Source organism: Canis lupus, chromosome 17 (genome assembly GCF_011100685.1).
Source record: "Canis lupus familiaris isolate Mischka breed German Shepherd chromosome 17, alternate assembly UU_Cfam_GSD_1.0, whole genome shotgun sequence".
Lineage (NCBI taxonomy): Eukaryota > Metazoa > Chordata > Mammalia > Carnivora > Canidae > Canis > Canis lupus.
Window position 1 is genome coordinate 31397813 of NC_049238.1, and position 288358 is coordinate 31686170.

Consider the following 288358-nt stretch of genomic DNA (forward strand, 5'->3'; position numbering starts at 1 on the left):
GGGATTTCCATGGAAATATTTTTCTGTCCTCCATCACTCACTTCACTTGTGAATTTTGTGGTGACTGGATTACATGTTGAAGAAGGCCAACATTATTAAATAAATAAGTCTAGGATTAAAAATATATAGCTTTACATTTTTAATATAAACCACTTTATCAAGCAGAATCTTAATATAATCTAATAGTGATAATAATAGCACTTAAGTAATATTGTCCTATGAATGTTACATATAATTTTGCAACCATTCTATGAAGTAAGTGCTATTTCTAACCAATTATGTGGATGAGAAAACCAAGGGAAAGTGAAGCTAGGATGAAATTAGAACCCAGAAAGTCAGGTTCCAGATCACAATTTGAATCACTATGCTATACTGCCTCTCAGTTAATTCAAAAGAATGCACAGTCCAGGTCTTAGTATTAATAAACTGTCAAGTGAAATGCTGACCACTTTTACAAATTTCTCCTGGTTCAAATGAGTACTTTTTTTTTTTTTTTTTACTTCACTAACATCTTTTTCATCATCCACAGAGTGTCTCAGTGGAGAAAGAAATCATCCACGCTCACTTGCCACCATAGAGATACACAACTGGGAAAAGTGTTTTACTTGGGTAAATGACTATTACTAAATGTTTTACAATGCTATATATATTTTTTATAGATTCTATTTTCTCTTATTAAAGGGAGAAAATGGAAGCAATATACACTTAATGCATGGAAAATTCATCACAGATTATGTTTTGAAAACTCTGTAGGTTATACCATTTTGTTACATAAATATTATTATCTTAAATGTATTTAGATACAAGCATGCATACATTTGTTCTTCAGGCTAGTTACAGGTGATAGGAAAGAAAATAGAAACTAGGAATTTGCTTTAGAAAGTTATTGGTGTAAATCTCTGTGGATTTATGAATTCAACCTGCTTGATAAGTCCCATGTTACCGGCATAAACTATGAATATGCCAAAAAGCTTAATTATGATATTTAAGTCTTTGTATTATTTTATTTCTCTCTAGGTAGATGATTTGATCTACTGATCTATGATTTTCTGTTTTTGCAAATGGCTTAATAATGATTGAGTTCTCAGACTAATACTTAGATCTCTCAGTTACATCAACCAAACTTCTGAATTCGATAAAATAAAGCACCAGAAAATAGTAAAAATATTATTTTATCTGGTAACCTCTCAATAGTAGCTGTTTTCTAAAGCCCTTATATGTTCATGGAAGATGAGTCTGAGCATGCAGAGAGGACTCAGACCAACGCAGAAATTCCTCAAAGGCATTTATGGTTCTAATTCCAGCTTACTAGGACTCTACTGGAGTGTGAAGAAGCAGTAATTCTTAATATCTTAACTGAGGTACAGACCAATTATATGTTTGATGACTATCTCTACACAAATAGAATCATCTCAAAATCGGCTTGTTTTAAATAAAATGCCTTCTTTCTTATTCTCTACACTTACCCAAAGTTCCCAACCCTCTCCATATTATACCTAAATGGCTTGGGAAGATGTATATGGTGGAGAACTTTGATAGTGCCGAGGATAATGGTGGCTGTCTAAATCTAATCTCTTCAATAAACAATAAAACCATATTAAATGCAATGCTTCCAACATTGCAGGAAGACAGAGGAATTTACAAATTAAAGTAGAAAAGTAAACTCCAAATTCTGGAAGAGATATCTCTGAAGGTCCCACTTTACAGAGAGCAAATACAGGATTGGGGTGGGATCTGTAAAAACTGTCAAGAAGACAGAAGAGGAAATGAAGGGTCTATGATAGACTTAAAATCATCCCCCCTCCATCCCTTGAGGAGAAAAAACAGCACACATGCAGAAATCCTAAGTGTGTCTGGTAGATCAAATGTCTGCCGCAGGGAAGGGACTTAAAGGCAAGGATGCTGAGGAGGCATCAGTCAGCGTGACACTGCTCTTGGGGAAGAGAAGGGCAGGAGGGAAGGGAGAGGCCTCCCCAAGCTCCATCAGAGGCTGGATAGAGAAGGGAAAAAGAAGCAAGAGGGATAGATTTGTGCCCCTGCAAGACAAAGGAGAACCCAAAACTGAAGGGCATGCAAATCTCTTCACCACTAATTTTTAAAATGTGCTACTCATGAAAAAAACTGCACTTTGGTACAGTGACAAAAAGAACTATCTTGAGCTAGGATAGCTGTCAATTATTACAAGACAAATCCTGCCAAGGAAATAAAATACAGAAGAGCAGTTTCCATACAAACCTATTACTGGAGGAAAATAGAAATGAGAATCAAACATTTTAGCTGAAGAAAATCATGCCAAAAAATAAAACTAACAATGAAGCAGAAGAAAACTATCACAACACTCCAAACTGATTTAAGTATCTTCTAACATTCATCTGGAGATATGAAAGGCTACTTTTCTTTTTTAAAGATTTTATTTATTTCAGAGAGGGAGAGAAAACACGGGGGAGAGGGGAGAGGGGAGAGGGAGAAGCAGGCTCCTTGCTGAGCAGGGAGCCCAATGCATGTGGGGCTTGATCCCAGGACCCTGGGATCATGACCTGAACTGAAGGCAGATGTTTAACTGAGCCACCCAGGTACCCCCATGAAAAGCCACTTTGTTTTGTTTTGTTTTTTACAGAACACAATCCATTTAATCTTGAACAACACTATATAACAAAACTACAGAAATGAGCACAAACCCCACAAACCAGTATGCTCCCTCATCAATTCTATAACTGCAATAAATTTAATACTGTAAACAAACACTGAGCAAATCAGAGCACTGTGGAAAGAGCTCAGGAGCTCAAACAAGTCATACTATAATTTTTATGCGCTAAGAGAGTAGTGAGGCAAATGGAATTCTTAGAACATTACTTAAAAATAGATTTTTAAAGACAAAGGTCCCAACTGATTCTTATACACACACACAAAAGTTCATCTGTCACAGACAGCAAATGTTGAATTTATACACTGGAGTTTCCTGGCAGCATCCTGCACATTTAGAATAATTAAAGTTGTCAAATCTAGGATGGATCATTCACATCTGTAGAGGACGGGACACAGCTGTCCTGGGCTACTGCGTATGTGCTCACTGCTGCTTCTCAAATGCAAAAACCAAGTAAATACTTGTGGCTTCCCACTCTGATTTACTTAAGGTTCCCAAAGGTAACCTTACTTGACTGTTCTTCATGTATTCTGCTGCATGTTCATAGTCATCCACCTTCTCAGAGGCAAGTTTGGAATTCTCCTTTGCTGGATATGGCTCCAGGGCCTGCATTAGTTTTAACAACATTTTATTTTCGTTGTTCTTAATCTTTTCCTCATAGAATTCCAGAAATGTCTTTTTGTAGACTAGTTTCATATTGTACTTCTTCGCCATTTCATTTAGCAATGGAAAATAGACCAAGAATTCAGGGACATCCACAACACCTTCCAAGTTGAAGTCATGTTTGCAGCCGAATAAAGGATATTCTCCTTTCTTCTGAAACTTCACAGTATATGTCTCATTCCCAAATGATTCTGTTTCTGAAGCTTCAAGGCGTCTTATCAGTTCAAAGCTATTGGGAGTGGTACCAATAAAATAGCCTCCAGGGCTCAGTCTCACAGGCATTTCTGAGCATCATGTCAGCCTGCTCATAGGATTCAAATGAATAATGACAGACAAACTGACGACTACAGATGTCAAAGCACGTTTCGGGGTCACGAAATTTGTTAATCAAAAGTTCCTTTGAACAATCAGCAGTTACAAATTCTGCATTGAAAATATATTCATTATCACAACAACGATTTTTCACGTCCTCATACCGCTGCTGACACTGTTTGACAGAAACATCAGCGATATCCGTACAAACTAGCTTGTTAATTCTTCCCTTTTTCCATTTGAGCAAATCTCCACCTTTACCACATCCCAGGTCCAAAACAGTGATATCGCGTTTTTTTTTCTGTCGTACCTTTTCTAAAAATTCCCCAATGAGGACACTTTTCATCCAATTATTAGTTTCTTAGGTAAAAAATACGACTTTGGCTACGCTTCTCCAAACCAACTTCCTGTAGTTCATTATAGTGGGCAGCCACTGCTGAACTGTGTCCTTCTTCTAAGTTTTTTTGCTTTTCAGGAATATCCTCAAGTTCTATTTTTCTCTTCTTCTGTGTGTCATCTCCAGTAGAAGGTTCATCTTTGGGAAAATCATCAGTTTCCATTCTTCTTTTCCTTGAAATGCCCTCATTATCACCAGAACCTTTTTCCTCTTGGACAATTTCAGCATCAAGTTTTCTTTTCTTGGTTGGAGTATCTTCCCCACAACTAGAACTTTCCTTTATAAGATCATCTTCAAATTCCTTTCTCTTTTTTGGTGTGTCTGCTTGTCCCCAGACAGGAGCCTTTTCAGAAAGTCCAGTCCCAGGAGTGGTTGTGTTTTCATTAATACTGAATGAAGACTTTGTTTCCAAATCTTTTGATGCTTTTGCCTCTTCGAGAGAGAGCTTTTCACACTCTTCTGCTTTTGCAGAATTTTCCATTTTTGATTACTTAAGTAGGTGGCAAAACTTCATGAATAAGTGGAACTGTTGGGTGTTTCTTCTGGCCTAGTGACACCACGCAGGCGGCCACAGCTCTGTTTGTGGAAGCACGAAAAGCCACTTTGAATTAGAAATTCAAATAAGACCAGAAATGAAAGAAAGAAAAGAAAGAAAGAAAGAAAGAAAGAAAGAAAGAAAGAAAGAAAGAAAGAAAAGAAAAGAAAAGAAAAGAAAAGAAAAGAAAAGAAAAGAAAAGAAAAGAAAGAAAAGTTATTTGAACTCAGGAAACAAGAAAAAGACAAAACCATCTCACAGATAATGGCTAAAAAACACAAGATGCCAATGGGATAATAGATTCTAATGAAAATTGGAAGAGGCATTTTAAAAAAGCAATGAAGAGAACAGCAATCAAGAGAATAAAAATGAGGGAAAAAAGTAACAGATTTTAGAGCGAAAGTGGTTGAAATAGAAGACAGGCAAAAAAGACCCAACATATGTAACTAGAATCTCTGAAGAAAAAAAAAACAGTGTAACAGAACCAATAGTTGAAACTATAAACTATGAAATTTTTCTGGCAACAAAATAAGATTGGAGTATACATATTGAAAAGGCCCATGAGGTAGTTGGCAAAACTGAATCACAACAATCAACTCAAAGGTGTATTGGAATAAAACTATCAAATCAAATACTTACATAGCCTGTAGGCATAAAGACTAAAGTGTAGGAGAATGAGAGTGACATCCAAATTGTCAAGAGAACACACAATGCAACATAAAAATATAGCAGCCTTTTGAAGACACTCAAGAAAGTGAAAGCCAGGATTTTCTACTCAACCAAACTGTCCTTCAAGTAGCAAAGTTATAGAAACTGTTCAAAATACGCAAGAACTCCAGGTATATTGCATTCGTAAACCTTCTCAAAGAATCTACAAGAGGACAACTTTTACCCAACCAAGAGCTGATTGGGAAAACTGCAGGAAGAGATTTACAGTAAGCATCTAATATATTTAATTGAAGACTAAAGCAAAAGTGGGGACAATGGTGGAAGAGTAACATATAAATGTTAGAAGTGCAGGACGCCTGGGTGGCTCAGTGGTTGAACCTCTGCCTTTGGCTCAGGGCATGATCCCAGAGTCCTGGGATCAAGTCCCACATTGGACTCTCTGCATGAAGCCTGCTTCTCCCTCTGCCTGTGTCTCTGCCTGTCTCTCTCTCTCTCTGTGTCTCTCATGAATAAACACAATCTTTAAAAAAATAAATGTTAAAAGTACTGACAGGTTAGAAAGTACTGCAATTAAAAATATGTGTAAGAGGGATGCTTGGCTGGCTCAGTGGTTAAACGCCTGCCTTCAGCTCAGGGCGTGATCCTGGAGTCCCAGGATCGAGCCCCACATGGGGCTCCCTGCATGGAGCCTGCTTCTCCCTCTGCCTATATTTCTGCCTTTCTCTGTGTGTGTGTGTCTCTCATGAATAAATACATAAAATCTTAAAAAAATAAAAATATGTGTAAGAAATGGAAAGGGAAAGAAGAAAGCAGAATAAACTCATTCATAACTGAACAGATGGGGGAGTAAACTATACCATTAAAAACAGACAAACCATAAAATAAAAGGTTAAATAAGAAAGCAGGGACTAAGAGCATTAAAAAAATACCCAAAGAAATCTGAGACATAAAAACCAACACAATACATAAAGAAACACAGATTAATATTGTACACATAAAAATTATAATATAAAACAATACGACAGAATAAAGACTAATATCAGTGATACCAATAATTATGAGTGAGCTTAACTCACTTATTAAATGAAAAAGATTTTCAATTTTACTCTCAAAGCAAGCTCCAACTATATGCTCTGTGCAAGAGACACATCCAAAGTGATTCAGAAAAGTTAAAATAAAAAGACAAGCAAAGGTATTCAGGGCAAATGGAAACATTAAGAAAGAAGATTTATGATCCTAGTATCTGACTGAGTAGAACTAAAACTACAAAAAGAATTAAATACAACAGAAGGGGGGTAGTTTTAATGCTAAAGCCACAATTCACAATGAAGATATAAGAGCCTCCAAATAATATAGCAATTACTGTTATAAAAGCAGAAACTTTAGGACATGCAAGAAGACATGCACTGAAATACATTAATAATGAAACTTAAATATACTACTGTCAGGAAAAGGCAAGGTAAATGCACAGAAGATACGTAACTATGTAGAAGACTTAAAAATGTAACCATAAAGGCAGCCTTTAGAAAGGCAGCATTGAATTTTACACTCTGATAATCTAAAATGTACCTTCTTCTCAAGCACACATGGAATATTTATAAAAAATGATCATATATTAGGTCACAAAGAAAACATTAGAAAGTTTCATAATTAGAAATCACAAAATCATTCTGATTACAAACTATCAAACTAGAAATTAGAATTAAAATATATATACATAAAATTAAAAAAAAGACTTTCCACCTAGAAACAAAAAAAGCCTTCAATTAAATACCTCTTGCGGAAATGCAAACTTAAATAATGGAATGTAAAAAAATAATAATGAAAATACTACATATCTAAAGCAATGATATATATTTAAAGTGGGGATTCTCACCTGGGTGTGATTTTAGCCCCCAGGGGTATTTTTCAATGTCTGGAGATATTTTTGGTTATTATGGGTATGTTAGAGGCCAAGGGTGCTGCTAAGTATTCCTCAATGCACAGGATAGAACCCCACGATAAAGAATTACCTATCCAAAATGTTTATAATGCCATGGTTGAGATAACCTGACATACAGAAATTAGGAGAAAAAAATCCAGAGATCAAAACAATATAGAAGAAAAATGAGTAAAAATAACAAGCTTAACAATTTAAAAAAAGAACTACAAAATAAGCCAAAGAAAGCACAAGAAACAATAAAACTGATGCAGAAATTAATAGAGAACACAAAAATAATAGATCTAATTAATAAACCCAAATATTAGTTCCTTAAAAAAATTAAAACAAACCTATAACTAGCTTAACCAAGAAAAAAGGGAGAAAGAATGAATATAAGAAATAAAAATAAGAAATGACAAGAATAACCACCAAAGAGAACAATGTTTTTAAGAATCATGAGGCTACTTTGCAGACATCTATAAAAATGAATCTGAAAATGTAGATGAAATGGATAATTTTCTAGAGAAATACAGTTTACAAAAATTTACTTATTTAGAGGTTGAGAACTTAGAGTAATTTTGTATAAGAAATAATTTGTGGTGTGTGTGTGTGTGTGTTTAATCCCACAAAAAGCACCAGGGGCCAACTATGGCTTTGACTACTGTGGGGGTAAAGAGGTTGGCAATCCTCTTTCTAAAACACAAGACTAGTCAAAATTGTCAAAAAAACAAAACTAAAGCCAACACATAACAATTTGGGGGCTCTGGAAATCAACCAAAGGCAAAACACAAATTGAGAAGTATTTATTCATGATACATTAGAACTCTACTTAAGGACAATGGGCGTCTGTGGCTTCTTACCCGGGTCTGCTTGCCATTCTTTATCTATCCCCATTCTCCAGCTCAGCAGGTGTAGCAGTTCTACCACTGTGAACAGGCCATAAACCAGAAGCCTTACTCTAAGAGAAAATGTGCTTGATATGGCTCAAACCTGTGACAGGCTGAAAACCTGTGACAATACTATCAGTAAAATCCTTAAAAATTCAGTAAGAAACAAATGGGGAAAACCCCCACAGCTTTGCAAGCCTAAGGGTATGGTTCCTGTAGGGGTGAGCTGCAGACTAGCCAAAAATTTATGGGAGGATCCTGGAAATATAAGAACCATAGAAGAGTTTGGTTGGCTTTACATATCTCTGGCTAACTGGGAAACTATGAGGAATGCACAGGAAAGATAAAGGAAGTTAAAGCTGAGGCAGATTTGAGGACTGACTGAATTATGAATATGCTCTTCAACCCACACACTGATCCACTGGGAAAGGGTGAAAGACTATGGCTAGAGTTGTTTAAATACCACTGCTGCCCAAACTATTGGTGACCACTAAACTATGCAGACAATGGTTAGTCCTAGAGAGCCAGGCCAAAAAAATTAAAAACTGAACACAGACAACAACAGTCACACCCTCAGAAGGAGATAGATTCTGGAATACAAGCAGGTTACAAAAACAAAAACAAAAGCAACCCACAAAATTTTCCTCAGGGGGGAAAACTGGAATCCAGTATAGATATAATATCTAAAGTGTCTAGTGTCTAGTTTTCAATTAAAAAAAATGAGACATGCTAAGAAAAAGCATGTCTTCCTGATACTCAGGAAAAAAAAGTTAATAAAAATGGATTCTGAATGAATCTAGCTATTTTATTTAGCTGACAAAGACTTTAAAGCAACAATTATAAATTTGTTCAAATAATTAAAGCAATATAAAGAATTAAAGAATTATATGACAATGATTTAATAAATAGGAAAGCTCAACAACAACAACAAAAAAATGACAAGTTTAAAAAAAAAAAAAAAAAGAACCAAACAAATTTTTGAGTCGAGAGGTACAACTGAAATGAAAAATTCCCTACATGGGCTCAAGAGCAGACTTGAGATGGCAGAAGAAAGACTCAATGAATCTGAAGATATATTAATGGAAAAAGACCAATATCCAAGAGAGAAAAAAAGACTAAACAGAGCCTCAGAGGCCTGTGGTACAAAATCAATAGTACCAACATAAATGTAATGACATTCCCAGAAAGACAAGCGAGAAAAAGGGGCAGAAGAAAATAATGAAAGAAATAATGGCAAAAAAGTTCCAAGTTTAATGGAAAATATTAATTTACAGATTCAAGAGCTAAATGAATCTCAAAGTAGGATAAACATTAGGAGATCCAGCTCTAGATATATTATAGCCAAACTGTTAAAAGCCAAACTGTTAAAAGCCAAAGATAAAGAGAATATCTTGAAAACAGTGAGAAAGATCCATTCACATACAAAGGAACAATAATCCTTTCTGACAATAATCCTTTAATGACAGTTCATCATTAATGAACTGATGCATCAGAAAAACAGCAAAAAATCAATAAAACAAAAAGTTGGTTCTTCAAAAAGATCAATGAAATTGATGAATTTTTAGACTAAGAAAATAGAGAAAAAAATCATTCAAATCACAATCACCTAGAGAAATTAAAAATGGCTAACAGAATATTATGAATAGTTTTATGCAGCCAAATCAGACAATGTGGTTGGCTTAAAAAGACGAAATATCAAAACTGACTCAAGAAAAAGATAGAAAATTTGACTTGCCCATAACAAATGAAGAAACTGGATAATAATGAAAAATAACCCACAAAGAAAAGAGTCAGATGGCTTCATAGTGAATTCTACCAAACATTCAAAAAAGAATTAATGCCAATATTTACAAACTAGTCCTAAAAATAGAAGAGGAGGAAACATTTCCTAACTAAATCCATAAGGCCAATATTCCCTTGATACACAGACTAAGAAATTACCAGAAAAACTACAGATTATTTTCATAAATACAGACACAAGAATCCTCAATGAAATAATTGGCAAACCAAATCCAGACACATATAAAAAAGATTATATACCATGAATATGTGGAATTTATTTCAAGAATGCAAGTTTGGTTAATATCTTTTTTTTTAAAGATTTATTTATTTATTTATTCAGAGAGAGAGAGAGAGAGAGAGAGAGAGAGAAAGGCAGAGACAGGCAGAGAGAGAAGCAGGCTCCATGTAGGGAGCCCGACGTGGGACTGGATCCCGGGTCTCCAGGATCACACCCCAGGCTGCAGGCAGGGCTTAACCGCTGCGCCACTCGGGTTGCCCAGTGTGGTTAATATCAATGTGTAACACCATAATAGTAACAGAATAAAAGACCCAACCACATGACCATTTCAATAGGCATAAAAAAAAAAGCATTGATAAAAGCCAACACTCACTCATGATAAAAATCTCAACAAATCATGAATAGAAGGGACCTTCCTCAAGGGCTTATGTGAAAAATGTAGTTAACGTGTGAAAAATGTAGTTAACATGTTTAAAGACAATGCTTTCTCCCTAAGACTGGGAAAATGATTTTGCTTTTACCACTTCTATTTAACATTGTATTGGAAGTTCTTGCCATTGCAATAAAACAAGAAAAATAAATTAAAGTTATATAGATTGGAAATGGAAAGTAAAGCTGTCATTACTTGGAAATGCCACGATACTGTATGTAAAAAAAGAAAACCCTAATGAATCTATAAAAAAGCAACTTGAACTAATGAACATATTTGCAATGTAGTAGGATACATGATCAATATAACATACTAAATTGTCTATGCACTAACGACAATTTGGAAATGAAAACAATTCCACTCATCATAACATTAAAAGAATAAAACATTTAGAAATGAATTTAACAAGTGAAGTGTAAGACCTGAACATTGAAAATTAAAGGAGAGATAAATAAAAGGAGAGAAATGTCATGGTCATTGGTTGGAAAACTCAATAAAATGTCAGTGCTCCATAAATTCACTGACAGATTAAATTCAATCCCTATAAAAATCCCAATAGACTTTTTTGGGGCTAGAAATTGACAAGATGAACCTAAGACTGATATGTAAATGCACAGTACCAGGAAGAGCCAAAGCAAACTGGAATAAAAACAAAAACAAACAAATAAAAACAAAAAAAAAAAAAAAAATAAAAACAAAAAATAAAGACTTACAATACTTGACTTCAAATTTTACCATAAAGTTATAGTCAATCAAAGGATATGGCATGGGAATAAAGATAGACATATATATTAGTGAAACATTCAAGAAATAACACTTTTTATTTATAGCCAATTGATTTTGACAAAGATGCCCTGGCAATTCAATGAAGATAGACTATTTTCAACAAATGATGCTAGGACAATTAGCATCCACAAGTAACAACAACAAAAGCCAAAAAAACCTTAGATACCTTACACAATATACAAAAATTAACTCAAAATGGATCACAGACCAAAATGTAAGAGCCACAACTACTACTGAGTTCTAGTTAAAAAAAAAAAAAAGGAGAAAAATCTTTTTGACCTTAAGTTAGGCAAAAATATCCAAGAGATGACACTAAAAGCTTGATACGTAAAAGAAAATTGATAAAATGAATTTATCAAAATTACAATCTTCTGCTCTTCAAAAAAAAAGAAAATGAAAAAACAAGCTGCAGACTCAAGAAAATGTGAGATAAAGGATTTGTATACACAATATATATATACAGTACTCTTACAATTCAACAGGCAGCCAGATAACCTACGTTAAAAATGGACAAAAGGTATTTTTCAAGTAAATTCTATCCCCAACATGGGGCTCAAACTCAGAACCCCAAGATCAAGAGTCACATGCTCTGCTGAGCCAGCCAGTCACCCTATAAATGGACAAAAGGTTTCAAGAGACATTTCACCAAAGAAGATACACAAATGTTTAATAAGCACATGAAAGAATGCTATTAGCCATTAGGAAACGTAAAATAAAACCACAATGATACTTCTACACACACACCAGAACGGGTAAAATCCAAAAGACTGACAATATCAAGGATTGATAAGGATGTATAGAAACTGAAACTCTCACACATTAATGGTGGGAATGTTAAATGGCACAGCCCCACTGGTAAATAGTTTGGTTATATCCTAAAAGTTAAACATAAAACATAAATAACAATTCTATTCTTTGGTATCTACTCAGGAAAAATAAAAATATATGCCTGTACAAAGACATGTATGCAGGTGTTTATAGTACCATTATTCATAAAAGCTTCAATTGAAAACAATCTAAATGTCCATTAACTGATGAATGAAAATCCATGCGATGAAATACTCATTCAGCATTAAAAGGAAAGTATTGATATATTCTATTATGTGATAAGCATAAAAAAAAAACCACAACTGAAAACATATGCTATGTGAAAGAAGCCAGACAACTCTCCTCCCACCCCCCACATATTGTATGATTCCATTTACATGGAATTTCTAGAAAAGGCAAATGTGCCACCGAGAAAGACCCAGGATTTCCTTAGTGGTACTGTTGCCTGAAATGCAAAGCCTGAATTGAATCATGAGAAAAAAGTAGAAATAATTTTGACATCCTACAAATATCTGGCCTGTGATTTTTTAAAAGTGCTAAGGTCATAAAAGACAATGGTCAAGGCACTGTTCCAGAAGGAAGGAGACTGAAAAGACATGAAAATAAAATGCGGTGTTGATCCTGAAATGAATCTTAGAATAACTATAAAGAGCAATGCTGGGATAATTGGTGAAACCTAAATATTGACTGTGGGTTAGGTATTAAATTTCCTGATTTTGGTAATCTGTACTGTGGTTATGTAAGAACATGTCTTCATTCTTAGGCAGTTTACACTGAACTACTTAAGCATAAAGGTACATGATGTCTGCAACTTACTCTCAAAAGGCACAGAAACATTGAAAGATACAAAAAATTAATTACTCTCAAAAGGTATATCAAAAAATTGAGGTACTCTCAAAAGTCAAACAGATGAAACTGGTTGAAAATATTTTTCACAGTCATTAGTGATGTTCAATTGAATTTATGTATCTCTTGGCTATGGGGCGGGCTTCCTGACTTCAAAATTTACCAAATATCTGACTGTTAAATTAATGAAATTCCGTGCACAAAGGCAAGAACAGATATGGAGTTGGACCCATTGGTAAATACAGAAACATATCTGAGTGGGTAAGATACTTGAGTGGATCATTAAATTCTTTGAAAGTTTCCTATTTTATTTCCTTAGTCTGAAGGAAATGATGCACATAGAAACAGAAAACCCTGGGAGGCAGATTATTTTCCATGACCGTATCACAAAGCAGGTCCTAAGGGCTCAAGCAAGCCTATGGAATACACTGGGGGAAGAAAATTAAGAAAGAGAGAGTAATGGGGTGAAAACATACTTATTAATTTCCTGATCTTAAATCTATAAGAAACTGGTGTAAACAGCGGTGTTAGGAACAAGGGAAGCAAAGGGAGACATTTTCAAGACCAGGCCAGCCCAGTTAAATTCTGCAGGCTTAAAGCCACAACGTGCTATGTTATTTATTACTGTTTCCAATGCAACCAAACCTGCACTATTCATGTTTAATAGAACTGATCAGGAAAAATGGGCTGCGAAAGGATTCTGCATCTGCCTTAGGAACATCATATTGTATCACGGAACTTCAAAAGTACACACACACCTGTTAACAAAGTTGTTTGTTTTTTTTTAAAGATTTTATTTATTCAGAGAGAGAGAGGGGTGGGGTGGGGCAGAGACACAGGCAGCGGAGAAGCAGGCTCCATGCAGGGAGCCCGATGCAGGACTCGATCCCGGGTCTCCAGGATCACGTCCCGGGCCGAAGGCACCCGGGCTGCCCAACAAACTCGTCCTGACGACGGTACAATCATATTAATTAAAAGCATCCCAGGAAACCAGAAGACCACGTAATTTATATAAGCCAGGAAACTGGTTTTGTTTAAACCACCACCACCACCACCACCACCGCATTTCCTATGTACGCGTACCTGGAAGCGTGGCCGAGTCCGCTTGACCTCCAGGCCTCTAAAGGGGTCTCGACCCCCCAAGGCAGCGCAGCCCGGCGGCCACCCGGGCCCGGCCTCCCGAAGCGCAGCTGCGCGCCCGCGGCCCCTCCCGCCCTCCCGCCCCGCTCCAGGCCCCAGGGAGCCGCGGCGCGGGGTGCGGCCTCAGGAACGCCCCTCGCCGGGAGCGTGCGCGCAGACCCCGCCTGGCTCTCCCCCAGGCCCCGGGCCCGCCCGCAACCGACTTCCGGCGCGGACCCCGGGCGCGCCCCACGCAGCCCCGCGCAGCCCCGGCCGCCCCAACCCTGGGCGTCGCTGCGCGCGGGCCGCCCCCGCACAGCCGCTGCGGAGCGCTGGGCCGCGGCGTCTCCCGGGCAACCGGACGCTCAGCGCGCGCCGGCCCGGCGGCTTCCGGAGCCTGCGGAGCCCCCGCGCCCGCCGCCGGGGGAGCCCGGCCGCCTGCCTCCCCTCGCGGCGTAGGGCTGGGGCCGTGGTGGGGGCGCGAGCGACCCCTGGGCGGAGCCACGGTCGCGGTGCAGACGCAGCCGAGCTTCTGCCCCGCGAGCCCGACGGCGCCTCTAGAAGGCGCTCAGGAAACTCTGAAACGACCGGGGCTGGCGGCGGGCTTGTAGGAGGCGCTCCTCTCCAAGCCCCCAGCGCACTTACAATGAAGCACGAGTGGATGTTGCAAACGGGCGGCCTCCCTGCCCGGGCGGGGACCTTCAGTCCGTCCAATCCTCCGTCGTGAGTACTTTTCAGGCTTGCCTTGTGCAAACGGCTTTTCGGCGGAGGCCTGGAGCTGCTGCGTGACGGGCAGCCCCGGGCTCCAGCGCGGCGCACGCTGCCGCCGACTTCAGCACCCGGCGCCGCGGTTCTCCCCGAGACGCACCGGCCGCGCGGTGGGGGAAACCGTCAAGCGAGGGTGTGACGACTGCTCTCCTGAAGTAAACGTATCCCGCCGGACAGGATCGTTTTTGCCAAAGCTTACTCTTCTTGTTCCCAAGTACGAACTTAAAAAAAAAATACTGTATGTTAAGGAGCACATACATACTTTGTTTAGCATCAATAAAGCGGTCCTCAATGTGCCGGATTTAGGGTGACCATACTTCCTTCCCCTTCTTCCTTCGGGTGACTGACTGTACCCCTTTCCTCATCTTCGATTTTCCATCTGCTTTCATCTGCTTAGAAAATACCAGATTTATCTCCTTTATCTCCTTCCTCCTTCAAGACCAAGCATGTTCCCAATAAACTCAAATCTACATGAACTCACATCTGTTCATTTCTGTACCACTTCTGCCCCCCTCCTGCTACAGAAAATCTTCTAAGGATTCAAGTAGATCACCTCAACACAAACCCAGCAGCCTGGTTTCATGGGCCGTGTGTCTGATCGCTGGGGTTCCCAAACTGTTGACTGCGGAGCTCCTGGCTCCCTTCCTCATTAGGAAGCTCTCCACAATCAGGCCCAACCTTGCTTTTTAGCTTCGTGCCCCGTTGCTATGCTCCGGGCACTCCAAACTGAGCTCAGCTGCGTTTACCACTCTTCCAGGAACGTGCATTCGAGGTCCTTGAACTTTGGTCTAGCCTACAGCTCGCTGACCTTTTGTCCTGCACCTGATAAACCCTTCATCAATTAACAACCTGGTTTATATATAACTTTCCACGTAAAGGCTTTCTTTTTCCCAAAGCATAATTAGGTGCAGCCCTTTGTACCTTTCTTTAATTTTTTTTCATTCAAGTGGGCTCCTTGAATACTGGAAATGCTGCTTTTTCTTTTTTTTTTTTTTCCAGTGCCAGTGAGGTGCCTGGATACACTGTGACATATAAGTTGGTTGAGTATTCACAAAGTAAAAAGTCTTTGCAATGAGTTTTGACTAGACTTAATAAGCTTTAACTGTAAAGTTATTTTATGCAAATCCTCTTATTCTAATACAAAAACACTTTGAATAAAGAAAATGCTTTTTGGTAAAGCAAAAAATGGAAGACAGGAAGAGAATTTCTCCTGTTGCAAGAGAAGGAAATCAGAATTTGAAATCTAACTCCTGGAGAAAAATGCTTAATGTGTTTTAGAGGGCAGTGGATACACTGCTTGTATTTTGTGTAATACATACTTCAGTAGTTAAGAGTATGTACACTTTGAACCAAAGTGGCCTGGGTTCAAATCCTGCCTCCACCACTTTTCAGCTATATTATCTTAGGAAGTTATTTAAGCTTTCTGTGCCTTAGTTTCATTTGTAAAATAGCATTAACAATAGCTACCCACTTGGGCTGTTCTGGGGCTTCAGTGGGACGATATATGTAAAGCATGTAGAATCACACCTGACAGAGATACATGCACTGAACTCTTACAATATTCCCTCAAATAATACTTTTAGTGCTTACCCATGATTTTGTATAGCACGCATTTTCATATTTCTTCTAGTAATGGTGAAAACTGCTGTCTGTCCTGTTTCCTGATCTCTCCTGTAATCAGTGGCACACTTGCCAGCTGAATGACTGCAACAGGCCCAGAAACAACTGATCTCATTCTTCTCAACACTAGTGTCTAAAAAACTAGCTAATAAAATAGGTAGCTTGAACTTCAATGAAGCTGAGATACATTGCTCCAACATTTCAGTGTGTCTCTTTTCCTTCTGAATACAGATCTTTAATCAAAAAATATTAGGTGAAGCCACAAAATTTACACTTTTAAGAGTCATCAAAGATTATTCTGAGGCATGTGATCCTTGGACCACCGTCAGAAAAATGATTTAAATTCAGGTCAGCCAATGTTTCCCACATGGGGACTACACATCAGAATAATCTGTACGACTTTATACAAATAACAGGTTACTTGGGCTTGGCCCCCAAAGTGTGATTCCAGGGGTCTATGTTGTTTAAAAGCCCATGAATAACACACAAACCAGCTGTATATTTTCTGGAAATAATTCTAAGTGTCTGACAGTTAAATATGATTGTTAAATTTTCTGAGATGCGACTCTATATATATATAACTTACAGGACTTGGAAACTAGAAAAAACAGTGGTCCAGAAAAAGGATCAACAACTTGGTCAATAAATGCCAAGAACAAAATCTTAATTTCTTGAAAGTCTATTCCATGAGTCTTTCTTTTTCAAAAAGTCAATGATAATGTTATTCTGGCAAAGATGTGTTTTTGAGTCATTATTCAGTCATTAATGCTAAGATCAGTGACAATGTATTTATTTGGGAAAAGTGACACATATATACAACTGCTATAATTATTAACACCTATATGATTTAGAAGTCATGTTTTAGATAAGAAAACTGTTCTAAGAGTCAAGTAAATTACCTAACATCACACAGAAGGGTGGTGACACTACCAAGAGTAGAAATGGTGCCTCATGATCCACCATCCAGTTCTTCCAATCTAATTGTCCCCTTCTTTAACTTCCAAAACTGCATTCCCAACACGCTCCCCTTCCTTTCTGTAACCCAGGAGTTGGCATACTTTTTCTATAAAAGGGTCAGACGGTAAATGTTTAAGGCTCTGTAAGCCATACAGCTTTCTTGCAACCATTCACCTCTGTCACTGTAGCACAAACACAGCCATAAACAACACATAAATGAGTATGTGGTGCGGTGTTCCAATGAAACTTTATTTACAAAAACAGGTGGTAAGCAGGATTGGGCTGAGGTATGTTTGCCGACACCTGCTCCGTAAGACTATGAATGTTCAATTGATTTTTCTGATCGGAAAGTTGAAAATTCTATAAAAGATGCCCCGTTATGAAACTGAGATGACACTTCAAATAAAAATATGATCTAAGGGACATGAAGTATTTAAGGGGGTATTTAAAGAGTCAACGCAGAATGATTAAAAACTGTTTTCTCCTTAATATATTTTAGTCTTACTCCATATAAGCCAGATGACAAGCTACTATACAACCGCATGTTAAAAAACATGTTTATTTTACACTATGTACAATCAGGAACATATTTAAAAGCATTATCAATTAAAATAAATGAAGACCATAAATCACAATTTAGTTTGTTCCTAGTGTATATATCCACATTAAAATATAAAGAACATATACCAAAAAAGAGCCAAAGTGTGCATTTTGCTAAAACTTGGTATATACATATTCCATTGGAAAAAAGCAATCAAAAAGGACCTTAAATCAAAACTAAGTTCCTGTGATGTGTAGTAACCATTATATTGTTCATATGAGGTAGTAACTAAATTATTTTGGCCATGTGTGAATACTCTAAGTCAAAAGAAATATGAAAATGATCATAAAATAAGGCCAACCAAAGCAAAAATTTCACTAGAAATTTGAACCACTCCACTCTATGGAATGTTATAGTTCTTCAATATGATTATATGAAATGTTTAGTGTGGACTCTTTAATAATGCTAATTTATCCTTTGTGCATACTTTGCATACTGTAATTCAGACAACAACTGCAGTGTTATATCACGGTACCGCTATTCTGTGATTCAAAATTTTTTCAAAGGTATGTTTTTAAGCACAGACAATCTTACAGGATTCTGCTTAAATATAAAAAGACCAGTTACTACAACAGGTGGTTAATTGGTTTGTTTCACATAGAAAACAATCCAAATACATTTAAAAAAAGATATTGTGGAGCCAAATGTGTATTGACAATGTCACAGCTTACTTTTGTGACTTAATACATCACATATCGATATTCTGTGCAAATATAAACACCAGTGTACTTGCATTAAAATTAAAAACAAGATTATAAAATGATTATAGCCTCCATTACAATTTTGAAAGTTACAAGATTTATATTTGTATTACTAAATTACATATAATAAAAATACAATAGTGTTAAATGTACTGTTTGCCAGCATCCCATTTTGTAATATAGCCACACCCAAGAATATACTAAGAATTCTTAAAATATTAACCCCAGTTGCATTTTTCATCAACATTTACATTTGTACAGATAAGACGCTTACTTGTACATCTCATAAAAGTACATTATCTACATAAATTCTTAGTGTATGTCTTCAGCAATATGAAGTTTCACAGAAAAATACTGCCCATATGTACAAAGATTACATAACAATGAATTAAGCACTTGTGTGGTTCAATATGCTAAATATATCCATACCACTTAAAACAAAAAGGCTCCCCATCTTGTCTCATGCCACAATAAATTACATGTAACTGAAGCCAGGTCACTGCAGCTTTTGTACAGCTTCAAGCATTCATCAATGTTGCGGCAGTAGTGTTTGTTCTTTCTAGAATTAACTGTCCAAAGCACAGACTTCCTCAGTAACTGTTTTCATGGCCTGCCAGGATGTATAAGTTGCTATTTGCCGTGGGGTTATCAGTTGGCCTACTTTCCAAAACCACGACCCTAAAATAATAATAATAATAATAATAATTAATAATAATCAGACAAAATGTTATTCTTGAAAACTAACGTTAGCAGAAACGTTTTCCATTGCTTCTTCATTTTATGCCTCTATAAATGCTGTTTATTTGATTTGTGGACAGAAAATGATTTGCAAATCCCTATGATTACAGAACCAGTTCCAACCCCAGGAAATAATTTTGCTGCCCACCATCTCCCACCTCTAAGCTGGTGTTCTAAGGGTCAGAGGTGGAGAAAACCTGTATTTGGAATAATTTGGGGAACTTAATTTTTACAAGGTATAAAATCATCTGTCGTTCAAGAATCAGAAAGTATACCAGAATAGAACCCAAAGATTCTATGTGGCACTAAAACCAAAAAGTTTTATTTGTTAGCATATGGTATTTCCTCTTTCTCACCCTGTAAATCATACTTTAGATAGCACATTTAATGCAAAATTAGTACTGACAGATAGATATATTCCTGCTACTTGGAAGATCAGGCACATTTTATAACTTTCTGACTTGTGAATTCTTCAGTGTGAAAAATACAATGTTGAATATATTACTGTAGAAATTTCAATTCCCTTGAAAAAGAAATCAGTTTCATGCTGGATTTATGAAATGCATTTAGTACTATGTATTTAACACAATCCATTCTCCATACCTGTCAGATCCAAGCAGTCTGAAAATTCTTGTGTTATCTGAAATTTCTTGTGTTACCTGTTCAATTAAAATATAAACTTAATTTCTGGAATTAAAGGCACAAAATTTTATATGGGCATTTAATTTATAGCTCTACTGAAAAGAAATATAATTCCTAAGATGAAAATAGAACCTTGCATGATTGTTAACTTAAATCAGTACATAAATACATCAGAGTTTGTTAGTCTATGTGCTTAATTTTCAATTAATCATAAAATAGGAGAGTAGGAAAACCATTTACTTATTAATTACAGACCCCGGAAAAATTTAAAAGCAAGCACCTAGACCATTTATCGATCAGAAACCTCTGTCAGTTATGTTAATACTAACAGCAAGGCCACTGTAGCAGCAAGCCACTCAGATCTGGTTCTTTTATTTCAAAGGCTGCACTGTGGTATGATGGGACAAATTCGAGATTGGAATTTGAAGCCCTGCTCTCCCACTTATGGGAGTGTCCAGTTACGACACTGGACAAGGTTATATAATTTCCTGAAAATGGTTTTGTCTTCTGTAAAATAAAAAGAGAAAAATCTCTACCCTGCAGTACTGTGCAGTGTTCTTAGAAGCAGTAGTAGGTATAAGCACTAGCTAAGGCAGTGCTTATACTTACTTAGCTTACTAGCTAAGGCAGTGCTCAATAGATGATTTTTCTTTCCTGTATCTCCCCCAGTCTCCTGAAATAGTATTTTCTGAAGGCATGTATCCTTTAAGAAGTCCTCAGTGTGGCAAATTACCAGTTGGGAAGTTAAAGATAAGTCTATGGGAGAAAGAAAAACCCACTATTTTTGCTTACTAAATGCAAAACATTCTAAATTATAATGGCATAACTTCTCCCCACAATGTCATAGGCTGAAAAAACCATTTGATTTCCAAACTAAATGCATTCTATTAGTACCTCTAAAATTGGTTATTCTGGAAACACTAAGGATTCTCACTCTCTTTTGGAACCCAGCACATCTGAAGGCTACAACCTGTTAACTTCAGTAATAGTGGCTCACCATGACTGATCTTCAGTGTGTTTGGGGGTTTGCCTAATAGAAGGACCTAACATTTTTGGAGGAGCAGTATTCAGTACAGGCTGTTGGCACAGTTTGAAACAGCCCCTCAGGGGATTTTTTTGGACAACCTTTTCTTTTTCTGAAACTGCTCTCTTGTATCCTGCCCATGGTGTCTTTCTTTCTCTGCCTAGTGTTTATTAGTTGCTGACTATTCTTATCTCCTGCTCAATTCCCCCAGGTGATTTTTCAAACTTCCTGAGAAGCCCTTTTGTGGGAAGAGCTACTAGAAACATATTAGCTATGAAGTTTCTTTTCTTTCATTTAAAATTTTTATTTTTAAGCAGTCTCTACAACCCAATGGGGCTCGAATTTATAACCCTGTGCCTTGGCTAAAAGCCGCATGCTCTACAGATGGAGCCCCTGTACAGATGGAGTCAATCAGATGCCCCTATGACTTTTCTGGAATACTTATTATAAGCCAGGCATTATGCTAAGCATATTACATGCTTCCTTTCATTTAATATTAATAACTCAAAGAAGTAAGTACTATTTTGTTATCTTCAATTCACAAATGAAAAAGTATAGGCAAAGAGAAGTTAAGTGACATGCAATGGCCACAGTTATGAAATAGCAGGATGGAGACTTGAATCCGGTACTTTCAACTCCAGAACTCATGCTCATGGTAACTCTGCTATAATGTCCACTTGGTTAGAAGACATACTTTGAGCTTAGAATGACAGTTTAGAACACAAATGAGCTACTTTCTTGCTTCAGGCACCCAAGGTTCTCTTTTCCCTCTAATGCTCAAGTGAAAGTTAAACTATTGAGAGGGGTTTGGGGTACTGAAACGTTGGAAACGTCCAAGGAAACTGAGAGTTTCTGGTGACTTAATTTGCCCATAATATTCTTAGGGGCAATACCACATCTTGCTCACATCTGTAATCCCAGTGCATTCTGGTGGAAATGCTGAGCAGAACTGAGTATGTCACAGGAACTGGGAATTAAATTGTTCCTGGAGCTAAATTAAGGCAGGAAGAAACAAGTGGGGCACCTGGGTGGCTCAGTCAGTTAAACATTGACTCTTGATTTCAGCTCAGGTCATGGTTTCAGGGTTGTGAGATTAAGCCCCATATTGGGTTCTGCACTCTGCTTGGCATTTTCTCTCCCTCTGCCCCTCCCCCCATGCTCATGTTCTCTCTCTAAAATAATAAATAATAAATAGAATCTAAACAAAAACCAGACATACAATTTGCATATCTCTACCAAAGCATCTATAGAAAAGGAGAGGAGGAGCCAAAGAATCTTATAAATGTCAAGTGAATACGGGTAAGAGAGACAACAGGTAAGGCAGTTGAAAAGGAATGTGCAATCCTTTACTTATAAGCCTGCTCTGGTCATTATTTCTGAAATACAAAGTAGAAAGTTGCCTCAAGACAGAGCCAGCATCTACACTCTTGTTCCAAGTGTGGTCTGGGAGAGTTGAAAGAAAATCACTTTTAGCAGTATCAGGAAATTCTTGTTCTGAATGTAGGAGTATCTGGTTGCACATAAAATATGCACTGGAGTTGTTTGAGTGAATGGAGAGAGGTGCTGCAGAGTATGTGCTATTAATTTAATTACCAGGCTGAATACAGTAAATATTAATAAAGTGAGCATACCAAGTATTCCTCTATTAATTAGGAATTTTTCAAAGTTAAAGGAAATTATTTGAAGTAGAATTTGATAGCTTCATGACTATTTAATGGACACAATTTTTAAAAGCTTACCTCATTAGATCTAAAACTTCTACCTTGCATTCCATGTTTCCAGAACGCTAGCACACTGTCTTGTAGGCAAACTAGCAGGCAAGAACAGCTCAGTTACTGTTAATAGTACAAAAGTTCAACCAATAAGCATCATTTTGTCCCTCTATCTTGTATAGCAATACTTCATTTAATAACTATCAGCTATTCCATATTTACATGGCATCTTTACTTTTGTTTTTGTTTTGTTTTTTTTTTGCATCTTTACTTTTGAAATGAAAAATACACATATGCCAGATAGAACTTATTCAACTTTTTGGCAGGAAAAAAGAAAATTCTTCAAAAATATTGTTTTGTTTCTAGAAATTTTTTTGAAAATATTTGAAAATGACAATATTTGAAAATAAGGTGTTTCAAACACCTAGAAAAATATGAGAATAGCACAGAAACATATGCATTTACTATTTAACTAGCAAATCCTAACATTTTGCCATATTTGCCTTTTGTTTTAAATAAAAACAAATATAGCTGGCATCCACATAAAACCTCCTGTAATCCCATTCCAGTCCTTCTTCCCTCCCTGACACACTATTTTAAAACTGGTGCTTGGGCAGCCCGGGTGGCTCAGTGGTTTAGCGCCACCTTCAGCCCAGGGCGTGGTCCTGGAGACCCGGGATCGAGTCCCAGGTCAGGGTCCCTGCATGGGGACATGCTTCTCCCTCTGCCTGTGTCTCTGCCTCTCTCTGTCTCTCATGAATAAATATAAAATCTTAAAAAAATGCATATTTAAATACATACTTTTGTGTGTATTCAGCAAGGAAACGTCCAATTTTGTTTCTTGTAGATAGCCAATTGTACCAGCATCATTTGCTGAACATCCACCATTTTCCACTGACATATTATGCTTATAAATTTCCATCTATATATAGGCCCATTTCTGAGCCTTCTCTTCTAGAGCCACTGTTCTATTTATTTATCCCTGTCTTGCTTGAGCCCACACTGTCTTAATCACTATAGCTTTATAAAAGTTTCAACACTGAGTAGGGCAAGTATTCTTTGAAATGTATTTTACTGTTCTTAGCCTTTGGTTCTTTCATATGAATTTTAAGATCAGCTTATCAAGTGGCATAAAACATCTTGTCAGGATTTTTATTATAAATGCACTAAATTTGTGGTTTCATTTATTAAGAACTGACACCTTTCTTATATTCTGTCATTCTATCCATGGACATGGTATAGTTCTTCATTTGTTCAAATCGACTTTTATGTTTTTAAACAATAATTTTAAACAATTTGGAATTTCCTAGATAATGACCTTAAACATATTCTGATTACATTTAATTCCACCTATTTTATTGCCATTGTCAATGAGATCTTTTTTCCTTTCAAAAATTTCACAATTACCGGCACACTGAAAAGTGATTCATTTCTGTTAGTCACATTCAGCAACTCTGAATTCTCCTAGTGGTTCCTGTTTAGAGAGCTGTACATTCTATATAGATAATACCATCAGCAAAAAAGGATCTTGTGTTTTTTTCTTTCTAATCCTCATAGTTTCCTTTCTTGTCTAGTAAGATGTTGAAATGTGATGATAGTAGGTATTCTTACCTTGTTCTTGACTTTAATGGGAGAGTTTAACCATTAAAACATGAATATTTTAAAATATACTTTGCTAGATGAAGAACATTTCCTTCTATTCCTAATTTGCTAAGAAGTTGGGTTCTTTTTTTCTTAAATCACGAATGACTTGGATTTTACTCAATGCTTTTTGTCTATTTACCAAAAAATTATGTGATTTTTTGCTTTTAAAATTTAGTAAACAAATTTTCTGATGCTTAACTATCCCTACTTTCCTGACATAAAGTCTATTATTTGATGATACAGAATTCTATTTGTTAGTACTTTAGATTTTTTTCAAAATCTATTTTTGTGAGACTGGATAATTTTGTTTTCTATGTTAATCTTGCTTGACCTTAGTATCAGTGTCAAACACTGATTTGTTCAGCATTCCTTCTCTATCAATAATCTGAAATAGTTTGTATAGATAGAGATCATCTCTTTTTTTAAGGGTGGATAAAAATCTCCTATAAAGCCATCAGGCCTTAGGTGCGGAGAGTCTTGGTTACCAGGCATCTCAAGCAAGGAGCCTGGCTCTGGTTCCTATCTCCTGTGGGATACTTTTCATCTTCTTTATTACCAGGAGCCCAGCACATCTGTTGGCTTCAGGCCTGCATACTGCTTTGAGTTTCTGTTCTTTATCTTACTCTTTGGCCCTGACCTTGTGTTTTTAAGCATGGATTCCATTTTAACATCTTGAAGAGATTTCCCTCATTATCATCGGCATTTGCTTGCTGGCAGAGAGGCATTCTAATTGGAGGACAGAGTAAAAATAGAGCCAGGAATAAGACAAATGAACTATTTGCTCTCGGCCCTACCCTCAATCAACATATATATGTGGAAATATCTTTCACTGATAACAAGACCAAAAAAATTGTCTAGTTAAATACTGAATTAGCTCTCCTTCATTTTTCCAGCATCATCTCATATATGATCATTTTTACCTACTTTTCTGGAATGTAATCATTTTAGAATACTGATTCTGTAAGAAATCTTTTTTCAGAAAACACTCTAGTCAAGCAAAATGTGAGGATGATAAGGAGATTCCATGATCTCATTATGGAGGTGCTTAAAATGCTCTGATAAGCAAATACAACAGCAAAAATATAACAGAGTACCCTAAGTCTGAAATTTTCAAGTATTTATAGGGAAACTACAGGAATTTGGAGAAATGGGAATTCACAACTGTGTTATGAAAAATAATATTTAATTATTTCTTTTGAAATGTCAAATCTCTAAGGAGGGTAACATTATTTATAGATTATATCAGTTATTAACTATTTCAGAGAATTATAAAAGACTGCTACTTCAAATAACTATCACATAAGTTATTTTAAGGAGCTCTTACTGAAATCATACAAGAAATCCAAAACTTTTACTTACCTATTGATTCAATCTGGAAATCAAAGGTGAGTTCAGATGATAGTTTTCTGCTAGATTTTAATCTTCCTTGGAGATTTACTATTTTGATACAACCTAAAGAAGGTAGGGAAAATTCACTCAGAAACCAAGATTAAGAAAAAAGTGTTAAAATAAGGTGTTCATAAAGAAAAACTTACAGTCCAAGCATACAAGAATGGTATCTCTCTCCAGTTGAGTTACGTGAGTAACATTTGTCTGTGGGCTATCTGTAACACAAACAAACTCAATAAACTTACACAAAAAAGTAATATTGAAAGCACAGAAGTATAAAAACAAGAATTCTGAACATCACTGAATTTGAAATGGATTTACATTTTTAGCTATACATATATAGTGGCTGAACCAGGCTGCTTGGGGGTCTAAACTCTGATCCAAGTGCTAAACAAAGTGAGTGCTCGGTGGAACGCTATCGTCATTACTACTGTCAATCTTCTTCATTTGTATGTGGAATCAGGAGTCTAATCTTCTATATTATGGTTATGAGTGATTCCTCCTTTTAAGCTCAGAAGGCCACGGACTATGCTTTTGTACTTTATTATATGGTTGTGCCTGGCACCACATGTAATATTTACTGAGTGAATCAAAGTCAAATATTTCAAGTACAAATGAAATTAAAAGAAATACTGAAGTATTTTGAGAAGTATAAATACCAAAATGCAAAGAGGCATTACTTTTATTATAATGATTTATCAAAGTTCTTACAAACTCAGAATATTTAAATAATGATTTGCCATAAAGTGAAAAGTAGGTTATCCTAAACTTTATATGAACGTCAAAACTGAAATTGCTGAGCTATAGGCCTTTGTTTCTGGCCTTATATTTCCTAAGAGTCTGATGACCTACAGTCCGCTGTTTCTATTTCCCATAGTATTTAGGTATCCAAGGACTGCAGTATTTCAGACCTGCAAATGTATTTTAGACCTGGTACTTCTGTAACTATCCAGGGCTGAAAGAACCTAGAGTAGGCCTCCTGCAAATCTGATCTTTGTAGCCCTTATACACATGGGTGAAAATTAACAATCTATTCAATCTAGATCTACACAATCTATTTCAGTTCAGGAAGCCAGTCCAGCATTACTAGAGAGAAAGCCAGGAAAATAAGGTTTTATCAACTGCTTGTATTAATTAGTTACCACGCACTGGAATCATCTAGAGATCTTTAAAAAATACTGATGCATAGCTTTACCTCTAGATGTTCTTATTTAATTGAGGGTGTGTGTGACTTGAGGTGTCAGGAGTTTTAAAAGCTTCCCAAGTAGATTCTAAACTGCAGCAGAGTTTAGGAAACCACTGGTTTAGAATCTCGTTTGATGTAAAAGTCTAACTATACTTTCTCTTACTCAATTTTTATCTCACCATCTCAAAACCAGAGATGAGTTATACTTATCATATTTAACCTCTAATAAAGAGATATCCTTACAGGAAGGGAATGAAATTAAAAATTCCTTAAAAGGAAGGTACCCATAGTATTAAATTCTTTTGTGCAGAGATTAGGCCCTTCATTCAATAGTTTGTAGAGAAGGATTTAAAATTAAAATGCTTGGGAGAAATAAGGCATTAACTGAAAATCACTAACAATAAAGTACCAGTCACCCAACAATGCCTGTCTGTAAAACAGAGGCGAAGAGATCAGGAAAGCAGGAGTGAGCCCACTATCTGAAAGGAAGAAGCAGTGTCTAAGGGAAAAGGCCGTATAGATTATTTAGGGGAGCCAGAGAAGCCACATTATGTTGCCAAGGGCCAACCACGTTTTCCTTCAACAATATGTCCTTAAAGGAAAACGGTTTCAAGTTTCCTGGGCTTCAGTAAGTCCTGTAATTGTCTCTAGGGTTCTTAATGTGTTTGTGATTTTTTTCTACTGCAGAAAACTTCAACTCTTAATTTCTTTCCTTTTGTGAACACTCAGGCTTCCAACAAACTCCTGACTCATCAGTATTTAGTAGTAAACTGGCTTAACATTTCCGTAAGAACCCAAAAACTCTGACAAAGAGGCTCTACAAGACTTTTAAAAATTGCCTTCTAGGGGCACCTGAGTAGTTCAGTCAGTTAAGCATGACTCTTAATTTTGGCTCAGGTCATGATCTCAGGGTCATGAGATTGAGCCCTATGTCAGGCTCCACACTGGGCATGGAGTTCTGTTAAGATTATCCCCCTCAATCTCCCTGTCCCTCTACCTCTCTGCCCTTCACATGCCTTGCTCTCTAAATAAATAAAAAGTGCCTTCTAAAATGGCCACTGTATTTTACAGCAAAACACCATACAATGTCATTTTAAAAGGGAGAAACAACAAAAGGAGCTCCATAATAAATACAGTGCTTTAAAAATAAGAAAAAAAAAAACTGTCCAGGTTACTTTTTTTAAAGTGTAAAAGTTCAGATTTACTTACCACATAACACAAGTTTTACTAATGCGTACTGATAACAAAATTGAAGGTTTCAAACTATAATCAAATTTCTGTAAAAAGCTCATTAATTGTAAATAATATTTCTAGCTATGAAGGAAAGATCTGCTATGCAACTAAACAACGCAGATCAAAATGTAAGGAAACAAGTTATATAAAAAATTATTTTCAAGTACCATCTAATATTTCAGAAGGAGCTATTTCATTATAATTTATATCCTAATTACAAATCATTAAAAATTTATTAAAGTTATAGTAGCTGTGTTTCAATTCTAGGAATAAAATGGAAAATAAACTACACTCAGTGCAGTTTTTCCTTTTATTTAAATCAACTTTTCTAGGCCTGAGATAGGTGTATTTGTGTAGTTTTCAAAGTGTGGTTCCTGTATTCACATCATCAGCACCACATAGGAACATACAAAAGTAAAATCCGCAGGTCCCACGTCAGATGTACTGAACGAAGAACTCTCGCAGTGGGGGCCAGCAAGCCTCCAGGTGATTCAGATGTATACTTGGGTTCAGGAATGCATTATGTTTTAAATGTGTCAAACAAATTAGCTGTTTTAAAGCAAGCCATATTCTTTTTCCAGAAGTTATTAAGTTATTCCAGATTAGATTTTAATATGTTATTCCAGATTAGTTTTTTATGCACTATATTTGCCTGAGAGCTACAGTAAGTTTATTATTTATAAAATCAAATAATGTATTGGCCTTAATAATCAACAAAAATCACAAACCTGATTCTGTAAACCATGAAGAGGTAGAATTTGGATTGACTGTTTCAAATCGAACCACTTGGTTGAAGTCTCTCCCTCTACTGACACCAACACAGACTAAAGGGTACTCCTGTTCAGGAACTACCAGCATTTCAAACATTCTAAGTGGACATGGTATAGGAAAATCTATGTGCTAAAGAGAGAAACAAAAATATATTAAACAAAGGAAAGCAAAAGCCAAATAGTTTCATGAGAACACCGTTAAGAATTTTTAGTTTTATGAAAATAAAGAAAATAACTCTCTACTAAAAGATTGCTTCTTGCCACAGAAACTTTGGATATGCAGAGAAATACAAATTATAAAGTATTTAAGGTTTAAGCACTGTACAAATTTTTTAAAGTTAAAAAAATCACATAATTTTAGGACATCATGGCTAGAAGGGAACTTATAAATCACCTGTCTAGCCCTCTCTTTTCAGAGGTGGAAACCGAGACCTAGGAATCTGGTGACTGGTCCAGGGTCCTCCAGCCCTTTCTGGCAGTATCTCCTGCCTCCCAATTTGATGCTGCTTCAGTTATACTCCCTGCCTTCTTATCCAACTGAGCAAACATGGGTAAGAGCACTGAAATGCTAGTTAGCAAGAAACCCTCTTCTTGTAACTGGACAGGAAAAAAAAAATCACAAATAAGAGATATTTATCCTCATATCTCAAGTGACTATTCATGAACTCACAGTTATGATGCAACCAATTTTATTTAACTTCAAAGTTATTTTTATGTTGCTACAGAATGCTATAGAAAGTCTAAATAAATTCATATTTACTAAATTTAGAAAAATCGATGGAGAACATTAACATAATCAGGAAATTAAACTACCAACTACTATACATATCCACCTGAATGACTAAAATGAAATGATTGACACAAAAAGTGTTACCCAGAGAGGAGCAGACGAACGCTCACAAGGTGATATGTGCATGACCTGTATAGTATGGCCACACTAGATACCTACATTATCTGTTCCTGCTGAAGATATGCATCCCTTTGAGCCTGGCAAGAATACTCTGGTTATACGTTCTAGAGAACATGAGTATGCATGTGCATAGGAGGCATATGCAAAAATGTTCACAGCAGTACTGTTCAAATAACAAAAAACTGGAAGTATCCCAAATGCTCATCTACAGTAGATAGATAAAATAATGGCATATTCACACAATGGGAAATTATAGAACAATGAAAATGAGCTATATCCAACAATGAAATATGTTGTTACACAAAAGTCAGACATGAATGAGTATATACTTTATGATTCCATGTACATACTGTTGAAAAATCAGGTAAAATTAATTCTAATGTTTTAGAGGTGCATGTTTATCCGGTAAAAATGGAAAGTACAGGCGCTGACTTGGTGGGAGGTGCCATGGGGAGTTCTGAGTAGCTAGTGATACTCTTCACAATAAAAGTTGCTTTTTCAAAAAATATCAATCTTATACATACTTTAATAAGTCCACTCAGTATCTTTGTATTTTTGTTGCTCTTATAAATGGGCTGTATTTTCATTTTATTCTGCAAAGGGTAAGCAGTAATGGTACTTACCAAAGCTACTGAATTTATATTTTAATTTGGCAACTCATAGATTCTAAAGAAAATAAAGTCTGGAGAAAAGAAACTGGTAAAATGGGGCTACCGTAACTACCATTCTTAGAGAGTTAGAAAATATGATGTGGTCCTGTGGCTAGAAGGTAAAGCCTGTGCATCTGTTGTCCTCATCCATATCCCTTCCTTCCCTGTGACTGCCAGAGCACCTACAAGTGTACAGAGACTTTTCATCAATGCTCTCCAAATCCCCTCTCTAGAAGCTTTCCCATTACCTGAGGAATAGGCTTTCCATAAAATTGGCCATATTTTTTAATAAGGTAAAACAATTTAAATAATTCTCTTTGAAAAAAATTCTCTTTGAAATGTGATAAGAACAGTAAAGCAGAAAACAATGCTTCTGTTTAATTTTGTCAGCAAATAAGAAAACCAAGAGATTCTGAATAATTCTATTTAGCTTCTAATAATGTGTGCTAAGTCATTAACAGAAGAGGATTCCCATCTAAGAGCTTTAAATCCAGTTGCTATTGGTAATGGTCTTTGAACCAGTGACTACATCTTATTCATTTTCTTCTCTAGTTAAAAAGCACTGTGCCTGGTTTGTAATAAGCACATAATATGTTTGCTGGAAAGGTCTTTAATTTCTAACTTTTACTTATGAAAATGTAGTCTAATGAAGCAAAATCTCTGTCAGAAATGTCATTAAGAGGAAGGGAGACTACAGAAAGGATAAAAATGTTTTTAAACACATAAGACTGTAGAATAGAAAAATCATAAACACTAATCACAATAATGTCAAACTTAGAAACAAAATATCCCCAGTATTTTGAAGTAGAGAGATGGGAAAGAGAGTTGGGTTAAGATTCAGGGTAAGGGCCTACAGAGAGCTCAGGGAGTATAAGGAAAATGGGAAGTGTGCAGTCTTAAGGGAGATGGTATTCCAAGTGTAGTATCTTAGAACACTGGCAACAGGCCTCATTAATTAGTCAGTGCCAGGCTCCCTGCAACCAACCACCTGGAAAAGAGAACATGTGGATGGGTAATTTTTAAGCTTCTCATGTCTTCAAAGTGTATATTCTTTCCTGCATGTTCTTCATATCTAAAATTCTTTTTTTTAAAGATTTTATTTATTTATTCATAGAGACAGAGAGAGAAAGAGAGAGGCAGAGGGAGAAGCAGGCTCCATGCAGGGAGCCCGATGTGGGACTTGATCCTGGGTCTCCAGGATCACACCCCAGGCGGCACGAAACCGCTGCACCACCAGGGCTGCCCCCTAAAATTCCTTTAATAGAGAAAAGGTCTTTCATTATATGTTAGGATAAGTGGTATAACATATCAGGTAATGTAAAAAATTCATTCATCCTAAGTTTTAATCAGACTCGATCTATGAAAACTGACAGAATGAAACTATTTTTTATTCTGCTATAGGTTAGGAATGAAAGGAATTGGGAGGACCTAATTAAAATAAAAAGGAAAAGATAGGAAGACCACAGGGAAGGGAAGGGCTGCAGAAAAATCAAACTGTGCACACTTTATACCCCCCATCTAGAGGAGGCATGCTTTTGTTAAATAGGCAAAAATAAAGAGGACCGGAGAACAAAACCGTTTTTGCCATAAATGGGCTGTATTCAGAAGTCTTGCTTTAGATAGTTCATATGGCTATTTATTTCTCCCCTTCAGTTTTTGGTTTAAACAATTTTTACTTCAGTGATTTGTGGCAAGAGCACCTCAATGGGTTCAAAATTCTTGAAACTATTTTTTCATTTCTTTAGCCCTACTTAATGTTGAGGTTAACAAATAGTGATAGGAAATTAAAAAGATTCTTTAGTCACTTACAGAAATTTAAATAACAGGAAGCCAATACTTTAAGTACCCTAAGGCTGGATTATAAAATTTAGGAAGAATCTTCTCCAATTATATTCTGACCCCAATTTCTAGGGAGATGTCAAATGCTCAGGAAGTAAGACTACTTAATTTATATAAAATAGCAAAGAAAACAGCTTTAAAAATTCATTTGGTATTTCCTTGATGTGAATGAGCCCTTTTGTTAGTTTTTCCTCCAATTTTAAGTTACAGTTGAATAATATTAAATATTTTAAAGAATATTCATTAATTAAAGATTCTAGAGAAACTTAGGTACAAAAAAACCATCCATGGGAAGGCCTGACCAAATTAACAGTTAGGCATATAATCCAAGTAAATTCCCTCTCACTATGGTTATTCCCTTGTCCTCTTAGGCCAAATGCCAACCTGTAGGTTGTTTCTCCACTGTGATGAAGCAGGTCAGCCAGAGAACATATTTAAACAACATTCCACTGCTTCTTAACACCTCCTGTTCTGGACATCAGACTGTGTGTGTGAGATGCTATTTCTTGCTCCTTCTGCCATTTCCCTTAAGTATTTCTCTAGTCTCTTTTAAAACTTATATCTGGCTAACTGATTTCCTTACAATTAGGAAATTTCCTTTCCTGCCACATAATCCAAAATCATGAAATTAACTTGGGAAGTAATGGGAAAAAAGAAAAAATGTGGTGTTTGGTTTTTTTTTTTTTTTGAAGAACAAGAAAATTGACTTAATTAAGCTTTTATACTAAGAATGACTTAGGTTGCTTTTCATGCTTACCTTAATTAACATAAATTTCTGCATTGGTTCAACCCATTCTAATAAAACAATGCTAGTCTGAAGTGCCCCACATAGGTACTTATGGCCTGTGTAAGGATTTCGCACTGTCAAGGCAAAAAAGTATATGTAAGTTCTCTTATAATGCAAAGTCCTGACAACAGTAGTTGCATGCTCTGAAAACAAACAAAAGCTGGCTGTCAGTTCATTTCTTAATCAGACTGCAGGGTGAAAACACCTTCCATGAGAGTAGGAAACTCCATCACTTGCAGGAGTTTTGTCTTATTACAAATAAGTTCTAGGGTCTGGGGTTAGGAAAAAAGATTTTAGGTCTCATGGTACCAGGACGATTAGGTGAGGCAGCAAGATCCTGAAGGAAGATCATACATGGGTTTGGGGAGAAGTTGCCAAATAGGCTAAATATAGCACATTTAGGGAAAGGTGGCTAAGGGTGCTTTTGGTAGTAATGTTCAGAGACAGTGATATTTTGGTTCTAGCAACATGAAGACATTAATCAAATCTTAAAATATAGGTTTACAAATAAAACAAAGCCTCAGAGTTTCTTAAGGGAAGGAAAGAAAATTATTTTTTGCTTTTGCTAGGGGCAAATAAAACAGCTGGTTGTGATGGGAATGGGGGAGGAATTTAGGATCATAGTGTGTGAAGGAGATTATAACCTTCACATCATAGGAATATGATTTCACATATTAAAGGCATGAAGATATATGCTCAATGAATAAATGCAGTTTCATAAGCTATTACTGAGCAGCATGTGAATGATAAGGAACAGGCCCCCCCCTGGAGAACGGGGTATGATAAAGTGCTATAATAAAAAGTCATCCTACTTTCTCCATTTACTCAGTCAATAAATTATTTGCAAAACGACCGTTATGTGCAAGGTACTATATTAGGTTTAGTTTACATGGAGACTGAATGGCCAAGACATTTGTTTTACTTAAGGGGGAAAAATAAACTACTACTGCCAGAATGCCCTGGAGAAGTACTATTTTATACTAGATTTAAAAATGAGCCTCACAGTGTTTTCTTATCTGCTCTGCAAAGCAGGAGAACTACACGTCATGGAACAGTTTACTTACCAACACAACATTTCTGACACCACTTGGTTTCAGGGATTTTTGCTGATACAGCAAATTTCCTAAATGTAAATGAAAATGAATATATAATACATGTAGGTGAAGTTAGTATATGATAATGGTGTCATTACAGATCAGTGGAGAAAGGATGAGTTGTTAAAAATTGGTGCTGACCTACTAGGTCATCTACTAAAAATAATACACTTGCTCTGTTTCTCATCCCTCCTCCAATTCCAAATAGATTAAGGATTTATTAATGTATGAAGAACAGGACTATAAAATATTTAGATTTAGAAGAATACGACCTTGAAATTTCTTTAAAGAATGCAAAAAGAACAAATTATACAGGGAATATTAATAAACCTTTGATACTTTTTCATGGATGGACCCCCCTACCACCACAAACTACAGGTGGCATTCAATTTATTGAATGAATTTGTTAAATAATATTAATAACTTTGGTTTACCAAAAGATACCACTAAGTAAAAAGCCATAAACTGAGGAAAGATATTTTTAGCACATACAGTAAATTTAAGCTATGTAAAATGCTGTCTCACCACTAAAACAATTTATAAAAATTTTTTTATAAGAATTTTTTAAAGACATTTTTTATTTCTCTCCTTAGGAAGAGTGGGATATAGATTTTTCTGGCAAAGGTCGTTTAGGGGTTCTGCAAACATCAGATTCAAACTTAATTTGTAAAAATCCATTTAAAATTATTTTTTTAAACTGCAATTAAAAAATATACATAAACTCAAAAGCCTTTTATCACGAAAGATAATATAACACTGTTAGTGCAAAGTTATGCAAACATCAAATTATATTTCTCCATTTTTGCACACATATTTAAACTTCTTTTACATGTGTAAATGTGTCACAGATTAGATATTGCTCTGCATGTCTTTTCTTCTTTTAAAAAAAAATAAGAGTTGTGCTTTGCTGGTAACAAAATTGTAAAGCATGCATGTGATGCTCAATACCATTTCAAACAAGCTTAGAATAATCTTGATGTTCTTGTTGCTGTACAACTGGCAGCTGAGTAGATCAAGCATATAATGCTGAGGTATTGTTAATGTTAGCTTTTAATATGTTGTACATGCTGTTTATATTTATAAAAATCTTTAATAACTACTGCTAACATTTACTGAGAACTTACTGTTTGCCATGAACTTCACATGTTCTGTATTAGTCCCTCTGATAATGCCATGAGATAGGTCATAGCATAGAAATCTGAGGGTTAGATTTAATAATTTCCTCAAGGTCATACACTTAGCAGTTCTAGGCAAGAAAGAATTCTAATCTAGTGCCTTAGTCTAACTGTAGTGCTCACAGTCATTCAACTTTGAAAAAAAATTTTACTTCTCTTTTATGATTGTGGATCAGTTTAACTAGAGTGCTCTGAGCTTGCAAGAGAAGCTGTTAAAATTTGTTACCACTTGTAAGTACTTTATCTGTGTGAATTAGCATTTTATTAGTATTATGGTACCCAAACAATGACACAGAAATTCATCAGATACTGAGGCACTGAATGACAACAATAATGATCTAGAATACACTGATTCCAAATTTGGGGTTAAAGACCTACTGTTGCCTTCAACTATGTTCTTATCAAGAAGAGTTTTACATTCCAATTCACACATTAATATTTATGAAAATACCCCTTTCATGTACAGTGAAATTTCATACAGCTTAAAACAAAAATTCCCCCCACCTGTAAATTAATTAAATTGCTCAAACAAAAGTGCTTTTCAGAGTTTAAAAAAATCTGAATCAAGGTCTTGAAAGATTTCCACTGCAACAAGTTTAATGTTCCTGGTCCACACTTGTAAACTTGCCCCCTGGCTCCCAAGGTTACTTAGGGGTTAAGTTACTGAAGCTGTCAAAACCCAGGAGGATTAACTGACTGCAAAGTACTGAGGGATTATACAGAGAATACCACATAATCAATACTACTAATTACAGCTTAGAGTTAACGATAATGAAACTATTCAAAACTGAGTTGTGAGCAGCACACTAAAATGTTATAAAAGTTTATAATTTTCTACAGTGATCTATACAGACTTACCTTACTTTCAGTAATGATTTTACAATAAGGCAATAAAATTTATTTACTGGCACCTAATTAACTAGAATCCTAAGTGAACCAACATTCTCAACTTATTTAATGTAAGATATTTTAGCATATATTACAGACACAGTTCAATTTATCATGCCTAACAATGATGACAAAAGATCTACTTATTAAGATGCCAGAAACCATGGTGGATATGATACATACATATTTTATCATTTTAAAAATAACTTTGCAAGACTGGTATACTGGTTCTATTTTCTAGATGAATACCCTGAGAGGTTGTGTAATTTATTCAAGGTCCCAAACCTAGTAAGTGAACAAGGCAGGATTTAAATTCACTCTACCTGGATTCCAAAACTTATGCTTTCTTAAAGAAGCTTTACAGTATGATACAATGAGTACCTAGATTTATGAGAACTACAGCACATTACAAGATGCTCAAAGGAAGTTTAATTTGTACTCATTTTACAGAAGAACTAGTACTAATACACATATAAAATTTTATCATGCAAACAAGGCTTTCAGATTTCCTGCCAGTAAATGAGAGAATAGTCGATTTTACAATAACTAACTTCTTGATAACAAAACTGAAGAAAGCTGGAAGGACACATTGGTGAGTGCTACCAACACCAAAGACTGACTGTAACAAAGTAACAATGTAGAGGTAAAGTACTCTTAGAGGTAACCTCTTCCTCTATGGAAACTCCTTAAATGAAGAGGTAATACGGTATTCAATGCTGTCTCATGTATATACTAGGAAACTTTCTGCACATCTGGTATATTTAGTAAAATTTGAAGAACTGAACACAGCTACAAAAAAGCTCAAATAAAGCTACGAATGTCTCTATTCTGACAAAATGATATTAATAAGTGAATACGTTAAAGTTTACATGCTTTACATTCCTTAGAGGGCTCTTGTACCTTACATTTATTTTTAAAGTTTGGTGGTCAGTTTCTGTGCCCAGAGGAATTGAGGATTATCAAGTTAGATGGATAAATGGACTGTGACCACAACAGCATCGAGTGGCAGCTGGGAGGAACAAAGGAGCATTATAAACTCTATGTGAAAAAAGAAACTCCCTGACTCCATTCTTGGGGCTAGTTATAGGGGCAACTCCAATTCCGACTGTAAATATTATAATGTAAATATAATAAATCAAGTTCATAGTTGCAACTCTGAATCATCATGAAAACGTGTCCAGTTAAACTCAATGTAATCTATTTTAAGAAGACAGAAAAGCATGCCGTATAATTTTTAAATGATTTTCATCAAAAAGGTTTATTTTTTAAAAAGATTTTATTTATTTATTCATGACAGACACAGAGAGAGGAAGAGACATAGGCAGAGGGAGAAGCAGGCTCCCTGCAGGGGAGCCAATGTGGGACTCAATCCCCGGACCCCGGGATCACGCCCTGAGCTGAAGGCAGACACTTAACCACTGAGCCACCCAGACGTCCCCAAAAAGGTTCATTTTTTTTTTAAGATTTTATTTTTTTATGAGAGACAGAGAGAGAGAGAGAGAGAGAGAGAGAGAGAGGCAGAGACATAGCCAGAGGGAGAAGGTGGCTCCATTCAGGGAGCCTGATGTGGGACTCGATCCTGGGACCCCAGGATCATGCCCTGGGCCGAAGGCAGGTGCCAAACTGCTGAGCCACCCAGGGATCCCCCCCAAAGGTTAATTTTTAAGAAGTATTTTGCACAAGGGGGCAAATTTTAGCTCTACTGTAAACTCAGCAATTGAGAACAACAGCTTTTCAAAGTACTTGAAAGCTAAGGTTGTACATTAGTTGTTCTATAATGATGCAGTAAAGGAAGAATGGCTATAGTATAATGTTTCCATAAAATATAATTTATATCAGACTCAGAAGACCTTTTGGTCAACAAATGAGGTACAACACAATAATAACCAAAGGAAGAAAGAAATAATGAAAACTCCCTGAAAGTAGAAAAGCAAAATCCCTCAATTCCTAAGTAACTATCTTCTAAAGCAAAAAGCTTGATTTAATAAATCATTTTGATTTTCTAAGGTTAAAAACTCTACTTTGAGAAAAATTCACTTTACTCAAAACAAGTATGTCGAAAACACGATGTGTGATGAAAATTTACTAGCAAATTATAGAAAAAAACTAGTTTTAACCTTGTAAAACATACTAAATACTCATCAGTTTCAAAGTTCCAGAGGGGCCTCTCAGTTCTGTGAAAATATATTACCTCTCACATTTTTTCTTCACATGTGATTTCTACTAACCCAAACTGAGTGCTTTTTTCAATTTCTGTAGTATAACTATTATTTAGAATTAATTAATGTATTATCTTTAAGGATGAAACATAATTATTTTTTATTTATTTATTTTTTTAGGAGGAAACATAATTAAATGTACAATTACCTCGGCAGTATTCGGTCAGGGAGTTTGTGTGCTGGAATAGCAACAGGTAACTTTTGCATTTGTCTGGCATAATCAAAAAGCCCTGGTAAATTATGGGAATAGAGCTGAGAAGCTTTACCTGTTAAGAAAAATAAACATGATATAAAAGCTAATAACATAAATAGGAATAATAAGATATGTAAAAAGTAAAAGACTTACCAGATATTGATAGTAAGCAATTGTTCATTACATATAACCATGTACACCTTCGGGGGAATAACTAATAAAAAAAAAGAAAAGGCAAAGTTTACAAAAGATAACAGATAAAAGAGTAATGTAAATATGTACATATTAACCATGTAAGCTATCTTATCAACAGGTCAGTTCTTAAAAAAGAAAATTATTTTTAATAGAAATTCATTTTAGAAGACATTTAAAACAAGATGATATACATTTACTTACACTTATATGGGAGAAAAAGAAGTAAACTAGCAATGTAATTTTATTATCTAAGTCTCAACATGATGTGATTAGTTTGAGTCCCAAACTATAAGAGGAGAAGAGACAATTTCAAGCCATGTCTATCCCTTTATTTTGGTTCTAGGGTTAAATAATTAACTTTCCTGTGTACCTCTCCAAATATGTTTATATCTAGGTATATGGAAATCCATGGCTTCTAGAGCAGAAGAGACAGAAATCATAGTGCAGTGGAACACAGGGTAAAGAAACACCAGGTATGGAGGAAAAAAAGCCTGAGAGAACATAATGAAAATGCACAAATAATTAAGAATATAAATATGGGATTCATTTCTGAAATACAGCCCATAAGAATTGAAAGTCACTTCTGTAAGTTTGAAAGTGATTAGTATTTAGGGAAAAGAAGAGGGAATTTCATGAACACAGTCCATATACTTTGAAGGTAAAACATAACTGCTCTCATTAAGACATTTTATCATGAAGATCAGTGGTTCTCAAAGTGGTCCCTCCATCTGCATCAGCAATATTAGCATCACGAGGGCATTTGTTAGAAATACAAATTCTTGGATCTCATCCCCAGATTTACTCAAACAGAAATTCTGAAGGTAGGTCCAGCAATTTAGGTTTTAATCAGCCCTCCAGGTGATTCCGACGCATACTGGTCTGAGAGCCACCGATGAATATAGTTAAGTGTTCTGATTTAACAAGCCTGAGTGTTGGGTTTGTGCTGGGATCTGGCAGCTCCTGCTTCAGTTCCTCCAAAGTAGATTGGGATGTGGGCAGGGAACAGAGAGAATGAAGGGACGGATGAAATATACCAAGGTATCTACGGACTTTCCTTTATTAAAGCACAAAGTCTCAATGATGGCCCTAAATAATTAAAGGAGAAAAGGTAATAATAAAAGGGAAACAAAAAATCTATTTTATATAAAACCTGTTTCATATATTTGCAAAATATACTCAAAGTATCTAATTTCTCCAAATAAAACATGGCAATATAGTTTTTTAAAAAAATTATTATTGAAATATAGTTGACATACAATGTTATATTAATTTCAGGTGCACAGCATAGCGATTTGACAATTCTATACATTATCCAATGACCACCATGATAAGTGTAGCCACCATCTGTTGCCATACACTTTATTACAATATTATTGACTATGTTCTCTATGTTGTACTTTTGCCATAGTTTTTAATTTTGGAAAATGTGCCTACAGCTGTGTCTTAGACTGAAAGGACATAAACATTTCCTACTTTATACTCTTCATAAAAAATTCACAATAGAGGGATCCCTGGGTGGCGCAGCGGTTTGGCGCCTGCCTTTGGCCCAGCGCGCGATCCCGGAGACCCAGGATCGAATCCCACATCGGGCTCCCGGTGCATGGAGCCTGCTTCTCCCTCTGCCTGTGTCTCTGCCTCTCTCTCTCTCTCTGTGTGACTATCATAAATAAATAAATAAAAAATAAAAAAAAATTCACAATAGAATTGGAAATTCATTGGCTATATTGAGAAAATTTGGCAGAAAAAGGGGCAATGACTTATAAGTCACATAGCAATGTTATCAAAGTAGCAAAAAATTGATTTTTATTTAATACTGTCTTGAACTGGATTTATCATAAAAAACAAAAAGCAGTTCTCTAGTATTAAATCTATGGCTTATTGTGAGATGATATATTTGTAAATATAAGTGAGCTAGCTTGTTGAATACAAGCATACATAAAGTAGCAGGGCAAGACACAAACTCCTTGCATAATAAATTATCAACATAGGGACAATGAAAAAGTATTTATACAAAGTTATATTAAGTGGATTTCACATTGGATTTTAGTTTTTAACCACATTTAATAAAACCCTAAAGCTTTTCTAGATTTCTAATGTCTACTTCTTTTAGCAAAGTAGGTTCTGGGTGAAATAAAGGGGAACTCTTATACATTGTTGGTGGGAATGCAGCCACTCTGGAAAACAGTATGGAGGTTCCTCAAAAAGCTGAAAACAAAGCCACCCTACAGCCCAGCAATTGCACTACTGGGTATTTACCCCACGGATACAAATGTAGTGATCCAAAGGGGCACCTGCACATAGCAGCAATGTCCACAATAGCCAAACTATGGAAAGAGTCGAGATGTCCATTGGCAGATGAATGGAAAAAGAAGATGTGGTGTATATATATATGCAATGGAATATTACTCAGCCATCAAAAAAAAACCAAAACGAAATCTTGCCATTTGCAACAATGTGAATGGAACTAGAGGGTATTATGCTAAGTGAAATAAATCAATCAAGGAAGACAATTATCATATGATCTCACTCATATGTGGAATTTAAGACGCAAAGCAGAGTATCATAGGAGAAGGGAGGAGAAAAATAAAACAAGATGAAATCATAGAGGGAGACAAACCATAAGAGAGTCTTAATCATAGGAGACAAACTGAGGGTCACTGGAGAATAGGGGTAACTAGGTGATGGGCATTAAGGAGGTCACGTGGTATAATGAGCATAGGTACTATATTAGACTGATGAATCACTGACCACTACCTCTGAAACCAATAATACATTTTATGTTAATTAAATGAATTTAAATAAAATTTTTAAATGCAAAAAGTAAATAAATAAAACTATATAATAAATTGGTTCTATAGTTTGCATAGACTCAGATATCTGCTTTCTCAGTGACTGTGACTTGGGATAATGTGATCTCTGTGAGTCAGTGTTCTTATTTGTAAAATGGAGCGCCTATACCTAATAGAGTTGTTGTGGTGATTAAACAAGGGCGTGGAAGACTGGCACACGCTGAGCAATCAACAAATATTTCACTATAAATAATAAAAGCTGATAAAAAATTTAAAATCAGGACTCTGTTTGGTGTCATTTTCTCTCCTTCCAGTGTCTTCCCCTATCTAGCAGACTCATGCTACCTGGTCTCTTTCCCCTAGAGGACAGAGAGAAATCCACCTAATAATTTCACAGCGAGACAAAAAAAACCCCTCAGGATCTCATATATTCTCATTCCCTACTTCCAAGGGCTTCCTCTGGGAGGGAAAAGGTTTCACTTTGTAAGGCATGTGTAGCTCAGAATATTATTACTCAATCAGTGTAGTTTCCAATACTGAAGCATCTCAGGAGGGGACTTCTTGCAGACTAGTACTGGGAGAGGTGGTGGGCACCTTCACTTGACTGTCCCTTGAATTAGGCGGATAAATACTTACCTCAACTATGCATGAAGTTGGTTTGCTCCTTAAAATTAATACTATTATTTGTAAGGTGATTTTTAGATATCTTTTAGATATCTTCTTACGTCCAAGAAAGGTATTACTACCTTTGAATTAGTTACTGATTATTATATATAATCAGAAAATAAATAACTTCTCTAGTTCCTAGTATTTTTCAGCCACCTCACTATATACCACTTCCAGATTGCAAGATTTAGAGTATATCATACAGTTTAGGATCTTGTTAGAAAATCTAAATTAAAAATGCTGCAGTGAGAAAAGATGGAAATGTTTGGTTAAGAGATTACCATTAGATTTTTTTTCCTCTCCATTGTATTTGTAATCAATTTATCTTTTTTTTTTTTTTTTTTTTCAATTTATCTTGATAATGGACAGCTTTATACCCAACAGGCACCCAAAACTTACTGGGACCAAAATGCATGCAGTATCATTCCCATCAAATCTACTTGCCCTTCTGTATATTGTCCCTGACTGGTGGTACTGCTGTTATTCATGCTGGAGACCGGGACTCAACCTAGACTTCCTGGCTTCCATGGTGAAGTGGTCATTCAATGTGGCCAATTTCAGATCTTTAATCTTTCTCTAGGTTTAGTGTTTCTCTACAGAAGCAATACAAGTGGGAGAGGCAGTGTGGTGAAGTAGTTAAGGACATGGGACTCTGGAGCTAGCTAGCCTGGACTCATATCCCACCCAGTCAGCACTTAATAGTTGTGGGATCTCTGAAAAGTTACTAATCCTTTCCTAATCCTTTCTGTGCCTCAGATTTCTCATCGGAAATGTGATTCATGATTGTATACATCTTTGAGAATTGTGAAGATTAAGTAAGTTTATTATACAAAGCATTTAAAAATAGTATCTGAAAAAAAAAAATAGTATCTGGCAGGGGCACCTGGGTGGCTCAGTCACAGTTGAGCATCTGACTCTCGGGTTCAGCTCAGGCCATGATCCCATGGGTCATAGGACTGAGCCCTGCTAACTGGGGAGTCTACTTGAGATTCTTTCCCTCCACCTACTCTCTCTCTCTCTGGGATAAATAAATAAATCTTAAAAAAAAAAATTAAAAACAGTATCTGGCACATAGTAAGTTTTATATGGATACTAGCTGCTAACACAATCACTATCATTTTTGCAGGTTGTTTAGCATTGCTAGCCTCTGGGTACTAAATGCCCAGCCACTGGACAGTAACAAATGTCCTCATATAATTCCAAACTCCACTTTTTCCTTTCTGTCCTCTCCACTTCTGCCCTGCCTCAATGCTTCTTCACCTTTTGACCAAAATATCTTGTGTCATCTCTCATCACACTGCAAACAGTTCTAAAGACATGGATCTTGTCAACAGCATGGTATACACAAAGCTTGCGGGTGGCAGCTGCCTTCCCCACCTGCCTCCATTTACTATTACTATTCTGCACTCATTCTATATTCCAGTCAGACTGTCTGTTCATGGTTCCCTGTTCTTGTCATGCAGTTTCACAACTCCACGGCTTTATACTTACCCTCTGTCTATGAAGCTTCCACTCATTGCCATGGATGGTTTCTTCTCACCTGCCCACAGGAGGAACTAATGACTCCCACCTCTGTGGCTTCTACCTTGAGCTCATTCCTAGTGTGATACCTAACCTGAGTATTATAATGACTGCTATGTCTCTTTCTCTGTTATGTTGTGAGGTCCTGCAGGGTGAGGACTAGTCCTGTGAATGTGTCCTTAGTACCTGACAAATACAACATGCTCCATGGAGCTTTTATGGATAAGAGGCAGAAAATCTTAGAAGTGAATTTTTTTTTGTCTAGTACCTATATATACTTTTTTAAAAGGGAAAGTTTAAAATGACATACCTGTTCCATTGATGTTTCATGAAGTTCATTAAGATTCAAAGTATAAATCCCTTCTTCGGCACCAAATATCAAATACTGATCTGAAATGGCAAAAGTAATTCACTGGTTTTGATATGTAAAATACTTTCAGAAAGGACTTATATACAGATTGAATAAATATGTAATAACATGAAGAAAGAATTACTGTGATTGATAGGCAATAAATATATTTTAATACAAGTAAGTGGATAAACACTGTAACTCAGTGAACTGAGCTATATGTAAATACCAGCCTCAAAGCAGTAAGGCAAACTTTTATGTAAAACGGGTTTTGAAGACTAGACTGCTAGGGTTCTTCACTCATCAGAGGGTGCTGAGAACTGGCAGAGAATCTGTAGTTCCTTTTCTAAAATTCCTTTAATAAAGGATCATGTACAATTGATATACAGAACATAAATAAAGAAGAACTGGTACAGCTTAAAGATATTTTTGCAGATGGGTGACCATTATAGCAGTAGCATTAAAAAACCAGGATCTGAAAACCAACCAACCAACCAGGATCTGACCTATTCAAAAAGTTAACTAAAACTTGGACAGCTCCTACTCAGTATCTTTTAGAAGATGGTACACTAGTCATGGTCCTGTCTGATCTGCTTTGATAATAAAAAACAGGCAACAACTTCTCCACACTACACTGAGGTATGCTGAGAACTGAATGCCAAGAGCATTCCTATACTGCCCATAATTTAGCATTAGTGCTGGCAGATTAAAGGCATAAGCTTTGTTGTCTGACAAAACAACTGAACTGGGTTCAAAGTGCAGCTCTACTCCTGACTGGTGATGAAACAATGAACCTCTCTGAATTCATTCTCCTTATCTGTGAAATACCAGTTCCTACACCTTGAATTTTTAAAAGATTCAGTAAGACGACATGTGGGCATGTACTCACATAGATCTTATATACACAGATACTAAGATACAGATATATAGTGAAAGAATGCAGATAGTCTTTAGTCAGGAAGTAATGACGATTCTTAATATGATCTCCTTTAAGATGGAGAGGTCCTCTAAAGTAGTCACTATACCCTGGATCCCGGGTAGTTAAACTCCTTTAAGAACAGCTGTACCTAAAACGCAAAGATACTGAATGTGCAGCAGCAGAAAAAAACTTTTCTAGAAGTAATTAGGGTGACATAGAGTATATGGTTTCACTCTATTGATATGGGCACCACAGTGAAATTTCAGTCACGAGTCAACTCAAACACTGCTAACAACATAAAGAAACATTTACTTTAAATAATTTTTAAAAATCACAACCAAAATTTTTTCAGAAAGGTATTCAGAACATGAAGAAAACTGAATGCTTTCATGACCTCAGTTTAAAAAACAAATAGGTAACAGATAAAAACATATGGTACTACCTCTTGTATCTGGGTTTATCCATGATGTTGCACAGTGAATTTTCAAAGGACATCCATTAAAAACCTTCGAAAAACATGCACCCATCTGGAAAAACGAAGAAAAACCAAGCAATACAATATTCCTTGATAAGAAGTAAATCAAGATGAAAATTTCATTTCATGACTTATAATGTTATTAATCATTGAATTTAATATTATAACATGAAACAGGTATAGCTGATTTCAAACTCATATTACAGACTTCAAAACATGGGTCTGTACTCATTAAAAATAAAGAATAAACATAAGCCATGCGCTTAATTCACCCTGGATAGATTCAATAAAAAGCTTTATTTATGTTAATATTTATCAAGCTCATTTACAAGTCTTTCATATAATAAACACCTTATCAGGAAACACAATACCATTCATTTGAACTTTTTTTTTTTTTATCTTCAAAGAGTAAAATGTTAATTTTGAAACTGTTGTTTAGGTCAGAATAAATAAATATAAGAAGGTTTATTCATTTAATCACTTTTACTACCAACAACTTGGGGGGAAAAGAATACAAAAATATTTGGTGAGAAGAGCACTGTGCATCATTTTATAGCTAGAATATTTTCCTCAAAAATATGGAGATGATATCCAGAAACAGAATACATTACTATAGTCGATTATAATGGATTATAAAAATGTTAATGTAAAAAATAAAACAATAAACCTTAAGATTTCCTTTTTACTCACAGAAGCCTACCAACCAGTATTTTTTTAAGATCTTAGTACCAAAAAACAAGCACCACCTGGTAGTACCATCAGGTGGTAGAAGACCAATAAAAAATGTTTTTATGGTGCAGGGCAGAAACTGTATCATTTAAACTAATTCTAGGGATCCCTTGGTGGCTCAGCAATTTAGTGCCTGCCTTTGGCCCAGGACACAATCCTGGAGTCCTGGGATCAAGTCCCACACTGGGCTACCTGCATGGAGCCTGCTTCTCTCTCTGCCTGTATCTCTGCCAATCTCTCTGTGTGTCTCATGAATAAATAAATAAAATCTTAAAAAAAAAAACAAGAAACCTAATCTTGATAATTACTCTTTAAGACAGCTGCCAAAATTTGTATGTGGAGGTGCCTGCCAAACTCCTAAAAATCCAACTGATGAAATGAGGTGCCAAACAATCAAACCAACCCAACCTAAGCTAGTCTGGATAGTTGATCCTAGCTGGCTTTTCAGTTATGAGCTCTTCCCTGTCAGCTGCACACCTGACCCGAGAGTTTTGTGCTATGGCCAAGCAAGAAATCTTGTCCCGTTAAGGGTCTCTGATAAACTTGGGAGACCTTTGCTCTCAAAACTCTTACTTTATAAGATACGGTATAAATATTTATATCTTTTTAAAATATTTATATCTTTATACTAATTACAAATTGAAGAAACTAAAAAAGGCTAAAAAGAAGAGTCAAAAAATTACAGATTAGAAACGCAGCTGACACCTTCTAAATTAGCGTCACACTATGTTTTAGGTTTTTGCAGTAGCAAAAATGCAGTTCTATCTATACCAATGCACAATTACACTGAGCTAATATAATTTTAATCCTAGGATAGTATGCTCTAATCCAAAAAACAAAAAGCAAAACCAGGACAAACTGGAACACAGGGGTATATCTAGGTTCTAGTTCTAGCTCTGGTTGGAAATGGGTGGAGTTCTGCAAAGATTCTGGGGTCTGTTTCATTCATGGTCCAAATAAAGAGTTCGGGCCAGATGGTCGTTTAATATTCCTTCTAGTTCTAAACTTCAGTTTTTGATAACTGAAAACGCTAGAAGGGGCGCCTGGGTGGCTAGGTCAGTTAAGCGTCTGCCTGGTCTTAGGTCATGGTCCTGGGATCCAGCCCAGCATCAGGATCCCTGCTCAGCGGGGAGCCTGCTTCTCCCTCTGCCTGCTGCTCCCCTGCTTGTAGTCTCTCTCTCTGTCACAGAAAGAAAAGAAAAGAAAAGAAAAGAAAAGAAAAGAAAAGAAAAGAAAAGAAAAGAAAAGAAAAGAAAAGAAGAGAGGAGAGGAGAGGAGAGGAGAGGAGAGGAGAGGAGAGGAGAGGAGAGGAGAGGAGAGGAGAGGAGAGGAGAGGAGAGGAGAAAATGCTAGGAAAAAAGTGTCATATCTACATTTTGTACTTCCTACTGTATTCATGTGCCTTTTCCACATTTTTTAAAACATATCTACAAAGATTATTAACAATTTTTGGAATAAAGGAGCTTAAAATGTATAATTTATCATAATTTTATTCTGAAAAGCTACTTTTCAGATATAACAATGTTTATTTTTTAAAAAAGACTTTACTTATTCATGAGAGACGGTGGGGGGGGGTGGGGGGCAGAGACACAGGCAGAGGGAGAAGCAGGCCCCATGCAGGGAGCCTGATGCGGGACTTGATCCCGGGACTCCAGGACTAAGCCCTGGGCCAAAGGCAAGCGCTAAACCGCTGAGCCACCCAGGGATCCCCTAAATTAGCAATCTTACAGACTTTTTCAATAATAATGGAGAATCAAACAGGTAAAAAATCTAACCAAAGATAGTCAATTATCTGCCATTGTATTTAGCTTGAAAACAATCTATCTGATATTTATACTTACATGTACTTTAGGTGTTGGGGGTAGACCGTTACTAATAGGCTTCTAGAAAAAGAATACATGCATGAATACACTTTTTTTTTGTTGCTGTTTGGTGTAACAATACTGTATTTCAAACATATATATCAAAATAAAATACATGAATACTTTTTCTTTGTAAAACAAAATATAATAGGCTGAAGTTCTCTTTATTTTTTTTTTGAAGCTCTCTTTAACTCTTCTACAGTCCTGATACATGCTCCCCCAAAAAACTGGTTCAGTGTGTACCCTTCCAAACCTTTTTTCTAGACAACTATAGGTATTCATATATTTGTGTATATTCCCATTTTTGTGCATGTGTGTGTGTGCGTGTGTATATATGTGTGTGTGTGTGTGTGTGTATGTATATATATAAAACCCACAGAAAACACTGTTTTTGTGTGTGTTTTAGAACAAATAGTTATGTACTATTTTATCAACCTCTTTGCCTTAATGTTGGGCCTTGGACAGATCTTCGTATCAATATACACATCTGGTTCATCTGTTTTAACTGGAGCACAGTATGAACATACTTTATTTAGCTATTCCCTAATTATTAATGGATTTTTAAGTTATTTTTCATTTTTTACTGTAACAACATTGCATAATCACTCTGGTATACGTCCTACTATGCAATGTATGAATGACTTTATTAGGGTATGCTGTGAAAAGAGAAACCACTGGAACAAAAGGGCTGCACCTTTTACCCTTTGGCAGATACCGACCACTGTCCTTCTGAATGCTCATTTCATAACATACCCACCAGCAACGTTGGAGAGCGCTGGTTCCTTATGGTTTCACAGACAATGTTATCAAACTGATCAGTAAAAAATGTTTTCTCCTTAATTTGCAGGCCTCTGATTGTTAGGAAAATTGAGAATATTTAAAAACCAGTTTATTCATTATCTATATATTCTCTTCTGTGAATTGTCTTTTTCCCTCTTTTACTGAGTTATCTTTTTTCTTATCTGACTTCTTTATATAATCTAGATTTGAATACTATATTAAACACATTACAAATGTCTTATCTAGGTCTGTAGATTATCTTAACCTTGTTTACAATGTCAACTGAAGTTTCACATTTTGATGGATTCAAATTTATCAATCACTGGTCAAAGTATACTGATAATTATAAGGAAGAGTAAAAATTGCATAACTGTTTATCTACAACATGCTCAAGAATGTGAAATATTCTTCTAAGGGGCTACATGACTTGGAGTATAAGATTTGTCCCCCACAGAAGGAAATCTCTTTGAGATTATATATTTTAAACAAATTTTATGAAAGTCTAGACTTCTCTGGAGGTTAATCTTAATATTTTAACGATGACATCCTAATTTTTTCTCAATCTAAGTCAAAAATATCTAAATGGAATGACAAAATTTAAAAACTATTGTTAATTGATATCATATAAATGATACAGATGAAATATTCTGTGTAGTACTACTTCTGTAACTACTACACAGTTTTGAAATTAAGACTATTTGAAATTTTACTTTGTAGATATGTATATGAGGATGTACAGCCTATTACGGCTACCAATTTCTGACAATTTTTTTTCATTTTGCAAATAATTTATGTACTTAGTTTTATATTGATATCCTTAAATTATGTTAGATTATCTACTTTAGCAAAACATTTTTAATTAGGAAGCTCTGAACCTTCTAACTGCCAGATTTACATTAGAAATTGACAGAACTGGCTATAAATAATTTCAAGCTGGTGAAACTGTAATCATGTTTCAATATGTCATGGATACTACTTATCATACAGTCATGGACATATTTCAGAATTACTCTTAGTTTCACTACTACAGCATAGTAATTCCTTCTAATGAAATAAGGTAACAGAGTGAATTAAAAATGCATACATAAAAAATGTATACATCTCCCAAAGGCTTTTATGCTGTACTACAGAACAGTAGGTTGTATTTCTGTACTACTACATTAACAGGGCTGCTAAAATTTAAACTGATGAAAACAAAGAGGCCCCGCTCAGTTGGAGAGACTTCATAAAAACTTATTCCTGAAGGGCATTTTATGCTTTTGTTAACATCCTACCTAAATTTCACAAATTATGATGGATAAAGCCAGTTAAATGCTTTAACTGAATATAAAAATAAAGTTTGTCATATTATGTCATGAAATCTTAAAAAAAGTTGACTATCAGATATAGTACAAAAGCCTCTAGCAATATGCTTACTACATAAAAACATAGCTATATGTGCAGAAACATTTGAAATGTACTATAAATATAATATACTATAAATATATGTGTATATTATACACAAAAAATTAAAATCTCATTAGCATCTGAATTGAGGACTTTAAGGACTTTTAAAGTATTACACTGAAAGATAAATGTTAAAATATTTTAATCTCTCAATAAAAATTATTTATGTTTTATAATTGTGTCACAGTGTTTTATCCAAATTTGTAACAGGAATAAGCTGCTAAGGTTAATTTCATCTTTCCTGAAGTGTTATTTTATATCTACTGGAAAATAATTTTTTCTCATTAAGTTTTTTTTTTTGAGTAGTAATACCAAGAATTATGTAATCTACAGTCAGAAATTTGTCCTGAGTAAACGTTCTAGCTTTCCTTATCTGTCCATGTCCTTTCCATAACTTTTTGAGACTGAAAAATGAACTTTTAAAGAATCAATCTCATCATAATGAGAATAATAGTTACCTGTATACAGAAGGTCACATTTTATAATACACTATTATAACAAACTGGCCACCATTCAAGTATGTCACAGCAGTTACTTTTTTAAAGATTTAAGCAATCTATTATCATTATAATTAATATATTAAATACTATATTATAAAATCTATAATTGCCACAGTTTCATTAATTATAACGAAACTAACTTAACACAATGAAAAACACAAGTAGAGCTTATAAATATAAATACCTACTGGTACATCTTTCTTTTCTTTCCTTGAAGGGTTTGTGCCTCTGTGTTCATTCTGTTGTTGATATAGTGAACCATCTCGTTCTCCATTTAACTGGAAGGAGCTCACTCCATTTCCTTCAGTAAGATGTTTAAATATATTTTAAAAGGATTAATTTTCATGAAAACTTTCGTTCAGAAAATCATCAAGTAGGAAAGAAAAATAAGATCTCTCAGTTTCTGCCTTCATTTGGGATCATCCCATCAGAAATATTTAGCACTCAAGGAAAAAGTCTTATACGCATGTTCTGCTACTTAGACCTCTATTTTTCTCATACAAATTTAAATCAGGTTATATCTAAGCACATATATTGTGTAAAAGACAAAGAAATACTGAATACATAACTACTTTTAGGAAAGGGTAATCTGCAGTATGTTATCCAGGAAACTTTAGTTGTTCTTTTTTTTAAATTGCTTTTTATGCATAACATCCAAGAATATATATTAAAACAGCATCTTCTAGTATTAATTTGGAGGCAAATATCCAGTAATAGTGACAATCATTTTTCTAAAAATGATAAATAAGGAAGTTAGAGTAGTACTCTTCTCTTTTTCTAAAACACAAGTAGCCTACAACTTGTCCCTGTCTGTTCAGAATTCAGTTTCTTCTGTTGCCACCTAAGATAAATGATGAATTAGCATTCACAATTCTCCAAGAGGGAAGAGGGCTAGATACGAAATGAGAAACAAGCACATCTGAATCCCAGAATGGGTAACAGGTAATCCTGTCATATAAACACTTCAAACCATGTGGCAAAAAGCAGAAAACATCTCTACAGTCAACTGCCTTCCTTCTCCTCTCCCTCAAAGGAATTTCAAATATTCCCTTAAAAGAAGGATATCCTCCATTTTCTTTACACAGTACTAAACCCTAGTAACATACTTCTCTCACCCTTCCTTCCCCCATTACCTAAAGCAATTGGCTTTTGTGGAGGTAATCTGGGAGGTGGTGGTCTAGGTGGAACTTGGGATGGCTTTGCAGGGCTCTCTGATGTGGGACATCTCTTGATAGTTCCTTGATTATCATCCTCAGTAGAATGAGTTTCCTGTGGTATGAATATGGACTTAGGCTGAAAAAATACAGAAAAGGAAACAATGATTAAACATGAAATTACTCGTTTCATTCAAAAGGTAAAACATTAAACATTTTCTCTTACGTATTAAATACTATTATATATCAGGCTTTTAAACTGTGTTTACTAGCTAAGCTTCAAGATTATTCAACTATCTGATTATCTTACATATATCCTTAAAACGTACAATAATGGGTTTTCTCAGAAAAAAAGGCCCCTTAATTCCTTCACAAGCTTTCCTATGTAGACTTGCTAAGTAAAAATATTTTTCTTTTCTGATCTCCAATTTAAATGAGTCTCTTTTTATTTTAAGTATTCAGGCTAATCAGATTTCAGTTCTTTACAATGCTAAACTGTCTGTTTTAGATGACTCAATGTCTTTTATGTTAAAGCTTAATCTTTTAAGCTAGGGCAGGAGAAGATACCAATTAAAATTTTATCATACTGGAGAATACTAACACAGCAATATGGAATGGCTAAGAAACTTTCTGTGCAGGCATTGAAAAAACCTCCGGTCAGCTGACAGTTTAGAGAATTTATAAATTCTTTTTTTTTTTTTTTGATTTTTTTGAATTTTTATTTATTTATGATAGTCACACAGAGAGAGAGAGAGAGAGGTAGAGACATAGGCAGAGGGAGAAGCAGGCTCCATGCACCTGGAGCCCAACGTGGGATTCGATCCCGGGTCTCCAGGATCGCGCCCTGGGCCAAAGGCAGGCACTAAACCGCTGCGCCACCCAGGGATCCCTATACATTCTTATAAATGTGTCCCTTATTAGGAAGATTGCTTGCTGCAGCACTTATCTTTTTGAAATTCTAATGTAAAACTAAACAAGCAAGTGCAATATTATCTACCTATGTGAATCATAATTTTTTTCAAAAGTATAAAATGAAAACAAAATATAGTAGTACCACTGGATGCCAAGACTGGTCAGACTCCAATTGTCATTTATAATCCCTAATTTCAAACCTTACTACAGCTCATTTTATAACTAGTTCAATTTATTTATTTATTTATTTATTTATTTATTTTTAACTAGTTCAATTTTATAACTAAAATTTGCTCTGCATATAAACTTAAAAAATAAATTCATATTAGTATTACTATATTAGCCCATTTTGTTTTTAAAAATACCATCAGAATAATTTTAGTATTTTATGATGCTTTTAACAAAAGGATTTTGTTGATAAAAATTTCTGAAAATTACTGTCCTATCTTATATTTTTAATGTAAAAGTACCTTCTGAGAGTTACACATCTATGATAAATTGCTATCCATTACTCATTCTCAGGAAATCTGTTACTAGTAGACCATACATAGATTTTGAAAGAAAAAATCTTACAAAAAATGTGAGATTTCCAATCAGATGAAATAATACTAACTCATTATTAATCATTTTCAAGTACAAATTTCTAGAACTTACTATTTAGAATAAACACTAAGTGATGAGGTAGATAACTAAAAAAAAGACAAAAATAATCACAATCATATATATCATGGTTAGTAACTTCTTCATGATTTTTTTTTTTTTGTGGCTCCAAGTGAAAGTAAGCTACAGAGAAACAATACAGTAAGAAGTGACAGATCACTCACACACACACACACGTAATTCAAACTGAAAAACCTGCTCACCTTTGGTGGCAAAGGAGGTGGAACTTTCGCTTTCATGGTTGAACTATAAAAACATGAGAGTTTAGAATCAGAATTAAATTGTTACTAAAATATAATTAATTTTTCAAAGATATGGAGGAAAATTTGCATAAACAAGTTCCTTTTTCTGAGATTATGAGTGTTTTCCAAAGTATTCTGTGAAATGTTCAAGTTATACTGAATGACTTATTCAGAAGTAATTAAGGAGATATGCTTTCTTGGTTTCAAATTAAAACAGGAAGATAACTACAATTCCAGTTTATATCAATCAGAAGGTAATTATTATAAAAAACATAAGTGGTAATTAGGTTAGGGAAAAATAGCAAAATGATATAGTATAAAAATATATTACAAGCCTCATTTTTACTACCGTTAGATATGAAATATTTCTGATGAAGCTGATCAAAAGCTACATATATTTGCTGTAAAATTTTAGGTAGAATTTATTTGATTGAAGCTAAAATTCATTAAAATTCATTACTGGGGTTTTAGATGTACAAAAAAATTGGAAGATGAGGGAGCATAACTCTCAGATGAGGAAAGGGAGGCTGAGAGGTAAAGTGACCTGACTCAAGGTCACAGAGTAGTGAGGTACAAAGGAAAACCTATGCCTCCATCCCTCCAGCTATTAGTCAGGTGTCACTGTACTATGAAACTGCACCTTTCTTTAAAGGAAAAAGAAATCTAAAAAAACTATGTATTAGTTTCACTTCACTAAGTGAAAATATGCCCTCTTTAAAAATACACTTATATCCAATGTATGTGTTTATTTAAAACATATCAGACGAAATTTAATCAACCAAGTACAAGCTTCTTTGTAGTCATAGTAGTAATTATAGCATCTGCAAGTTACCAATTTATGACATTAAACTACAAGACGTATTTACTGTTTGTTAATTAGTTTCTTTCAAAGTTGTCATTAGCCAGTGCCTTGAACTGAATTTTGTCCACTAAAATTCCTATGTTGAAGCCCTAATACCCAATGTGATTGTATTTGGACATAGGGCTTCTAGGGTAAGGTTAAATGAGATCATCAGGGTGGGGGTCTTGATTCAACAAAGACCTTGGAAGAAGAGTAAGAGAGATCGTTCCTTTTCTCTCTCTCTGTACACATTGAGAAAAGGCTATCTGAGGATATAATAAGAAGGCAGCTGTCTACAACTCAGGAGTAGGGCCCTCCTATTCCTTAGATAAAGGAACTGAATGGGCAGTTCCTTTATCTAAAATACCCAGACTCCAGAGCGGTGACAACTTTGTTATTCAAGTCACTCAGTCTGTGGTATTTTCTTATGGCAGCCCAAGCTAAAACAGACTTGCTTGGTAACAAGAATACCCAAATATGTGGAAGCAGCTTTGGAACTGAGTAACAGGTAGAGGCTAGAAGAGTTCTAAAGTACATGCTAGAAATATGGATGCTAAGAGTAATTTTGGTGAGAGGTCAGAAAGAGGAAAGCTGGAGAAAAAGTTTCCATCATCTTAGAGTACAAAAATAATCATTCACAGAATGTTGGTAGAATGAGGATATTATAGGATATTCTGCTGAGATCTTAGATGGGAATGATAAACGTACTACTGTAAACAGGAGGAAAGGTGATCCCTGTTATAGAAAGGCAGACAACTTAGCTGAATTGTGCTCATATTCTAGTGTTTAGTGAAAGGTTAACTAAGGTCATAAGAGTGGGTCCCTCACTGGACAGGATTGGAGGCCTTCTAAGAAAAGGAGGAGAGATTTTTCTCTGCATATATGGACTGAGGAAAGCCCATGTGAACCTGGTGTAAAGGTAGCCATCTGCAGGCCTGAAAGAGATCTCTCATCAGGAACTAAACTGGCCAGCAGCTCGAGCCTGACTTCTGAGCCTCCAGAATTGTGAGATAAATTGTTTAAACCACCAGCCTATGGTATTTTGTTAATGCAGCTTAAGCTCACTAATACAACTAGAATAGAGAAAGAAACTGTGGTATAATCCATAATACTAAGTTACTAATGATACTAAAATTACTGGCAATATTAAGCTGTCAGATTTATGAAACCAAGCCAAATAATACCTTCTCTTTTATCAAAAACAGAAACAGAACTTACTGTTTAGATTCATCATCATCCCCTTCATCATCTTCTAAATGTGCCACATGCCCTCTAAGGACAAAGGATAATTCCACTGTCACTAAATGGACTTTAACCAAAATGGCTTAATAAGAAATTTTAGAAAATGCAAGAAGGGCTACTGCAAGACAGAATTTTATTTCTGCAGCTTTACAGGATTTAGAATTAAACAACAGTACAACTTTAGGCTATAAGATAGAGAAGGGGGCAGACTTTACTCATCTATGACGAGAAGTATTTTAAGCTTAATTAAAAATCAAAATTACCGCTGATGTAATTCTTCCTCAACAGACTTCAGAAGACTCCTTAAAAGAAAACAAAAACAAAAACAAAAAATGTGAATAAATAAGCAAAGGAATACCAAGTACATATTTTCATCACTTTAACCTTACCCACAAATTTTTAAATTACTTTTTACTACTTACTAACATCCACCACAATGATTTCTATACCATAGAACATCAAGTTATACTTAATAATATATCTCTATTTTCTGTTGCTAATGTCTTTACACATGTATTTGAAATGAACAAAATAAATCCTAATGTCTACTGAAAAATACCAATTCAAACAGAGGACAACCCACCATGAAATGTCACAATAGGACTGACACAACCATAATTGCAGGGTCATAGTCAGGGTTTTCCAGGATTCAAATTAACCTGGAACATTTTACCTGACACCTGAAATTATATTTTCTTTTTTTTAAAATAAGGAAGGTGACACACTTTAAAAAAAACATGCTCTCAGGCAATCCTACAAAATGAAACTCAACATGTTGGATCTCTGCAAAAGCATGCATGCATGTGATGTGAATACATGAATGTAGTAGCACTTTGCTTTCACAGAAGACACTCACTTACCTGAAGTATCTGTTCTCCAGTGGTGTACTGGCAAACACATTTACACTTTTGGGAGACTAAGCCTGTATCAGACCAGGTGTGAGGATTTTATCATTAGGAGCAATTTATGAAACTCTGGTATTCAGGAATGTAAGAGAGCACTCATGGCATTCCTGAGGTTCCCTTGCTTCTTTTCACTGCAAGTTCATGCAGCTTATCTCCTACATTACACTCTTCATAAAAACTCTGTAGCTTTCTTAAAGCCAATGGGATAGGGAGAAATATGGCTACCGAAAGACTGAGGTAAAAGTGAGTCCACAGAAAATTTACTTTCCTCCAAAGTTGTAAGGCAGTACCTTCTAACCATTTTCCCCCTCTGATATATATTGGAAAAACCGTCCTTAAAATTATCAAAACATAAGACCAAAGAAACTGAAAGGTACGGTTAGCTGGTATAAACAATTAACAGAATAGATTTTGGTCTTCAGATATTTTAATTAGGCCAGCTTACTAACAATGTAAAAAATGACAAAGCTCTAGCTCAAGTGTAAATGACATGGGAAAATAATAAATTAACTGCAAATCCTACTTTGCAGATAAATAAAATTGAGGTATGTCAATCAAATCTATCATCCTATTCACAAAGCCCCTCAAGGGCTAGCTCTAGGAAGGCAGGAGCTTCTGACTTGAAGCAGGAAAGCAAAAATGATGATGCCAGGTTATGAATCTGAGTCCTGCCTCTGCCTCTGTAAGCTGTGTGGACTTCAAGAAGTTACTCTGATTTCCCAATTCTTCAGTTTCCATATCTATAAAACAGGAATTATAACAGTATCTACATCAAAGTGTTTATCTAAAGATACACTGAATATGGGTAAAATGCTCAAAATAGTAATTTAGAATATATTTAAGTACTCAATTAGTATTTTCTTTATTATGATTGACTAAGCAATATTTCCTTAAACTAGCAATTCTCAAAATGTGGTCTAGGGATTTCTGAGTCTCCTGTAGGGGGTCTGCAAGAACAAAACTATTTTCATGATACATATGATGCGGAAAGCATTTACCTTTTGCACTCTTATTCTTTTATCGAGAATGAAACTCTGGAGTTTTCCAGAGATTACAAAATGTATGATAACACAACAGATTAGTAGCAGACATAAGAATCCAGCTGCCTTCTATTAAACCAGATATTAAAGAGATTTGCCACTTTTCTTACTATTATTTTGTTTCAGAAAAATAGCTGTTTTTCATTAAAAATGTTATTAGTGGGCCCCATCAAAATGTCTGTTGAATTACACTTACATATATAAATAATCACAATTATTTGCTGCTTCTAAGTCTCATGAGAGGAATCAAGCAGTGTAACAAGGAAGGTATCATAAAGAGGTGCCACTTAAATTGGTCCTTAATGATGAGGAACTTTTTAAAATACAAACATAAAAATGTTATTTATGATAACATGTAATGAGTATATTACTATTTTAAATAAGTCAATATTTTAAAAAGGTCTCAGTGTAAATTTCCAAAACAATAAATATTGACAGTTATAACCTATATAAACAAAAGCTCACCGGAGTCCTCAACAATTTTTAAGACTGTAAAGCGATCTTGAGACCAAAAATTGAAGAGGTGCTTCTTTAAACTATTTTACTAAGTTAAACACAGTACCCTCTGAAGTGTAGTGTGGGTTTTTATATCATTTTAAAAGCTATGAAAAACACTTTTTCATTACATTGAACAATGTTCAATAATGAACATTAATTCATTATTGTTATAACAATAGTTTTTTGGGGGGCATCTCCCAAATAATCAAATTTGAAAATAATTAAGAGGGAAATTAAAAATGTAGTTTCTTTTCAATTACCATATTTAATTGGATTTACACAGCAGTCCACTTTAAAAGAAAAAAAAAAGAATCTTCCAGGGATTGTTAGGTTCTCCAAAAATAAGAGAGAAAGGCTGAATAAGAACACAGAAAAGCAGCTAGCCTATGGCTAGGGACTCATGTAAAATTTTAATTTATTTACTTGTAAATCTCCTATATGTTATAGATATTTTGTTTATAGAATTCATGAAATTTTAGAGAAAAGTAGGATATATGATTTGCTTCTCAGGCTTTTTAAAAGAGAAAATGAAATATCGCTACATTTGCTAAGAGGTTCATTTATAGTAAATATTGTATTTTGAGTGCCCTAGAGAAAAATATGACACTGATTTAACCAACAAGATTGGGTGTTCTACAATGAACAGTATCACTATTCACTAGTTGATGTGGATTGTTCTGTTATGAAAATTTTAGAAAGTAATGAACAAAATAAAACAAAAATGATGCCCACAGATACTGAATTACTAAGTCAATCTAAACTACAAAATCTGGATGCAAGGTTAAAAATGGAACAATATTGCAATATAGATTTAATCAATAAAGTGAAGAAACTGATACAGGGAAGTAAAAAACCACAGCCAAAATATTCAGCATATTCAAATTAGGTAAGAAATTCACGCTGCTGGTTACTAAAATCTGAAATTGCCTAACTGGCTCAAAATAATCTTTTAAGTATTGTCCTGATTATATTTAAAGACAAAACAATAAAAACCTTCCTATTTCTTTAAAACCAAAGAACAGTTCTATTCACTCATATTCATATCACATTCACAATCAACAATTACTTACTGAATAAATACTACAGATAAGGGCAATTAATAAGCATTTACTAAACCCTAATTGTCCTAAATGCTTTGCAATGATTACTACATTTTACCCTTAGCACCCTACAAGGCAGGGACTATTATAATCCCCATTTTACTAGAGAAAATGGAAGTAAGTTCCTCAAAGTCACATAGCTTACAGGAAGAGACTGTTTAGACTCCAGGCCTGGCATTTATTACGACTATATATTCAATTGTGCCAGGAACTGTGTAATTCAGTTTACTCTTCATTATCTAAGACTGTAGAATAGAATTTATCTTTAGAATTTTTGCTTTACATTAAAAACAAAGTTAAAAATAAGTTTTGTTTTAAAAATGGTATTTTGTTGGTTTTAAATGATCAGAAAAGTTGATCCCAATAAGTATTTAAGAGAAAACAAAACCCAGTAAGTTAAAATACTATCAATCTACTAAGAAAAACAAAAAACCCACAAACTTAGTTCCTGTTTGGTCTGGAATAGGTAGAAACCCATAAATGGAAATCTGTCTGCCTGATCACCTATGGAGAAAGCAGGAAATCCTGTGAGTTTTAAAACACTGCCTAGTCACAAGAATAAAGCAGACATATCAGTACAGTAAGAGAAGTGCTACATCCATGCTCATGTCACATGTATGTATATACCTTTACACGAAACACAGCCAAAGGTCAAACTTTTGGCCAACCTACCTTGCCAGTGATTCGTTATATAGAATACAGTTCCTTAAGCAGGGATCCAATTAATCAAAAAACGAAGGTTGGGCAAATTATTAACATTTTACCTAGCCAAAGTAACTATATACTATGAAAATGTCTAACAATTCAATTAGACAATGGGAACTAAGGAATCTGGAAAAACATTTAGTGATGGGCCATATTTTTTTTTTTTTGCATTTCTGCAAGTATATAATTTAAAAATTTAAGATGAACTAAAGAAGTATAAATGAAATTTCTCCAAATTATCCACTGTCTCTTAAAATATACCAAAATTTGCCAACAAGGTCCGTAAAACCAGTGACCTTAAATTTAGAAAAAATAACATAAAAACACTTCAGAATTTTTATTTACTAACCACTATAAGACAAATTTTCTTTACTGTCCATCAATGAATCAGGACAGATTATAAATAGCACATAGTTCCTATTTAGATAAAATTTCATTTTTCTATTAAGGAAATTTTATGCTTATTTTCTATTTTAGGAAACCTAAATCAGGTAATTTTTAAAACTTCATTGTATTTAACTCAAGTTCAGTTTATTTTATTTTATTTTATTTTTTTCAAGTTCAGTTTAAATCAAAACTGATGCCTTCCTTTCTCTAGGTTGTCATTCAAAATCTTTCCTTTGTGTTGAGAAAAGATAGTGTATTTAAACACTTCGTCAACAAAAAAGGAGAGAGACATGATATTGCATTATTTTTAAATTTGAGCTACTCATCTTTAGTCACCATTTCTCAATTGCTTAACTTAAAGTATGGATGGATGGACGTATATTTCTCTAGTTTTTAAGTGAAATCCTATGTTGAAATTTCGAGTTGTTCTGATTATCACAACAACATCTATATTGCTGGGAGATTTTGGCAATTTAAATAGTATTTCCTTACAAATTAGATTTTATAATGATAATCTATCCATGAACTCAGGAAATGAGAACCTACTGGGAAGGGCAGAGTCCTGTCCCCCGACCTTGGTGACTCAGGAGTATGAGCAACTTAACACTATTATACCTTGTAAGCTGCCTTTTCACCACAGTGCTGCATCACCCACACAGTCACTGGCATAGAAGAGGCCTTAGTAATTGTTGGATTTACTTCTTACATGAACTGATAATTCTTAAGACACTAGACACATTTTAACTATTATCTGCTTTTTGAAAAGATCTCAATGGCTATAAAGTCAGGATAAAGATTTCTACACAGTATGAATACTTCCAGCTATTTTCAGAGCCAACACACCTGGAACATGTACCAAAGCAAGTTTTATAAGGAATAAACAGGTCAACTTTAACAATAAAATAAAATAAAATAAAATCCTGAAACATATATTGTCTTCAGTTGGAATGTACTTCATTTCCTCTAACAAGTAAGATCTACAAAGTAGCTTGATATAAAAACCTTAAGGTAACTGTCCCCATTATGACAATTACTAACTAAATGATTAGCAAAGTAGCAGTGAAGAAAAGTTAAAAGCATATTAGAAAACATATCTACCAGACTAATATAATTTACTTCTGCAAATATTAAAACATACATATATTAAATATATTTATTATATAATAAAATATACAGTAAGTATAAATACATAATATAATAAATATATTAAAATATAAAGTAACTTAATTATTCTTGAACTTAAACTTAATTTAAAAAGAACTTTACTTACTTGTTTGCACCCAAAAAGTAACTACCTTGGTGTCCTTGTCCATATTCTAGTTGTAGATCCTAACAGTATAAAATTACATATTTAGCAAAATAGTAGTATATCACAAATGATACACAAATATATATATTTTAAGAGAAACCCCAGACTGCAAATAAATCTGTATTGCTATATGTTCTTAAAAAAAAAAAAAGGCATAGTAGGACTTCCAACAATAAAGTGTGTCAGAAGTTTGTAGTTGTGGTTCACGTATTTATTTAAGTTCCTTATTTTCATGGGAACTTGCTTGAATAATATATGCAAGTTTCATTTATGGTTATTGCTTTTGTAGTTAAAATTTGCAAGAGTCAGTTTTAGAAAGAAAAATGCTCAAGGTATTTGATATCAAGCTATAATGAAGGAAAAATGATTACAGAAGAGAACAAGCAATAAAAATCTTGACCTTGTATGTAAGATGTACAAGAAGTGTGTGTGTGTGTGTGTGTGTGTATATACACACACACACACACAACATTCACATATTTCTACCATTGTTTCATGCAGGTAATAATTTTTTAAAGATATAGAATAGGATGGTCTTTTAAAGTAAATTCTATAGATGAATATGCATATCTAATTTAAGGTTGTAAATTACACTTAAAGGATTTTTTAATAATTTTTTAAAGAATTAAGTAGCAAACCTTCAAGTAAGCATTAAGGTAGTTTCTTAACTAGACATTTCCACTGAATGCTACAGATTGTATAGTTAAGAATTGAAATTCAAAGGGACTAGCAATATATATCCTCAACTGTCTTCTTGAGGAAAAATAATGTTTTCTAACAACCATGGAAAATACAAAGTAAAGCTTCCCTTCCTCCCCTTCTTACGTCACTGTATTTCAAGCATGGTTTTAACAATAAAGAGGGAATATTTAACATTTTAAATGAATTTTATTTTCATTAGAATATAGTGTAAAGTGTTTCCTAATTATACAAGATATTGCCAAATGCACAACCAGGATTTAGTGCAAAAGATATCTCCCCTTCAGGTAGCCTTCTAAGACTATGCAGGAAGAAAAGTGCAACCTCTTCCATGTCTCCACAGCATTTCATACTTAGTTCTCCTCTAGCACTTAGACTGTCTTTTTAATTAATTTATTAGACCAGTCCATAAAAAAAATAGGAGCCAGGCTATGAGCTCCTCAAACAAAGGGATACTGTTAAATCCATCTTTCTTCCTTCCCTACAGCCCACAGTCTAGAATACTTAGTACACACTACTAGGCCCTTAAAATAACTGCTGGTTCAAATGCCAACAGCTTATTTTCCTATAGACAACCAACACTTCAGCCTCATTAAGATACACAAATGCTAGGAATACTAAGCCTAGGAATATGAGGGTTCTAAGCAATACTAAGCCTAGGAATATGAGGATTCTAAGCAATACATTACACTTAAGTGAAAAGCACTGTAACATTAAAGTACTTCAATACCTGTCAAAAAGATAACTAATGAAAAACAAAATAAAAATCCTGGTTTAGACAAGATTCAAATTTCATCTTCAATATTTCTGTTCTTTCATGTATAATGAATGGTCATATCAGTGACAGAAAATACATCATAAACAAATAAGATTAGTCAAATGTCACACTGGCATCAGATGAAATTCTAATGAAAAAGGATACCTGTTCTAATTCATAATGATATATCTTAATAGGATGATAGCACTATTATCACAAGACTGCCACACAATTATTATGCTGCACAGTTTACGTGGCCATGACTTTGTACAGGAACACTTAACCTTTGGTATTCAGTAAAGAGAAGTACTAATCTCAATGAATACACTTTCAAATTCAAGTTTGTTTTCTTCAGCTATAGGTAACTGCACCACCTCTACCATACCAGCAATCTCTTCAGCCAACAGAATGTCTTAAGCCCTAAATTAAATGATGGCTTCTAAAATTGTACATTTGTAGAGTGGCCATGGTTATATAAACACAGACGTGGCTGTTGTACGAACAGTCACTTATGATACAGAACAACCACCAGGTTGATGACAAGGATTTTTTAAAAAAATCAAATGAGATTAGCAGAGTACTTAGGAAGGTAAGAGAAGAGCCTAAAGTAACAAGTGTAGTATTTTAATAGAAAACTGAACATAGGTTCATATGCAGAATAACACTCAGGCCAGGGAAAAGCTGGAGATAGAGAGAAGTCTGATGATTAAATGCACCATGTCTCAAGCCCTAAGGGGAAAGCTAAAATTAAAAGGGGCTCATTCTTTATTAATTCCTTCTCCATAAATCAAGTTATGTTTTTAGTAACCATGGAACAAAAACAATGTACGAAGAAGGTCATCGAATAAAAGAATTATACTAAGTCCTTCTAATAAGTACTGTCATTTAATTCAACTATTATTTACGAAGAACCTATTATATTTCAGGAATTCAGACAGTAAATCATTTAAGAAAAACAACTGAAAGAAGTAAAAAGAAAGAAAGAAATAGGAAAGGAAGCAAAGTAAAACTTGGGCAAAGTTAGTAGCTGTTTATGTATCTTTAGAAGAGCCTAAGGAAGACTGATCTAAAATGCTTGTCAAAAAGTACTTGGAAGCAATTCTATAATAGAAAAATGCTGGGATCCCTGGGTGGCGCAGCGGTTTAGCGCCTGCCTTTGGCCCAGGGCACGATCCTGGAGACCCGGGATCGAATCCCACATCGGGCTCTCGGTGCATGGAGCCTGCTTCTCCCTCTGCCTATGTCTCTGCCTCTCTCTCTGTGACTATCATAAATAAAAAAAAAAAAAGCAATCCCCTAGTTTAAAAAAAAAAAAAGAAAGAAAAAGAAAAATGCTACCAAAATTAGGCTTGGAAAAGCACTCAAGATAACCCTAGATGATGGTAAAACACAACAATCCTTTGTAAGCTAAAGAATACATTTGAACATGCCAGGAGAGAAATTTAAAAAATTAGTAGCACAAATGAGGCATCAGCTTATTAATGAATGACAATGTTTAACTACACAGTAAAGTCAAGTAAGTAGCAACATGGCTGGAGACATGCAGCCTCCTCATACAGATTCAACCTTCAGGATCACACAAAATTAAAAGTGGTTACTCTAGCCGGATCAAAGTATCTTTTTGGGTTAAAAATCCTAACTTCAGGTTTAATGAATGAGGAAGCACTGAAAGCATTGAAAAAGATAAAGGACAGAACACAGAACACCAGAAAAGGAAAATACATGATCAAAAAAATTTTATTATGGAGTTTTTTAATATGCCCCTTGGTAAGTTATAAACAGCAGGAAGTTAATAGAACTGATACAACTGGCTACAGAAACATAAAAGAAAAATTATTTTAGCAATCTATTTTAACCTACAAAAAAGAGAACAGCACAAGAGAATTTTTTTCCTCATCAAAAAATGAGAAAATTATGATGCAAATAAGGTTATTTTAAGTTATCTTTTAATAATGATAGGTAATTTACAGAAGTAAAAAAGGACTAAATCGTGGACAAATACAAAAATATTTAATTTCTTAAAAAAAGAGAAGCCAGTGAGGTCAGGACATGCAGAGTGAGTGGATGAACACTAGTATTATTCATGAGTCTTACACTGGTGAACTTGGAAATGAAGAACAGCAGGGTAGGTCTGCCATTCCAGAGAATGTCCGATCACTGGGCAGTTATGAAATGAATTTTCCTTAGAAACTGTCTTTATATGTATTAGGTAAGAAGATTAACTATGCCACATAAATTTAGTATGTGAAAATTTAATAAACTTGAAATAAAATTGGCATTTACGATTTATTTTCCAGAACACATTTATTTTTGGACTTTATTCAATTTTGACCTAATTAAGGGGAAATCTTAAAGCACTTTTGTTATGTTTACTAATAATGATCAAATAGGTGTATCTTTTTGACATGTTTTTAATTATAATTTAAATATTTTATTCTTTCTTTTTCAGGTGTACTGTAAAAGTTTCTTTAGAGAAAAGATTGTTATTATTTATGTTCCTCCACAGCAGTTAACATAGTATTTTGCATATAATTAACTTTAAATATATTTTTCACTGGTATATCAGATAAAATATCCAGTAAAATTAGGTAAGTTAGAAAAAAATTGGCATCAGTTAAATAGATTATATAAACTTTTAACTGAAGACAGCTCTTTTACATCAGATAAATCCATTTTTAAAGTTATGGGCAAAACTCTTACTATTTTCTAAATAATATATTTTATGAACCAACATATCCAAAGTATTATCATTCTCCCACATAATATAAAAATGACTAAGGATATGTTTACAGTTTTTTTTCCAACTGAAGTATAGTTGACACATATTACATTATTTCCAGGTACACAACATAGTGACTTAAAATCTCTTTATACTATCTCCCCACAACTGGAATTACCATCTGTCACCACATGACATTATTACTTCCCTATGCCATTTCATTCTGTAACTAGAAGCCTATATACCTCCTACTCTCCTTAACCCATTTTGCCCATCTCCCACCCCCCTCTCTTCCGGCAACCACCAGCTTGTTGTCTGTATTTATGGGTCTGTTTTTTCCCCTTTTTGGCTTGTCTGTTCATTTGCTTTGTTTCTGAGATTCCACATATAAGTGAAATCACATGGTATTTGGCTTTCTCTAACTTTATTTCATGTAGCATATCTTCTAGGTCCATCCAAGGTTTTGCAAATGGAAAGATCTCATCCTTTTTTTATTGCCAAATAGTAATATTCCAGTGTGTGTGTGTGTGTGTGTGTGTGTGTGTGTGTGTGTGTGTGTATCACATCTTCATCCATTCATCTATCTATGAACACTTAAGTTTCAATGTCTTGGCTATTATAAATAATGCTGCAATACATAGAGGGGTCCATGTATCTTTTAGAATTAGTGTTTTCATTTTCTTTGGGTAAATAAAGAAAATGTAGTAGTGTAACTACTGGATTTTATAGTATCTCTATTTTTAATTTTTTTCAGGAACCTCCATACTGTTTTCCACAGTGGCTGCATTAATTTACAACTCCACTTAACAGTGCACAAGGGTTCCTTTTCCTCCAATTCCGTGACAACACTTGTTATTTCCTGAGTTTTGATTCTAGCCATTCTGATAGATCTGAGGTGATATCTCATTGTGGTTTTGATTTTCATTCACCTAATAACTAGTGACGCTGAGTGTCTTTCCATGTGTCTGTTTGGCCATCTGCTGTCTTTGGAAAATGTGCTCCTTTTTTAACCAGATTGGGTTTTTTTGGTGTTGAGTTATATAAGTTTTTTAGATATTTTAGATATTAACCCCTTACTGGATATGTTATTTACAAATATCTTCTCCTATTTGATAGGTTAACTTTTCGTTTTGTTGATGACTTCCTTCTCTGTGCAAAGTTTTATATTTCAGTGTAGTCTCAATAATTTACTTTTGCTTTTGTTTCCCTTGCCTCAGGAGACCTATCTAGAAAAATGTTGCTAAGGGAACAAGAGATTACTACCTATGTTTTCTTCTAGAAGCAAAATTCTTACTATTTAATTATTACATCATGGTGAGGTTTTTAACTTTGGCATCTTCGTAAAACTTGCAGATCTGTTTTACTAACAATTCTAGAAATCAAGCTCTGTTCTCCTGGTTTCATATTTTATGATTATCTAATTTTAAAAAATCACTTTACTGTAATAATGAAATTTGAGATATAATAGTCTCAATTCATTTACAAAATTATAAAATGAATGCACTTGGCCCTTAAAACAATAAGAAATCACTGATGATATGGGAATTTTAAGCAACAAGGTCTTTAAAGGGGAAAATGTTTTGAGGTGCCTGGGTAGCTCAGTTGGTTAAGTGTCTGACTGTTGGTTTCAGCTCAGGTCATGATCTCAAGGTCATGAGATCGAGTCCCCCCATGGGCTGCACAGCATGGAGTCAGCTTAAGAGTCTCTCCTCTCTCCCCTTCTGCCCCCTCCTCTGCATACATGTGTGGGGACTCTAAATAAATAAAATCTTTAAAAACAAACAGAAAAGGGGTAAATGTTTCTTCCGGGTCCCAAAAGATTTACAGTTGTCATCTTGGTACCAAGTGCCTACTAAATGACATGCCAGACATTTTGGGTTCATCAGGTTTCTAGTGGCAACAAGTATTTGTAACAGTTGGAAATCTTGCTCACAGTGGCAAAGTTTTAGGACTGATGAAATTAGGCAACTGAAATAGATATGGACACTTCATACCCATTAGGATGGCTATTATCACTCTTACACACATGCACACATAAAAAGAAAATAACAAGTGTTGATGAGGATGTGGGGAAATTGGAGCCTTTGTGCATTGCTGGTAGAACTGTAAAAGGACATAGCTGCTATGGAAAGTGGCATGGCATTTCCCTTAAAAATTAAATGTAGTGGGATGCCTGGGTGGCTCAGCTATTGGTGTCTGCCTTTGGCTCAGGGCATTATCCTGGGATCCAGGATCGGGTCCTGCGTTGGGCTCCCTGTGGGGAGCCTGCTTCTCCCTCTTCCTGTGTCTCTGCCTCTCTCTTTCTCTGTATCTCTCATGAATAAAGAAATAAATCTTAAAAAAAAATTAAATGTTGAATTATGACATGATGCAGCAAGTCTCCTTCTTGTTATATGCCTTGAAGACCTAGAAGTAGAAACTCTACAGATATTGCACATCCATGTTCATAGCAGCATTATTCACAACAATTAAAAGGTGGAAGTAATCCAACTGTCCAATGACAGATAAATGAACAAACAAAATGTGCGTACAGACACACAGACACAGAGGAACATCATTCAGCCTTAAAAAGGAAATTCTGACACATGCTACAACATGGATGAATCTTTTAAAGATTTTATTTATTTATTCATGAGACAGAGAGAGAGAGAGAGAGAGAGAGAGAGAGAGAGAGAGAGAGAGACAGGCAGAGGGAGAAGCAGGCTCCATGCAGGGAGCCTGACGTGGGACTCGATCCTGGGTCTCTAGGATCAGGTCCTGGGCTGAAGGCGGCACTAAACTGCTGAGCCACCCGGGCTGCCCAACATGGATGAATCTTAAAAGATGTTGTGACATTATACTAAATGAAGGCAGCCAGTCACAGAAGGACAAATATTGTATGAGTCCACTTATATAAGGTACATCAAAGAGACAGAAAATAGAATAGTGGTTGCCAGGCACTGGAAAGAAGGAGGAATAGGAATTACTGTTTGATGGGTAAGGAGCTGCACTGTGGGAAGATGAAAATGTTCTGGAGATGGATAGTGGTGATGGTTGCACAACAATATGAGTGAACTTAATGCTACTGTACACTTAAAAATGGTTATAATGGTAAATTTATGTTATGTATATTTTATCACAATAAGAAAATAACTATGGAACATGTATATGTTGATTAAAAAAAGAGATCACGAGTGTGAGCTCAGTATTCGTGGAAAGAGATTTGATGACGTAGGGTAGAGGCAACATGGACTAGTGGTTTAGGTTTAAATTCCTGAACCAGGCTGACTCAATCAAACCCCACCTCTGCCATTATTTAGCTGGGTGGTAAGACCAATTTCAATTTCATTGTACCTTAAATTCCCTCATTTGTAAAGTAAGGATTTTAAGTTAATAATTTGAAGTGTTTAGAATGGCTTGTGCTTAAAAACTTGTAGATAAATGTTAGTTTTTATTATCATCAGAGGTAAATTTTAAAGGTTGACTTTATAAATTGTAGGATCTGACAAATATGTCGTTCATCCCTCTTCTGCCAGAACTATCTAACTATCCCTAAAACCCTCTGTCCTAAGAAACTCCTGATGATTTGGGGGTGGGAGCAGTTCTAGGGAACAGAGCAGAGATAACTTATTCAGGTTACGAGGATAGTTCCAGAAACACAGAGCACAGAAAAGATTAACTGTAATTCTAAAGACTACGTTTCTGGGTTTGTTATTTTTCTAGACAATATTAATAAATAAGTCACTTTAAACTTTTGATTCTGTGGTATTTCCACAACAAATTTCATTGTCATTCTAGCCTATATATGTGTAATTCTGAAAAAATCTTTAATCCGAAAATCACTGTTTTCCTCAGACATTTCATTTTTCTTGCTCTTGTGGACAGTTAATTCTCAATCCTTACACTTTCTGGTCCTCCCTAGTACTTGATGCATCCTTCTTTCTTTTGTGACAGTCCATGTACTGACTTCTTCCAGCTTTTCAACTGTTTCTTCCCTCTCTCCCATGTCAGTTCTACCTTTGACTACAAAACACAGGGATCACCCATCGTGTTAACTAGTTTTCGGCACTCCTTCCTCCTTTGGCCCTAATTAGGGAACACACACAATCTCATGGTTTCATCTGTCACTTCTTCTTTTATGACTTTACTCTTCCTCTTCTGAGCTAATTCCATAATTCCAGGAGTAGTATGACCATTTCTATGACTTCAGCTCTTTATCTGCCATCTCTCAAAACTGTGGGCTGTGCTGATGTTCATTCCCATGAACCGTTGGAGGCAGTTGCCCACTCTCTTCCTGAAGAATCTATCATGGTTCCTACACTAAAATGAAATCAGTCTTAGTCTCTTCCAGAAGCCAGATAATCACATTAACCCAAAAAAGCTCTTCTCTGATTTCCACAGCACTATTACATATAGTTAGCCTCTCGCCATCGTCAATGGTCACCACCTGTTGGCAATCCAATATATTTTGCTGCATGGCTGAAAGTTTATATGTCCAAGTATTTTCTGCCCATCAAGACAGCAACTTTCTCAAAATAGAAATTGTATGTAAATAGTCTCTTTCATGTTCTACAAATATTACAGGGCATAGATTTAAGAATTTATATAATCACTTAAACCAACCAGAGGCGAAAGAAGTAGGTTAAGGCAGAGAGAAAGAAAAGAGAATGAAAAGTCCAAAGGAAAGGCAGAAAAGTACAATCCAGGAGTAAATATGGAGGCAACTTGGAATCCTGGCTAGCTATAAACATAGAAAAGACTACTTAATACCAACTTCTAAAAGTACTATTTATTTAATATTTACCAGGGTTAATTTCCCTTTTTCTTTACCTAATGGTAACACAGCCTTAATATTTATAACTTCAGGGAGGCTTTAAAATCCAAATTTTGGCCTGAGAAAACTGGATATTACCTAATGTTACAAAGTTAAAATTTCACCTGAGACTGATTTCACTGTTATTTTTTAAATTATATATGCATAAATTATATACATAATATATAAAACAGTTATATATATGAATGGAGATGTATACATATAGATGATTTCTAGTTTATGAAAATAAGTCACATTATTAAAACTGAACATTTTTATAGGAAAATGTAATTTTAAAAATTTGAGTGAAAAAATTAAATACTTCTCATAAAAAAGGAAAAGTTTTTAATTTTTCATTGTAATATATTTGAGTTGATACATCTATTTAACTTGTTTTGGGAAAAAACGGCTATAATCAATATAGCTTGCTAAATAGCAGGAACTTATAAAACAATGCTTAAACTGGTTCATTAAAATTGAACAAAATATTTGATCAAAAAAAAAAACCCAAAAACAATTAAGACTAAACAATGCTGACAAAGAAAATCAGAAGACGAGAAATACCAGATTAGATCTTGCAGTGTAGTATATTTCTTCTGAACTGTCCAAAAAACCATCACTGTCGGGCTGTTTAGCAGAGACCAAAAAACCCAAGTTATTTACACTTAGACTAAAAGCTACAAATTCACAAAGGGAAACTGTCACAAGTGAGGTAAGTCCTGCTAACATAATTTTATTAAGGCAAATGCCAAGTCAAATAATATTAAAGAACTTCTAAAATAGCAATAATGCAACAACTCTGCTCTGTGATGCAGTTATTAAATTAGTACTGAATTTAAATACATGCAATGCCAACTTAAAAAGAAAAACAAAAAACAAACTCAAACTGCCTTAACAAAATACTATTAGCATTTATAAATATCATGACTAGACTACTTTTTGTTTTTCATCTCCTCCATCCTCTACATAAATGTTGGGCTTAAGTATTTTAAATAATAATTTTAAGAAGTTTTGTTTAACCTTCCATGCTGGTATACTGAACTAGATTAACTCCATAATTTAAAAGCTAAAGATTCACTTTGTATCTTTAGTCAAATGGGTTAAAATAGGCACTAAATTTAAGAGGAAAGTTCCCATTTCAATCCTTAGTACTTATTAACAGTTACTTTCTTCTCATTATTGAATAGGAAAGAAAAAATGAAACATATAATCTGGAGCTGTAAGAAACTAATTTTATTAGGATTAATTTTGTTTTTTAAGTCTAATTCTTTGTTCTTCCACAGAATATTATCATCTTAAATATTTGCAAAACATGTTGCTTCTAAGACTGCATCTAAAAATATCATATATCTGGACAGGCATATTTAAAATCTTAACAAAAAAGAATCATGAAAAGAATATTGTGAATGACAGACTTGATCTACTATGTATGCCTAGTCTCTCCTGAGTTTTAGTCCAAACAGATTTGACTCTACCCTGATGTTTAGAAAACTGGCTTACACTCTTAAAAGGCTGCCCATAAATTCAGTGAGATGCCCTTTTACTGGTCCAACATTCTAATTTAAAATGGTGGCATTTGTCCCAATAAATGCATACACAAAAAGCCCCTCAAAAGTTGAGAAACAAAAATGGGGGTGGAGGGAAGGCCAGCATTAAAAACATTTAATTGGAGAATGGTAAAACTAGTAAGTTTCTCCTAATTTTGAGAATATCCAATCTCAGCAACACAGATTTATTTTTTCTAAATTTTAGAATTACTTACCTTTTTATTTCCCCAAATGCTTTTAAAAATATCAGTAACTAGATTTTTTTTAGTCAGTATCAATATCTCAAAGACTAATTAAAATACTGATTTTCAGTGTTAACATTTCAAGACTACTACTTACAAGTTCATGATGTGGTTCTGTTTCCTTCCTTAAGGGTGGATCAAATTTTACTTGGCCAACTAGAAAAGAAAAGAAGTAAAGCCACAATCTGTTTCTCTGTTTCTATATTCTTAATTCTTAATGATGTAATAATTTTAAGCTACCCCATGGGAAAACATTTAATTTTATCATCTACCATAAAGTGATTATAACCCAAAGATTTAAATGAAGAATCTGTTGGCTGAAAAAAGCCCAATACAGTCCAGGTAGGATATCAAAGCTTAATCTGTTAATCCCAAGCCTCTTCCATAGTAAAATAAACAAACAAACAAATAAATAAAATAAAATAAAAATTAAAAAATCATTAACAAAATTACAGTCAGGATCTAACTTGTTACTTCACTGTGACCCAGCATTAATTAGAGGCAATCTTAATTTAGGATTTAGGTGGGTAGACAGCAACTGAGGCAAAGTACTTTTGGAAGCCAGCCTTCAAGATGGCCTCTAATGATGATTCCTGCTCTCCTGGTGTTTATAAATTTGTGTAACACCTTCCAACATCACTAGGGTTGGTCTATGTGACCAAGTGAATATGGCAGAGTGATGGTATATCACTTCCAAGATAAGGCTTTTGTCTTGGGCTTTCTCTAGTGGATTACTTCTTCTGGAGAAGTCACGCTTTGAGCAGCCCTGAAGAGCGTCTACATGGTACATAACTGAAGCCTCAGTGAAGAGTTATGTAATCTCAGAAGCAAATCCTCCAGCCCAGCCAAGGTTTCAAATGACTGCAGCCCCAGCTGATGTAACTTCTTAAGAGACCTAAGCCAGAACCACCTAGCTAAGTTGTACTGGATTCCTGACCCTCAGAATATGTGAGATAAAAATGCTTATTGTTTTAAGCTGCTAAATTTTGGGATAATTTGTTATGTAACAATAAATAATATAACATTGTAGCTCACGTATAAACTAGCTAGGGCGTACATAAATTAATTGTACTACTTTCACCTTTTCCTTGCTATTATACTGAATGTTTCATTACCTTTATCTTTAGTTTCTTTTTTTTTTTTTTTATCTTTAGTTTCTATATCTCATTATCATGATCTACTTTTATAACCTGGGTAAAGCATTTAAGATCACTGAGATAAAAGCAGAGGTAAAACAATAAATGCAATAAAAAACATTAAAATAATAAACAATAAAATAATGCAATAAAAAAATTAAAAAGAAAAACAATCACAAATATGTTACAGTTCAACTAGTGAAATAGCAATTCTCAGTCAAGATAGGGAAATTAGGGATCCCTGGGTGGCTCAGTGGTTTGGTGCCTGCCTTGGGCCCGGGGCGTGATCCTGGAGTCCCAGGATCGAGTCCCTGCATGGAGCCTGCTTCTGCCTCTGCCTGTGTCTCTGCCTCTCTCTCTCTCTCTCTCTTTCTGTGTGTGTCTCATGAATAAATAAATAAAATCTTAAAAAAAAAAAAAGATAGGGAAATTAGTGAAATTTCAAAGTATAATCACTGATAATTGCTTTGATTTTAGCTTTGTATATAGGATTTATTATGAATGCTAATACAAATTAAAGGAGACCATGGGATTTAAATATTTAGCAATAGAAGGCATAAGTACAAAAAACTGGGAAATAGAGCTGTATAAAACCTCCAGTTGTGTAAGTCTGTATATAGTTTATAGCTGTTCTGGACCAGGTATCAAATTCTGGCCCTTAAAGGTGAGTAGGTTCTTCAATAAGAGGTTCCTCATACTTGTCCATACATGATCACACATCAAGGACCATAAGGTAACTTTTAGTAAGGTATTAAAAATTTATATTTGTATATATATATAAATAAAGTATATATTTATTCACCTTCATAGAGGCCTAGTAAACAGCTCTCATCTACATTTGTCATCAAATGATGTATTACAAATCATGTAATAAAGTTACATAAGGATAGTTTGTACATCTATCTGCTTTGTGTTTTTGTCACATGTGAACAGGCCAGTTTCCCCTACACGTTCACTGAATGCACGTGTGCAGGGATGTTGTCTTAGACTAACTTTCACGTCAAGGATAAGACTTTAACTGTAGCAGGTATCCAATATCCCTGTCCTCTGTGGGAATGCATTCCCAGAAAGGGAGGACTGCACACCAGTCCCTCTGGAGATTCATTATTCATACCTGTTCTCTTCAAATTCCCTAAAGTTATGACAAGCTTCTTCCACAGAATCATCCAGCTACTGTTCAAATAGTTATTGTTAGTTATTTAGCTCAATAATTATTTAGCACACAAGGCTAGTTAGTTATTTAGTTCAATAGTTATTTAGCACACAAGGCTGTGTGCTAAAATGTCCTTCATAACACCAGAAGCTCTCAACTTTCTGTAATTGTCTATTGGTCTTGATCTCTGTTTCCTTTTTCATCATCTTGAACACATGTCAAGCCACACACCACAAATTTCCATTTTAATATCCAGACGGAAACGCCTTTCTTAGCTTCTCTGAGACAGCACCAATGCAACATTACCACTTGCTGAGCCTACACTAGCAATTATGGGTCCAAACTACCTACTATGGCAGACAGGAAAAGCCCCAGAATTACTTCTTAAAGCAAGTTTTTGCTTATCATATTTAAGTGAAGGCAGAGAGGATTCCCAAAAGGGAAAGAATGACACCTTTTCTGCAAATGAGTCCATTTTCACTCAAGTTGTTGCCTAAACACCATTAATTTAAATAAACAAAATCTTGGTTGCATGGAGAGACACCATGTAACTGGGAACACTATCAAGAGAAACAAATATATACAATTATTAAAATAATTTTTCCAAAGCCTGTCTTTATAGTTAATAGCATTAGCTATTCTATCACATCTCACGTAAAATCATAAAATATTCTAAGAAAGCAGATATTAGAATATTGTGTAAGATTTAAAAGCCTCAAATATTGAACTCGCAAATTATTAAAAGTAGTGGTTGCTACCAAAAGGAAAAAGGTCCATCATACTTCACCTGCTCCCACCAAAGGGAGGGCCTATCAGAATCTCAGAAAAACTGGGGTACAGGCATCTGTTTCAAATAGCATATACATCATATGCAGTTAGAAGCTGAAAATCACTAATATAAATTTGTAAAGAATGACTGAGAAAGAACTGCACTTTGCAATAAAGAGCCTGATAATATAATTTTTTTAAAGAATTAGGTAACAAGATTAAAGTTCTTTTTTTTTTTTTTAAAAGATTTTATTTATTTATTCATGATAGAGAGAGAGAGAGAGAGAGGCAGAGACACAGGCAGAGGGAGAAACAGGCTCCATGCCAGGAGCCCAACGCGGGACTTGATCTCGGGACTCCAGGATCGCGCCCTGGGTCAAAGGCAGGTGCTAAACCACTGAGCCACCCAGGGATCCCCAAGATTAAAATTCTTTAAATTAGATTTTCAATAGTACTGAACACAGTTTTCTAAATCAATGACAGAGCTATCTCTGATCACTATTTGTATTATTAAAGAAATGACAGACATCTTATAATTGCTTTTTGTATATGAAAAAAAGGAAATGTTTATATACTAAAGTCATTTTCAAAAAAATATGCTTGGAAGGAAATTAGCAAATTTAAATCATCTGGCTTCAGATGGAACTTTAAAAGGTCACACAATGAACTGTTGGCAAACAAAGTGCCAAATTTCAGTCCTGGGCCTTTGTACAATGCATGATGCTTTCTTTCAAGAGTTTCCTCCTTTTAAGAGCATTTCTAAGTAGCACCAGCAAAAAGTTTTTCTAAGAACTTAATATATAGTGTATGGTCCAGCCAAAGCTTCAAAGAAAAGTTTGCAAAGAACCTGCAGTGTAAAATCCACACAAGTGTGGAGAGGTGGTTTCTGAAAAAGAGCAGTGTTTATGAAAGACCACTAGGCTGGAAGTTGAAAGAGATCCAAAGCTTGCTCTTTGGTGTATGAGTTTATCCCACAGGCAAATCTATGCATTTCTGCATTTCTTATGTGGGTTTTTTCCCTATTAAATGGTGATAGTGGGCAGCCCGGGTGGCTCGGCGGTTTAGCGCTGCCTTCAGCCCAGGGCCTGATCCTGGAGACCCAGGATCGAGTCCCATGTCAGGCTCCCTGCATGGAGCCTGCTTCTCCCTCCGCCTGTGTCTCTGCCTGTCTCTCCATTTCTCATGAGTAAATAAATAAAATCTTTAAAAAAATAAAATAAAAATAAATGGTGATAGTGTCTGCAACTACTTACTTAGCTTTTCAAAGACACAGCTTCATCTTAATTAAAGTATGAAATGACTATTATTATCATTACTGATCTAGACAAAAATTGGGAACAGTTTCTTTACAGTAGTTATCTTAAGTTACCACATTACCTAATTTCACTAAAGTCATTTTGGATACCAGATCCTTTAGGATAAATCTTTTACCCATAGAAAACTGTTATCAGAAGCCTCATTGCACTAAATTAGCATTCTAAGTCATAGAGAATTAATGCTTCCAAGATGAAAAAAGTTTAGGCACTATTGCTGCAGGTTCCCACTGGCAGAATCACTGATGAGCTGATAGTACCAGATTCCATGTGAATGGATGGTTTGTCTCAGCAGGCCTTAACTTGGCGGTCCATAAGAATTACCTGAAGGACTCTTTTAAAAGACAGAGTCCTGGGCTGACCAAAGACCCAGTGAATCAAGATTTGTGGAAAAGAGGGCCGGGAATCCATTTTAGCACTCAGAGGCTAAGTCATTTTGCAGATCTCTACACCTCTCCTAGCTACTCAAAGTGTGGCCATGGAACCATAAACATCTACATAATGTGGGGGCCTGTGAGAATAACCTCAGGTTCTGCCTTAGATCCATTGAATCAGAAACTGCACTTTAACAAGCTCTCTAGATGTGTTATATACACCTACCAGTTTAAGAAGCACTGCTGCATTTACTTCTGTTCTGCCTGGTTGAGGAATTTTATTCCTCCTCCAAACAATAACAACATAAATACATCCCCTCTCTCTCACTACAGAAAATTCACCAGGAATAAGGTAAACGAAATTCTTACTGCCTAATTAAATTCTACCTTTAAAAAGATTTACTAAGAATGACTATTTGGAAGAAAATGAACAGAAATAATTATAATTAAATTACAACTTGAAATCTTATTTCTCATTGTTAAATTATGAAGTGTGCATAGTATATACTTACAGTTTATCTCCGATCGTGTTTTTTCTTCTCTTACATTTCTACTTGTTGAGTGAATTCTATGTGGTACAGCAACAAGAGGCTAGGAAAGAAAAAAATCAATGACATGTGGCATTTGATAATCAAGTCACAGTGTAGTCCACAAAATTATCCAAATGTGAAAGAGACTCCATTTTATGCAAAAATAGGGCAAAATATAATGATTCTGTGAATATTTTTTTCAAAAAGAGGCTACTACAAACTGGGAGCTTCAAAGATTATGGATATATTTTATCTTCAGCAGTTTCCCAATAAATGTTCTCTGAGTTGAATATAAGATATTTATGATTTGTGGTCTTTTTACTTAGTTAACACATTTTTCCCCCTTTATGTTTTTTCTTGTAGGAGTAGTGCTCTATTTTCTTTCCTTTCACTGTATTAAAATCTCTCTATGTGTACTGTCACACTCAGAAACATTCTGGGGCAGGGCGAGGCAGGTGGTGGGGTGGTGATGAGTTCTACTGCTACATCACGGACATTCCTCCAACCTTTTGGAGTACAGGGGGTCCTATCTATCTGTAATGCTTCTGCAGCTCCATCTCATACACTTCAAGGTCTCACCTTAAGAGGTGATGCCAGCATCTATTTCATGTACCAAATAGGTTTTTTTCTGTGTGTGAAATGCTTCCCTTGAAGTTATTACCTTTGAAGGAGATACATTCTTAGATGTATCTTCATGGGAAATGTAATTTATAAAGACTTGAGCTCAAATTACCAGATTTGAAAGGCAGATCAAGAACATGACCCAAGTTAACTATTCTCAGTACAGGCACATCTCAGGAAATAAAGCCATATGAATTTAAAATACCCCAAATAGGGGATCCCTGGGTGGCGCAGTGGTTTAGCGCCTGCCTTTGGCCCAGGGCGCGATCCTGGAGACCCGGGATCGAATCCCACGTCGGGCTCCCGGTGCATGGAGCCTGCTTCTCCCTCTGCCTATGTCTCTGCCTCTCTCCTTCTCTCTCTGACTATCATAAATAAATAAAAAATAAAAAACAAATTTAAAAAAATAATTAAAAAAATACCCCAAATACTGAAATACTGACAGTAGTAAAATATAGCAAAAATCATTTCAAAAATGGAGTATTTACACTTAACATGTACACAGTGATTTGTAGTTTACAATGTGCTTTCATACACCTGAGCTCATTTTGTCCTTAAAATAAACTTAGGAACCTAGTACTAGTCTTCATTTTAATTTTTTTATTTTATTTTATTTATTTATGATAGTCACAGAGAGAGAGAGAGAGAGAGAGAGAGAGAGAGACAGAGACAGAGACAGAGACAGAGACAGAGACACAGGCAGAGAGAGAAGCAGGCTCCATGCACCGGGAGCCCGATGTGGGATTCGATCCCGGGTCTCCAGGATCGCGCCCTGGGCCAAAGGCAGGCGCCAAACCGCTGCACCACCCAGGGATCCCCTAGTCTTCATTTTATAGATAAAAACACTGAAACTCAAAATTAGGGCACTCAGCTTATTAGATGCAGAGCTGGAAAAAAAAAAAAAACCCTGTACTTCTGATCACAATATATAGTAGCAAAAACAAATAAGCAAACAAAAAAGGGTATCATGTCAGGTTAGTCACACAGATTGCTATCATCAGTGAACATGAATAAAACCTATGACTGCCTGTAAGAACAGTTTTACTTACCCAGCTTAAATGGTGTAACTATGAAATTATTAAATCTTAGAATGCTACACACAATAAATGGATTAACATGTAGGAGAAGAAAATTATATCAAGTAAAAATGAGAATCACCATTACTCCAATGTGTACTACTTCTAAAACAAACTATATGGGAACTCAACAAAAAAAAAAAAAAAAAAGAAAAAAAAAGAAAAATGCCCTTCTAACAGTGTATGATGCATAATAAATATCAGAGACTATAGTAAACTAGTAGATGTGCTAAGTATTTTCAAGAGTATTCAGCCTTCACACAACATGCACAGTATCACAGCAAAGGCTGAAATGTTAGTTAGATACATTCAAATTATGAGTGACAACACAGCACTCAGCAATTTCCTTCACAAAGCATTTGCAAATAAGATTATGAATTTCTCTGGAAAAAGTATTTTATGATAGGAAAAGTACTCCCCCTAACTTATAATTCTAATACAAACACAGTCCTCATATGAAAGATGAATTTCTTTCTCTGTTACGTGAGAAAACTTCAGGAGAATTTTTATTCCACAGACTGCTTCTGTATTTGGCTTATTATTTCTCCTCTTTAAATACATTTTCAAAAGGACTTCATAATTCAGTACAAAAAGTCAACAGGATGAACTAAGAGGCAATGGCGTAGCATTCAGCACACCGAGAAAACAGTCCTTTCTTGCAGTCTTAATATGCAGGAATTTCAGTTACCACGATTTAGTAAAATTATACCAGTCCCCCCATCACATGGTTCAAGTTTCAGTCAGCAGTATGTTAATATTCAGTGTATTAATACCTTATTCACTTAGTACATTAATTATAATTGCATGATGTGCAAATTTCACTGCTAACTCTCCACTCTACTCACAGGTCACCAGGTGACTAACAGGTGCATGCCATGCCGAATGACTAATCACATCACTTCTTTCCAAGTCTGTGACTGGTCACTGAGCATCTGTTATTCAGTTCATGCACAGACAGCAAAGTGGGTAGTTGTGCTGTGTAATGCACTCATGTGACATTTTAACAAAAGCTGGTAACTGAAGGAGAATTAGCCAACAAAGATAAAAGTGCTTCAAAGAAATAAAAAGTGATAACCCACGGATAATGCTGGCAAAAAAATCTGAATCTAACATACATTGATTTATAAAAGGAAACAGCTGACTGTGAGAGGGTGGACCCTGCTGCTGCTCAGGAGACTGGAGAAGTACTGCCAGAGAGCTTGGTGAAGGTGAACTTACTGCTATCAATGAAGAAAGTAGTTGTGATTTAAAAAAAAAAAAAAAAAAAGAAAGAAAAAAGAAAAAAGATGGAAGATGCCCCAGAAGTGGCACCAGCAAATTTCATATCACAGAAATTTGAATACTGAGATATTTCATGCATTGAAAGTACAAAGGATAAAATGTTGGAAGTTGATACAAACTCAGAAAGGAATAGGACATTCACCAAGGCAGAGAAAAGATATTCACTCTGTGTCCTGAAGGTATGACAAGAGAAGTGCAAGCACTGTGCAATCTACTCAGTAAGTAGACTACTTGATAATTCATCTATGTAAGTTTTTTGGTAAACAAATGAAACACATTCATTCGCATTGGCTCTACTATTTTAAATAACAGCACGCTAGGTAAACATTAGTTTTAATCTTTTTTTCACTTCCTCATACATTTAAAACTGACAATAAGAGAATTTTTAATATTTTGAGAGAAATTTTTTAAAGTCACAGAACATGGTGATGATTACGATCACTTTGCAAGGTGTCTCAGCTTACAGGGTCATTTTCACAGTCCTGCACCACCATGTAAATTCAGGACTGCTTATATGTTTTGAATTATAGCAGAAGAGTATAAACCGAAGTTTATAAAAAACACAAAATTAAGCAAAAAAAATAATAATTTTTCCCTATGATAAGGTCAATAATACTTCACGTTTCTTAAGTTTTGTTTTCAAACTCTTTTACAGACCTTGAACAAAAGGACAGACAGTTGATTTAATTATGGCTGTGTAATGATAGCAAGCTAGAGCAATGGTGAATTGATAGAAAGGTTCTCTCTGACTTAAGACGATAAGCGACCACCTTTCTGACCACTGAGAGCTATATCGGTCCCTGAGTATCATCAGTGAAATTTACATCATTTTAAGTACCTTCCACAAAGCCAGTCAGGGTCAAGGCTATTCATGTCAGTTACAGACCCAATAATAAAATCCTGCCATGTCACATTTACTAAATTTATCTTAGGTGCCACAATTATTAGCTATGTCAACAGAAGAGAAGCTTCCTTTGATATCAATGCTTCCATCATCATATTAGTTATTTTATTTTTCTCAACTACACTGGCTCATTTTTAAACCTTTCCATAGTAGATAATTAGGGTTTCAGTCACCAACAAAAATCAATCTTACACTTTCTACTAACCACTAATAATTAATAATTCATGAGGTGCTGTACAAGGATTCTTTTTAAGAGGAAAATTGAACAGAAATTTTGAGTATATTCTAGCATCTGATTTAGGTGCTTCCCATTTGCATTCTCTCTTTTATAGTGATTTAATGGGCAACTTTATTTGAAATAACTACAATAATTTCACCAAGTGGATTAGATGATTGTGCCTTTGCCATTTTCAGCAAACAGTCACCCTTAAGAAGTAAGAAAAACGCAGCACATGACTTTCCTAAGAGAGACCAAGTCAAAGAGTTAATTATTCCCTTATAAGATTTTTATTTAAACTAGACCCAGGACTTTAAAAAACTGCTTCTGAGATACACATACCTACATACATTTATGTTAAATGTGCTAACTGGTAAAAACAGTTCCTACCTCGGGATCATCATCATCAAAATCATGGTAAGTGGAATGATCTGGATTATTCACTTTATCCAACAGTTCAATTGCCAAAGACCGTGTCAAAGGTTGTGTGACAAAAGGATGCTATAAAAATAACATAGTACAGAACACTCATTAGAAACCTAATTGGATGACATTTTATCTTTTGAAAAAAAGACATATTACAGGGCAAAAATAATACCTGTAGTAACTTCTCAGCAGTAGGTCTTTTTTTTGGATTTTTGGTAAGTGCCATTTTCACAAAATGATGAAAACTATTTGACCTAAGAAATTTTGAAAATCAGACTTTTAAATTTTAATTCTTTTTTACACTTGATTATAAAGTAAATAACACAAAAATACTTACCACTTCATTTTATCCTTTAGTTTAGGAGGCTGAAAATTACTTTTTGTCATTAGAAATAATGCTCTGAAAAATCAACAAAACATTAATAGCATTTTTAAGATTTCATATTTTAAATACATAATATAATTCTATTACTATTAATAATTCTATTACTGTTAATAGGTAGAACAAGACTAAAAATATTATTTGTTCATGATGTAATAAATATTGGGCGGAGAGGGGATTATCCTTCATTTAAGCATAGAATTCTTCAGTTACAACACACTGACCTCATTGGGTGTAAGTCAAACATAGGCGGCTGAAGCTCAGCGAGTTCTATGGCAGTGATTCCCACTGCCCAGAGATCACAGAGCTGATTGTACCCCCCTTTCCTCTCAACAGCTGCAACTTCTGGAGCCATCCTGAAGGAAATATTGAGGGGGGGGGGAAACTTCTGTTTATTGTATTTTCTTTCATATTCCCACCAGAAGCACTTGGAACTATGACTATCTAAGCTGAGGCCTATTTAGGTCCTGATATCTGAAAAATAAGTATATAGTATTTCAAAGTTCTCTCCCAAGATCTTGACCTTGTAAAGACCCTCCCCCAAGACCCTACTGGTGATTCCTTGGTTACTTTGCTATACTTTGCTATACTTACTATAAAGATTTATAAAACTTTACAATTATAATATAGCAACATAATCAAATTTGTCTACATCGGTATCTTCTGTACAATTTTGCAGAATTTTACAGAGAAATAACATCTTGTAATAAATGATCTGTAATTTTTAGCTCCACCTGCTTAAACCAATCAACTGCAATCTGGCCTGTTTTCATGTGACCAACACTATTTACTGAGGTATCAGTAATCCTCATTTAGTACTTAACTTATATTTACTATAAAATTGATTGGTAGTTTTTCAGTTTTATTATAATGGTAGAAGTTACAAAAATGAGTGCTTGCTTTTTAAAACTGTATTTATTTGGAGGAAAGTGACTCAAACTTCGTTTTCTTTCTTTTAACTTTCCTACATAGTCTTATTCTAATTATATCTCTATAAATTTGTCTTTGATTTAAATGATTATATTAATTTTCAAATATAAGAATTTTAAGTCCTAAACAACAGTTTTAAAAATAACCAACTCTTACATATCAAAAGAATTACTGAAATAAGTAATTTACAAATATACATTTACAAATATACATTTACAAATATACATTTAATTTACAAATATAATTTACAAATATACATTTGTCTTCCTAGTATGGTTTCAGGAAACTCAAGTAAGTCAGTAAAGTTAAACACACACATACACAACACAATCCTCTAACTTTCAAAATGCTTGTTCTTAAAATCTTTCTAAACTTAAAGTACTTCTAAAAATATTCAAACTACTGTAAGAAAAGTAATTTTACAGTATGTCAGTTATTACTAGATTCCAGCTTGCTGGTAGAAATGCACTATCGGAGAATGAAAGTGCATAAAGCTAATATGCCTGATTTTCTGTGAAAGGTGATGTCCTCCATTCCTCTATAAAAGTATGAGTGAAAGATTCCAGCTAGTGCACTTCTACTCCTGTCAGACTGTACGCTTACCACAGTCAATTGAGTTCATCTCTGAATCGGCTTATTCATTATACTACATAATTATATAACAAATAATATTTAATTGTTACAAAAAACTCATTTGTTATGAAATTAAAAAGAGCAAGTTATTAAAATTAAAGTGAATGCTTTCAAAACCTTATTAAAGACAAGTTTCTAAAGACAAAACCAAAAAACCTGGCAAATTAGTTAAGAATATGACACCTGTAAAAGACTAGAAAGGCCGTAGGCTGTGTAATTCCATTTGTATGACATTCAGGGAAAAGGTAAAACTACAGAAACACAAATCAGATAGGGTATTGCCAGAGGCTAGCGATGAGAGGATAGAATTTACTAAAAGTGGACAAAAGAACACTTCCTTGGGTGCTGGAAACTTATCTTTTGTATCGATTATGGTAGTATTTCTCACCACCACAGCATGCAAGTTTCTCAGTGGTGGGAAAACTGCATATCTAATAAGGCTGAATTTATACCTCATACGTCTGACTTTAAAAAAAAAAAAAAAAGGTCACATGCTTAGTCCAAGTTCTGCACTTTAGAGAAACACAACCCGGGAAATATAGCTGTTGCACTGTGGGTATAGGTCATATTATTAAGATAGAACTCTAATTAGTGGGCCTCTTAAAGAAAAGGCGTTGGTCCTATGGCAAAGAAAATAAAAGTACACTCACATGTGTACATATGTTTAAGGTACATATGTATTAATTTTGAGATTTGCTATTCAATAGATGTTTTTTATTAACTGAGTAACTGCCAACCTTAGTCACTTTGGATGAGAGATCCATTCTGTACTATATCCCTAAAGTTCATGTGGGAAAGACATGATATTAGAGAGATGAAGAGTCAGAATGTTCCCAAAATTTACTTTGCCTAATTCACAGTTTCAGATGCTCCCAATATAGTTCCTACTTTCTTACAAGAGGGGTAACATTAGTTTCTAATCTCTGAAGCTGGAGCTGGAGATCACTTATCATCAACATTTACTAAGTATGTGTAAAACCATGCTGGACCCCAGAGAATCAATGAGAGTTCCTTTATATAGAGGTTCCCAAAAGCCATTATTCATCTTTTTAAAGTCTTTTCCACTTAATGAAAATAAACATGATAAAATGTTCTTTGGCTGTGTAATCCACTCACAAGTGTATATGCCTAAATTGCTTAAGCTACTGATTATCTTCTTAATCTGTTTTAGTCCTAAAATTTTTGACCAGTCTATTTTTTTCAGTAAGTGCTGACTTCAATAATGATAAAAAAAAAAAAAACAAAAAGTTAAATTGTCAATTAAAATACAATTACCAATATGGTGTACCAATGAAAGACTTCCGTTTGGCAATTGTAGCTGTAATCTGTGCAGATACTCCAAAATCAGCTATTAAAAAATAAGAAACATTTAGAAAAGAAAGCAGAGGGAAAGTAAAATTATTTACAATAACATGAGAAGAAACTTTTAATAATTCTTTTCATTAAACTAATTTAACAGAAATGAGATCTTCTTAAATATCACACATTAAAATTTATCACTTTTATGGGTCAGCATTAAAATATCACAAAGTAGTCAGTGTACATCACAGTCAAACAGAATCCCATATATCCCTGCATGAATCAAATGACAACAAAAGTCAAGATCAAATGATTTTGATGAGAAAGAAACAGCTGATAAAATTTTAAGCTGCCAGACTTAATAATATTATAATTTCAAATTCCCAGAACCTGAAATTCAAGGAACATCACTGGAAGGGGCTGTAAGTAATAACATATTCTATTCACTTTCTGTTATATTCTTAATAACGGACATCAAACAAACTAATAAACTACTGGCCAATCTACCCTAGCCTGAAAAGACATCCAAACAGAATATTCGGAAAATCTCACCTCAACAATACATTTCTAATACCAAAACTAATTACTACCAGGTAATTTGTTTTTATGTAGGATTTGTTGCTATTCTTTGAATATGCTGAGTTCTAAATATTTTCTAGTTTTTTAATGGTCATTTCTAAATCCTTATTGACCAAGATACATATTGGAGGTCTGTCCAGAAGTCACATAATACTAACACAAAATATTAAACTGCTGATAGAAACTGTCTGCTAAGCCATCAATAGTTAAATAAATGCTTTTTTCATCTTTAGAGGTGGTTCAGAAAAGTGTTATTATGTGTTAATGTTCAGATACATACTTTTCAATCTGATTAGTCCTATTGTAGGCTACGGTTCAAAATAGTTTTATTTGTGCTTTTATAAATGTGTTTTGAATTCTGATCTTATAGTAGTATGTAATTCAAAACAATTTTATTATTAAATTCTTCATTTAACACCTAACAGCCATGATTTTATTTACAAAAACTACTATACATGTTTCCAGTCTTCAACTTTCAAATTCAGTTATTCTTTAAGAGTTTTGAATTCTATTTCAGTCATAAACAAAAGTTACAAAATAAAAGGTACAGTTTGAAAAAAAAAGCCACATCCAGCATTGATACTACAGTCTTATGTAATTAATACTGTATTTTATTTTAAAAGCTGATGTAAAGGATGTAGGATTCTGGTATAATTGATTTTTTAGCTTTTGTTTACCTTGTCTTTTGGTTACAAAGTAGTTCTGTACAAATTATTCTTACTAAAAGTCACATGCCTCAGGTTACAGTAAAGGAATTTTATCTTTACAACAAATCTGTCATATGTAAAGGGCAAATTATCCCCACTTAAGAGGAACCAGATACAGACAGGTTACCTATGCCCCACAATGAGATTTCCACCTAAAAATATAGAAATGCTGAGGGAAAAAGCCCAGTCCTAACAGAGGAAAATATATATAAACTTACTATGGTCTGGAGTAAATTTGCACAAATGACAAAATTTTAATTTACTTACCCAATTTTACATGACCATTATCCGTTAACAGAATGTTAGCTCCCTTCAAAGTGAGAACATTTTAAAGTAAGAATCATTTTTTCAGATAGCACATATAATAGATAAGATATATATATTTAAAATAATCACAAGTAGCAGCCTTAGAACTAGAAGTACTCAAAATTCAAAGTATCCTCAATTAAAGTGTTACATCATTATATTCACAGGAAAATTTGTCCACGTTTTAGGAAATCATTATAAAATGTTCCACCTTGCAAAAGGCTGCTACTAACACAATATGAATGTTATTATAAAAATGATGTATTAGTTTTCATCTAAATGTTATTTTCTTACTGATCCAACACTGTGACTGCACTAAAATGTGACCTTATATTGGCATTTTCAATTCCTTTTACTGTATTTTAAACTTATTTCCTGTTCAAAAGACCCCCAAACTTTCCTTTCTAGGAATTGATCATTAGTTGAAACAGTGCTGGTGTGGAAGATTCTATCTGGCTATTTACTATCTTAATGTGTCTGCCCACTGTTTAGGCCCACTCAGAACAGAAACAATTAGCCACTGGCCCACCCAATTAAAAATGTTATCTGTCTGCACGACTGTGAGATAACAGAAAATACAGACTGGCTTCTACCCTCGGTTCCTGGCACAGCCCTCTGGAAACCCCGATAATTTCCTAAGTGACAAGAACATTGGGAGCATCTCTTGTTCTAATATATGGTCTCAGACCCTGGTTCCTGACACAGTGTTCTTGAAACATTTGTAATTTTGGGGTGATAGGAGAGTCTTCTGTTCTAACGAACCAACCCTGAGTGGGCTCCTGGATGAGGAATGTCACTGGAAAGACCAAGTCATGATCATAAGCTTGGAATTCTCAGCCCTGCCCCACATTCTCTTGAGAAGGGAGAAGAGCTGAAAATGGGGTTAATGACTGATTATGCCAACATGAGGATGGGGTTTGGAGAGCCTCTAGGTTGGTGAACATGTAGAGGTCCTGGGAGAGGGATGTGTCTGAAGAGGGCATGGAAGCTCCACGCCACCTTCCCACACACCTTGCCCTATATATCTCTCCCATCTGGATATTCATCTGTATCTTTTACCAAATCATTTAATAAACTGGTAAATGTAAATACCTGTTAAAGAGGTTCTGTGAGCCTCTTTAACAGATTGATTGAACCCAAGGAGAGGGTCTTTGGAACCTCTGATCCATATAGCCAGTTGCTCAGAAGCACAGCTGATAACATGGGCTTGCAACCTGTATTGGGCATGCATGTGTGTGTGGTGGAGGGAAGGGACAGTCTTGTGGGAGTGAGCCCTTATCTGTGGGATCTGATGCTATTTCCTGGTAAATAGGGTTAGAATTGAGTTAAATGGGGTCAGAATTGAGTTACATGGTAGGACATTCAGTTGGTGTCACAGAGAACTGCTTGCTGTGGGAGAAAACCTTCACACATTTGGTGACACAAGTGTCCAAAATGTTCTGCATAAGTAAAGATGACTTGTGAAAGAAGCACACAGTAGGGAAGAACTGGGTTTTTTCCCTACATAGAGAGGAAAAAACTCAGTTTTTTCCCATTACAATGCCCTATTAGGCACTTCTACATCCTGACCTGAGCCTAAAGTAACCACTTCATCTTCAATAAGCTCAAAGTTGTTGGAGGAGGTAGAAATACTGTCTCCCAAGGTGTATAGACTTTTCATTTTTTTGTTTTGTTTTGGTTTTTTGCCTTTTCTGTAACTGAATGAGCAAGCAAAAGTAAACTGGCTCTTTAGTCAAAGGTGCCACCAATCATGTAATTGTAGCCTTACAGGAAAAATACTAGGAAACTCCTTCCCACCCAAAAAAAGAGGAAGCTGTAAAAGAGGAAGATATAACATAAGACTGTACTCCCTGATATTACTGCGGCAGTATGGAATAATGGGAGAAAGGAAAAAATGGAGGGACAAGAGACTACAGTACAGATACTTTTTTTTAGAGGGGGCACAAATGGAGAGAGAGAATCTTAAGAAGGCTCCATGCCCAGCAGAGCCTGATATGGGGCTCCATCTCAACCCTGAGATCATGACCTGGGCCAAAATCAAGAGTCAGATGCTTAACCAACTGATATAGCAGGGATTTTAACTTGATGTGGGCCCCTGCTATCTAGATGTCTGCCACAGTCCTCAGCTTGGTCTTTTCCTAGCTCCCGGTTAATTTTCCTAAATTACATCACATCACGTGCATCTGGCCTTTGATGCTCCCCTCCTTCCATCCTTCTGTTCCTCTCTTCCTGAGCAACCAAGTGATATCTTAAGCTGTAGGGTTATAGCAGTAAATAAGAATAAGCTCCAGCTCTCATGAAGTTTACACTGAATAGGAGAGAAAGAAAATCTAAAAATGAATACACACATACACACACAAATGAATGGATTAACAGATGATTCAAAGCCAGGAAGAGATAAGTACTCTAAGACAGGTAAAGCAGGAAGGGAAGGGCTCTCTAAGGCAGTGATATCTGAGCAGAGATCCGGATGAAGTGAGGGTGCATGAGCCATGCCAAATCTGGGAGAAAAACATTCGGGAAAGAGGGCTCACCAAATACAAAGCCTTGGTGCCAGAATGAGTTCAACATATTCCAAAAACATCAAGTTTAGTGTGGCTGGAACAAAATGAGTAAAATGGAGAGGAGTGTGAGATGAGGTCAGAGAGAAAAGCAGGGGTCAGATCATGTATAACCTTATAGGCCATGGTAAAAATCTGGATTTTACACTGAGTATGGTAAGAAGCCAAAGGTGGTTTATAAACAGAAGAGTGACGCACTCTGATTTAAAAAGATCATTCTGGTTGCCAGGTGGAGAAGTGACTGTAGAAACACTCAAGTACAGAGCAGTTAGAAGGCTGCTACAGAAGTGCAGATGAGATAGAATAAACTGATGGCTTAGATCAGGGTAGAAATAGTGGCTACGGGCAGAATTTTCCCAGTTGGGCTCAGATTCTGAAGTTTGGCACACAACTCCTCGTGTAATGGGAGCACAAACCCACCTGGCCAAACCCATCTCCTGTTACTCTCGTAAGTTCTCTTCTCTTCAGTAATACAGTGCAACTTTTCTACTCCCTAAATTGACCCCACACTTTCTGACCTATCTTTGCTGACATTGTGCCCTCTGCTTGGAAGGCACTCCAACCTCCATTTCTGATAAATATTGATCAGTATTTCCAGATTATCTACTTGCGGGTGACATAGTACCTTTCTTGACTTACTCATGTTATGATCTTTTCTTCCTTTGAGCTCCAAAGCTCTTTGCTTATGTCTTTTAAGCGGCTTATAAAAAAAAATACTTAAAGGGGGATACCTGGGTGGCTCAGTGGTTGAGCGTCTGCCTTTGCTCAGGGCATGATCCTGGGGTCCTGGGATAGAGTCCCACATCAGGCTCTCCACACGGAGCCTGCTTCTCCCTCTGCCTGTGTCTCTGCCTCTCCCTGTCTCTCACGAAAAAATAAACAGAATCTTAAAAAAAAAAACTTAAAGGGATCTCAGCAGGTGACCTGACAATCCACTGAAATTTCATACAAAATATGAAGGCATGTGCATAAAGACATTTTTTGAGAAGAGAGTTCATGGCTTTCATCAGAGACTCAAAAGAGCAATAGGATACTCTCGCCCACCCACAAAAAAGTTAAAAACCTTTATGCTAAAGAAAATTTCAGAAAACAAAAGGGGGAGAGAAGCAGGAGAAAAGATGAACAAGGAAGAAGGTAAAAGAAAAATAAATGAAAGAAAAAAATAACTAAGTTGGGAAAATGGCAGTATCTTCAGAAATAACTTTAGGAGTCCCATCACAGCACCTAGTTTTTTACCACAGAGCTAACTAACCCCAGCACATCCAGTGCACCTGCTCTCCTCTGCCAGTTAAATCAAAGACCATTAGAAAATATTACAGTTGAATTTATCTATTTTGAAACATTATTAATGATAGCTCCTTAAGATTACCAAAGTTTATTTTTCATATTAAAGCATAAAATGTTCTAAAAACCCTAACTTGATGGAAGCTAAAGATCTAATCTGCTTTTTACAAGTAAGTAACTACAGATAAGCTAATATGGGTTACTGCAATACTAACCCACAGAGTATACTTTAAAAGGGTGAATTTTATGGTATGTGAACTGTATTTCAATAAAGCTGCTTTAGAAAAGTAATAAAACTCTTAAAAGTATCACTCAATTTTATTATAGTAACATATTTTAGGTAAGAAATTTCATCAAATAGATTAAGACAATATTGCTTAACAGTTTGATTATTTAAAAATGAAAAGAGGTCATTAGCTTAAACATATGATGTATACCTTTATATCTCTGTGCATTTTTCCTTTACTATGAAGATAGTATAATCCCTGGAATTTCAAAAAACAAAAAAACAAATATTAATAAGACTTTACTACAGAGCATACTTCAAAATGTAAAGTGATTAACTGAATAGTAGTTTCTATTTTTTATTTACTCATTACAGAAAGTCTAGTGGTAATCATTAATTTATTTTACTGAAATAGCCTAAAAGACAAAAGAATCAAGAAAATTAAAGGCAAAGCTTAGCTGGAACTACTAATTTTCTTAAGACAAATACTTTTCACTAAACCTTGCAGATAGTTTGAAATAACTTTTAAAAAGTATAAACGCAATTAGCATTAGAATGAGTTTCAATTCCTATACATAATTCCTATTCAATTCCAACACTTAATTACTTTCTTTGGTATTAAGGGGAATATAAAATAATAAATCCATAGCAGTTACATTTTAGGAGGTCATATTATCACAGTGAGGCTTTACAGTATTTGCAAATATAATTTGAGTTTACTACACAATCAAAAATATGTTAAAATCCAAGAGTTTACCAAACTAGAATGCTCAATCTTTATTTAACAGATAATACAGAACAATTAAACACTGAATCTAATAAAGAATGGCAATTTTTAATTAGCACTGGATTTACCTGTAGTGTTTCTCTGCTAACATAAGCAATTTGCAGTTCTGACAGAGGTCCCGTTACTGTAAGAAAAGAAAATTAATATTAATGAAATTAGTCAAGGTATGTTTTTCAGTGAATGATGAAGTTTTATAAGCTCCACTAAGCAAGAGCCTTGATATACCTAAACAACTGTACTAAAATGTAAGCTCCATGAAGGCAGAATTTTTTAAATCTGATTTTCTCATTGTTGTATCCCCAGTATTTAGAACAGTTCCTGGCATGGGAAAGCTGCTACATAAATGTTTGTGGAATGAGTAAGACTGAAGAGGCTTAGCTAGTTTTTACTAAAGTTTTTCTAAAATTGGTATGTAATACATATATTAAGGCTAGTTTTTTGTTATTCTTTAAGGAGGTATGCAGAGGGAGAAGGAATGAGAGATTCTTAAAGCAGGGCTCAATCTCATGACCCTGAGATCACGAACTGAGCCAAAATCAGGAGTCAGACACTTAACCAAATGAGCCACCTAGGGGCCCCATATTACAGCTAGTTTTAAGTCAATATTTTTTTCTTAAAATAATTATCTTTATAGCTATAAAATTAGTATGCTCATTATAAAAATCCAATCAATAGACAAGTTTGGAAAGTAAAGGTCTCTTTCTTAGCCAAATTACTCAAGAACAGGCACTATCAATAGTTTGACCTATAATCTATCAGATGATTTTATGTAGAAATAGATTTTAAATAATGTATATATACATCTCACAGAAAAATATGAATGGGATCATATTACACATAAAATTCTGAAACCGGCCTTTTTCACTTACCATCAAAACATGTAACTCAATCATAATATTTAAATAATGTTTCTCTGTGTGCATCTATCCACTACTGAAGACATTTAAGCATTTTCTCTTTCATTACCAAATCACTTCGGAATAAAGAAATACATTAAGTGGGATAGGCTATTCTAAAAATCGAATTAAATTCCAATGATAGAATCTTTTGCTAGTTAGTAAGTGCTTTGTAAAAATGTTTACTTTCAAATATTTGTGGTATTTTACAATTGTGGAAAACAGAAATCTATTCACTTATATTTTGTTGAGAACAAGTCTTGGAATGAATGCCTGAAGATAAGTCATATAAGAATTAGTTCTTGTGGTTTGTAAACCCACTCTCACTCAGTAAGATGGGCCTCCTTTAGATTTGTTTCCACAATATGGCAAACAATCTGAAAATCCTGAAAGTAACACCTAGAAATGACAGAAAAGAATATTTTAAATAATCTTTTAAATGTCTAAGTTAAGCAGTAAGAGACTTCCCCAGGAGCCAAAAACAAAAGGGAAAATGAAAATCAGAAGGATAAAATGTGAAATATTCTAGCTATCTCTAAGAGGAAAGTCATCTTGGTAAGCTGGGGCTTTAGTTTTATCCACTTCATGGGCATAAAGGAAAATGCCATTCATTGGTCTGTAGACAAAAAGTTAGAACAAATATGCCCATAAAACCAGAACCTTCAAAGGGCCACATCCTCATATTAAATGGTAGACAAGGACAAGGAGAAAAGGATTTTGTGTCATGGCCTGGGATGTGGACAGGGGAAAAATGTCTTCTAGATTGTATCACCATAGGCGGCTTCTTCCCTCAGGTTTAGGGTTCAAACGTATCAGATAAACTGAGGTCTTGGGATCACAGGGGAAAAAAAGAAAACCCTCTGTGGAAGGACACACACTCAAAAGGCATATGGAATTCTCATTGAAGATGATCTCAGAATTTAAAATTTTGGTGACACCTGGGTGGCTCAGTGGTTGAGCATCTGCCTTCAGCTCAGGGCGTGATCCCAGAGTCCCGGGATCGAGTCCCACATCGGTCTCCCTGCATGGAGCCTGCTTCTCCCTCTCTCTCTGTCTCTCTCATGAATAAATAAAATCTTAAAAAAATAAAAGAATTTAAAATTTTTAAATAACTGAAAAGCAATTCATCGTAAATGACATCGAATGTAGAAAACTGTAGAGAACAATATTAAAAGAAGAAAAATGTTCAATAGAAAAGAAAAAAAAAGCATTATGTTGGAACAATAAAAGGTCTAATGTTCTTCAAAAAGAGAAGCAACTCATGAAAAAACATAAATTCAAATGGATCCTCCCCCCCGCCCCCAACACACACACACTCCTGTGGTAGTTTAAAACATGTCCATGAATTCTTTGATAGTTTCCACCTCAAGTGTTGGAATTTAATTCCCTTCCTGAGAATGGTCTGGACAGAAAGGACTTGCTTCTAAAGAACAAAATACGGTGGAAGTGATAGAATACAACTTCTACAACTACACATCATTGAAGGCTTTGTGGCTTCCTCCTTGCTCTTTGGGATCACGTACTCTGGCGGAAGCCAGCTGCAACATCGTGAAGACGCTCAAGCTGTCCTATAGCTAGATCCACATAGTAAAAAACTGAGACCTGCCAACAGCCACCAAGGACCTGAAGCTTTCTGCCAATAGCCATATTAAGTGAATCAACATGAAAGTGAATTCTCCAGCCCTCGTCAAGCCTGCAGATGACTGCATTCCCAGCCAATAGCTAGACTACAACTTCATGAAAGAACTTGAGCTAGATATGCCCAACTAAGCCATTCTTGAATCCCTGACCTTCAGAAACTGGGACATAATATTTGCTGTTTTAAGTTGCCAAATTTTGGGATCATTTGTTATATAGCAATAGACAACTAATACAATTCCCTCTTATAAGAAGATTTAAATTTTAAAAAATCCTATGGAGTGATGGAATTAAGAGCAGTAAAGCAAAATATAAAAATCGGCTTAATGATACCTTAGAAAGCAGAAGTAATAGGAAAAAAGCAGACTGCAAATTTTGCATGACAGATCAAAATATGCTTTGCATACACCTATACAAAAGCAAACTCCCATTAAGCATTAGCTTTATGAGAAAAAAAAACTCCTCTTTCACTAGAAAAGTGACCCAAGTTATACTACTCCCTATTCTATACAGAATGACAACGCGGTAAAAGAGAGAGGAGAAAGAGAAACACAGAAAGAAATGGAGGTATTTGTCTTATGCGGCTGTGCAAGTAGAGAGCTCTGCAGACTAGCCAAACAGGAGTATTACACATTGCCATAAGGAGGTCACCGGGTGGAAATCAGGATGCAGTCAAGAGTGAATACAGACAGATACTGGGTATACAGCTGCTAACCAGTATAAATAAATCAATATTAACAAATTCATATTACTTTGTTACTTCCAACATTTGGTTGAAATGAAATGACAAGAAACATGACAGAACTATTTTTGTAACTAAGCTGGTCTTCTTGCTTCTTAACGAAGAAAGCAGAACCAGACACCTAAGACCAAGCATATATACATCTGATGTTACTTAACAATCCAAGAAACGCTAAAGAAAGGGACGCTTGAAAAACTAAAGATGTAAATGAAGGAATGAAAAATTACAAGAGAATGAGCCACAAATACAAAATGAAGGGAGACTTGAAATCGAACCAATACTTTCTAGAGATGAAAAATACAGTCACCAAAATTAAATCCTAATGGATGTACTAAGCACAGCTGTAACATCAGTGAACCAACTCTAAGATGGTTATGAGTATCCTCAGTGCTCTACTGAAGGATTAAAAAGTGCAAAATATGCAGCTGAACTTAAGAGACATGGAGAAGGTCTAATGTATACCTAACCTAATTGATATTCTATTTTTTTTGTTTTTTTTTTTAATTGATATTCTCAAAGGAAAAATCAAAGAGACTGGGTTAGAAAAGATTTTAAGAGATAGTAATTAAAGAAAAAAGAGAGTAATTGACAATGATCCAGGCTTGATGAATAAATTAAATCCTCTCAGGTAAGGATTTTAAGTCCTAAGCAAGAAAAATGTAAATCCATGTTTAGATACTAAAAACATAAAAAATTAAGAGGAAGAAAAGTCTTAAAATCAATTAGAAAGGAAGAATAATATGTAGTTGGAGTGACAAAAGATACCAACAACTATAGAAGCTAGAAGACAGTGGTCTAGTATCTTCAAAATGCTGCCAGAACATATCTGCTTCTACCCCCCACTGAAACTACGATTGAAGAGTGAGAGTCAAACACTGAGAGACCCAGCAGAAACAGCTTCAGGATGAAGGAAATTAAATAAGTGAGAAAAAGGGAAATAGCTTCTTGAATTTAGAATGCAGATAACATAAGCTTCCAGAAATACTGTGTATGTTCTGCAATGCAAAATAAGGCCAAATATTTCTCAATTTTCACTGAATCTCTGAAATCAAAATGTCATTAATAAAAAAATTCTCAAATATAAAGAACAGCCATACATAATAAAAAATATTCTCAGAAAAGAAACACCTTCTCATAAAGCAGAAATATTCTCATGTTCTTCCATCTGGCTTTCCTAGGCTCCCCATATCTGACCCTATTCCCCAATAGGGAATAGATTGCATACCAGTATGAGTGATCTCACATGTCATACCTTCATGTCACTGTATTGTTGTTTCATCTCCTAGAATGTCCTACCTCTTCTACTCAAAGTTTATATATCTTACAAAGACCAATTAAAAACCCATTTTCTTCATTAAGCCTTTGAAACCAATTCCAGAAAATCTATCATTTCCATTCTCCCATTCCAACTATAGTTAGTAGTACCTTAAAATACTATTATGTCAATATTATGGTAAGGAAAATCTACACCAAGAAGATACAGTAAATTGAGTGAAATGGAGACAGTAAAATTCCTAATCAAAGAGTCTTTTAACATCTGCTTTATTACAATCAGCCCCCCAAATTACATAAGGGGCCCTAATGGGAAAATCTGAGCCCAAATACCATATCAAGAAAAATGAAAATTTTTTCCAAAATAATTTCTCATAAAATTGACATATGACTTAAGACATTATTTTATTTTACATTAATCAAAAAGCACAGCTTCAGTAAAAGAATAAACCTACTCTGCAGTTTGTGACAATTACCCATTAAAAGAACCAGAATGAGACAGGGAGAGAAAGAAAAGACAAACACTGTCATTGTACTTTACAAATCTTTCTTAAATATTCCACTAAAATCTCAATTTAAAAAAGATTTAAGGGGATCCCTGGGTGGCGCAGCAGTTGGCGCCTGCCTTTGGCCCAGGGCGCGATCCTGGAGACCCAGGATCGAATCCCACATCGGGCTCCCGGTGCATGGAGCCTGCTTCTCTCTCTGCCTATGTCTCTGCCTCTCTCTCTCTCTCTCTGTGACTATCATAAAATAAAAATAAATAAATAAATAAATACATACATAAATATTAAAAAAAAGATTTAATTTCTCAGAATCTAGTATTTGAAAAAGTAAACAATTAATTGATGATTCTTGAATATATGAGAGTAAAATCAATTATCTTTGTATTAATACTACTCATGTATTAACTGGATATTCTTTTGGCTTAGTGTTCACAACCAAGGCCTTTATGTATTTTTTTTACAAATCTGAGTTTGAAATTTTGAACTAATTATACATATCTTCTTTAAAATCAGCAAATAATTCAACTGCACATAATTTTGCAACCTATAAAGCAAACGCTCCTTTCATTTGTATAGATCTTAAATTCTTTTATATATCTAATAATAAAACATACCTTCCTCAAAGCAACATTCATGCTTTAATACAGTAAATAACTATATTTTAAGAAATTCTACTTAATTTGTATAAAACATAACTTTTGCCTTACCATGATAAATATCCTGTAAAGAACCACCTCCACAAAACTCCATGCAAATCCAAAGTTTATCTCGCCTACGAAGAGAAAATAAGCATGTATCACATTGTCATGATTAAAATTATGTGAGGTAACAAGTATTTTAAGATTGTATCCTATAATCTTGAAAAAAACCACGTAAATGAAAAGCGCTGAGAAAAAAGCTAGTTAATCTCTATCAGTAAAAGAATTACTTAATATGTTATCATAAGGCAACTCAAGATTTTAATCCTTAAAATACATCATTTGTAGGATATAAAGATGTCATCAGGTTCATTCAAATGAGAGAAAATTTCCCTTTAGTTAAAAGCTTCTTACCATGTACCCAAAGATGGTATTATAAAAGTTAAATGTTAATTAAAACATTCATACCAAAAACTATGTAGAAAATTCACTACAGAATGGTAATATATCTCAAAGCATATCACTTTAACAGTGTCATCATCAACAAAACAGACGAATGTATACTTTACCCTCACACCTAGATTCAACCAAGGTCTTTCCAAAATAATCTGTTAAAATTTATCACTGTCTTTAGATAGCATTTCTCTCTCACACTCACTTAAGATACCATCATCACACTCACAGGAGAAATGATTAGCAAAATTTAATAGCTTATTCCTTGGCTCAATCATTCACTACTTCATCTCAAAGTGTATCAAGAAATGTAGTATTCTCATGGGACAGAGATGGACTAGAAAGTCTCTGAACTCAGCAAGTTCAATAGAATGCAGAATATTCTGCCTTAATATGTCTTTCTCACCACTGCATTCACAGTACCTAGAAGAAAAGCCAGCAAATATTTCATAAATGAATGAATGCAAGAGTGACTGAAAGAATAAACATATGGGTTAGATACATCAAAAGTCAGCAAACCACGGCTAATGAGCCAAATACAGCCTGCTGCCTGATTTGTACAGCTCATGAACTAAGAATGGTTTTTATATTTTGAAATCATGGAAGGGCAAAAGTCAAAAGAAGAATAGCACATGACAATTACAAGAAATTTAAATTTTAGTCTCCATACAAAGTTTTCTGGAAACACAGTCACCTTCATTTATGTTTACATTTGTACTAAAGCAACAGAGTTGAGTAACTATGACAGAGAGAAACCGACAAAGCCTAAAATATTTACCATATGGTCTTTTACAGAAAAGACCCTGGATTAGATTATAATTTCATTAAGTACATAATCTAGGCATGTATAAAGTTCTATGAGAACCCAGAGGTAAGAATACCTAGGAAAGTCAAGGGAAATAACTAGGGAGGAGATACCATTTGAGTTGGGTCTTGAAGTAGGAATTCATCACAGAGACAGGGGACTCTGAGCAGAGAATGACAATTTGACAGAAGATGCCACAGTTGAGAGACTGTGGGTGATATAATGTGATTGGAACACAGAGTAGCTGAAGAGACAATGGCAGGAAAGGAAGCGAGAATAGGTTGGATCACACTGTAAAGCAACGCTTGGTTTGTAAGCTCCTCAGTTTAGTTACCTTCATCTAGATGATCTCTACTTAATTCTTTTAAAATGTGCCATCCAGAATCAAGCATTATTCCAAGTGTTGCATAAACAGTTCATAAAAAGTGGAGCTGTTAATCAGGAGTAGATCACATATGGTGGTATTGGTGAGATTAACCAGACCTGAGAGGTGGAGCTGACCTGGGTGAGTGCAATGGGACAATGCAGCATGTAACAAGGGAACACAAGTATCCAAGCATAAAGGTTGGCAAACTTAAGAGTACAGAGTGAAAAAATTACCATGGTTCTAAAGGCAAAGCTGCATATCCTGAGGACCAGAAGAAATCTAAAGTCACAATAGTATCTAAATTTCACAGAAACCTGAAGTCACTTTAGTATCTAAAATCCACCTACCAATGAAAGAAACTGAGGCATGACAGTATGGTATATAGTATGAGCTATATACCATAAAACCAGTGGCCTGGTTTTAATAACTCTCAGAATGGATGCCTAGTGCTGGCAGATGTGTAGCCTTATCCAAAAGTATGAAGGCATTTATGACTAGTGATTGCTACACAGGGAGAAGTCTGTCTAGCCCAGAGAATCTAACAATTACCTCCTTTATTTGAACACTTATATTTCTATTAACTTGGCTAAAGGCTTATCTTCAGGTTCTTAGCAACTGCTCTTAAAAACTGATTTGCAAGGCTGAAGTGAACTAAAACCTCTGGATCTTTTTTGTATAAATAGTCATCAGATGATTTTCTCCAGCAACACATTTACCTGGTTCATTAAAACTATGCATAGGGCTTTGTCCTTATTTGTTAAATCTCATTCTTTAAAAAAAAAAAAAAAGTAGTCTTGATTCACATACTTTTGTTTCTGACATACATCTTACCAGCTCTCCAACTGTTTTTACTTAAAATACTTGAGCATGGACATTATGACACTCATTTCTAATTGGAAACACCCCTCTGTGCTACTGCCCACACGCTCCAGAAGTGGTTGATTGGAAAGACCCTAAGCAGGGGTCTACCTTCCAGAAGCAGCTACTATAAGGGCTTTGCTTTTAAGCTATTCTGATCTGTATGAGTGAATGTACTAAAGAGCTAAGAAATGTCAGAAATATTTTTTTTTACTGATGACATAAATCTACTCTATGTAGACTGCTTACAATGACCATTTGGTACCTCTCTACCTTTGCTTGAAATAGGGTGTAAGACCTTGGCCAGTCCACCAACCAAAAAACTTTGGAATGAATGCTGCTTTGGCTCCAATTTGATATGTGTAGATAAATGGAAGACAGCACAGCCTGGTCTCTCTAGGTTAGCTGAATCCTTCCTCTAAGAATGGTGATTCTCAAAAGTGTGGTCTGGAGGTCTCTGAGAGCCATTCAAGGGGGTCAGCAAGGTCAAACCATTTTCATCATAACACTAAAAAGCTATTTTCCCTTTATACTCTCATGAGAATCCAGAGGAATTTTCCAGAAACTAGACAAAGTGCTGTTGATGTCATTCCTCCAACAGCTACTGCAATATGTGCTTATGTATTCTTGCTTCAAAATTCTCTGAAGTTTTAATATAGTTATTATCAATAGATAATAACCTACATAATTTAAACAAAAGCTCTTTGTGGTACTCAGTAATTTTTAAGAATGTAAAATAAAAGAGGTTCTAATACCAAAATGTTTGGGAACCACTACTCCATAGTATTTTCACATCTGCCCCCAAATGGACCATGTAAAATACCATCCCAAGTGGTTAAGGAATAGGTAGTGGGTGAGTGGTTGTTTGCAGTCTGCTCAGGATAAAATGAAATAACATGTAAATTGTTTAGTAAAAGACCCAGAATATAAACCCAATTTATATTCTGTAAGCTGTTTTCTACTCCTTTTGTTATAATTCATCTTGTAGTATATTCATGTAAATCACCTAAGTTGTTCCTGGAACTGAACAAAGGTATAAATAAATAAAATTGGCGTTTTCCTTTTTAAGAAAGAAAAAGAGAGATGGAATTGACTAACGACTTCTTACTAAAGTCATGTTAAACACTTCTTTCTTATAAATGCTAATTATCTGATTAATAATTTATCCTAGTCGGAGCTGATGACTGGGATCAAGTTTAACAGTCTACTCTGTAGAAATCACCTTTTTCTTTCCTTTACAAATTGGTCATTGCCAATCCCTAATATTTTGGTGTCTCCCCTATTCGTCAAAAGACACTGATAGTGGATACCAATCCTATCTGTTAACCTTTCAGTATAACAAGATACAATTTATATAAGTCTAAAAGCTTATATTCATTTAAAGTGTCTAGCTGTTTTATAATTATCTCACCTATCTCATGCTTCAATCCCTACGTAGTAATGCTTTTCCTACCCTTTGCAACTTGAAAATAATTCTCCTCAGTAGAGAAAACAGACACAGGAAATAAGTTCTCTGTAATACATATTTCACTATCTCTTGATCCTCTACTTGACACTGTTCTATTCCCTTTTCCCATCCTGCTTAAAAGCATAATTTTCTAGTCATTCTATGTAAAATGACTTTCCCAACTTAAAGGAAAAAAAAAATCAGGATTTGAAAAAATATATATACTACATATATACTCTTTACCTTTTAAGGTGCCTAGAATACTTTTAATTTATATAACATTCTATTTAGTTAAGTCTGGTATTATCAAAAAAAGGTTGAATATTCAGAGTCTATTAGAAAAAGGACTTCCATCTGTTGCATGAATGTCCCTCTTGTGATGACAAATTTGCATCTGCTTTTGGTCATTCACCAAGCCATCTGCCTAACAGGAAAGGACTCGAGTCAATCAGCCCATTTTATGCAGGCCAATACATCCCAAAAATCTTTGTCCCTAGACAGCTACAGTTAACCACTGAGGTAAATATTCAAGGTATCACTATAGGTATTAAATTTCCTCAGAATTCTTTTCTCTTATTTTGTAAAGCTATCTTTTAAGGAAGAGAAAAATAAATAAAACAGGGGAAGTTCACTATTTTAATCTTCTAGTTCAATGTTTACTAGGAACATATAGGAACTAACATTCTAATACTAATTCTATTTCACTTAACTGACAATCTTTTAATTTCTAAAACATACTTTTTAATCTTCCCATACTTTGTAACACATCACAAACTTAAAACTGATTAGACAATACAGACTTATATATTTTGCCCAAATATAACATAACTTAAAAAGTAAAATAAAATGTGAGCAAGATGACCAAGAATCCACAGCTCTAGAATATCTGCTAGAAACTGGCATACCAAATCATTCTCCCTGAGATGGGATGGCCATCCATGCCACCACAGTGCAGTCCCCTCATATCTATACTTAACTGTGGGTTATCTTGCTGAACAAAAGCATTTGCCAATAGCTACTCCACCATATTCAGCAAAAATAATTCAACTTATAACCATAACTGTCAATGTGAAAAATAAAAAATTTAGTAACTGCTAGTTGTTTTAATATAGGGTATTTATGTAAACTGAATTTAAAATATTTTGGCGCATTTTTATTTTAAGATTTTATTTATTTATTTAGAGAGAAAGAATGTATGTGGGGGGGCACAATGGGACAGGGAGAGAGAGAATCTCAAGCAGACTCCCCACTGAGCATGGAGCCCAATGCAGGGCTCCATCTCATGACCCAGAGATTATGACCAGAGCTGAAATCAAGAGTCAGACACTCAACTGACTGAACCACTCAGGTGCCCCCGGTGCATTTTTCAACAGACATGCAAAAACTACTGCCTTCCAAAAGGTTATAAGTAATTCATCTATCTCCTTAACCATTAACAAGGGGTAGTTATTTATTCAGAGATACATATTTATACCTAACAATTAGCCCCCAGTTCAATCTACTAATTTCCAAAGAATGGGTGACTGGACAGCAAACCTACATGAAGTATAGTTCCCATTTAAAAACAATCAATGTATAGGGCACCTGGGTGGCTAAGTCGGGTAAGCTCCTGCCTTTGGCTAGGATCATGATCTTGGGGTCTTGGGATCCAGCCCCATAATCAGGCTCCCTGCTCAGGGAGGAGCCTGCTTCTCCCTCTCCCTCTACTCCTCCCCACTGCGCATACACTCTTTCAAATAAATAAAATCTTAAAAATAAATATTTAAAAAACAATGTACAGTTAAACCAGTTTTTGAAATGCCACATACTGTAGTCTTCTCTTGGAAATTAACAATGACACTGGTAAGTTAAAGGCTCTAAGAAACCCTGCAGTGAAGCAGGGGCTGTTGCCAGAAGGAAAGGAAGAAAGGTGGGGAGAGGAAACAAAAGATAAGAAAGAAAGGAAGAATGGGGATAGTGAAAGTTGGGGAAGTGAAAGGGGAGGAGGAAGAAAGGGATAAAAAAGGAACAAAGAGGAAGAAGAAATAAAACTTCCACTACTTCCCCAAATTATTTATTCCATAGACCCACTTGTTTCAAATCACGTATCAGCATCCCCAGAACTAATGTTCTGTAGGAAACACCGTAGCAACACTGATATAAAGAGGTATTCTCATTATAGAGTTCCACCAATTTTTTTGCTTAAAGCAGTGGTTCTCAACTGGGGGTGATTTTGTCCCTCAAGGAATATTTGGCAATGTCGAAGACATTTTGCGTTGTTAAAACTGGGGAAGTGCTACTGGCACCTAGGAGAGGTTAAAGAAATTGCTAACTATCCTATATGGCCTTTGAAGTAACTGCTATTGCTACTCCTCCTATTGCCCTTGAAGGAAACAAATGTTGTTTGTGGGAGAATAACCAAAAAACTAAAAACAAAACAGGAACACTGGTAGAAAACCGCTGAAATCAGTATGAAGTACCTTAGTTTGGCTAATGGTATCATACTAGTGTTGATTTCCTAGTTTTGACAAATACACCACGGTTCTGTGAGATGTCAGCATTAGAGAACACTGAGAGGAACTCTTCGTATTCTCTTTACAACTTTGATGTAAATCCAACACATCCCCGAATTAAAAGTTGCCTTTTTAAAAAAAGAGGGTAGCTAGGTATAAATTAAAGTGAACTTAACTATAATCTTTATTTCCATAGTGTGAGCATTCAAAAAAAGCATTTCCAGCTATTAAGATCCTGTGGTTTCCCTCTCCAGCTCCATCTCTAGGCTCTGGAAAAAAAAATTCTCCCAGTTTCTATATAACTCAAGAGACAGCCACCTCTTTCCTGGATTACTATAATAAAGGTACTATAATAAATGAACTTACTCCCTGTCTCAATCCGCTATACATCAGGTCCATTCTCCAAAGAATTTATCACGGTGTTACAACCTTTAGCAAAGATGCTCAATACCTACAGGTCCTAATTAAGGGATAGAAAGTTCTTTTTGGCCACATCTCTATAGCCTTACGTATGGTTACTACACCCTTTCCCTTTAGGCTCTAATATGAAACTATTAGTTGTCTCCTGAGCACTTCATGATTTTTTTCATGCATGCATTTCTTTTGCCAGAAATTACGATTTTCTACACACATACACATGCTATAATAAACATCCACTAATACTTTAACACTCAATATTTAGGAATCATATCATTCATAGAGCTTTCTCGGATTCCCTCACTTTGACAAAACTAGATTTTTCTATCATCTTCACCACTTTGGGTCTTATGTGGAAATTATTATTGCACCTAGCATATTTTGTGGCAATTATTTGCTCGTGTGTATTTCTTTTATTAGATTAAGAACTCCTTAAAGGCAAGAGTTGTGTTTTATCAGTCTTTACATCTCCAGAAACCAATACAGCACTCTATATACATCCATTTTTTAATAATGGTGGTGATCTGGGGTGCCTGAGTGGCTCAGTCAGTTAAGAGTCTGCCTTTGGCTTAGGTCATGATCCCAGGGTTCTGGGATCGAGTCCTCCACCAGGCTCCTTTCCTTTCCCCCTGCTCATGCATGTGCTCTCTCAAATAAATAAATAAATAAAACTTTTTAAAAAACGGTGGTGATTTACAAATGTTATGAGATAAATTATGCTCATGCAAAGTTCTGATCTATTCGCTTATCTTTCGAGAGGTATCTGTTGTTTTTCAACTGCAGCTTTAAGAGTTCAAACTGGAGAGAACGGTCTCAATTTTCTTAATTTGTTCTGATAGGATATGTTGGGCTAGGAATGCTTAGAAGGAACCTAAAGAGTCATTACTCACTTAAAAGAAGCAACAGTTAAAGTCTACTGGGAAGAATAGGTCTATGACAATTTAAATCTGCTATTTCATATACACAAAAAAATCTACAAAAAAAATTTTTTTTCTAAAAAAAAAAACCAGGACTATTTTCTTTTATAAACTTCAGAGAGTTTTGTCTATCCAGTCCTTGTTGTACAGTATAGGTACTTAGGCTCTTAACAGACACAGACTTTAAATGATATTGAAGAGTAGGAAATGCCCTATTAAGAATAACACTAGGTATCTTGTCTTTGAGGAGCTCAGTTTCAGGATTTCTTCAAGAAATGAGCATAGCTACTCTATTATAAAAGAGGCTTCTGAACTTAATTATATGCTGATCATCTATTCAGTAAATTTATAGGATAAGTTTGATTTCCTGAAGAGGAAATGTATTAATTTAGCTCAATTTCCTCAAAAAAATTTTTTGTCTAAATTTGTTATAATAGGCTATAAAGGCAATAAGAAGGAAGTTGCTAAGAACAGTATATATTTTAGGGGGATTGTATCAAGTTAAAAAAAACAAGTTCCTTGTCTTCGGTAAAATCATTTGGTAAAGAGAAGGAATCCAAGAAACCATGTTCCCTTTTAGATGAAATCTGGCCGTCCCAGGCTGAGTAATATGGTAGACAGCCAATCAACTATCTAGAGAGCCTGGTTTAAATCCTGGGTTAAAACCAGAGCCTAGTTTAGATCCATCCATCTTTGGATGACCTAAAGAAGTCATCTGATGCAGCATCCCATTTTCTCATCAGTAAAAAGAGTGGGCCTATGTGACAATATCCCTTAGTTCCTTCCAGCTCTAATACTTGGAAGCCTAATCATTAGTATTCTGCACTCCAAATTTGACTGAGTCTGGACTTTAATTAGGAAAAAAGGGAAGAATCACTATAGAAAAAAAGAGCTAGAGAAGGAAAGAATTAATTGCTGTTCTGTTATACTACTGTTTGCTTTCCTATCACTTTCATCAGTTACACCAGTTACAGAATAAAACATCTATTTAAACCTGCATTTCCTATGTTGGATTATACAAGTCCAAACTAACAGATAGCCCTATTGAAAAAAATGACTCCAATTTTGCTGTTTTACTTTGGTTTCTGGGCAATTTTGCTCTGTGTAGTCTTACATTTGGATTAAAAGTACCTTTTAAAAAAATTCACCTAGCTATACACAAAACATAAATTTGTGTACCCTCAGTATGTACATTATGCTCCCAAAAAAGTTTACATTAAAAAAGATATTCAGAATATAGTCAGAATACACATCTCCTGAAATCTAAGAGAAAACACAATTTTTGTTAAGCATAACCTAATTTGCTTTCTCGTAGTATGTCTAGAAGTGAAGGTTAACTCAAGGGGAATTCACATTTTGGTGGGTAATAAGAACAAATCTTTTGCTGCCTAATCTGTACAGGAAGACTCTTATCTAAGTAACCCAGACAAATGTCCAGTTTAGTTTAGTGTTAGGGGTTTTTTAGGGGGTGGGGGTGGAGTTTTATTTGGTCAGCTCTTTCAGCAAGAAAGAAAGATTGAGTCAATCTTTCTTCCACGAGCACAGTATTACAGAGAACTACAACTCTATTCTGTCAGTAACTTGCAGTTGGACTGTAAACTAAATACTTGATATTAAACTCTCTCAAGCACCTTATTTAAAGAATGGAAATAGTATCTACCAAAGTAATATTGATAACAGTGTTGTTGAAAAGATCAAATGAGATATTAACATAACACTTAAAAATAGTTAAGAAGCAGTAATAGCAAAAGTAGTAGTAATAGAGGTTGGTAATTAGGAAGCATTATATCTTAACCACTGTTCTTAACACTTTACATATATTTACCCATTATCCTGTAGCTATCACACCATGTATCTATTATTATCCCCATTTTATAGATGTGGAAATGGAGGTTCAGAGTATTTAGGTAATTTGCTGTAAGTCATTCAGTTAATAAATGGAGTCAAGACTCAACCAACCCAAACAATCTGACTCCAGAACTCAAGCTCTTCACTACCCTATGCGCTATCGTCTCCATGGCAAAAAGACCAAGGTTGCCATATATAGATGGGGCTATCCTGGAATAATAAATTAGGCTTTGAATAGTCCCACAGTTCCAGAAGATTCAGACCATGTTTGAGAAATACCCTTAGATCAACAACTTGTTTGCCCTTGGAGGAGAAAAACATTTTGTGATGCTTCTCAGCCGAATACAAGTAGGTCATTTTGTTAGGACCAGTAACAATAAAATAAATTGTTTTGAAGTGATGGTTTTAATGTATTGGCAGTAATCAATTCTTTTTATTACAAACTTAACTGATTTTTTTTTTTTTAACTTAACTGATTTTAAAATCAGTTTCTGGGACACCTGGGTGACTCAGTCGGTCGAGTGCCTGACTCTTGGTATCAGCTCTGGTCATGATCTCATGGTCAAGGAATCAAGCCGTGCATTGGGATCTGTGCAGCACAGAGTTTGATTCAGATTCTCCCCATCTCTCCCACTCACTCTCTCTCTCTCAAATAAAACCTTTTAAAAAAGAGGGGGGGGGGGCTGTTTCTTTGACTTGATATAGTAATTGCCTGTGCTGAGTCTGTCGTAAAATAAAAATTGATGCAGAAACTTTGTTTCTGTTTGAACCACTCACCATTAAAGTGGTTTTAAATTGGCTGTTATAGAACCCATTCAAAATATATTAATGGTCATTGACCTGAGGGTAGTACCCATCCCTATGTTAAGTAAGTCTCCATTAAACTCACTCTTCAATCTGAATGAAGGTGGGGCAATCAAAACTGTTCAAGAGTGGTTAGAATTGGGCAGCCCTGGTGGCTCAACGGTTTAGTGCTGCCTTCGGCTCAGGGCATGATCCTGGAGACCCGGGGATCGAGTTCCACGTCCAGCTCCCTGCATGGAGCCTGCTTCTCCCTCTGCCTGTGTCTCTGCCTCTCTCTCTGTGTCTCTCATGAATAAATAAAATCTTTTTATTTTTATTTTTTTTAAAAAGAGTGGTTAGAATCAAGAAGAGCTGGTCTGGTTGGCTCTTTGCAAGCTGGCAAGAAAAAAGGCAGAACTGCTCTGTCTTTTCCATATGCTGTGCCTCCATCAGAAGAGAAGTAGGGTTTTTTGTACCTAGATCATAGGACAATGGAAGCTACAGTAAGCTACTTCCTTATATAGCTTATAGTATAACAGAATAAAATGTTGAGTTTTTTTAAGACATAAGAAAACATTCTTCAATCCAATTTTTAAGGAGGAATATTAAAAATAACTAGGTCACAGCATTCAGCTCAAAACTACACACAGAAGTGAACAGAAAAACAGGATTTGACCTCGGGGTCATCCCTGATGGACTGCGGTACCCAACATGGTCCCGCCAAACCAAAAACAGGGGGCCACAATTCACAGTCTAAGTTTACTTTATCACCTGGGAAAGTAAAAAGTCAGTGAAATAATTACAGTTCCCAGTCCTTTGGACAAAATGAAGGGAAGGGATAATGCAGTACCCTGAGGCTAGAAGCACAAAAGAAGGAAAAAGTCTCTACTAAAACCCTAGCAGTTAGAGTGCTCCTGAATTTCTAAATCCACCCAAGTCCAGAAATAAGGGGCAATGAATGGCATGTTTAGATCTCTAGGCTATCACAGGAAGACTAACCATTAAGAGTCAATTTTTACCTGCCAGCCTCCTCACTAAACCACATCCCGAATTCTCCAGAGTACAAGAGAAAAATCACAGACTATGATATTGGTCACAGAATGAACATAAACAGGTCAGAAATAAGTTTCATTCACATGAAAATATCCTCTATCCTCAAAACATAAATAAAATTATAAAACATACGATTAGAGCTAATTTTATTTTGTTAAATGTATCAGGTGATAGGAAACAAAACAATGTACCTGAGATAGCTTCCAAAATAAGCAACAATATTTGGGTGTTTACAGTCTTTCATCATAATAATTTCTTGCTGTACAACTGCAAAGTCTTCTCCTAGAATAAAAAACAAGCATGTTGAATATATAATAGATAAGGTTCAAAATGTCAATTTGTTGGAAAACATAATAATGTTGATGTTATATTTACTATAGTTTCAGTCCTGACAGAAAGCACAGCGATTAAAAGTCTGAACTCTAGTTCTAGACTATCTAGAATCAAATACTAACTCTGTGTCTCTTACTAAGCTATGTGAACTTGAGCAAGTTACTTGACTTTTCTGTGCCAATTTCGTCCTCTGTAAAACAGGGATAAAAATAACAACTTACCTCATAGGGCTGTTGGAAAAGTTAAATGGGCTAATATATGCAAAATGCTTAGAACAGTGCCCAGTACAGAGTAAGTGCTATATAAGCATTTGCTATTATTAGTATTATGTCTTGGATATAATCATCATATAATCCATTGGAAAACATACATGGCTTTTTTCTTTCACCACCAAATAACATTTAATAAAATTTTAGCACAATTTTAGTACAATTTTAGCTTGTGCTAAATTAAATGTTAGGGTAGGAACCCGTATACACCAGGAGTATCAAATATACCTCCACAAGTTCTTGAGCTGTGAGGCCTACACTCCAGCAGTACTGGATTACCTGATGGCCCACATACACAGGCTTCTCCTGGATGCAAGGGCCTTGTTCCTACTGTACTGGGATGCAGAACTGGATTGTATTTAGCCTGGTGGGACTATTAGTAAATAATCTCTCTCCTTCTACTCCCTTCTTGCCCAAATTCTTCAAAATAAGATCTGGCAATCCTATAGCAGTATCACATGCTCTGGCTCTTGAAAGAACACTTTTGATAGAGAGAAACAGAACTACAGTGAATGCAAATGTGGTGAACCAGAGACTATGCAGAAAGAACAAATGGAAGTACTTATCATTTAAATGAAAGTAGCTCTGCACCACTAATTCAGTTTTTAAAGCATTATATACTATGAACAGCCTGATTAAATATATATTAGTGGCAAAGTAAGGAAAAAGGTTTCCTAAGTTAAAGCACAAATCCTATTAGGTCATTATGGAAGCCCTGATATTTTCTTGCCTTGGCATTTTCCTACGATAAACTGAGACTTAAAGTAGCCTACCCATGAACCATTTGAAGCCAGTGTCAAAACTCATCTCACTGCCCCAGTTACAAGGGAAGAAGTAACAGAGAAAAGACAGTATGTCAGGTTCTTAATTTCAGCAATGAAGTGAGTACAAAAATCAAAGATTTCCAAAGGAAGAAAAACAGGAAATTTTTATGCTTCCAAAATTTCAGAAGAAAACCACTGAATGAACTACAATCTTCTTCTGAGTTTACTTCACACCATTAAGAATTCCTGATTTTCATTATATTAAGAAAAATCCAGTTAGAAAGAACAACAATAACAACAAAAAACTAATTAGGAATGAAAAAAAGCCAAATAAACTAATATCAATTTTCAGGGATATACTAAATATTTTGAAAGTTCTTCACCTTCCTCTCAATTGTACTTGACTGGAAACAGTGAAGGGGTTACATGAGATCAAAGTTAATCCAGTCAGAATAAACTCTAGGACTTTAGTTTGATGGTTAAGGATAGCAACTCTCTTTCTGGGGGGTAGTCATTGCACAATTTAAAGGGAGCCAGCTTTAGAACAAAGTTGATCAGCAAAAACCATGGGGGAGAAACAGGAAAATGGGAAGGAGGAAGGCTCACCTGAGCCTCTATAGCAAGCCTCATCTGCCTCTGTAAGCTTCAGATACACCTGCACATGATCAATAAATTCCCTGAACTGTTTAAACTACCTTGAGTTGTGGTTTCTGTTACAACTGTAAGCGTCACATCTTCTACTATGATCTTTGCACATATGACACTGCATCAATGTCTGAATGGCTACATTCTCACTAGAATATTATATCCTCTAAGAGAGGACTACGCCTTAATCATTTTTGTATCCCTAGCAACTAATATGTAAGCAATAAAACTGTTGCCTAAATAAATCTATGATACAAGATAATTCCTCTACATGTTGACTCTAAATCAAAAATGTCTGTTTTTTGGTTTAATTTCAACCAGTTATTAACCATGCTTATACAACTGATTGCTTATTTGCTACTTCTGTGTTTAACAAAAGTCTGTGAATGGCTTTAAGTCTTCAACTACATCTTTCCCAGGAAAAGGTGTCAAACCAAAGTGCTTCCTATTTTCCTATGAAGTCATTTTCTATGTGACTATGATGCCCAAGTTAAATTCAAATTTTTGTGGGAAAAAAATTTTTTTTTAATTTTTTTTTTTTTATGTATTTATGATAGTCACAGAGAGAGAGAGAGGCAGAGACACAGGCAGAGGGAGAAGCAGGCTCCATGCACCGGGAGCCCGATGTGGGATTCGATCCCGGGTCTCCAGAATCGCGCCCTGGGCCAAAGGCAGGCGCCGAACCGCTGCACCACCCAGGGATCCCGTGGGAAAAAATTTTCAAAGAAAAAAAATCCACAGCTCAATCTTTTTAAAAAGATTTTATTTACTTATGTATTCATGAGAGACACACAGAGGCAGAGAAATAGGCAGAGAGAGAAGCAGGCTCCCTATAGGGAGCCTGATGAGGGATTGATCCCAGGACCCCAGGATCATGACCTAAACAGAAGGCAGATGCTCAACCCCTAAGCCACCCAGGAGCCCCACAGTTCAATTTTTGAAGGTAATTGAAAAAGCCAAATTTGGGAAGGAAAAAAGAAAAGAGTTTCTATATGGCAATAATCCAAAAGAGCCTAATAGTTCTAAAGTACTTTCTTCAAAGCTCCAGAGAAATATACTCCAAAGAATAAACAGGTACCCCCACCCAAAATAACTAGCACACTTAAATTGGATACTGTAGAACAGTATGGTTAGGCTAGATACATAATCTCTAAAAATTCTTTCCAATTCTGAAAGTCTAGGATTTTTTATTAAATTTTTAGACATTAAAGTGAAGAACACATCTGCCAAAAAATGGCATAAAGAAAGGCAGGCAGGCAAGCAAGCAGGCAGGCAGGTAGGTAGGCAGACAGGAAAACAGAAAGAAACCCTAATTGAGAAAAACAGGCAGGCCTACAAGCAGAGCAGATCACGAATAAATCCAAGTAAACAAAAAAATACAAAGACTTGAGAAGTTCTTAGAATAAACATGACATATATTTAGTGTTCAATAAATGTTAATTATTTGCAGCAGGCTAAAATAATAGCCCCAAAAGTAGAAAAGTCCTAATCCCTAAAACTTGTGATATTACCTTATATGGCAAAAAGGATTTTGCAAATATGATGAAATTATGGAACTTGAGATAGGGAAATTATCCTGAATTATTTAAATGTAATTACTAGTGTACTTGCAAGAGGGAATCAGAGGGAGACTGGAGTATAAGAAGACAAGAAGCAAAATATTATGCTTTGAAGATAGAGGAAGAAGCCAAGAATTAAAGGAGTACAGCTCTAAAAGTTGGAAAAGACAAGGAAACGCAATCCCCCTTAAAGTCTCCAGAGGGAATGCAGCCCTATTGACACCTGGATCTTGACCAGTGACACACACTTTGGATTTCAGAGTTCCAGAACTCTAAGAGAATCAATTGTGCTTTTCCAGGCACCAAGTTGGTGGTAATCCGTTACAGTAGCCACAGGAAACTAATACACTATTACTATCAGCATTACTATTATTGTGACAGAACTGGCTAGCCATTCACAAATAATCAGTGTTCTCCCTTCCATTGCATAGAAGTTACTGGTGGCAGTCAAAGACAACTCTCCCCTCAAGATGAACACTAATGTGCCCAAGAGACTAGTTCCTGCCAATGCAAAGTGAGCAAAAGTAAAATGTACTTATCCCACTATTTATTTACCTATAAGCAAACTACATAACACTGTGAGGCCCTAGGAAATACAAGAAGTCTGGGTCCCCGAGTCACTAAAAGGAACAAAGTCATCCAACACATTAAGCATCTGCACTGAACTATTACATAAACTTAAAATAAGACTTTATTATATTAAGTCACTCATAAGTTCTAGTTATTATAGTAAACATTATCCTATGCTGATATAATAACTACCATCCATTTGTAAAAAAAAAAAAAAAAAAAAAAAGGTTGTCCATAGTAGGTGCTTCACAAATGTTTTCGTGGATTAACAAGATTAGTCCCTCTATTTGATAGAGTACAGAACCAGATTATAGGCATTTCTCTCTATTTGGTAGATAATGCTTGCCTGTAAACAGCTATATTTAGCCATATGTATGAGAATAAAAGAGGAGATTTGAATGTCATGGGGGTGAAAGCTACAATGAAACACAGAACCTCTAGTACCTCCTTGCCTTTTAGATACCAACTGACAATCACTGCATTTCCAACAGTTCATAAAATTCTTTCTTTTTTGACAAAATAATACATAATCTTAAATTGAATGCATATTCAACTGACTGCCATTTTGGTATACCTAATTATTTTCACTGGTGTAAACTAGCCACATTTATAAAACCTACTCTTCTTACATTAACATAAGCATTTTGAATTAATAAACTACTCACTTGCTTTTTTAATAAAATTATAACAAAAATTCAATAAAAGAATTATACATGTACTGTTGTTTGGATAAATACGGTGAAGCTGTCAAAACAGAACTAATGGTTGGGAGGCAGAACTGTCATTTTGCTCTGTGTAACAGCTTATGCATGTAATTCTAAGTCTTTATATGAAGGCAGCTGACATGTCTCTTTACACTAAATAGAAGTAGAGGTTATTTGAAAACCAAACCAGGACAACTGAAGGACTGATTATCTGTATTGGGAGGTGAACCAACAGTCCATTACGTTCATGTTTTCAGGGAACCAAGTCTTAGTCTATTTGTAAACTGTATATACTATTTCCTTAGTTCTGTCCCTGTGAAGTAAACATAAATTTACAAGTCATCTACAATTTCCCTTTGTTTTCTTATTTTGTTTCCTATTTCCCTATTTTGTTACTTTGCTTTCTTATTTTCCTTTAGTTATCTTTATGTCTCTCTTCTAAGCTTTCTTATTTTCCTTTAGTTATCTTTATGTCTCTCTTCTAAATGTTTAACATCTTCACAACCCTAATAAGCTGACAAATGTCATGATGAAATAATTTTCATTATCAACAGTAATTTAACACAGTAACAGAGCAAATTAGAATTAATAATGCTTTTAATGATCACTTTTTAAGATTTTAAAAGCAAGTTTTCTCAACTTGTAATAGAGATGATTTACCTTCCAACTTATAACTATGAAGAGCTACATGTGTGAGTGTAAATTTTGTATACATATATTATTTGTGAAAATATCTAATGCTTTAATTTGGATAAAGATAAAGTTATTCTCTGGATAGTCTCTCCTGAGAACATATTCAACCACCACCATACACTGAGCACCAAGTATTATGTAAAAGAGAATGTGCTAGAGACTATAGGTAGAGTTCTAGAAATGAACAAGACTTTCCTTGACTTTAATAAACGTACAGGGGGCATAAAATTTGTACTGGACTCACCATATCTAGCACACTGTCATCATAAAGGATATGTACTTTGGAATCAAAATACTGATTTATGAAACCTGATTTTACAACTTTCTAGTTGTATGATCTTAGGCAAATTCATTCATATTCTCTTTTTCTGAATTCAGGCTCCTCATAAAATGGAGATAATAATGCCTCCCCTTGAGGTTATTGTAAGGATTAGATGAAAAACACTTAAAATACTTAGAACAAGGCTTCACACATGCTCATTACCATTATCTGCTATTACGACCACCCAGTAGGATGTGTTATTTACTATTTTACATTATTTTTCCTACTATTCTCCCCTTTCACTCTACTTCAGCCACAGAAGTCCTCCCTGCTTTTCCTTGAATACCATAACAAGCTTCTGACTCTCATTCAGCCTTTACAGTTTCTACTCATACTACCTGAAGAGCTCTTTTCCACCCAGATGGTTGCTTCCTCACTTCTTTCAGGTCTCTACTCAACTGTTGCCTTCAAGGTGAGATCTTCTCTGATATTCCTATATAAAACAGCAACCCATAATCACAACTCCACAAACACCCTTACTGCTCTGGTTTCTCTATAGTATTTAACCATATCTAACATACTATATGTCTACTTATTCATTATGTCCCTTAACACATGATGGGACACTGAATATGAATGAGTCAACGAATAATTCTACAAGTACTAAGCAGCTAAAATCCACAAGAGAAAAAAAATAAGGTGGATAAATAGTAAAGATACAAAATTCTCATTATTTGCAGTATATATGATTACATTCCTGGAAAGCAAGCAAACAGAAATCAATTGGGAAAACAACCAGTTATTTAAAAAGAAAGAAAGAAAGAAAAAAACAGAAAAAAATTTTAAATCCTAAGTTAACAAATTAGAATACATCAAATTAAATTACATATCTACGGGGATCCCTGGGTGGCTCAGCGGTTTGGCACCCGCCTTTGGCCCAGGGCGTGATCCTGGGGACCTGGGATCAAGTCCCACATCGGGTTCCTTGCATGGAGCCTGCTTCTCCCTCTGCCTGTGTCTCTGCCTCTCTTCTCTCTCTCTCATGAATAAATAAATAAAATGTTTAAAAAAAATACATATCTAAGGATAAGCTTTAAAATGTGTAGGCCATAAATAAAGCATTTTGGGGGATAAAAGATCCCAAAACTGGAAAGACATTTCAATTTTTTTTTTAAAAGAGATAGAATGTGAATGTGAAGGAGGTGGGGAGAGGGGGAGAGAGAATCTCAAGCAGACTCCATACTCAGTGCAGAGTCCAACAGAGGGCTCAATCTCATAACTCTGAGATCATGATCTGAGCTGAAATCAAGAGTTGGATGCCTAACCAAACAAGCTACCTAGGCACTCTAACACTTCACCTTAAAAAAAAAAAAAATTTTTTTTTTAAGGTTTTATTTATTTACTTGACTGAGAAAGAGTAAGAGCAGGGAGAGAGGGAGAAGCAGACACCTCACTGAGCAGGGCTCCCAATGTGAGGCTCAATCCCAGGACCCCAGGATCCTGGGGGACGCTTAACTGAGCCACCCAGGCACCCCCTAATACTTCACTTTTGAATAGAAGAATTTACTATGGTAAAGACTGCAACTGACTCATGAATTAATTCCTGAATTAATGTATTACCAATCAAAATACCAATTGAACATAAAAAAGTTAAAATTATATTCATCAGAAAAAATAAAAATGGTAGAACCATTTTGTAATTGGTATTACTTTAAAATAAGTAGTTCTTACTTAAGAATTCATATACCCCCTGGCAAAAAAAAAAAAAAAAAAAAGAATTCATATATCCAAAAGAATTCTCATATTTTTTTATTCTTTACCTACCCTGGATCATGTTAAATGTCCTCTGCCAGAGATAAGGAAAAGAAATAAAGCATCTGAACTGGAAAGGGATAAGTCAAATTATCTGTTTACAGTTGACATGATCTTATAGGTTAGAAAAAAAAAAAAAACCTAAAGATTTCATAAGACAATTGTAAGCACTAAAAAAATGAATTCATCAAAGTTGCAGAATATAAAAACACACAAAAATTAGTAGTGTTACATACTCAAGCAATGAATAATCTGAAAAAAAATTAAGAAAATCTCAATTATAATCTCACCAAAAAGAATAAAATACTTAGAAATAAGCTTAAACAAGGGAGTGAAAGACTTGTACACTAACAAGTACCAAATATTGCTGAAAGAAATGAATAAATGGAAAGATATCCCATATTCACAGACTGGAAGACTTTATATTGTTATCCCTATAAAGTAAGGATAGTGTCCTTACTATCTAAAGTGATCTATAGATTCAATGCAGAAATCTCAGTGGCATTTTTTGCAAAAAAAAGAAAAAACAATCCTAAAAGTCATATGAAACCATCACAAAGGATCCTGAATATTCAAAACAATCTTGAGAAAAAAGAACCAAGCTGGAGTCCTCACATTTCTTGATTTCAAAACATACTACAAAGTTACAGAATGAACTTACAGAAAGTTACAGTTCTGTTAAAGAATACAGAATGGTATTCGGATAAACACAAATATACAGACCAATGAAACAGAATAGAGAGCACAGAAATAAACCCACACATATATGGCCAATTGATTTTGAACAAGGGCAACAAGACTACACAATGGGGATAGAACAGTCTCTCCAATAAATGGTGCTGGAAAAACTGGATATCAACATTCTGAAAAATGAAAGTGGATCTTTATCTTACACCACACAAAAAAAATCAACTCAAAATGGATTAAGGACTTAACTCAAAACCTAAAATTCCTAAAAGAAAACACTGGGGGAAAACTTCATAATGTTGTTGGCAATTATTCTTGGATATAACATGAAAAGAACAAGCAACAATCTTGTTTTCCCAATGGCCTCTCCCAAGGAAATTTTAATGACACAGATACTATGCATGAGTTTGTGTCTGTGCTACATACATAAAAAGAGTAAGATTTTTTTCCCACACCCAAAGAATAAAATTCTACTCCCTTTTCATTTTAAAGAAATATTTGAGAAAACATTTCCCAATATAAATAGATGGTCTACAGGTAGTGGCTTAACCTGAAATTCCTGACTAACCTGCTAGGTCCTTTTCTCTTACCTGGATCCAGCTCTTTTTTGGAGAGCCTGGTTTATTAATATAGCTCTCATGGAAGATTCAAAATAAAGTAGATACCCATAACTCAGAAGTGAAGTCTCAGTACAAGTCCTCTGGCTTATATCCTTCCTACTTTATTAAAAGTTATAGCAGCATACCTAGAGTTTATATAAAGCGGGCCTGTAGTACGCTCGAAAAACATTCTGAAGTAAGAACAGAAAAAGGAAACCTAAATCATGGTAGTGATTATAGTGAAGAATATAATGGGCAATGATTTCTCCTTCTTTATCATGCTTACCAACAAGAGCCACAATCCTATTGTTAGAGATAGTTCTCAAACTTTGAATTTGTTCAAACTCTCTAACTTTCTGGTTTTCCCTCGTAAAGCTTGATTTAAAAATATAATTTTCTAGTGGCTCCCGATCCCGAGGCTATATAGGGATAAACCACAGCTGAATAAAACTTAAGAAAATATCAGTCTCTAAAATCAAAACATTACAGCAAAACTATTCTCCCTATTACCTCAATTTGGATGTATAGGGCACCTCTCCATAGTAACCTGCCAGTCATGTTTCAGTCCTATTGTCCTATTCCAGCCTAAAATCTCATGTAGGCAGCTCTGCCTTCCATGCCACTCAACTATGGATGCTATTAAGTGTAATAGGTCTTCTTACCCGCAGGGTCTCTCTTCTGAATCTACAGTGACCCGTGTACTAATCTGTAAAAAAACAAACAAACAAACAAAAAAAAATTCCCACAGTCCACAGGGAGAAGTCTAAATCTTTGGGCTACTATTTACAGTTCTCCATTAACTATTATCAATCTGCTTTTCACATCTTATTTCCCAACCATAACCAAACAGAGCATATCACTCAGGTCTTATTTCCCAAACAGGCCTAGTAGGCCAACATCACCTTTGCTTTCACATGACCCTCATATGAAATATGCTCCATTCTATAGCTAGCAAAATCCCAGCCAGTCTTGGAGGCTCAACTGAACTGTTCCCTAATTATACCAAGCGAAATGAACCTCACAATCTCTACGGAACTCACCCAAAGAATCAGGATAGATGAGCAACTCTGTTCTATTCATGTTCCCTCACATAGCATCTTGCCTAGATACTCCCTATCTAGAGCATTTACAGAGTAAACAGTCAAAGCCAGCTATTCATTGACCTGGGAAGTGATTAAGTTTTTCTTTTTTCTTTTTTTTTTTTTTAAAGATTTTATTTATTTATTCATAGAGAGAGAGAGAGAGAGAGGCAGAGACACAGGCAGAGGGAGAAGCAGGCTCCATGCAGGGAGCCTGACGTGGGACTCGATCCCTGGTCTCCAGGATCACACCCCAGGCTGCAGGCGGCTCTAAACCGCTGCGCCACGGGGGCTGCCCTGATTAAGTTTCTCTAATCACAGCTACCCCCATTCCTTCCTGCCGGCAGAATTCATATATACACACACTTGGCTCAATGAGTGAATCCCTATAATCTGGTTGCTACATAAACACTCTAGTTAATTTTCACAATGGGTAGCAAGCTCCATGAAGGCAAGAACCCCGTCTTTATATCTCCTATTCTAACTGAATGGAGTGCTAAATAAATACTTATGCAGTTAAATCCACTGAACAGATACACAGGACTGGAAATGAGCAAGAAATGGTAGATATATGAAATAGTCCTTTGTTATTTGTTTTTTAAATTTTTGAGTATTACCCTTCAAAGTGTGAATACCTAGTCTGTCCGGTATAGTCAGTCTCAAGCCCACAACATGTCTCTAATATATTAAAGAGTAACTAAGCAATCCATGAATAATCTTTGAAAAGTAATTATCACAAATGATGTAACAATGACTCTCTTCATGATGGCAATAAACAGTGCAGCACTGAGTAAACAACTGGTAGTAAGGGATCTACTATAAAGCACTCCAGGGAGATTGGAAAAGGAGCCAGATAAGTAATTTCCCTGGTGTCTTCAACTCTATGATGAAAATAAAGGGGGAAAAGCACCTCTTCTACCTCTCAGGGATGAAAGAATTAATGTCAAAAGTTGATGGGAAAAAAATTTCTAAGACCTAACTGTGGAGATCCATTAAAAACTCAGGGAGTGAGGTCTTCCCAGTGACTTTCATACTTGCAAAATTTTGCTCTACAATTTCATAAATGCGGCTCTTGTAGAAACCAAACAGAATACCCTATTCTTCTTACTACGAACTTCCCTGCTCATCAATCTCTATACATTTCATTGTGTTGAAAAAGAAATGAGTTTCCCTATTTAGAAGAAATGAGAGTTTCTCCGAGTTGCTACCTAATTAATCAGTGTTATCTGCATTTACATTCTACTTTAAAAACTGGTGCTGCAAGCAATAGCACGAATGAGTAATTAGAAGTAACTGTAATTAAATCCTATTTTCTAGTGTGGAAAAAGTAAACAATGAGCCAAGAATCAGAGGAACCAGATTCACAAATAAGATGTGTGAGTGTGGGTGAATTATAAATGCAGTACCTCCTTTTTCACAACAGGAAATTTGAGAGTCAGGCTTAAGAGATAGTTCAAATAGAACTTCCCTGTCGCCACATATTTTCTATGACAAAAGTTTTCAAAGTTGTGAAACATCTGACAACCACTGAGAAAGATGACCTAAAGAGTTCCTTGTGGCTCTAAAACTGATCTTAAAACACACGAAGAAAAAAAAAAAAAAGACTCAAGACTCATGATGCAGGTACTTGTAACACCTTCTAAGAACTGGAAGGTGAAGTGTTCTACTAGCAAGCTCTGCCATGAGCTCTCATCCTGATTTACTTTTAGTTTTCTTTTAAAATAAGTCTCTAAGAGTCGGCAGTGTGCTAGCCCAACCGGGTTAAAGACCACAGGAATAAACCTGTGGTCAGATAAACAGATTTACTGATGCATGGCAATGGAGGGAGACTGCACACCAGGGGAATCTTCAGCCATCTCACAAAACAAAGGAAAAGATAACAGTTATTGTAAGATTTGAGGAGGAGTGGAGTTTAGGTGAAATTTAAATGAAGTAGCGTTGTGATAGGCTTAGAGCAAAGCAGAGCTGTATGTAAAGGGGTCTAATTCAGGACTGGACTACAAAGTGAACTCAATGTTCTCTTTCCTTTGCAACTACCAAGTTAAGATATATCCTGATGATGTATCCAGAAACCCCTTATCTGAGATTGTGCATCTCACCTGTAAATCAAGATTGCTCCTCTATATCAAAATGACTTCAGATTCTCCAGACAAGAGTAGGATATTTTACTCTTGCTGATACAATTACAAACAGCTAAGTTTCTGCTGGTCTATGATTTTCAAGTGCAAAGTTTCTCAGGATATAAGCAAGCCATAGTCAAAGATGGGTTTATAACACTTTCCAACTGCACCATTCTTGGGAGAAATATTGTTTGAAAACAGGCTTTGTGTCTGTTATACTAGCCTGATAAATAAGCAAATTTTTATTTTGTCCATTAGTTACCTGAGATTCCCATCTCCATTTTATATGTGTGAAGAACAACTTGCTAACTAAACTTCACTTGATGTTATTTAGAAAGAGGAGTTCATTTGCTTATCTTTTGGTTTGTTTATTATCCATTAATTTCTCCACAAAAGATGTCAAATTCAGGAGATACACAGGTTTTAAAGAAAAAGACAACTGACAGGATGGTAGAAGATATTTGCAAATGTCTCATCTAATAAAGGGTTAGTATCCAAAATATATAAAGAACTTTGACCAAACTCAACACCCAAAGAACAAATAATCCAATCAAGAAATAGGCAGAAGACATGAATAGACATTTCTCCAAAGGCGGCATACAAATGGCCAACAGACACAAGTAAAAGAAAAGGCATCTTGGAATCTTTAATAAAACACATGAGAAATTAAAAAAAAAAAAAAAGAGTGGGGAAGAAAAGTAATTTCTCAAAAATCACGACTATAACACTCTGGATGCTCAATGCTATTCCACTGATCTATATATAGGTCTATCCTTATGCCAATCAAGACCACACTGTCTTGATTACTGCAGCTTTGTAATAACTTCCAAAATTGGAGCAGTATAATAAACCCTTCAACTCTGTTCTTTTTTTCAAGACTATTTTAACAATTCTGAGTCCCTTGCATTTCCATAATTTTTAGGGTCAGCTTGTCAATTTCTGCCAAAAAACGAGTTGGGATTTTGAGAGAAACTGTGTTGAATCTGTGTGTCAATTTTACAAGTTCTGCCATCTTAATAATATTAAGTCTTCTATCTATAACTATGGAAGGTCCTCCCATTCAGATCTTCTTTCAGTAGTGTTTTGTAGTTTTCAATGTACAAGTCTTATGTTTCTTTTATTAAATTTATTAAATTTATATCTAAATTGTCCATTAGTTACATATATACACACATATATTTAATGTTTGAACGGATTTTTTTGACATTTTAAAACCATGATTTTCTATGTGATAGCCCAGGCAGGGCCCCCACCGTTTGGTTACAGTATTTTTGTAAAAATATTTCATTTTCAAATGTGTTCTTTTTTTTTTTTTTTTTTCAAATGTGTTCTTTTAAAAAGTCAGTGATTCATGCTTTTAGAAATTTCAATGTTACATATTTGGGGAAAATGTTCTAAGGAATAAAGGATTCCTTTAAGTTGAGAAACATAAATAAATGCCAGCAGAAACGGATGACCACCCTAAGCACTGAGTTACTGGTCACTGTGCTGCATGGGATGTGTGGCCCTGTGGACTTCAGTGAAATGCAAAATGGGGCCTTACTGACTTTCGGTGCCTTGACTCTTCCATGGGTGCTTCGGACCCCCTTTATTATGTTAATCTTAGTTTAGTACTTAATCTTAATTTGATGCTATTCTAATTAAAATTGCAAAGTCCTGTTCAGAATGTCACTGCTTGTATATAGAAATAAAATTGATTCTTTGTATACTGATCTTGTATCATGCAACCTTACTGAATCTGTTATTAGTTTTAATTATATTTTAGTGGATTCCTTAAGATTTTCTAGATACAAGATCATATTACCTGCAAACAGATGATTTTACATTTTCCTTTCTAATCTCAATGCCTCTTATTTCTTTTTCCTAACTGTCCTAAGAAGATCTACAATGATGAACAGATATGGTGAAAGTGTGCCTTATCTTGTCCCTGATATGAGAGAAAAGCATCTTTGCTTTTCATCATTAAGCATGATTGCTAACTGTAGGTGTTTTATACATGCACTTTATCAGGTTGAGGAAGTTCCTCTGTATTTCTAGTCTGTTTAGTTTTTTTTTTTTTTAATCATGAAAGGGTTTTGGATTTTGTCAATCATCTTTTCTGCATTGTTGAGATGATTTTTGTTATTATTCTATTAATATGGTGTACTACAGTAACTGATTTTCAGATGTTAAACCAATTTTGCATTCGTGGGATAAATGCCACTTGGTTATGTGTACAGTCTTTTTTTATACATTGCTAAATGTGTTTTGCTATGCTTTTGTGGAGGTCTGTAGTTTTCTTGTTAAGTCTTTGTTTGGTTTGATAGCAAGGCAATACTGACCTCCTGGAATGAGTAGTTCCTGAGTTCCTTTCCTTTTTTGGGGGTGGAAGGGAATTGTGAAGTACCGATATTTAAACATTTAGTAGAATTCACCAGTAAAGACATCTGTTCTTGAGTTTTTTCCAGGAACATCCCTTTTCTGGTTACTAATTTCAACTTGTTATGGGTCTATTCAAATTTTCCACTCCTTCTTGAATCAGTTTTAATGATGTGTCTTTTTAGGAATTTATCCATTTCACCCATGTATCTAACTTGTTGGCATTCAAGTGTTCATAGTATGTTCATAATCCTTTTTATTTCTGTAAGTTCAGCAGTAATATCCCTCCTTTCCTTCTTGATTTTAGTAATTTTAATCTTCTTTTTCCTTGGCTGAACTAAAGATCTGTCAATTTTGTTGATCTTTTCAAAGAACTAATTTTCAGCTACCCTGATTTTCTCTATTGTTCTATAATCTATTTTATCTCCAATCTAATCTTTATCATTTCTTTCCTTATGTTTGTCTTTGGTTTAATCTGTTACTTTTTAATTTCTTCCTTTTTTTGTTTTCATTTCTTAAAGTGGAAATTAGCTTATTAATTTGAAACTTTCTTTTTTAATATAGGCATCAACAGCTATAAGTTCCCCTCTAAGCACTGCTTTGGCTGCATAAGTTTTCATACACTGTATTTTCATTTTTTATTCCTCTTGAAGTACTTCCTAATTTCCCTTATGATTTCATTTGAGTCATTAAGAGTGTTGTTTAATTTCCATATATTTGTGACTTGCCCAAATTTCCTCATGTCACTAATTTCTAACCTTAGTAGTACTCTTGAAGAATGTACTTTGTATGATTTTAATTCTTTTAAACTTATTGAGACCTGTTTTATGACCATAATATGGTTTATTCTGGAGAATACTTTATGTTTACTTGAGAAGAGCATGTGTTCTGTACTACTGGGTGGAGTATTCTATATATGTATCAGGTCTACTTGCTTTATAGCATTTCTATTTCCTTGTGAATCTTCTGCCTAGCTGTACTACTAATTATTAAAAGTGGAGTATTAAAGTTTCCAATTTTTATTGTCTATTTCTCTCTCCTTTTGTTAGTTTTGTTTCAAATATTCTGAGGCTTTGTTGTTAAGTGCAAGTATTGTTTTCTACTCTTTTTCATAACAATATACATAATTTACATTGTGAGCTAATTTTGTTTCCTTTTTATTATACCCTTTTACCAACCTTTCACTATATCCCCACCTCCCATCCCCAGGCAAACCACTTTTCTATGCTTTGTTTCTAGGAGTTTGACCTTTTTTTGTTTTCATTTTTTAAGATTCTACATGTAAGTGATACCATGCAGTATCTGTGTCTAACTTATTTCACTTAGCATAAGGCCTGCAAGGTCCATCCATGTTGTTGCAATTGATAGCATCTCCTTCTTTCTGGTAGCAGAATAACCCTCCACTGTGAATGTATACACTACATCTTCCTTTGTCCATTCATCATCAACAGACATGTAGGTGGTTTCCAAATTTTCGCTACGGTAAAATTAATGCTACAGGAAAAATAAGAGTGCAGCTATCCTTCAATATCCTATTTTCACATCCTTGGGATATATACCCAGAAGCCGGACTGCTAGATAGTGTAGAATTTCTATTCTTAATTTTTTGAGGAACCTCTAAACTGTTTTCCACAGTAGTGGCACCAATTTATATTCCCACCAACAGTACACGAGGGTTCCCTTTCTCCACATCCTCACCAACATTTATCTCGTCTTTTTTAGGATAAACAGCTAAAACGCTTCTGCACAACAAAGAAAACAATCAACAAAATAAAAAGGCAATCTATGGAATCGAAGAAAATATCTGCAAATCATATACCCAAAAAGGACTTAATAACCAAAAAAATATAAAGAACTCACACAAGTTAACAGAAAAGAAAGTATGATCTAAAAAATGAGCAAAAAAACTGAATGGATATTTTTCCAAAGAAGACATACAAGTAGCCAAAGCGTATGTGAAAAGATGTTCAATATCATTAATAATCAGGGAAATGCAAATCAAAACCACCAAATATAACCTCATACCTGTTAGAATGGCTATCATCAAAAAGATAAGAGATAACAAGAGGGGGCTAATATTTTATTGTGAAGACCTCTGGAACTACAATTTCCATTTATAACACATCAAGGAAATGTATGTTTTGTTAGAAGCAATAGTCTTAAAAGGAAACTGGACTTTCTTCTATATTGGCATTATATGAGAGTGCAATAAATATTAAATTTGTGTTAGTACCATTTCATGTTAAATACCAAGAATCACTAGTATGCATGACACATTTGGAATCAAGAAGACTTACGCAAAAGGATGAGATTATGGACTAACATACCTTAGTACTGTTTTTCTCTTTTCTATAAAAGTACTTCTACCTCTCATTAAACATCTGTCTTGGTATTACTATGTTGTTGGGTTTTTTTTACCCACTTTATGAGTAAGGCTGAAGATAATTTACAAATATATACTTGTTATCCTCTGAGAATTTGGAGAACAGGTAACATGGATGCATAATTAACATTACAGGAACAGGAATTTCACTAATGAGCAGTTTTTAAAAGAGACAAGTTTATCTACTTGGGAGTAGTACCTTGTCTAGTTCTCTTAATACTAATTTATCCTTAAGTCTAATTTCTAGAGAAGAGAGAAACTTTTAATAGCTGAAAATTGATGATACAATGTTTTCAAATAATATTCTAATGATAGTTCTTGAATAGTAACATAGCTATGTTAATTAAAACAATAAAAAATGATTTATTTCTAACTTCAGTTAGGCATATAACACCATACAACAGCCCTGTCACTGGCAACTAGTCAGTTTCTTCTATTTCCTACAGTGGCTCCTAAAACAATAAAAAAGTAATTTCCATTATTCTTCAGGTATCCTACCTAGCTGAGAGTGAACAGAGGCAGGTAAGGACCAAGCTTCCTCCATCTAAGAAAATGGAGCCCCCATTGTAGAGATCTTTTTCTACCCTCTTCTCAACCTTAAAGCTAATTTATATTTGTGTCTACTCCTGGCCCTTTACAAAGATGTGATCCCATAAGAGGTATTCTCTTCTTTTGCAAAAGAGGCACCTCCTGATTTTATCTCTTCCAAGCTCTCTCTCAACCTTGTTTCATCATTTATATTCTTTCATACCTTATCTCTAGCACCACTCCTTTCCTTTCAGCCTACACACATGCTCAAACTTACTTCAATGTAAAAACTTTCCCTTAACCTTTTTCTCCCCTGTTAGAGCAGTCCCCCTATTGCTTTTCACAGCCAAGCTCTTCAAAGAGTAGTCTCAGCTTGGTTTCCTTCATGCCTTCCATCCATTCCTCAACCCACTATAATCTATTTTTTACCCCAGGACTCTGCTGAAATTACTCTTGCAAAGGTCCATGTCATTCTAAGACCCAAATCCAAGACTCCTTATCATTTCTGAAGCAGCATTTAATACTAGCAACCCCTTCTTTCTTTTTGAAACTCTCCAACTACAACTACTACCTAAACAATGACTTTCAAATCCATGCTTCTACCTAGGTCTTGGAGCTAGGTCAGCTCGCTCTCTCTCTCTCTGAGCACGCACCAGACCTCTAGATCAAATTGATACTGTACATATCTACACTAACAATCTCTAAACACTTCATAATCAACATGTCTCAAATAATTGGAAATATGTTATTTATTTCATTCTACCACCTAAATACCTCTCAATTCCAGCTCTGCTATAACCAAACCACCTTGGTGCAAATCCTCATGGTAACACATTTGAGTGCCTCTTGGGGGTAGCCTGCTATTTTTGCTTCCAATAGCCATTCTTTCCTTCTTGGACATACAGCTGCCAGGCTAGAGACCACACATCCCAGCCTCTTATTAATTTGTGTGACCACATAAGCAAGTTGTCAGCAACAGAAAATGAGCAGAATTGGTGGGTGACTTCCAATTTCATTCGTTAAAAGAAAAGTTGCTTAGGGGGATCCCTGCCTTTGGCCCAGGGCATGATCCTGGAGTCCTGGGAACAAGTCCCACATAAGGCTCCCTGCATGGAGCCTGCTTCTCCCTCTGCTTGTGTCTCTGCCCACCCCACCCCCCTCTGTCTCTCTCAGGAATAAATAAAATCTTTAAAAAAAAAAAAAAAGTGAAGTTGCTTGCTTTAAAATGCCTATTTCGACCAGCTAAAGATGGACACACAATGACCTAGCTTCACAACAGTAGGTGAATGTGTGCACTACTGGGTGATATCATAAAATGAAAGAACAGGCATCCCTGAATGAGTTCATGGAATAGTATTGAGTACCAACCTGAGCTCACCTCGTAACTGTTATATGAGACAGAAATAAATGTCTATCTTCCTTAGGTCACTTTATTTTGGAGTTTCTTTGTATAGCAGTTAACCTGAACCCTAATACCCTTCTCCATATAACTCTTAACTGGTCTCCCTATTTCCAGTATTAACATTTCAGTACATTTGTCATAATACTGCCAGTTATCTTCAAAACAGAGGATAAATATTAGTCTTCTCCCTAATAACATTCTACGACTCACAGCTCCAGACGTTTTGGCATAGCATAGAAGGTGTCATGGTATACAATCTGGCCTTAATTTATTTCTGGCTTCCACCCTTTAAGACCCACTCCCATCCCTGGCCACATCCCCATTTCCCCACACAGATACTTTATGTCTAACATCATTAGACTGCAACTCTCTCCAGTGTTAGAAAAAAAATACATAACCCAAAAGCTCTGCAAATGAGAGAAGAGGTAAAGAAAATTACTCTAAATTCTGATGAGGCAACCAGAAGAATGTGAGCAGATAAAATATACTTTACACACAGTTATTAAAAGGATAAACCTCAGGGTTTCTTCTTTGTAGGAAGCATTTGAAGATGCACTGTCCATTTCATGGGCTGAAATGTCAAAGTATCAACACCCATAAGGAAAAGAAAATAAGTGGCTATTTTAATTATATGGATAATACAGATTTTTGAGGTAAAATCCATATAATAAAGTGTAGAATTCAGTGGCATTTAGTATATTCACAATGCTGTGCCCCCATCACATCTATCTAATTCTAAAACATTTTTATCAGCCTTGAAAGAGATCCTATACCCTTAAGTAGTTACTTCCTATTCCCTCACTCTTCCCCAGCAGCCACAAATCCTCTTTCTGTCTATGGTTTTACTTAGTCTGTGTATTTTCATATAAATGGAATCATACAACATGAGACCTATTGTTTCTCACTTCTTTCATTTTAGCATGTTTCTGAGGTGCCTCTTTATAGCATTTTATCAATATAGAGGACATAAATTTTACAAACAGTGTTATTTGTAAATGAAACATACTGGAACCAACCTAAATGCTCACACATAGGGACAGTGACAAAACTAACTATGGTACGTATATATGATGGAGTACTATGCAGAATGAGAAAGATCTCTAGCAACTAGTGTGGAATGATTTTCCAGATATGCTAAGTGAAAAAAGCAAAATTCACAGAGGTATTATAGTATGCTACCTTTTATGAAAGAAAATAAGAAAATATTCATGTATTTCCTCATTTGAAAGGGTAAAAAACCACCACCACCACCACAAAACCAAAAAACAGCACAAGAAAACATGGAAAGGAAAACCTGAGGGATGCCTGGGTGGCTCAGCAGTTGAGTGTCTGCCTTTGGCTAAGGGTGTGATCCCACGGTCTGGGACTGAGTCCTGCATTGGGCTCCCTGCGAGGAGCCTGTTTCTCCCTCTGCCTGTCTCTCTGCCTCTGTCTCTCATGAATAAATTTTAAAAATCTTTAAAAAAAAAAAGAAAAAATCTGACACCAAAGAACAGGCTAAAAAGGATAAAAGTATAATGCTTCCCTAAGTATACTTTTTTGTATACCTCTGCCTTTCAGAATCATGTTAAAGTTTCACATACTTTAAAAACACTCTAAAAGAAAATAAAACAAAGATGGGGGAGGCATCCCCCAAATGAATACAACCAAAACAAATGAGCTGGCCATATGTTATGGGTTGAATTGTGTCCCCCCTAAAGATATGATGAAGTCTCAACCTCCAGTATTTGTGAATGTGACCCAACTTAAAAATAGGGTCTTTGCAGTTATCAAGTCAAGGTGAATCCTGTCAGGTGATCTCTATTACTGGTGTCCTTATATGAGTGGGAAATTTGGACACAGGAAGCACACTGTTTGATGATGAAGGCAAAGGCTGGTGCCCTCTACAGGCCAAGAAACGCCAAAGATTGCAGGCCATCACCAGAAACTAGAGTAGAAGCATGGAATATATTTTTTCTCAAGCTCTCAGAAAGAACCAACTCTGACACATTGATTTCCAACTTCCAGCCTCCCAGAACTGTGAAAGAATAAATTTCTATTGCTTTAAGCCACCTAGTTTGTGGTATTTTGTTACAATTGACCTAGGAAACTAATAAACCATGGAGACTTGAAATGAGTAACATAAACACTTTTGAAAGGGTAAGGGAGGTGGAGAACCAAACACTAGATCAGTGTATGTTCTAAAGATAAAAAGAACTCTAAACAAAAAATGATCTCTAGTTAGCTGATTTCTCACAGAGGCCTGGATTAACAATTCTGAAATTACTTTTGTGTTCAAGGAAAAAGCAAAGAAATATCCAATATATTGTAGCTAATGGAAACTAAGCACCTCCCTATTGGAAAAAAGAGTTACAAATACGGAAAGGAGAGAATGAACCCTGTGGCCTTAGACTAGCATTGGTTTTAGACAGTCAGATGGGTAGAGGTGTAGGAGAAGTGTGGCTAAATGTGTATTTATGTGTGCATCTGCATGGGATGTCTATCTCTTAAAGTAGCCTAGTAACAAGGACCCTTCAGCAGCAATAACTACACCTAGAATCCAAAACAAAGGCTTAAGAACTCTTTTAGATTAAAGAAACTCAAGAGACCTGGCAACTGAATGCAACACATGATCTTGGATTTTCTTTTGACTTCAAGGGATATTACTGGGACAACTGACAAAATCTGAGTAAGGTCTGTGGGTTAAATAATAGCATTGTAACAGCATTAATTTTCTGATTTTGAGAATTGTACTTTTATATAAGACAAAAACATTTCATTGTTAAAGGAAATACACACTATAAAGTATTCAGGGGAAGATGGTATCTTTTAATATAGGAAAGAATAAAGTAAAAATAATTCAGTACTGAGAAATCTGGGTGAAATACTAAAATTCTTTGTACTATTCTCTTAACTTTTCTCTAAAGTCTACAATTTAAAAATATAAAAACTTAAATTTTAGTTAAAAGTTTAAAATAAATGACCATGGGTTTTATAGTAGAGAGGCAAACTTTCAAAGAGCATTGCTGGAGAACCAGAAATTATTCTAAACATTCCATGAAGTATCTGTAAGGCAATACACATAATAACATAGGCTCTAGAAAAAACATAAACCTGGATTTGAGTTTGCTCCAATGTTACACAGTCCTAAGGTAAATTATTTCATCTTTCTCTGCCTCTATTCTACATCTGTGAGGTGAGGATGATAATATCATACCTACTGCAAGGTGTTACTGTGAGGACTGAAACAATGCATATGAAGAGTAAGTACAGAGTTTGGCATGCAGCCCTAAGCAAATGTTCAAAAAGTGGCTGCTGTGACTTTTATCACTATTATTGTTTTTGTTATGTGGATATGTGAATTTCAGGAAAAAAATTCCATCATCTGGAAAAACACTAATAAAGTGAATTCCTGTTAAACCAAGTTCTGTACATTATCATTTCCTAGATTTCTAGCCCACTTGAATTATGCTGCCAATTTCTCCCCTGTACCTCCTCTGACATAGAAAATAGAAAATAAACCCAATATGATAGTTGTTTTCCCCGCCAGCATTTCAGAGCTTATCAATGCTACTTACATAGACAACACAGATTTAATTTTAAGACTATATATATATATATAAAATGAAGATCTAGATCAAACATATAAAAAGGATCAATGTGAAACAAAGAAAAACAAAGACAAACCAAAAGAAAAAGACTCTTACCTGTAAAAAACAAACTGATGGTTATCAGAGTGGAGGTGGATGGGGGATGGGTGAAAGAGGTTAAGGGGATTAAAAGTATACTTATTATGATAAGCAGTGGGTGATGTACAGAATTGCTGAATCACTATATGGTACATCTGAAATTAATATAACACTGTATATTATAATATGCTGAAATTAAAATTTAAAAGAAGAACTAATTGATTTATCCTAAGATTGTCTTGATTTTATCTCACAAATAATAAAAGCTTCTCTCCATTTTCTCCAGAAACTAGGATGGGCAGCCTACAAAAGGCTAAAAAGTTACCTTGTTCCACAGAGTATAAGAACTCTAGTAATTGAACTCATAAGTATTTTTCTTTTACATAAAAAACAGGTTTTATGGCTGACAAATTACTCACTGCACTGATCACCAGTTTGGACCACCTCTCTGAGGACCTGGAGACACCCTGGGGATCTGTGTCCACTCACATGCATCCTTATCTATCCTTTGCAATGCTTGTTCCGTGGTTCAGTGGTAGGCAAGCATATTAAGCTGATCTCAGCAGTATATCCTTGGCAATCTTTGAACTCCAACCAGCCCTTGGCTGTCTATATAATCGTGTGTGCCATATGTAATGTCTGTATATAGACATTACATTCTCCTGTATGAAAAAGGAGAAAACACCAAAAGTGGACCGTGTTCATATAACAGGTGGTAGAACCATGATGTTTAGTTTCCTCTTTTTGTTTAATTGTATTTTTGTTACTTTTACTATAATAATCAAACATAGTCTTTGCAATTTAAGTTTACATATGTTATAAACTATTATTATATGTTAACTAACTGGAATTCAAATAAAAACTTTCAAAAGTTATAGTCTGTTGGTTATCAAAGGATTACTGAGAAAACCAAATATAAATTAAAGCTACATGGAGGTGCCTGGCTGGCTCAGTCAGTGGAGCATGCGACTCTTGATCTTGAGGTCATGAGTTTGAGCCCCACATTGGGTGTAGAGATTACTTAAGATAAAATAAACTTTTTTTTTTTAAAAGAAACAAACTCATTAAAAATAAAATAAAATAAATTAAAGCCACATGAGTAAGACTGGAAGTCCCAGTGATGTACACAAACTAAATTCACATTCAAATAAAGAATTTTGTCCATATGTCTGAATTAGTTTTCATTTAGCTTCAGGTTCAAATCAGGTAGAGAAAAGAAAGGAAGAAAGGGAAAGGGAAGAAAGAAAAGAAAGAAAAGAAAGAAAGAAAAAAGAGAAAAGAAAGAGAAGGAAGGAAGGAAAGAAAAAGAGAAAGAGAAAGAAAAAGAAAGAGAAAGAGAAAGAAAGAAAAGAAAAAGAAATGATAGAAAATAACAAACTTTGGATGCAAAATCTTCATTATGTTACACTGAAGTATTTCAGATTTGATTTTTGGTTTTCAAAAAGTTTGAGACTGGCCATGAGAATTCTAAGTTACAAAAATGTGAACATACCATCAAGAAGCTATCTCCCTCCACCACATTCCAAATCAAATCTGAATCTTATCAATCCTATGAGGCTAACTACCAATTCACAGAACATATTAAATGACACCATAAGGAGGCAATGAGCAAAACCCAAACTGAGAGAATAATTCTACACAACAAATAAACAAGTTTCTTCAACAAAAAAACTTCAAGGAAAAAGAAGAGATTTTTAAAAAAGAAGAGATAAAGAAGGAACCTATGAATATAAAAGAAATTTGATACACATCAACTAACTGCAGTATGTGGAACTTATTTTATGGTGAGGAAGCTATTATTAATATTGTTAAGACATAGCAATGGCATTGTGGTCATATATTTTTATCACTTTGTTAATGCATATTTTAAAATCATGTAATTCATCCATATCAAGTATACAATTCAACAGGGTTTTTTTTTAGTAATTTACCAACTTGTGCAACCATCACTGTAAACCAGTTTTAGAATATAATCCCAATAAGATCCCTCATGTCTATTAACTGTTAATCACACCACCCCACACACATACCAGTCCATTAGTCCACTTTCTGACTCTTCAGATTTGCCTCTTCTGAACATCTCACACAAACAGAATCATACAATATGTAGTCTCTCGAGTCTGGCTCCTCTCACACAGCACATTTTTAGTTCATTTATGTCATTGCAAACATCAACAATTTGTTTCTTTTTATTGCTGAATAATATTCCATTGTATGCACATATTTTGTCTTTTCATTTACCAGTTGATAGGCAGTCGTTTCCATCTTCAGACTATTATGAATAATGCTACTATGAACTTGTGTGTGAAAGCTATGCACGCAGATGCACAAGAGTGGAACTGCTGGGTCACTATGGCAAATTAATGTTTAACTTTGTAAGACACTGCCATAATGCCAAACATTTTTCCAAAGTAGATGGACCATTTTATGTTCCTGTAAGAGTTCCTGTTTTGGTTATACTTTGGGTTCTTATCCTTTAGCCATATATGATGGAAGATTAAGGGCTAAAATGATATGACATTTGGGATCTGATTCAAAATTACAAGTGAGGGAAGGAAGGTAGTGTATAAAGATCAAACAAAATTGGTCATATTTTGAAAATTATAATACTGTTAGTAGTAATAATAGCTACTTACTACAGTTCGTACTTTGTTCCAGGCACTATTTTAAGTGCTTTAGATATATCAGCTCATTTAATCCCTACAACAACCTTAAGAGGAAGCTACTATTATTATTTCCATTTTAGAGATCAGGAAAGAGAGAACCAGAAAGCTTACGCAATGTGGTCAAGCCAGGACTACAATCAAAGTAGCCTGGGTTTAGATCTGTGCTCTTTACCACCAGGCCATATACTTCAAGCTGACCAATGAGTGATATGTCAAATTAAGGCAACAAAATTAAATGCTAAGATTCAGGTAGTTTCTATGAAGATCTAAGCAGGGAATGTAATAATAACTAAATTTAAGGGTATCTAATAGCACATATATGATGCTATTGTTATCTCTGAACAGTAGAATACGATTTTTCTTTTTTAATTGTATTTTCTACTTTTAAAATAATAGTATATGCATGACAGTGTTCAAGATTAACATCATAACAATACAAACATCCCATCAGTCAGAAAACAAATGACTTGATGAACAATAAGATTTTTCAAATTCCTCATTTTTTAAAGAAAATATTAAGAGTTACTGAATGAGTACTATGAACCAGACAGTAAGTTTAGTGCTATGGACACAAACTAGATTAAAGCCTAGAAACAAAGAAAGGCTATTCTAGGATGATAATACAGCTGTGGTAAGTGCTATAAGGAAGCTATTTCTGCAGAGGAGTCCCCTTACTCAGACGAGGAACAGGAAGACCTGAAGGAGAAGGCACTAAGCTGACTGAAGGAATGACATATGTATAACTACTTCGAATCAGAGATGATTTCATCAAATAACATAGCCATATCTTAAGGATTACAAATGAAGACTATGCTTCAAATGCCAAATCTTCCTTTTTTTTTTTTTACCTCAGACTTCACCAACTTCAAATATCCCCTAAAACATAGGAGATTCAAAGAAAAACTTGTCTTCTACGTTAAAGTGTTAATTAAAGTATACAAAATTTGTAAGTATGTGTAACTAAGAAAGTATTTTTTTATTCATTATATTTGAGTGTGATCTGATCACAGTCTGTCAACACATCCTGAAGTTTCATCTTAATGGCACTTCTAAAAAGTTTATTGATGATCTAAATCAGAAGCGTGCAAACTATGGCTGTAGGTGGCCTGGTTTGTTAAGAATGGTGTTTCCTTTTAGAGGGAGAAGGGGGGTGGTGGAGATATGTATACAGAGACCACATGTGGTCCACAGAGCCTAAATTATTTTACTGTCTAGACTTTTCAGAAAAAAACTGCACACTTTCAAAACAAAACAAAACTACCAAATGGGTTTATACTCACACCAAGGATAAAACCTGTTTTACCAAATTCCTGTATTATCAGTTTGGAGTGGAGGGAGCCATCAGAAAGGCACTACCATCACTATGGAACTCAGCCTAGACACTAGCACAATTGCTTGCTTATAGTGGCAAAGAGAAAAAGAGAGAAAGGACTTTTAAGAGAGAATAAACAAGACTGTATTGATCAGAAAGACAGGAGTTCTGCAAGAGGTGGGGGATTTCAGAAAGAAAATACAGTTTCTGCAAGAGGTGGGGGATTTCAGAGAGAAAATACAGTTGAAACAGAAAAAAAAATACAGTCATTCTAGGGGCTCCACAATAAGCCGCTCACGTTGGAAGGTAACTACTATAGCAGTATTAAGGACCCATAAAATGTGAGGGCTAGAGCGACTGAGAAAACTTAGGCTCAGAAAAGTTACCTGGCCAAGTTCACAGAGCAAGAGCACAAAGTACTGGGCTCCCAGCACCCCAGTCTCAGTTCAGTGCTTTCCCCTGCATCACACTGACCTCTCACTGCAGTACAGGGTTAACCTGGAAAAACATCACTCCAGACTGGTGGCAGATTAGCTCAACTAAGTTCAGAAGAAACAAGGTCGCTCCAGAAGTTCACCTCCCTTCCCCAATTATGAGTGATTTTTCAAGAAAGAATTGAACCAGCTGTCTACAGGTCTCAAAGAGGAGGAAAGAGTAGACCACACTTCTCTTTCCCAGAAGATGTTAGGAACAATCAGAGAATGCTGATCAAACATCATTTAAATCAGCCTTAAAGTCATCCAATGGCTTACAGCAATAAGAAACATCAAATTTCAATTTACCTGGTTCCAATTTTATTACTTTAATTGCTGCCAATTCACCAGTGTTTACATTCCGTGCCTAAAAGAGAAGAAAAGATAACTGTGAAAAAAAGCTTTCATAAAAAATTTTATGAAATATTTTAGTTTACTGTTTATTTTCAGTTATATAGAAATATTTTAATTAATTAATTTATTTATTTATTCATGATAGAGAGAGAGGCAGAGAGAGAAGCAGGCTCCATGCCGGGAGTCTGACGTGAGACCTGATCCCAGGACTCCAGGACCGCCCCCTGGGCCAAAGGCAGGCGCCAAACGGCTGAGCCACCCAGGGATCCCCTAGAAATATTTTTAAAGCAAGAACTGCCAAAGGTATTTACATTTACAAAATAGTTTCTTCACAATGAATATCAACATTAATTCAAATGTAAATTTAATTATGGTGATAATAAATGAACAGACACAAAGATTTCTTGTGTATGTTAGCATTGTTCTAAGTGTTTGAGTAATTCATTTATCCCCCACAACAACCTTTTTTTTTTTAGATTTTATTTATTTATTCATGAACGACACAGAGAGGAAGGCATAGACATAGGCAGAAGGAGAAGCAGGCTCCATGCAGGGAGCCTGACGCGGGACTCAATCCCAGGTCTCCAGGATCACATCCTGGACTGAAGGCGGCGCTAAACTGGTGAGCCACCCAGGCTGCCCCCACAACAATCTTATAAGGGAAGTACTAATATACATCCACGTTGCAGATGAGGAAACTGAAGCACAGAGAAGTTAAAGAATTTACTGAGGCCATACTGTGAGTAAGCGACAGTAGTAAGATTCCAATCCAAGAAGTCTGACTTCAGAGTCTGAGCTTTTAAGCATTATACTCTACTGTCATCCTCTCAAAACTGTTAAAATTTTGAATTAATTAACTAGCCTTAAACTTTTAAACTTATTTTTTTTTTAATATTTTATTCATTTGAGACGGGGGGGGGGGGGGGCAGAGACACAGGCAGAGGGAGAAGCAGGCTCCATGCAGGGAGCCTGATGCGGGACTTGATCCCAGGTCTCCAGGACCACGCCCTGGGCTGAAGGTGGCACCAAACCGCTAAGCCACCGGGGCTGCCCAAACTTTTAAACTTAAAAATCTTAGAATATGGGGCGCCTGAGTGGCACAGTCAGTTAAGCGTCTGTCTTCCACTCAGGTCCTGATCCCAGCAACCTGGGATCCATCATCATCTATCCTCAGGCTCCCTGCTCAGTGGGGAGTCTGCTTCTCTCTCTCTCCCTCTCCTTGTGTTCTCTCACTCTCAATAAATAAGTAAAATCTTAAATCTTAACAAAAAAACTTAGAATATGAAAAGCTAATATAGTTATATAAGTACATAATGATAATGTAACTACAAAAACAGCCCCCTCCTGCATGTTTGAACACAACTAATGGTACAATCAATTAAGTGCAGTTTCAGTACAAATCAAATATATTTTTATAAGCCACATATTAAAAATAAAAATTATTTTAAAAACCAGTCCAAGAGCACCTGCTTGGAGTGAGTTAAGTGTCTGACTTAGGTTCATCAGGCTTCGTGCTCAGCAGGGAGTCTTTTTCCCTCTCCTTTCCCCCTCCTCTGTGTGCATAGGCGCATAAATTCTCTAATAGATAAATAATATCTGGGGTGCTTGAGTGGCTCAGTCAGTTAAGCATCTGCCTTGAGCTCAGGGTCCTGGGATCAAGCTCCATCGGGCTCTCTGCTCACTCTCCCTCGGTGCACTCTCTCTCAAAGTAAAAATAAAATCTTTAAAACAAAAGATAAATAAAGTCTTAAAAAAATCAATCCATAATATTAGGTTGCTGGTATTTACAACTGTAATTATGTATAAATAAGCAGAAATGGTCTTTTCAATTTCTATGAAAATAGCAATTCTTTGTCAACTTAAAATGTTTTACAATTGGATCATAACTTTCAAAATATTTCAAACTGCTTATAACTGTTACATAATACTTAAACTAACTGAAACTTAATTTCATAACAACCAATGAAGATCAATATACACAACTCCTTGATCACAAAAAGATACATTCCTGAGCAAAATTACTTAGTTGCAAAACTCTTTTTTTTTTAAAGATTTTATTTTTAAGTAATCTCTACAGCCAAAGTGGAGCTTGAACTCACAAACCCAAGATCAAGAGTTGCACATTTCACTGACTGAGGCAGCCAGGCACCCCACAAAACTCTTATGAATGTAATGATGAAGATCATGGAATCACCCACAAGAAATGACAACAGCATTAACAGTGGAATCCTTCTAAGAATACTGGAGCATTAAAAGTGTCAGACAAGAATCTAGGAAGGCAGATATGGGGACACAGCCATTGCTGCGATATAAAATTTAACCTTTTAACTCAAAGAAGAAACAAGGGTATTAAAAGTTCTCTATCATATCAAAGTACCTGCCTGGCTCAGTCAGAAGGGCATGCGACTCTTAAATCTTGGGATCAAGTTCCAGCCCCACATCGGATGCAGAGATTACCTAAATATATATACATATTTTTAAAGATTTCCCCATAATAATTAAGAAAAAATTTTAAATTCAATTGGCAGAGAAAATTCATTCCTCCTGAAAAAAATCCCCATAACCAACGAACATTTATCATGGCCAACTATTATTGGCAGTACAAAACAGATTTGAAGTTATTTCAAACTAAACCTGATTTCTGTTAAATGAGATAGACATTTCAAATACAATGCCAGGTAGGTGTGCATTCCCTTTCCTAGGATGAGATTGTGTGTGTGTGTATGTGTACATGCACACATACATACACACATATATACACACATATGATGAAATAGAAATAAAACCAGAATATTGTTCTAGGAGCATTTTCTAAAGGAAGGGGGTATAGTGTGCCTGTAAAATATTCAGGTATATCACATAAGACTCATAAATCTCCTCAAACACTATCACAACTACTTGCCTCTCCTCACACTTCATGAACTTTTCCTGTGAGGCTCCTAGATACTCTGTTCTCTAATACCCACCTTTTTTAGTACTTATCCAAATAAAATAAGACAAGATGCTACTCTACCCAATACTCAATTCTCCATTTAAAAAATCGTGCCATGGTTTTGTCTTCTGTTTATTGAAAATAAATTCAGAGTATGGGTGATTCCATTATATAAAAGCAGAGATTATATGAGCTCATAGAAAGCCAGGATGATTTTTTTATATCTGAAATTTAGTCCATAACTGACCACAAGAGGGCACTACTGACAACACAAGTTATACAGTGTCCAAAATGGCTACTGTACACAATGTATTACTCTTCTAAAAATAGATTTACTAAGTTAACACCAGCACATATTCATCAGAAAAACTATGACAGTGAACAACTTATCAGTAGCACTTATCAGACTAAAGTCAGTTATTTACAATACGCTTGGACTCAAATATAATTTTTCAAAATGTAAATCAGTCCAGAAATTTCTTAAGGGTAACAAAAGAGTTTTTAAAATTATGATTCTTTAGAATGAAAAAACCAAAACAGCCAAAGGATTACTGCTCTTTTTTACCTCCTGAAAATCTTCCAATATGTAACTTATTTGACAGAATTAAGGTAACTCACACAAAGGGAAGAAAAATAACAAAAACCCCATGCAAGTTGAATAACAAAAACCCCAAGCAAGTTCTGAGCTTTTCTGCATCAAAATCCAGATGTTTATTAATGAAAAGTCTTATACACTTTTTAAGATTTTGCTTTTTATTCAGAGAGAGATCAGGGAAGGGGAAGAGGCAGAGGAAGAAGAAGAGAGAATTTCCATGAGGCTCCATTACCCTGAGAGGTCACGACCTGAGCTGAAATCAGAGTCAGATGTTTAACTAAATGAGCCATCCAGGAGCCCCTAAAGAAAAGTCTTTAAAGCATTATAATTCATCAAGAATCTTGGTATTCTGGTTAAATCATATTTTGTCATCTCTAAATTTACAATGGCCAAGATCACTCACTGAGATTAATATAAAAATTAATAGTATATCTCCTATACTCTGGAACTACTATTCTTTTAGCAATCACCAAGACTGATTTATTAGGAAGAAAATGAGAACAAGGTAAATAATGTAAAATACCACCGTGTATAAAGTTTAAAAAAATTTTTAAGATTTATTTATTTGGGGGACGCCTGGGTGGCTCAGCAGTTGAGCACCTGCCTTCTGCCCAGGGCGTGATCCTGGAGTCCTGGGATCAAGTACCACGTTGGGGTCCTGCATGGAGCCTGCTTCTCCCTCTCCCTGTGTCTCTGCCTCTGCCTCTCTCTCTCTCTCTCTGTCGTGAATAAATAAAATCTTTTAAAAATGAATAAAATATTTTTGAAATTCAGTATCAATAACATAATATTCTCAGACTTGCTCAGGACAGAAAACTGAGGATAAATACTCTAAACATCTAGACCTAGAAGGCTTCTGTGACCTCAATGCTATGACCATCATTTGTTATTTGCTCTGAAAATGATATTCAGATCATGTCATTCTTGAAAACTCTTCAGGAATACATAACTGCTTTAAAGACAAAATTCCTATTTCTTGTCTGAGAATTTAAATTTTTACTAAATATAGCACTTTTTGTAACAGCTTTTATTGAGATATAATTCACATCCCATAAAATTTTCCCGTTCAGCACACACAATTCAGTGGTTTTAGTATATTCAGTTACATAGCCATAACTACTGTCTAACTTTGGAACATTTCATCACCCCAAAAAGAAACCCCAGACTCGTCAGTTAGCAGTCACTCCCTGATCCTCCCCCTCCTAGTCTCTGAGAGCTACTAGTCTACTTTCTACCTCTATCGATTTGACTATTCTGGATATTTCATATAAGCAGATCATATAAAATGTGGGCCTTTGTGATGGGCTTCCTTCACTGAGCAGAACATTTTCAGATTCATCCATGCTGCAGCAATGTACCAGTCTGTACTTCACTCCTTTTGTTATTGAATAATCCTCAACTGTATGGAAATATCACATTTTGTTTATCTATTTATCAGCTGAAGGATATTTAGGTTGTTTCCACTTTTCAGCTATTATGAATAATGCCTCTAATGAACATTAGAACACACTTTTTAAAAAAGATTTAAGAGAGAGAAAGAGAGCATGAATAGGGGGTGGGAAGAGGGAGAAGCAGGCTCCCCGCCAAGCAGAGAGCCACATAGGGCTTGATCCAGCATCCTGGGATCACGACCTGAGCCAAAGGGAGATGCTTAACTGACTGAGCCACCCAGGCACCCTCAGTGTCACATTTTTGCTTTCATTTCTCTTGGGTACAGACAGACCTAAGAGTAGAAGTGATGAGTCACATGGTAACTCTGTTTGGCTCTTTGAAGAACTGTTAAATTTTTCTCCAAAGTGGTTGCACCATTTTATATGATGACCAGCAATATATGAAGATTCCAATTTCTCTGCATCTTTGCCAATGTCTGTTGTTATGGTTTTTATTTTAGCTGTCCTAGTGGGTGTGAAGTAGTATCTCATCATAGTCTGACTTGCACTTCACTAATGACTAATGATGTTGAATGTTTTTTCATATGCTTATTGGTCATTTAAATATTTTCTTTGGAAAAATGTCATATTCACCTCTGCCCATTTCTGTGTTGTCTTTTAACTGTTGACTTAGAAGAATTACTTATAGATCCTGATATAAGTCTCTTATCAGTTACATGATTTGCAAATATTTAATCCTATCCTGTGGATTGTCTTCATTTTCTTGATGGCATTCTTTGAAGCACAAAAGTTTTAAATTTTAATCAAATACGATTTGTCTATTTTTTGTTGCTTTGCTTTTGGTATCATAGCTTAGAAACCAATGCCTAATCCAAGGTCACAAAGATTTTTTTTTTTTCCCTACATTTTCTTCTAAGTGTTCACTTGCCCCAACTCCTTCCTCCTGGGCCTAACTGCCACATAATTCTTTAAAGCACAGCTTAGGTTATTATCACTTCCCAGGAGCCCTTTTCCCTATTGCCTCTCTGGCTTAGGCATCCACATCCACACACACACACACACACACACACACACACTCCCAAATGGGAGTAGGCCTGTCAGGAAAGTCCTGCAGATCTGGAATTAGTCTGTTTGGAGGGGTTCTTACAAACTATTATGATTCAAAGCTGTCCCAGAAGTCAGTTCGGTTCAGTCAGACTTTTAAAAGCCATTCATATTAGAACTAATTTGAGAAAGGATTTTTCTGAGATGATTTCATGCTGACTACTATGTTATCCCCAACTATTAGAAAAGAATCCTTGAGTGTGAGTAAACAATATAATCAAGAAACAATCATTAAGAGGCAAAAAGTGTACTACCGTATGATTAAGTAGCTAGACAGTCATTACCAATAAAATAATCTATTGACTATGTACCAAGCACCCCCAGGTACTCAAAGCTTATTCCTTAGAAGAGTCTGTCCAATATTAATATGAAGAAAGGTTCAGAAATGGGAGTGAAGATATATGAAGTTTAGTCCTGGTCCTGCCAGTAACTAGCAATGGGATCTGAGCAAGTAATTTCCTTTCTGTCTTCTTCCAAACTCCTTCCCCCAGTTTAAAAACAAGTGAAAAAAGACTTTTTCTAATGTTCCTTCTAATTCTAAAAGTCAATGTTTATATCAAATAATGTAAGTCTAACAGATTCCAAATATTAAACCAGCTGGCTAGTTACATAAGAATCATATTAGGGGAAAAAAAAAAGAATATTAGGAATTTAAAAACAAACCAGTAACAAAAAAATACCATCACTAATTTTTAATCAACAGATTTAAGACAGGAACCATTAATCTGTATTTAAAGCTACTGATTTACTTCTGAAGTTCTGCCAGGTTTGGGGACTTGGTGTGAGACACTGTGCCATCTGAATTTTATAAAATATAAATACCAACTTCTAAGTCTAAAAACAGTGTTATAGGGATGGCTTTATGAAAGAGATTACCATTTAAGCAGAGGTTTGCAAAATGGGCTGGATTGCAACAAACACACAGAAGAGTGATGGGAAAGAGGGCAGAGAAAGAAAAGCATGAGCAAAGGCACAGGGACAAAAAACACAGGCTATTTTGAGTGCATATGGCGAGCCAAGCCTCAGAGTACCTCCCATATAAATAATCCCTTTCAGAGGTAAATGGCTAACCCACAGCCCCTGCTGAAGTAATAGTTTTGACTGCTTTTCCAGCTACTTGAACTGGGTGTGAGTCTACCACAAGGGCAACTAAATGTACAGGAAGACTGATAGAGTAACCTCCGTCCCTGGTTTGCTTAGGGACACTCCTAGTTTATGCCTACTGTCCTAGCAGAATTCTCAATAATGCCCACTTTCATTCTCAAAATTAAGTTTTTATTTAATTTGGATGATAAAGTATAAAGTCACTCCACCAGTAAACCCTGAGCTGACATGAAGAAAAGATATAGGCCAGATTCTCTAAAATAGAGGTAAAAAAACATGACCATTAAAAAAAAAAAATTTCAGTATAGTTAACATACATATAGTTACATTAGTTTCAAGTGTACAATATAGTGATTCAACAATTCTATACACCATTCAGTGCTTATCATGATTAAGTATACTCCTAATTCCCTTCATCTACTTCACCCACCCGCCTCCCACATCTCTACTCCAGTAACCATCCATTTGTCAGAAATTGATCTGTTTTTATAAGTAAAATTTTACTGGAACACAGCCATGTTTATTTAAGTATTGTCTATGGCGGGCAGCCCGGGTGGCTCGGCGGTTTAGCGCCGCCTTCAGCCCGGGGTGTGATCCCGGAGATCGGGGATCGAGTCCCACGTCAGGGTCCCTGCATGGGCCCTGCTTCTCCCTCTGCCTGTGTCTCTGCCCCCCCACCCCTTTCTCTCTGTCTCTCATGAATAAATAAATAAAATCTTTAAAATTAGAAAAAAAAGTATTGTCTATGGCTGGTTTCACAATACAATGGTAGAGCTGAATAGTTGAGATGGAGACCATATGAAGTATCTGAAGTACATACTATTTGGCTCTTTGGAGGAAAAATTGGTGGACTCCCCCACTCTAAAACAGCACTGTCCAATAGAACTTTCTGCACTGATGGAAATGTTTTGTATCTGGATTGTACAATAGAGTGGCCCCATGCCACATGTAGTTGTCAATCAACTGAAAGCTAGAACTGAAGAATTGAATTTTATTTATGAATGCAATAAAATATTTAAATTGGGGAATTTTAATTTTTTTGAGATATAACTATATTTAAAATTTATGTTTTAGGTGTACAAAATAACTTGATAGATGTACGTACTACAAAACAATTACCACAATAAGTTTAGTTAACATCTATGACTACACATACTTAAAAATTTTTTCCTTGTGATGAGAACTTTTAAGATCCATTCCCCACCCCACCCCAAAAAATAAAATCCATTCTCTCTGCATCTTTCAAATATACAATATAGTATTGTTATAATTGTAGTCACCATGCTGTACATTAATTACATCCTCAGGATTTATTTAGCTTATAACTGAAAAAAAATCAACTTTAAAAAATATAGTTCTAGTAGTTTTAACACAGGTATAGATTTGTGTAACCACCATCACCAGTCAGAAGCAGAAAAGTTCCATTACTGCAAAAACTCCCTTGGGAGTTACATGCTTGCCTCACCTAACTCCTGGCAACCACCGACTGGATATTTGCCGCTATAATTTTGTCTTTTCAAGAATTTCATATAAATTAAATCATTCATTATGTAACTTTTAGAGATGTCTTCTTTCACCAAGTGGCTGCATTTACCTTTAGTTTTGTTCCTTCTCATTGTTGAGTAGTATTCTATTGTATGAATCACTGTTTATCCACTACCAGTGGAAGCATATACTAGCTGCTTTTAGTTTTTGCCAAATATGAATCAAGCTGCTATGAACACACAAGCACAGGTTACAAAAATACCCAGAAGTGAAACTCAGTTTTATGGTGGGTATGTGTTTTACTTTGTAAAAACAACAAAAACTACCAAACTCTTTGTATAGTAGCTGTCCCACTGTTCATTTCCAGCAGCAATGTATGACAGTCCCAGTTGTTCTATATCCTTGCCAGTAATTGGTACTGTACTTTCAATTTTGTCATTCTAACAAGTGTGTAAGAGTATCTTGTGGTGGTTTTAGTTTGCAATTCCTTAATGGCTAATGATGTTGAACATCTATTCAGATACTCATTTGCTATCCTTTGGCAAAGTGTGTTCTAGTCTTTTTTCTACGTTTTAATTGGGATGTTTACTTTCTTATTGTTGAATTTTGAGAGTTCTTTACATATTCCAGATACAAGTTATCAGGTATGTAATTTGCAAATACATTTTTTCACACTCTATAGCTTGTCTTTTCATTTAATTAATAGTGTCATTCCCAGAGTGTTATGGACTGAATTGTGTGCACTCATTCATAAAATTCATATAACCGCCCCCCACACACACACACACAGAGTACCTTAGAATGTAACTGTATTTGGAGACAGGCTAAAGAAGTAATTAAGGTTAAATGGAGTCATATGGTGGGGGAGGGGGGGACAGGGGGCCTCTAATCCAGTAGGGCTAGTATTATTATAAGAAAAGAAAGGAATCCACAGATGTGCACACACAGAGAAAAGGCCATGTGAGAACACAATAGGAGGCAGCCACCTGCAATCCATGGAGAGAACTTCAGGAGAAACCAACTCTAGCAACACCTTGATCTTGAACTTCTAGTTTCCAGAACTGTGAGAAAATAAAATTTCAATTGTTTAAGACGCCCAGTCTGGTATTTTGTTATGGCAGTCCTAGCAAACTAATACATAGAGCAAAAATTTATACTTAAAGTCCAATTTATCAACTTTTCTTTTATGGATTATGCTTTGGTGTCAAGTCCAAAACCTTTCTACTTAATCCCAAATCAAAGATTTTTCTTTCTTCTTAAAAAACAAGTTTTACATTTAGATTCATGATATATTTTTATTTAATTTTTAAGGTGGGGGACTTAGGTTGAGAATTTCGTTATTTGTTTTTGCATGAATATGTCCAACTGTTCTAATACTATTTGTTGAAAAGACTATCCTTCCTGCATTGAATTGCCTTTCACCTCTGTCAAAATCAGCTGGCTATACCTGTGTGGGTTTGTGGATGCTATATGGATCCACTGATCTTATATCTATCTCTTACTAATAATGTTACACAGTCTTGATTACTGTAGCTTTACAGGAAGTCTTAAAAATAAATTACTATAATTCCTCCAACTTTTTCTTTTTCGAAGTGCTTTAGGTATTCCATTCTAGGTCTTTAACCTTTCCCTATAAATTTTAGAATCAACTTGTCTATATTTATTTTTTTAAAATACTGCTGGGATTCTGTTTGGAATTGCATTAAGTCAATATCAATTTGGGGAGAACTGACATCTTTACTATGTAGAGTCTTCCTATCCATGAACACTAACCTCTAGGTTTTCTCCAGTATCTTTCATCAATGTTTTACGGTTAACACATACAGATCCAACACATTATTTTAACAGTCTTGTGTAGCTAGTGACCACTGTATTAGACATCACAGCTTTAAAAATTTTGAACTTGGAAATACTGAGAAACAGTACCACCATACAACGTAACTCGATGTGAAAACTATGCCATAAAATTGTGCTAGTGTCTTAGCAAGTAAGACCTTTGGCAAAGCGAAGATTTGAAGTAGTAGAAAAGATCAATAAGGAGACAGTTAATAAAGAGCAGAGAACAGAATGAATGCACAGAACAAATTATAAGAGATCATGAGAAAGGAACAGATCTCCAAACTTGCCTTGAGTTCTTCGTAACATTCCATTTCCATTTCACATGTATCTTTACAACAGCCTCTTTTTTCTTGAATTACCTCAAATGGCTCTTTGTTTCCTGAAACCAAATGATTAAAGGTCTATATTTCTAGGGCTATATGATGTATTCTTTTTTCTTTAAAAGATTGTATTTATTTGAGAGAGAGAGAGCAGGAGTGGAGGGAAGGGTAGAAGTAGAGAGAGGGAGAAACAGACTCTCCACTGAGTGCAGAGCCTGATGCAGGACTCCATCCTAGGATGCTGAGACCTAAGCGGAAGTCTCTTAACTGACTGAGCCACCCAGGTGCCCCATATGATGCTCATTTCAAAAAGGAAGAAAAACAGATGGAGACTATCATACTAACTTTTTTTTTTAATGCACTTAGCTAATGACTGAATATAATGGAAAATAATCTGTAAATGATAAAGGACAAACATATCAATAAATTAGACTTTAAAGTTTAATCTAGGATTCAAAATGGGCTTGTTCTCTATCATTAACACTTTTAAATGGCAGACTACAAATGTCAATTTAACTGATAACAGTGGCATTGAATTTGGGAAAACGCAAAGGTTCAAATAACTAAATTCCAACTTCCCACTTTAGAAACAACAGCAAGCAGTATCTCTAACCCAGTGGTGCTCCAACTCTAGTGTATATACAAATTACCCGAGCCTTTACTTTTGGAAATATGTTAGATGAGATATGAGAATCCCTCTATTACAAATACCTAGATATGGCAGATAAGATACAGCAAATATTCTTTTAAATGCATTGCTGGACTCACAAGAAATCCATAGGCAGCAAAAACAAAGACAAAACAGTAATTAATCAAATATACCTGTTGAGTGTATTTATTTAATAAAATCAGAGTGGTAAGCAAGAGCTAAAGCCATGATCTTAGCTTAAAGTTACAATCTAGAGATTTGAATTTTGACTTTTATTAGATGGAATGAAAGGTGGAATTAAGACCACTGCATAGAACTGGCAATGTCCTTGAAAGGCCACACTCCTCAGTGAATGTGTAGACCTGGGTGGGAGAGAATGTGTGTCCACTAACAAGGGCAGCAAATAAAAAAACTCTATGAATCAGGCCTTCACTGGAATGGGATCCACTGAAAATTATTGCAAGCCTATTCTCAGTTAAGTATAAATATATACTTCTTTCAAGGACCAGGAGATTCAAGCCAATAAATGAATTTAAGCTGTTTCTGGGTTGGGGGTTCTGAAAGGCATCTGTCAGGGAGAGAAGCAAATTCTCTGTGTGAAGCCAAACAGACCCTTCAACCCTATGTGATCCAAGGAGATTCCTAAATATTACTATTAGCCAAATATGGGATTAAAACAAAAAGAAACAAACCACCACAGCAGCAAAAGCTATAAAAAAAAAATTTAAATCTGCAAGATGTTCAAATTTTGGAATTAACAGATCATAATATATAAGATTACAATTAGGTATGCTTTAAACGTTTACAGAAATAAAAGTAAGTATGAAGTGTATAGGCCAGAAACAAGAGACAAACAAAAGTGACTTGGGAGACAGGAAAAAAATAACTTAATAGAATTTCGGGGGATATATATAGATGTGTATATATTCATTCCTTGAAATTAAAAATCTAGTTGGAGTAGATACAGAGAAAGAATTAGTAAACCAAATGACAGATCTGAATCAGTAAAGAAAAAAAGAAGATATGAAAGAGATGAGACATCTTAAGATCATCTTATCTCATAAAAGAGATTAACATATCAAATTACAACTTCATTAGGAAATAGGAAAAAAAAATTGGAGAAACAACAATATCTCAAGGGACACTGGCTGAAATTTTTCCAGAATGAACAGAAGACCTTGTATTCAGGAGACACCAAAAGTCTCAAGAAGAATAAATAAAAAAGTCTCAAGAAGAAAAATAAATGAAAAAGAAATTAAAATAAATACATAAATCATTTAAATAAATAAAAAAATAAGTACCATCCAGATACATCATATGAAACTGCAAAACGCCAAAGGCAAAGAGAGGCCTTTAAAACCAGAGAGAGGGGCACCTGGGTGGCTCATGGTTGAGCGGCTGCCTTCGCCTCAGGGCGTGCTCCTGGAGTCCTGCCTGCATCTGGCTCCCTGCAAGGAGCCTGCTACTCCCTCTGCCTATGTCTCTGCCTCTCTCTGTGTCTCATGAATGAATATTTTTAAAAATAAAAATAAAACCAGACAGAGGAGTTAGATTACTTACAAAGGAACAATTATACTTCTCAGAGAAATAATAAAGGTCAAAATAATACTGCACTAAAAGTAATTAAGTCACTTCAGAATTGCATTCCTAAGTAAAAACATCATACAAAAAATAGGACAAGGGGCAGCCCAGTGGCTCAGCGGTTTAGCGCTGCCTTCAGCGACCCTTGGAGACCCAGGGTTGAGTCCCACATCGGGCTCCCTGCATGGAGCCTGCTTCTCCCTCTGCCTGTGTCTCTGCCTCTCTCTCTCTCTCTGGCTCTCATGAATAAATAAAATCTAAAAAAAAAAAAAAAAAATAGGACAAACAATAACAACAACAAAAAACCCCACATATTTTGAAAACCAAAACAATTTAACTACCAAAAAGTTTGGAATATCTTTCTAGGGGGAATCCCTGGGTGGCTCAGCAGTTTAGCGCCTGCCTTTGGCCCAGGGCGTGATCCACGCCAGGATGGAGTCCCACATTGGGCTCCCTGCATGGAGCCTGCTTCTCCCTCTGCCTGTGTCTCTGCCTCTGTGTGTGTGTGTGTCTCATGCATAAATAAATAAAATCTTAAAAAAAAATGTATATATATATATATATATATCCTTCTAAAGATATAGTTCAAGATTAAAAAGAAAAAGACTCAGAATGAAAGTCTAAATGCAAAAAGGAGCAAAAATAATTTGGCAACCTTGAGTTGATCAAAACAAACACTGATGACTGTAGAGAGCAGTAACAATAATATCTAATTTATGGGGATCCCTGGGTGGAGCAGTGGTTTGGCGCCTGCCTTTGGCCCAGGGCGCGATCCTGGAGACCCGGGATCGAATCCCACATCGGGCTCCTGGTGCATGGAGCCTGCTTCTCCCTCTGCCTGTGTCTCTGCCTCTCTCTCTCTCTCTGTGACTATCATAAATAAATAAAAAGGAGAATTATTTAAAAAAAAAAATATCTAATTTATGAAATTTTTTTAAAAGTGAGAACTCAAATACTGAAAAAAATGGCATGTAAATGGAAAAGTGTGATGGACATTAAAGCGCTCCAAGGGGTGGCACCTGGGTGGCTCAGTCGGTGGTTAAGCATTCGAGACTCTTGGTCTCAGCCCAGGTCATGATACCAGGGTTGGGACTTTAAGCACCCCTTGCACTCTGCACTGGGCTCCAGGCTCTAAGGAACTTGCATTGTTTAGGAAGTGTGCAGAGTTAGGGAGTAATGTGAAATCATAGATTAGATATATGAATTAAATTAAGAGTAACTTCTAAAATACTAGCCCATTGGTGGTAGAAAGGAGGTATCTGTGACTGTGTGGAGGCATTCTGCTTGTGCTAATAACTGGGGATGATAAGGGTATCTGGTAGGTAGGAGGAGTCAAGGATTTTAAGTGTCCTGGTGTGCCTATGAAGTGCCACATAGTGACAGTCCTGGCCAAAATGCCAATAGCCCTACAACAGTATGAAATAATACATATTCCTACCAAAAATGGAATTTAAATAATTCAATATGGAAATTAAACAATTAAAATCACCTATAAATGTGCTCTAAGTCACAAATTCTTGGGCTCCACAAATAACAAACTCTGAATCAATAGGTCTGAGGTGAGACTCAGGAACTTACGGTTTTAAGAACTACCCAAGCAACTGTGATGCAACAGTCCATCAATCACACTTTGAGAAACATTACAGCCTAATGAGGCAGATGACGGGGTTTCAGAGACTCCCATTACAAGAGCTGCCTATTGCTGAGGAGAAATCTAGCAATAGGGAGTAGGTGGTGGCAGAAGTTCATATGCACATACCATTAGGAGTACCCAAATTAGGAACTGCAGAGCAAAAAGAAAAAGGGTTTAAATAATAACAATGCTTTCTCATTACATCAAAGGCTTTTTCTTTTAATTACTGGAAATGAAGTTATAATAGAATGGATCAGGACACCATAAATAAAATAATTCAACCCACAACCTACAAATAAACCACCTATAAAACAGATGGTGGGAAGGTCTATCTTCAGAAGTCCCACCCATATTCTGACCTACACTCTGAGTAAATGCCCTTCCTTTACCAATTCCTAACAACTGGGCAGCAAAATAGTATTTCTGAAAGATACTAAATATATTCTGGAAAAAAGAGTTCCTTGTACTGAAAATAATAATATGTTGTCTTCCTAGAGATTAACAATGCACAACAGTACATTAAGAGTCTGAAAATTCTACAGTAAGGAAATCCATTTGCTTTGACTCCATATTTCCCATATGATTTGATTAAAAGGATCTCCCAAGTCTTCCCCATTTTCATTACAAAATTTAAGATTTAGAAAATGATGTTCACTTGTGTAAATGCTCTTTATTCCCTGCTGTATCTCTGACACCAGGACAGTGACTCGAACACAACAGGCACTCAAAAAAAAAGTTTGCTGAATGAGTAATTAAAATCAGCTGCACGCTGGTAAATGTTTAAAAATCAGCTTGGGGGAAATAGGGAGAGCAAGCCTTGATTGGTGGTATTTCAAGATTGTAAACACTCCCACCATGGCTACCAATTTGTAATCTCTGAACACAAAATTGGAAAGAGATGCTCATAATCTCACTAGGACAAAAAGGCTCCAGGACATCAATGATTAAAATGCTAAATGTAGCTTATTTTATGCAAATGCAGAGTAACACCTCACAAACCAGTACCCCTGCAGAATGAAGACTGAGTTTTCCAGATACTGGGATAAAAATGTTAAGTGCAAACTGTGTGTTTTTTTCAATTCAAAGAAATACTGTACATTTATTAAGTGTGAGGTACAAAATCTATTATTTTCTGTTAACTCAGCATTGTCAATTATCTATAAACTGTCAAAAGGGATGATCGTAAAGATTACAGAGGTATATAAAGCTAAATATCTTTTACTAAATTACAGGTTCTTAACTGGGAACCCAAGGATGGGCTTCAAGGCACCTAAGAACCCCTGACACTGAATACAAACTGGTAACATGTTTATGTATCTTTCTGGGAAAAAATTCTATAGCTTCCCATCAGGCATCTCAAAAGTGTCCATAACCCAAAGATTAAGAACCACTTCTTCAAGAAAAGAATTGAGAAGAACTACAAAAACAACCACAAAAGATGTAACAAAATGGTATAAGGACATACATGTCAACAATTACTTTGAACATATGTAGATTAAATGTGCCAATCAAAGGACAAAGGGTGATGGAATGTATAAAAATGTATAAATGTATTAAAAAGCAAGACCTATGGTGCCTACAAGAGAGTCATTTCAGATCTAAAGACACATACACATTAAGAGTGAAGGGATGGAAAAGCATTTATCAAGCAAATGGAAGTGACAAGAAAGTCAGGGTAGCAATACTTAACATCAGACAAAATGGACTTTAAAACAGAGTAAAATTATAACAAAAGACAAAGAACACTATATAATCATAAAAAGAACAATCCAACAGGAAGATACAACAACTATAAATATTTATGAGCCCAACATGGGAGCATCCAAATACATAATAAAGTAGCTAGTAACAAACATAAAGGAAGTAATCAACAGTAATACAATAATAGTAGGGAACTTTAACACCCCACCTACATCAATGGATAGATCATCCAAACAGAAAATCAACAAGGAAATAGTGGCTTTGAATGATACATTGGACCAGATGGAGCTAACAGATATACTCAGAACATTCTATCCTAAAACAACAGGATACACATTCTGAAGTGCACATGGAACATCCTCCGGAATGGATCACGTATTAGGCCACAAATCAAGTCTCAACAAATTTAAAAAGATTGTAGTCACTGTAGTCACACCATGCATCTTTTCTGACCACAGCACTATGAAACTAGAAATCAACCACAAAAAAAAAAAAAACTGGAAAGAATACAAATAAATACAGGTTAAATAACATGCTACTAAACAGTGAATGAATCAACCAAGAAATCATAGAGGAAATTAAAAAATACATGGAGGCAAATAAAATGAAAATACAATGATCCAAAATCTTTGGGATACAGCAAAAAGCTATCCAAAGAAGGAAGTTATAGCAATATAGGCCCACCTCAAGAAGCCAGAAAAATCTCAAATATACAATCTAAACTTATACCTTAAAAAATAGAAAAAGAACAAAATCTAAAGCCAAGAAGAAAAAAGGAAATAATAAAGATCAGAGCAGAAATAAATGAAATAGAAACTACAACATCAAAAAAACAATAGAACACATCAGTGAAATCAGGAACTGGTTCCTTGAAAAGAGCAACAAAATCAATAAGCCTTTATTTATCCAGAGTCATAGAAAAGAAAAAAGAGAACTCAAAATCAGAAAAGAGAAAAAAACAAAACAAAACCCAACACCATAGAGATACAAAGGCTTAAAGAGATTATGAAAAATTATATGCCAACAAATTGGGACAACCTAGAAGAAATGGATAAATTTCTAGAAACACGTAACCTTCTGAAAACTGAATCATAAATAAATAGAAAATTTGAACAGACTGATTACCAGCAATGAAACTGAGTGGTAATCAAAAATTTCCCAAGAAACAAAAAGTCTAGAACCAGATGATTTCACAGGTAATTCTACCAAACATTTATGGAGGAACTAATACCTATCCTTCTCAAACTATTCCAAAAAATAGGAGAGGAAAGAAAGCATCCAAATCATTGTACAATACCAGTATTACCCTGATACCAAACCAGATAAAGACACAACAAAATAAGAGAACCACAGGTTAACACTTCTGGTGAACACGGATACAAAAATCCTCAACAAAATATCAGCAAACCGAATCCAACAATACATTAAAAAATCATTCACCATGATCAAATGAGATGTATTCCTGGGATTCAAAGGTGGTCCAATATTCACAAACCAATCAATATGATATATACATCAACATAAGATAAAAAACATGATCATTTCAATAGATGAAGAAAAAGCATTTGATAAAGTACAACAGCCAGCCATGATAAAAACACTCAATGAGGGATCCCTGGGTGGCGCAGCGGTTTGGCGCCTGCCTTTGGCCCAGGGCGTGATCCTGGAGACCCAGAATCGAATCCCACGTCAGGCTCCCGGTGCATGGAGCCTGCTTCTCCCTCTGCCTATGTCTCTGCCTCTCTCTCTCTCCCTGTGTGACTATCATAAATAAATAAAAATTAAAAAAAAAAATTATTAAAAAAAAAAAAAACACTCAATGAAGTAGGTTTGAAGGGAACATACCTCAACATAATATGGGCTATATATGAAAAACCCATAGCTTATTTCATACTCAATGGTCAAAATCTGAGAGCTTTTCCCCTAAGATCAGAAACAAGGATGTTCACTCTCTCCACTTTTATTCAACATAATACTGGAAGTTATAGCCACAGTAATTAGACAAGAAAAAGAAAAGCCATGCAAAATGGTAAGAATTAAAAGTTTCACTATTTGCAGATGACATGATACTATACATAGAAAAACCTAAAGACTCCACCAAAAAAACTACTAGAACTGACAAATGAAGGCCACAAGATACAAAATCGATGTACAGAAATACACTGCATTTCTATACACCAATAATGAAGCAGAAAGCGAAATTAAGAAAACAATCCCATTTACAATTGCACCAAAAATATTAAAATACCTAGGAATAAACTTAACCAAGGAGGTAAATGACCTGTACTCTGAAAACTGTAAAACACTGACGAAAGAAATTGAAGATAACCACAAACAAATGTAAGAAAGTCCATGTTCATGGACTGGAAGAACAAATATTGTTTAAAATGACCATACTACCCAAAGCAATCTACAGATTTAATGCAATTCCTATCAAAATACCATTAGCATTTTTCAAGAATGAAAACAATCCTAAAATATGTACGGAACCACAAAAGACCCTGAATGGCCAAAGCAATCTTGAAAAAGAAGAACAAGACTGGAGGTATCACAATCCCAGATTTCAAAATATGCTATGAAGTAATCAAAATAGTATGACACCAGCACAAATATAAACACATAGATCAAGGACACAAAATAGCCCAGAACTAAACCCACAATTATATGCTCAGTTAATAAAGGAGACAAGCATATGCAATGGGAGAAAGATAGTCTCGTCAACAAATGGTGTTGGATAAACTAGACAGCTATATGAAAAAGAATGAAATTGGATGTGTTCTTACAACACACACAAAAATAAACTCAAAATAGATTAAAGATCTAAATGTAAGACCTGAAACCATAAAAATCCTAGAAGGGAGCACAGGCAGTAATTTCTCTGGCATTGGCTATAGCAACAGTTTTGTAGATATGTCTTCTAAGGCAAGGGAAACAAAACCAAACTGCTGGGATTTTAGGGACGCCTGGGTGGCTCAGCCATTAAGTGTCTGCTTTCGGCTCAGGGCATGATCCTGGAGTCCCGGGATTGAGTCCTATATGGGGCTCCCTGCATGGAGCCTGCTTCTCCCTCTGCCTATGTCTCTGCCTCTGTGTGTGTGTGTGTGTGTGTGTGTGTGTGTCTCTCATGAATGAATGAATGAATGAATGACCCTATTGGGATCGTATAAAAATAAAAAGCTTCTGCACAGTGAAGTAAACAATCAACTAAACTAAAAGACAACTTACTGAAAGGGAAAAGGTATTTGCAAATGACATATCCAATAAAGAGTATCCAAAATATATAAAGAACTTATACAATACCAAAATCAGTGCTATTATTGGGACATACATATCCTCTTGTTTTATGATAGAGTCCCAAACTTAAATATATTTATAAAACTTAGCTTCATAAACCAATGAATGTTATCTTCATAAAACACTCCTAGTGATACTAGAGACATACTATGTAAAATTTCATATCATACTATCATATTTCGTATCATACTATATAAAATTTTTCTACCATTATTCCTCCTTTTGCCTATTAAAAAATTCACCTATTATTATAGGAGACTCCTCAGTATGAATACATTTTTCACATTTCTCCTCTGTTCCTATAACCCTTCAAATGAATCTCATTTGCTTCTGTTACTGCAGGGCTTTTTACGTCAATTATATTACAAAATCTCAAAGGATAAACTGAAGAAGGAGCCAGTGGAAGGTGAGACAACCTCTAAGGCCATACTGTATTAGAGCAGGCCTGAAGTGATGATCACTGAAACTGAATTTAATGGGAACGGAGAAAAACGGTTAAAATTATACCTCACTTCACATTTTGCAGCTTGTGGTGCCCAGAGCCAAAATTAACAAGAGCCACATTATACTTGCTTAAGCAATTATTTTCAGGAATAAGCAGCTATGCTTTCTGCTGCATTTTCAATCCAGAGTTGTCTAGAACAGTCTTCAAGTGAAGGGCCACAATGGAGCTGGGCCATTCCTCTCTAGTGAAGTTAGACCTGAGCTCTATCAGGCTGCCGAAGTATCAAGATATGAAGACATATCTTCAAGTAAGTTATGAAACAGCTTGGCCAGATGGACAGGAAAAAGAAATGTAAGAGCACACTATGGGAAAAAAAAGACCAGTTCACAGAATATGACAGGGGAAGACAAGACCAAACAGACAGGTATAGACAGGAATGGCTAGATACACAGACCACTGACAGTAACTGGAACTGATCTCCCAAGTACCACATATTGATGGGATAGTCTGTGGTTTCCATGATAATCTCACATAGGTCTCTAAGAGCTGAAGTAAAGATATTGGAGAATGAGTTCCTACTGCCCTTGGTAACAGTTGTAGCCTCCTCTCAAAATCAGTCTCGCCTGGAAAGGGACCTTTTCCTATGAGTCAGATAGAATGTGAATCCATTAAACTGCTGAAGTAATCACTCTCTAATTATTCTCCCAGAATAGGAAACTTAAAATGTAAAACAAGTATCTGTGAACTCACAACTCCAGTTTTTTTAAAAATCTATTTTTTTAATTAGAGAAGTGAACATTCCACAGGCTACTCCCCTTTTATTTTTGTTTGTCCCATAATCCTAGGGACAAAGTAGAACAATCCCTCTAGAAACCCTTATTCCATTAAACAAATAGGTAGGCAGGCAAGATGATACATGTATGCAGGCAAACATGAATACATATAAAGGCAATAAAGATAGTGGCTACGTATATGTTCTAGGGGTTTGAGTCTATCTCCATCATTTATTATAAATACACACATAATACATTTATAATGTATTATACATCATATAAGCATATATGATGATAAGCAAGTTCTTCAACCTCCATGTGCCAGTTTCCTCATCTGTAAAATGGAGATACCGAATGAGGTAAATGAAATAATGAGGTAGTTGTGAGGTTTAGTTAGTACTTGTAAAGTGCTTAGAACAAAATAGTCAAATACTAAGTGTCCATTATCAACTATTATTCTATTATTGAAACCCACATAGAAATGCATTAAATTTCATTTTAAATTTGCAGCAGGGCAGGTAATGTTTATTCTGTTTGTTACAATGTTCTGTTTCCTAAATATAATCAGATAAATATTTTCATAATCTGGAAAAAAATCTTATTTAAAAATTTCACTGTGTTTCTAAGATTAAAGACATACTGTGAGATTTCTGTACTTTTCCAGCATCTTAACTCAGTAAAGTGATTCTCAGAATTTGGATAAACCAGGAAAATATTGAGAAATCTACTTAAAATGAACTACACTAGGTATATTCAGAAAAAATAGTAATTCCAATTCTTTTTTAAGATTTTATTTATTTGATAGGAAGAGGGAATACAAGCACAGGAAGCAGCAGAGGCAGAGGCAGGGGGAGAAGCAGGCTATCTGCAGAGCAGGAAGCCCAATACAGGGCTCGATCTCAGGACTCTGGGATCATGACCTGAGCTGAAGGCAGACATTTATCTGACTGAGCTACCCAGACACCCCAGTAATTCCAACTTCTGTTAAAAAGCATTTAATATCAAGCAGAAGCTTCACAGTTAAGTGTATATAGTAAGATGATGTTTATACAAACCAAATAGTCATTATATAAAGTAAAAAATCATCTTTTAAAATTACCTGTTTTAGAAATACAAATTTACACGAAGCTCTTACCTAAGAGTAGAGACTGCTGTAGTTAATCATACCAGATAATTCCAAGCTTGGTCTATGTTGACATGATATATCCTACTACAACATTTAAGGACTTCACTGAAAGGTTGGAGCATTGGTAGTAAAGCAAGTAAGTATGTCATCTCAAATTGTGCATAACACAAACATGCTATCATAGTAATTATTCAGTAATAACTCAGTTATAAGAATAGACTTCTTGTAAACCTAAGAAAATGAAATAGCTCCAAAAGCATGATTTATTTGGCGTTTATAAAATTCACACTAAGGGCAGCCCAGGTGGCTCAGAGGTTTAGCACCGCCTTCAGCCCAGGGTGTGATACTGGAGATCTGGGATCGAGTCCCACGTCCGGCTCCCTACATGGAGCCTGCTTCTCCCTCTGCCTCTCTCTCTCATTCTCTCTCTCTCTCTGTTTCTCATGAATAAATAAATAAAATTAAAATAAAATTCACACTAAGCAGGCAGCAACAATGAAAGGGCTGAAAATAAAGAAACCTAAAGTCATAACCTGATATACTCCAATCGCTTCCATTCCAACTGGCTAGTATGAGTGACAAAAGGCTAGATGCTATACACAAATGCTGAAGAGTGGTGGCAAGGAAGGCAATAAAGTGGCTTCTCCTGTTGGTAATCAGCTAAAAGAGAACAGAGTAGCAAAGAGAAAGGTAAGAGGCAGTGACAGTCAGTTATGATAATCACAGGAAAGAAGTCAGAGGACAATACGGTCAAAGCCTTGCTGCAGAAGCACAGAGTATCTGAGCCTAAAAAGTCATATGCTTACAACCTACAAGAGCAAAGGGCACACAGTCGCATTGCACAAATTGCTAATTTTCTTTAGAAAATATGCTAAGCGCGTTCTAAAATACATTTGGAAGTGAAAATGTGTGATTGACTAAGGAAAATTTTTCAAAGATTAATGAAAAGGATAAACTGCTATATAAAGTACCAAAACATATGATAAAGTCACAATTATTAGAAAAGTGCATTTGGGCACATGAATAGACAAATATCAATGGAATAAAAGAGTTCAAATTAGGAATATGATAAAGACAGAAATTCAGATTGGTGGTGAAAAGACCCTTGAAGAACTATCTATTCAGTTGGGGGAAAAAAAAATCAGACTCCTATCTTATGCTATGCACAAAAGTTAAATTCAGGTGTTTTCAGACTTTAATATAAAAAGCACAATTACTGAAATACTAGAAAAAAGACTGCATTTTGATAATCATGGAGTGAGGGCCTCTGAAAACTAACATGAACCCAGAAATCACAGAAAAAGTAGCAAAAGTATCTGACCACATACAAATTACACATCCTACATAGCAAAATAAGTAGAAAATGGGCAAAGGACGATATGAAATAGCAATATGTAGAAGAAATATAAATAATAAATATTACTAAAAATTATCAAGCTCAGCAAAAATCAAAGAATGTAAGTTAAAATAAAATACATTTTGTGTATCAATTTGGCAAAATTCAAATAAATTAATGACTTGAATAAATGACATGAATGAAAGGAAAAACAGGAGTAAAATGGACATCCCCACATATTCATGAGGAGGGTATTGGAAGAATAATTTTTAAAGGAATGATTTTTACTATCACCATTTTAAAACATATATCCTTTCACCTAATTTCATTTCTAACAATCTATTCCACAAATATTCTTTAAAAATGTACAAATATGTGTAATATTTGCTGCAGCAATATTTATAAAATTAAAAACAACCTAAATACCCATTACTGGGACACCTGGGTGGCTCAGCAGTTGAGCATCTGCCTTTGGCCCAGGACGTGATCCTGAAGGCCGGGGATCAAGTCCCACTTTGGGCTCCCTGCATGGAGCCTCCTTCTCCCTCTGCCTCTGCCTCTCTCTCTGTGTGACTCTCATGAATAAATAAATAAAATCTTTAAAAAATAAAAAAATAAAAAAAATAAATACCCATTACTAAGAAAATGATCAAATACAATTATGGTAAATTTATACTATGAAATGCCATTGGAAGCAGAACCTTAATGTATAGACATGAGATTTCCATAACAGGGTACTGAATTAGAAGAGCAAGGTGCATAATGATATAAAATTAAAAATAAAATGAGATATATACAGATATATACAGCACATACACACAAAATTCTGCACATAGAATTTACATATATACAAAAAAAGCTCTAGAAATGTATACATACAAGGAACTAGTGGTTAGATATATTAACAGGAAGGGGGAGTGGAAGGAAAGGACTCTCACTACTTTAGTGTCTTGATTTTTTTTTTTTTTTTGTAAGTAGACTCCACACCCATTGGGAGTGTGGAGCCCAATGCAGAGCCTGAACTCATGATGCCGAAATCAAGACTGTCAAGATCTTGAGCCAAGATCAAGACAGAAAATGAGATCAAGAGACACTCAACTGACTGAGCTATCCAGGCTTCCCAGCCAGTTTTAATTTTTTTTGAAAAGGTATGCATTACTAGAAATAAAAAAAGAAAAGCAAAATGTTAAAAAGTTGTGTTAATAACTTTTAAAAGCACTACAATAACCCATATACAACATAAAAAAACTACACACAACAAACTGAGGAGGATTCATCTATGACTTAGGCTAAAAAAAATTCAAAATGTTGGCAAATTCTCAATCTCTGAAGTCTGTAAGCAGTGTCACATCATGCACAAAGTCAAATAAAAGCACAAAGATTTCAGTTTTATGCTTTCCTATGAAAACAAGAGAACATCCCTATGACTTCTCATTGAAAAGCACAGACTTTGCCAAACCGTATGCATTTCCCAGGTAAGAATCTTGGCATTTCAAAGTAACCATATTTAAAGATTAAGTATTATAAGGCAAACAATTCATGAGACTGACAGAGGATTATGTTACTTTGTCAGAGCCCTCATTTCAGATCATGATCTCTTCAAAAGTTTTGCAACATCAGTACCAGGCTCCTTCAGTCACTCTTGCCTATTTTCACTCTAGCAGCAATCCCTAGTGTGAAGCAGATGAAAACCAGCAATCTCTTTTATGTATGTTAATATCATAAGAGCTCAAAAAGTATAATCAACTTTGATGATTACAAATATCCTATAATCGGGATCCCTGGGTGGCTGGCTCAGTGGTATGGCGCCTGCCTTTGGCCCAGGGCGTGATCCTGGAGTCCCGGGATCGAGTCCCAAGTAGGGCTCCCTGCATGGAGCCTGCTTCTCCCTCTGCCTGTGTCTCTGACTCTCTCTCTCTCTGTGTCTCTCATGAATAAATAAATAAAATCTTTAAAAAAAAAAAAAAACAAATATCCTATAACCTTTAAAAATTATATTTGCTAATTACCTAGAACAAGCTAGGTTATCTCTAAAAAAATATTAACTCGTAATCAATAGTGTATTTTTAGCACTCTAACACAGTAGAACATTAGTTTTATGTAATTTTACAGTTTTCCTATCAGGAAATGTTTTGTCCCTGATTCAACATATGAATCAATGTACTTACTCAGAAAATGATAATGTGGATGATGGTACCATATCAGCAATAAACACAAAAGAACTGCCTCTTACCAAGCACTTATGATGTGCCAGGCATTGGGCCAGAAGCTTTTTGCATAAAGCTCATTCACTCCACAATGATCCTATAAGATAGGCATTATTATTATTACATCTTTTTATAGAATAATTAACTGGCACCCCAAGAAATAAACAAATTGAAACCTAGACTGTCTTGATTCCAGAAAGCTATGCTCTTAATCACCAAGTTACCCATAATCAGGAATATTATTCAAAAATAATTCTTTGAGGGATCCCTGGGTGGCACAGCGGTTTGGCGCCTGCCTTTGGCCCGGGGCATGATCCTGGAGACCCGGGATCGAATCCCACGTCGGGCTCCTGGTGCATGGAGCCTGCTTCTCCCTCTGCCTGTGTCTCTGCCTCTCTCTCTCTCTCTGTGACTATCATAAATAAAATAATAATAATAATAATAATTCTTTGAAAATGAATATTCATTATGCAGACACCATATACACTTTCATTCGCCACTTTAAAGATTTAATTGTGAATTTCACTTGTGCCTAGATTTCATTTTTGAAGAAAACATTAGAGAATGCTTACAAAGTCACCAATTGCTTCATTTAACAAATACTGAGTGTTAGGCACTGTGCAAGATGTTCCTTATAATGAGCTCTTGGAGGAAGAAGACAATCTAATGTAGGAGAAAAACAGAGTTGGAAACTTCATACTGTTCTGTACAAAAAAAACTAGAAGATCTTTAGGTAAAAGGAAGTCAGGGAAGGATTCTCTGATGACCCAATTGTGTTCTAATATTATACATAAAGATACATGCTTTTTGACCAAGATTTTGTGCCTTTGAAGTACAAACACATACAAATGCAAAAGATCTTTATTTCCTAACTCTTAATAATCTGAAGCAAAAATAAAAGGAATCATTCCACTGTGATAGCAATTAGATTCTATCAGAATTGGATGACTCAGTGGTTGAGTGTATACCTTTGGCTCAGGTTGTGATTCCAGGATCCTGGGATGGGATCCCACATGGTTCCCTGCAGGAAGTCTGTTTCTCCCTCTGCCTATGTCTCTGCCTCTCTCTCAGTGTCTCTGATGAATAAATAGGTAAAATCTTTATCAAAAAAAAAGAAGAATCTATCAGTTGAGTTTGCAGTAAGAGCAAATACTAGTAGTTCAGACACTCATGAAATTAAACAACTTTCTACCATTCTGATACCCAGTTTAAAAAATTGATCTAGGGGGATCCCTGGGTGGCGCAGCGGTTTGGCGCCTGCCTTTGGCCCAGGGCGCGATCCTGGAGACCCGGGATCGAATCCCACATCAGGCTCCCGGTGCATGGAGCCTGCTTCTCCCTCTGCCTGTGTCTCTGCCTCTCTCTCAGTGTCTCTGATGAATAAATAGGTAAAATCTTTATCAAAAAAAAAGAAGAATCTATCAGTTGAGTTTGCAGTAAGAGCAAATACTAGTAGTTCAGACACTCATGAAATTAAACAACTTTCTACCATTCTGATACCCAGTTTAAAAAATTGATCTAGGGGGATCCCTGGGTGGCGCAGCGGTTTGGCGCCTGCCTTTGGCCCAGGGCGCGATCCTGGAGACCCGGGATCGAGTCCCACGTCGGGCTCCCAGTGCATGGAGCCTGCTTCTCCCTCTGCCTGTGTCTCTGCCTGTGTCTCTGCCTCTCTCTCTCTCTGTGACTATCATAAATAAATAAAAATTTTTTAAAAAAATTGATCTAGGGATGCCTGGGTGGCTCAATGATTGAGCATCTGCCTTGGGCTCAGGGTGTGATCCTGGGGCATGGGGATCAAGTCCCCCACCAGGCTCCTGGCAGGGACCCTGCTTCTCCCTCTGCCTGTGTCTCTGCCTCTCACTCAGTGTTCTCATGAATAAATCTTTTTAAAAAGAAAAAAAAAATTTTAAAGATCTATGCCATGGTTTCCATTCAAGAAGTAACACCAACTCACAACGAAGCACTAATATCATAACGTGTCTCAGCTACCAGGGTTTCAATATGTGAAAAATATCACAGAGATTAAGAGTAGAAACATGATTGCCTGTTGTTGACAAATCTAAAATCAGTATATAAAAGAGATTTAACCAAACAACCTATACACACACATACAGATATTTTTAACTCATACTGGTTTTAATATGTCAAGTAGCTTTTTCCATTACTTGCAATACTAGCTTTTGTTCATTTTGTTAGTATATACAGTCAACCATCAGTTTTTCATTAACTATGTTATAATTTGTTAGTATATACAGTCAACCATCAGATTTTCATAACTATGTTATAGCTAAAAAGAGAAATGTAATGCCTCTGACACTATTCTCTTATTCAAAAGAGAAATTATATAATTCAACTTGATAGACTAGATTATTGGCTTCCTTTCTCACTATTAAGTGCCCACATCCAATTTTATTGTGACTTAAGACTCCTTCTCCTAAAATCTACTGTGACATTCTATACTTACTCCAATTTCCAATTTTCTTTTCTCACACCCATCAATGAATCAGAAACCCAAGCACCCTACATTACAAAGTAAAACATTTTATCAAATGATTCCTTCCCATTTATCTTTAAAGAGAACAAGAAAAAGGACTGAGCTCTCAATTACTCTTCAAAATATTTCCTGATTTATATGCTTTATTTAAAACCTGAAAAGTTTAGCATGCATAAGACTAGACCCTTTTTAAAAGTTCAAGATGATGTTGTGTTTCCTGTGTAGGATATATGTATATTTAAATCCTAAAATATCAGAAAAGCAAGGAATATCAGGAATACAAGTATTTTTATACTTAGAGCCTAATACTCCAGAATCCCCCAGGGTGAAATAAAAGACAATTCAGTTTATGTTTCTGAATTCTGGGAATATTTTTTTTAAGATTTTATTTATTTATTCATGAGAGACAGAGAGAGAGAGAGAGAGAGAGAGAGAGAGAGAGAGAGAGAGAAGCAGAGGGAGAAGCAGGCTCCACGCAGGGAGGCCAACACGGGACTCAATCCTGGGTCTCCAGGATCAGGTCCTGGGCTGAAGGTGGCACTAAACCGCTGAATAACCCGAGCTGACCTGGGAATATTTTTTTTACTCAAGACAACATGCTTTAGCTTCAAGCCCCAAATTTTTAAACGATCAGAGTAAAGGACTTTTCATAAAATTTCAGCAAAAATATTATCCTTAAACAGTGTCCTCTTAACTTAAGAAACCATTCTTACTTTTTGAAGGAAGTAGACCTTTATTCCTAAAATATGAGAGACCCGAAAACTCTTCAAGTAGGGCCTACTACATTAATGCAAAGTCTTGGTCAGACATAGTATAAACCTGCCAAGAAACAAACTGGTGAAGTCTTATACTTAATATTTGTATAAAGAAAAAAATAAGAACTTGATTACACCCAATGAAGCTTCTATGAGGTATATTATAAAAATATTACTAAATTATTCAAAACCACATGTGCCAACTCAGTATTCAACTTAACTAAACTACATCACATACCAGGAAATATTTGGATTTCATATCACCCTTAATACATTCACCAAATAAAAACCTTCAAATTTCAAATCAAAGAAATAATTATTTTTCAACTTGCTAGGGTAGGGTTCATTATACTACACATCTATACCAAGAAAAATGTATAGTATAATCAATAATGTCTCTCTACCAAGACTTTAGCACCCCCCCCCAAAAAAAGGAAGCTATATAACACCTACCACCTCTTTCAAAAGTGCTTTAAAACAATATTTAAAATTCTGAGCACAAATCTAAGAGAATTCAGTAAGATAGGCTATAAAATGAATGTACAGAAATCAATAGCCAGTATGTCTATATGTGAACAGCAACAGAAGATTTAAAGGACTAAAAGACCTCATTTCCAAAAGCACCAAAACAACAAAATATTTGTGCATTTTCACTTAATCAAAAATGTGCAAGCTTATGAAGAAAAGTTTAAACACCTTTAAAAATGAAAGGAGAGGCACTTAGGTGGTTCAGTCTGTTAAGTGTCTGCCTTCAGCTCAGGTCATGATCCCAGGGTTCTGGGATCAAGCCCCACTATGGGGGCTCCCTCCTCAGCAGGAAGCCTGCTTCTCCCTCCCTCCCTCTGCCCCTCCCCTGTTTGTGCTCTCTTTCAAATAAAATCTTTTTAAAAAAATAAAGTAAAAAGAATCATTCTTTTTTTAAAAAATGAAAGAATTCAATGAAGAAAAAGCTATAATCGTATTCTTGGGAGAGATGGGGTAAACATCACAAATGTGTCAACTCTTAAGGTAATTTACATTTTACACAAATCCTATAAAAATGCCAACTTGTTTTTCCTCCAGAGACTAGACAGGCCGATTCTAAAGATCCCATTGAAAAATAAACAAAAAAAGAAAAAAAAAGAAAAGAAAAGAAAAATAAAACAAGCAATAACCACCATGAAAACCCTGAAAAAAGAACAATGAGAAAACAGCTCTAACAGATATTAAAGTTTCTTATAAAGCCTCAAAAGTTAAAACGGAGTATAAGTGGCAAATAAAGAAACCAATGAGACAAAATAGAAAGTTCAGAAATAGACCTATACAGGGATCCCTGGGTGGCTCAGCAGTTTAGTGCCTGCCTTCTGCCCAGGGTGTGTGATCCTGGAGTCCCAGGATCCAGTCCCGCATCAGGCTCCCTGCATGGAGCCTGCTTCTCCCTCTGCCTGTGTCTCTGCCTCTCTCTCTCTCTCTCTCTCTCTTTCTCTGTGTGTGTGTGTGTGTGTGTGTTTCTCATGAATAAATAAATCTTTAAAAAGAAATAGACCTACAAAGAATTTCTAGAAAGAGAAGACAATCTAACAAAAAAGTGGACAAAGTATACGAGAAAAAAACACAAATGGCCCTTAAATACACAGGTAAGATGCTTAACTCATGAGAACAGAAACGCAAACCAAAAAGTACACTGAGATACCATTTCTTATCCAATGGGCAAAATCTGAGGAAAGTGCAACCACTCTCTAGTCAAGCTGCTGGGCAATGTATGCTCCACAGACCCCTCATACATTGCTGGTGGGAAAATGTACAACCTTTATATAAAGGGAATATAAAAATATCTTTCAAACTTACAGATGCATTTATACTCTTTCACCTAGCCAACATTTCTAGGAACCTAAGAAACAGGATACCACAAATATAAAAAATAACAAAGAAGATTATGGACTATGCAATTATAATAGTAAAAGATTAGACACTTTCAAGTAACTGGCAACAGTGTTGAATAACTATGGTTGAATAAACTATGATACATACACACAACTGAATACTACCCAGTTTAAAAAAAAAAAATGGGAAGGGCAGCCCTGGTGGCCCAGCAGTTTAGCGCCACGTTCAGCCCAGGGCCTGATCCTGGAGACCCAGGATCGAGTCCTGAATCGGGCTGCCTGCATGGAGCCTGCTTCTCCCTCTGCCTGTGTCTCTGCCTCTCTCTCTCTCTCTCCCTCTGCCTGTGTCTCTGCCTCTCTCTCTCTCTCTCTCTCTGTCTCTCATGAATAAATAAATAAGTTTTTTTTTAAAAAAAGGAAGATCTTTATTTATTGATGTGGAGAGAGCTTCAAAATATAAAACTGTAAAAGAAAACAAGGTGAAGAACAATAGTATGTTATCTTTTGACTAAAAGGAGGAGGAAATAAAATATATTATTTGAACTAGCTACTGGCAAAATAAAGTCTGGAAGAATAAACAGAAATTAGTAAAAATAATGACATGCAATGGGCTAGGTGAGGATAGGCAGGAGGACCAAGACTCCTCAGAGTATACTTTTTAAAAATTCATTTTTATTTTTGAGCCATGTAAATAAATATATTTCCTAGTCAAAAAAATCTAGTTAAAAACATGAGATGCCTGGGTAGCTCAGCAGTTGAGCATGTTTGCCTTCAGCTCAGGGGGTAATGCTGGAGTTCTGGGATCGAGTCCCACATCAGGCTCCTTGCATGGAGCCTGTTCTCCCTCTGCCTATGTCTCTGCCTCTCTCTCTCTCTGTGTCTCTCATGAATAAATAAATAAAAATCTTAAAAAAAAATAAAAAGTTAAATTTGAAATAGATGTAAAGAAGGTGACTTGGTTGATATTTGGTCAAAAAAAAAAATCACTGGACCATGGTGTAAGTCTTCCTGAGTAGTATAACTAAAATTATAAAAATACTAATCATTGTGTGAAACACCAATATCACAAATATAATCACATTTGCATGTTCATATCAAATTTTAAACCAACCTATTAAAACTAGAGAATGCACTTTTAAAACTCATGTGGTACTGTATAGCAAAAAAGCATACTGTTCACCTTGATCAAGTTTATAGCTGTACTTTATATGTTAATAGAAGTCAGCAAGAGTGAGTAAACACTTGTGAAAGGTAGCAAATACTTCTGACAATGTAAACGTTTTAAATAACAGCCAGCTCAGTGTAGGTCAGGCTTATGCTAAAACTGGTAAAAAGCAGCCTTAGATACAGTCAAGGAATGAAAACAGAAAAGGAAAGGCCACTTCCAGTATCTGCCACATTCTCTTCTAATACAACAAAAAAGGATACGGGAACCATCTTGCTTCCATCTTTGGGTGGCTGAAAGTTTTGTTTAGGACCAGAAGGAGGAAATAAAAGTTTACATTTACCACCTCACTGACATAAGTGAAGGTGGCTCATTCAAAAACTGTTTTAGGAACTTCATTAGTTAAATGAAAGCTAGACAAAAGGGTCATTTTCTAGTAAAGGCTGCCCTAGCTGACTAGGAGCAGGGTCAGATAAGCCTGGCAGTGACTCCTGGAGAATCAGAATCTAAGCTGTAGCCACATCACTCAGAGAAATCTGAGTACTTACATACAAACTGTGCCAAAAAGTTAAGGGCTCCTGTTACAAGCATACGTTTTAGTGTTTATTACAAGAGGCTGCTCTCTAAGTAGGCTCTTTGTTCTCGTATCTAAGATCTAGCTGGGTAAATAATATTTATATGGGGGTGGGTTTAATCTGATTTTTAAAAAGGTATTTTAGGTTTCTGAGAACATTTACAGACATGCTCATAAAAAGAAAAACAAACAGGTGAATTTAAAAACAAGAACCCAATCCCAGGGACTCCTAGGTGGCTCAGTCGGTTAAGCATCTGCCTTTGGTTAAGGTCATGATTCCCAGGGCCTGGGATCGAGCCCCACACATTGGGCTCCCTGCTTGGCAAAGAGTCTGTTTCTCCCTCTCCCTCTGTTGCTTCTGCTTGTGCTCTCTCACATATGCTCTCTCAAATAAATAAATAAAATCTTAAAAAAAAAAACAAAACCCAATCCTGTGGTAAAATAAGCAGACCCTTTACTCAGACTTCTAAGCTCAAGACCTATATAACCAACTAGACAATCCCACTTGCCCTACAATATACCTCAAGTTCAATACCCCCTGCCCTCAAACCCTGCTATTCCTCAGATATAATGCCACCACTCAACACCATACAAGCCTAAATCCTGTAACCTAACACTTTAACTATTCCCTGCCATTCCCCACCTCTTCCACTTACAGAATTATAAATGTCCTTTTATTTCTGTTTCCATTCCTCATGCCCTGGAGTTTGAGTTACTATTATCTCTTCTCTACAACACTAAAAATGGTCTCCATCCTAGATCCTGCCTTGACTTTTACAATTCCTGCATCTAAGCTTTCACTTTTTATTAGCATAAATTGCTCACAATATTCCCCTATGAGTTTTTAAATATTTGCTATATTGGTAGGTATGCCCTCTTTGTTCTTAATAATAATTAATAAAAACTATTTGCGCCTTTCTTATGTCTTACATGACCTTGTTAAAAACTTATCGTTCTTACATATCTTTTCAAATATATAGCATTAGGTTTTATCAATCAGCTTTTTAAAAAACTTCTTTTTTTTATTATTTTATTTATTTATGATAGTTACAGAGAGAGAGAGAGAGGCAGAGACACAGGCAGAGGGAGAAGCAGGCTCCATGCACCGGGAGCCCGATGTGGGATTCGATCCCGGGTCTCCAGGATCGCGCCCTGGGCCAAAGGCAGGCGCCAAACCGCTGCGCCACCCAGGGATCCCTCAATCAGCTTTTTAAAAATTTTTTTCTTCCTATTTAATCCCTGCCCCTCCTTTTTATTTACATTTCTTCCAGTGCCTATGAGTTTACTCTGCCCTTTTTCTGATTTTGGGGGGTATTTAATCTTTTTATATTTTTGTTCTTTCTTGTTTTTTTAAGAAATAAAACTGTATAAATCAGACTATAATAATACAGTCCTGGGTAATTTTCAAGGTTTGTAAACTATACATCACAAAGCGGGAAAACTATTTAAAAGTATATTTCAGGATGAAATCCTAAGAGATAACCTCAGTAACTTTGATATTGGTAAATTATTTCTTAAATACAACAAAAGTAGCATGAATAAGAGTCATGAGTGAATAAACAAACTATGTTATAACCCTACAATGGAACAATACTCAACAATAAAAAGTAATAAACTACTGATATATGCAACAAGGACAAATCTCACCATAATTAAGTAAAAGAAGCCAAACAAAGAGTACATACAGTATGATTCCATGCATATAAAATTCTAGAAAATGCAAACTAAGCTAAACTGCCAAAGAGCAAATGAGTGGTTCCCTGGAAACTAGTTAGTGACTAAAAAGATTATTTGGGGGCATAAAGAAACTTCTGAGGATTATGCATATATTATTGACTGTGAGGTGATGGCTTCACAAGTATATACAGATGTAAAAATTTATTTTTTTTTAATTTTTTTTTTATTTATTTATGATAGTCACACACACACAGAGAGAGAGAGAGAGAGAGAGGCAGAGACACAGGCAGAGGGAGAAGCAGGCTCCATGCACCGGGAGCCCGACGTGGGATTCGATCCCGGGTCTCCAGGATTGCGCCCTGGGCCAAAGGCAGGCGCCAAACCGCTGCGCCACCCAGGGATCCCCAGATGTAAAAATTTAAATCATACAATTTAAACATGTGCAGTTTACTGTATGTCAATTACACTTGCATAAAGCCTTTTTTAAAAAGAACAGGAGAACTTGGGGGATCTCTGGGTGGCTCAGCGGTCTGGTGCCTGCCTTTGACCAGGTGTGATCCTGGAGTCCCAGGATCGAGCCCCAAGTCGGGCTCCCTGCATGGAGCCTGCTTCTCCCTCTGCCTGTGTCTCTGCCTCTCTCTCTCTCTCTCTCTCTCTCTCTGTGTCTCTCATGAATAAATAAATAAAATCTTAAAAAAAAAAAAAAAAGGAAAGGAAAGGAAACCTTCAAGGTCACTTTCTCCCCACACGTTGTAACTTTTCTTGGCATTCTCAGGCAGAATCTATATTCATACCACATCACAGAACTTAAAATATACTTCAAATATACTTCTAAAATAAAATCACAGTTATGCTATTTGTATGTCTGTCTTCCCTGTTAAGACTATGAGCTCCCAGAATGTCTTATTCATATTTTTATACCCAAGACATAGAACAGTGCTTATGCATAGTAAGTGCTCCATACATACACAATTAATTGAATATATGTTTAATTTTTTAAAAACCAGTAACTAGGTGATAGGCACTAAGGAGGGCACTTGATGGGATGAGCACTGGGTGTTATATATATTGGCCAAATGAATTTAAATAAAATATTAAAAATAAAATTTTAAAAACCAAATGAAGAGCCTTGAGTAAATGAAATTTGGCTTGAAAATAGATACTGGATGGAAATACGAAAGGGAGTCAAAAATGAGTAATACTGTTAAGCCTCAATAAAGATCCACTTGAAACTGGATTTAATGCTTCAGTATAAACACTTAGCCAGTTCATGAATTTATCCAGAAAAATTCAGTGTGAAGAACAGAAATAAGAAAGTAGGGACACCTGGGTGGCTCAGTGGCTTAACATCTTTCTTCAGCTCAGGTCATGATCCTGGCATCCTGGATCAAGTCCTGGCATCAGGCTCCCTGAAGGGAGCTTCTCCCTCTGCCTAGGTCTCTGCCTCTCTGTGTCTCTCAGAATGAATAAATAAAATCTTAAAAAAAAAGAAGAAGAAGAAGAAAGAAAGAGTAGATACTGAGAGAAACTCAAAGGTAAAAACTAAAGAGGACAAAGCGGGATCCCTGGGTGGCGCAGCGGTTTGGCGCCTGCCTTTGGCCCAGGGCGCGATCCTGGAGACCCGGGATCGAATCCCACGTCGGGCTCCCGGTGCATGGAGCCTGCTTCTCCCTCTGCCTGTGTCTCTGCCTCTCTCTCTCTCTCTCTCTGTGTGACTATCATAAATAATAAAAATTAAAAAAAATAAATAATAAAACTTAAAAAAAATAAAAATAAAGAGGACAAAGCAATTCAATACTATGGACAAAGACAGACTAAGAATAATTATCCAGATTCTATACACAATAGGTGGTTGAGTCTATATAAATGCCTATTTACCAAACACTATAATAAATGTATAGACAAACCTCTAATCCACAGGCACGAAGATAAAGACAGTATGGTTAAGAGAAAGAATAGCTTTCAGAGGGTCGATAGTGCATAAGCAAATAGTTTCTAAGTGCCAGCTCCAACAAAGGACTGAAAATAGCAGAAAGGCATTTCTACTGCTAAAGGTACTTTGAAAATCTCTCTGTGCACCGGAGACACAAAATGCTACAATGGTTTATGTCTAACATTCTTTAGGTTTTTCTGATTATATCAGAAAGGTAACTCTGGCCAGTCTCTGGTTTCAATTATACCTAGGTCTGGGTGGGAGGACAGTAATTTAGAATAGTGGAAGAGGGCCTACTAATCTGTCTTTCAACATGGCTGATTTCTAGTTCAGGAACAGACCAACTACATTATTTAAGTCAAAGAGGCAGAAGAATCACAGATGGATTGGCATGATACACCACAAAGAGCCAGAATCAAGAATTCTGAGTTCCCTCTATTCATGCAACAACCTGCACCCAGTTTTAATAATTTGAATAATATAATCACAAGGCAACTGATATTATTGAAAAAAATCTTAGAATTTTTTTAAAGCTTTGTATCTACATAAATTTTGGTTCTGTGCCCATACATTAAAATAACAAATTTTACTAAACCACTTTAGTCATTAAACAACAGCCAACAATATTATTTTATGATTTTAAAACACACACAAGTATATGGAAAAAAAAAAACAGAATTTGTCTTCAAGAGACAAATATTAATTTACTTAGAATGAAAATGATGTGTGTGTGTGCGTGTGTGTGTATATATATGTGTATATACATATACACATATATACATGTATATATGTGTGTGTGTATATACATACATATATATATATAATCTTATTCTTTTTTTTCTTAAGTAGGCTCCACATCCAGCTAGGAGCCCAAAGCAGGTCTTGAAATCACAACCCTGAGATCAAGACCTGAGCTGGGGGTGCCTGGGTGGCTCAGCTGGTTAAGTGACTGCCTTTGGTTCAGGTCATGATCATCGGTTTCCTGGATCAAGCCCTCCACTGGGAGTCTGCTTTTCCCTTTTCCTCTGCTTCTCCCCCAACTCATGCTCTCTCTCAAATAAATAAATAAAATCTTTAAAACAAAACAAAAACAAAAACCTGAGCTTAGATCAAGAGTCAGATGCTTGGGGGATCCCTGGGTGGCTCAGCGGTTTGGCGCCTGCCTTTGGCCCAGGGCACGATCCTGGAGTCCCGGGATTGAGTCCCGCGTCGGGCTCCTGGCATGGAGCCTGCTTCTCCCTCCTCTTGGGTCTCTGCCTCTCTCTGTCTATAATTAATTAATTAATTAATCAATCAATCAATCTATCTATCTTTAAAAAGAAAAAAAAAAGAGTCAGATGCTTAAGGGACTGAACCACCCAGGCACCCCCAACCAAACCAAAGACCTTGTGGAAGGTATTCTTTAAATAGCAGGATCCCAGGGTGCTCAGCAGGAAGTCTGTTTTTTCCCCTTCCCCTTCCCTCTACCCCTCCTCCCTGCTCATGTTCCCCTCCACCAAATGAATAAAATCTTTAAAAAAAAAAAATAAAAACAAACAAACAAAAAAAAAAGCCTTTGAAGATCATAACTAGTACTTTTTAAAAATAAGAAATGTAAAAGGGGAAAGGAGAGAAAATGAGTGAAAATATCAGTGAGGGTGAAAAAACATGAGACACCTAACTCTGGGAGACGAACAAGGGGTAGTGGAAAGGGAGGTAGGCAGGGGGTTGGGGTGAGTGGGTGATGGGCACTGAGGGGGGCACTTGGCAGGATGAGCAAGTGTTATGCTATATGTTGGCAAATTGAACTCCAATAAAAAAATAATAGTAACAACTACAGAGCTACAAACAAAAATAAGAAATGTAAAAACATTTTTCTAACTTTTAAAAAACTTCTCAAAAATAAAACTTTCTTACTGTACCAATTAAATAAAAATATAGGAAATAGCCATTTGAAATACATAAAGGCTGGGGTGCCTGGTGACTGAGTCATTTGGGCATACAACTCTTGATTTTCACTCAGGATCAGGTCCTGATCCAAGGTCCTGAGATCAAATCCCCCTTGCCAGGCTCTGTGCTCAGTGGGGAGTCTATTTCTCTTTCCCTCCCTCCCTACCTCCCCACTTGCTCCCTCTCTAAAGTAAATAAATAAATCTTTAAAAAAAATCATAAAGGCTATGTGATATAATGACATTAAAGGAAGTACATATATATCATAGTTAAATAAATAAATCTTTAAAAAATCATAAAGGCTATGTGACATTAAAGGAAGTACACATATATATCAGTTATTGATGTTAATGTTCTAGTACTGCTCTTCTATATTACTTTTCATTCAAATGAAATATATCTACACCATATAATGTAGACAGTCATTAAGCAAACCTTTTAGAAATAATTAAATGTGTTTAAAAGAACTGAAAATTTTGATGTCATTATACTGTTTTACTTAAAGTTGAGACAAATGGACAAAACCCAATGTCCTCTTAAATACAGGACAATAATTAAACAGTAATAATTATGCCTTAAACTGAGAGAATTTCGTAAGTACTAGAAAATGGATATCCATATCCAGGAAACAAGTCTTTGTGACCTCTATTTTTAGTTAAAGCTATTATTTGAGATCTAATTTAAAAGCTGAGTACAGAGAGATAGCCAGTAAATTTGACTCCCTTACTGCTGGCATAAATGTAGAGCTTTGCCTGCATTTTTCCTACTTAAAAACGATACCACATAGTTGCAGTGCATAATCCAGACTGAATATACAAAATTACATTCCCTCTCTTAACAGTGACTCCATTTCACTATGTAAAAGAGAATGGTGCCAGATTTCAGTGTCTTTTTTTATTATTAAAATATTTCCTAAAAGTAAATTACATGCCAGGTGTGGTATTAGGTGTCCAAAAACAAAGCTATTATTAACTTAACACTTTGTCTTTGTTAGATGGTAAAACTACAATGTTAGAATTCTGAAAGTCCATTTCCCTGGAAGACCAGGTGAGACTGGTGAGAAAGTGGATGGAACTAGGGAACTCTGATCTAGCAAGGGCTTCATCATTCAACCAGTTTAGGGTATACCATGTATCTCTGTTCTACACATGGGCACAAAAGTCTTCCAGAGTTGAAAAAATAATTCTAAGGGTAAGAAGAACTGGGATTATTAGCACTGAAAAAATAAGAGGTCTGCAGAAAGGGAAATTGAATGCTTTCAGATTCTAAGGATATCTGCTATCACATTTACATGGTAGCTAAAAGGAATAGATTTAAATGCTTGACAAGTAATGCCTATGGCACTCTAGAGTTTTCAAAGTATTTTCATACTATTTCATTTTAATCTTAATTTTCCTGAAATTATAATTTTACATGGAAAAGAACTGAGTGAGGGTAAACCAGGCTTTTAGCAGTAGGCTAGCCTGGCATTTCCCAAAGTACATTCTGTCAAACTGGGATATTATAGTCATTAGGTAAAAGAATAAATTAATAAATAAATCTGTTTAGGTTCATGATCAACTAATTTAGGAAAATAATTGATCAAAGTTAAAAACTACATCTACTACAGGACTTCTCAGTCTTCACTATATAATGCGAATCTGTAAGTGGAGAAAGGGAGTAAGTATCATTTCCCAAACTCATCACAGAATCCTTTAATCTTTTAATTAAGTATCATTTTGAGCATCTAATGTTCCAGAAAACAAACTCTGGGAAACTGCACTACTGTACCAAACAAAATAAGAATCAAGTCAGAGAACATACTTCCAGAGGCAAAATTCTACCGACAGCCAGAAGGTCACAGACCTGGAAAAAAGACCACAAAATACCTTTTGAGAAGACCAAAATGTCTACCATAAACAAAGCTGCAAAGTCAATGCCACCTTCCTTTGGATATATACACTGAACAACTAACTACAGTCATTAATGATTTCCTCCAAAATATTTACTGAGTGACTACATTGTTCCAGGCACTATGGTGGAAGCTAGAGATATAACTGTGAATAGTATGGGAGAAGGTCCATGATCCTACAAAGCTTACATTCCAATTGGGGGACACAAAAAACAAGAGAATATCAGATTAATAAAATAGATTAGATCAGATTTCCCCTATGCAGGAAGAAAAACAAAAATGTGAATTATGTGGTAAAGAAAATATGAGCGGTTTGGCGCCTGCCTTTGGCCCAGGGCGCGATCCTGGAGACCTGGGATCGAATCCCACGTCTGGCTCCCGGTGCATGGAGCCTGCTTCTTCCTCTGCCTGTGTCTCTGCCTCATTCTCTCTCTCTCTCTCTCTCTCTGTGACTATCACAAATAAATAAAAAAAATTAAAAAAAAAAAAAAGAAAATATGATTGAGATGGGCCGATTAAAAAAAACATAAAATAAATGAATGAATATAGGCTCAAACTTAGGTAACAATAAAGAATAGGAACAAATAGGAGCACTGGCTGGTTCAGTCTGTAAAGCATGCAACTCTTGCTCTCAGAGTTGTGAGTTCAAGTCCCACATTGGGCGCAGAGCTTACCTGAAGGAAAAAAACAGGAATAAGTACTATTATATGATAACAGTCAACACTTATGAAGTACTTAGTATGTGCAGAGTACTATACTAAGATTTAAATGTTTTATTATTTAAACCCCACAATAACCTTTTGAGCTAAGTACTACTAATCATTCCCCCATTACAAAGGAAACTGAGGTAGAGAAGTTAAAAGGGGTGCTCAAGGTCACAAAGCTAAAAACCAGTAGAGCTTAAATTCAAATGCAGCAATCTAGGTCAGGATGATAAATTCTGATTTGGCCATCTGACCAAGCACTACCTACTTGGCAAATACCAAATTATTGCCACTGCAATAATTATAAAGATTTTTTTCGACCTCCTCATTGTCTATTATGTATAAAACTAATTTCATCTACCTCTCTGAGTCAACAGCAAAAGACCGAAAAAATGATTATATGCATTTTTTCCCCTTAGGAAAAGTAGAAATTGCATCCTGACATACAATTTTACCTAAGCTATCAAGAAATTTATCAAAGAGCACACTGTGGCAATTAAAGAACCAGGCTAAATTCCTTGAACAAGAAGAAGAAAACTATGGCCCCAAGTGGTTAAGTAACTAAACCACAGTCATTTACCTAAATAACAAGGGAGCCAGGAGCAAAACCAAACTTACTGTGTCTCCATTATTATCCTCATGCGTTGACTATGGGGACCAAATCAGTGCAGAGGATGGACTGAACTGGGTACATCAGTGGTTAGACTGTATTATACTGGTATTGGTGAGAATAGCAACACAAAACATACCTGATACCAAATCTTATGTAAGTGGGAATTCATTAAATAATGGTAACTCATTTAATCCAAAATTAAGACCCAAATTCCTAGAGAATCGTGACTATTGGCACCAACAATTTCTGGAAAAACTAAGGAGTTCAAAGGCTAGGCACAATCCCATAAGCCAAGTGCAACGGCTTCTAATTTGGGTATGGTTCACAACTAGATTTTTTCTGTCAAATGACAACCTGTACTTGTAAAGTCCAAACTCCTCCAGGAAGCAAGGTGTTTTTTAGAGTTATGGTTTTTAAACAGTTCCAAATGTATGGCCATCATTTAAGAATCATATGGTCCAACTGAAGATGTATCAAAATTAATGATTAAAGTTACATTTTCTATACTAACAGCTTTGACTCTGCTTAAGCAATAGGAGAAATTTAACATACTCCACACTAAAGAAATGGGACTTATCAACACAAACAAAAAAGAGCTTTTCCCTTTGCAATTATTGGTAGATAAGTAATAAATACAACCTAGTTCCAACTCAATTATGACTTAGTTGAAATAGGTTTATGAGACTAAATGCTCTTAAAACTGAGTGGGAGAAAAAGATGAGACAATAAAGAAGAGAAAACGGAATTACAATGAAACAAAGGCAACTGTGTGCGTTATTTCAATGAGAACTAAACCATATTCTGATGGTTTCTAATGGTTTTAATGTCTCTCCAATCTTTACAGGTTAATAGTGTTAGACAAAACAGTCACCTTTGGCTTCCAATAATAGTTAATATAAAAACAATTATAAATCAACATTTGGAAGAGTAAATTCCATTTATCACTATCTTATCTCTGATTTTAAGACTCATATTTAAATCAGTGGTTGTATAACTTATTGAACTGTATATTTTAAATGGGTGAATTGTATGGTATGTGAATTATATCTCAATAAAACTGTTAAAATTTAAGTCAGATGCTGAGAAGGGGTCAGAAGTGTTTAATGCTCCAGAATATATATAGAAAAGCTGACCAATGAAACCAAATGCTAAACAGGCTCTGGTGAAACAGAACAGATTTGATGTATCTGGCATATTAATAAAGAAATCCCTTCAACTGATTTGGTTCTTGATCAGCAGCCAGCTAAACGCCTTTGCTAATTGCAATCCTGACCCACTCCTCTCCCCTCTATGCAAGAGACATATGTGAAGAGGGTGAAAACCACATGCTTCTACCAGAAGGAAAAAATAATCTTCTGGCAATTATGGTGGGGTAGTTTGGGGAAGAGAGAGCTGTTAATTCCAGAACATTTTCAAAAGCATCAACTACTTTCCTCGCAAGCACAATGTCCTTAAAAACCAGAAGAAAACAAACTTCCTGATCTTCTAAGTATAAGATCCATTTCTCCATGGTTGCCTTTTTAAGGAAATTTACTCTTTTCTAGCCACTGTCCCTTCTTGTGTTGAGGAGAGGACTTTGAGGATTTTTCGACTATCAACTGAATCACTTCCAACCCTCCTCCTTTGGCAAAAAATACTTCTTTAAAAATTAGAAACCAACCTGACCGGTGTATATCCATGTTCACACACCTACTTTTGGCAGTGTAGCCAAATGCATGGACTCTACAACCAGACTGCCTGGGTTTAACTGCTACTGTGCCATTTACAAACTGGGGACTCTTGGACTACAGCTCTTTGTGCCCTCTAGTTTCATTTGTAAAATAGGAACAATTACAGTTCCTACATTATACCATGGATTAATTTATTACCAATTTTAGTCTCACCAACACTTCGCATGTGGTATTTAATAATAATAATCAATATTATTATTATTCAAAGAGTGAACTAGCAGCTTAAAAAGTATGAGAACAGTTTGGTTTTGAAAACTTACAGAGTTGTGACAACGCCCTAAAAGCTATACAGATATACTGAGACTGGACAAATATGTAAATGACTGGCAAATGGTGGGAGGTCCTTCTCACTACTGAAGAAGGAGGCTACAGTAGATAAGCAATGTGGGAAGGCTAGAATGAACCATGTGGTAGTGGATTAGATTTGGAGACAGCAGTATGAACTCATGTTCAACTGAAAAATAGATTAAGTTAGATACAGAAATAAATACTATGTGTATGTATACAAGGATTACATATATATATTTATATTTAGTTAGGTTAGCAACACAGTTTTATTAATTTCCTAGCTCTATCCACTGAGAAGGCCTAGAAGTAATAACACACCAGTAATAATAAATACACTGAGAACCTATATCTTGGTTTCTTATTCTATTTCCATTAAAAGGAACCAGTGATCCTTAGAGAAATGGCTGGTTATAAGGCTGGGGAAGTGAATATACATGATGAGCCTAGAACACCTATACTGCCAGAAAGTCAGGAAGTATTAAAAACAAAATGATGAAGACTATCAAAGGGACACAAGGGACAGCCTAAAAGAGCTCTCAATGGCTAAGGTGAAACAATGTGAACAACTTGACTACTGGATTAAAACCCAAAGTATAAAAGCATTTATAAATCTACTGGATATAAAATAACTAAAGGGCAAAAATACAAATCTCCATACAGAGGAATTCCAAGGACTTTAGTTACTGCCTCCCTCAAAAAGATGCTTAAGTGTAGGGGTGAGTTTGGTGATTTGCTTTCAGAGAGCAACATGGAAAAGAAACACACTACAAAATCAGCGCCCCTCAAAACTGCTAAGATCATCAAAAACAAAGAAAAAGGGTGAAACTGTCAGAGACTAGAAAATTCTGCTTAAAAAGATGATGACTAAATGTCATGTGCTATCCTGCAGGGTCCTGGGACAGAAACGGGACATTAGGGAAAAACTAGTGAAATCCAAATAAGCTGTGGAGTTTGCTTAATAGTGATATACCAATGTTGGTTCCTTTAGTTATGACACATGTACCATGGTCATGTAAGATGTTAACAAAAGAGGGAAAACTGAGTGAGAAGTACACAGAAACTCTCTAATATCTTTGTGATTTTTAAAATTTTTTTAAAATCTTAAGAATTAAACAATTTAAATATTTTTAAACAAATAATTTAAATATTTTTAATGTTATGAGTTTAAAAAGGTAACTTTAAATCTTGACTGATAAATAAAAAGGTACTTCTCTCCCCAAACAGCTGATTGTATCTTATCTCATAATTTATGTAAACAATGTTCACTAAAAAAATAACATCCCATAAGCTTAATTCCCAGACTTTTCTAAGAAACACCAAAATAAGTTAAATTATATTTTTAAAATAGTTTGTCTACACTCTTGTAACACATAGTTTAATTAAATTTCAACACCTTTTATATGATCACTTCCTGTAAAAGTTGTTATAAAAGTATTCTTTGGCAGCCCGGGTGGCTCAGCAGTTTATTTTTTTATTATTATTTTTTTTAATTTTTATTTATTTATGATAGTCACACAGAGAGAGAGAGAGAGAGAGAGAGAGAGAGAGGCAGAGACATAGGCAGAAGGAGAAGCAGGCTCCATGCACCGGGAGCCCGACGTGGGATTCGATCCCAGGTCTCCAGGATCGCGCCCTGGGCCAAAGGCAGGCGCCAAACCACTGCGCCACCCAGGGATCCCGGCTCAGCAGTTTAGAGCCACCTCGAGCCCGGGCCTGATCTTGGAGACCCAGAATCGAGCCCCACATCAGTCTCCCTGCATGGAGCCTGCTTCTCCCTCTGCCTGTGTGTGTGTGTGTGTGTGTGTGTGTGTGTGTGTGTGTCTTATGAATAAATAAAATCTTTTAAAAAAAGTATTCTTAAAAAAAAAGTATTCTTTAAATTGTAATTCATATATTGCATGATAACATGATAGAAACAGCTAAAGAAATCTTGACACAATTTAAACTTACTGTAAAAATAGCAACTCTGCCCAGTAATTAACAGAAACCTTCAATTTTGGTTTTTGAAGAAAAAAAAGTTTGTCAAACCTCATATAACCACAGTTTACTGAAGGAAAAAAAAAAAACTCAACATTTCAAATCAAAACCTCTTGCTCCAGTAGTGTTACAGAATCAACATCACAGCACTAACCAGAAACAGGAAACCCCAAAAGAAAAGTATCAACACAATGACTGAAATAAAAATAATGACTGACATTACTGTTCAAACTGGAGAACATTCAAAACTCTTAACATAACTGTGTGTGTGGTGGGTTTCTGCAAGTCTCTGTTTCATGTTCTTCAGAAGTTTGGGGTTTGAGTTTTTACTGAAAGGAGAAAAGGGTGGTAGAGTATGGCGTGAACAAGGAATGGAGAAAGGAAAGATGAACAGGTTTTAATAATGACACCGTCCATCTAGTTTATCATTCAGTACCTTCAATGCTTTATTTCTGTCAACTTAGTCACCTTCCAAGAATGACATGGAGGGAGAGGAGTGCATAGGAACAGTGAAAGATCCTAAGTCATCTATTTCTGAGACACTGTAAGTAAGGATAACAGGAATCCAAACATGGATTTTAAGGATGTACACATGTTGAAAGAAAACTCTGATAACAGTGGTTAATTTTTATCTCTATTTACTCCATTATGCCTACCTGTTTCAACTAAAAAAATATTCAGTTACTTGTAATACCAAAACTTTTCCTTAAAGACCGTAACTTCCACAAGCATGTATACTTACATCACAGGTCTTTTAGATCATATTTCATTCTTTCACTTAAATAGGTCTTAAAAGAAAGCTTGAAATCATGAATCTTGAATTCCTTGGATATTAAAAGTGAAAACAAAGTTAGATAAGAGCTTTCCTTCCTTTGCAAACTAAGGACAAAAGATGTCCCTTATCCAGGCTCCCATCACCGCATAATTCCTGTTTTCAAGTGTGCTCTTTCTTTAACTGTATCTCCCTACTGGTCCCTTCAAATCTGCTAGTTTCTCATTTCAGTGGTAGACAGGAAGGGGATGGGACCACACTTTTCTACTTAAATACAATACCCTAAATCAATTCATCCAAATACCTAACTCCACATCTCTTCATTCAACTTCTTCTAAGCCATCTATGTCCAAAATGTCCCCTGCTATCAATAGAAATCACATCATTACCATTCACTCTTGAATGGGTACAAGACATTCCAGATAATCTGAAATATCAGACTATGAATTGTCTACCCTACATCACTCCCGCCTAGCCTCCATAGAACTAAGTGGTCCCTGCCATCAAATAGCTCATTATCTACACTTCAGTTCAAACATCTTCAGTGGTTCCCTATTTCTGTCATACTTAATTTGTACCCTGGAGAGTTTCTCAAGACATATTTTGGTCTTAACTACCTCTCCGTTGCAAACAGCGACAACAAAGCATAGGTTCTGGAGTTAAGACTGACTGAATTCAAATTCTAGTTTTACCACTTACTAGATGTATGACTTTGGGCCTATTCTTGACCTTTCTTTTAGTGCCTCAGTTTCCACATCTATGAAATGGAAGTAACAGCAATGCGTACCTCCTGCTGCTGTGAGGAAGATTAAAGTGAGAATACCTATATAGTGCTTACATTAAAAAAAAAAAAATCACACCTGGTACATAGTAAATACTTCATAAATGCAATCTGCTATTATAATTATTCTTACTGACATTCAGTACTTCCTAGTATTCTCATACAAATAATTTGAGGCTTGTTGAGGAGTTTCCTGTGTGATCCCTTCTTGCTTATTCCTCCCCCAACAGGTCTTCATTCTGCAATATTCATCTCAAATATAATGCCATTCCACTTTATCAGTCTAAATCTAAACCACACCTCATGGCCTAACTTTCTCTCTTTTCCAAAAAGCCTTTCCTCTTTGGCCATGGACTGCAGCATTTTCTCACTTTTCAATTTTTATCGAGAATCACATAATTCAGTAAATAATCACAAGATGATACATATTATTTAATGTTGTGATTAAATTACTTAGTACCATCCCCGTATCTAGTCTGCCACCTCGTTGAGAAGAGGGATTACATCCTCTTCATCAGCCATAGCCCAAACTCGGCACAGATTCTCCATAAACACTCTGATGCACACCCTAAAATAAGAATGAGGGACGCCTGGGTGGCTCAGCAGCTGAGCGTCTGCCTTTGGCCCAGGGCATGATTCTGGGATCCGGGATCAAGTCCCACATCGGGCTCCTTGCAGGGAGCCTGCTTCTCCTTCTGCCTATGTCTCTGCCCCTCTCTCTGTGTCTCTCATGAGTAAATAAATAAAATATTTAAAAATAAAGTAAGAATGATATGGTACTAGAAGGATGTAAACAGGAGGAAACTCAACAACTGACTACAGAAAATGTATGTCACCATCCCCTTACCTTCTGAATCACCTGCAATTAGCATTCTTTGCCAACCATTTCAACCACTCAAGAAAATGACTCTACAGGCAGCAAACATATCCTCCTAACTAGACTCACTGGTCTCCCAGTACTTACCTCCCCTAGTACTCTGCTGTATATGACTCCAAATTACCACTTTTTATTAATCTCAAACTACCTGTATTTGTATATGAACAATTTATTTATTTTTTATGTATTTATTCATGAGAGACACACAGAGAAAGCGGCAGACATAAGCAGAGGGAGAAGCAGGCTCCCTGCAGGGAGCCCAATGCGGAACTTGATCCCAGAACCCCAGGATCATGACCTGAGCCAATGGAAGACGCTCAACCACTGAGCCACCCAGGTTACCCTGTATATGAACACTTTAGAGGGAAGACCATGTAAAGACACTAAGAAGAAACAGCCATTTATAAGCCAAGGAGAGAATACTCATAAAAAAACTAACCCTAACAACACCTTGATCTCAGACTGCTAGCCTCCAGAACTTTGAGAAAATAAATTTCTACTGGTTCAGCGATCCACTCTGTGATACTTTGTTAGAAAGCTCTAACACACTAATACAAGAACCAGAAACAGATTCATACAAACACAGTTAAGTGATCTTTGACAAAAGAGCAAGGGCAATTAAATGGAAAAAGGGTGGTCCTTTCAACAAATGAAACTGAATCAACCGGACAGCCATGAGAGATAACAAAGAAAAGAAAGAGAAAAGAAAGAAAGACGGAGGTAGGAAGGGAGGAATGCAGGAAGGGAGGGAAGAGAGAGAGAAAGAGCAAGGAGGGAGGGAAGAGAGAGAGAAAGAGAGAAGGAAAGAAGGAAGGTAGTCAGGCAAGCAGGCAGGAAGAAAAGATCTAGATACAGATCCTACACTTCTCCCAAAACTAACTTGGATCAACATGGATCAGACCTACATGTAAAATGCTAAACTTCTAAAAGTTTTAGAAGATAACTGAAAATCCAGGTGACTTTGGTTTGGATTTGGAAGTCAGTTTTTAGATCTAACACCAAAGGCAGGAGATCCCTGGATGGCTCAGCGGTTTAAAGCCTGCCTCTGGCCCAGGGCATGATCCTGGGGTCGGGGGATTGGGTACCACATCGGGCTCCCTGCATGGAGCCTGCTGCTTCTCCCTCTGCCTGTGTCTCTGCCTGTGCCCCCCCCCCCCTCTCTCTCTGTGTGTGTCTCTCATGAATAAATAAATTAAATATTAAAAAATAAATAAATAAATAACACCAAAGGCATGATTAACAACAAACTTGATAAGTTGGACTTCGCTAAATTAAAAAACTTCTGCTCTGCTAAAGACACTGTAAAGAATGCAAAGCCACAGACTGGGAGAAAATATTTGTAAAACATATAGCTGATAAAGGACCTGTATCAAAATATATAAAGAACTCTTAAAACTCAATAATAAGACAACCAAATCAATTTTTTTTTTTTTTTACCAAGCCAATTTTTGAAAGGACAAAAGATCTGAAGGGACACTTATTAAACAAGATATATAGATGGAAAATAAGCATAGGAAAAGATGCTCAACATTACAGGTCACTAGGGAAGTGCAAATTAAAACTACAATGATACCACTACACACCTATTAGAATGGTCAAAATCCAAAACACTGACAACATCAAATGCTAGGAAGGATGTGGAGCAATAGGAATGGGAATTGCTGCTGTTGGCAATGCAAAATGGTGTAGACACTCTGGAAGACAGTTGGGCATTTTCTCACAAAGCTAAACGGCCTTACCACACAATCCAGCAATTGCATCCCTTGATATTAACCAAATGAGCTGAAAACTTGTCCAAACACATGCACACAGATGTTTACAGAAGCTTTATTCATAACAGCCAAAACTTAGAAGCAACCAAGATGTCAATCGATACATGACTGAATTTGTAAACTATGATACAATCATACACTGGGATATCATTCAGTGATTTAAAAAAAAAAAAAAAAAAAAAAAGAGCTATATAAGTTCCAAAAAGACTTGAAGGTTGAAGGAACCTTAAATGCATATTGCAAAGTGAAAGAAGGCAGTGTGAATAGTCTACATACTGGGGTGCTTGGGGGGCTCTGTTGGTTAAGTGTCTGTTTTCAGCTCAGGTCATGATCTTAGGGGTCCTGGGACTGAGCCTCACATGGGGTTCTCTGCTCAGCAGGAAATCTGCTTCTCCCTCTCCCTCTGACCCCCCCCCCCCCCCGCAACTTGTGCTCTCTTTCTCCCTCTCAAATAAAATCTTAAAATAAAAAAAAAAAAAAAGGTCTACATACCAATGATTCTAATTTGATTCTAATTATATGCCATTCTGGAAAAGGCAAAACTATAGACAGTAAAAAGATCAGTGGTTGCCAGCAGCGGGAAAGGGGGATAAGGCAGAGGCAGACTCAGATAATTTTCAAAGCAGTGAAAATACTCTGTAGGATACCGTGATGGCTACATGTCTAATAGATCTGTCCAAGCCCATAGAATGTACAATACCAAGAGTGAGCCCTAATGTGAAATCAATACTGTTTTGTTAATTTTAACAAACATATTGCACTAATGCAGAATATTAGCAGGGGTATATAGGAACTTTGTACATTTTTTTTAGAGGCAGGGAAGGGCAGACGGAGACAATTTCAAACGTGGAGCCCAATGCAGGGCCCGATCCCACAACCCTGAGATCATCTGAACTGAAATCAAGAGTTGGATGCTTAACCGACTGAGCCACCCAAGCACCCTAGGAACTCTGTACTTGTTCAATTTTTCTGTAAACCTGAAAACAGCTGAGTCCACAAAAACAGAAGTAAACCCTGGGTACAATAGATGAAGGGAAATGGAAAACCAGGATTGGGGTTTCCACCAACAGTAGCATAAGGATAAAAACAGAAGAGATGGGGAAGGGAGAAATTGGCCTTTGCAAACTAGATGTTTGAGGTTTTAAAATTACTTCAGGATAGGTAACTATCCTTACCTATCTACTACTCAACTACTCAAAACAATATATTAGTACAGAGACCCCTGGAAAAACTAGGCCCCTGGAAAGGATTCTCGGTAAGGTAAAAACAAAAACACAAAAAGCAACCCACAAACACAGGAGAATGATAAAAACAAAGCTGGTCTCTCCTTGGGCTCTGAATAGGAAGAAAAAAAAGTCCCCTAAGAATGCAAAACCAGGGACACCTGCAGTTGAGTGTCCACCTTTGGCTTAGGGCGTGATCCCAGAGTACCAGAGTACCGGGATGGAGATGGAGTCCCACATCGGGCTTCCTGCATGGAGCCTGCTTCTCCTTCTGCCTATGTCTCTGCCTCTCTTTCATGAATGAAAAAATAAAATCTTAAAAAAAAAAAAAAAAAGAATGCAAAACCAAGGCCCAGATGCTCATTTGGGCTTGGGGTTCAAATGTGCATTACTGGGACACCTGGGTGGCTCAGTTGATTAAGCGTCTGGCTTCAACTCAGGTCATGATTTTCCAGGATTCTGGCATCCGCCCCCATGTCAGGCTCCTGGCTCAGCAGGGAACCTGCCTCTCCCTTCCCCCTGCTCAAGCTCTCTATCTCCTACTCTCTCTCTCCATCAAATAAATAAAATGTTTAAAAAAAAAAAAAAGTCAAATGTGCATTATTCATGAAGCGTAAGGAATTCCGAACAGAGAAATTAACAAAGATCAGTCCTAGACCAAAGAGACTCATGAGGTTCCTGGAAGAAGCAAAAGTAAAACTATTTTGGAAAGACACCCCCACAATTTGAGCCACAAAAAATTCTTACAGAAAAAACTTGATGAATTCAGAATTAAAATAAAAATCTACCATAAGTGAGTCAGCAAACACAACAACAAACAGCAAGATTAAAAAACCCTTAAAATCTGAAAAGACAGTAGTAATTTGAAAGAAAATGTTAAGTATGTTAAAATAATCAAAATTAGAAAAAGGAATCAAGAGATGCCTGTGTAGCTCAGTGGTCGAGCATCTGCCTTTGGCTCAGGTTGTGGTCCTGGGGTCCTGGGATCAAGTCCCTCATCGGGCTCCCTGCAGGGACCCTGCTTCTCCCTCTGCCTGTGTCTCTGCCTATGTCTCTGCCTCTCTCATGAATAAAATCTAAAAAAAAATTAAATTAAAATAAAACCCAATTAAAAAATAAAAATCCTTGGGCAGCCTCGGTGGCTCAACCTTTTAGCGTGGCCTTCAGCCCAGGGCCTGATCCTGAAGACCCAGGATCAAGTCCCATGTCCCTGCATGGAGCCTGCTTCTTCCTCTGCCTGTGTCTCTGCCTCTTTCTCTCGCTCTCTCACATGAATAAAATATTTTAAAAAATAAAAAATAAAAATCCTTAAGTCTAAAAATAAGGTGAAAGCTCTTCATCACAATGCAATATCAACTAATAAATGCAGAAGTAGTTAATGGAATTAGAAAAGCACTATTTTGCACCACAATAGTAATAACTCAAATATGACTCCTCAATGGATGTTAAAACTAATAAAAAGTACAAATCAGATGAGGAAGGAGATACCATACAGTCTTAAGATATCTTCCCACAAATTATTTATTAATTACAAAAGGAAAAAATAACAACTTTATATGAAGAAACCTGGCAGATCCATGTTAACCAAGTGATCAAAACTAGTATTAATAATGGAACAAGTGAGCACCATATGCCTCCTGATACTATTAAGAGGACCTATCGCTTATATACACTTCTGCCAAAAATGCATATCCTGAATTAGAACAAAAGGAACACCAGATATACCATTTTTCAACAACAAAAAAATGATGTATACTCCTAAAAAGTGTCAGTGTCTAAAAAGTTGAAAAACTATTCTAGATTAAAATAGACCACAAAATTTTGCAAAGTAAAAGTGACGTACGATCCTGGATTGATGTTTGGACTAGGAGAAAATTACTATTGTGGATCTCATTAGGCCCACTAGTAGAAATCTGAATAAGGCCCATAAATCCAGTAACAGTATTGTATTAATATTAAAATTTTCTGATTTTGCTAACTGTATTTTTATTTAAATGAATACATTTAGACAAAAAAAGAATAATGAATGTTTATCGCTAAAGGAGCATGATATCTGCAATCTACTCCCAAATGTTTCAGATAAAAATATAATATGTACGTATAGAGAGAGAAAATGTGATAAAATGTGGCAGTGTTAAACATGGTGAATGTGGTAAGGGTGTAAAAGAGTTCTTTGTATTATTTTTGCAATTGTCCTATGAGTTCAAATTATTTCCCCCCAAAAAAGGATTTTTTAAAAGCAACAGATTATACACAGACTAATTGAAAATATTGAATATATGAACCATAATACAAGATACAGAATAAAGAGTTGGAAAAATCATGACTTTACGGGACATGGTGAAATAAAAGGATAAAGCATACAATAGGAGCTCTCAAAGGGAAACAAGAAAGAGATAGGGAAGAAATAATAGTCAAAGATTTACCAGCTCAGAATTTCCCAGGACTAATGAAATGCTACTCTTTAAAGAAAAAAAAAAAAAACCAACACAAGAATTTTTATTCAAATCCACATCTAAAAACCATCAACATGAAAACTGCAGGACACAAGAGTCAAACAAACAAAAAAATCCTTTTTTTAAAAGATTTATTTACTTATTAGCAGAGTAAGGGGTATAGATGCAGAGGGAGAGAGACAATTTCCAGCAGACTCCTCACTGAGCACAGACACACGGCAAGATCCCACAACCCTGAGACCATAACCTGAGCAGAAATCAAGAAATCAAGAGTCAGATGCTTAACCAACTGAGCCACCCAGACACCTTCCCCTTCCCCAAAAATCTTAAAAGTCAGAGAGAAAAAATAGGTTAGCTAAAACAGTTAAATTGGTAACAGACCTTTTTTTTTTTCAGACCTTTTTTTTTAACCATTTTATGACAATAGACTTTTTAGCAACAGCAACAGGTAACCAGAAGATAACAGAGTATCCTCAAAGTTCTGAGAGATTGTCAACTTAAGAGTTCTATATCAAAAAAAAAAAGAGTTCTATATCACCCAAATTATGATTTGAAAGTAAAGACACAATAATGACATTTCTGAGGTTAAAAGACTGAGTTCACCTTATACAGTCCCTCACTTGAAAGAGAAAGAAACAAATAAAGATGAGAAAGAAAGAAAAAGAACCTTTCCAAATAATGCTCAGGAAAAATACTGAACCCAGAATGCTAGAGTACAATGCCAAGACATAATGGTGAGCAATTAAATTTGAAAACACATATAGATAAATTGTAAAGGAGAACTTTCTGTAATAAAATAATGTTAAAAAACACTTATCGGAGAGGGGCCCCTAGACAGCTCAGTTGGTTAAGCATCTGCCTTGGGTTTAGGTCATGATCTCACATTCCTGGGATTGAGCCCTGCATTGTGGTCCCTGCTTACCCAGGAGTCTGCTTCTCCCTCTCCCCTCTGCTCGTGCTCTCTCTCTTTCAAATAAATAAATAAAATCTTAAAAAAAAAAAAAAACCCACTAATCAAGGAGATATAAAACAATGTAGAACCAAAGTAAAAAACAACACAAAAAGGAAGAAAGTAACTGAATTAAAGTACTCCAAAGTTCATGTACTTACCAGAAAGAAAACAGAAATATGCATGTTGAAATTTCAAGGTAATCACCAAAAGTATAAAAATAAAATGTATAACTTTTAACTCAATAGAGGGGAATGAGGGGGAAATAAAAGGAAAATGCATTGAATAACATCCAAACAGCAACCTAAGGTTAGAAAGACAAGCCTGGCCTTAACGAATTTGGAAAATTTTATACTATACATCAAGTGAGTTCAAATTCTTCAGTTGACATTCATTTGTATCTTGGGTCCCTGAAACATTATCTATCACATTTCCTATTACGGACCCTTATTTTAGTTAGAATGGCTATCTGTAACCTCTGCCCACTTTGGTCCCACGGGACTTTTTTTTTTTTTTTACATTTTATTTATTTATCTTTTTAATTAACTTACAGGGGGGAGAGAGAGAGAGATTGAGACAGATTGAGCACATGCACATACACAGGGGGAAAGAGAATCTCAAACAGACTCCATGCTAAATGTAGAGCCTGATGCAGGGTTCAATCCCACAATCCTGAGACCATGACCTAAGCTGAACTCAAGAGTCAGATGCCCAACCAGCTGAGCCACCCAGGCACCCCCCCTACAGTAGTATTTTTACCTGTTTTTACTCTTTTGGAATGGCTTCTCCCACAGTTCTCTACAAACACAAACCCCGTATTTCTTTAAGTACTAGGTCAAGACACACTCTTCCAGAAAGTCTTTACCAGACTAACCCCATCTCATCTTACCCTTAAACTGAATTTCTATAGAATTTATAATATATCATTGCTTTTTTAATTATTAAAATACTGCCTTAGGAAATTCCTTAAATCTTCGATTTAGCATAAGCTCCTCAAAATCAGAGAGAAATTTTTTAGGATCCCCTAAACAATCTGGCACAATGTTGTTCATTATTCACTTAAGGATGAAGCAAACTAAGTTATTTTTCTTCAGTAAGTTAAAAAATATGAAATCTGCAAAATATGCACACATAAATACATATCTCATATAAAAATATCTCAGATTTTTAAAGACTTTGCTTTGATCTTTAGATAAGAATGCTAAAGTGAACAGATTTTAAAGTCATTTCCCATTTTCCTTTCTTTTCACTTTTGCCAATTTTAAAATTGGCATGCTCAGAGCTAAAATGTACAAGGTCAAGTGAAAGGAAGTCAGACATCACTAATACAGTGAAGATTTTAATAAAAACTGAAAATGTGGCTCACATTCTGATTACTGCACCATCTTGAAGAAGTATTACAGAGTAATTATCTTTACTACAATATTAAGAGAAAAGGCTAGGGATAAAATTTAGAAGTTAAAAAAAATAAAAGCAAAGCAATGATAAGATAAAGATCTAAATAAATGGAGAGCAATAACACATTCATGTATCAGAAGACTCAATGCTGTTAAGATCTCAAATTTCCACAAATTGAGCTACATAATCCCAATAAAATCCCAGGAGGCTATCTACATGATAAAATGTCTTAAAATTATGCACAGAGACATGAAAAAAATGGGCATGCAAAAAGTGGTGAAATCTAAGGTCTAGTTAATTGCACTGTGTCAAATCAAGCTCCTGATTTTGATAATGCATCATATATAAAGCAGTCACTACTGGAAGAAGTTGGATATTTGCTATACACAAGATCTCTTTGAACTCTTTTTACAACTTTTTACAACTTCCTATGAAGTTGGATCTCGGTGCATCTCATGATTGAAAAAATAAAATCTTAAAAAAATAATAAAATAAAGATTTTATTTATTCATTCATGAGAGACAGAGAGAGAGAGAGGCAGAGACATAGAGGGAGAAGCAGGCTCCATGCAGGAAGCCCGATGTGGGACTCGATCCCTGGACCCCTGTCGGGATCATGCCCTGAGCTGAAGGCAGACGCTCAACCAGTGAGCCTCCCAGGCATCCCTCATTTACATGAAGTTCTAAAAGAGTTTTTACAGGGACAGAAATCAGAACAAAGATTGCTATGAGGGAGGGGGTGTGAAACCAACTGGGAAGGGGCACAAGGGAACTTTCTGAGGTTAAGGAAATGTTCTACCTTAATAAGGCTGTGGGTTACACAGCTGTATCTATGTCAAAACTCCTCTAATTGAAATACTTAAGATTTATTCATTTCACTGTAAATAAACTACAATTTTATCTTAGAAATATGTAACAGCATACAAGCTTTGTAAAATATTTGTCTATAAAACACCAGAAGAAAATACATCAAAATACTCAGAATATATATCTCTTGGGAGTTAGATCATTATTTTTTAAAATGCATTATGAACATATATATGCCATAACAAAACAAGAACATATTTAAATGTATGCCACAATAGGGGCACCTTGGTGGTGCAGTCAGGTAAACATCCAACTCTTGGTTTTAGCTCAGGTCATGATCTCAAGGTCATGAGATCGAGCTGCAGTTGGGCTCCACACTCAGAGTGGAGTCTGCTTGAGACACTCTGTTCTCTCCCTCTCCCCTCCCTGCTGTCTGTGCTCTCTCCCTCTCTAAAAGTAAGTCTTTAAAAAAATGTATGCCACAATAAAAACATCTAGCCCATATTCTACTGTTCTACTCACTAATTCCTACATCAATTACCCTCCAAATCTGTAGCACTGTTTGACAGGAAGACATCTTTGCAGGTCTTCCTAGTAATCCCTCAGTAAGAGCTGAGAGAAAAGTACTGATCTTATCAATTTCCATTAGTTCTAAAGGCCTGCTAAAGAATATACTCCACAGAGAAAGGAAGCATCACTCTATTAGTTTCTTCAGAGAAACTATAGCAAAAAAATGAAACAAAATCTCACAGATATCTCTTTAGAAATACCCCAATTTCCATCACAGTTCCTCCCTCTTTGTAACTGGCATCATTCTCCCACTACTAATTTATTTGAACAAATATTTTATGTGCTCCTCAGGCTTAAAATTTTGAAGTTCTCTTCAAATCATCTTTCTCCATCCTCCTATTTCTTCACAAAGCCCCATCAAATGTTTCTCCAAGATGCTTTTCATCAGTTCCTTCCTTTCCATTCTTTTTACTACTTTTCATCTTGTCTGCTCCATCATCACTTTTTTTTTTTTTTTTTTATGATAGTCACACAGAGAGAGAGAGAGAGAGAGGCAGAGACACAGGCAGAGGGAGAAGCAGGCTCCATGCACCAGGAGCCCGACGTGGGATTCGATCCCGGGTCTCCAGGATCGTGCCCTGGGCCAAAGGCAGGCGCTAAACCGCTGCGCCACCCAGGGATCCCTGCTCCATCATCACTTAACCTCACCCTTAGTTTACTCCACATAATCTTCTAGCACAATTCTGTGAATCCCTTAGAGCCTCTGGGATTCTTGAGGGTTTGAAAAGTCAAAATAATTTTCATAACTATATAAAAATGTTATTTGCCCACTTTAACTGTGTTGACATTTGCACAAGAGAGCAAAAGCAATGGCTCTAAAACTGCTGGTGCCTTGGCACCAATCAAAGCAGTGTCCCACAATGTACTACCAATCACTGTATTCTTCACTGCCATGTACTCAAAGGAAAAAAAAAAAAAGCCAGTTTCACTGAAGAATGTCCTTATTGAAACATAAACATTATTAATTGTATTAACTCCTAACCCTTAATACAAGTCATTTTGATATTTTATTTTATGAAATACATAAAACCCTTCCATTGCATACCAAAGTACAATGCAATGGTTGGTTCAAAGAACAGCATTTGTGATTTTGAGTTGCAAATTGAACTAGCCACCTTTTCCATAGGACATCATTTTTATTGGAAAGAACTGACAAATTGATTATTCATGCTTAGATATCTGACATTTTATTGAAAATGAATTAACAAATCTGTCACTTCAATGAAAAAACCCTACAGTATTTGGTTGTGATACATTTAATTTAGTTCCTTAAAAACAGAAATTTGAATCTTGGAAAACTTCTATGTACCATCAATACTTTAAAACTTTTCTGATGAAAGGAGTAATTATTTTTGATACTGTATAATGAAATACGGAAACTATGGGAGATCTGAATAACTCAGTGAATCTCTACTTTCCAAATGACCAATGTATGTTAAAAGAATCATGCATGGGTAAAAAAAGACCCATTTAAGTCCAAGAGAGACCAATAATCATTTTAACATAGCCAGGAGGAAAACTTCATGATATGGTCTTGGATTCCACATAACAACTAACTTATGTATTTAAATTTTTATTTATTTATTCATGAGAGACACACACAGAGATAGAGGCAGAGACACAGGCAGAGGGAGAAGTAGGCTCCATGCAGGGAGCCCGATGTGGGAGTCTCGATCCCAGGACTCCAGGATCATGCCCTGGGCTGAAAGCAGGTGCTCAACTGCTACCCACCCCGGTGTCCCAACAACTAACTTTTAAAAAGTTATAAACTGTCAAATTGTGAAAAGTATCAGAGGAAAATATCCACGATTATCTGAAAAGGCTATTAAAGTATTGTTTTCCAGGGCAGCCCAGGTGGCTCATCGGTTTAGCATCTGCCTTCAGCCAGGGCCTGATCCTGGAGACCTGGGATCGAGTCCCACGTCAGGCTCCATGCAGGGAGCCTGCTCCTCCCTCTGCCTGTGTCTCTGCCTCTGTCTCTCTCTCTCTGTCTCTTAATAATAAATAAAATCTTTAAAAAATATATTGTTTTCCAAATACATACAAGATACCAGATTTTCTTCATATTATGTCAACAAAATATCCCAACAGAATAATGAAGAAGTAGAACTGAGACTCTTACTTAACCAAATACTAAACTTCTCAGGTATAATTGCTAATATGGTCAACAGCAATAGATATTGACATAATCACAATCCTGAAGTTCTCAATGGCATAAAGGAGCTCTGACACCAAAAATTTGAGAATCACAGATTCTATTTAGCAGATAACTCCATCTTTCCTTTCTGATCCATTCTCATCATGATTGCCAGGATAATCCTGAGCACAGCACTTCAACGTCACTCCTTGTAGAGAAACCTTTCAAGTTCCCGAAGTCCTACCATTTCATATCTAAGTGATTTTATCTAGTTTCCAAGTTTATAAATTGGCCCTACCTTATCTAACAAATATTTCTCCATGCTCCTCAACACAAGCCTTCTGTGTTAGTGAATCCCCTCTTCTAGTCTCCAAGCCTTTACCCATCCTGGTAGTTACACATACCTGTGAATACCAAGGCCCTTATTCCCTCCTCTGCCCACTTCCTCTCTCCCCCTACTGGCTCTCAACTATCTAACCTTAATTCATTTTTCGGGGGCCAGAGGTCAAAAAAGACAGTGCCTTGAATGTTAGGTTTAAAAGTTTGTACTCGGGATCCCTGGGTGGCGCAGCGGTTTGGCGCCTGCCTTTGGCCCAGGGCGCAATCCTGGAGACCCAGGATCGAATCCCACATCAGGCTCCCAGTGCATGGAGCTGCTTCTCCCTCTGCCTATGTCTCTGCCTCTCTCTCTTTCTCTCTCTGTGACTATCATAAATAAATAAAAATTTTTAAAAATTTTTAAAAAATAAAATAAAAGTTTGTACTCTACAGGCAATGTAGGAAGATTTTTTTTTTTAAGATTTTATTTTTATTTATTCAAGACAAACACAGAGAGAGACACAGGCAGAGGGAGAAGCAGGCTCCATGCAGGGAGCCTGATGCGGGACTCGATCCCGGATCTCCAGGATCACACCCCAGGCTGAAGGCGGTGCCAAACTGCTGGGCCACCAGGGCTGCCCTATAGAGGAAGATTCTTTGAGCAGGAGAAGGTGGATGACCATCTCAAACTCCTAACAAGACTTTAATCGAACAAAATAAATGTCTTATTTGAACATAACTAAAATTCATAGTCAAATCTAAAAATCTTCTGAAGAGTTTAAGGACTAAGGTAAGCAGTACACTGAAATCCAAACCTATAATCTCAGGTCAAGGCAGCCTGGAACTCTGAAAAGTGGCATCTTCCAGAACAAAAAAGACTGAAAAACGAAGCTAAAGCAGAAAATAAACATGTTTTCATCTCTTGAATCTAAGGTCTTTTGGTTTCGATGAACAAAATCCATTCTTAAGACATAGACATGGCCAACAAGCACATGAGAAAATGCTCCGCATCACTTGCCATAGGGAAATACGAATCAAAACCACAATGAGATACCACCTCACACCAGTGAGAATGGGGAAAATTAACAAGGCAGGAAACAACAAATGTTGGAGAGGATGTGGAGAAAGGGGAACCCTCTTGCACTGTTGGTGGGAATGTGAACTGTGCAGCCACTCAGGAAAACTGTGTGGAGGTTCCTCAAAGAGTCAAAAATAGATCTGCCCTACGACCCAGCAATTGCACTACTGGGGATTTACCCCAAAGATACAGATGCAGTGAAACGCCGGGACACCCGCACCCCAATGTTTATAGTAGCAATATCCACAATAGCCAAACTGTGGAAGGGGCCTCGGTGTCCATCGAAAGATGAATGGATAAAGAAGATGTGGTATATGTATACAACGGAATATTACTCAGCTATTAGAAACGACAAATATGGGACACCTCGGTGGCTCAGCAGTTGCGCATCCGCCTTCGGCTCGGATCCTGATCCCGGGGTCTGGGGATCGAGTCCCACATCGGGCTCCCTGCCAGGGCCTGCTTCTCCCTCTCCCTATGTCTCTGCCTCTCTCTGTGTATCTCATGAATGAATAAGTAAAATCTTAAAAAAAAAAAAAAAGAAAGAAACGACAAATACCCACCATTTGCTTCAACGTGGATGGAACTGGAGGGTATTATGCTGAGTGAAATAAGTCAATCGGAGAAGGACAAACATTATATGGTCTCATTCATTTGGGGAATATAAAAAATAGTGAAAGGGAATAAAGGGGAAAGGAGAAAAAAATGAGTGGGAAATATCAGAAAGGGAGACAGAACACGAGAGACTCCTAACTCTGGGAAACGAACAAGGGTGGTAAAAGGGAGTTGGGCGGGGGGTGAGGGTGACTGGGTGACGGGCACTGAGGGGGGCACTTGATGGCACTGGGTGTTATTCTATATGTTGGCAAATTGAATTCCAATAAAAAAAATCCTCTCCTAAAATCCTAATACTATTAAAAACAAAACAAAATAAAACCATATGTAACAGCTACATACATTCACTAGTCACTAAAGGTCTTTGGTTTAAAATGACAGTGTCTTCATATGCACAAAATAGGTATGACCATCACTTAATATGCAAAAGATACATGAGGCCTACTGATTTACTTTAGGCCTAATAATAATTCAAAATGCTTAATTCATTCTGTACCCACTATGCCAGAACTCTAGGTCAATCCCAATGTCCTCTCTGTAAAACCTATGATTTATCCCAATCAGAAACGATTTCCTTTCTCTAAATTCACGTAGCATATGGTTTGTCCTCTTCATGTCAGTTCATTCACTCATTCCACAAATATGCACTGAGAGTCTAATATGGGCCAGTTACTCTTCTAGGCTCTAGAACACAGCATGAACAGAATAAAGCCATCAGCTTCCCGGATTTCAACTATGGTGGGAAGAGAAAGGTACTACACAACTAAATATAAGGTGACAGATGTCATAATAAAAATGAAAATTAGGTAAAGAGCAGAGGTAAATTTTCTATAAAGCTAACAACTTAAAAAAGTTCAGCCTCCCTCACTTGCATGAGCCTCTCTGAGTGCTGAGAATCACTAGGACATGCAGAATGCCATAGGAGGTGACCAGTAGCAGCCAGGATGCTAATAGGCAGCATTTTATGGGAGCATTTCTGAGTAAATACATAAAGAAATCTCAGAAGAAAAGGACCTGACTCTAAGGTTACAGCATTTTGTTGGGACACCTTTTCTCATTCTAAATAAATACTCACTTTCATACCAAATTTGTTATTCTAATTTATTTATTTACTTAATGAGAGCCCTCAAAGCTGTATAAACTCCAGGCTCCACAAAATCTAGATCCATTCCTGCTAATGAGAGAAAATGAGTGGGGTGCTGTTTCCTATAGGGTGGTAAGGAAAAACACATTGAAAGGTGACATTTGAGTTGAGACCCAAGGGAACAGAAGAAGCAAACCATGCAGCTATTGGGGGAGGGCAGAATTCAGGCACAGAACACCAAGTACAAAAACCCTAAGGCAGGTACATGAGAAGCAGGGTATGTTAGGGCAGTAGCAGGAAAAATACATAATAGTAAGTAATACTAGACCATAGAAGCAATTAATGATTACAGAGTCTTGTGTGCCAGGCACAGTCCTAAACACTATTCTAAGCATTGCTACTTTACAACTGAATAAACTGAGGCACAGAGAAAAGAATGAAAGTAAATGGCTAACACTTGCTGAAGCCAGGCAGTCTGACTCCAGAACCCAGCTCACCCAGCTCTTAAACCACTTTACTAATAAGCTACAGAGAGGTCGGCTGTTCAGATTATGGAGTGTCTAGACAATCTCAGCCAGTAAGAGTGTTAATACTCTAGAAAAGAAATCAACAAGGTTTTGATCTCAAACTATGATAGCTAAAATAGGTACACGTTTTATGTCCCTATAAATACCAAGTGCCATGTCTTGTCATTTTTGCTACTCCACTCACAGTCCCTAACACATTTCCTTTCATATTATAGCTATTCTATGTACGACGGTTGTTCCTTGTACTCTCAAGAGAACTAGCAACTATTCACTCTCAATGCAAAATAATGTATTAGATGTTCTTTCACAAGTAAATACATATACACATCAAATCAAACACTTCCTTCAGGGAATCAGATCCATATTAAAGTCAGATAACCTGTTTTGTATTTTTAAAGCTCTCAAGAGAGGGCAGCCCCAGTGGCCAAGCGGTGTAGCACCGCCTGCAGCCCGGGGTGTGATCCTGGAGACCGGGGATGGAGTCCCACACATTGGGCTCCCTGCATGGAGCCTGCTTCTCCCTCTGCCTGTGCCTCTGCCTTTCTCTCTCTCCCTCTCCCTCCCTCTCTCTCTGTCATGAATAAACAAATAAAATCTTAAGAATAAATAAATAAATAAAGCTCTCAAGAGAAACTATCTCACAATCCATTCCACTGTCACTTTCCATCTCAAATAAATACCGATGCTGGAAAATTCTACCTTAATTTACCTTAAATGCACAAACAATGTTTCTGAAGTTTAGGACCATTTCCTCAGGATCCTCCAGACTTTGTCCTCCATGAAAGTAAAAAAATAAGCATACTCCTGATCATACTGTATTTTACTTCAGCTATTCTTTTCTAAATGCTTAAGGTGTTCATGTTTCTCAACAGGTTTCAGAACTGAGTTTTCCAGTCTTATAAACACTGACTATAATGAAAGAATTAGTCTTTGATGATACTAATCAGAACACCTTGAAAAGATACAGAACTACAAATAAGCAAACACAATTCACTAAATGCTTGAACAAATTAATTTCCTGATTTCACTGCCCAATCTTCCATTTTTCTTCAGTCAGCTTTCACAGAGACTCTGTTTACATACAGTACCATGTGAATGTTACTTTGGAGCTTAGCAACATTGCAGCCTCTGCTTCACCAGCAATGGCTTCCAAACACACACAGATAAAATCAGTATCGACATTTCCAAAGCATGTTCTCTACAAGGCACAAATTCTAAGAACAAGCAATATGTATTACAAAGAAAAAGAATCCCACAGTCAAGTAAGTTTGGAGTTTGCTGGTTAAGCAACACTTAACCAGTTTCTTTACCATCTGACTTCTGAACCTTTAGTATACTCAGAGTAATCCTTTTCCTGGAGCTTCCCAACCACATTTTGAAATGCCTACACTCCTGTCCAGGATAAGAGATGATTCCAATGCCCCAAGCCTTAGCAAACTATCAACAGTTGGAGCTTTTGACAAAAGTGGGATACAAGGAAAGGCCCATTCGGAGGCAGATGTAGTCTGTGAAGAGGTCAGGTGGAGACAATGGGGAGAGCTCAAGAGGAAGCATAAGCTGGAGACAACTGGGAATCGTTCACAGGGATCAAAGTTAAGTCTTAAGACTAGACCAGATACTTCTGCAGAAACATTAAGACTGGTCCTTCAAACTTCCTTGCCTTACCCCATCTCCAGCTTTAGTATCTTCTGCTGGTCTCTAGCAATAAATCTAGAAAAACATCAGGACATGGGGAGGAATAAGACCAATCCAACTGAAAAACTGCCTGTGAAAATCCTATTAATGTAGACAGATGTTGATAATGTGATCTGGCATAAGACTACCTAATATCTCCAAGAGAACTCTTTGAAATGACAAACCTAGAGGTTATTCATTCTTTTCTTTTTTGTAAATGTAATGAATGCTATAAGCCATCTCTACAGAAAAACACACGCACACAATATTAAACCTATTAATTTCAGAGGGCTTCCCGGGCCTCCTGAGGCCCAACCATTGAGCTCTCTAGTCAAGTCTTAGTTCCCTAGATAACCCCTGCTACAAATACTTCATCTCACAGATGAAGGGCATAGTTACAGGACATTTAAAAGTATGACCGTTTTTTTAAACTGTATTTTCCACGTACTTTAAGATAGTGCAGAGAAAATGTATACTATATTTATGTATATTTTTCAGTCTAGAAAAAATGAAAACTTATTTGTTGAGTAAAACTCAAGTCATTTATCTAACACCAAAAACAGAAAGGCATATGAGCGATAACACCTTCACAACAAAAGAGCTGAGGCGCTAGCTAATTTTACAAGGCCACATAGCTAATAAATTTTAGATCTTCCACATTCTACTTCAGTGCTTTTTAACTAAACCATGCCACCTTAAGTAAGCGTATTATTTCATTGGGTAGGATAGTTTTTAAAATAAAAATCCCTTGAAACACCCACCTTCTAAGAATGACTATAAATAATTAGATCTCTTATTTACTTAATGTGATCATTCCATTTTTAGCACCTAAACACAAATTAAGGAGCAAATTATACATACTGGCTTTTGAAAACAAATCCTCTAATGCACTCCTCTCTAATCAACACAATTTGTATAAATAAGAAAAATCTAAAACAGCAAAACAAATACAAAAAATCTGTTATCTTTATACATGGACATGATTACAGACAAAAATACAAAAAGCTTAAGCTTTGGGTTATTTAGCAAGGAGGGGGTATGATGCCAAAAACCACACGGAGTTTCTCTGCTTTGGGCCCTTGGTATGGGAAGAGTCTGGCAGGCAGGGATCAAGCATCTATTATCTGATGTCCACTTGGCAGACTCTACAAAAACAATGAGCCCTGGCTGCACAGCAGGAGTTAGGTATTCCAACTACTACTTAAAGATCCACTCTCACAGAGTGGCTACAACTCAATGTGCTGAACTACAGTTGTGCCTTAATTTCTCCACTGGAAACTCAGTAATATGCTATCTGCTCATATCCCATCTTTATAGAGGCAGTACTGCTATTATTAAGAATGCAGTCTTGGGTGGCCTGGGTGGTTCAGTCAGTTAAGCATTTTACTTCTGCTCTGGTTATGATCTCAGGGTCCTGGGATCCAGTCCGTGGGGAGTCTGCTTGTCCTTCTCCCTCTCTTCCTCCCCTGCTTGTGCTCTCTGACTTAAATTTAAAAAAAAAAAATTTTTTTAAATGCAGTCTCTAAAGGCTAAGGTTCAAACTGTGGCTTTGCCACTTGCCAACTCTGGCAAATTACTGCAATTTACCTGTGCCTCAATTTCCTCAAATGCAAAATGGAATTAATAAGAGCACCTATTTCATAGGGTTGCTGCAAGGAGTAAATAAATTAATACATGGAAAATCTTAGAGCAGTGCCTAGCAAATAATAAGCACTCCATAAATGTTAGTTCTCATTATCATTACCTTAAACAGATGACAAGAGTAATCAACTTATACCTGTATTGGACTTAGATGTCCTCAGGAAATTACAGGCTTTAATTTTTTTTACTTTTTAATCATGTGGCTTAACTACCAGCTGTTTTTTCTAAATATAGTAAATACATGGCCAATTATTTTTGTAAAGAACTTGAAAAGAACTTACTGTACACACTGCCACCTAGGACTGACACATTAAAGTTTAGTTAACTTTTCAACTGAATGTAATTTTTTTGAAAGATTTTATTTATTCATGAGAGACAGAGAGAGAGAGAGAGAGAGAGGCAGAGACACAGGCAGAGGGAGCCTGATGTGGGACTCGATCTTGGGACTCCAGTCCAGGATCATGCCCTGAGCGGAAGGCAGACGCTCAACTACTGAACCACTCAGGTGTCCCCAACTGAATGTAATTAGACTCCCTTAACCAGCTCTAATCTACTTGGATCCATTCGCTTCAACTTTCATAATCACTACCAATTCCAAAACAGCCACGGTTATTCTTACCTGGACTATTACAATGGCTGCCTAACTGTTCTTTTCCTCTCCAATCTACACTCCAGTAAAGTAGATCTTTTAAATCTAATTTTACTCCTCTACATAAAACCCTGCAATGGCTCCCCATTGCCCTAGAGAAAAATCTGACCTCCTTAAGGGACCTAAGAGGCCTGTATGATCTATTCTCCTGACTGTTCAGGCCACTGAGGTCTTTCAAATCCTTACCCTGGTTCCTTGGGTCCTCACAGCCTTCTCAGATTATGCTCTATCTGGCATAATCTTCTCTCCCCACTGCCTCTGACTCCCCAAAGGAGATCAGGTCCTCCTGTTTCTGCATTCATAACCCTAATCCTAATCTTCTTTTCTCCTGGGCAGCACAAAATAAAACTGCAATAAAATAATTATCCAAATGGTCGTTTAATGTTCTTCTTGCTCCCTCAGAAATATAAACTCCAAGTAAGACTTAGGAATAGGTCTCTTTTCCTGCTACAACCCAAGTGCTTACATGTCCAGTACCTTATACACAACAGGTGTACACAAACCGCCTATACTATCTTATGAGAAAAACTGACGAGACAAATGATGACAGAAGGCGAATCAACCACGAAACAAAACAAATGCAGAATCCTAGCTGCATTGTGAGGGGACATACGTGTTTTACTGAAGTAAAAGCCAAAAACCTACTGCTAAACCACGGGCAAAAAGTTTAGCTAGGACTAAACTTTCCAAAGTAAAATTAAGTTTCTCTGTGCATCCTCAGATGTCATGTGAAACAAGAGGAGTTCCACTCCAGTCACCAGTAAGAAGATACACAACTAAATCAAGACTGCTGCCACATTTGGCACTATCCGCTTCCTGGCAGTCTCTGCGAGGCCAAGAGTTGAGCTGGCCAGGGAAAGAGTGATTTATCTCCCACATTTAAAAGGGGTCCCTCTACAACAGGAATGCTGTACGACTAATACCCTTTGAATTCTAACCTAGTCAAGCCACTACCTTTCCTGAGTATTCAATTCGCTTTAAAAAAAAAAAAAAAAAAAAAAAAAGGCTGAATCTTCTGTGTCACTGACAAAAACAAGTTTAATGAGGCATCATAGTCCAATTCCATCTGGAGAAAACAAAGTTGCTTTTTCCTCCAAAACAGGGGTAAAAAAAAAAAAAAAAAAAGAAAAAGAAAAATTATACTAACGAGATCTCTTTAACTAACGAAAGTCATTACTTGGGGAAAAAAAATTTTTTTTTTTTACTTGGAAAATTAAAAGATGGCATGCGGATGCTAAGAGGCAAAAAAGGCTGAGGGGGGCGGCTGTGGCAGTGGTAACTACTGCCGGCCCGGGGGTGGGGGGCAGTAGCGGCAGACCTACCCAGCGGGCCGTCCCAGCTCCGTCGGACGCACACAGGTTTGACATACGCCAAACGCCCCGCCAGCGGGGCCGTCGCACTGACCCTGTCAATGCAACAAACGACAAGCCCCACTCCGCGCTGTGCTGAGGAGAGCGGCCCGCTCGCGTCCAGGGAAGCGCTCAGGTAAGCGCCCCGAGGTCTCGGGGTTACCCGCTTGGCCCTTTGTTCGTTCCAAGGCAGCGGAGCCCCGGGCGCCCGCTCCAGCTCCAGCTCCAGCTCCAGCTCCTGCTCCTCCTCCTCCCCCACAGCTCCCGGGCGCCCGCGTCTCCCTCAGAGGGGCAGCGCGGACGCGGGCGCCCAGACGGCGGCGGCGGCGCCCCCCGCCCTCCCCGCGGCGGGTCCCGACCCCGCGGCCTCCGCGGCGCGCGGCCCCTCGCCTTTACCTTGTAGACGTCGCCGTAGGTGCCGCTGCCGATGCGCTGAATCAGCTCGAAGTCCTCCTGCGGATTCCGGCGGGACAGATCGAAGCCGGGGTTCATGGCGGGCCCCGGGTGCCCCCCGCCTCCCTCCCGGGCCGGGGAGGGGGGGCGCTCAGGGGGCCACACGGAGAGTGGGAGCCGCGGCCGGCCCCCTGCTCCCCCGGTGGTCACAATCGGCCGGCTCCACGCTGCGGCCGCCGCCGCCGCTCCTCTCACGCCGCCGCCGCCGCCGCCGCCGCCGCCGCCGCCCAGGCTAACCGTCCCCGCCCCCGCAGCCCGCCGCCGCGCCGAACCCGGGTCACACCCACAAGGAGAGGAGAACGCTCGCAGCCCCTCGCTCGGGGTGCAACTCCAACATGGCTTCCGCCTTCGCCGCTCCTCCCCCTCCCCTTACTCCGGCTCCTCCACCCTCCTCCCCCTTTTCCCGGCTCCGGCCCGACTGCGCAGCCGCGATCCCGGAGGGAGCGCTCCCCGGCCCCGCGCGCGTGCGGCCCCGTGCGCGCTCCGGCTCGGGCTCCGGCTCCGGCTCCGCGCGCCTGCCGGGCGTGGGCGGGCGGGCGGCCAGGCCGCCGGGGGCCCCGCTCCCGCGTCGCGTTCCCGAGGGCGTGCCTGCCCCAGGGGGCCGTGGGGTGGTGGAAAGTAGCTCCCGTTCGCTGCTGATTCACCCGAACGGCAAAGTTGGATGTTGCCCTCTCAACGTCCCAACCGTAAGCAGCTGGTATAGTTTTAATTTGCAAGACAGCCAGTGTCCCCAATTTATTTATTTTTTTTAAGCATCTATACCTAGGACACAGCCGAGCATCAGAGATTTTCCGGGATTGCAGAGAAGGAGTGGCCATGAGGAGAGCCCCTGAGAGGAGTGAGCCGTGCTAGCTTGGATACCCGACACTGGGCCCGGGCCCGAGGTGCAGAAGAGGGCAGGCCCGGAGAGCAGCCAGGAGGCGTGTGGAGTGGAGAGGGCGTGGGAAGCTCTGGGGGAAAAACACGCTGCGAGGCCGCCCGCCAGCCCCAGTGGAGGGCGTGGGAAGCAGGCAGAGCCTAGAACTAAAGCAGTGATTGACCTTCTTCTCCAGAGACGCTGGATTATCAAAGACCCGGGCGGGGACAGCCCAAGCTGTGGAGCAACCTTGCGAGGGAGAGGTTGTGGAGGGTGGAGCGTGAACAAGATCCGTCCTGCACCTGAAGTGTAAACATAAGGATGATGCGGAAGCTCTTTGGTTGACCTACCCACAACCCCACCCTGCGTGAGACCCAGATTGTGAGCATTAACAGCCAATCTATGTGGACACCAGCTCCAACTGTTACTCCCTGTGCAGGCAAGCATGTGAACATGGGTTAATTTTCTGTTCTCAATACATTGTCCACTAGGCCTTTCCAAAAGCTTTAATCAAGCTTTAATCGATGGCCACTTGGACGGTACCACTTGGAGTTTTGTTTCAGAAATGTCTTCCTAATATCCATAGGCACCACACCTTCTGACCACTAGTGTTCCCTAATGCCCAAACCTCTTAAGGATAAAATAAGTATAATCAACTTTGCCTACAGTAAGATTGCATATTTATTAAGTTCTCAAAGAAGTTGTTTATCTGAGTATCTGTTGACTAGAAGATGTTGGGAAATGACCATCTCTTCGCCTACTCAAGTAACCTTACAATTGTCTTCATTTTTAATTAAAGCATCAGTTAATACGTGCATATAACTTAAATTACTGCTATATGAGTCCTTATCGTGGGTTTTTTTTTGTTTTGTTTTTTTCTACCCATGATAGATCTTACCTTAAGGCTCTGGTATCTTGAGAATTAAACTCCTGAATATAAATGTTACTCCATTCCTGCTTTTGCCTGTTTATGGCACTTGCTGGGAACCCAGACTGCAAGCCTTTCTTGTCCACATTTCTTGTCCACATTTGAAGAATTGTTTGGTCTCTTTAAGCCAAACATGAGAATAATTAGTCCAGGATTCAGATAAGCAGACCTAATAAACTATCCCAAATAGGAATCAGTTCTGCTCTTTTTCTCTGCCTTTTCAATACAGGAAAGCCAAATTCTCAGCACAAGAACCTGGTAATGGTTTCACTGTTTTGTTTGCTGGGATTATCATCTGTGCAGATAACTGCATTTGCATCACTAATAGACTTCTTTCAAAGAGAAAAGACATTTCAGTAGGGCTGAACCGGTCTTTAAGGTTTTGTTTGTTCCATTTTGGCAAGGCCAAGCTAGTCCTTTTGAAAAAGGATTGATTTTCATGTAAGGGCCTGATTTGCCATAGGGTTACAGCATAAATAAAAAGGCTTTTGCAATTAACTGTTCACAAAGCCTAAAATATTTTGTTTTTTGTACAATATACATGCAGATGCCAAATCTGATGTCTTTGTTTTTCCTATTCCAATGCTCCTCAACGTTGCTAGAAGTAACACTAATGATCACACTTTCTTTGAATCCGAGAAATAGCTTCCCTCTTCTATGATTAGAAACATCCTTAGAAGTCATCTACTCTTTTCAATTCAAGAACTGCATCTATACCATCTTTCCTGAGTTTATTGCTAGTTGAATACCTTCAGTAAAAGGAAATTCACTGCTCCCCAAAGCAACTCACCTTGTTATAAGATAGTGCTAGAGAATGATCATAATAACAACAAAAACAATAGTCACATCTAACATTACCAAGTGCCTACACAGTGCCAGGAACTGAGCCAAATATTTCCGTGTATTATCTCATTTAATTTTCACAACAACTTGATGACATAGGTATTATCATTATTTTTTGAGGTATAGGCAGATTAAACTGGCTCAAACTAAAGGAAGTTGAAATTTGAGCAGAGGATAAGACACAAAGGCCTGACTCCTCTTAGCCACTAACCCATACTCTGCTTTACAGTATACTTTTTAAAATTTCTCTTATGCTAAATCAATACCTGCCTCCTTGTCATGCATTTAGAGTCAACGATTAACCTCAAAAGAAAAAAAAAAAAGAGTCAAAGATTATTAGATTCTAGTGGTACAGAAAATAGAGAAGAAAACCACAGTGCCTTGCTCTCAGGGAGTTTGCAGTCTCACAAAACTGTGATATATAGGAAGGATGTTAAAGCTAAATCTTAAAGAATGTGTTGGAGTTAGCCAGAGAAGTAAAGGGGAGGGCATACACTCCAGGCTGACTGCTTAGCCCTACCCCCTTAAAGCACCCACCTATGTAAGCATCACACTGTAGGGAGCAGGTAAAGGCCAAGATGGACAGTATATCCAGACCACCCTTCTCTTAGCCCATCCTTCATCAGTCTGTAGCTTAGGGATTCTTTAGTCTCTGTACCAACTTTCAGTTTTAGTCTCGGACTTCTGTCTAACCACCCGTTGGATCTGCTTCTTTGGTTTACCGACTTCATAATCACCACTCACATTTCAGTATGCCAAGAGCTCTGAGAAAGGAACATGGAGCAAGCCTTAGCTCAGAAAAAGACCCTACAACCAGGTCATCCATGAGAGGAGGAGAATCAGACCCAGACATATGTGAAGCAACGACAGAGTTCCAGGATGTTATATAGCCTAGTCTAGCACAGCTCTGAGCCAGGCAGGCTACCTACCTGATTCATATCTTATCTCTGTCCCCTACTGAATGACCTTCAAAAGTTATTTCAAAATGGGGCTGCTCTGGAGATAAAACTAAAATGTATGTTAAGGAGCACCTGGGTGGCTCAGTCAGTTAAGCATCTGACTCTTGGTTTCAGCTCAGGTCATGATCTCCTTGGTCATGGGGTCAAGCCCTGAGTTAGACTCCACCCTCAGCAGGGAGTCAGCTTGAGATTCTCTCTGCACCTCTACCCACTCATGCTTTCTCTCCCTCTGTCCCTTAAATAAATAAATAAATAAATAAATAAATAAATAAATAAATAAATAAATAAATAAATCATTAAACATAAATAAATAAAATACATTTTAAAGTCAGTAGTGCCTGGGCCACAGCAAGCCCACAAAATACTAATTACTATTATTTTGAATATTTTTTAGAATGTTTTATTTATTTTTTATTTTTTTATTTATTTATTGGTATAAGTGTAACTATTTTTTTTTTACAGGGTTAGATTAATTTCAGGCGTACAATATAGTGATTCAACCATTTCATACATCCCTCGATGCTCATCACGACAAGCGTACTCCTTAGCCCCATCGCCTATTTAACCCAATCTCCCACCCACCTATTTTAGGTTTTAAAGGATGACAGTCATGGGGATGGGCATGGAGATATTATTTAGGAAACAAATGCAATAATATATATAAGAGAACCTGATTTAAGGCCAAGGATGCTGAAGCCAGAGAGAAGAGAAAGAACACAAAGATCATTAGAAGGTGGAATTGAAGGTTTGAAGGGGTGAGGAAGCAGGCAAACAATGGGTGATGTGTAGGCTTAGACAACAGGAAGGTCCCAAGAGGGTGATAGTATTTACCATAGTAGGAGGTATTAGGGTTATTTGGGGGAGGATTTTAGTGTTGAGTCAAAGTAAATGATTCTGCTTCATATCTATTAAGGTGGAGATGTTCAACTAGAAACGTAAAATTGGTGACAAAAAATAGAGTTGAAACTTAGAAAGGATGTCAGGGCTAATTTTTAAATGTTGAGAGTCATAGTTTAGGAGTTATTAAGTATCTGTTATGTTCCAAACACTATATTAGGTTCTAACCGTGTAACAAGGCATGGTTGGGTTACAGACAAATTCTCAGATAATTCCTTTACAATGAGATGAGTCCTAGGGTGCAGGGAAGCAGAGCCAGAAGGAGATGTTAGGTGCTACTTAGGCTAACAATCAAGCCCTACATCAGGCTAACAATTTGGCTCTTTTTCAAGCCAATATATATTTTAAATTTTTCTTTAAATATTTTTTAAAATAATATATTCATTTACTTAAGGTAAGGTGGAGCTCTGCATGGGGAATAGGTGGAGATGGAAGTCCTCAGGTGTAAGCTTTCAGCTTCCACCCTGATATTCTGAGCAATTCAGTTCTCCCAAATTTGCATATGTCCCAGCACAGTTATTTCTCAATGGAGGTTTTATTAGCACTTAGGGTAGGACAATTCTTCCTTGTGTGGGGCTGTCCTCTATTTCAGTACTGCTCCCAGCCACACTGACATCAACCACAAAAATAGCCGCACATATTTCCAAATGTCTAGGGTTGGCCTGGGGTGGGGGATGGGAGTGACTGGATTGAGAATATTTGTCTATCATGTCCTTGAGAGAACTGTCACCCACACCAAACTATTTATCATAGTATTCCTTTCTATCTCATATAGGATATACCCTGAGACAAGTTCTGATATATAAAATATTGTTATATTATTTCCAATGCTTAGCACCCAAGTGGGGTTTCACTGCCTTCTGTAGATTCACAACCAAGAGTCCACCCGCTTTTTATCACATAGTTCCTAGGATCGCATAGGAGGGTACCAAATCTAGTCTTCACAGGTTATGGAAGACTTCACAGAGGAAGGAACCTCTAGGCTGAGACTTAAAAGACAAGTAGAGAATTAGGCAAGCAAAAACCTATACTCCATACCAAGCGTACAGTGTTTACATCCAAAGAAACAAGTAGTTCTGTTTAAGGAGAGTAGCAGGAGAGGCTAGTGTGGTAAGCAAGGACTGGTCCATTAAGGAGCATGTAAATTATGTTAAATAATTTGCATTTCCTTTTTTAAAGATTTTATTTATTCATGAGAGACACAGAGAGAGGCAGAGAGAGAAGCAGACTCCTCACAGGGAGCCTGATGTGGGACTTGATCCCAAAACTGGGATCAAGCCCTGAGCCGAAGGCAGAATGCTCAACCGCTGAGCCACCCAGCCATCCAGGCATTTCTTCTTAAGAGTGCTGTTGGGTTTTCAGCACAGGAGCAGGGTGATCTCTTTTGCTCTTTAGACATACTCCACCAGCTACAGATGGAGAATGAGTTGCAGTCAGGTGGCAGGACTGGAGATGAGTTAGGAGAATAGTTCAGAGGCCATTGTAGCAGTCCACCTAGGAGAAAAAAGATGGTCTGAGTTAACATATGAACTCAGCATCCCCTTTCAGTCATGTATTTGAATTGTGGGTTGAGATGAATTTTCATAGGGAAAATAAATGAAATAGGCAGAAAATGGGTTCCTAGAAAACCCCAACATTTAAACTGTGAGCAAAGGCAGAGAATCTAGCAAAGGAGGCTAGGAAGGTGAGATCCAATATGATATGTGGAAATGGAATGGTGTGGTAGCCATAGGAGTGCACCACTTAGGATTCCCTTCAAGGAAGCATATGCTGTAAGGAGTGTGAATTACTGACAGCCTCTAGCCACCATGCCTTTGGCATCCATCACAGCCTTCATGCAGAGGTCTCAATCTCCCCAGATGCTCCCAACCAGTGACTGAGCACAGCCCGTCATTCCTCCCCAATGCAATTTCCTCTACTGGACAACCTTTGCTATGGGGCACCCCATTGGCATCACTGGTCTAGTCTCAGAGCTTCCCTGCAGACTGAGGCTCTTCCTCCCCAGGCCTTCTTCCTTCTTTCTCTCCTTTCACAAGTTTTAAGCCATGCATTGCAGTCTGAAAGCCTTCCTACTCTTGCTCCCTTTCCTCTTTATCCTTCACATGTGCATCTTGCACTTCAAATTCAGCTTACCATCAACTAGTACAATTGATATCAATGCAGCAAAGGAGGGAATTTTAAGAGAGTGATCAAGCTGAGTTAAATTCCAGAGAGAGATTAAGGAAGAGAGAGAGAGAAAAGTTTCGTCAGATCTGTCATTATGGAGGTGAGTGCCAATCTAATTATTGAAGTTCATAGTCCTTTTTCTACTATTGTGTCTCCTCTTAGTTATATTCTCCCATACATCATAATCTTCATACATCTCATCTAGGTTCCCTTATTATGAACACATTTAATTCATTAATATCTTTTTAAAATTTGGCACCAGGAAGTGAGTTCAGTATTCCAAATGCAGTTTGGTCAATGTTGACTATGGCAAAATTGTTAACTATCTGTTATTTGAACACTCTATTATAGCCTAAACTTTCAGGGTTTTTTATAGCCACAACAACTCAGGGTCACTGTACTGCTTGACACCAGGGGATGCCATTGAAATTATACAATCCTCAAATCCAAACCTGGCCCTGGGTCCTAATTTTTAAAATCTTCAAAACCCTGGAGGTGCCTGGGTGGCTCAGTCGGTTAAGCGTCTGCCTTCGGCTCAGATTATGATCTCTGGGTCCTGGAATAGAGCCCCACATCAGTCTCCCTGCTCAGCGGAGAGTCTGCTTCTCCCTCTCCCTCTGTCCGTCCCCTCCACCCACCCCCGCCACTCTCTTGCTATCTCAGGTAAAGAAATACAATCTTTAAAATATAAAAAAAAAAAAAGAATAAAAATCCCCCAAACTCATAATTGCTTCCCTCTAAATCAGATCATCAGAGGCATTCTTGAACCCTCATTGCTATAAAATGCCAGGGACAGGAACCCCGGTCTCATGCATCCTACTGTAAAGTTCCTGCCTTGTCAACAGTTTATCAGACCAGATATCATCTTCTCATCACCAACCCATATATAACAACAACAACAAAAACACAGGGAGTTTTGTTGTACTTCTACCCAATATTGCTTCCAGGTGAGATCTTGCAAAGAAAAGTCAGACAGAAGCCTAAAACCTTACTTAGATAGATAAGAACTTCCAATCTTGTTGAGAAGCCAGGATTTTAAGGGGGGTGCTCTTTGGGTTTTAAGGGGGTGCAGCACCCCCTTAAAAGGGGGTAATTGATACCTTTTTAGACTCAGCTAATCCTTGAGGCTGTGTGAAAAATAGATGACAAAGTATGGAAGGATTGCAAGGAAGTATAGGTGGAATACAGACTGGGTGAGAGATTGAGAGATGCTGAGATAATCTAATTGATGAAACTCCTGATTGTATTCATCTTTTATCCCATGATCGATTTGAGCATAGTGTTTCCCTGGTTTCCTTTTACATAATATTTAGCCTACAGTTCCCCTTTGATCTCCCCAGTTAAAGTGTGTTGCCCTGTACCTTTGTTCCCAAATACAGAGTGAGGCCACTGTTGGACCAGATCAAGTTAGTCTAGAACAAATGTGGTTACATACACTCTGTTTCTGGAGTAGATTACTACCCAGGGTGTTATCCTACCGGTCTTTTTTTTAAAGAAGCTTTGTTCTAGTTATTTTTCCTCCCTTCAGAGGACTCCAACCCCTACTCCCAACAAAACCTGTAATAAAGCAATCTGCTTATAAATTAGAAAATTCATCTCTTTGGGAAAAAAAAATCCTCTAATTTGTTTTTTTAATTAATTAATTATTTTCTAATTTGGTTTAAACCTGGACTGAAGGTTTGTCTTCTTGATCAAAACAGACAAAAAGGTAGCAATAAAAGCTCTGTTAAATAATTCAAATAACTTGCCAGGGGTTTTCCATTATTTCTTTACTCCCTGGTCATATTCAAGGTGATGTATAGATAGCCCAAGTCTCAGACTGACCCAGATCAATGGCCCAGGAGCTGGATTCATTGGCAGGGTCTGAGCTCATAGCAAAGCCCATTTGGATCAAGGTATACCTCTTCTCAGTATTGGAGTCAAAACTTTGCCTGGAATCTGATCATTTGGGTCACTCAAAAATACTTTAAAAAATATATATGTTTAAATCAGGACTCATGTGTTAGTATTAACTTTCCCAGATAAACATCTGACACCATCAGGATAGTTTAAACATGTGTTGATAGAATAACAAAAGGAAGGAAACTCATGAACCATTTCCCTGCTGCTTTGTATTTTATTTACAAATGGCTAAGCTGCCAAATGAAGTTTGTAAATAGCCTTTTTCAAGCTCAATGTGGCGCCAATATCTGAAAATGTTAAATGAACTTTTATTTATTTGCTTTAATATAAATTCAGTTAATTAACATACAGTGCATTACTAGTTTCAGAGGTAGAGTTCAGTGATTCATTAGTCTTATATAACACCCAGTGCTCATTACATCACATGCCCTCCTTAATGCCTATCACCTAGTTACCCTTCCCTCCACTCCCCTATATGAACTTTTAATGCCAAAAAGTGTAACACTTTTAAGTTGCTGATACCAATATTTAGGGTTTACCTCTCACCTAAGGAGAGCACTTGCCAGTCATTCCAAATCAATCCAACATCATGTCTGCAAATCTGAATGTGGTCTGTTTTCTGCTACATGGTGCAAGTCTCTTAGTGTTTTTGTCCCCATTCTCTTCCTCTTCTAATAATACTACACCTGGGCAATAAACATGTCTCTTAAAATGCCAACAATGAAAATATGGAAGTCCTGAAGGGAAACTAAATTTGGAATGAATAAGAGTTTACTTTGAAGCATGTTAATTTTGAAGAGCATCAAGGAAGGGACATCACAAGGGCAGTGACAGATTTAGGAAGTGCAAAAGGCAATTAGATCATGATGTGTAAATGTGAGTCATAGAAATAAAGATGGTAGAATCATGGGATACTCCAAGTGAAAAGTTTGAGAGTGTAGAGCAATGGTGAGCAACCTCTTTTTCTTTCCTTCATTTTTTTTTAAGGACCACTTAGGGGAGTCTGGGTAGCTCAGTGGGTTAAGCGTTGGACTCTTGATTTTTGCTCAAGTCATGATCTCAGGGTCACGAGATTGAGCCCCACGATGGGCCTGCTTGAGATTCTCTCTCTCTCTCTCTCCCTCTGCACAATCCTTCTTAAGAAAGAGAGAACAACTTAAAAGGAGCAAAAAGTGTTTATGAACCTTTTTTTTAAAAAACATTCAAAGTGAAAATAGTGTTACTGACTTCCATAACAAGAACTTCTGCTCTGGGATGATTATTAAGATATGAATACCTGTTCTTCTCCCAGGCAGTGTTTTCTAGCCTGTCCTAGCTTGATATATTTGTATGCAGAATTTAAGGTAAGGGGAGTAGAGACATGAGTGGAGAAGTGAGAAGAGAAGGATAAGTAAGCCAGAAAGGAGCTAAGTGAACCTTTAAAGTGTTGAAAGAAAGGGAGAAGGGAGATGGCCAAAAATACCAACAAACTGGGTTCTAGAGAAAGAGTTTAGAGGTTATATATAAGACTAGAGAGAATAGAATGGAATGCAAGTGTGCCTCTGTAACCATAAATGGCTTCCTCTGATGTTCTTTGAGAGCAATAAAGATAAACAAAGGTTGGAATACCTTTTTAAAATTACTGTGATCCTAAGCAGAGTCTGACATAGGTGGGACACCAGGACTTATTAGGGTTGCAAGAAGAACGCCAATGAGAAATTTGGCAATGGTTCTGAACTGCTACAATGTTATCTGGTCATACTAAGTCATGACACAGAAACAGCTTTCAAATCTTTTACCACTTAATTTACATTGCTTTTTAAAAGGTATACATGTTTTTACATTTATAACTTATTTTATCTTTGGAATGATTCCTTAAATTATTATCATCCATAATTTATAGATGAGGAAATTGAAGGTTAGAGAAGTGAAAGACAGAAACAGATCAGGATTAACGATTAGATCCAGTTAATTGAACATCTACTGAGCCTTGCTTACTGAGATTCAGGTTGTGCTATATATGAGGAAACGCAAAAATGGTTAAAATGTGCATGCAATCCTCAGCCATTATACCATTCTGGCTTTACTCTTTCCCAGTTCTCTCTGAGAGGATGGATCTCTCTTCTAAGCCTAGGCCAGGCTAGTTCATAACGAGATCCATCTGGGAGCATCACTGACACAGCAAGATTACAGGAAGAATTGACTCCAGGGTACTCTGGCAGTTCCAAGTCGGTGGTGTAGTCATCAGAATTGCAAGATAAGGAAGATCTGGGAACTCTTATACACTACTGAGTAGAGAATAAATTGGTACAATTACATCGGAAGACAATTTAGCAATATCTATTAAAACTAAAGAGGCCCTTTTCTTACATTTAACAATTCCACTTCTCTCTATATATATCCAAGAAACTCTCCCTTAAATGCATAAGGAGACATTTAAATGAATATTCATTGAAGCATCATGTATAACAGGAAAATAATTGGAAACAGCCTAAATGTTCATCAACCTGAGAGTGGTTCAGTAAATTGTATGATCACACAGTGGAATACTATATTGTAGTTAAAATAAATGAACTAGAACTAGAGCTATAACATACATCAATCTAAAAAAATAGAATATCTAGTGAAAACAAGAAAGTGGCAGGAGATATGTAAAGCATGCTACCATTTATGTTAGCTTCAGACCCATGAAACAATAGTCCACATTTCTAAGTGTGATAAACATTTTAAAATATTAATTGTAATAATAACTCCAAATTCAGGATAGTTGTTACCTCTGCTGAAGAAGGAGAATGACAGAGTATGTAGATGCCTTTAGCCAAATCTGTGTCCCCTCTTAAAAGTGGATCTGAAACACATATGGCAAAAAGCAAATATTTGATAAAATTTGGTGGGAAAGGAGAGTTCATATTATTATTTCCTATATGCTGTAGGCTCGAAATATTTCATTTAAAAGTATATAGGGGCCTTCAATCCTGGAATTCTGGGATTTTTTTCTTGGTGCAGAAATTTCTTTATTCCCCCTTTTCTCATGTTGAAACTCCATCCATTTTTTGATATTTAATTCAAGTCTCACTACCTTATTGAGAATTTCTGTGGCAATCTTGTTAGTCCATGCTATGCTCCATAAAGTTCTGTAGGTCTAGAAGGTACTCTTGTATTCTATGATGATTTTATCAAAATGACTTTTGTTTTTCTGAGTATGCTGAAGCCACATATTAAGTATTGAGAAGGAGTAGAAAAAAAATAAAGTTCCTTTGTACACTATGTTTGTATGACCAGAATTCTTTCATTCTGTTGTTTAAATATATATTGCCTTGCATTAATATTTGGTTTATTGAACATAAATTTTGATTCTCTAATTATATTGTAAGAGCCTTAAGAGCAGGGACAATGTCTTGAACTTTTAAAATTCTTCCCCAGTGTCCAGTGGAACCTAACCAAATACTTATTAAAGAAAAATGACATATAAACCAATAATTATTATCCTTCCTACAAAACATTTATATAGAATGTTGAAAATACTAGTTGGAGCTACATTTGCTTTTATTTTCCCAGAGAGAGAATAGTAATGAACTGTGAAATGACCAACACTCAGGCAGCAGAAGGAGAAAAAGAAGAAATAATGGTTTTGTATATTACACATTCTGGATAATCAGCTCTTGAATGATTAAGTGTAGAAAATCTCTTATGAGTAAAAGCAGATTTTAAAAATATATTTTATGACTGTGGACTTGTTTTATAGATCATTTCCAGTTTTCAGATGATTCCAGGCCAAACTTACAAATTATTTTGGAAAAACGTTTCCTCTTACGATATGCTAGATAGCCATGTACAATATACCTTGTTGTCATTCTGCCTTCATTCCAATATTTATCGGACTACATGTAGGAATGGTGACCCAGGGAAACTAAAACACAAAAAAGTGTTCCATCTGTAGAATCAGGAAAGAGTGTTGAAGAAAAACTAATTACTTTGAATTTTATTTACCCTTAGTACCTCTTGTAAAAAGTGTTTGGTGGACAGCCCTGGTGTCTCAGCGGTTTAGCGCCGCCTTTGGCCCAGGATGGGATCTTGGGGGCCCGGGTCAAGTCCCATGTCAGGCTCCCTTCTCCCTCTGCCTGTGTCTCTGCCTCTCTCTCTCTCTGTCTCTCATGCATAAATAAATAAATAAAATCTTAAAAAGAAAAAAAGTGTTTGGTACTTGAGGCAACCACATTTGAAATCTCAGAGTAAAAGTCTATATTAGTCCAGGATTAAAGCTAAAGAGAAAAAAAAAAAAAAAGCTAAAGAACATAGGGAATGGTAAGAGGTCTGGACCACATTGTCTCTCCTCAGAACCAAAAGTTGGGTATTGAAGAATGAGATAAATTTAAGAATCAGTGCAGTTATTTTATTAAAAGCCACAGCTGCTAGGCCAAAACTACTACCACATTGTGTCTGAAGAATTTCATAATGAACTTTTGTAATATTTCATTAAACCAGGACACTATCTTGTGATTATTTGGCCTAAGTACTATAACACTCAAAATTAAGTTCTCTAAATTAAAACTTACCTACATCTGTATATATAACTGCATTTTTAACTTCACAGTGTACCTCAGGGAATTATATCTCTTATTACCCTCCTCTATTTCTATGTCATTTGTATCCTAGTGAAGACAAAGGCAAAAAATATCTTGCAATTTCATAGGAGAGCATATATTCCCTCATTTTCACTCATTTGTAAATGTTAATGTTGAAGAAAACCCTGAAGCAAAGTGACCAGAGTATTCCTATAATAATGAGGGGCCTTATCATTGGTCTCTGCAGTTTTCCCTTTCCCTAAATAAAGTGAAGAAAAGTGCTATTCTACCGATATTATGTATAATGAGTTGACTGGGTTTTTAAAGTTCCCCAAAGGATAAGTGTTTATAACTTGGAATTAATTTCTCATGGAAATACTATGATTATGTTTGGTTTAAAACCTAATATATTAGTAGGTATGAGATGTTAGTTGATTATGAAATTGTACCTCATTTTGTTGTCCAATAAACTTATCATAGAAAAATGAGAAGTATTTTTCCCTTCTCCAGCATAGAGGGAGGTTAAGATGGTGATTTTCTAAAGCCTCAGGGAGGCAGAAAACACAACTATCTGTCAGGGGGAGGGTTCCAATAAAGGGGAATGGCTTGACTTCGGGAGAATTTGGATCTGTTGAACCCAGAAAGAGAGAAACCAGACAAGTGTCAGTTTCCATAAACAGTAAGGATCTGTCTACTCCCAGATAACAGATCAGAATGGTATACAACTCTGATGAAGATGTCAGCAAGGATATCTTGTCTCAGAAGTAGTAAAAGTATTAATTTCTGCTAAGCTGAAACAAGTCAAAGATACACATTATAAATTCTAGAATTACTATTAAGAGAATAGTAAAATTATGTATAAATAATATAATGAGGGATGCCTGGGTAGCTCAGCAGTTGAGCATCTGTCTTCGGCCTAGGGCGTGATGCTGGGGTGTCGGGATTGAGTCCCAAATCTGGCTCCCCACAGAAGCCTGTTTCTCTCTCTGCCTAGGTCTCTGCCTCTCTCTCTCTCTCTCTTTCTCTCTCTCCATCTGTGCCTCTCATGAATAAATAAATAAAAATCTTAAAAAATATATATAATACATAAATAGAAGAGAGCATAATTTTAAAAAATAGTCAATGAAATCAAAGGAAGATAAGAAAAAAGGACCAAGTAACAAGTAGGATAAATAGAAAACAAAATAGTAAGATGTTAACTATGAATCCAAATATATCATTAATTACTATAAATATAAATGCATAATATTCCATTAAAAACAAAGATTTCTATACTTGTTTTTTTTTATTTTTTTAGATTTTATTTATTTACTCATGAGAGACACACAGATATATACAGAAATATAGGCAGAGGGAGAAGCAGGCTCCATGCAGGGAGCCTGATGTGGGACTCAGTCTCAGGACTCCAGGATCATATCCTGGGCCAAAGGCAGGCACTAAACCGCTGAGCCACCCAGGCATCCTCATATTGGTTTTAAATAGATGGGGCACCTGGGTGGCTCAGTCAGGTAAGCATCTGACTCTTGATTTTGGCTCAGATCATGATCTCAGGGTGGAGAGATCTGGCTCTATGCTCAGTGGAGAGTTTGCTTGAGATTCTCTCCTTCTCCCTCTGCTTTTCCCCTCCAACTCCCCACTCGTGCATGCATGCACTCTCTCTCTCTAAAATAAGTAAATAAATCTTAATAAATAAATATACATATTTAATAATGCAATATTATAATAAATATATATGTGCTTTTTCAAAATATATGTTACAATCTAAAATAATACCACAGAATTACCTGAGAGTGCGCCATGCCCCTTCAGACCAGCTGTTCCATTAGATTTCCAGGGTCATAGTCCCAGTTTAAAGCAGTAGTACTTCTGGAAGGGAGTGGTGCTGGGCTCTGGCCTTCTCACAGAGAGAGGTCAGGGACTGGGTCAGTATTGTGGGCATGTGTATATCTTCCCGAGTTCTCTTACAGTCCTTGCTGGGACTCCCTGACTTATTTTGGTTGGTACCTATTGCTACTTCTTTTACAAAATACACTTTGTAGAACTGATTAGTTTACCTTGTTTATTTAATGTGAGTTTGTGCCTTTTTGTCTCAATCTTCCAAAACAGGTATAGTGGAGGGAAAAAATAGTCTAATAAAATCCTAGACAGGGACGCCTGGGTGGCTCAGGGGTTGGGCATCTGCCTTTGGCTCAGGGTATGATCCTGGGTCCGGGGATTGAGTCCCACATCAGGTTCCCTGTTGGGAGCCTGCTTCTTCCTCTGCCTATGTCTCTCCACCTCTCAGTGTCTCTCATGAATAAATAAATAAAATCTTTAAGAAAAAAAATAAAATAAAATCCTAGACAGAGGAAAAATAAATAAGTAAATAAGTAAATAAAATAATGCCACAGAAAAGTTAAAGGTAAAAGTAAGAAAGATATTTTATGCAAACATTAATCCAAAGTAAACTGGTATAGCTATACAATAATATTATAAAGTAGACATTAAGGAAAAAGCATTATTAGAAATATAATGTGGTATTTCATGATAAATAAAAACAGTAACTTATCAGGAAGTTGTAACAATTCTAATTTTGTATACAATTTACAATAGACTACAAAATATTGAGAACAAAGGAGTTGCACAAACTGCAAGGAATAATAGACAAATCTACAATCACAGTAGGAGCCTTTATTTTCTTTTAATATTTTATTCATTTATTCATGAGAGACACAGAGAAAGAGGCAGAGACACAAGCAGAGGGAGAAGCAGGCTCCATGGAGGGAGCCTGATATGGGACTTGATCCCGAGACTCTGGGATCACACCCTGAGCCAAAGGCAGATGCTCAACCACTGAGCCACGCAGGTGTCCCGTGGAGCCTTTACTACATCTGTCAGTGTCTAAAAGAATAAGGAGACAAAAAAAAAAAAAAAAAAGAAAAAGAAAGAAAAGAAAGAATAAGGAGACAAAACTTAGTAAAGGTATACAACATTTAAACAACATGACTAACAAAATTGAATCAATTGATGCATATGGAATATTTCATGCAACAACTGCAGAATTCACTTTTGTTTCATGTAAGTAATGAACATTTAATAAAAATGACAATAACTTGGGCCATTAAGCAAGCCTCCCCATATTTCAAAAGATTGAAATTATACAGAGTATGTTCTTTGAGCAGAGAACAGTTAACAGTCAACAACTTTTTAAAAACTACAAAATTCCCAAACATATAGAAATTAGGCAATATACTTCTAAATATTCCATCAGCCAAAGAAAAATAACAATGGAAGTGAAAAAAAATTTTTGAACTACATAAAAATAAAAACTAAAACTGTTAGGTAGGAAAATTATAATCTTAAAGGCTGAAATTTATAACTTTAGAGAAGAGGGATCCCTGGGTGGCGCAGTGGTTTAGCGCCTGCCTTTGGCCCAGGGCGCGATCCTGGAGACCCGGGATCGAATCCCACGTCAGGCTCCCGGTGCATGGAGCCTGCTTCTCCCTCTGCCTGTGTCTCTGCCTCTCTTTCTCTCTCTCTGTGACTATCATAAATAAATAAAAATTAAAAAAAAAAAAAAAAAATTTTATAACTTTAGAGAAGAAATACTTAAGGATCCATCTCAAGAACTTAGAGGAAAAAAATTAAACATGAAGAAAGTATAAAAAAGGTAATGATAAAGTAAAGAGAAAAAATTAATGAAAAAATGTACAGTAGAGTCACTGAAAAAAATACTAAAACTGATGAGTGCATAGCAAGTCAGATCATGCATATGAAACAGAAACAAAAGCAAAAAGGGTACATATTACTTCTCTCAGACTTGGAAAGAGGAACATCACTATGGATCCTACAGACATTACAAAGTTGAAGTAAAAATATTTTAGATAACTTAATGTAATAAATTTGAAAATTTAGATGAAAAATTTCTAGAAACAACCCAACTTATAACAAGTGACACCAAAGAAATAGGAAATTTGAATAGTACTATATTAACCAAAGAAACAAAATAGTGATCAAAAATCTTCACACAGGGATCCCTGGGTGGCGCAGTGGTTTAGCGCCTGCCTTTGGCCCTGGGCGCGATCCTGGAGACCCGGGATCGAATCCCACGTCGGGCTCCCGGTGCATGGAGCCTGCTTCTCCCTCTGCCTATGTCTCTTCCTCTCTCTCTCTCTCTGTGTGACTATCATAAATAAAAAAAAAAAAAATTAAAAAAAAAAAAAATCTTCACACAATAAATATCCAGATTCTGGTGATTTCACCAGCAGTATATTTTTCTAAAAGTTTAAGGAAGAAGTAACACTAATCATATACAAACTCAGAGAACAGAAAAAGGATCCCCAAACCTGAGAAGTTCATTACAAGAAAAAATTACAGACTAGTCTTTCTCTTATCAAAGATGAAAAATCTTCTGAGGCACTTGGGTGGCTCAGTTGGTAAGTGTCTGAGTCTTGATTTCAGCTCGGGTCATCTCGGAATCATGAGATGGAGCCCTGAGGCAGGTTCCTTGCTCAACAGGCAGTCTGCTTGAGTTTCTCTCTTCTTCTTCCTCTGTCCCTTCCTCCTCTCTCTCTCTCTGTCTCAAATAAATAAATCTTTTAAAAAAAGATGAAAAAAACTTCTGAATTAAATATTGGCAAAACAAATCCAGTAATATATATAAAAATATTTATATATATAATATATATATATTTAAAGATTTTATTTATTTATTAATGAGAAACACAGAAAGAGAGCACTGAGTGGCAGAGACACAGGCAGAGGGAGAAGCAGGCTCCAAGCAGGGAGCCTGACATGGGACTTGATCCCAGGTCTCCAGGATCAGGCCCTGGGCTGAAGGCGGTGCTAAACCGCTGAGCCACCCAGGCTGCCTGATCCAGTAATATATTAAACATAAAATGTGTGTTTATTTCAAGCATTCAAGATTGATTTAACATAAAATCTAAAAAAAAAAAAACAAAAAAACACTAAAATCTCACTGTATACCAATTAATAGTATAAGTGAAAATGTATATATTCATCTTTGTAGATACAGAAAAGGAATTTGATAAAACTCAACTTCATTATTTATTTTTTTTTAAAAATATTTTATTATTTATTCATAAGAGACAGAGAGAGAGAAAGAGAGAGAGAGAGACTGAGAGAGGCAGAGACATAGGCAGAGGGAGAAGCAGGCCCCATGCAGGGAACCTGATGTGGGACTCCATCCGGGGATTCTGGGATTACTCCAAGCCAAAGGCAGAGGCTCAACTGCTAAGCCACCCAGGCATCCCACATTCATTCATATTTAAAAACTCTTAGCAAACTAGGAATTCCCTCTCTTTTTGGTATTCTTTTATTTTGAAATAATTTTAGATTTCTAGAAAAGTTGCAAAAAAGAGAAAAACTCCTGTATCACCTTCACCAAGATTCTGTAATCATTTACATTTTATCACATTTGTTTTATTAATGTCACTCTGTCTATATTACTTTTCTGAGCTATTAAAGAGTAAGACATGATATCTCTTTATCACTAAAATACTTCAGTGTGTATTTTTCTTTTTTAAGATTTTATTTATTTATTCATGAGAGACACAGAGTAAGGCAGAGACATAGGCAGAGGGAGAAGCAAGCTTCCTGTGGAGAGCCCAATGCAGGACTTGATCACAGGACCTGGGGATCACAACCTGAGCCGAAGACAGACACGCAACCACTGAGCCACCCAGGTTCCTCTAGTGTGTATTTTTAAAGGACAATCCATTTACATAACACAGTAAAATTACCAAAACTGGGATATATAATATAATATAATATAATATAATATAATATAATATTAGACCTTACTAAATCTCACCAATTTTCCTAATACTATTTTTTTGCCATTAAAAAGAACCATTTTTTCTGTTTCAGGATCCAATCCAGGATTATAGGGATCCCTGGGTGGCGCAGCGGTTTGGCGCCTGCCTTTGGCCCAGGGCGCGATCCTGGAGACCCGGGATCGAATCCCACGTCGGGCTCCCGGTGCATGGAGCCTGCTTCTCCCTCTGCCTGTGTCTCTGCACCTCTCTCTCTCTGTGACTATCATAAATAAATAAAAAAAAAAAAAAAAAAAAAAAAAAAAAAATTACCAATCCAGGATTATACAGTACATTAGTTGTCATGTCATTTTAATCTTTTAAAATCCAAAATAGGGATCCCTGGGTGGCGCAGAGGTTTGGCGCCTGCCTTTGGCCCAGGGCGCGATCCTGGAGACCCGGGATCGAATCCCACGTCGGGCTCCCGGTGCATGGAGCCTGCTTCTCCCTCTGCCTGTGTCTCTGCCTCTCTCTCTCTCTGTGACTATCATAAATAAATAAAAATTTATAAAAAAAAATAAATAAATAAAAATAAAATAAAATCCAAAATAGTTCATTATCTTTACTTTTTATTTTATGACCTGACATTTTGAAGAGTACAAGCTTGTTATTGTGTAGAATGTACCTCTACTGGGTTCAATTAATGTTTCCTCATGAATAGATTCAGATAATGGGTTTTTAGCAGGAATACCAAAGAAGTGGTATTGTACCTCTGACAATGTCTTACAACAGGATGCCCATGGTTTGTCCCATTGTTGGTAATGTTGACTTTAATCAACCAATTAAGGTAATGTCTATCAGGTTCTTATATTGTAAAATTACATTTTCCTCTTTGTAACTAAAAGTATTTTATGTGGAGATATTTTGAGAGTATGTTAATATCTTCTTTTTCATTAAATTTCACCTGCTAATTTTTAACATCTTTTGATGATTCTTTCCTGAATTAATAATTACTCTGATTACAAAATGATTTTCCAATCTAATCATTCCTTATATATTTATTAGTTAGAATTCTAAAAATGACCCAAAAATGGGTCAGAGACTTGAATGGGTATTTTAAAAAAGATAATATCTAAGTGGCCAAGAAACACAGCATAAGTACAAGTTAAAATCAGAAGATATGATACAACTGGAACTCTTGTCTATGCTGTTGGTGAGAATTTAAATTGGTATACCGAGTTGAAACCCAGCAGTTTCTAAGAAAGCTAAATCTGTGCATAACCTCTAAGCCAGCAATTTCAGTCCTATTTGCAGTGGCCAAAATTTGGAAACAACCCAGAAGTCTTCCCATAGTAGAATAGGTACATAAATTATGTATATCTGTGCAATCCAATGCTACACAGAATGAGAATGGATGAACTGTTGCTATACATGCATGAAGTTTATAGACATGCTGACTGAAAGAAACAGTACAGAAAAGGGTGCATTTGTTTAAGGTTCAAAAACAGAAGAGATCTTGCATCCCCGCGTGTGTGCCTAACCTCAGCTGGTCCGCCCGAGACCCCCGAGCTCCAACCCTAGTGCCCCGCGCGGTGCCATTTGTGCTCCAACAAGATGAAAGAAACTATCATGAACCAGAAGAAACTCACCAAACTGCAAGCACAGGTGCGCATTGGTGGGAAAGGAACTGCTCCCCGAAAGAAGAAGGTGGTTCATAGAACAGCTACAGCAGATGATAAAAAACTTCAGTTCTCCTTAAAGAAGTTAGGGGTAAACAATATCTCTGGTATTGAAGAAGTGAATATATTCACAAACCAAGGAACAGTGATCCATTTTAACAACCCTAAAGTTCAGGCATCACTGGCAGTGAACACTTTCACCATTACAGGCCATGCTGAGACAAAGCAGCTGACAGAAATGCTACCCAGTATCTTAAACCAGCTTGGTGCAGAAAGTCTGACTAGTTTAAGAAGACTGGCTGAAGCTCTGCCCAAACAATCCGTGGATGGAAAAGCACCACTTGCTACTGGAGAGGAGGAGGATGATGAAGTTCCAGATCTTGTGGAGAATTTTGATGAAGCTTCCAAGAATGAAGCAAACTGAATTGAGTCAACTTCTGAAGAAGATAAAACTTGAAGAAGTTACTGGGAGCTGCTATTTTATATTATGACTCCTTTTTAAAATTTTGTTCATGGATCTGATAAAATCTAGATCTCTAATATTTTTAAGCCCAAGCCCCTTGGACACTGCAGCTCTTTTCAGTTTTTGCTTATACACGATTCATTCTTTGCAGCTAATTAAGCTGAAGAAGCCTGGGAATAAAGTTTGAAACAAGGTTAATAAAGTTCTTTGCCTAGAAAAAAAAAAAAAAACAGACGATATTAGGTTACTGTGATAGAAGTCAGGAGTGTGGTTATCTGACAGGTGGTTGTAATTGAGTGGGAGCATAAGGGGGCTTCTAGAGTACTTGTCCTCCTTGATCTTCATACTAGTCACATGGGTGTGTTTACTTTGTGAAAATTCATTGAGATCTTGCCCTTATGATTTGTACCATTTTATTTATTTATGATATATTCAATAAAAGGTTTATTTAAAATGTTATGCTCACATGAATACTTGTATAACAGTTACAACATAGAACATGATTTATAACCAAGTAAATTCTATTTGTTTGAATTTGCCCAATCTAAGAACATCTTATAAATGGAAATCCTAACATACAAAACAGAAAAATACCTATAGCACAAAAGCACCCTTCACTTTTCAAAGTGAAACATCAAATGCATGAAAGGAACAGGGATAACATCCATAGCAGATCCATTTTTCAATTTTGTAAATTTACCCTAAGGAAAGAAAGAACTCAACACACAAATCTTGCTGTGAAAATGTTCATTTTAAACATCATATCTGCTAGCAAAACACTAAAATCAACTCAAATATCCAAATACTGGATCAAGATTTAATAAAGTATGACATGCCGGTACAAGAAAATAACATACATGAAAAATGATGTATGGAAGGCCTTATAGAAACACTAAACAATTTTTGCAGGTACAATGTTAGGTAGAAAAATTCAAATGTAAGATGATATGTGTATCATGATGCTAAAGAGAACCAATAGGTAAGATGAAAAAATTAAAAACTTGTGTTGTAGTCATAGGTTTACGGTTATACTTTTTGAAGGGTTAAACTTCCCTCCTTCCCCTATGAATATTCTTTCTCTCTCTCTCTGTCTTTTTGAAGATCTAATTGGCTTTATTAAACAATTCATGAATGGGAAAGCATCCCATCTAGCAAATAGAAGGGCACTCCCCTCCATGAATATTCTTTATTATTATTCAGTCAGTTAGGGTTCTTTTGTTGCAAGCAATAGAAACTAACTTTTTTTCTTTAGTTTGAAAGAGAAAGCAAGCTAGAGAGGGAGAAAGAGAGAGAGAGAGAGAGAGAGCACAAGTATGAGGAGGAGTGGAGGGAGAGAGAGAGAGAGCAGATTCCCTGCTGAGAACATGCAGGGACTTGATCCCAGGACTCTGGGATCATGACCTGAGCCAAAGGCAGATGCTTAACCCACTGAGCACCCAAGTATCCCCAGTAGAAACTAACTTCTATTAAAAAATAGATTTATGGAGCCATAGAGGAGTAACTTACAGAATCAAAGGAATAACTAAATGTCCAGGAGGAAAGAAGAAGAGCTAGGAAGTTTCAGAGATCTTAGAAACAAATATCTCTAACCAGTTCTCCCATATTCTACCTCCTGATGACTTGTTTTAAATGCTTTCTGTCCCTCCTTGCCTCTACTCAATATTCAAATTATTGGGAGAGAAAATCAGATTGTCCTAGCCCAAGTCAAGTATCCACCTTGTCCTTTGATTGGCAACCACATCAGAACAGCCTGGAGTTGGGGAAAGCCACTTTCCTTTTTTTTTTTTTTTTAAGATTTATTTATTTATTCATGAGAGACATAGACTGAGAGAGAGAGGCAGAGACATAGGCAGAGGGAGAAGCAGGCTCCTCTCAGGGATCCTGATGCGGGACTTGATCCCGAATGCCAGGATCACGACCTGAGCTGAAGGCAGGGCCCAACTGCTGAGCCACTCAGGCTCCCGAAAGCCACTTTCCTAAGGGGGAAGGGTAGTGTTGTTACCAACCAGATGAACAGGGAGCCAAAAGATGCTGGGTGGAGAAAGCAACTGGTCCATGAAATCTTAATCATTTTTCCAATAAATCAGAATATTACTACCTTTGTCTTATAGTAAATGAAAATATGCTTATTGTAGAAAATTTGCACAATTTAGAAAAGTATATAGTAAAAGAGTAATGAAAAAGCCAGCATTCTTTATCCCACTATCCATAGCCTTGTGTTTATTATTCACTGCTACACAACAAATTACTCTCAAAACTAGAGTGCCTAGAATAAAGTAGATTAGTGGTTGCCTAGGACTGGGAGTACTGGGGATGATAGCTAAAGAGCATAAGATTCCTTTTTTCTTTTTTTTTTCAGAATTTTTTTTATCATGTTCTAAAATTGGATTGTGATGGTTGCACAACTCTGAATACACTAAAACCACTGAGATTTCAATGGGCAAATGTTAAGGTATGTGAATTATATCTTAATAAGGCTGTATTTGAAAAATAGTAGGGTAACCAACTATCCCAGTTTGCCCAACTTCTCTGATTTTAGCACTGGCAATCCTGTATTCCAAGGAAACCCTTCAGTCCTGGTAAAACCTGGACAGCTGATCATCTTATACAAAATGTAGCAGTTTAGGGCAGCCCCCAGGGCCCAGTGGTTTAGCACTACCTTTGGCCCAGGGTGTGATCCTGGAGATCTGGAATCAAGGCCCACATCGGGCTGCCTGCATGGAGCCTGCTTCTCCCTCTGCCTGTGTCTCTGCCTCTCACTCTCTCTGTGTCTGTCATGAATAAATAAAATATTTTTTAAAAATGTAGCAGTTTAAGACAACAAACATTTGTTATCTCATAGTTTCTTTAGATCAAAAATCTAGGAGGAACTTAACTAGGAGACCCGGGGTCTCTTAAAAGGTTTCAGTCAAGATGTCATGGGACTATAGTCATCTGAAGGCTTGACTTGAGCCAGAGGATTTGCTTTCGAATTTACTTGTGTGGTTTTGTCAAACGGCCTCAATGACTTGCCATTTGGGTCTCTTCACAGAGTGCCCTCATGACATAGCAACTTGTTTTCCCCAAAAGCTTATGATCTGAGAGGAAGACCCAGAGACTAACATGGATGCTGTAGAGTCTTTTATAACCTAATCTTGAAAGTTGTGTGTCATCACTTCCGTCATACTCGATTTGTCACACATATCAACTCTGTAACAGTGTGAGAGGAAACTACACAAGGGTGTGAATACCAGGAAGCAACAACCATTGCCCTATTCTGGAGGCTGGCTCCCACAAGTGGTAATGCCAACTCTAACCCTACCAGCATTTTACTGAAATTTTGCTGATTTTTAAATTAAAACATGCCCATTATGAAACATATGGACAGTATAAGAGTACAAGAGAAAAACATTTTACAATGAATACTTTGTGTATAAATTTTACTTCTATCTCTGATTAGATGGGATAGATCTCTAGATGTGCAATTATTAGAGCACATGGTTTAAGTATCTTAAGACTTGTTACATATTGCCAAAATGCTTTTCTGATACTTGCTTGGTATCAGTGCCCATTTTGCCATACCCCTGTTAGCCTTAAGTATTATTGTTAGCAACTCTGCCAATTTCTATGAAAAATTTTATGTTCTTGTTTCAGAGTGTCTTTTTAAGTTAAGCATTTTCCCATGTGTAGTGGCCATTGCTAATAAATAAGCATGTAACAGGCCATAAATCCTCTCTAGATACATTCATGCATTCATTTAATATTTGTTGAATGCCTTCTGTAACAACACAGCTCCCAAGATGTTCACATTCACATGAAAGAGACTGGAGAAGGAAACAGTTCGATACATTCTAATCTGAGGAAATATTTAAAGAGCACAAAGTCAGGAAACCATTGGCAAGCTGATGAAGACTGAAAGAAATTTTTCTTGTTGGAGCATTGAGTACAGAGGTGGAGGATGAGGAAGTCCTAAGAGAATCAGACCAGACTACGGAGGTCAAAGCAAATCTTATTGGTCTTCTCAGTTCTATTAAGGTTAGACCTTATACCTGAGGGTAAGGGGAAAGCAGGAAAGAGCTCTTTTGTTTTTTAGGTAATCTCTATGCCCAACATGGGGCTCAAACACAAGGCCCATAGATCAAGTGTTGCATGCTCTCCTGACAGAGCCAGCCAGGCACCCCAGGAAAGAGTTTTAAACATGAGAGTGAGATAATCAGATGTGTGTTTTTGGGATATCCCTTTGGCTAAACTGTGGACAAAAAAACAGAGAGGGGTAATAATGGACATAGGACAGATGGTCAGAGAGGAAACAGCTATAGTCCGGGAAAGAGATAAAGATGGCCTGATCTTGGGGAGCAGTGGGAAGGATATTGAGAAATATCCCTTGTCCCAGTCTAGGTTTCTGAGAAAATTAAGTTATAAACGATTGAAAAAAAAAAAGTTATAAACGATTGGCAGATAGACTCCAAAACATGCCATTTTTGGCTGAAAACACAATGATGGAGGTTTTAGCTGAGTGTGAAAGCCAAATGAGATGCAAAGTAAACCCCTGGATCAGGGCAGGCCCCTCTGAGGTAAATGTGGTATGCCACCTGGATGCCTCTTCAGAAATAAAGGATGTATTCCCCTGGCTACTGGGAGTGCTGCGAAAACCATCAGCTAGCAGCCTTCTTTTGGGATGGCCTTGGCTATAGAGAACCACTAGCCCAAAGTCATGTTCCCTTCCTGGGGTGGCTGGCATCCAATGACAGATCAGAGTGGGAATATAAAGTCATGGTCCCCTAGCCCCTATCTGAGACAACTTTGAAAGGTCATCTAAGCTTTGGAGCCATCCCCCTCAGGGTCACCTGAAGCCTTTATTGGTACTGAACCTCAACTCAACTTCTCCCTTTGTTCAATCTTGCTTCTTCCCTCCCCTCCCCTCCCCTCCCCTCCCCTCCCCTCCCCTCTCATCCCCTCCCCTCCTCACTCCCTGTCCCTCCCTTTCCTTCTCCTCTCCTTCCCACTCCTATTCTTTTCATCCTAACCTTTCCATGCCCTTTCTGTTCTTTTTTTTCCCCTTCCCTTCTCCTCCCTCCACAAGTATTGATCCTGAGAGTATTGCCTAATAAACCTCCTATGCATAATATATATCTCAGTATTTGCTTCCTAGGCAGCCAAACCTGTGACATCCTCTGGGACATCCTCTGGGGCATGGTGCACCTGGATGACTATTAGAATGTGTGCTCCTGTAGGGGTGCCTGTCTGGTTCAGTAGTAAAAGTGTGCAACTCTTAATCTTGGAGTCATGAGTTTGAGCCCCACATTGGGTGTAGAGATTATAAATAAATAAATAAATAAATAAATAAATAAATAAATAAAATTAACTTAAAAAAGTAATGTTTCCCTGCAGCTAGCAGTCGAGAGAATAAAGAGTGGCTCAGAACATGCCCAATTTACCCTTTCCAAATGTACAAATCATGGGTCACTCCACCTTCCCTGAGATGGAGCAGTTAAATGCATGGAGAGATTCTAGCCATTATACCACCTATGTTTCTTCAACAAGTTGGAAACATTAGGACAATATTGAGTGACATTAAAGAAATAGAATCTTTGGGAATTAACGTAGTTGATGTAGGTGAGGAAAAATAGGACCAGTTAAGAATTACTCTTAGGTTTCTTACTTGGGTAACTGATGATATGGTAGTGCCATTGACTGAGATAAAAGAAAAAAAAAAAAAAAGCTTGGAAGAAAATAGGAATTCAATTTGAGGTGTTTTAGGATGTCCAAGTAGAGTCATTCATTAGGCAATTAAAGATACAAACCTGGAGTTGAGGAACGTGACCTGGAATAGCAATATAACTGCATGTAATCAGCAGCATATGCCTAATGATGAAGATCTCACAGAGAAATAATTTAGGGAATAGAAATAAATTTATTTTAAAAACCCCAACAACTTCTAATTAGCATTTTCAGAGATTTGAGAAGCTATTACCAAGTAAAACAAGAGCAAGGATGCTATAATACGAATGTTCAGAAATATGAGGAAATTTTGGGAATGAAAAGTCTGATTGGCAAAATTAAAAATTCAGTAGAAAGATTAGATAGTTGATAAGACACCTCAGAAAGTAGAATATGAGTAGAAGGTGAGAGACATAAAGGGTGATTCCAAAAGATCCAACAGTAGGTATTTTCATGTAGCCCTCATCCTGGTTCCCTTTTATTTGTTGTCCGTCCTTGGATGTTTCTGGACCAGCTTTTAGCAGGAAGTTCATATGAGGAAAGGCCAGGGTTTTGTGATGGATCAAAGGAAAGGATCCAGGAGAGGGGAAGAAATGGAGGGGTGGGGGGGAGGTAACTGATGGAGTACTCTCCCTGAGAAGATTAATGGGGTAGCTGCAGAAATGTGGTGCAGGGTCTCACCTTAATTGAAAGGATGCCCTTTCTTTGTGCAAGATGGAGAAAAATATGTGCAGGGGCAGATTGCTATAACAGAATACCATACACTGGGTGGATTATAAACAACAGAAATTTATTTCTTACAATTCTGGAAGCTGGGAAATCCAAGATTGAGGCATGGTACATTCAGTGTCTCCTGACAGCATGCTTTTTGGCTGTTTTCTTGTTGTGTCCTTAGGTGTAGGGGTGGGGAGAGCTCTAAGGGGCATCTGTTATAAGGGCACTGATCCCAGCCACGATGGCTCTACCCTTGCAACCTAATCACCTCCCAAAGACCCCACCTCCAAATACCATCACACTGGGGAGTAGGTTTCAGCATATAAATTTTGGGGTGAGGGGGCACAAATAATCAATCTATGTAAGTGAAGTGATTGAAAACCAAGGGAGTCCTTTTCTGATTGTTTGTATTTTCTCACTAAAGTATGAGCACTGTCATTTGCTGAGGCTAACTGCACAAGCCTGGAAGTTGGGATAGGATGTGGGTCGGGAACTCTGAGGAATATGGAGAGGTTTTTGTTTTTTTTGAAATAGACCAAATGAAGGATGAAAAACACCAGAGCTGCATAAGGAAACAAGAAGTGATTTCCAGGCTACCTGGAGGGCCCAGGTAAGATGTAGGCCAAAAGCAGTGGATGGTTGAAAGTAGACTTTGACAACAGGAACAGAATTGAGGAATCTCTGGAAAGGGGAGACAAACTATACACATAAAGAAAAGGCTCCTAGGTTCTTCTGAGAAGAGAGCTTTAAAAATGAAAAATAGAAAAACTTCCTCTTCTGAGTCATAGGCCTAATTTTCATCAGCTCCCCAGTCCTGCTGATTTTCCTTTGATGTTTACAAAGGGACATGTGATTATAAAGGGGAAAGGTGAAGGGTATAATAAACCAAGGATGCAGGAGGAGGAAGGCACTGGAGAGCCTAAAGGAGGGAAGGAACAGCATGCTCCAGCTGAGAGGAAGCAGCCAGGGGAAGGGTTTCCTCCAGCCCTCTCTGGTGGAGCACCCTTTAGCACAGCAATTCCCTGCAGGGATCAGACACTTGGTTGTCTTCCTTGCTCTACTCTCAGCATCTAGAACAGAGCCTGGTGCCACACAGGTGCAAAGTGCAAGTTTGGTGAATGAATGAATTCCACAGTGCAGTTACTGGCATTTTCAGTGGTGGAGGACACAAAAGTTTCCTTTTTTTTTTTTTTACCCCTTCCCCTCTTTACAAAAAGTTTTCAGACAGCCTTTGGGCCTGCTGGGGCCTTTTCAAAAGACAAATAGTCCTAGCGCTGCTCCAAAGAACCCACCACCCACCTTCCATTGAGAACTGCCTCTCTCTATTCTTGTTGGAAAGGGAGGCACAGCTTGCTTTGCAAGAAACTTGCATAGGAAATGGTGCAATCTGGGCTGTTTTTCAGCCTTTTCAACCTCATTTCCTAAATTAAAGAAAGAAATGTAAGGAATCTTAGGAATATGAAACCTCTCCAGAATAATCTTTATTGAGCTGTGCTTGGAGCCAGCTGAAATCCTGAAGGGCTGTCAAGGCAGCCAAGAAGAAAAGAAAATGAGAAATAACTTCATCTTAGCCAAACTCTGAAAAAGATATCTAGAGCAGCTGCTATTTTTTCCTTCCCAGAATGGTTTGCCTTTCCCCCAGTTTGATGATTGTTTTAGATTATTTTGGGGGTAGAAGAGGAGAAAGGAGGAGGGAATCCAGGGTTTAGGAAGTAGCATGATGAGGTTAGTTGTACCCTGTAAGCTTTATCATTTACACAGCTGTTTTATATGTGCCGACTTCCTCTCCTTTCAGGATGCCACCAACCGGTAAGTAAGGAATTTATTCCCCGGCATCCTCTGTAGGAGGTTGTTCACAGCATTCTGCTTCCCCTTGCCCAATTCATCTCTACAGAGCTGCATCAGGAGGTGAAGGACCATTTTGTGTGCCCTACAATTATCCAAAAAGAGTGCAAGAAAAACTGTCTAGTCTGCTAGATGGGTGAAGAACACGACTACGCTAGAAATTTCCAGCAATGGTATCCCCAGCTTGCCCTTTTGCTGTGAGCACAGCCCAAAGTCCACACGTGTTTTCCCCTGAAATCTCCACCTCCCCACTGCCAGACGGGTTTGGCTGGTTCCCACAGGCACTGAGAGGGTGGGAGGAGGCAGCCTATGGAGTGGCAATTTGCTCGACCCTCATTCTCATTTCATTCTGTGATAATCTGTTCCAAAAGTGAGCTGGATATGAGAAAGGAACTGAAACGGATTTGCCCATGGTCCATGTCCCTCTGAATGTTGACACAGGAGTGAAGCACAGAATTGCTGCACCCGGGCCTGGCCCCGGGGCACATGGGCTGACTCACTGCTACACCAGGAATGCAGCTAGTCTGGAATGCAGTGCAGGGGCCCAGACGCCTGACTGGGAGCAGGACTTTAGAAAGGGGAAGGTCTTTTCCTAAACAGAATGAAGACCTACATTTGTAAAGCTAAGGAATCTTGAAAAAAAAAAAAAAAGGAAAAAGAAAAAGAAAAAGAAAAAAAGAAGAAAGAAAGAAAGAAAGAAGAAAGAAAGAAAGAAAGAAAGAAAGAAAGAAAGAAAGAAAGAAAGAAAGAAAGAAAGAAAGAAAATCACACACTACAGATAAATAAAACATTTTTCTTTCTACCCTTCCTCCCACCTCCATTTCAGTTCCTGCATTGGGCAAACACTGAGCTCAATCTGGACTGTATCTGTTCAGATATTTATATATCTGCATTATTTACCCGTATATTATATATTTGTTTACATATGAGTCTGTATGTATACTCAAACACACAATTTTAGAGAGAGAGAGAGAGAGAGAGAGAGAGAGGGAATTTTGCATATCAGATAGTGTGGATTGTTCCTCAATTTTTTTTTAATTTAGCCATGTCTCTTGGAGATTTTTCTGTGTCCGTGTGTTCTAATTCTTTTTAACCACCGCATACTCTTATGTAACTCAGATGCATCATTGTTTATTCAACCGTCTCTCTTTTGAAGATCATTTAGGTTGCTCTAAGTTTTTAATATATTAGTGAACAATCTTGTGCCTGCTTTCTTTTTGCCCACATATTTTGCCCACAGTATTTCTGTGGGGTAGATATCAAAGTGTGAGATTGCTGAGTCAAAAGATAGATGCATCTAAAGTTGGAAGGACCACTGCTCAATTTGCTCTCCAAAAAAATGCTCAACCAGTTTATTTATTTTTTATTTTTTTAAAAAAATTTATTTTATTATTCGTGAGAGACAGAGAGAGAGAGAGAGAGAGAGAGAGAGAGGCAGAGACAGAGGCAGAGGGAGAAGCAGGCTCCATGCAGGGAGCCTGATGCTCGACTCTATACCTGGACTCCAGGATCACGCCCTGGGCTGAAGGCAGGCGCTAAACCACTGAGCCACCCAGGGGTCCCAACTTGACCAGTTTATATTTCCAGCAATGGTGTAAGACAGCACGTCTTTCCCAGAATGCTTGCCAACACTGGATATCGATCTTTCTTGCTTATTGCCAGTCAAATGTGTGAAAAATGGTATCCTCTTGTGTTTATTTGCATTCTCCCTCCCCACAAATTGATGAGACTGAGCATCTTTTCAAATGTTTGTCATTTATGTTTCCTCTTTTGTGAATTGCCTATCATATATTTTGTCCATTTTTCTATTCCGCTTATCTTTTTTTGAGGACATGAACAAGCAAGTCCATTGCTATATATGTTACAATGTGCTCGTGCAGTCTATACCTAGAATTTTAATTTCGTTTCCAGCTTCTTTTGTTGAACGAATTTAAAGTGTTAGTAAAGTAAAATTTATTTAGTTTTTAAATCCTTTTCTTTATGGCTTTTGAGTTTTGCATATTGTTTTAGGAGATCTTCCCTACTCCCAAGGTCATAAACATGGTCTTCTATATATTTTCTTTTAAGTTTGATAATATTTTTGTTTTCCTACCTAAATTTATCTAGAATTTATTTTAATAAAACACGTGATGTAAAAAAGTAACTTAATTTATTTTTATATCCAATTGTTTCAACATCATTTATTTATTTTTTAAAATAAATACATTTTTAAAAGAATAAATTTTATTTACTTATTCATGAGAGACAGAGAGAGAGAGGCAGAGACATAGGCAGAGGGAGAAGCAGGCTCCCCACGGGGAGCCTGATGCTGGACTCCATCCCAGGATCCAGGGTCATGACCCCAGCTGAAGGCAGACTCTCAACTGCTGAGCCACCCAGGCATCCCTCAACATCATTTATTGAAGAGTCCATTTTTTTCCTCATTGTTTTGAAATACTATCTTTATAATGTACTAAATTCTCATATACCTGAACCTGTCTCCGGGCTCTCTCTTCTGTTCCATTGAGCTATTGATCAATCCTTGTTCTTTTGGAAATACATTGAATTTATGAGTAATTTGGGGGACAATTGTTATCTTGACAACATTAAGTCCTCCTATTTAGGTCCTTTGTCTAAGTGTCATATCTTTTTCTTCCAGTTCTTGTACATATCTGCAAGATATGGCGTTACTGGTGACTACTTTCTAATTTTGCTGCTGTTGTAAATGGAATCTGTTTTTTTTCTTATCACACTTTATATTCTTAAAATGATCAGTTTGTTGACTTTTTTTTTTTTTTTTTTTTTTTTGCATTTGACCTTGCATCATTAGTTCTTGAAAGTTTTTCAGTTGATTTTCTTGGATTTTCTAAGTATGTTATTCTAGGATTTCCTTGGATTTTCTTGCTCATGTTATCTGCAAATAGAAATAGCTATGTCTCTTTGTTCTTATTTTGCCTAGAATCTTTCAGGTAAGAATAACAGAAACATAATTCAAACCAACTTACTCAAAAAAGGAAACTCATGGGCTCACTTAGCAGATAAGAAGCCAATATGACAGGATCCAAGATGTCATTAGATTTTGGTCTTGCTTTCTACACCTCTCAAGGGTACTTCTCTCTATCTTGACTCCCTTTCTAGGCAGGATCTCCCTGTGTGGTGACAAGAAGTCTGCCAGAGAAGCTCCAGGCTTACATCCTAGTCTCTCAGCAATACTCAGAGCAAGCGTACTTCTTTTGTAGTGTTGCTACCAGAAATAATATAAGGATTGGTTCTAACTCACTGATTTGCTCACATGCTCATCTCTGAGCCAATCATCTTAGTTAGGGTGTTAGAATATGCACATAGACAGGGAGTGAGTCTGGTTCTCCAAGGAAAATTGGAGTGCTGTCATTAGGAAAAAAGGAAACAGATGCTGGAGAGAGAAAATCAAGGGCTTTCCATGCCACTGTATTTAAACCTCTTTCAATATTTTCAATCTTTCAATATATAAATTTCCAATTTCTTTTCTTTGTCTTACAAGCTTTCCTTCCATTTTTAGTCTGGAGTGAACTCTCCTCAATGTTGTTGCTTCTATTTTGGGTATTCTTTCTTAGCACTAATTTCCTCCGTCCCACCTTCCCTCCTTGCTTCCCTTCTTCCTTCCTCTGAACTTAACCTTCCCTGTTTAGTAGTTCTGTGGTTATTTCCATCTCGTTTCTGGGACTCTCAGGCCAGACCTTGATCTTATCGCATTGTATTACACATCCAATTTCTTCTCTGGGATTGGACTCTGGCCATGAGACTGCGACGGATTCTTCCACCCTCCCTATGTACGTAGGTTTCTACAAGCCTGTAGCCCTAGGCAGCTCCTGACTCTTGATCCCAGCCCTTGATTTCAGATGGATCTTCTGCTTCTCATGGAGATGTCCAGCTCCTGAATGCTTCTGTTTGCTCTTGGCAGAATTCAGCCACTCAGCATATTGTTTCTGTTCCATTTCTGGGCTGCAGAGGTGTTTTTAAGTGTGAACATGCCTAACAGTTCTCCCATTTTATATTCCATCTGTTATCACTATCATTCTGGATTGGAGTGGTCCTCCAAGCACCAACGGGGCTAGAAGTCCACTCCTGTTTTTTCTCAACTGTCTGTGACTTACCTTCCTCTCTTGCCTTTCTTTGGAAACCCACTGTCTGAAGTCACCACTCACCAAATTGAACAGCTTTTTCTTTGGTCCTCATTTTCCTTCACCCTGAGGCAGTATCCAATAGTGTTGACTGTTCTTCATTTATCCCTCTCTTCCTTTGTCTGATACAATGCTCCACTGTCTTATTTCACTTTCTCTTCTGACTCTTCCTTTTTTTTTTTTTTTTTTTTAATTACCTTCAGTTCCTTCTCTCATTTTGTAACTGTAGGTGTTTCACAAGGCCACGGCCTTTGCACTCTGGTTTTACCCTCTTTTTTTTTTTTTTTTTTTTTTAAGATTTTATTTATTTATTTATTCATGAGAGACACACAGAGAGAGAAAGAGGCAGAGACAGAGGCAGAGGGAGAAGCAGGCTCCATGCAGGGAGCCTGACTTGGGACTCGATACCTCGTCTCCAGGATCAGGCCCTGGGCTGTAGGCGGCGCTAAACCGCTGAGCCACCCGGGCTACCCGTACCCTCTCTTTTTTAATCATTCTCATAACTTTGGTAATCTCTAAAATGATTCCCTGTCATCTCCCTAGGATATTATTCCTGCTGTGTCCTATAGCTATAAATTTTTAAAAAGATTTTATTTATTTATTCATGAGAGACACAGAGAGAGAGGCAGAGACATAGGCAGTGGCAGAAGCAGGCTCCCTGCAGGAAATCTGATGTAGGGACTCGATTCCAGGGATCATGTCCTTAGTCAAAGGCAGATGCTCAACCACTGAGCCACCCAGGTGCCCCTATAACTATAAATTTGCTGTGGTACATCTGCTTGATGTCCTGCTGTCCCATCAAATTTCCTTTCCTTTTTGGATTAAGAGACACAAACTTCCAGTTATGGAATAAATAAGTCACAGAGCTGAAAGGTACAGCATGGGGAGTATAGTCATTAACATTGTCACAATACCGTATGATGACAGATGGTGACTACACTAAACGTGGCGAGTACTAAGTGATGTATAGAATTGTGGACTGTTGTATACTTGAACCTAATATAACATCATATGTTAATTATACTTCAACAATCTAAAATTAAAAGAAAATTCCTTCCCCTTTTGAACCTTCCAAATTCCATCATAGTTTTATCTTTCTCTTAGTTTCTAAGGCTCAAACTCATACCCACCCTTGATTCCTCCTATTTTCTCCAGAGCCAGTTAATTACACATTCTATTGATCTTTTTTCCTTGAATTTTCTCTTTTTGCCATTGCCCTATGTGTCTGCTTCCATCCCTTATCATTCCTCTTTTAGGCAGTTTCGGTGATTTCCCAATGAAACAGAAAAGTTAAATGTAGCAATATTTTGATGAGTTTGTGTTAGAATTTATTATTTTAGACACCCCACCAAAAAAAAAAAGAAGACTTAACATAAATATTCATAGCATTATTCCCTCTCCCTCCCCAAAGTAGGAAGAATCCTCTGTTGAATGGACGAAACATCAAGATTGATGTGCTGTGCTGATCTGAGTGATGGGTTCAGTCTAGAAAAGCTAAAAGGTTTTATCAGAAAGAGCAAGAAGCTATCAAAAGAAAATTCATTCAAGCTGAGACTTGAAGGATGAGTAGGAACTACTTAGGCAACCCAGGGAGAAGAGGATTGTATTCTACACTGAGGGGGAAGCATGAGCAAAACAACATGATGCCTGTGTGTGTGTGTGTGTGTGTGTGTGTCTGTCTGTCTGTGTGTGTGACAGGGTCTACAAAGAGTAACTGTGAGTGAGGAACAGGGGAGATCTGAAGCTGGACAGAAAAGCTTTTTACGCCAAGTTAAGGACCATCACTTGGGGTGTCATGGAAACATTGGAAGTGGGGATGTGGTCACATGGCCACATTTGTGGCCAGGTTTCTAGTTGGGATGGCATCTTTCATCAAGCAGAACTTGAGAGAGGGAAAATGGGTATCTGATGGGGGTTCTGAGGAGATTGTGAATACTTCTCTACACTGCTTCTTTTGGGCTGCTTGTGAAGGCAGGATTGCTGAACAGGGGGGTCTCTGTTCAGAGAACAGGGGGAAAGTATTCAGGGCAACCCTCAGAAATGGGGCTTTTGGGGAGCACCTGGGTGGCCCAGTGGTTGAGCATCTGCCTTCAGCTTAGGTTGTGATCCTAGGGTCCTGGGATTGAGTCCTGCATCAGGCTCCCCACAGGGAGCCTGCTTCTCCCTCTGCCTGTGTCTCTGCCTCTCTCTGTGTGTCTCTCATAAATAAATAAATACAATCTTTAAAAAAACAAAACAAAACAGGAATGGGGCTCCTGGGATAGTCAGAATGTGTCCAGTGGGGAGGCAGAAGCAAGGTTTGGATCAAAGGAACTGACACTGCACTGGGAAGATGACTGCATGGCTATCATATCTAAAAGGAGTTTCGTAAATGAAAAAGAATGCAAGAGTCAAGTTGACGCCTTAGCCCTCGTTTCACTATCCCGCTACTTGTGATACTCCTGTTAGCCCTTTAGAACCCACCTGGAACGCCAGCTTCTCTCTGAAGCTTTTCCTCTAGCTTCTGTCCACAGTTATCTCTTTCTTTTTAGAACCTCTATAACTTGTGGTTTACAAGTATTTTATCTCTTTGTATTTCCCCTTATGGGTAAAATCTCTCAAGACTGGCTTCCTTATCTTTGCATTTCCTCCACTACCCAGACTCTGCTCTGTATACCCTCTGTACTGAAGAAAAGATAATTGAACTGAATCTTCACTTCCACAGAAAGGTACATCCTACAGGGTTTCATAAATATGAATCATAAATAATAAAATATTTCAAGGAATTTGAATATTTCAAAGCTCCATCTATACAAAACCCAAATAATTCATGTAAATATTTGAAGAATAAAATCTTATCTAACAATTCAAGACATATTTGTTTTCTTTCAGACACAGAGAACATTTTATTTTCTTACTTTTTAAAGTGTTATAAGATTTTCCAGCATTAAAATTCATTTTTAAGTAAGATGATCAAGAAATAACAAGACACTAAATTATACAGTTTTATAATTTTCTGTTACTTTTTGTTTTTTAAGATTTTATTTATTTATTCATGAGAGACACACAGAGAGAGGCAGAGACATAGACAAAGGGAGAAGTAGGCTCCCTGTGGGGAGCCTGGTGTAGGACTCTATCCCAGGATGCTGGGATCATGCCCTGAGCCAAAGGCAGCTGCTCAAGCACTGAAACACCCAGGTGCCGCTCTGTTGCTTCTTAATCCACTGAAAATTTCCTAGTGTGACACTTGTAGACAGCTTCACTGCTGCTTTCTTTGGTCTCTACTCCTTTAGGCCACAATGGCTCAATCCTTAGTAACAAAATTCCAGTGAAAGCACCTACCACAAAGGGTCCCAAATTCAGGCATCTGTGCCTACATTGATAACAGATCAGTTGCTTGCAGATTGGCAGCTATCTGGTAACTGGACATATCTAGTATTGCTTTTTTTTGGTTTTGAAAATGCTCTTCCTTTCTTCATCTACCTTAATTTCATGTCCAGTTTTAAATAATTCAAGAACTTTGGGGATGTCACAGGCAATGGAATTCCAAGTCTTGGAAATCTTTTTTTTTTTTTTTTTTTTTTCCATTTTCTTCTTTAATGGATTAAGCTTGGGCATTATTTCTGGAACAGCTACATAAAAGTCTGATTGAATTTCATCATCCAAAATCTTCTGAATCAGATTAGCTCTTCCTCAAACAGCAGCTCCATTTTCTTCTGCTATTTTAATCTCTGATGCATTCCCTGTAAATACAGCAACTTTATTATTTCTGAGACATATGAGTATGAAGAACTTAGAACATTGGCCAATGGCTCCACATTTTTCTTCTTCCCCAGCACCATGTCCAGTGTCAAATCAAAAGAAATGCTTTGCTTTGGATTAGTAAAGTCCAGATTCTGAAATGTCTTAAGCAAGCAATTAGCTATTTCCACATCATATAGCTGCCTTGGATGTAAGCGTTTTAAGTAGATCTCATCCTGATGTTCACCTTCCAGAAAGGTTCTTTTTTTTTTTCTTGTCTACTGCTTTTTCTCAGCATCTTTTCTGTTTACTTTGCAGATTTTGTAAAACAACAAAATGTCCATTGGGCACTTGAACATGGACAGAACAAGGATGAACAGGTGCCTGATAAGCCACCTTGGAAAGATTATGCCTTCGGTGATGTATGGAGGCTGTCATCTTATGGCTACCAGCATGTTGACCATTCCAGATTGTGTTCAATATACTGTTCTTTATTCTGGTCCATAAACAGAGATCTCGTGCTTGGTGGAAAGCTCAGCTCAAGAAGCTTTGAAATGCAGATTAGGTTAATTACACCAGAATTATATTTGAAAATTGAGAAGAAGCATTTTCTAAAAGGCAAATTCCAAATATATGCCTTTTCAAAGGAAGTGTCATTTGGAAAGAAACTGAATCACACCATGAAATCTGTGGCATTTCTTTTGGTCTCCACTCTCTTCTATACTAGTGGTAGGCTCGTGTGATATGTAGAAATGTGCTTAATCAAATTTAGCTTGACTTCTCAAGTTAAGAAATGTATATGAAGTATTTCTGAGATAAGAAGAGGCACATTCTTTTTTTAGCAAGCATACTTCCTATGCTGCTGCATTTGCCTGATTCCCTTATTTGAAAATTTGGCTTTGCTTATAAAATCTACAAATTTCTATTTGTTTAGAACAGGGCTAGAATAGCCTGGGATCCTATGGAGCTGAATGGTATTTTAGAGTGCTGATTCTCATTTTCTCTTCAATAAAGATTGCAATACGCTATTTGTATCTTACAGTACACACACTGGGGATTACCCACCTGGGAAAGGGACCCAGATTAAGCCTTTTGTTTGTGGAGCTATGTGATGTTGAGCAAGTCTCTGAGATAAAATGAAGGACTATTGCCTGAAACTCCATGAATCTGTAGTTTAAATATAATCAACTCTAAGGTTTAATGATTTCTTTGATAATTAAAAAAAATGCTAGTGACCATAAATGCATACTGCTGATCCCTGAATTTATTTTTGAAATAATTTAAGACAGGGGAACCTGGGTGGTTGAGTGTCTACCTCTGGCTCGGGGCATAATTCTGGGGTCCTGGGATCGAGACAGGAGCCTGATTCTCCCTTCCCTCTGCCTATGTCTCTGCCTCTGTGTCTCTCATGAATAAATTAATAGAATCTTAAAAAAAAAAAAATCTAAGACAGAGAGAGGTTCATGAGGTCCTTTTCTTTATATAAATTTTATATGGGATATGTTTGTCTGAGGTAGCACATGCCAAGAGTTAGAGGTCTATAGAGGCCACCAGAATTAGAGATGTAGAGATAAGGATAATGGAATATTTTTCATTTGGAAAAAAAAGTATAACAGAAATGAGTTTCTAATTTTACTGCAAATAACTTGTAGGACTGAAGATGATTACACTGTCACACACTTCTACATTGAATAAGCACTATGCAAAAGGATCAGTTACAATGCAGTAATTTACAAAGATTAAAAAGAGTCTAATTTTTAAGAGCTCATTTTAAGGGTTGTTGATTTTTAAATCAATTTGCTTATTGTTTCTTAGTTTGCCTTTTGTTTTGAGAAGCTTCTCTCAGGAAAAGAAATTTTATGCAGGAAATATATGTGATCATCTTTGTGATGTGTTAAAATTGAAAGAAAATTTAACTTTAGCAAGAAAAATGATACTAGATGCAGAAATAGACAAAGAACCACATACTAGATGTAGATTAGATATAATGTATAAAGATGATTCTTTATAATGGCTTTTAAAATTCAACTTTAAGATACAGATTTTTTTTTTACTGAGGAAAGGAGAGCAATGTATTTGTATTGGAATTTAGTCATATGTATTTTTTCATATGTGTACATCTACATATGAATGCCTGTGTTTATATAATTACATGCTGTATACTATGCATATACAGTGTACATACACTTATATATGTTGGCATTCTTGTCTATTCTGTAGAAAGAAAAGGCTGCTATACTTAAAAATATCTAGCATTCAGTTAATTCTGAAAAAATCACATTGTTTCTTGGCTTTTTTTGTTACTTCCTGTTGGCCTAGTGACAATGACTCATTATAACGTAATGTAATACATACGGTTTCCAGTATCACATGATGAATCTAAATGGATATATAAGAAATCTGAAACACCTTTCTTGTTTAAAAAATGTAAACATTGAACAGAAGCTTATTCATCAGAGAATTTTATGTCACTAAATAGTAAGTGCTTTGATTTCAGTAATACTAAGACTCCAACAGAATCGATCTTCAGTGAAATAATGTGGCTGAATTTTACTTTTTAGTAATTATTTTGTAGCTTATATGTACACAGAAACTTTTATTTTTTAAGATTTTATTTATTTATTTATTTATTTATTTATTTATTAAGATTTTATTTATTTATTTATTTATTACGATTTTATTTATTTATTTTACAGAGAGAGAGAGAGAGAGAGAACAAGCAGGGGGAGTTGCAGGAAGAGGGAGAGTGAGAAGCAGGTTCCCGCTAAGCCTGGAGCCTGATGGAGCTCAATCCCAGGACTCTGGGATCATGACCTGAGCCGAAGGTGGACGCCCAACCAACTGAGCCTCCCAGGCACCCCCAAAGAAACCTTTTCAAACCATTAGTTCATTGTCTCTTTCGGCAAATAGATCACTTTTATTATAGGTGCTGAAATAACATTTTCTCAATATTAGATTTATGTGATACCGGTACTGATTTCAAAGTTGAAAAACAAAGTCTCCAATGGTTAACTTGAGAGGGGAAAAGAGTAAACAAATACAAACACAAAAGAACAAATATTCTTTTTTTAAGATTTTATTTATTTATTCATGAGAGACACACAGAGAGAGAGGCAGAGACACAGGCAGAGGGAGAAGCAGGCTCCATGCAGGGAGCCCAACCTGAGACTCCATCCCAGGTCTCCAGGATCACACCCTGGACTGAAGGCGGCGCTAAACCGCTTAGCCACCTGGGGTGCCCAAGAACAAGTATTTTTGAGTTAACAGTCCCCTAAGGAGAATGGAAGAATTAGATTAACAAATATTTCAGTTGAAGAAGGTCTTAACAAAGTTTAAGCTACTAATTTAATGATAATTAATGGAAATTAGTGGAATTCAAGAGTGAAGAAATTTCTACAATTATAGCATGAAAGAATGAAGAGAATTTTGTTAGGGAAGCTATTGTTTTTGAATGAAGAGTTAACAATCAAGTAGTAAATTAGGAAACTAACAATTACATGGTAAAGAGAATCCAATATATGTAAATTACTCTCACTGTAGGTAGAAAAGTTGTTTGATTTTATTTCCCTAAGCCACCTCAAGAACCACCTACCAATAAAGAAAGTTACATTTTTGGGCTCACCTTTCATTGTCTGGATGATATTCCTGGGTAGGTAATCATCTCCATTTGGAGCTGGAAACATTTGCATTAGAAATCAATCTACTTCTAAATGATGTATTTTATTTCACATAATCTTAATGTTGCTCAATTGAAATTTGTTGCTTTTTTTCATCAACAAGCTGATGTTCCAATAATATTATGCATATTAAAAAAAATACAATTCTGTAGTTCTGACTGAACCTGGCCAAGTATCAGAATTGTAAATGATAAACCATGAAGGTCTTACATGATTGGTTCTCCTCTCGGAAGGGTTAGGAGCTCTGAGATTTCTAAATAGATTTACTTCACAAGTATCCCAGAGATTCTTCTGCTTTTGCTTCTCATTTCCTTCTTGATAAGATTCTATTTCCTTTCTCTTCCTCTTCACGCTGTTACTTATCATAGTTTCAAAATATGGTAGCCCCCCTAAGCCACTGCTTTCAGCAAGTGAGTCATCATGAGATAACTGAAGATTTGGGGGCATATGTGTTACTTTTGTTCCTGTTAATTCTTTACTTTCTACCCCACTATGGATATAATAAACTTCCATATTTGGCACCAGATTTTTTATTTTTTTATTTTTGCTACCGTTCTGGCATTGAAACATCAGCCTGTCTCATTTTCTTTGAATCCAAGATTAAGCCAGAATGAAAAAAAAAAAAAAAAAGAGAGAGAGAGAGAGAAGAAAAGAAAAAAGAAAAAGCCACAGTGCAGTCTTAAAACAATACGTAATGGATTTACTTATTGTTCTTGACCCTTGGTTTAGTAATGACGAGGCTTGGAAGAAAATGAACCTCTTTTTACTCTTTCAAGAACGGTACAATAGACTAAATGTTTTTGTCCCCCAAATTCATATGTTGAAACTTAATTCCCAGTTGATGGCCTTTAGGAGGTGATTAGGTCATGAGGGTGGAGCCATCCTGACTGGAATTTGTGTTCTTACAAAAGGAACCACATAGAGCTCTCTTGCCCCTTCCTCCATGTGAGAACACACTGAGAAACCTGCCATTTGTGAACCAGGAACTGGGCTCTTGCCAGACACCAAATTTGCTACTGTCTTGATGTTGGGCTTCCCAACCTCCAGTGCTGTGAGAAATAAATTTCTGTTGTTTATAATCATCTAGTCTATGGTATTCTGCTATAGCAGCTCAAATGGATTGAGACATATGGCGACCTTGTTTGGAGAAAAGATGGAAATCAGGGCAACATGGATCCCTTCTTTTTCCCATATACATCTCATACCTTCATCTGGCAGAGAGTGATCTTTGCTGCTTGGATACCGTACACAAATGGGTCCCTGCACCAGTTGATTTCAAATCTTGTTCCCTCATCCCAACCCCCTTATATCCTAAAGCTAGCATTTGCTACCCAATCCCCCAAAGTTCCGTGTAATTCCATCTATATTAAAATGTGGGTAGGAGTTGTAATAAAGGGTAACTTGACTGTGAACCTTGATAGATTTAGAATCTTTTCCTAATATTAGTCAGGCTTCCCTGACCACCTTCATTTTCTTCATTTTTCAAGTACATGGGACAACCTGGGAAGTCTGTGACACTGCCAACAAGAGACCAGGGATCTCTCTGCCAGGAAAGTGTGACAGAAATGAATCTCTGCCCAGTCATGTCTTTAATGCTCATCCCCATAATTCTTATTTGCTATAATAACTACTGTCTTCTACCTTCATTTCAGATGAGGAAATTGAAGCCCTAATAAATGTCAAGGGATTTAAGGGCAGGACTCACATAACAAATTAGAGGGACAACAAGGATTTTAATTATTTTTTTAAAAATATTTTTAGAATTTATTTATGAGAGACACAGGCAGAGGGAGAAGCAGGCTCCATGCAGGGAGCCCGACATGGGACTCGATACCAGGTCTCCAGGATCACGCCCTGGGCTGAAAGCAGCGCTAAACTGCTGAGCCACCCGGGCTTCCCGAGGATTTTAATTCTTATCTGTTTACACTTTTTCCTCACAATTCCCATTGCTGCCTTTTGTGTAAATACCTGGTTAACACAGGAAGAAGAGAATTATGACAGCTTCTGGTCTTTGAATGCCATAGATTTACTTCATATTAATGCCATTAATCATCCAATTATTGTCAAATCGATTTAAATCTTGTGAGATCAGCATCTCCTGAAATTCAGTGCATTTATTGAACACTTTTTTGCATACAATGCAGTGTATTAGGTTCTGTCTGGGGGAACTAAAAAAAGAAGATACAGCCCCTGACATACAGTCTTATCCTCTAGTTAGGAAACCAAATGCACAGAAAATGATTTAAAAAACTGTATATTACAACATATTTCCTTCAACTCATCAGTAAGATGAAAACTGTCTTGCCTTTTCCATAGCATTACCATTACAGCCAAAGATTCTCTTACTATGGCCCCTCAAAATAAGCTATATTTTGCTCTCAAAGTGGAGTCAACCATGAGTCCATTTCTCCCATATTTTCTTGACATGTCTCTGCAGTTCTTTAGCAACCTCTTTGTGTTTCTCTCACATGTCACTCTTCTCCATGAGGCAGAAGCTTGGTTTTTATCGGCGGATATTATGGGCCATGTTGGCTGGATTCCCGTGGGGGTGTGTCTCATGGTGGGGGCTCAAACATACTCTTTCTCTGGCTGCTTCAATGCAAAGGCCTCCATGCAACCTGGAGGCTGGCCTTCCACTGAATTGCCATGTTGGGCACAGTTAGCTGCCCAAGTTGGGATTGTACCTTTTGGTAAGTTCTTCCTTTCAGGAGCTAGAGAGGAAAGAGGAGTCAGTATTGCACCTGCCTGGCAGGAGCCCTGGCCCACTCTTCACCCCACCCCCCCCCCCAACCTCAGCCCTCTCTTGGCCTACTTTTGACTCTTGGACTTTGCTCTCTGGTGGGTGAAGAAAGACAGCCCCACTGGCTGCTTCAGGCTGGGGCTTTTTAGCTTGATGATCTGGGGCAGCAGTCCAGATGGTGCTGCACTTGGTAGGGGACACACACTCTAAGCTGTTGCTGCTTCTCTCTGGCTGGTGTGTCGTCTTTTTATGTACATTATTAGAGGAAAAGAAAAAAAGAGAGAGAAAGAGTGAGAGATGGAGAAAGAAAAAAGAGATGGGGAAAGGAGAGAAGCAGAAAAGAAGAATGAAAATATCAGTTTTTGTTCTTGTATGGGATTGGCATTTTACTGATTGTTTCTCTCCCCCCTCCCAACTTGGTTCCTGTCATGGCCTCTCTGATTCAGTAAGTCAAGGCTGGGGCCTGAGATTCCGCATTTCCAACAAGCTCCTGGGTGAAGCCAATGTTTTTGATCCTCAGACCATACTCTAAGTAGCAAGGGTCTTGAGTAATAACACATCAAATATTCTGTCAGTTTCTTCCCCAGTCTACAGATAACATCTAACACTAAAACAGCACTTAATATGTGCCTGACAGTATTTTAAGTGCTTCGCATGTGTCAACTCATTCAATCCTCATGATGCCCTATGAGATGGGCACTATTATTAGCCCTACTTCACAGCTGGGGAAACCAAGGCACAAAGTTAATTTGTAAATATCACATAGTAAGCAGTAGAGCCTAGATTCAAATTCAGTCTGGCTTCAGAGTCCATGTGTGAAGTTCCATTCCTATTTCAACAGTTTACAAACTCATTGCCTTCTTCCAGACATACTTTTTCAATACTTCTCACTTAAAGTGTGGAAACCAGCTTGAAAGTAGTGCTCCTATGATGTGATTGACCAAAGATGTGACTGTTATAGATCATCCTGATATAGGAATTCACCATTATATTAGCCACACTGCCAACTTTGTGCCTGATGTAAATTTGATCATTAGAGCCAGTACTCAAGGATCCCTAGGCAGCTGTGGTTTTGGCTGTTTTTTGTTTTGTTTTGTTTTTGTCAAATAGAGGCAGCAAGGTCAGCTGAGGTTAATAGCTCTAGCTGATCACTGAGGCAGCAAGAGAAATAGCTCCAAGACAAACACACTGTTCATTGTGTAGCCTGAGGGGAGAGATCTGGCTGGAAAGACTGAACTGGGCAGGGGTGAGGGGTGAAATAGGATACTCTGTGGTGAGGAGGTTGGTGGCTGGTCAGGGCAGAAAGGAGAGAGGCTGGGCAAACTGGAGTCTTATGAATGAGCCAAGTTTGGATCAAGAAAGACCATTCATTCATTCATTCATTCATTCATTCAATATTAATCGACAACCTACTACACTCTAGTCACCATGCTATATGCTGCTGATACAGTGATGGATAAGACAACTCTGGTCCCTTTCCTCGGGGGATTCTAATTCTTATGGAGAGACTGCTAAGACAAAACCAAACCAAACCAAACCAGACAAGAAAGCAGACAAATAAATCATTGCAGGCTATAATGAATGTCCTGAAGGAAAGCAAGAGTCAGAGATGGTGAAACCAAGGGACACCCTAGCTTTAGGTAGGGTGGCCAGAGAAGGCCTTTGGCTGAGGCTGAAAATCAGAGGAGTTAGATATGGGGAGAGAGCATTCTAGGCAAGAACCAGCTGTGCAAAGAATCCAAGGGTGGAAATGAAAGAGAGGCTGGCAGGATTTTGGGGACCCATAGTCATCTATTGGGAATGGGTACAAATAGACATAAGGATTAATGCTGAGAATAACTGATATGAAACAAAATTAATTGGCTTTGACAGCCTGGTCAGTTCTCATCTGGAGTATCATGTTGAATTCTTGACATATCAGAGTGTCAAGGCTCATGGGTCATTGGCTGCCATAGCCTCTGAAATTGGGAAATATTTTTTAGGCAAGTCCCAGTTCCTATTGTTTGGCTTTTTTTTTTTTTTTTTTTTTTTTTGATTTAAAGGCCCATCTCTGGGTTGCAAGGGTCTCACTGAAGTTCTAACAATCCTTACAGAGAAACCTTTATCTAGGTTACTGTGATAAAGGGCAAGGGCAGAAAGAAAGCATAGGGTGGGGTTAGTGTGGAGAAGTCAAGGCACACTGACCATCTCTTCTCTGAACTCTCAATCTCACAGACCTACTGCATAAAAGAGAGGAGGTTGGTCTGGATGCCTCTTAAGTGTGAACTGCTAATGGTTCTTAGTGACCAACACATTTCCTAAGGCTCCTCAATGACCTTTTAGGTGATTTTTGGAGAATTTTTTTGAGAGGAAAATGTAGTTCATCAATGTATTGGTGAACTACAGGTTACAACTGAGGAGAATCTGTCCTTTTCTATCCTTTTGAGAATCAGAGCATTTGTCATCCCCCAGGCCCTCCTCAGTTGTAACCTGGATTACTGTATTGGTGTCTCACAACTGGTCCCCCTGACTCATCTCTCACACCTACAATCTGTCATCCACAGAGGTTTCAGAAAGATTTTACTAAAATTCACATTGTATCTTATCCCTATCCTTGGCTTAAAGTGGCTCCTCATTACCACTAATTAATTACTCTTTCATTTTAAAGATTTTGTTTATTTATTCATGAGACACACGGAGAGAGGCAAAGACATAGGCAGAGGGAGAAGCAGGCTCCCCTGCGGGGAGTCTGATGTGGGACTGGATCCCAGGACCCAGGGATCAAGGCTTAAGCCAAAGGCAGACACTCAACTGCTGAGCCACCCAGGCATCCCTAATTAATTACTCTTAAAAATCTGAACTTCTTTTGTTGACATTCAATGCCTTTTGCCATCTGACCTTTGCCTAAACTGCCACTCTCATTTCCTGCCATATCTCTCTACTATGAATTATGGCCATACTACACTACTTGCTCTTTACTGAAATAATCATGTTCTTGTATCACGTCTCTTCTTTCTCATATGAGGTTCCACTTGTTTCTTCCTTAACTACTTCCTATTTATCCTATAAAGGATAATGAGTTTAAACCTCATTTCCTTTAGGAAGTCTTCCTTGATTTCCCTAGTCAGGATTAAGTGCTTAATCTAAGGTTGTAACACATTGTATATGCCTCTGTTACAACACTCAGCATCTAACTCTTTTTCTGTCTTCTCTACAAAAACCTTGAGCTTTTTGAAGGCTGGGACTGCATCCGTTAGTGCTTAACTGTGCCCTGCACATAACAGCCTTAGAAAGGTTTATGGAGTAGCTGCATTTGCACCTTCTACTTTCTGGCTTTATTGTAGTTTTCCATGATTTCTCACAGATTATAAAGAACTCATGTTAATTTCTACATCACATATATTTCCCATCTCTACCTACTCTTTTGGGGAGTAGGGGAAAACGATTTGTTTAAGCTGAGGTCTAGAGACATATATTTCTAACTTTGTCAGTCTTGCAGCAATCTCTAATGAGAATTTTTTATTACCTATGGTTTAATCCAAGGGCTCATATCTTGCTATGATTTAGGATACCAAATTATAGACTTTTAGACCTAGAAAGGACCTTAGAGGGCAGCCCCGGTGGCCCAGCGGTTTAGCGCCACCTTCAGCCCAGATCCTGGCGACCCGGGATTGAGTCCCATGTCAGGCTCCCTGCATGAAGCCTGCTTCTCCATCTGCCTGTATCTCTGCCTCTCTCTCTGTGTCTCTCATGAATAAATAAATAAAATCTTTAGAAAAAAAAAAGAAAGGATCTTAGAATGATCAAATCTAATATTTCACTTTACAGACAAGGGCATGAAGACTCAGAGAGTGGTTAAGTGAACCCTCTAGAATCACCCTACTAGTTGTAGTTGGTGGCAGTTAGCCCTAGAGCTAGGGCTCCATTCTTCCCGCCCTGCATCCTTTCCCCTAAATATGGCCACTCTTCAAATCTTTAGCTTCTTTTGATGTCAGAGACCCACTACGAATTTGATCTTGGTTGATTCACCAAGCCGAGGTTTTCATATTGCCTTTGGAACTAATCATTTATTAGGTTATTAGCAAATAAATTAATATTATGCTTTTTCATTTGGAGGCCTGCTAAACTCTGAACCTCTTTCTTAAAAAATCCTGAGGGGGGGAAAAATCCTGAGGGGACGTTAGAAAAAAAGAAGCATAAGTGTTGGACAGATTGTTAGTCTTTTGTTGGTCTCTCAGGAGTCTTTCATTCTATCACAGATTGGTTCATAGCAGAGCAGCTAATGAGCACTGGCACTTCCTTTATAATGGAAAGACATTCACATTGTCTCTTTTAAGAATGCTCTAGAAGGGAAGTGGGAAGTTGTACATAAATATTATCTCCCATGGAAGCAAATAAGTTCCTTTACTAGAATTTAAAAAGTATAGGTGCAGTTTGCTAATTTTTTTACTTTTAAAAATTTGGCTACTTATTAGATTTGGTTAGTAGCATTGTGGACTACTACTACAAAGATTTAGCAATCTTTCATTTTAATATAGAATATTTCCTTTAAAAAAAGATGTATTTATTTATTTTAGAGAGAGACAGTGAGAGAGCACCTGTGTGCATACAAGGGGCAGGGTGCAGAGGGAAGGAGAGTCTTAAGTAGACTCCAGGTTGAGTGTGGAGCCTGATGTGAGGCTCGACCCCATGACCCTGAGATCACAACCCTGAGATCATGACCTGAGCTGAAATCAAGAGTGGATGCTTAACCAACTGTGCCACCCCAGTGCCCCAAGAATATTTCAAACATACAGAAAAGTACAGAGAATAAAATAAAAATCATGTATCTACTACCCAGCTCAGTCAGTCATTTAATAAAATGCTGCCATATTTGCTTCAGACCTCTTTCTCATTCACTCCATCCCACCCTCCCTTATTCTTCTCTTTCTCCTGTCCAAATTAAAATCTTACAGATGTAAAGTCCCTGTAACCAACCTGCCCCATTCTTCTGCTGCTTTTGACAGAGTTGACACCTATCTTGAATTTTTAGTTGTTTTTTTTTTTTAAAGATTTAATTTTTATTTTAGAGAGAGAGAGAGAGCCAGTGTGTGTGAGTGTGAGCAGGGTGCGGGGATGGTGTGCAGAAGGGGAAGGAGAGAGAAAATCTCAATCACACTCCATTCTGAGTGTGGAGCACCACAAGGAGATCAATCCCAGGACCCTCTCAGATCATAACCTAAGCTGAAGTCAAGAGCCAGATGCTAAATGGACTGAGCCACCCAGGTGTCCTTTTTTTCTTTTTCTTGAGTAGACTTCCTGTCCAACGTGGGTCTTAAATTCATGACTCTGAAATCATGAGTCACATGCTCTACTGACTGAGCCAGCCAGGTGCCCCTGAATTTTGAGTTTCAATTTTGTGTTTTTTTATACTTATAGTATACACATATCCATAAACAATAATGGTTTTTGCCTGTCTTCCATCTTTATAAGATGATATATTCTACGCTTCTCAAGTTTTCGTTCAACATGTATTAATACACATCTTCCAGTTCATTTAAACTGTGATATGATATTCCATTGTATAAAAGGAACACAAGTTACCTATTCCATTCTCTTGATGCATCTTTCAATTGTTCCATATTTTTCTCTTATAAACAATATGGGAACTGTTTCCTTGTGAGAGTTCTATACCTACATGTGGTGTCACCAAGTTGTGTCATTAGTATTGAGATGAGTTTTCATTTAATAGGAAAATAATCTGATTAGTTATTTAAAAGAAAAAATAAAGTTAAGTGCTGGGAGAAACAGAATGTCAGGAATAAAAATAAAATACTATGGAATGGTAAGTGACTGAGATAGAATCCTATGCTTTTTTAAAAAAAAATTCATCTTTTGACAAAAAAAGTAGATTTAACATATAAATAAATGGAACAACCACCAAGAGCCACAGATTTTCATCTACACGTAAGACATTGACTTTTTTTTTTTTTTTAAGTAATTTCTACACCCAATGTGGGGCTCGAACTCACAAGATCAAGAGTTGTATGCTCCACCGATGGAGCCAGCCAGGCACCCCGAGACACTACCTTTTGTGTCATTGCTTCCATTAAGTTTCTTAGAACTTTCCTTTTTCTTCTGTGAAAATTTACTACTTCCTCCTTTGGGCCTCCATTCTATCTACTTCTATTATTTGATATATTGTATGTTATATTTGCAATGGTTTGTTTATATGTTTCTCTTAATAGGCTGGGTATTGTTTGAGGGCAGAGTTCATGTCTTACTTGTGTCCCCAAGGTGTGGTGCACAGAAGGTAGTTACTACAGTCCAAATAATGAATGAAGGTCTAAATAATGGAAGATCTTATATACCCAGCATTTGTTTCTGTTGATAGGATACTTCAGTGAAAACTTGCAATATTGAAAAGGTTTTCTATTTGGCTTTAACTGGAACTTCAATCGGAAGTTTCATGTAAAATTTAATAAAAATGACTAATAAAGCAGAGAAATCACTTAAAATTTGACTGTGGACACTTGCAGTATATGATTAGTAGCTTTAAGTATACAGTTAATTTTAGAAAAACTTTAATCCTACAAATTACCAAGAAATCATCTGTAAAATACTTTCTATTCTCATTTAGGGATTTAATTCTTTATCAACAACTAAGATTTTCAAAACCCTTTATTCTTATGATCTGGGATACTGGGATTTTGCCTTATTAGGATTGCTGATTAAAAGAAATAGTTCTTCTAAAGTGCTTAGCACAATGTTTGGCAAAACAGTAACTAAATAAGTATTAGGTTTACTATTATTGACTGATTTCATACTTAGATTCCTCTCATTTATACCATGTGTTTCCTGGTATTTATATGTTTGTCCATCTCCCGTTTTGGAGTAGTGCATTGATTAGTAAAACTGCCAGCTCAGAAAAAAGAAGGCATCTAAAATTTCTGATCCTAAAATTAAGCACATAATGGGAAATTCCGGAATTTTTTGTGAGTCAGGTATAAGAAACAGAAAGGGATTACGTATTATAAATATATTTGTCAAAATGTAGAAAGTCATTAGAATATTAAAAGAAGGCTTACTCCTATTAGAGGAATCACTTATTATGAATAATATATCACATGCACGAAAGAAGGCAGTAGCTAGTTTCATTTTCCCCAAAACACCCTTTCAATGGTAAATTTGAGGCAGCTGTAGTTTGCCAAAGTATAAACCAGTGAGGTCCACCATAACTAGTATGTGTTTACATTTTGACTCATGGAGCCTGTCAGGCTTTAATCACAGGGGAACAAGTAATCTTACTCAGACTTCATTGTTTAATCTTCCATTCACTTGTTTTCTAAGAATGTTTCAGCCTGTGGGAAGGTTCCTCTTTGATTACAACATGTAGTCCTGATTTCTGCAATTTATCTTCATTTGCCATTTTGAGGTAGCTATGAAAATCCTATGATAAGCTCCTTATTTCCCCCATCTATGCATCTAAACCTCATTGAGCTGGATTCATCTTTTTTTTTTTTTTAAGATTTTATTTATTTAATCATGATAGATCCACAGAGAGAGAGGGAGAGAGGCGCAGGCACAGGCAGAAGGAGAAGCAGGCTCCTTGCAGGGAGCCCGATGTGGGACTCGATCCTGGTCTCCAGGATCTGGCCCTGGGCTGAAGGCGGCGCTAAACCGCTAAGCCACCCGGCTGCCCTGGATTCATCTTAAGTACATTTTGAAATCACATCAGCACTTTCAGATCAGCAAGTTACTTCTTAATAAATTACTGTCTTACTATTAGATGATATTTTAAATACATGAAAGAGAACAGTTTCCAAATGTGTGCAACTGCTTCCAGGGAATAGTAAATTGGAGCCTTTAATTAAATGAAAGTCCCTAATTTTTATTATACAGTCAGTGGATATTTGAATAACTAGCTGTATGAGTTATATTTGTACAAAAGGAATTTTCTAAGTCCAACTGTCCCTATTTCAAAATATAGTTTTGGGGCACCTGGCTGACTCAGTCAGTAGAGCATGATGCATGTGATTCTTGATATTGGGGTAGTGAGTTCAAGCCCCATGTTGGGGGTAGAGTTTAGTTTAAAAAAATAATTGAAGAAATAATACATTAAAATTAGGTCCAGTTCCATGGCAAAACTGGAAATGGAATGGTCATGTCTCCATTGCTAAAAAAAAAAAAAAAAAAAAAAAAAAAAATTAGAAGCTTACAGCAATAAACTGAACCAATAGAGGAAGAACAACCTCTAGGCTCCCCCACCTTACTTTTTTTCCCCGGAATTGATCAGATAATTTACTCAGTTAACATTGTGTAGTCACTAGAAAGTCAGTTCTTCATTCTAAAATTTCTTCCACTCAAGTAAACAATTTGATGCATATAAATTGGATTTAAAAATCCTTCTAATAAATATCTAGATATATGCCTTGAATCGGCTCCCTAATTTGGGTCACAGAAATGTAAAACCAGAGATGATAATAGCTACATTAAGTACCATTTATTGAGCATCTCCTATGTGACAAAAATTTTATATACTTTAGACCTTACAGCAAATTTGCTGGATGAATTTTATTTTATTTTCTTAAAGGTTTAATTTATTTATTAATGAGAGACACAGAGAGAGAGAGAGAGAGAGAGGCAGAGACACAGGCAGAGGGAGAAGCAGGCTCCAAGCAGGGAGCCTGACGCAGGCCTTGATCCTGGGTCTCCAGGATCAGGCCCTGGGCTGATAGTGGCGCTAAACCACTGGGCCACTCCGGCCGCACTGTTGGATGAATTTTAGGTAGGAGGAAATCTCTGCTCAGATTGGTTACGTAACTTGCCCAAATTTGCCCAGTTGGTAAGTCAGAAGGCTGATATTAAAATCTTAGCCCATCTGGTAGCAGTGCCCAAGAACATTTGTTCTTTCCTCTGCAAAACAGTTGATTCAAAGTGAAATTACTTTATGGTCACTTTGACAGTTGATTTTTCAGAAAAGCTATAAGACATTGATTCAAAGGTGATAAAAATATGTCCAGTTAGGATACAATTGCATTTTCTTTAATAGTTCCTGTATTTGCCAGCTGGTTTTCTCTTTCCCCACTTGAAATATTTGCAGAAACATACTGTTAACTAACCTACTAACTTTACCTCTACCCTTACTCCTCTCCTGCTAACCACATACCATTAACAGAAAATAATTTCCTTTCAAATTATATAACCAAATTTATAACTCACACATAATTATCACACAGTAACATTTATTAACCTAAATGATGGCCACGTTTTTGCCAAGATTCACCAGTTCTGAAGTTACTTGCCAGAAAAACAGATTTCTTAATAGTTTGGTGAGACTAGGTGCCAAATTACCCAGAGGATGAATAACAATTACTGCTGGTCCTGTTGACCAATCTGCTCAGCTGTTTCCTGAAATTTCCAGTGCCTTGAGAGAATTCAGCCAGGATGGCCCCCGAAATCTGCACTGGGACCTGATCGACTGATAAGTCAGAGTACAAATGCTGTGAACAGATCCAACAGAGGTTCAGGTGACAACCCAAGCAGGAGTTCAGGAAGTCTCAGAGGCACAGATACTAGACTAGCTACCATGTAGAGACCAATTTCTAAGAGCCAGACACTGTGCTAGCAGCTCTATATACAGGATTTCATTTACTCTTCTTAGGCCAGGTTGCGTAGTAGTTAACCACATGGACACAGAGCCAGAGTAATATGGCCTTGGGTCCTTGGGCGGGCAATGGAAAATGTGTTTCAGTTTCTATGTCTGTAAAATACTTCACAGAGTTGAAGGTAGAAATGAATTCAATTACACACACCTTTTCAACAGTTCATGGTATGGAGATAGCACTCAGGATACTCAATATATGTTGGCCATTAATTCTCAGAATGACCTGGGCACCTGGGTGGCTCAGTGGTTGAGCACTTGCCTTTCGCTCAGGTCGTGATCCCGGGATCCTGGGATCTAGTCCCTCATTGGGTTCCCTGCAGGGAGCCTGCTTCTCCCTCTGCCTATGTTTCTGTGTCTCTCATGAATAAATAAGTAAAATCTTAAAGAAAAAATTCTCATAATGACCTTATGAGCTAGAGGCTATTCTGATCATCATTTACAGTTTAGGAAGTTGAGGCTTGGAAGTGGCCTGTGGTAGAAGCAGATTTTGAAAATAGGTCAGTGTGACATCAAAGCCTGTGCTCCTTTTTCACTGTGCCATTTGGCCTGTCAGTACAAGATGCACAGAGCCTGCAAAAGAACGTATGGCATCAGCCTCAAGGCCTCTTGCTTCCATGTATGTGATAAGTGCCCTCTGGATGACTTGTGGAGTGGTGGGGCAAGCATTCCAGGGCTTCCTCCATCCAGATGGGAATGTGAACCATGCAAACCACCTCAGTGAAGACTTAACCACAGCCAGGTGACTCCACCAGTGGTGACGAAAGTGTGCAAATGGAGAACAGGAGGTGGGAGCCTTCACACACCTCCAACCCTTCCTGTCTCCTGGCATAGTCATATCCCCTGGCACAAACCAGCCAGAGAAATCCATATCCACTCACTCAGAACCTCAAAGAGAATCATACAGCAGACTTTTCTGCCTGTTGGATAATAATTAGAATTGAGCTTCTAGTGTAAATCTTTAAAAAAATCTTATGAATTAGGTATAATTATCCCATTTAAGAAATGAAGAAATTAAGGCCCAGAAGAATTAGGTGAACTGCCCAAGGTTATTACACAGCTTACAAATGAACAACTAGGATTCCAACGTCAGTTTATATCTTAATCCCAAACCCATGCCACGTTCCTCTCACAGGGATTGCTCCTTTGGCTTGGGGAAATTACAAAATCATTGTTTTTCCTAATCTTTTTGTTGCTATCATTTGACCATCTCATTTTTTTGTTACTGATTTTATCCAAGAGCAAGAACATGCTACAGAATTCTTGGAGTAGCTGTTGACATTAAATGCTCTAATTTAAGAGATTACGGATTATCTGTGGATTGCTATTTCTCCATACTGTCTCTTCCTCCTACTATCTCACATATTTGACATCTGATGATTAGAATCTTTTTAGGGGTTCTTGAAAACACTCATTTGTGGGAAAGTGCTAGCTAAAATTATTACAGGCAGACATTTGTGTTCTCATAGCCTTACAGTAGAGGGAAGAAAGTAAATTTTGGTTTCATGAAAATGTACACTGCAAAGGTTTTCTTAAAATTCTCCACAAGGGGGGCACCTGGGTGGTTCAGTGATTGAGCGTCTGCCTTTGGCTCAGGTGGTGATCCCGGGGTCCTGGGATCGAATCCCACATTGGGCTCCCCGCAGGAATCCTGCTTCTCCCTCTGCCTATGTCTCTGCCTCTCTGTATGTCTCATGAATATATAAATAAAATCTTCCAAAAAAATTTTCCACAAAGTGAAGATAATCAATTAATCGTAGATAGTAAAATAATTAGTCAATACAGTAGTGACATCAGGAACATCAGGAATGGTTATCGGTTTTGCTATTTCAAGCTTACAGCAAATTATTCATTTTGACAGTACAAAATCTCTGGGACAGTCAGAGGACTTGAACAGCCTCCTCTGTCACTCTTAGTGCCACTGAAGGGACTGAAACTTCATAAACTTAGACCTTCACCCTCCGAGCTCTGACTCTCTTCTTCCTATAGGGAATGAACATGTTGCCTGCAGGAGGTATTTGTGAAACCTTTTCATATTATCTCATCACTATGATGATCAACAGATGTGGCCTGAAAGCCTTTTATATGCAGACCTTGAAGTTGGACATTAGACGGTCTGTGGTGCAGAGCCTGGAAACCTTGTGCACAGGGAGCCATAAAGGGCATGTGCCACATCCGTAAGTGGTAACCTCATCCCTTAATGTTGAAGTGGTTTTACTTTCCTCTACTAGCAAGGATAGCAAATACCTATCTTGCTTTTATTTTCTGATGGCATATCTAGCACATTTTGCAATTTGAAAGCATTGATTCCCATAACCAGTCTAATTCAGGAAGAACTCTTACAACCACCAATCTCTGCCAAGACTCTTTTCAGTGGCCACCTCCACCTCCAATTTCATGTAAATAGCAAATACTCTCTAATATTTTATCTACAGGAGACACTGTTGACTTGCAGGAGTAGTAACCATATTTGTGTTGTTTTTTTTTTTTTTCACGCAAGAAGTTTAAAAATGCTTCATGCTCTAAAAACAAACAAAATCTGAAAGAACTTACCTCTGTCACAACGTCATCTATAACAAGTGACTTTAAGATGAAGACTTCTTTGTGAGAAATAAAACCTCCTGGATTTAGCATTCAGCTCTCACTTTCATTAAACAGAGTTGTCATTTTCGACCCAAGCTTTCCCTAGAGACAGCAATTCCACCAGGGGAAGCAATATGTGAAGTTATTGCAAGAAAGTTTTTGTGTGAAATTGTGACTCTTGCCAGAGATGTCATATGTTTTAGTTAACTTCCTTCCCAAGAACTAGGAAAATTTCCCAAGCCCCAGATACATACAACTGGAATGCTATTCAGAAGTCAGTAGTACAGGCAGAAGAGAATGACCGAATTTTATACACTCCATTTGTTTCTGGAGATAAAGCCTCTGTTCTATTTTCCTCAAGGTGAAAGTCCAATTCACTTTGAAAATTGTAAAGCCTTATTCCACTGGAAGGAAATGATTATGATTTCTGTCACTGTGATTACTATTTATACCATTATAAATTTACCTAAGGAAGGTAGGTGATAGCTCTGGATTCGTTCCAGAGCTCCTTAAGGAGTAAAACTATACCACTGACAACCTACAAGACATTCTGTTCGTCTTTTCCTTCTCAGCCTTTCAGTGTTGTAAGCTATCTTCCACAACGCTGTTGATTAGAAACTCTGCACATACACACTGCAAGAGTAATTAACGTTTGCCATGTTGACTCTCAGGAACTACAATACCATGAAGTACACTCCAGGATTATCAAGGTGAAATTAAATTACGCTCAATACAGTTTGAGAGCAATTTTACTCGTGGACTGGAGCACCTCCACAGGGATGTTATGAAGTTGGTTCCTACCAGCCTGTGAGAGCCAATTGTTAAATACTAAGGAATAATGCAAGCCAGATGGTAAACCTTTGCGATTGGGCCATGGTGAGAATATTTCTATGACAGGAAGTAGCTTCCATGCTTCCCTTTCCACTTCCTCAGTGCAATAGCAATATGCATCTCCATAAAGGAGAGTACCTTTTTTTCCTGCAGGGAAAGATGCTCTGACCTTGCCAGGTCCCCACCACTCCCTCCTGCAGAGCCTGTGAACTCCACCTCAGTTAGGGCAACCATCACTCAAAACAACCTTTGCCTTGTTTACATGCTTATCTCTATACCTCAAGACCTTCAGCCTCCTGAGAATAGAGAGGATATCTTATTTTTAAATCTTTACTAACTAGCCTCATTCCTGGAACCTGGAAGGAACACTGAACATTCTCAATGAGTTGAGTTTGAATAAAGTTTCAGCTTTTTGAAATGGAAACAAAAAAGAATAGATTGAATATTTATTCTAACCTAATCTTTGATAGGAAAGGAGATGGATGCCATTGCTCTGTTTTTTTACATTCCTTCTTAAGCTTTGTTTACTTTGGCTTTTGTTTGGCTCTTGGGATAGAGGCAATGTTCAATTTTGAGACTTTAGACCCCCTCTGAATGACTAATTACTGACATGCTGGGTTTTGGCTTTATTTCATCATTTTGTGACTCAGACTAGGGAGAATTTGGGGTTAATATAATGGGGATTGACTTGAACCTACTATTAACAGTACAGCTAAAATTTGTGGGCCCTGAGCTACAGGGCCCACAAATCTCAATCTCTGCTCAATCACCAGCTCACCTGCACCATCACCTACAGAGGATTGCCCTTCTGGTTGATGCACGCCGGCACCGTTGGCACATGGTCCTGCACCACGGATTTAACCCTGCTGGGTAGAATGCCAACAACTTGCAGAGGACTCACATGGCCAGTTTTCACCAGCCTGGTAACTTGTAGCCATTATGGAGAAGTACTTTCCTCTGTTTGTGGGGACGATGATTATAATTGGTCCCAAAATAGACTATTCGGCACCCAGCACAGTGCCTCATACATAGTAAGTACTTAATAGCTTTTTTGTGGCCTGAATGGATTTGTAAGAGAATGAATGTGCTTGGGTATATTTGGAGCAAATTATCTATGTTTGGTCAATTTTCTTTTTCAAATAAAAGATCTACAAACGAAAGAAAAAAACATACAGGACTCTGTCCTTTGTGTGCACAGTCTTACTCTATTCTTTCCACACCCCTATGGAGTAGGTATTATTATTTTGCTTATTTTACAGCTAAAGAAACAGAGGCATAGGGAGTGACCAGACCAGGGTTATCGAAGGGCAAAGATTGAACCTGGGTCTATAAGATTTTTAAGTCTGGCTTTTGAATCCCACACTACACTGCTTATAGACCTCACTGCTTAAGCTGCATTAGAGAGATGGTGCTGAGGCCTGAGAAGGTGATTCAGCCTTTCAGTAAATGCTAATTGGGCACTGTCTTAGCTCTGGCTTCCATTGCAAAACTGAGATCATCATTCATGACTTAAACAACAGACATTTATTTCTCAGTTCTGAAGGCTGGCAAGTCCAAGATCAAAGCACCAGCAGATTCAGTTCCTGGTGAGGTCTACTTCCTGGCCTCTCTGTGTGTCATGTGACCTTTCCTGGGTGAATACAGGGGAGAGAGAGGTCTTACTCTGTCTTTTCACTGTCTATCATAAGAGCACCGCCCTTCTGTCGTCATCCAGATTTAATTATCTTCCAAAGGCCCCACCTCCAAATACCATCACATTGGGATTTAAGGCTTCAATATATGAATTCTCTGGAATGTGCTAGACAGAACTCTAAAAAAGAAAACAGCACAGCAAGTTCTGGACGAGGGTGAGGCAAGCAAATGACCTAGGGCACCACACGCAAGGAGGTACCCACCCTCAGGTACTCACCCTACACTTGGACAATCCTGCAACTCCATGAATCCATGTGCCTTGCTTGCCTCATCCCAGCCCTGCAACACCAACTGTCCTTTGCTCTTGGGGAGCTCAGTGTCCAGGAAGGGCCTGATATCAGTATGGATCAGAACAGGAGGGAGAAACTCCACCATCATTTGAACAAGAAAAGTTTAATATAAAATTTATTAAAGAGCAGTTGATTGTTTAGAAACCCATAAAGACACAGGGGAAGAGTCTATGACAAGAGAAGCCAAAGAAGTTTTGACCTTCAGGATAAGAGTGTGGACTTTTTTTTCCCCCTTTGGGCTATGCCTGAGTGAGCATGACTTGCCCTATTTATTAGACAACATTACTCTCTGCAGCACTTCCTTTCAGATCACCCCAGGCATTTAGGCTATTTAAAAAATCTAAATAACATCTCAGTCAAACTCACATTCCGAGGGAGAAATGTTTTAATCTGTCTTTTCCCAGAATGGCCTTTAAGACTGGGAGGGAGTGCAAACAGGCTGGGTGACTGGTCAATGTATTTGGATATTTATGGGAACCAAGAGGTTTTGGCAAAAGTACATATACATCTCAAGCTTTAAATAGAGAGAGAGAGAGAGAGTGTGTGTGTGTGTGTGTGTGTGTGTGTATATATATATATAAAATTTGATATCATACAAACAACATAGTAGAATCTGAGTGCAGGTCAAACGCAACAGCTGTTTGTGATCTCTCCTAAACTATAATAACAGAAGTGCTTTAAAAAATTCCCTTCCTTTCTCCAACTTTCAAAGTATTTAATATTTGCATAATGATTAATATCTGGCTCCAGAGGAAATCCCCAAAGGGAGAGACAGCAAAGCAGCATTTTGAACTGCAAGTGCGTGGAAAAGAGACAAGAAGGAGCGGGTCAAGTCTTCCACTTTGGAGCCTACTCTCCGGGGAGTTCTACAAATGGTGGCCATCCTGTTGACCATGACACTGGGACCTGGACAGCTGAAGGGACACAATCCCAGACAATGGGACAATAAGTTCTAACTAGGCCAAAAAGTGCAGTTCCAATTAAGGCATGATAACACATTCCCTATTTACAGAGAGGGAGACCTTGAATATTTCAAAGAAATCTCAGCTTTGGAAGGGCTGAATCCTTATTCTCAGAACCCTGGAATATACCTACATCAGCCCAACCAAGGAATTCTCCTAGTACTTTGTTTTCCACAGAAGGTCTTCAGACGGGCTATGTATTTTCTTGTGATATCAGGGGCCCCAGAAGGCTTTCGGCTGGAGCAAGGGCATCTCTTGGCCTCAGTATTTGACCTGTAAAATTAAAGCATTCAGCTAGATGAATGGCTCCCAACCTTGCTGCATTTTAGAATTTGCAGAATCTGGGGAACTTTCAAATAATACTCAACCCCTGCATCCCACTTCAGGCTAATTAAATCAGGATGTTTGGCAGGTGGGCCCAGAAGGTTAGTATTTTAAGAAACCTCAGTGAGGCGAATATGCAGTCAGACTTGAGAGGTACTTGCAGCTCTAACCTACAACTCTATGATGCACAACCTGTGGGTGAACCTTTGTACATATTGAAAAAATTGTTTCTGTTATGACAAACTCTCATTGACTGTTAGCTGTTTATGAACACGTGTGTGCTTTTGGATGGAGTCTACATAAGAACACACAAAAATGAAAAAAGCTATATTAGGTACAAGGAAAAAGAGAGTTTTTCTTTAAAATTTCAAAAATACTGTATTGCCTTCACAACAACAAAAAACCACAGCTCTCATTACCAAACACTCCCTCCTCACTCACTCTTTTTGCAGTTTTGGGTCTGGCTGTTTTCAGAAGGTTGTTAAAGCCTGACCTCTGATCATAATAAAAGCATCTGTGTTCTTTGGTCAGAGCTGGGTTTCTCAAATAACTTTCTGTCTCTCTGCCCTGGAATATTATTTCACGAAAGAAGTTGAAACTTTCATGTGGGTATGGACATTCTCATTGTAGAGGGCCTAATATAAGTGGTCATTCAATGTGTATTCAATTATGACCGAACATATCTCATGACTCTGTTCTGAACTCCAGTATGAAATGTATAGTTCATGAATCATATTCATCAACCATGGCCATCATAAATATTCATCTAATGTCTGTCTTCATTAGGTGGTTATTAACATGTCAAAGATATTTATAGAGAAAATGAAAGTGATAAATTCTATCTATATTTACTCTTATTTGAAAGACTATTTTTAGAGTACTCTTTGATAAAAGGCTTTTAATAAAGGGAAGTTTCCTTTAGAAATAGTCTTCTGTTTTCAAGCTAATAGTCTTACACGAAGAAAGTTTATTAATGTTTTGCTTGTTGAATGACATTAGCCAAGCAATGGGCTATGTAAATAGTCCAGTTCAGAGAAGGAGAACATAAAGTACTGCTCTCAAAAGGCTACATTGATGCCTTCTCTACTAACAGTACTCTGGAGTTTATTTTTCTAATGATAAGAGGCAGCAGTGATTCCTTTCCACCCTTACCTGATCCCCTTGGTAATCAATAACCCATCATAAGATTGTTACTTGCATTTGGGATACAGTCTGAATAGAATAGAGCAGGGATTGGCAAACTTTTTCTTTAAAGGCCCAAACAGTAAATATTTTTGGCTTTACTATTCAACTCTGGGGTTGTAGTGCCAAAGAAGCCAGAGATAATATGCAAATGAACATATGTGGTGGTGTTCCAAAAAAACTTCTTTATTAAAAAAACAAAAACAAAAACCAAAAAACAGGTGGTGGGCTGGATTTGGCTTACAGGCTATAGTTTGCCCACTGGTGGAACATAGCAAACCCAATAAGCTGTCAAACCAGCTCTCAGGTTGTAGTGGGCCAGGATTAGGAATTTTAACACAACCCAAAGAAGACAGGCAGTGTTGGGGTTCCACATGAACAAGTAGACCAACCATGATGGGAAAAGTCATGAGAATACATTAACAATTAAAGAGTGTTAACAGCAATGGCTAGAGTTAACAGAGGACTTGTTTTGTAACTTGTGTCAACCACTTTCCAAGCAATCTTTATAATAACCTGGAAGTAGATATTATTGTATTCTCATTTTATAGATGCTGAAACTGAGGCATGGAGGGGTTAATTAAATTTCCCAACATACAGCTAGTAAGTGGCATGGCTGAGATGTGAACCCAGACAGTCTGACTTTAGAGATTGCTCTTCTTTTTTTTAGAGAGAGAAGATGTATGCACAGGTACATAAGCCTGGTTGGGGGGCTGGTAAGAAGGGGGCAGGAACAGAGGGAGGAGAGAGAGAATATTAAGCAGGCTCCATACTCAGCACTGAGACCCATGTGGGGCTTGATCTCACAATCCTGAGATCACGACCTGAGCTGAAATCAAGAGTCTCACACTTAATCAACTGAGCCACCCAGGGGCCGCTAGAGACTACTCTTTTAACAGCTATGCATTATTACCTCCTGCTAGGGGACAGCCAAGTCCAAAGTCATCATAGCTAAGAGGGAAGAGTTTCTATATTGGTACTGTAGTCTTGATTCAAATTCTAAGGGTTCACTAGGCTGAGGATAGACCAAGAATAGTGTCCTGGGGTGTACACTGGGGAGAGACTATTCTCCATGGGTCCCTTATGTTTCTGCATGTTTTTAAGAAAAGACATTGGCAGCCTTTTGTTGGGAACTATGTTTTCATATTGAATAGCCTTGGCAGATAGAGACAGTGTTTCCCTCTGGAGCAGAGGGAAGGTTAGCTTGCTGTACTATTACGCTAAAGATCATGCCTCCCTCTGGGGCAAAGTTGGGTAAGTTTGCTTGCACCCCTTATAAAAGATTAGGGTTCTTCAGTGCCCTTATAAAAGAGACCTCAAAATGCCACTGAAATGTTTGCTTTAAAATGGTTAATTTTATGGTTTTTAATTTAATTTTATTTTTTAAAAGATTTTATTTATTTATTCATGAGAGACACAGAGAGAGAGAGGCAGAGACACAGGCAGAGGGAGAAGATCCATGCAGGGAGCCCGACATAGGACCTGATCCCAGGTCTCCATGATCACACCCTGGGCCAAAGGAGGCGCTAAATCGCTGAGCCACCGGGACTGCCCGATTAATTTTATGTTATGTGGATTTCACCTCAATTGAAAAAATCAAGATAAAAGTGAAAAGAAACAAACAAACAAACAAACAAAAAACCCTTAGCCATATAAGAGGCAGACTCTCCCTAGACACTGAATATGCTTGTGCCTTGATCTTGGACTTCCCAGCCTCTAGAACTGTGACGAATAGATTTCCATCATTTATAAGTCACCAGGTATATAGGATTTAGGTTATGGTAGCCCAGTTTAAAGCCAGAAGACCTGTATTGAAACCAGAGAGAGGCAAGCCTTTTAGCTCTTGATTACATAACTAGCAGAGTGGTATAGTCCTCTGAGAAGTTCTAAAACTGACCAGAAAGTGTTAAAGGTGTACAGTTGATTCATTGGAATGATTTTTTCAATAAACCATAGCTGTAACATAAGTATCACACCCTGGCAATTTAATATAGTAGTAGTTCCTGAACATAGTGGCTCATCAGGATCACATGGTATATTAAAAGAAAAATAATAAAACAACAGATTCCTGAGCTCCACCTCATATATGATGAATCAGAATATCTGTGGGTGGAGCTCAGAAATCAGTATTTTAAAAAGTTTCCCCAGGTTATTAAGATACACTGAGTCCCTGCATTATTCTGATCGTAAAGATTGATGGGGCAACTGGGTGGCTGTTTGTTGGGTGTCTACCTTTGGCTCGAGTCATGATCTCAGGGTCCTGGGATCCAGCCTGCATAGGACTCCCTGCTCAGTGGGGTGCATGCTTCTTCCTCTCCCGCTGCTGCTCCCTGCCCTCCGTTTGTGCTCTCTCCAGTGCTCTTTCTATCAAATAAATAAAATCTTAAAAAAAAAAAAAGATTGAATTCAATCACAGATAAGTCCTTGTACTTCTCTGTACCTTTCTTCAATTGTTACTCAAATAGTTAAACTCTAGACTTGTGTTGTAAAGTGGCAATTAGCCACATGTGGATATTTAAAATGAAATTAATCAAAATTAAATAAAATTTAAAATTCAATTCCTCAGTTGTATTAGCTACATTAAGGTTTTTACAGTTACATGTGGCTAGTAGTTACAGCATCATATAGTGCAGATACTGAACAGTTTCATCATCACAGAAAGTTCTGTTGAATAGAGGGGCTCTAGAATAGCTTATACCAGAAAAGAAGGAAGCTATCAGATTACTGGGATTGTACCAAAAAGACTCAAGAGTCAACACAAGTAAGTCAATATCCCATTGAGCAAAGATAGGATAATTTGATCACCACTTAAAATAATAGCTGCAATGGGTTGAAATATATTAAATATATTTAAATTCATGACTAAAATAAAATTTATTGGTGACTTTTAGAGGATGCAAGGGAACCAAGTCATCACTTGAAAACTGGAAAATAAAGGATTATCCAGCATTTAATCAATACTTTTTAGAGGAAAGCCTGGGTAAATGGAGATAGTACTGAGATGCATATCAGAAAGCCCATTAGCAGGTCCCACAGGATGAGCACCTGTTGCCCTTTGCCATGGTTAATTCAATAACACATCCTTGTGCTGGGTTTTCTTCCCTCTCGTACTTCCTATATCCTACTTTCTTGTTCTCTGGGATTCCCAAATAAATTACTGTATGTAAATGCCTATCTCTGGCTCTGCTCTGGTGGGATCCCAGCCTGGGACAGCATTCTAGCACCAAATTTTTTTTAAAGATTTATTTATTTACTTGAGAGGGAGAGAGAGAGAGAGAGAGCGCGCGCGAGCGAGCAAGCGGCAGGAGGGGCAGAGGGAGAGAATCCTGAAGCCGACTTCCCGCTGAGCATGGAGCCCCACATAAGGTTTGATCCCAGGACCCTAAGAAAATGCCTCAGCTGAGATCAAGAGTCAGCCACTTAGGCAACAGCCATTCAGGTGCCCCCTCTAGTATAAATTCTTAAAAGAGAATTTAACCGTACCTGGCGTATAGGTTTGATTGTTTGGTTATGCTTCCACTACTGGTCCAATCTCCTGTGAGGGGCTGTCCCTTCAAGAGATATACATGCAATATCTTCAAGTAGAAGAGGTAGAGGGGAGAGAGAGTTGTGGGAGTCAGAATGAAGTAACATTTCAGTCTAGAGCCTTGTTGTTGCTCTGATCTGTTGACCAGCAGGTTCAGGATCACCTGGACCTTGTTAGAAATGGGTACTCACTCTCAGGCCCCCGCTAGACCAACTGAATGCAAATCTGCAGTTAACAAGACTCCCCAGGTGATCTGCATGTACAAAGTTAAAGAATTCTCCTTTAGAGGAAGTAATAATTATCCAGCTCAGAGATATTTTCACAAGAGTTAAAATGTTGAATCCAAATGTCAATGGGAAGCACATATAGGAGCAGGGGAGAACATGCTATTGTGTGTATTGTGGTGGGGCAGTTGGAAGAAGAAAAGTGGTAATGAATCTGTGAGAAACACTTTAAATTCATATTAGGAAAAATATCTACACCTACATTAATATATTTTGTACCATAAACCTCAAAAAATGTTCAAGTGGGAAAATAAAACCACCCCCAAAATCAACAAAAAGCAATGTCTATGTGTCATAAACACAGAGCAGGTTCTTACTGAACAACTGTTAAATATTGAATTGAAGACTTGTGTTAGGGGCAGGGTGTGTGCATCTGTGAGGGATGGGAAACCAATCTTGGCAATCTTCCACCTCCGCCTAGACTCTCCGGGCTTCGCTATTCCTGCCTCTCCCTTGTCCAAACTTCTGACACACAGTTCACTGCCCCCTGTCCCATGTATAAACTCTCAGCTACAGGCATGGTGCATTAGTAAATGTTTAGCAACTGGATCTCCAGAAATAAATATAAAGCTCTAATTTGTAGAGCTTGCCAATTTCTATGGTACAAACATTGCCATCATGGCTGGTTGTAAGCTGCATGCCGTTAATTGAACACAGAGTCAGGAGACGGTGCAACTGACCCCAGTATGCCACTGGAAATAATTGGGAGGAAGGGTACGAAGGAAATAAAGCATAGACAGGACACTGTAGAGTGGTCTATAGCACTTCTCAGCAGTGAGGGGAGAAAAAACTAAGTTGATGGCCTAGAGTGCTGCCTTTAACTTCAGTTACTGTGATTCAGAAACATAGCTATCTACTTCAAGTCAAAAGGGCTTGCATTGTATCCTTGGCTCTATGCTGGAGATTTGGCCATCTTCCCCAATCTTTGGCTATCTCTTAGCTTTGACTTTATTGAGAACTTCCTTATGTAGAGTTTAAAAGAATCAGAAACTCAGCTGTGGAAAAGCTTTTAGGGCAGCCAGAGTGACTCGTATTCTATATTTACTGAAGCTACTTTCATAAACATTAACTGAACTCTGGAATCCTCAGACTTACCCTTCATGGATGCACCACACCCCAATTTCCCCTGAGTGTATCCAAATGACTCCTACCCAGCTTCCTCAGGTGTTACACACCCTGCTTCCCTGGCCAGAGTTCAAGCCCTCACCTGGTTTCTTTGGACATCATCCAAGAGCTGCATACCTGTCTCTCCTGGGAGATCTCCAGCTGGCACATAAACTCCCTTCCCTCAGGCATATTAGTAGATAATGCACATCTATCTTGCTGTGGGCACTGGCAAGTAGCTTTCATTGGTCCTTCTGCCTAATAAGCACTGCTTTGGAGGCTTGATGTTTTCCAAAGGCCTGATCCAGGGGCTCCATCCCCTCTGGGCATCCCTCAAGCTGCACAGCCATTGATCTGTTTTGTGGCTCTGGGCCAGCAGAAGCCCCCTCTCCTCCCCTTTACTGACAAAACACACACCTGAATTTCCCAAAATTGCTGTGGTTCTCACCTTTCACTTTTTCTTGGAAAGCATCCAGTGCTAGAAATCCAGCTCACTAGAGACAGCCTGAGTTAATGCTTCTTAATCTGCATGAAATAGAATTTTTTTAACCTTCTCTTTGGTGTTTAATCAATGGTGACTTTCAGGAAAGGCACACTTCTTTTAGCAGATTAAAAGTGCATATTTGCAGTCCTAATATCTGTTTGGAATGCAATACTTTGTCCTCTCCCCGCGTGAATGCACCTTCATTTTTAGATTTATGATTTGGCTTTTATTTCTTCTAAAATAGAGACAAAAGTAGTGGAAGTCCCCTTATCTCTGTCAGAGCTGGGGCCTCTTCTCAGGATTACTTCCTTTCCAGCCCCTCAAAGCAGCCATCATTTATGTTCATTCCTTCTAATCCTCATTCTCTCCTTATGTGTTCTCTTCCGAGCACATAAGCACATTGCTACCCTTTCTTACAAAGTCAATGCCCGCTTGCATGATATGGGATAGCTTCCATGGACAGAAGCACCCCAGGTGGCTCAGCTAACTCACCACTGCTTTTGTGTCTCCCAGGTTGGGGAGGGCACTTGGTGTATCCTTCCTGCCAGCTGAGAACCCTACTCTGCCCTTTCAGTGTCCCATTCAGAATGAGGCCAAAAGTCTCCAGACTAAAGAATGCCTTTAATCAAACCCAAGTTATGCAGGAAGGAATCCCAACAGCTTCTGCTGTTGGCCTGTGAAGCTAACTAAGCTGGAGCATCCTTGACCTCTCTTCTTTCTCCCAGATGTTCAATGAACTTGTGTTCAATTTGTTCCTCCAGCCCTCCACAGAGTTGCATTCCGTGAGGCCTCTGGTGAGTTTGAAAGGCTGCCAGTCTGGACACAAAAATGGAAGTGCCTGAGGGAGAGAGTCTTCCAAAGTTCTCAGTTGTCAGAGAGATGAACATCATCAAATGACTCTGAAAAGATGAAAGGGATTGACATTGAAAGCAGGCAGTTGGAAGATTTGACTGTCTAAGGGATGAGGCTCAATAGGAGGCAGGAGCCATAGCAGTGAAAATCCTGCACTGAAACTGCTAACATGATGAACAAGTATTCGGGAAACTTACCAGAGAAGGTCAACTTGAATGGGACACTAATGAGTCAATGGCTCCAATCTAGTAACAAGTCATACCATAGCAACCAAAGTCATCTGGAGGTGGGGTGCAATGTAATTGTAATGGCCCCTGAGGACAGGCATTAGGACGCAGGATGAGGGATGCCTGGGGGGCTCAGCGGTTGAGCATCTGCCTTTGGCTCAGGGCATGATCCTGGAGTGCCCGGATCGAGTCCCATATCAGGCTCCCTGCATGGAGTCTGCTTCTCCCTCTGCCTGTGTCTCTGCCTCTCTCTCTCCCTCATGAATAAATAAATAAAATCTTAAAAAAAAAAAGGACACAGGATGAGATTGGTGAACTCCTGCCCGTGAGGAAATGATCAAGTATCTCACTAAAATATGGACTGTGAATATGCTCAGAAGAATTCTTAGTGCATAGGCTCAAACATGTTAACTCTCTCTGCCTTTTATTAAAGCCCTTACTTGGAAAAAGGACTAAAGTAGATGTGGGCAGATCTTACAAATGCATAAGGCTGATCTTATGATCAGCCTGCCTGAGCTTGTATGTTGTAGGTATTCAGAAAATGGCTTGATTAGAATGTAATAGGGCTCTTCCCCTGTCGTGGGGCACCCTGGCCCTGGTCTTTAAAGAGTTAAGTGACAGTGACAAATGTTTGGAATGTCCCACAGTGGTATGTAGTGCCCCGTCCACAGATACGTTAACTCTCTGCTGGGACAGGGCTTCATCCTTCATCTGTTTATTCCAAAATAGATAAATGCTGGGTGTTCTCTTGACTTTGGAAGAGGTAAGATAGCACAGGGAATTAATATATGTCTGAAATCTGAGAGTGTCAGATGTGGGCATCAGCATACATCTTGAAACCAGGAAAGTAGCCTTTCCCCATCCTCCTCATTTCCAAAAATATCTTTCCCAGATATTCTCTATTGTCTTGCCCTGAGCAGTTGGGTCTTAATCAGTTTGCCTTATAAGGGACTTCAGGGTTTCAAGAGCCCTCCCAATAGGAAGTTTTCCCTGCTGTTCTGCTTGAGCTGCCTTCTGATTAATTTTAGTTCATTATGTCTGTAAAGACAGGGAGGGCTTTATGGGGCCAAAGGTCCAATCATCGTGGGAAGAATGAATCATTCCGAGAACAGTGAGAAGGGCTGGAAGGCGAAGGTGGCTGAGTGGCAGGAAGCTGGGGGTGGAAGGACGACTGAGAAGAGCATCAAGACAGCCTGGCTTCTCTTTCCATTCCTCCCACTAGGGGGTGCCCAGCATCCCGCAATGATCTCTAGTATAGGAAGCGGAAGTGTAGGGGGCACCGTTGCTTTCATAGAAGGACACTGGCTAATCCAAGTTTTGTGAATCTCTGCCCTGAGTTGAGAGGAGATGGGGTGGTGGGAAGGGTCTCACGCCAGTAAGTACACAAATGCCCCTTAAGTATCAGAGAAGCCTCAGTCCATGGAAAGCCCTGGAATATCATGCGTTCCCTAGGACCCACTGGTCTTCAACATCAGTAATGGGACTAATTGTGGATCTGAAAATCCTCTTGTTGGTGTGATATTTTACCCTGAGGGTAAAGCCATTATAGGGATAACAAATGAGCAAGGTAGAGGGATTGTTTGGAGGTCAGGAATGGAATGGAGATCAAAGATAAAGTGAGATTCCTAAACAGAGTAGATAACAAGGGTGGATAAAGGTCAGGGAGAGGTGAGGGTATTTTGAGGGTCTCAAAACATCCATTCCTTCAGAATGGCCATAGCATGACTTTTAGCTAGAGGTGGCCTTGTGGAAAGAATGTGGAATTTGCGCCTGGACAGACATGAGTTCAAATTTCATCCCAAGCACTCAATAGCCACTTGATCTTGGGGATTTAGGAAAGCTAGTCAATCTCTCTAATCTGTAATTCTCTCATCTCCTAAATGAACTAATAATACTAGGGTTATTTGAGAATCGAAAGGGTAATGAATATTCTTGGAAGGTGAAGGAGGGTCAGTAATCTATTCTCCAGTCTGACAAGGCACTTTAAGACCAAAAACCAAAGCAAGCCACTCCATACCATTCACACTGTTTTAGTCAGGGTAGTTTATGGACAAGGGAGATGAGGCGGGTAGGAGGATAGACCACCCTGGGCACGACGCAGCCAGCTGCTCTCCATTCAATCTGGACCTTAATCACCAGCTTTTATGGAGTGAGGGGCATGGTGGTGAGGTCACAAGGTAATTATCTAAAGTGGGACCTTCCATTCACTGATCATCTCTATGAGTTACTTAAAGTGGGGACTTCTGTGCATGACTTCAGGAAAGATAAGAACAAGCCTTCCTGAATTCTGATCAGGGCATATATTACCTTCCGCGGGGCCTGGAAAATGGAGTCTGGAGGGAGGTCATTGTGTTGGGCGTGAACAAGATAGAGGGCTAAATGTGGAGTCAGTGTCATCAGCACTTCTATACATATAAAGCATGAAATAAATGTAATCTTCTTTCTTTCATTTTCCCCTATTTGGAAATGGCTGAGAACAAAGAAGGAAGTATCTATTGCTGTGGTCCTGGTACTCCAAGGCCTCAGATACCAGGACCACAGTCCCGGGGCAAGAGAGTCTTCCTTGGCCTCTGGGGCTTTTTACACTGCAGAACTTCACTGAGTATTTAGGACATGCTGGAGTAGTTCTGGCCCCTGTGACCCTTTGGACCAGCCCTTATACTTTGCAGACTTGTGGGCCATACAGTCCCCAACTAAATTTTTAGAGGTCACCAACTGGTCCAGAGGCCTTCGGTCCTGGAGTGTTAAGTTGTCTTGCCTATGCCACACAGAGTGCCAAAGCTTGGCTTGAAATGCCCATGCAATGTTTTCCTATATTACCAGTTAATCCATGCTAATGTGACAATGACCCACAATTCTTTTCAACATAGTGTTCCAATGTGTGGGCCATAGGCCAGCTGTACCCCAGCATCAGAAGGTGGGCTTAATAAAAACACAGATTCCTGGACCCCTGCCACTCAGTGACCCCCTGGTCACTCAGATCCTCTAAAGTTGAAAGGCAATGACTTACAAAGTTCCTAGTCCCAGGTCACACCTTTATAGGGAAATAGAATGCCTGAGTCTGCCCAAGTGCTCTTTTGTAGGGGAAAGCTGGGGCCCTTTTGTGGGCGGAAGTCTTGACAGTTCAAAGATCATACCCTACGGGTGTTTCTGACTGAGCTTATTTATAGAGCCAACTTTGTTCCTAGCTGCTTACTTACTTCCCTGGAACTTCCTAAATGTTGGAATCGTTTCTGTGAAGGTCATGGAAGACCATTTCTGTAGATACCCGACGAGATGGTGTGCTTTAGAAAGGTCAGCTTGATTTTCTCCTGAGCCACAGTAATAATCTGGCCTCCTGCCAAGGCAGTGGGGGTGGGGAGGGAGTTTTGGGTTTTGTTTCTGGGGATTGGGAGCACCAGGATAAAGGGATTGCCAGCTGCCACTTCTTTGGCACTGATGGAGCACTTACTGCCAGCATAGCTGTGTCTAGATTGAGGGCTGTGGTAAAAATGACCACGGCTCATAGGCTGTGAACTCCAATTTCTCAGTCTTGAGAGTGGGCTCTGGACATGAGAACAGACTTCATGAGCTTCCTCCTGACAACAAGGATGGCATGAGCTGGCTTTGCAGAAGGAACTTGTGACCATGGATCACTCTTTAGAGGGACAGACCTTTCCAGACTTAGAGGAACAGCAGTGGCAGTAGACTCTGCTCTGAGTTTGAAGCCCTCCGAGTAAGAGGGTTCATTTTTGCCTCAGGGGTGGGGGTGGGGGTGGGGAGTGTCTCCGCACTGCAGAATGGCAGTGGGTCTTTAGGGGATACAGGGGGCTGCAGAGAGATTTTGTAATGAGAATTCATCTCAGCTTCAAAATGCCCCAAATGAACATAAAAATGCTGCCAGGAAGGCCGTTGTTGTTATCTTAAATCTCTTTTTTGGCACAGGATGGAAAACAATTTTAGTAAAATAAAACCAACAAGTCATCGCTTGTGCAGCAAATGTCACTGTCCACAGCATCTGTCTGGCCCCCAGGAGGTGGGGGTGGGGCCATGTGGAGGCAGTTTCAGCCTCCTTTCCTTCAAGGGGGCCTGCATATCTGATGGTAAAGAGGTCCCCTCCACAGAGCTTCATTCCACCCTTCCCAATCCTTTTGGTTTTCGAGGAACAAGAGGATTCATCTGACTCAACTGGAGATGGCTCCCTTCCCTAATTTATTCTATTCCCGAAGCTTCACTGCTCCCAGGCTCAGCACGAGTAGGCAGGAGCCTGGGGAAGATGCAGCCCCTGCAGAGACACAAGCTTGCAGACGTGGGGCTGCCCCTTCCCTGGGCCCGAGGCGAAGACAAATTCCAACCTCTTTCTTGTCATTCAGCAGGTTCTGTTGAACCTGGAAAGGAAATGAATTCCTAAGGCAGGAAGTGACCCAGAGCCCATAACAATATGTGAAAAGCCAAACCGGTGCTTCCGTCACTTTGTTTCAGACTATTCTAATCTGTGTACCAGGAAGCCTAACCCATTACCAGATGGAGATTTGTTTTCGGACGCCTCTTGGCATCTGCCACTCCCGGCTGGTGACATTTGCACGTTTCAAGAAGGCAAACCTGTTCTGACATCTTCAAACTTGCGGAGAGGTGCAGCCTTAGGAAAGTCCTTGGGTCTCTTGCTGGTGGCGCCGACCATCTGATGTGCTGCAGGCTGCTGGCCTCGAGCCTAGAACACTAGCATGCTGAGTCTGTTCCTGAAGATTTGCAGAATCTGAAATCAAAATGCCCCATGCTGCCAGAAAGGCTGGCTCCCTTGCCTGTTTCCCAATCCCTTCTCACCAGGCTTTCCCAAAGAAATCTGATGAGTCAGGAAGAAAGAAAACATGTCTGAGGGGGATCTGGGGTGGGCTGGTCTCTCTCATGGCTTCAGAAAACTCCCTCCTGTTTTGCAACGTGGGTTATGGTTAGGGATTCGGTGACTTTGTTTCTTCCTCTCCCAGCTCTCACTGTGAGAGACCCTTCATGTACCACTGGTGAAATTAGCTCAGTGAAAGCAGGAAGGCCCTCTGATGGTAATGAGTCACCATTACAAAGAAGTTTTGACTTCACTTCTATCCCCATGAGCAGAGCAAGAAAATGTTCCCACCTCTGCTCCCAGAAGGAACCATCATTCAGCTGCTTTGTTCTGGCCCGGGGGCCTGTACTTTTCCAAGGCTTTTAATTTTTACTGAACACCATTCATCAGCCTTCCCACTGAAGGCTGTGTGCCAGTTGGATTCTAAACACGGTGAGGTGGCTTCTGGGATAGTTGCTCCAAACAGGTATCCTGCTAATCCCCTGGAGGTCATCGGAAAGTAGCTATAGCTGAATGAATAATGTGCCCAACTCTTTCAACCCTTTCAAAATGTGACACGGATTAAAGTATAAAGAATCCAATATATTTGTTGACACCTGGTTTATAAGAAAGCTCTAGCGAGAAAGAAGGGGGACGTTCAACATCAGGCTGGGGAAATGGGAGCCCGCAGGGGAGGACGCTGCTCTCCTGTGTTCTGGCATCACATACCTGTCCTGGCTTGTGAAACTCCTCTGTGCCACTACCCCAAATTGCGTGCTGTTTGTGGTGAAAGACTTCAAAAAGTATGTTGTGATAAGCTTGGATTTGTCCCAAGGGAATGTGGTCTCCATTACAAGACGCTTAATACCAGAGACAGGTTGTACCAATGGTATGTAGCTGGTAGTAAACAGTAGATAAAAGAACCTAGAAGATCTTCACAAAGAGAAAGAAGGGGGGAGAGACGATCTTCCCAACAAGGGAAGAGAAGAGAGGTATGGGTTCCTTTCTCCCCTCGCTTCTGCCTATGAGCAGTGAGCCAGGAAAACACAGGCATGGGAGACAGAGGGAGGCCATCATTCTAACTCTTGACACCAGCCAACAGGATAAATAGTTTATATTACAATGATGACAATGACTCTAATGACAAAGAGATGGTATTGACTCAGATTTAAAAAGAAACAGGCATATGATTTCAAGCTATGCTTAAGCTCCAAAACACTATTGTCAGAGCCACTTAGGTGATCCAAGGGACTTCTCACTACAGTTAGAGGAATTTGGGGTGAGTGAAAGAAATATAATTGGAGGGGAAAATCAGGATTAGGTTAGGATTAGGATTAGGATTAAGACAATTTAAGATGCGATTGAGAATGCTTAAAAATTAGTGAGAAAGGTATCAAATATATACCTGTTTTTATGCTGCTCTCAGCCTTGTAAAAGATTTTGCTATGCTTCCTGAGGCACGTATTCAGGGTGCCTGGCCATTATGGGCCTAACAGTCATCTACAACCTTCATCATAGACACAACGTCAAAATACAACTCCTTTGAGGCAGCAACAAAAGGTCAGAGCCAGAACGCAGTGGGAAATGTTATGGGTGCTCAGATTTAACAGAGGTAGTTGCTGGGTGCTTACAGTAGATACTTAGGTTTTGCCAATGAGAGAAGAGATTCAAAAATGGAGAAAGAATAGAGCCATAGGTCCCAAACCATGTGCCAGGTGCCCGGGATATCACAGATGCTCCCAGGACTTGACGTCGAGGTCAAACTAGCTCACCGTTCCAACAGTAAATTGTGTTCCATTCCTCTCAAAGACCTCTTGTCTCCGAGAAGTTGGGTTTTCAGCAATGGTTAGAAAATACAAGTACTGAGTGAAAGTCAGTGTGGAACAAGAGGTGCAGATGGTGCTGCCTGGAGAGATTCCAAGGTTCAAGAAGACTTTCAGGGTCCAGTCAGCATATACTTCCTTTATTTACTTATTTTTTAAAGATTTTATTTATTTATTCATGAGAGCACAGAGAGAGAGGCAGAGACACAGGCAGAGGGAGAAGCAGACTCCACACAGGGAGCCCGACTTGGGATTGGATCCCCGGTCTCCAGGATCACCACCTGGGCCGAAGGCAGACGCTTTAACTGCTGAGCTACCCAGGCATCCCTATACTTCCTTTTGTAAGTAACTGATGTTAAGAATAGAACAACAACAACAACAACAATATATATATATATATATATTTTTTTTTTTAATTTATGTGTCTTATTATTTTTTAAACTTCTGAGTTGTTGGGAGCTAACTACTGGATGTATAATGTTTCTGTTGTATTTCTTTTGAGCTAGGAGCTCCGTAAAAAAAAAAAAAAAAAGACTGGCATGCTAAGATGCTATGAATGGGGAAAGTTGGGGAGCCTCTGGATGAGAACAATACAAACTGTATCAAGGGGCAAGGTACATTTTAATGGTTCAGGTTCATTGGTGAAAATAAAAAAGCAGGGCAGCCCCGGTGGCCCAGCAGTTTGGCGCTGCCTTCGGCCTGAGGTGTGATTCTGGAGACCTGGGATCGAGTCCCATGTCAGGCTCCCTGCACGGAGCCTGCTTCTCTCCCTCTCCCTCTGCCTCTCTCTCTCTCTCTCTGTCATGAATAAATAAATAAAATCTTAAAGAAAAGAAAAGAAAAGAAAAGAAAAGAAAAGAAAAGAAAAGAGCAGTTCTATTTTCCTCTGCATCTCACCCAGGACACTACTCCCAGTATTTCCCCCCTGTTCCCATGTGAGATGAAGCATTCTGAATATTTTTATTTATGCAACTATTTGGTAGACTATTTTTTTTAAAGATTTTATGTATTCATGAGAGACATGGAGAGAGGGCAGAGATATAGGCAGAGGGAGAAGCAGGCTCCTCCCAGAGAGTCCGATGAGGGACTTGATCCTGGATCCCAGGATCACAACCTGAGCTGAAGGCACTCAACTGCTGAGCCACCCAGGCATCCCTATTTGGTAGATTATTAAAGTTATTTTATATCATGCTTCTCAAGCTATCTTCAGTGAAGGACTTTTTTTTTTTAAAATTTCCAGTGGATTGTGTGATGGTTAGTTTTTTTGTGTTAACTTGCCTTGACCATGGTGCCCAGATATTTGGTCTGGGTATTCCTATGAAGGTGTTTTTTTGGGATGACATTAATGTTAAAATAAGTGGACTTTGAGTAAAGCAGATTACCTTCATAACATGGATGGGCCTCCTTCAATCAATTGAAGGTCTTACTAGAACAAAGATAAAACTTCCCTGAGCAGGAAGAAATTCCTGCCAGTAGACTGCCTTTGGTCTACAACTCTTCCCTGAAATAGATCTCTCTCTCTAGAAATGCACACACACACACACACACACACACACACTCATGCCCCTCTTGGTTCTATTTCTCTGGAGAATGCTAACTAATGTAGATTGATACTTTAAAAAATGCAATAAAATAAATTTCTAGGAATGCCTGGGTAGCTCATTTGTTCATGTCTGCCTTTGGCTCAGGGCATGATCCTGGAGTTCCAGGATTGAGTCCCACATTGGGATCCCTGTGAGGAGACTGCTCCTCTCTCTGCCTGTGTCTCTGTGTCTTTCATAAATAAATAAATAAATAAAATTTTAAAAATAAATTCTAGGAAAATGATCATATGTTTAAATATTGTGGAACTGTTAAATTGCTACAAAAGTTTCTAAATACCTACTATCAGTTTCCATATTTAGTTTATCTGATTGAAAATAAAATGTTTGTAGGACACAGAGTAGTGCTTACCTCATAAAAATGTAAATATATACATACATGCATACATATTTGCACACATACTTATTTTTTATTTCAAACTAATTTTAAATTTGTTGGAAAGTTACAAAACTAATACCGAGATTTCCCATATATTCTCTCATCTAAGTTCCCTAATTTTAACATCTATATAAACATAGTACAGTCTTCAAAATGAAGATACTGACATTGGTACAAAACTATTAACTAAACTATTCAAACTATTAACAAGAGCTTATTCAAATTTCACCATGTATATTTTAAATGGTGAAGTCACAATGCTAAGATGTGCGACTTTAGTAGCTATTGGGCAAGAAAATATTTCCAGAATGGGTTGAGATCATTGCTTTCTTGTGTTTGTAGATGAGCCAGCTGAGAACTAGAAGTCTGACAGTAATTGTGGATTGTTCTGTCGAAGAATATAAAGACCACAAACCTTAATTAAAAACATCTCACACATATTGACTGAGTGAATACCACAGCTTCTAAGCATGTCTATCATTACTGCCAGAAATAACAAATTCTTTTGTAACTAGAAAGATTAGTCACTTAATGACAGGATGTATAGAGCAGAATGTAATGATGGAATATAGAGAGCTTGGGATGAGAATCTGAAATGTCATGCATTTCTGGCCAAGCCATCCCTCTTCATCTCTTCTGCAAAGTCTTCTATGACCTGCCCTGGTTAGAACCATAGTAATGGCTTCGGGGGCCCCTATCGTAATGACTGTACAGATTTCCATCATGGTGCCTGTAACACTTCATTGCTGTAATTTGTGTAGGTGCCTGCGAAACAGTGAGCATCTCATGAGCATGGCTGTATCTTATTCACCCTGGTGTCTCAATACCTGGCATTATGCCTTAGACATAGCAGGCAGGCCGCACATGCTCAGTGAATGAATGAATGAATGAATGAATGAATGAATGAAACACACAATACATTTACATCAACATTTTTCTTTCTACCTCATCTCCTTTGGGAAAAGAACCATAGCTTGAACTCAATCCAGCGAATAGGACAATGTCACAGTATATTAAAGGGAAAGGCTTTCAAGGGCCTTGTGTTTGAGAAACAGATAGGCTTTGAATGTCAGGTGTGACTTAAAAGCTGAATAAAGAATATCATTTTTACACATAGCACAAGGGTGTGGGTGCTGACTCACTTTATTCAGTAGATGCATTGTACTTCTTAGGTAATTTTATCCACTTTAGTGTAATCTGCTTTCCTCCTAGGCTGGTGAGTTATTAGTTACTATTATTATTCAGCATTTCTACAGTATGTGTTTTCAAAGTGTTATGTTCCTCATTCTTTGAGCTACGTAGAATATAGGTAATGAAAGGGTGTTTAGTCTCTCGTGTAGCTGATATTCAATACATTTTTGTTGACTGATTCATCACTGAACTCAGTTGGGGACCAGCCTGTGCTACCGTGTGGGAAGAAAGCCTCCCTGGCTTTTCCAAGGAAGAGTGTGGGGAGGGCGGGGCAGCAGGACAAAGGTTGGAGAGGCAAGGGAGTAGGAATTCCTCTCAGCTGGCAAGAGAGGAGCCTTCTGAATCTCCCACCCACTTCAGCCATCCTCAGGGCACTCTGAGATTTTGGACACATTGTGTTTACTTGCTCTGTGAAGGAGTAGGTCCTTTGGTTGGAGCTGCTGTTTCTTAGGAGCAAATTGTTTAGGGACTGCTTTTATGGGTCTGGTAATCAATTTTCAGCTTTCTACTTATGTTTTTGATATCACCAGATTATGAAGCTGGGAAAAAAGACATCAAGAAAAATTGATAGAAACCCAGAACATAAAAGCTGAATAATGAGATATTCTTATAGGAGGTATTGCATTATGGCAGGGGGACAAGTGACAAAGAAACTTAATCCTAAGGGTCTCTAGTGGCAAAGACACACTGAAAACATATAGCTGAGAAATGGAGAGGGGAAGAGATTTAACTCCTATTTCTTGGAAACCTCACTTCCTCCTAGGAGCCCTGCTCAGTGGTCTGCTGCTCTGGTTCTGCCAACTGAGAGATAAAAAGGGTTTTGGCAGTGGGCATTAGGGTGAAGGTTGTTAGCTTAAAAAAGAATAATATATTAGGTCCCTGGTAAGTAGGCAGAGAATCCTCCCTTCTTCCGCCCCTCCCCGCCCCCCTCAGGACATGACATTTGTGTACTTCTGTTTTATTGGGCAATGACCACAAATATTTGTCTGGAACACAACTTGGAAAAAAGGAAAGTTGAGAAGATAAAAATACAAACCTTTCCCAGTGGTTGGGTTGGCTGGGAGAGGATATGGCAATCCTCAGGGAAATGCGATGCCATAAAGCCAAACACCTACCTCATCCAGGGCCTGGCAGGTCCTGGTGAGTCTGGGGTCATACATGAAGGCCACCACCAAGGTCAGAGAATCAGCCTGGAGCTCTCAGCAAAGGAGCAAAGCAGATTTCTCTCATCTCGGGTAGGAGCTCAGATCCAGACGTCATAGAGTATTACGGGGATTAAATGATATAGTGGCCTGCAAAGGCAAAGGACACAGAGCCTGGCACCCAGCATATGCTCAAGACTAAGTGGATTTCCTTCCCTGCCGTGACTTCGTGAGACCTCGGGGGTGGGACACTGTGTGTCAGATGATGGCTTCATGCCATGTAGGTATTCTGCACTTTAGAAAACACTGGAAAGTTGAATCCAGGCAAACTGCAAATTCTTCAATTCTGGTTGAGGTGAGCCATAGCTTCCTAATTTGCAAGACATTGTGGTTCTGGGCAATAATTTTGTGATTTGAATGAGGAGACATGCCTGATATAATTTCCTCAGAAAATGATTGGTCTGGATTTCAACTCAGAAGAGATACCTGAGGGCAGGCCCTGTGGCTTACTGGTTTAGTGCTGCCTTCAGCCCAGGGCATGATCCTGGAGTCCCTGGATCGAGTCCCACGTCAGGCTCCCTGCATGGAGCCTGCTTCTCCCTCTGCCTGTGTCTCTGCCTCTCTCTCTGTCTCTGTGTCCCTCATGAATAAATAAATAAAAAATGGTTTTAAAAAAAGAAGAAGAAGAGATACCTGAATACTCTCACCCCTAGGAGCTGCTTCTATTTCAGTTTTGGGTGAGGACACAATCTCTGAGAAAGATGAGATAGGATTTCATTGGTAGTATCTCACCAGCTTCTCATAAATATTTTGCTTAGAATCCTAAACCAGGGAACAACATGGAGTTTAACCCTAAGCGCTTCACTCTCCACCAACATTGTCATACCATTGACAGAGTTCCTGCCATTTGTGACCACCTTGCAACCAGACCCTTCTACTTGCCTCATCTCTCTGGCCCAAAGGCAACTCCTCTGGCCAATTATCCTTCTCAGTCCTGAATCTCTCCACTGTGCTGCCTGCTTTCTCATTATGTTTTCATTTTCAGTCTCTTCGTGTCAACTGGATTCTTCTCGTCAGCTGGAAAGCATACTTAAGGTTCTCTTTGGGAGTAGGGTAGGTTGGATGGAGACAACCCTATTCCATTCCTACATTCTCCTTAGACTATCACATTTTCTTTTCCCCTTTCCAGAAATTTAAATAAAGTATATCTATACTTATTGGCTGTGTTTGCTCACTTCTCATTTAATCTTCAGGTCACGATCAGGTTGGCTCCTGCCTCATCAACACAACCAAACAGCTTGTGCTAAGGTCATTCATCTCCCTTGACCTCTCAGAAATGGTCTACACTGTTGACCACCTCCCTTCTCCCTTGTCCTTGAAACAGTCTTTTCTTGGCTTCACTGACACAAGATTCTTCTCATTTCCTTGATCTTCTCTGACAGCTCATTTACTATCTCTTTTGCAGCCTTATCTATTCTTCCCAGGTCAATAAATATTAAAATACCCAAGAGTCAATCCTAGACATGTTTCTTTTCTTATTTTATGTTTTATTCATGCCAAAAATGTTTCCCCAGCCTACACCTCTCCTCTGAGCTCTGGACTCACATGTCCAACTTCCTACTTAACATCTCCATTTGGAAATCTCTCAGGCATCCAAAATGTAACTCCTCCAAAACCAAACACTTGATCTTTCCTTCCAATTTTGTCAGTGCCCCCTGTTTCACTGAAGGGTGAAGCAGGCCAGAACTGGGACTCACCATGACCCTTCCAGAGCTGCCTTATACTTCATATTTAATTTTGTCTCCTAAACTTATCTTGCATCCATACATACTCTTCTCCTACTTCCATTCCCATTATTCTAATCTAAGCTACCATCATCTCTTATGTGGATTACTGTAAACACCTCCTTATTTGTCTGTCTGCAGCCTATTTAATCTCCACCTCCTACAACGTACCAGAGTGATTTCTTTATCTGATCTTCAAGTCTTGTCACCTCTCCACCTAAAAATATTTATTTGAATACTTTTCCATTATTTGGGGATTCAGTATTCTTTTTTTTTTTTTTTTAAGATTTTATTTATTTATTCATGAGACACACACAGAGGGAGAGGCAGGGACACAGGCAGAGGGAGAAGCAGGCTCCATGCAGGGAGCCCAATGTGGGACTCAATCCCGGAATTCCGGGATCACGCCCTGAGCCAGAGGCAGATGGTCAACTGCTGAGCCACCCAGCCGTCCCTGGGGATTCAGTATTCTTTAACATGACCACAGGCCCTGTATCCATGCAACTTTATCTCAAACCATGCTCTGCCATGCTTTTTTGTACTCCAGCCACTCTAGCCTTCTCTCAGTTCCTTTTACTTGATATGCTGCCTCTCATCGATTATTCTTTGCCCAGATTGCTCTTCCCTCCTTCACCTTGTAAATTCCATCCATTCTTCAAATCTCAGCTCAGTCATGGCTTCCTCAGGGGTATCTTCCCTGACGTCTATGACCAGGGCAAATTACTACCATTTGGCCATGGGTATTCCTCCTTTCTACACTGATCATATCTGTAATTTTTTATTTATTGATGTGACTATTTGGTTAAAATATATTTCTCACTGACTATAGATTCCATTGAGATAAGGACTGAGCCTGGTTTTCTGTGCATAGAGGCCACAGAGTACCTAATAATACATAGTAGGTGCTTGGCAAATGCATTTGTTGAATGAATGAATGAATGAATGCAGACATTGTTTTCTCTAGTTTCCTTTTCCTTTTTCTTTTTTAAAAGATTTTATTTATTCATTCATGAGAGACACAGAGATAAAGAGCGAGGCAGAGACACAGGCAGAGGGAGAAGCAGGCTCCATGCAGGGACCCCGACATGGGACTCGTTTCCAGGTCTCCAGGATCACGCCCTGGGCTGAAGGCAGTGCTAAACCGCTAAGCCACCCGGGCTGCCCCAATTACTTTATTTTTTAAAGATTTTATTCATTTATCTGAAATAGAGAGCACAAGCAGGGGAAGCAGCAGAGAGAGAGGGACAAGCAGGCTTCCCACTGAGCAAGAATTCTTATGTGGGGCACCATCCCAGGACTCTGGGATCATGACGTGAGCTGAAGGCAGACACTTAACTGAGTGAGCCACCTAGGTGCCCCTATTTTCTTTAATTTCTTTGGCTCCCTCTTCTTTTGGATGTTTCATCCAAGCCCTATCCTTTGTTTAATTATTGGGACTTCAATTCATGGATTTGGTTTATATATCCAGTGCTGCTGAGCCTACTTCCTATTGTTGGTAATGAAACCTATGAGATCCTGTATAGCCTTTGAACATTTCCTCCTTTGTAGCATATTTAGCTCTCCTGAAATAATTTTGTTATTATTTGGATTCTGTCCACTTCAGGCTTAGATAATGAGTGTACCACCTGAGGAAAGGTGTCTTCCATCTGGAACAATCAGATCATGAAATTGAGGAACTCTAACTAATCATGTAGTGTAATTTCTTAAAGCAGAAATCCTTTCCATATGACTCATGACAGATAAAAATAGCTAATGTTTATTGAGCATAGGTCAGTTACCGCCTTAAGAACATTTACATGGATAACTGCATTTAGCCCTTAACAACCATATGGGAAAGTACAATTTAAGTACAGTTACCATAATGCATTTTATATAGATGAAGAGACAGTGGAACGCCTAGCTAAAGTCATATGAGTGGCAAATGGCAAAGTTAAGATTAAAACCCATTCAGTTTGGCAGAGCCAGAGCTTTTAGCCACTGTGCTATGCTATGCCACTTGTGTAGTTAGCCAACATTTACAAGGACATTTTCAGGGATAGGCACTTACTCCACTGTGAGCTGGATACTTGGCCTAAGGTTGTCTTCTGTAATTTCAAGACACATTTCCTAGTTTCGCCCTCTAAAACTATACAGAATAGTCTGCTCCAACTTCCATAGACAGCCATTTAAATATTTTCAAATACTAAGAGTAGTATTTTTCTATTCATAAAAATAACTTATGCTCATTGTAGAAAATTTGGAAAATTCAAATAGTATAAAGAAAATAAGAATCATTCATAATCAAGGAGAAAACAAATGTTATCTGCCGAGAATCATTTAGGTTTTTGTTGTTATTTTTAACATCCACGGAAATTCATTAAGGGTCCATGTAAAACCTGTGGCCAATCAAAACACCTGGTTCTCAATCATACGTCCTTCCGTTAAGCCAGATTTTGTTTTTTGTCTTATATAGAATCCTAGATGTAGAATTTTACATTTATCCCTTATAAGCTATATTTTGTTGGTTTGATTTTTTTTCTTATGCCTTAATAAAAACTTTTTGAATCCAGATTCTGCTATCTAATATGTTAGCCTTCCAGTTTTGTATATTATTTATTATATATTATATATTATATATTTTGTATATGATTTTGGTGACAAAGCTTTCTAAATCTTTATCTGGACATTTATAAAATGCTGAGTGGGAAAGAGCCCTGCAATACACCCTTAGGGTTCTCATGAATCTATTCAGGTTGACATGAATCTATTTATCAACCATTTAGTATGGTTGCTCAAGAAAATTAAAATCCATATAATTTCATTTTCATTGAACCCACATTTTTTCCCCCACTACAGCTATGACAATTTCATGACTTAATTGAATACATTGCTAAAATTTGGGTACATTTCATCTATGGCATTTCTCAACTTCACTAGTGTAGTAAGTAACTCTACAAGAAAAAGATGTCATATATATATATATATATATATATATATATATATATATATTTTTTTTTTTTTTTTTTTTTAAGTGAAACTAGGCTGACTCCGAGTGATCACTTCTTAATTTCGAAGTGCTCACAAATCATCATTTAAATACTCCATTCTAGAACTTGCCTGGAAATCACTGGAAGCCAATCTGTTACTTCAGACTTTTCACTGCAGATGAAGTAGCTCTGTGTAGACAAACTGGCCCTGAGTAATATTTAATGGGGTTGAAGAAATGATCCTGTGGGTATATATTGTCTTATTGTTTCTACTTCAGAAGATCAGCTTCCTGTCAACATACAGGA

The 288358-nt window shown here is 37.2% G+C and overlaps 1 protein-coding gene, 1 long non-coding RNA gene and 4 pseudogenes across 8 annotated transcripts; 3 read left to right on the forward strand and 3 right to left on the reverse strand.

Annotated features, from left to right (window-relative positions):
- On the reverse strand, positions 2613–4533 carry LOC102156341 (mRNA cap guanine-N7 methyltransferase-like pseudogene; annotated as a pseudogene).
- Positions 17631–205078, reverse strand: MAP4K3 (mitogen-activated protein kinase kinase kinase kinase 3). Of its 7 annotated transcripts, XM_038561332.1 has the most exons (35): positions 204824–204871; positions 136600–136657; positions 115602–115696; positions 109596–109686; positions 98034–98098; positions 92341–92396; positions 91697–91744; positions 87376–87418; positions 85799–85871; positions 83185–83316; positions 82916–82978; positions 82751–82832; positions 82543–82653; positions 78036–78114; positions 72877–72935; positions 71555–71617; positions 61985–62043; positions 56343–56381; positions 56056–56109; positions 53958–54000; positions 52162–52321; positions 51217–51329; positions 48282–48323; positions 45679–45763; positions 44279–44358; positions 38951–39011; positions 38753–38870; positions 34293–34351; positions 33199–33302; positions 29001–29172; positions 26000–26068; positions 25824–25916; positions 22848–22918; positions 20046–20101; positions 17631–19382 (listed from the first exon to the last, which is right to left on the reverse strand). In XM_038561332.1, the coding sequence occupies exons 4-35, from the start codon at positions 109649–109651 to the stop codon at positions 19295–19297; spliced, it is 2496 nt and encodes an 831-aa protein (XP_038417260.1). In that variant the 5' UTR covers positions 109652–109686; positions 115602–115696; positions 136600–136657; positions 204824–204871; the 3' UTR covers positions 17631–19294. The 7 variants fall into 7 exon arrangements, 6 of the variants coding, with proteins under 6 accessions (XP_038417260.1, XP_038417257.1, XP_038417258.1 ...); XM_038561329.1 differs by lacking the exon at positions 115602–115696 and having other exon boundaries at positions 204824–205078; XM_038561330.1 differs by lacking the exons at positions 115602–115696; positions 204824–204871 and adding an exon at positions 204401–204460.
- Positions 204379–207169, forward strand: LOC111090583. Its single transcript, XR_005372333.1, has 2 exons — positions 204379–204563; positions 205634–207169. It is a non-coding gene; the product is annotated as an uncharacterized LOC111090583 (long non-coding RNA).
- Positions 207170–216569: 9400 nt separating this feature from the next.
- Positions 216570–216644, forward strand: LOC119864022 (annotated as a pseudogene).
- LOC611534 (basic transcription factor 3 pseudogene) lies at positions 225343–225831 on the forward strand (annotated as a pseudogene).
- On the reverse strand, positions 241413–242426 carry LOC100683467 (annotated as a pseudogene).
- Positions 242427–288358: the final 45932 nt, after the last annotated feature.

Bases quoted from the DNA above. Each gene is read 5' to 3' on its own strand.
- MAP4K3 (XM_038561329.1), bottom strand. From the start codon at position 204,919: ATGAACCCCGGCTTCGATCTGTCCCGCCGGAATCCGCAGGAGGACTTC. The intron at 109,687-136,599 runs GTAAATTGAAAT...TTTTTATTCTAG, and splicing joins AGTAATAAAATTGGAACCAG to GAGAAGACTTTGCAGTTGTA. The intron at 56,382-61,984 runs GTAAGTAAAGTT...TTTTCTTTTAAG, and splicing joins TACTTTTTGGGTGCAAACAA to GAGTCTTCTGAAGTCTGTTG.